This window comes from Hyla sarda, chromosome 1 (assembly GCF_029499605.1).
Source record: "Hyla sarda isolate aHylSar1 chromosome 1, aHylSar1.hap1, whole genome shotgun sequence".
Classification (NCBI taxonomy): Eukaryota; Metazoa; Chordata; class Amphibia; order Anura; family Hylidae; genus Hyla; species Hyla sarda.
The window spans coordinates 436,442,744-436,731,101 of NC_079189.1; the positions used below are offsets into that span (position 1 = coordinate 436,442,744).

Consider the following 288,358-nt stretch of genomic DNA (forward strand, 5'->3'; position numbering starts at 1 on the left):
ATTGCTGGGCGACCACCATGGATATGTCAACGAGACTTGGCAGCGGCACATCAGCGGGATCCATGGCCGGATCTACTGTTGGGATTCGGCAGGCTGGATGTGGATCCTCTGTGTCAGCGAGGGATTGGCGTGGACCGTGTCGGTGGACCGGTTCTAGGTTGCTACTGGTCTTCACCAGAGCCCGCCGCAAATTGGGATTGTCTTGCTGCGGCGGTAGCAACCAGGTCGTATCCACCGGCAACGGCTCAACCTCACTGACTGCTGAGAAGGCGTGGGACAGAAGGACTAGACAGAGGCAAGGTCAGACGTAGCAGAAGGTCGGGGCAGGCAGCAAGGTTCGTAGTCAATGGAGATAGCAAGAGGTCAGGAACACAGTTATGGCAAACACAATAAACGCTTTCTCAAGGCACAGTGGTAACAAGATCCGGCAAGGAAGGAAGGGGGAAGTGAGGTTATATAGACAGGTGCACAGGTGGAAGCTAATCAGACAGATTGGGCCAGGCACCAATCATTGGTGCACTGGCCCTTTAAATCTTAGAGAGCTGGCGCGCGCGCGCCCTAAGGAGCGGAGCCGCGCGCCAGGACGTGACAGCCGGGGACCGGGACAGGTGAGTGACTTGGGATGCAATTCGCGAGCGGGCGCGTCCCGCTGTGCGAATCGCATCCCCGCCGGCAGTGTCAGTGCAGCGCTCCCGTTCAGCGGGTCTGACCGGGGCGCTGCAGAGAGAGGAACGCCACGAGCGCTCGGGGGAGGAGCAGGAACCCGGAGCGCTCGGCGTAACATCTGCCAATTTACCTATTGATTTGTCGGATTTGTACAGATTCCAACATGATGGTTTTTCTTTTATTTGGACTGAACACAAACCTAGAATGCAAGGGTAAGGGTTATGGGGGTTTGTCAGTGCCAGATTTTCTTAAACATTATAGGTACTATAAGTACTCATCAGTGCCAATATCGTTACTGACTCAATAATGGATTGGTTGCCAACATTCTCTGTACTCTATGCCAGGACTTGAAAACGTATCCCCTATACTAAGGATAGGAGGTAAGTTTATAGATAGCGGAGAAGGGGGGGGGGGAGGTCTGACCCCTGGGACCCCCTGCGATCTCCCGCATAGGGCCATTCCAGTCTGTGGGAAGTGAGTGTGTCAACCACCACAGTAATTTGCCTTCGGCAATCTCCGGCTTTGACATGGAAGTGCGCTCAACCTATCACCGGCCGAGGCGGAACATTGCTGCGGCCGGTGATAGGCTGACGGCTCTCTGATGTTCCCATCCCCAGGAAGCAGGTGAGGCCGGTAACAAAGGTGAGTTAAAGTTTATTTTGTTTATCTTTTGCAGCCCGGGCATAGGGATACAGCGTACAGTACAGAGTTCCAGCACCGGTGGCCCGCAACAAACAGGAGAATGAGGAGGGCAGCGCTTGCGGGTGACATGTGATTAGTTGTGATTATTGGGGATAGCGCAGCACTGGGCTGATAATTAATTGGAGGGGGGGAGAAGCAGAACAGCGCTCGCAGGTCACATGATTTTTTTTGGGGGGGGGAAATACCGTTATATACCGTGGAACCGCCATAAGTTACCGCCCAGCTCTACTACTTATTAGGAATTCTGCATGTTAATATTGATTTCATGCCATTCTACATCAATGCTTAGAGAAATCAGAGCCTAGGTACCTAACTGCCCGGCAATATGCCAGCAATGCATCTGAAAGCCATGGTGGACAACAGAAATTCCAATGAAAAGAAGTTACCTGTGTTTTTTACTGCTGTGTCATTATTGTTCTACAACTTAGACATACCGTGTAATACCTTAATGCAAGTGTTGTATCCCAGGGGAATGGGTCATAGATGAGCAATGACATGTTTAATAAGACCCTAGAGATCCTTAATGTCTTATAACAGTTTGTCCTCAACCAACAGAACAAACAGGCAACAATTCAGACACAGTACAGGGGATTTCTCCCCACATAAAACATAATTCTTATGTGTTTTAGATCATATGGATTTCTTGTAGACATAGTAAGTAAGAGCATTATGATACAGATACCCACCAATACCTTTTCACTAAGGATATCATGGGGAGATTCCTTTCTTTAGAAAAAAAGAATACACCTTTAAAGATTGTGAGGGGAAACTATGACAAAAATATTGGGTTCCCTATTGTAATCAACCATTCAAGGGGTACTCCGGTGAAAAAAAAAAAAACAATTACTTCTATTAAAAATGTTCACCTTTCCAGTACTTAGCTGCTGTATGTTCCAGAGGAAGTTGTGAAGTTATTTCCAGTCTGACCACAGTGCTCTCTGCTGACACCTCTGTCCATGTCAATAACTGTCCAGAGCAGGAGAGGTTTGCTATGGGGATTTGCTCCTACTCTGGACAGTTCCTGACACGGACAGAGGTGTCAGCAGAGAGCACTGTGGTCAGTCTGAAAAGAACCAACAACAAATTCCCCTGGGGATTCCACGGCAAAAATGCAAGCAACAACTTTTAGGGATACTCCCCCAAAGGGGTTAGCCCCAAAACTAGAAATCCCCCCTAAATAAAACTTCAATATTTTATAAAATCACTTCAAATAAACTAATTGAGAACAAAATGAGTGTTTGGTGATTGTTAAAAATACGACCTATGCTCAGCTAATAAAATTTGTGCGTCCACTAATATATAGCAGACTTTCACTCTTTCTATGTAGCTGTTAGCTATGGACTCGCACTTATATGTTTGCTGGCTTTATGGTCGCTATTTAAAATGAGATGCTAGCCATCCGCCCCCCGACGTTTCGTCAGCTCACACTGACTTTATCAAGGGAGTCCGGCTAATGGTTTATTTTAAGTGATTTAATAAAATATTGAAGTTTTATTTAGGGGGGATTTCTAGACTGAAAAAGAACAACTCAACTTCATCTAGAGCATACTCTAGAGCAGCTGATAAGTACTGGAAGGATTAAGATTTTTAAATAGAAGTAATTTACGAATCTGTTTAACTTTCTAGCACCAGATGATTTGAAGGAAATCCACCACCAAAGTTTTCCACCATAATACCCCTTTAACCATAAGGACGGAGCCCATTTTCACCTCTAGGACAAAGCCCTTTTTTGCAAATCTGACCACTGTCACTTTAAACATTAATAACTCTGGAATGCTTTTACTTATCATTCTGATTCTGAGATTGTTTTTTCATGATATAATCTACTTAAACTTAGTGGTAAATTTTTGTGGTAACTTGCATCCTTTCTTGGTGAAAAATCCCCAAATTTGATGAAAAAATTTAAAATTTAGCATTTTTCTAACTTTGAAGCTCTCTGCTTGTAAGGAAAATGGATATTTCAAATATTTTTTTTTTGGGATTCACATATAAAATATGTCTACTTTATGTTTGCATCATAAAATTGACGAGTTTTTACTTTGGAAGACACCAGAGGGCTTCAAAGTTCAGCAGCAATTTTCCAATATTTCACAAAATTTTAAAAATACAATTTTTCAGGGACCAGTTCAGGTTTGAAGTGGATTTGAAGGGTCTTCATGTTAGAAATACCCCAAATGACATTCAGTAATTTTTTTAACCCTCTAGGTGTTTCACAGGAAAAGCAGCAAAGTGAAGGAGAAAATTCAAAATCTTCATTTTTTACACTCGCATGTTCTTGTAGACCCAATTTTTGAATTTTTACAAGGGGTAAAAGGAGAAAATGTATAATGTATATGTGTAACCCAATTTCTCTCGAGCAAGCACATACCTCATATGTCTATGTAAAGTGTTCGGCGGGCGCAGTAGAGGGCTCAGGAGCGAAGGAGCGACAAGGGGATTTTGGAGAGTGAGTTTTTCTGAAATGGTTTTTGGGGGGCATGTCGCATTTAGGAAGCCCCTATGGTGCCAGAACAGCAAAAAAAAAACACATGGCATACTATTTTGGAAACTAGACCCCTTGAGGAACGTAACAAGGGATAAAGTGAGCCTTAATACCCCACAGGTGTTTCACGACTTTTGCATATGTAAAAAATTATAATTTTTTTTTCACTAAAATGTTAGTTTTCCCCCAAATTTCACATTTTTAAAGGGTTAATAGCAGAAAAGACCCCCCCCCCAAATTTGTAACCCCATCTCTTCTGAGTATGGAGGTACCCCATAAGTGGACCTGAAGTGCACTGCGGATAAACTACAATGCTCAGAAGAGTCATATTTGGCTTTTTGAGAGCAAATTTTGCTCGGGGGGGCATGTCGCATTTAGGAAGCCCCTATGGTGCCAGGACAGCAAAAAAAAAAAACACATGGCATACCATTTTGGAAACTAGACCCCTCACAGAATGTAATGAGGGGTACAGTGAGCATTTACCCCCCACTGGTGTCTGACAGATCTTTGGAACAGTGGGCTGTGCAAAATTTTTCATTTTCACGGACCACTGTTCCAAAGATCCTTCAGACCCCTGTGGGGTGTAAATTCTCACTGCACCCCTTATTACATTCCGTGAGGGGTGTAGTTTCCAAAATGGGGTCACATGTGGGTGTGTTTTTTTTTTTTTTTGCGTTTGTCAGAACCGCTGTAACAATCAGCCACCCCTGTGCAAATCACCTCAAATCTACATGGCGCACTCTCCCTTCTGGGCCTTGTTGTGCGCCCCCAGAGCCCTTTGTGCCCACATATGGGGTATCTCCGTACTCGAAAGAAATTGCGTTACAAATTTTGGGGGCGTTTTTCCCTTTTACCTCTTGTGAAAATGAAAAGTATAGGGCAACACCAGCATGTTAGTGTAAAAATGTTTATTTTTTTACACTAACATGCTGGTGTAGACCCCAACTGTTCCTTTTCATAAGGGGTAAAAGGAGAAAAAGCCCCCCAAAATTTGTTAGGCAATTTCTCCCAAGTACGGCGATACCCCATATGTGACCCTATTCTGTTGCCTTGAAATACGACAGGGCTCCAAAGTGAGAGCGCCATGCGCATTTGAGGCCTGAATTAGGGACTTGCATAGGGGTGGACATAGGGGTATTCTATGCCAGTGATTCCCAAACAGGGTGCCTCCAGCTGTTGTAAAACTCCCAGCATGCTTGGACAGTCAATTGCTGTCCAGAAATGCTGGGAGTTTTTGTTTTGCAACAGCTGGAGGCTCCATCTTAGAAACACTGCCGTACAATACGCTTTTAATTTTTATTGGGAAGGGGGGTGGTAGGGGGGGGGGCAGTGTACGTGTGTATATGTAGTGTTTTACTCTTTATTTTATGTTAGTGTAGTGTAGTGTTTTTAGGTTACATTCACACTGGTGGCAGATTACACTGAGTCTCCCGCTAGGAGTTTGAGCTGCGGCGGAAAATTTGCCGCAGCTCAAATTTGAAGCGGGGAACTCACTGTAATCTGCCACCAGTGTGAATGTAGCCTGTACATTCACATGGGAGGGGGCTCACAACTATAACTCCCAGCATGCACTGACAGACCATGCATGCTGGGAGTTGTAGTTTTGCAACAGCTGGAGGCACACTGGTTGTAAAACCTTGAGTTAGGTTCTATGACCTAACTCAGTATTTTCCAACCAGTGTGCCTCCAGCTGTTGCAAAACTACAACTCCCAGCATGTACTGATTGCGAAAGGGCATGCTGGGAGATGTAGTTATGCAATGGCTGGAGGCACGCAAGTAAAACTCCCAGCATGCCAAGACAGCTTTATGCTGTTCCTGAATGCTGGGAGTTGTAGTTTTGAAAGATTTAGAGGGGTTTAGGTTGTAAATCACTGTCCAGTGGTCTCAAAACTGTGGCCCTCCAGATTTTGCAAAACTACAACTCGCAGCATGCCCAGACAGCAAACTGCTGATTGGGCATGCTGAGAGTTGTAGTTTTGCAAACTCTGGAGGGCTACAGTTTGAGACCACTTACCGATCTACAACCTGAACCCCTCTAAATATTGCAAAACTACAAGTCCCAGCATGCCCACACAGCAAACAGCTGTCTGGGCATGCTGGGAGTTGTAGTTTTGCAACATCTGGAGGGCCACGGTTTAGAGACCACTGTAAACTGTGGCCCTCCGGATGTTGCTAGGCAACAACTCACCTAGCAGGACCCGGATGTATTGCTGCCGCCGCCGCACGTGGGTGATCCCCGCATGGAGGATCATGCTCGGGGATCCGGGATCCAGGTAAGGGACCTTCAGCGCCGACCTTGCCCGGACACCGATAGGTGGGCAAAGCGGGGGAACCGAACTTTAACCCCCCCTCCCCCGAACTGCTATCGGTCGGTCGCTCGGCCGACCAATAGCAGGGATAGGAGGGGTGGCACCCCTGCCACCAAACTCTTATCCCTTCAAGGGGATCGAGGGTGACTCGGACACCCCCGATCCCTCTTATTTTCCGGATCACCGGGTCACCAGTGACCCGTATGACCTGGAATCGCGCCCATCGCGGTCATGGGGGGGGTCTTAGGATCCCCCTCGGCGATGTGGCGGGATGCCTGCTGTTAGATAACAGTGGTCATCCCGGCCCGATCACCGCTACCGTTGACGCGGCGCTCCCGGAACCCAGCGACGTACATGTACGTCGCCGCGCGCCAAGTGACACTTCGCAGCACCGTACATGTACGTCGCTCGTCGTGAAGGGGTTAAGGAGTCCTATAGACCATCAGCTACTACTTGCAATTGCCTATAGGTGGAGCATCCTGCATACAGATTTATACTAGTAAGCAATATTAGTAGTATAACTGCTCCTCAAATTGCGGCCTAAATTTTGCCTCATCAAGCATGGATTAAACAGCCCCCCAATTTCCATCATCATCAATAATTTTTTTTCATATATATACGAAGGTGAACATGGGAAACCAAGCCTCGTTCTAGTTTACAAAGTGCCTCGTTTTCATATAACACAGAGTATAGCCCTGACACTGGATGAGGTTGATCATGTGATGCAAGATACTTCCGGAACTATAGTTCCGACGGTGCGGACCAAACAGACCCACACAGGAAACACGAGACAAAGGTAATTAACAGATGTTTGTCAGTAAAATAATATAAATACAAATGGAAAGAGTTATGCATTACTCCTGAGCAAGCCCCCGGTGTTGGAGGCGGAGTGCGTGGGGTCAGCTCTTCCCCCGTACTGAGACGCAGGCAGTTCTGACTTTGACCCAGACATAGTTCCCCATGGGAGATATTTATGATCTATCGCACATGAATCTTAATTTTTATCTGCATCTATCTCTCTTTTCAGGCTTATAGTATTTTACATACAATTGCAATTATTGTTGTTATGATTAGAGGATTATATGGCAGTTTATTTGGTGTATTCTGTGTGTATGGCATATAGATAGATAGATTATATAGAGGCTCTGCGGGGCACCTTTGGTATATGGTTTTATGCAATTATTTATGTTCAGGACAGCCTGCCTCTCCTCGTTGGGTTCAATTTTTGTTTTCCTTGTACAGGGTGGGCATTGTAGGATTACACTCCTCAACCAGTTTTATCGTTTTTAAATGATTTTGTGTACTCTCTTCTTTATATGTGTAATTTGTGTAATAAAGATTGATTGTTCATGAGATTTTTGGCTGTTGGAGTGCATCATTTTATAGCTGCCAGCCTTCTTTCTTGCTTCTTTTCTTGATGTTATATGTGGCAGTAGTGATGTCGCGAACATAAAATTTTTGGTTTGCGAACCGCGAAGGCGAACTTCCACAAAAGTTTGCGAACCGGGCGAACTGCCATTGACTTCAATGGGCAGGAGAATTTTATAACCCACAGGGACTCTTTCTGGGCACAATAGTGATTTAAAAGTTGTTTCAAGGGGACTAACACTTGGACTGTGGCGTGCCGGAGGGGGATCCATGGCAAAACTCCCATGGAAAATGACATAGTTGATGCAGAGTCTCGTTTTAATCCATAAAGGGCATAAATAACCTATAATTCCTAAATGGTTTGGAATAACGTGCTTTAGCCCCCTTTAGGCAGCACATAGTTGGATCCCCCCTTTAGGCAGCACATAGTTAGAGCCTCCCTTTAGTCATCACATAGTTAGATCCCCCCTTTAGGCAGCACATAGTTAGAGCTCCCCTTTAGGCAGCACATAAGATTCCCCCATATTAGGCAGCACATAGTGGGATTTGAACCCAAGGCCCCCACCATGCTACTCTTAGCATACATCTAATATCCACGGTTGCTAAAATGGACAGAGATGTCAGCAGAGAGTACCAGAAAAATTAGGCATGTACACATGGATGAAAATTTGGGTATTGTCGCAGCCGCAGCTCTAGTAGCGTCCAGAAAAATTGCAGCACCATAACAAGTGCAGCAGCAGAGGCCAGAAAAATTAGGCATGAACATATGGATGAAAAATTTGGTATTGTAGCAGCCGCATCTGTAGTAGCGGCCATAAAAATTGCAGCACCAGAAAAAGTGCAGCAGCAGAGGCCAGAAAAATTAGGCATGTACACCTGGCTGGAAAATTTGGTATTGTCGTAGCTGTAGCAGCGGCCAGAAAAGTTGCTGCGCCATAACAAGTGCAGCAGCAGAGGCCAGAAAAATTAAGCATGTACACATGGATGAAAAATTGGGTATTGTTGCAGCCGCAGCTGTAGCAGCAGACAGAAAAATTGCAGCACCATAACAAGTGCAGCAGCAGAGGCCAGAAAAATTAGGCATGCACACATGGATGAAAAATGTCTGTTTGTTTCGCCATGCAGAAAGTGCCCTAAAACATTGCGGCTTGAACCCTACTTGGTGGCGGATAAGTCACACAAGTCATCTGGCATTCAGAGTTCAAATACAGCTGCGTGTGGACCATGTTTAGCCCAAGGCAGCTCATCTGATCAGGCCTTGTTCAGTCAAATGTATCACCCAGTGTCAGTCCCTTCGGGATCCATCCCTCATTCATCTTAATAAAGGTGAGGTAATCCAAACTTTTTTGACCAAGGCGACTCCTCTTCTCAGTGACAATACCTCCTGCTGTACTGAAGGTCCTTTCTGACAGGACACTTGAAGTGGGACAGGCCAGAAGTTCGAGCCCAAATTGGGATAGCTCAGGCCACAGGTCAAGCTGGCACACCCAGTAGTCAAGGGGTTCATTGCTCCTCAGAGTGTCGATATCTGCGGTTAAGGCCAGGTAGTCTGCTACCTGTCGGTCAAGTTGTTCTCTGAGGGTGGCCCCCGAAGGGCTGTGGCGATGCGTAGGACTTAAAAAGCTCTGCATGTCCTCCATCAACAGCATGTCTGTACAGCATCCTGTCCTTGCCGGCGTGTTCGTGGGAGGAGGAGAAGGATTACTTTCACCTCTTCCCCTGTTAGATCCCTGTTGTGCTGTGACATGACCCTTATACGCTGTGTACAGCATACTTCTTAATTTATTTTGGACCTGCTGAATCCTTTCCGCCTTGCTGTAATGCGGTAACATGTCAGGCACTTTATGTTTATACCGGGGGTCTAGTAGCGTGGACACCCAGTACAGCTCATTCTCCTTCATCCTTTTTATACGAGGGTCCCTCAACAGGCACAACAGCATGAAAGACCCCATTTGCACAAGGACGGATGCCGAGCTACTTATGTCCCCTTCCTCATCCTCACTGATGTCAGGGAAGGTATAATCTTCTTCCCCCCAGCCACGTACAACACCACGGGAACCAGATAGGTGACAAGGAGCACCCTGGGATGCCTGCTGTGGTTGGTCTTCCTCCTCCTCTTCAAAGCCACATTCCTCCTCTGACTCCTCTTCCTCACAATCCTCTTCCAGCGTTGTCGCAGGTCCAGCAAGCGATGCTGATAAGGCTGTTTCTGGTGGTGATGGTGTCCACAACTCTTCCTCTTCACGCTCATCTACTGCCTGATCCAGCACTCTTCGCAGGGCACGTTCCAGGAAGAAAACAAATGGTATGATGTCGCTGATGGTGCCTTCGGTGCGACTGACCAGGTTTGTCACCTCCTCCAAAGGACGCATGAGCCTACAGGCATTGCGCATGAGCCTCCAGTAATGTGGCAGAAAAAATTCCCAGCTCCGCAGATGATGTCCTAGCACCCCGGTCATACAAATATTCGTTGACGGCTTTTTCTTGTTGGAGCAGGCGGTGGAACATTAGGAGTGTTGAATTCCAAAGTGTCGGGCTGTCGCAAATCAACCGCCTCACTGACATGTTGTTTCACTCACCGCTGGATATCTGACAAGTGCGCCATGGCCATGTAGGAACGCCTGAAATGGCCACACACCTTCCTGGACTGCTTAAGGACATCCTGTAAGCCTGGGTACTTGAGCACAAAGTGTTGTACAATCAAATTACACACATGTGCCATGCACGGCACATGTGTCAACTTGCCCAACCTCAATGCCGCCAACAATTTTGTTCCGTTGTCGCAAACCACCTTGCCGATCTCCAGTTGGTGTGGAGTCAGCCACTGGTCCACCTGTGCGTTCAGGGCCGACAGGAGCGCTGGTGCGGTGAGACTCTCCACTTTGAGGCAAGTCAACCCCAAGATGGCGTGACACTGCCGTATCCGGGATGTGGAATAGCACCTGGGGAGCTGGGGGGGTGCCGGTGTTGTGGAGCAAGACGCAGCAGTGGAAGAGGACTTGACCAAAGATGTTATGGAAGAGGATGGAGTAGGAGGAGTAGAGGAGGTGGCAGCAGGCCTGCCTGCAAGTCGTGGCGGTGTCACCAACTCCTCTGCAGAGCCACGCATTCCATGCTTGGCAGCCGTCACCAGGTTTACCCAATGCGCAGTGTAGGTGATATACCTGCCCTGACCATGCTTTGCAGACCAGGTATCAGTGCTCAGATGGACCCTTGCCCCTACAGTGTGTGCCAGACATGCCATAATTTCATTTTGCACAATGGTTGGGGATTGCCTTTTGTGGAAAAAAAATTTGGCCGGGTACCTTCCACTGCGGTGTCCCAATGGCTACAAATTTTTTAAAGGCCTCAGACTCCACCAGCTTGTATGGTAAAAGTTGCCGGGCTAGCAGTTCCGACAAGCCAGCTGTCAGACGCCGGGCTAGGGGGTGACTTTGAGACATTGTCTTCTTGTGCTCAAACATCTCCTTGACAGACACCTGACTGTGGGCAGATGAGCAGGAACTGCTCAAGGCGAGAGACGGAGAGGTGGATGGTTGAGAGGGGGCAAGGAGGGCAGCAGTGGTTGAACTGGCTGAAGATGCTGGACCAGGAGGAGGATGCCGGCTTTGACTTTGTGTGCTGCTTGTACTGACGTGTTGATCCCATAGGCATTTGTGATGTGACATCATGTGCCTTCGCAAAGCAGTTGTGCCTAGGTGGGTGTTGGACTTCCCACGACTCAGTTTCTTCTGGTACAGGTTGCAAATTGCCTCACTGTTGTCAGAGGCAGACACACAAAAAAAAAAGCCACACTGCTGAGCTCTGCGATGACAGCATTCTGGTGGTGGCAACAGCATGCGTTGATTGGCGTCCCTGCTCTCTGACTGTGCCACTAGCTCCTTGAGACGACCTCCCCCTGCTTCCAACTTGTCTCCTCCTCCTCTCTGTCTCCCCATCTGAACTTTCCCCCTCTTCTTCTCTTCTAGTGGGCACCCACGTGGCATCCACGGACACATCATCATCATCATCAACATCTTCACCGCTATCTGACACCTCAAGAAAGGAAGCAGCAGCGGGTACAACATCATCATCACACCGTACGTCCATGTGTGTAATGCTGCCTGACTGAGACATATCCCTGTTAACTACATCCTCTGGCAATAATGGTTGTGCATCACTCATGTCTACAAACTGATGTGTAAATAACTCCTCTGACGGATCAAGTAAAGCTGCTGTGGTGCTAGTGTTGGTGGTGGCAGCAGGCGGGCAAGTGGTAGCATGAGAGGTGCCCGAAGCTAAGCTAGAGGAAGAGAAGGATGGTGCGTCAAGGTTCCGAGCGGAAGCTGTAGTAGATTGGGTGTCTTGTGATAGCCAGTCAACTAAGTCCTCAGAACTTTGGGGTTCAGGGTACGTGGCCTCTGAACACTGGCCATTCTAGGGCCAAAGGGAATCCCAGCACCACGACAGCCCCTGCAGGGTGGCCTTCCTCTGCCTGTCATTTTTTTGGTTAAATTTGCACAAGTGTCACACCAAATGTGATTTGCACTAGGGTGACACAATTTGCCCTGCAGGCAAAAAAAAATGGCAACTGTGACGTGAACTGACAGTGACTGGTTTTATTTAACAGCCAAAAAAGGTATATATTTTTTTAATTTGCACAACTGTCACACCAAATATGATTTGCACTAGTGTGACAATGAGCAAAAAAGCTTGCCAGCGGAGTTCCCCTTTTAAGCACTGGTCCCCAACCAGGGTGCCTCCAGCTGTTGCAAAACACACGGACTGATATATTTCAGCCCTTTGAATACTGTAGTAGTTAGTTGCTTTAAAGAAAAAAAGCTTGCCAGTGGAGTTCCCCTTTTAAGCAGTGGTCCCCAACCAGGGTGCCTCCAGCTGTTGCAAAACACACGGACTGATATATTTTAGCCCTTTGAATACTGTAGTAGTTAGTTGCTTTAAAGAAAAAAAGCTTGCCAGTGGAGTTCCCCTTTTAAGCAGTGGTCCCCAACCAGGGTGCCTCCAGCTGTTGCAAGACACACGAACTGATATCTTTCAGCCCTTTGAATACTGTAGTAGTTAGTTGCTTGAAGGAACTTAAGTTTTATTCTGGAGTACCCCTTTTAACCAGCGGTTCCCTCCCAACCAGGGTGCCTCCAGCTGTTGCAAGACACACAGACTGATATTTGAGCCCTAAAAAGGGCTTTTTTGGGTGCTGTCCTTAAAGCAGATGTTAGACTAGTGCTTTAGGAGTAAAGTGGACCCTGAATACACCACCCAGCAGCAACCTAGCTATCGCTTTCCCTATACAGCAGGAGCAGCTTCTCTGACCCTCCACTTCCTAAGCCTGCAGCATGCCGAATGAGGGTAAAATGGCGTCCGTGCAAGAGGTAGGAGGGTCTGGAAGGGAGGGACTGCTGCTGATTGGCTGTAATGTGTCTGTTGACTCTGACTCACAGGGTCAAAGTTTACCGCAATGTTAAAGTATAGGGGGCAGATCGAACTTCACATATGAAGTACGTAGGTTGTGCCCCTGCTAGGTGGTAGGTAATGCCCCCAGTAGATATATAGTAGGTAATGCCCCCAGTAGATAGTGCCGTAGCAGGTAATGCCTCCAGTAGGTAGTAGGTAGTGTCCCTCCCAGCTGAGTAGTCCCCCCAGTAGATAGTAGACCTAGTAGGTAGTGGTCCCAGGTAGGTTGTGCCCTCAGGTAGGTAGTGTCCCCCAGGTAGGTAATAATGCCCCCAATTAGGTAACAATGCCCCCAGTTAGATAATAATGCCCCCAGTTAAGTTATGTCCCCAATTAGGTAATAATGCCCCCACATTGGCAATGCCCTCAGTTAGGTAATAATTCCCCCAGTTAGGTAACAATGCCCCCAGTTAGATAATAATGCCCCCACATAGGTGATGCCCCTAGTTAGGTAATAATGCCCCCACATAGGTAATGCCTCCAGTTAGGTATTATTACCCCAAAATAGGAAGTGCTCCAGTTAGGTAAAAATGCCCCCACATAGGTAACGACCCCAGTTAGGAAATAATGCCTCCACACAGGTAATGCCCCCAGTTAGGTAATAATGATCCCATTTATGTAATAATGTCTCCACATAGGTAATGCCCCCAGTTAGGAAATCCACTCACCTTTCCGCCGATCCTGCGCTGAGGCTGGACTGTCAGCACCCTCCGGAGCGGCGCGGGACTTCTCCAGCAGACTGCGTGATGAAATGAAATCATCACGCGGCCTGCAGCACAATGTACGTACATTGTGTACGCTATTTGCGTAATGTACGTACAGGAGCCGGAAAATGCTATAGCCTGTACGTTCAATATGTACGCAATTTGCATACTGTCCGTCCAGAAGCAGGAGACCGCTGTTCACACAGCGGTCTTCTGCTACTGTGCTACCCCCCTAATGGCGGCCCTGCCTTGCAGTGCTGGGGTCCTGGGCTCAAATCTCACCAAAGACAACATCTGCAAAGAGTTTGTATTTTCTCTCCGTGTTTGCGTGTATGTCCTCCGGGTACTCCAGTTTCCTCACACACTGATAGGTTTAGATTGTGAGTCCCAATAGGGGCAGAGACCAATTTGAGTGTACAGCACTGCAGAATTTGTGTGCTCTATATAAATGAAGAATTGTTATTATTGTTAAACAAATAAATGCATTGTTGTTAACCTTAACATGCATAATGATCGCGAATGCAGAGGGTTCAACTACAATCGGGTCCACATAGGGAGGACACCTCGGATCCCCAGGCAAGCGGAGCTCCCATCTGCACATGCATCCTTCTTCTGTTGCTTGACAGGAGGCAGCTGGGACTTCCAGTGCAGACAGTATATTTGTGTGATGCTGCAGGCACTGGGAGCTTGTCACAAAGAAGAGAAAAGGAGCTACAGGAGCTGTGTAGGAGCAGTGTAATAGATTTTTTTTTTATGGGGCCTAACAACTATATGAGGACACAGTGTAAGAGGAACATAAAGGTGCCAAAATACTATATGGAGGCATATATGGGAACACATGAAGGGGCAAAACAACTGTATGGGGAAACAATTTGGCCACATGAAAGGGCAAAATAAATATATAGGGGCACAGTGTAGGGGTACATAGAGGAGCCTGAATTATATGAGGGAACATGTAAGGACTTTAACCTGGGGCCTAAAAACTATAAGGAGCCCAGTATTGGGACACATAGAGAAGCTTAACAGCTATATGGTGGCACAGTGTGGGGGCCTAACTATTATATGGGTGCAAGAAGAAGGGTCCTAACAACTATATGGGCACCAGGGGCCTAACTACCATATGAGTAGCACACTGTTATTGTGTGGGGCAATACAGATGGGAAGTTTGTACATAGATGAGGAGAACACTAGGGTGAGGAGCCTGAAAATCTTTGTCCAGCAGATTCTGTGGGGACAAGTCATAACCAGGAGAAGGCTTTATGATACCTGAGACAGATGGATAAAGGAAAAGTGACGACTCCAATCAGAAAAGACGCCCCACTGTGATTCACTAAGAGAAAATGCCTTCTATGAATCGCCAGATATAACTGCACTGTAATCACCTATACAGTGCCTGCAGAGCCTGTGTAGAGGTGGTCCTTACTGTTACATGGTCACTAAATTGGGGAAATACTGGTCTTAGTGTAGTGTTGTTTATTCAGTAACAGTAACGGTATTAGTCTCTCATTATGTGGTGGTAAAGGTACTAGTCATGGCATGGCAGCACTATTTAGTAACAATTTATCATTAAGTCCCTATTTTGTGGTAATGGTACCTATTGTGATATTAGTATCTTGTATATTAGTATTATTTGCTGTCTAAAAATGTATTTATAGTAAGATCACATTCCATCTAGTCAAAATCTCAGATTTTGGTCTCCTGCTTGTAATGGCAGGAGACCAAACTCAGGAAGTGTTTCTCTGCACTGAGCTTGATTGACAGCTGCACTGAGCCTCACTGAAAGCTGCACAGACTAAAAGCTGAACAGAACCTCACTGAAAGAAGCACAGACTGAAAGCTGCTGCACAGAGCTTGAGGTCTTCTATTCATCACAGCGCTGCAACAATGTGAGGGCGAAAGTGGTCCCCCAGCAGGCTTCAGTAGTGTCATGTCTCCTGGGAAACACCCACTTTCTTCTGCTGGGAGATTTCACTATGTGAGAAAGAAGAAAGGTAAAATACAGAGCTTTAAAGCTCTGACATTGTTTCTAAGGGTGGAAGGGGTGTTTGGAGTAGTTAGGGAACATAGCCTGAATTAGTTTAGAAAAGTTTATTTAGAGACAGGTACTCTTTAAGGACACAGCCCATTTTGGCCTTGAGAACACAGCCAATTTTAATTTTTTCGTTTTCATATTTCCTCCTCGCCTTTTAAAAACATAACTATTTTATTTTCCATCCACTGGGTCATATGAGGGATTGTTTTTTGTGGGACTAATTGTACTTTACAATGAACTTGCATGTAATCTTTTTTCAGTGGGTCAATAAGATTAAAACGATACCTAAATGAATATAGTTTTTCTATTATTGTACTTGTGGTGAGAGTGTGACAGAAGGACAGATGTTGTTACCCTTAGGGCAAATATTATTAACCCTTAGTATTCGTGATGCCTGGGCGTAGTTATCCTCTACACCACCCGAGGTATGGCCACTGGTTCCTGGGCCAGGTACAGGGCAAATAATCACTCCAATGCAAGGTTACAGAACAACGGCAGCTTTACTGAGGCAGACAGTTAAAGTCTTTACAGCTCAGTTTAGGCCCAAAGAGATGACCAGTGACTTAAGGAGACTTGAGAGCTCACTGGGACTTGTAGTGGACTTGGACACAATTATGCAATCCAACGCTGACTTTGACAGACTTGACTATGCTGATTAGACTTCTCCACTGTATTTAGCACCACATACTACTTTATAAAAAAAAATATCAAACTTTTTGACAAAATAAGTGTGCATAAAATTTTTCAATTCTGACCACTATAGCTTTTTTTTCTGCATATGGAGCTGTATGAGGGCCCAAAAAATTGCCCTGTGGCCCACAGGATTCTAATTATGCTCCTGCACTTAAATTGTATGTCACCTAATTTTGAGACCATCTACAGACCAGATATTCTATTATTATTCGCAGATAGATAAAACTAAATAGAGTGTATTCCCAGATACATAAAGAGAGTGTACTTTCTTTTTCTCCTGACTGTATGTGTATATATATTATTAATCATTTTTTTTTAATGATGTTTGCATTATAGAGACAATGAACTACAAGTATGATTATAATACACCACTAAGTGTTGTTCACCAATAAACTTAAAACCTGTAAAATTTAAGAAGAAAAGGGAAGATAAACTACCACAATGAAAAAGATCTCAAAATTAAAGTACTGGTCATATTGTAAGAAATGCAAGGGACAGAGTGGTACAATCTACAGCACAGTGTGCAGCTTGGCATGCACTGCATCCTCTAAGGCCTCTAAAGCATAACAAGTAATCCCAGGTTCTCTAGGGATCTACCTTGTACTTTTATTGTGTGGTGTGCTTTTTGGTTGCCACAGTAGCTGTGAAATAAATTCTCCTAGGATTTGCAAGGGTTCGTATGTGAGAGCCTGTTGCTTGCACACTTAGCCCTGCTTCGGGACCAAGATGACAAACCACAGCACTATTGGTTTCCTTTACACTATATCAGAAGGCTCACAGAGTGAGAGTCCACCGGTCTCCCCTCAGAGCTCAGGAAGTCATACAACTGTAAATGACATGGACCTGGAGATAAAGACACTGAAATCTACTACTCAAGGAAAGCAGGATGATGGAAGCAAAATCATGAAAAATGGAACTTTCAGCAAGGGGAAAAGCCATCCAAGGCTGGCTCAACTAAGAGGACAAATCCGGGCACAAATCAGAGAGCACAGCCCTAGGAATCAAATGCTAGAGCTTGTAGATAAAGTAGCCAATGGACAACTTACTACTAAAAGCCAGTTAGATGGTAGCAAACGTAATGGGCCTCTGGAAAGCACCACATTATGTCATTGCTCCAGCCCAAGCTGTTTAGCCTCAGAGCTTGAGGGTAAACTGCACACAGAACTAACTGCACTCCGGCTGGAGATGAGAAACTCTCTTGAAGCTATGAGAACGGAATTGGGCCAAGAACTTCAAGCATTACATAAAGAGGTCACGGCCTGTTGTCACCACTGCCCTCCCAAGGAAGCTGAAGTGCCAAAAGAAGCCGAGAAAAGGCCTGAGTGGAAAAAGGTCTTTAAAAAGGTCAATCGTAAAGAAACACAAGAGACAAAGATCCCGGTTAAACTGGATGGGCAAATGAAAGCAAGGTCCATGCAATCACTTGTAAATCAATCAGGTCCCAGCAGGAACCAGGTACTCTTAAAGGCAATGACCACCATTGCTGCTAAAAATGCCCTGATGTCTAGTCTGGGGACAAGATCAGATTCTGACCCTATCCCTCACACTACAGGAAAACAGATCTGCAAACCTGTTGTGAAAGTAGAAGAAGCACCTACTCATTTACAAGCTAATGGGAACTGGGGGAAAAAAACAAACAGAACTGTGGCCCCTCTACCCCAAAATGGGATTACTGTTGGGAAAGCTCCATAGGGGATTTTAGCAAACTGCACAAAGATACGATTGCTTTGACAATGAGGCACAGGAAAATTTACAGACATAGTTTTGGTCTTTACTGCGACTATACAGTGACCTGCTTTGAGTCATTCTGTACAATTCTGTTCTGCAAATATCGAACTGGTTCCGAGGTGGACATATATATACGTGTACCTGCACATGGGTCCCATAGGTAAGGGGCATGCAGTCATCTTAACAGCAGCTAACAGCTTTTTATTGTCTATTAGACAGCATTTAAGGGACTATTCTAATGACTTTTATCACTCAGTTACAGATGGATTGTCTGGAGAAATAAAGGAGGGTGATCTTTGATAAGCTGTTGAAGTGCCAGTGATTCTTTAATGGGGGCCTCTACTGCCTGTGTCTACTCTTGAATTAACTCTTATGGTTTAGTGAACATTTTTGCTTCAAAAAGCAAAGTTCTCTTCTTTTACCACATTGTTAATGGTTATCTAGCAAAGCAGTTCATTAAAGAGATATAGGTATCATTACTTCAGCTCTAAGACCTCATTCACATCTAAAATGTGCCTACATGGTGAGTACATGTCTAAAAACTGCAAAAATGATTAAAATGTATACTGCAGCATTCCCACTGAATAGTTATAGGCATAAATAGATTTTTAAAAATTGCCTATTTAAGATTATATTTAGTCTTCTTCATGGCGGTAAATGTTTTTTATGCGATATTGAATAGCAGTAGATTGCCGTTTCATCGAACCAATGAAACTTGTACCACCATGAAGCAGAGCAAAGTGTCTCTAACAAACTACATTTGATCTATTCAACCTTATGGCTATGCTGCCATATACAGTATAGGCACATTATAAGATGTGAAGGAGGCCAAAGACACAAGTGGTGGTTGTACAACAGTTCACTTCATTAATATTGTTCATAGTAACATTTCAACTCCATTTGTATAAAGTGTATTTCATGGCACTATGCTAACACAATAGATGACAACTGTAACTATTTTTATACAGAATGCTTAAAATCTACAGTGTAATTTTCCAATTAGTAAGATCATCAAAAATGTTCCTGATGTTTTTGCTGTCCTGTTAATAAATATCAATGTCATAAAATATACTTTTTCAAAAAACAATTTTGTCACACAACCCTGCTTGGTGCTTAGTTGTTAGTTAATTTGGATTACTCTATACTAAAACAGGACTCCTTTCTAAATAAGTGGTTTCCCATGCGTGAAAGTCTTTTCACTGTGGCCTGTCTTTTTTTAAGCCAAGTTGGTCATAGTCTACATTTTCAGAGTTTTTCTAATGTTTGCGCAAAAGTTTTGCGCCTTTTTTTAACAAAGTCGCAGTTAATAAATACTGTCCACTACATGAGCAACTGCACAGCCCTGCAACCCAAAGCCAGTTTTTTCCATAAATGTCTATTTCAAAAAGGCGCAAAAAAAATTGCACTAAATCAGCTTGATAAATCTCCCCAAAAAGACCAAGAAATAAAGAGCAAAACTGTATAAGGATATTAGCAGGTATTAGTAGATATTATTTAGGTTCCTCTAAAGGGGTTAAGTAGGTGCGTGACACATTCATTTAACTATACGCTATATAAGAGCTTCTCTTTAAGCTAGGCCTATTGTCTTGGGGCTGTCTTGTTCTTGGTAGTGTCTCATATTTCATTCTCTACTGGACTTTCCTCTACATTGAAATATATGTAAGGTTATGAAAGAATTGACAAGCTGTTAGGTAACCAAAGAATTGAAAGTCCGGCATTAAAGAGAGCGTTAGGCTGAACAAAAGGTTTTCTATATCGGTTATGTTAAGCTGATGATTATGACATCATCTAGGACCATACAGCTAAGGGGTAATTCTGATACTCAAAAAACATGATATACTGCGGGGGTGGCAAAAAACTAAGCCCCCGCCGTAGTGTTCTTCAGTTCACCTTTGAACTTTGGCTTTGGCTTCTTCCTACTTCCAAGATGAGCTCTTCGCTGCAGTAACAGCGCGCTCAGCCGATCAAAAAGTAAAGACTGGGCGCAGCTTTTTTATTTGCATGCCGCCTCCAGCAGTATATAAAGTTTTTTTAGTTTTTTAAGTCCAACTGAAAATGGGTTAAGTTGAAATCCTACTTTTGCTTTACCAATTCAAAGAAAAAGTGGCAAGTAGAATCTATGTTTGTGTAAACATATTCATAGACATTGGCCCTGATTTCCTAAAGTCCAATCAACTTTTTTTTCTCGGTTTATGCGCCTATATTTTTGTTGCGCCATCGGTGCGACTAATTCTGTGCCCAAATTTTACACCGCACAACCTACACTTTTAAAAATACTTGGAGTGTTTTTTTATTACAAGAAAATGGGCGTGGTTAACCAAAAATTGGGTGTGTTTCTGACAAAAAGCAGAATTCACTCATGAATAAGCGCGAGTTTGGCTCACAGAATAACCGACAGCCAAGAGAATGTGTAAAGACTACCAAAAGCGAGTGATTTTGGCAAAGGCACAGCTTACCGTGGTGGGGAGTGCTTAAACTATTTTCTTCTTTTTTTTCATTGTTTTGCAGTTCTACACAAGGATTTTTAGAATATGCAATGCATTTTAAACTTTAAAATATGCCTTTAATTGTAGATGTATTTTTTTGTTTTTAAACTGCTATATTAGATGGTCTAAGTCCATTTAATTTTTTTTTGTTCTATTTTGTTTCTTAATTCCCGTTAAATATTGTGTTTTGCTTGTTTGGTTTGGCCCATGCTATTGAGGATTTGTATTCTATACCCATGTTTTTTAGTTTTTTTTTCTTTTAACTCTGAGTATGTGCGACACATTTTCCCGTGCAACACAAAAAAAAACATACGACAGAAAATGAACCGACACATGCGACACATTAGTAAATCAGCTCCCAGAAAAAGAGGATTGAAATCTAAAACACTCCAGAAAGAACACTTGGATTTTAGTAAATCAGGGCCATCGTGTATGGCTTACAAATAAAGTTTGATATAGCGTTCTTATTTTTAGCAGACACACTTATGCATAGCAAACACACTGGGACATCTGATATACTACTGCTATTCTAACTAACCAGGAACCCATGAGTGAGCAGAGCCTAAGGAAAGTTAACACAGAGTTGTCCTGTTTTAAAGGGGTACTCCGCCCCTAGACATCTTATCCCCTATCCAAAGGATAGGGGATAAGATGTCAGGTCGCCGGGGTCCCGCTGCTGGGGGAGATCGCTCTGCACGTAATGACGGGCAATACAGGGGCCAGAGCATCGTTACGTCACGGCTCCGCCCCTCATGATGTCACGGCCCGCCCCCGTCAATACAAGTCTATGGGAGGGGGCGTGGCGGTCGTCACGCCCCCTGCCATAGACTTGCATTAAGGGGACGGGACGTGATGTTATGAGGGGCTGAGCCATGACGTCACGCTGCTCCGGCCCCTGTATCGCCCGTCATTATGCACAGAGTGAACTCGCTCTGTGCAGTAATGATGGCGGGGTGCAGCAGCGGCGATCCCCGGGGTCCCCAGCAGCGGGACCGTGGCGATCTTACATCTTATCCCCTATCCTTTGGATAGGGGATAAGATGCCAGGGGCGGAGTACCCCTTTAATGTTTTTCCTAGGGGCATAGCATTTCTCTATGACTTACCATTCACTTGATGGTGACAGAGAATTAGAGCACATTATTAGCGGGTTAATTATTGCCATTCCATTAATGCAGCATTTCTATTAAACTTCACTCACTAAGGGGTCATTTATCAATGGCCAAATGTTCTTAATTTTCCTGAATGTGCACAGTGTTTGCCACATTTATTATGCAACTTTTTAATATAGTGGGCATGTTAACAGTGTAGTTTACAAGGCACAAAGTTTATGTACAGATTTATGATGTGCAACTTTGGCAAAAGTCGCTCAGTTTGCGCAACGGCCACTCCAGTCAGGACCAGGTGCAGACAGCCACACCAGACTGACTTATATGCTCCACATTAGCTCTGTAAACATAACCAACAATTATAAAAAAAAAAGTCCCCTCAAGAGTCAATAAAGGTAAAAACATGCAGCAGCATCTTAATATTCACCGGTGTCTGACATTAAAGATATTAGTAGAGGGAATCTGACTAGACCAGACAGATGCTTTAGCCTATGTTCACACATCAGGAATTTCCACACATCCGCACCAATTCCGCATCCGCATTCATTTGAGTGGTGTCTGTCTTGTGCGGATTCTGTGGGGAATCTGCATGCAGAAATTCTGAGTTGTGATTAGGAGTGCGGAATCGTATTGAAGTCTATTGGACTTTAATTTGATGCGGATTCCGCATGCAGAATCTTTGCAGAATTCCGCATGCGCAAATTCTGACATGTGAACATAGCCTAATTCTCAAGTATAATATATAAAGATACAAAGGTGTTCACATGTATACAGGAATTGTACATGATGTTACCATCTGTTCTATATACTGTAGCTTATCCTTTAGGTTGATCTAACACAGCCGTACAATATCCCTGCCAATTAAACCAAGTGAGTACATTGTACTTGAAGAGTTAAAGGGGTATTCCAGGATTTTTTTTATTTGACTATGCTACAAGGGCTGTAAAGTTAGTGTAGTTCATAATATAGTGTCTGTACTTGTCTCTGATGGTTGGTCTTGCATCCTTATGTGATCTTTGCTCTGGATGTTTATTTTTAACAGCATACAAAATGACTCCGGTCTCAGTGTCTTGGCCGCACTGCATCCTGGGAATACCTATCTCACCAGTCAGGTGATGACAGGGAGCCTGTTTTGCTTAAATGGGTGGAGCGACCACGGGGAATCTTCAACAGTTGGAGGCATCCTGATTAGAAAGCACTGGTCTTTTGCATGGAATTCAGCTAGTTTGTGGTTCAATGGGTGGGGTGGCTGGTGTGTAGGAGGTAGAAAAGTGGAATTATGGGATTTGTAGTAAAAGAAAAAACTCCAACAGGAAATACCCAGTTCACAAAAAGAAAGCCACAGCTTTATGGTATTCTCACAACATAGCTATTTAGCACAAAGACAAGCACAGATCTTTCCTAAGCATGTCCATTACTGTCCGGCAGGTGCTAAAATCACCCTATGGTGGATAACCCCTTAAATAAAGCCCGAATTGCATTTTATGTATTATTTAATTTACATTATACTGAGATTTACAAATGATTGTTACAAATGTCCCTTCCACCAGCTTCTACAATGTATCATTGAATATATTATTCTTAAACATTTACAATACATTAAACTCTTTTTAATTAATTCAATCATTTCCATAACTAGGATCTTAACATTGATATATTTTACAAACACAGCTATATCCTATATCCTGACGGGAGGATGTCTTTGTGACCGATTATAAAGGTAAGGAATAAACAATGAGCTTGGTATCACCAACCAACAACTTTCCACTTTATTTTAAAAAAAATTAAAAATTGATCTTTTAGTGATGCCTTCAAATAGCAGTTCTCAATCTTTTGTACCTTGTTAGCCATATTCAACCTGAGGTCACGTTCATCTCTAAAATTAGTTACAAATTTATCGTGAAGAAACAAGAAATCGTGACATTGCAAACATTTGTGGATAAAGTAATACAAATCTAATTTACAATAATTTGGGATTAAAGTGGTTATCCAGGAAAAAAACTTTTTTTATATATATCAACTGGCTCCAGAAAGGTAAACAGATTTGTAAATTACTTCTTTTAAAAAATCTTAATCCTTTCAGTACTTATGAGCTGCTGAAGTTGAGTTGTTCTTTTCTGTCTAAGTGCTCTCTGATGACACGTGTCTCGGGAACCACCCGGTTTAGAAGCAAATCCCCATAGCAAACCTCTTTTACTCTGTGCAGTTCCCGAGACAAGCAGAGATGTCAGCAGAGAGCACTGTTGCCAGACAGAAAACAACAACTCAACTTCAGCAGCTAACAATTATTGAAAGGATTAAGATTTTTTAATAGAAGTCATTTACAAATCTGTTTAACTTTCTGGAGCCGGTTGATAAAAAAAAAAGTTTTTTCCTGGAGTACCCCTTTAACCCCTTAAGGACACATGACGTACTGGAACGTCATGTGTCCACTCCCGATCTATAACGCGGGGCCACGGCGTGGCCCCGCGTCATAGCGGGTCGGGCCCGGCCTCTAACAACGGCCGGGACCCGTGGCTAATAGCGCGCGGCATTGATCGCTGTGCCGCGCGCTATTAACCCTTTAGACGCGGCGTTCAAAGTTGAACGCCGCGTCTAAAGTGAAACCGAAAGCATGCCGGCTAGCTCAGTGGGCTGTTCGGGATAGCCGCGGTGAAATCGCGGCATCCCGAACAGCTGACAGGACAGCGGGAGGGCCCCTACCTGCCTCCTCGCTGTCCGATCGCCGAATGACTGCTCAGTGCCTGAGATCCAGGCATGAGCAGTCATGCGGCAGAATCGTTGATCACTGGTTTCTTATGAGAAACCAGTGATCAACATAGAAGATCAGTGTGTGCAGTGTTATAGGTCCCTATGGGACCTATAACACTGCAAAAAAAAAGTGCAAAAAAAAAGTGAATAAACATCATTTAACCCCTTCCCTATTAAAAGTTTGAATCACCCCCCTTTTCCCATAAAAGAAAAAACACAGTGTAAATAAAAATAAAAATAAACATAAATGGTATCACCGCGTGCGGAAATGTCCGAATTATAAAAATATATCGTTAATTAAACCGCACGGTCAATGGCGTGCGCGCAAAAAAATTCCAAAGTCCAAAATAGTGCATTTTTGGTCACTTTTTATATCATGAAAAAATGAATAAAAAGCGATCAATAAGTCCTATCAATGCAAAAATGGTACCGTTAAAAACCTCAGATCACGGCGCAAAAAATGAGCCCTCATACCGCCCCATACACGGAAAAATAAAAAAGTTATAGGGGTCAGAAGATGACAATTTTAAACGTATTAATTTTCCTGCATGTAGTTATGATTTTTTCCAGAAGTCCGACAAAATCAAACCTATATAAGTAGGGTATCATTTTAATCGTATGGACCTACAGAATACATATCAGGTGTCATTTTTACCGAAAAATGTACTACGTAGAAACGGAAGCCCCCAAAAGTTACAAAACAGCGTTTTTTTTTAAATTTTGTCGCACAATGATTTTTTTTCCCACTTCACCATAGATTTTTGGGCAAAATGACTGACGTCATTACAAAGTAGAATTGGTGGCGCAAAAAATAAGCCATCATATGGATTTTTAGGTGTAAATTTGAAAGAGTTATGATTTTTTAAAGGCAAGGAGCAAAAAACGAAAATGCAAAAACGGAAAAACCTCCGGTCCTTAAGGGGTTAAATTAGGATCAATGTGTCTATGTGTATGTCATACTGAAAGCCACTGTTTTTTCCCAAACAGGGATCCTCCAGCTGTTGCAAAACTACAACTTTTGCAGCCAAAGGCTGTCTGGGCATGCTGGGAGTTGTAGTTTTGCAACAGCTGGAGGATCCCTGTTTGGAAAACACTGCTATGGTCAGAGTGCTCCTATGGGGACTAACACAACTGGACTACTCTGTATAAAGAATCATATATTATCTGCTATCTGCTTGATGATGTCGGGTTCTTCCTTTTTCAGATCATTGCATTTTATTTTAAATCAAAATTAATAGAACTTCCTGTGGAGCATATAGCAGCTGATAAGTAATGGAAGGATTAGGATTTTTAAATAGAAATTATTTAGAAATTTGTTCAACTTCCTGGCACCAGTTGATTTAATAAAAATGCTTTCCAGCGGAGTAACCCTTTAAAGGAAAACAGTCATCCTGTTCACCCACACTAAACCCAATACACTGACTCCAATAAGTACCTTTGCTCCGGAGATCTGTCCCTTCGAAGATCCCCTTCTGTCTTATGTGAATTGCGTGCTGGCGGCGGCCCGCCTGCTCAATTTGAATATTCATTGTCACTGGTCACGTGAGCGCTCAGCCGACGCAGCACTCACATGACCAGCGACAATGAATATTAAAATTGAGCCGGCGGGCCGCCTCCAGCACGCAATTCACAGAAGAAGGAAGTAGATCTTTGGAGAGACAGATCTCCGGAGTGAAGGTACATATAGGAGTCAGGGACCCCACATCATTCTCCAGTTCACCCACACAATAACCCAGTGTATTGGGCTTAGTGTGGGTGAACAGGGGTACTCCACTGGAAAAAAAAAATTTTAAATCAACTGGTGCCAGAAAGTTAAACAGATTTGTAAATTACTTCTATTTAAAAATCTTAAAGGGGTATTCCAGGCAAAAACTTTTTTTTATATATCAACTGGCTCCAGAAAGTTAAACAGATTTGTAAATTAAAAATTGGGGTATGTGCAGCTCACAATATAAATTAATCGAGGCTAAATGGAAAGTATTTACACCAAAAAAAATACTAGTACAAAATAATATATAAGGAAAAAAAGGGGGGGTACCAAATGCCTCTAAACTAATACCATAAAATGGTACATGATGATGGAATTACAGAAAAAGTAATAAATCGGACTGTGATTCACTTTAAATGATGTACAAATTTAATATAAAAAATACAAATAAGACATAAAATAAATAATACAAATCTAATACATAAATGCCTCCTACCACAGGGCCCTTGTGGGGAGGTATGATATTTGAATACAAAGCATATATTAAAAATGTTTTAAAATATAGCATGTGAATTACGTTCTACCGCTATCCCAATATATTGTAAACCGACATAGTGTACTTTTGTGCGGTACACTCCGTTCTCATGTGATTTAGAACAGTTCACAAAGTGATATAGTTACCAACTCCTAAGGGTGGTTTTGGCTGGACGTCCGAGAGATGGATATATGAGGGCTGTGTCCAGCGCTAGCGTGCGCTTACGGTGACGGGCCCGGATGCCACAGGCCAAAAAGGTCACCGGTCACGGAGTAATTGCAGGCTCGATGGCAGATGTAGTGGAGGCTGTATCCAGCGCTGGCATGCGCTCGCGGTGACGGGCCCGGTTGCCGCAGGCCGAAGAGAAGTCACCGGTCACGGAGTGGCTCCGGAGATGGAGATATACTCGGAGATAGATGGATCTTGCTCCGGAAACAAGAAAAGGAAAGCCTCGTGGAAGATCTCTCGGCGTCTGGTGGAATGGCGGATGAATTACAGCCAGGTGTAAAATCAGCAGGTGATGGAGTTGTGTCGGAGGTAAATGATGGCGGTTTGTGGATTGCGGTAGTCATGCGATAAATATTTCTCTCTCTAGACGCGTTTCAGGGTACTTTATATATGACCCTTTCCTCAGTAGAGATATCAAATTATCTCTACTGAGGAAAGGGTCATATATAAAGTACCCTGAAACGCGTCTAGAGAGAGAAATATTTATCACATGACTACCGCAATCCACAAACCGCCATCATTTACCTCCGACACAACTCCATCACCTGCTGATTTTACACCTGGCTGTAATTCATCCGCCATTCCACCAGACGCCGAGAGATCTTCCACGAGGCTTTCCTTTTCTTGTTTCCGGAGCAAGATCCATCTATCTCCGAGTATATCTCCATCTCCGGAGCCACTCCGTGACCGGTGACTTCTCTTCGGCCTGCGGCAACCGGGCCCGTCACCGCGAGCGCATGCCAGCGCTGGATACAGCCTCCACTACATCTGCCATCGAGCCTGCAATTACTCCGTGACCGGTGACCTTTTTGGCCTGTGGCATCCGGGCCCGTCACCGTAAGCGCACGCTAGCGCTGGACACAGCCCTCATATATCCATCTCTCGGACGTCCAGCCAAAACCACCCTTAGGAGTTGGTAACTATATCACTTTGTGAACTGTTCTAAATCACATGAGAACGGAGTGTACCGCACAAAAGTATACTATGTCGGTTTACAATATATTGGGATAGCGGTAGAACGTAATTCACATGCTATATTTTAAAAAAATTTTAATATATGCTTTGTATTCAAATATCATACCTCCCCACAAGGGCCCTGTGGTAGGAGGCATTTATGTATTAGATTTGTATTATTTATTTTATGTCTTATTTGTATTTTTTATATTAAATTTGTACACCATTTAAAGTGAAGCACAGTCCGATTTATTACTTTTTCTGTAATTCCATCATCATGTACCATTTTATGGTATTAGTTTAGAGGCATTTGGTACCCCCCCTTTTTTTCCTTATATTAGATTTGTAAATTACTTCTATTAAAAAATCTTAATCCTTCCAATAGTTATTAGCTTCTGAAGTTTTCTGTCTAACTGCTCAATGATGATGTCACGCCACAGGAGCTGTGCATGATGGGAGAATATCCCTTGCATGATGGGAGAATATCCCCATAGGAGCTGGACAGCTCCCGGGACGTGAGTCATCAGAAAGCAATTAGACAGAAAACAGCAACTCAACTTCAGAAGCTAATAACTATTGGAAGGATTAAGATTTTTTAATAGAAGTAATTTACAAATCTGTTTAACTTTCCGGAGCCAGTTGATATATAAAAAAAAGTTTTTGCCTGGAATACCCCTTTAATCCTTCCAGTACTCCTCAGCTACTGTATGCTCCACTGGAAGTTCTTTTTGAATTTCTTTTCTGCCTGACCACAGTGCTCTCTGCTGACACCTCTGTCCATTTTAGGAACTGTCCAGAGTAGGGGCAAATCCCCATAGCAAACCTCTCCTGCTCTGGACAGTTGCTAAAATGGACAGAGGTGTAAGCAGAGAGCACTGTGGTCAGACAGAAAAGAAATTCAAAAAGAAAAGAACTTCCTCTAGAGTATACAGCAGATGATAAGTATTGGAAGGATTTAGATTTTTGAATAGAAGTAATTTACAAATCTGTTTAACTTTCTGGCATCAGTTGATTTAAAAAAAAAATGTTTTCCCGCGGAGTACCCCTTTAAGGAGAAATTGGAACAAGATTTAGTCCCTTGTCCAAGGTACAGCGGTCTGAGATTCCAGAGACGACTCCTGTTTTGGCAGTATCTGAGCCATATAGGCTTTCCCATTTATGTCTACTTCTCCGTGTATAATGAACACTACGTTTTCTACATCGTATGTATTTTTTCTGATTGCCAGTGCCCATATTGTTTACATGATGTGGTCGTGCCCTGTTGTAGAGTGATTTTGGAGACATATTTTACAGCTGACCAGGAGGATGTATTAGATTGCTGTCCCTACTGATCCCAGGGTCTATTTACTGGTTCTGCCAGAAATGGGGGATGATTTAGATGGGGTAAGATTGACATTGGTAAAATTCTATACCAGGCTCGGAAGCTAATTGACAAATTTTGGATCCAGCCTTCACCTCCCGCCATTGTTGGGCTCATATGTACATTCATCATGCTAGAGAAAGGGATATACAAAATCCTGGGGAATATTCTGTATTGGAATCTATTTGGGGCCCCAGGGTTGATACACTCAACAAATCCTATGATCATCTTTGGAAACCTTTTCTATTCTTGCAGATGCCCATAGGAGAAGGTGTCCCTAGGTTTAGGTGAATTGATTCTCCTGTCTATAAATGTTGTTTCAGGGATTTCTGTATAGTACTTGCCTGTTAGGATCTGAATCCTGGTTAGGGGACTCCTTGTCATATTGTAGACTTGATTGTGATTATATACCTGGGGTGATGCACCTCTTCTTTTCTTCTGAACAAGATTCGTGTCTAGGGGTTAGGGGGGAGTCATTAGGTTGTGTCTTTGTTGGGGTTATTTTTCTCCGTAACTTCATTTATACATAAACTTTTTCAATAAAAATCAGATTCAAGTATAACAGAGTCAGGGTTAACACTGAGGTCCGGAGGGCAGCTGAGGAGCTGACAGTGGCATCCTTAGAAGCTGATACTTTGCGACCCTTAAGTGGCTGAGGTGGTCGGAAATTATCTTTTATTTTTAGCAGAGCCTCTCCCTGAGCAGTGAAATAGGCTGTGTCTGTCAGGATTCGAAGCTGTAAACATAATAAAGAAGAAATTATCTGGCAAAGAATGCTGTAATGTAGAGGATCCTGACTTTTTTAGCTTAAAGGAGTACTCCGGGATATAAAAACTTATATAACTTTTTACGTTTCAGATCGTGGGGGGGTCCTAACACTGGGGCCCCCCATGATCACCTTACGGGGCCCTTGGCTCTATGCCGAAATAGCGCGTTTCAACCACAGTATGAAGCGCTGACCGACACGCCCCCTCAATACATCTCTGTGGTAGAACCGGAGACTGACAATGCAGTGCTCAGGCTCAACCACAGATATGCATTGAGGGGGGGCATGTCGGCCACCACAACATGCAGTGGTTGGACACGCCACCTTGCTGCTGGCTGCTGGGGCCCCGTATGGGAGATCGCGGGGGGTCCCAGCAGTCGGACCCCCCACGATTGGAAACTTATCCCCTATCCTTAGGATAGGGAATAAGTTTTCATATCCCGGAGTACTCCTTTAAGAGGAACATTCTAGGATCATAGACTGTAGTTACAATTTCCCATTAAATAATCCCCATCAAAATCTCTAACACCTATAACATTTTTCCCATGCTAAACCTGCGCCTGGTGTTCTCTCTTAGGTCAACTATCCTTTTCTAAAGAATTTAGTTAACTGGACAGACATCCATTTTCAAGGACAATAAAAAGTATTGATTCGATGTTCTGACCAAATAAATGTGTATTGATTAAAGACATACAATATCAGGGTAGGTAATAAAAGTTTTTAGTATAACTTTAATGGTGTTCTACCGGAAATATAATAAAGTGCACACAAATGATGATAATGTTAATAGCTGATGGAATAGAATAATATAAAACTTCGTTTTCCCTTTTGATTTACCTGGGTTTGACTTATGGAAATTGGATGCTCAAAGACTGTCCAAATGACGGCCTCTGAGCAGTCAGGAGTTGTGAGGGAGCCTTGGTATCGATAGTACCGGGACAACTTATTCTGGGGTGGAAGGATGCTTTCCAGTGCAAACGATGGAATCTCAATAAAGTCTCCTGGAAGTACGTTTTCAGGCGGGAAAAAAGTTAGCAATGTTTTGAAATTGATATACGATTACTACATCAGAAATAAAAGGAAAGAGGTTTCTAATAGATGATACACTATATGCCTGGCAACCATACAAATGCTATGACGTATTTATGTGCTGCTTTATTAAGGGAGTCCAAAAAAAGAGAAAATGAAATGTTAACCCTTTAGTCTACTAAGTACCTCCTAAAATATATATATGAAACCATACTCATCTGCCCTGATTCCCCTTAACTAAAGTTTTGATGGCTCCAGACTCCACTTCTTGTTCTGTTTTATTTCTACTGAAAAGTCCACTCAAAAGACCTTTTGGATGCCCTGTTGGGTTAGGGGTCCCGAGAGTTTTCACTACACAGAAACAGAGTTTAGAGGGCTGGATACCATGCTTAGTTAAAAAGCACATTTTTTGGGAGAAGTATTGTGAACAATCATATTTGTCCATTCTCACAGCCAGCTAGTGTTACTGAAAAAACACTTCCAGCAATGCTAATAAGAGTTGCTGGCAATCTTTTACCGCAGCAGTCAATGCACAGGTGGACATAGACATTTTTTAAGCTTTCCTTAATACATTGACAGAAAATAGATACAAAATTAAGCTGTTTTTTAGGATGATAATGCATCTTGCCACAGAGCAAATAGTGTTATAGCTTTTCTCTACAACAAAGTAGCTTGAACTCCGTGCACCATAAAAGCCTGAGGAGTAGCAACAAAGTACTGAGATAGTTCTTTTTGCTGATTTGTATTTTATTCCTCAACACTGAATGATTCCATAATTCTTACTTCTACTTGATCTAAAAAAAAAAAACATGTATAGTTACTTAAAATAAGATCCTTTAAAGGGTACCTCTCATCAAATAAACGTTTGATATATTTTAGATTAATGAATGTTGAATAACTTTCCAATAGCATGTTAATATAAAATATGCTTCTTTCTATTGTATTTTTCCCGATCAGTCCTGTCAGCAAGCATTTCTGACTCATGCTGGAGTCCTAAACACTCAGAGCTGCCAGCCTGCTTTGTTCACAGCCAAACAGGCTGTGAACAAAGCAGGCTGGCAGCTCTGAGTGTTCTCCTTTGTGAACAAAGCAGACTGGCAGCTCGTAGTGTTTAGGACTCCAGCATGAGTCTGAAATGCTTGCTGCCAGGACTGGTAGGGAGACCCCTAGTGGTCATTTCTTCAAAGTGGAAAATTAAATAGAAAGAAGCATATTTTTTAATAACATGCAATTGTAAAGTTATTCTGCATACATTAATCTATAATATATCAAAAGTTTTTTTTGATGAGAGGTACCCTTTAATTTGTCTACAGTCACATCTTTTCATAGCTGTGATTTGTGTAGTAAATAGCAAGGTGAGATTCTGTCTGTGTGGGGATTCCATAATTTGTGCAATGGGTTGTATTACATAAAACGCATAAGAATTATACATTTTCCAATACTGACCTTCTAAAGACACATTCTTCATAGCTGCCACCAATGTACTATAACTGGGATTCTCAGCTTCTCCTACCTAAACACAAAAAGTAGATTACCAAGAGAATATTAGAGAAATAAGAATAATCCTATAGTGACATTTTGCCTAGTTCTTACTGTGATTAGAATGCCTAATACTGCCAGGCCCTCGGGATCCTTCTTGGCTTCTGTGATGCTGCTAAATTTAGTATTCATGTGAACAATATGCAACTGAGGAGAGAGAAAAAAATTACAAAAAAAAACAACTTAATTTATTACACATCTTGTGATACTAAGATAATACAATCCCTTTTACTTCATTATGTACATGTTCGTAGGTAATTGATGTAAAACACATTCTTACATTTTTAACTTGTAACTGCAACCAAATGTAAGGATGAACACATAACAGATGTTAAAGGGGTTCTCCGGTGGAAAACTATTTTATTTAAATCAACTTCCTTAGATTTCCTTCAAATCAACTGGTGCCAGAAAGATGAACAGACTTGTAAATTACTTCTATTTAAAAATATTAATCCTTCCAGTACTTCTCAGCTGCTGTATGAATTTATTTTCTGTCTGACCACAGTGCTCTCTGCTGACACCTCTGTCCATGTCAGTAACTGTCCAGAGCAGGAGCAAATCCCCAGAGCAAACCTCTCCTGCTCTGGACAGTTCCTGATATGGACAGAGGTGTCAGCAGAGAGCACTGTGGTCAGAGAGAAAAGAAATTCAAAAAGAAAAGAACTTCCTCTGTAGTATACAGCAACTGATAAGTACTGGAAGGATTTAGATTTTTAAATAGAAGTAATTTACAAATCTTCAATACAGTGGAGAGTTAGAAAAACATCGGCACCCACCGGTCTTCTCTCAAAACAGCTTTTTTATTGGTACATACTCAAAATGAAAAAAGAAATTCAAAAGGAAAATAACTTCCTATGGAGCATACAGCAGCTGATAAGTACTGTAAGGATTAAGATTTTTCAATAGAAGTAATTTACAAATCTGTTTAACTTTCTGGCACCAGTTGATTTAAAAAAAATTGTTTTCCACCAGAGTACCCCTTTAATGTTTTTGAATCTTCCCAAAAAAAAAAAAATATCACAATTTGTGGTAAAATAGTTTGCAGTAAACAGATGAAGCATACCTCAATAGGGAACTGCTTCCCATCTACTGTATGCTCTGACCCATCCTTGTTAGGACTTCCCCAGTGGAAGTGGAATTGTAATGCTTTGTATTTATTTGGTAGTCCTGTTCCACTGATATAAATGTCTCCGGAGAGACTTAGCAAAACTATAAAGAGAAGATAATGTACATATTAAAAAAAAATGGTATTATTATTAGACCTGATGAAAGAAGATGTCACAGAGAAATATTCCAACCCGAATGTCCATCATTCATCAGTTTCCACTGGCCCGGTGGAGCATGATCATATCCCTGGAATGTAATGTCATCTAGGTGGTTGTCTCTCTTTACTTTTGCCTTTTCAATATTGATAGGAGATTGATGGTCACCTCCACAATTATGGCTAATGTCTTTCCAGTGATCAGGACCTGGTTAGAAATATAGTAAATGTTTACATGCATAGATGCAAGACATACAGAATTAGAAATTAGAAGTACATTTTGAAAATGTATAGTTACTTTACCTGTAATTTCTTTGGAAGTACCTAGATTTCTGCACTAATCTCTTACACTTAATCTTGCATTTAAATAAAAATTATATACAAACACATCAATATAGTAAACACTTGTCTACCATGTATATGATAGCATTCTATGAGTAGACAAATTGTGTGCAAATTGGTTATGAGGATTCTCCTTTGGCTCATCCCGGCCGATACTGCGCATGTGCGGGACTTCCTACTGTACCCAGAAGCGGTCTTCAGTGCTGCTTCATTAGTCCAGAGCAGCGCTGGAGTAAATCCCGCACATGCGCAGTATCGGCCGGGATGAGAAGGAGAGTGTAAGACATTATACGAATATTCATTAGCCGGGCGGTGGTAAGGGTCGGGCGGCTGTTTCGTCACAGTGCCAGTTAGCAGCTAATTTAAATATACAAGAAAAACTGCTATAACGGGCGAACGGCGCAGCGCATCCGGGCAAGGTAGGACTCAAAATGTTCAGCGTCTCCCGCACTATCCACCAGTACCTGTGGATAGTGCGGGAGAAAACGTATGACAGTTCTCCTTTAATAGTCAGCAGAGCCGGCACCACAGCAACTTTAATTAAGCCTGCCCCGACTTACTCACACAGACGTTCTTCTCTCCTGCGGCGTCTATGACGTTCCTCCGCTGACCCGCGAAGGAGGACGTCACTGAAGTCACACGTTAGTCGCGGCCACCACAGAAGAGAAAAAGGTGCGCACACTGCGGACACAGTGCACTACCTGAGATTGCTGGACTCACAGTCCAGGTGAGTGTGTTTTAAGGTGAGGCAGAAGGGGAGGGGGTTAATAAATTGGCACAGTGGGGAGGAGGGTAGGGGGTTAACGAATTGGCATGGGGGAGGGGCGTTAATGAATTGGCACAGGGGGGGTTAATGAAATGGCACAGGGGATGAGAGGAGGGGGCAATGAAATTGCACAGGGAGGGGCGTTAATGAAATGGCTAAAGTGATGGACAGGTTAATTAAAATAGCACAGGGGGATGGGGGGTAATTAAAATGGCACAGGGGAGGGGGGTTGCGAATGAAATGGCAAAGGGGGGCAATTAAAATTGCACAGGGGGATCAGAGGTGCCACCTCAATTCCCAATCCCCCCTCTGATCCCCCATGTGCCATTTCAAACCCCCACCCCTCCTGATCCCCCTGTGCATTTCAATTCCCAGTCCCCCCCCCCCCTCCCTTCTGATCCCCTGTGTCATTTCATCTCCTCCCCCTATCAGAAGGGGGGGATTGAAATGATACAGAGGGGATCAGAGGGGGGAATTGAAATGGTATAAAGGGGGGGGGTGGGAATTGAAATGGCAAAGGGGGGATTGGCAATGGAGAGCACTGGAGTCTAACATGTTTGTCCCGCAGATGCTGAAGAGATGAAGTTTTGGCTGGAAGAAGACATCATGGCGGTCTGAGCCAGATGGAGAAGAAAAAGAAAACATGTAATTGTGAGTCTATTATTGTAATCACTCATATGGTAAACAGATCTTTATACAGCTGAAATACACCTCTATATGGTTCTGTATATAATCACTTATATGGTATACAGATCCTGTATATACCACTATATGGTCACTGTATTGGGGGCAGTGAGGTAGTTGGGGAATCTTGGTTTGTATATAGTGGATTTTATTTAACAACAGTATAGTGGAATTATCCAGTCACTAGTTGCTTTGTGGTATAATGGTCTTTGTGTGGCAGTATTATGTGTCCCTTATATAGGTGTGATATTGGTAATATTTATCTTGGTATACCGGTATTATTGGTATTGTTGGTCTCAGTATGCCTGATCTGGTCAGGTTACAATAATGTAAGGTAATATTTGCTCCTTGTTTAGTGGAATCAATTGGTAACTGCATGACTAGAATATTTAGCTATACAGTATTGTCATGTTAACTCTGTGAGTGTCTCTGTGAGTGTATCTGTCTGTAGTGTGTGTCTGTAAGTGTATGTCCGTTAGTGTGTGTCGGCCGGTCAAGCGGGGGGGTAGTGCGCTGTCTAACCTTATGTGGGGAAACTATGCTATCTACCTAATGTGGGGTAACACTGCTGCATACCTAACGTGGGGGTACTATGCTGTCTACCTAATGTGGGGGAACTATGCTGCCAGCCTAATGTGGGAGAAATATGCTGTCTACCTAATGTGGGGAACATTGCTGTTTACCTAATGTGAGGGCACTATGCTGTCTACCTAATGTGGGGAAACTATGCTGTCTACCTAATGTGGGGGAACTATGCTGTTTACCTAATGTGGGGAAACTATGCTGTCTACCTAATATGGGGGAACTATGCTGTTTACCTAATGTGAGGGCACTATGCTGTCTACCTAATGTGGGGAAACTATGCTTTCTACCTAATGTGGGGAAACTATGCTTTCTACCTAATGTGGGGGACTATGTTTTCTACCTAATGTGGGGGAACTATGCTGTCTATCTAATGTGGGGGAACTATGCTGTCTACTTAATGTGGGGAAACTATGCTGTCTACCTAATGTGGGGGAGCTATGCTGTCTACCTAATATGGTAATGAGGTATTGAGATTGACTGTGCGATTGTTTGCCCGGGGTCCAATCCAAATTAAAGACGGCCCTGCTTTGGCTTACTATATAGTCTATACCAAAGCAGGATTGATACAGCACATCTGTCAACATCCGAATGTTTAATCATCCAAAGACATTAAAAGGTTGTTTGTGATCGTCATAATACTGAGTTTGTAAAGCGCCATTCTGTCCTGAACTATTTAATTCTTAATCATGGCATAAAGTGATATACCATATTTTTCGCCCTATAGGACGCACCGGTGTATAAGACGCACCCTATTTATAGGTGCAAAATCTAAAAAAGATAAAGATTCTGAACCCAACAGTGGTCTTCAACCTGCGGACCTCCAGGTGTTAATAATGATTAGGTATACTTCTCAGATGTAAACAAGCATGGCTATTTGGCCTTTATGTCTTTTGTCTTTTCTTGATTGGTGACGTTGTTATATCTGAATTGTACAATGTATTTTTGTAAATTTTTTATATTAAAATAAAAACATATATAAAAAAAAAAAAAAGAACCTTTCATTCTCATTCGAGATTGTTTTTTCATGACATATTCTGCTTTATGTTAGTGGTAAACTTTTGTCGATACTTGCATAATTTGTTCAAAAAATTCCAAAATTTGATGAAAAAATTGAAGATTTTGCATTTTTTTTACTTTGAAGCTCTCTGCTTATAAGGAAAATGAATATTCCAAATAAATTATATATTGATTCACATATACAATATGTCTACTTTATGTTTCCATCATAAAGTTGACATGTTTTTGCTTTTGGAAGACATCAGAGGGCTTCAAAGTATAGCAGCAATTTTCCAATTTTTCACAAAATTTTCAAAATCAAAATTTTTCAGTTCTGTTTTGAAGTGGATTTGAAGGGCCTTCTTATTAGAAATACCCCAAAAATGACCCCATTATAAAAACTGCACCCCTCAAAGTATTCAAAATGACATTCAAAAGGTTTGTTAACCCTTTAGGTGTTTCACAGGAATAGCAGCAAATTGAAGGAGAGAATTCAAAATCTTCATTTTTTACACTCGCATGTTCTTGTAGACCCAGTTATTGAATTTTTACAAGGGGTAAAAGGAGAGAAATCTTCCTAAAATGTGTAACCCAATTTCTCTCGAGTAAGAAAATACCTAATATGTGGATGTCAAGTGTTCGGTGGGACGCAGTAGAGGACTCAAAAGGGAAGGAGCGACAGTGGGATTTTGGAGAGTGAGTTTTTCTGAAATGGTTTTTGGGGGGCATGTCACATTTCGGAAGCCCCTATGGTGCCAGAAAAGCAAAAAAAAACACATGGCATACTACACCCCTCAAGACACGTAACAAGGGGTCCAGTGAGCCTTAACACCCCACAGGTGTTTGACGACTTTTCGTTAAAGTTGGATGTGAAAATTATTTATTTTTTTTTCACAAAAATGCTAGTTTTCCCTCAAATTAAATTTTTTTACAAGGGATAATAGGACAAAATGACCCCCAAAATTTGTAACCCCATCTCTTCTGAGTATGGAAATACTCCATGTTAGGACGTAAAATGCTTTGCGGGCGAACTACAATGCTCAGAAGAGAAGGAGTGCCATTGAGCTTTTGGGGAAAAAATTGTTTGGAATGGAAGTCAGGGGCCATGTGCGTTTACAAAGCCCCCCGGGGTGCCAGAACAGTGGACTCCCCCCCCCCCCACACACGTGACCCTATTTTAGAAACTACACCCCTCACAGAATTTAATAAGGGGTGCAGTGAGTATTTACACCCCACTGGCATTTGACAGATCTTTGGAACAGTTGGCTGTGCAAATGAAAAATTAAATTTTTCATTTTCACGGAGCACTGTTCCAAAAATCTGCCAGACCCCTGTGGGGCGTAAATGATCACTGTACCCCTTATTACATTACTTGAGGGGTGTAGTTTCCAAAATGGGGTCACATGTGGGTATTTAATTTTTTTGCGTTTATGTCAGAACCGCTGTAAAATCGGCCACCCCTGTGCAAATCACCAATTTAGGCCTCAAATGTACATAGTGCGCTCTCACTCCTGAGCCTTGTTGTGCGTCCGCAGAGCATTTTACACCCACATATGGGGTATTTCCGTACTCAGGAGAAATTGTGTTACAAATTTTTTTCCTTTTAACGCTTGTGAAAATAAAAAGTATGGGGCAACACCAGCATGTTAGTGTAAATTTTTTTATTTTTTTTACACTAACAAGCTGGTGTAGACCCCAACTTTTCCTTTTCATTAGGGGTAAAAGGAGAAAAATCCCCCCAAAATTTGTAGTGCAATTTCTCCCGAGTACGGAGATACCCCATATGTGGCCCTAAACTGTTTCCTTGAAATACGACAGGGCTCCGAAGTGAGAGAGCTCCATGCGCATTTGAGGTCTAAATTAGGGATTGCAAAGGGGTGGACATAGGGGTATTCTACGCCAGTGATTCCCAAACAGGTTGCCTCCAGCTGTTGCTAAATTCCCAGCATGCCTGGACAGTCAGTGGCTGTCCGGAAATGCTGGGAGTTGTTGTTTTGCAACAGCTGGAGGCTCCGTTTTGGAAACACTGCCATACAATACGGTTTTCATTTTTATTGGGGGGGGGGGACAATGTAAGGGGGTGTATATGTAGTGTTTTACCCTTTATTATGTGTTAGTGTAGTGTAGTGTTTTTAGGGTACATTCGCACTGGCGTGTTACGGTGAGTTTTCCGCTAGGAGTTTGCGCTGCGGTGAAAAATTTGCCGCAGCCCAAACTTGAAGCAGGAAACTTACTGTAAGCCTGCCCGTGTGAATGTACCCTGTACGTTCACATGGGGGAGCAAACCTCCGGCTGTTTCAAAACTACAACTCCCAGCATGTACTGACAGATGGTGCATGCTGGGAGTTGTACTTTTGCAACAGCTGGAGACACACTGGTTGGAAAACCTTCAGTTAGGTTCTGTTACCTAACTCAGTATTTTCCAACCAGTGTGCCTCCAGCTGTTGCAAAACTACAACTCCCAGCATGTACTGATCGCCGAAGGGCATGCTGGGAGATGTAGTTATGCAATAGCTGGAGGTACACAACTACAACTCCCAGCATGCCGAGACAGCTTTTTGCTGTTTGGACATGCTGGGATTTGCAGTTTTGCAACATCTGGAGGGCTACAGTTTTAGAGAACACTGCAAAGTGATCTCCAAACTGTGGTCCTCCAGCTGTTGCAAAACTACAAATTCCAGCATGCCCTGACAGCAAACAGTTGTTTGGGCATGCTAGGAGTTGTAGTTTTGCAAGATCTGGAGGGCTACATGAGTGCGTCATGGGTCCTTAAGTACCATGGTGTCATGACGTACGTAGGGGTTAACAACAAGCTTTAAGAAATGCATTGCAAAGCATTTATTGTGTATTGAGAATAGTAATTTAAGCAGCATCTCTTTATATGCCCTTGAAAAGGTAGTTAAGCTAGAAAAGGAGGAGATTAAAAACAACATCTCTTAAACTGAGAGGCCGTCTGGATTCTTCACTTGAACAAAAAAGTTTTCAGAAGGTCTCAACCTAAATAATGACTTAAATGTGTATATATATATATATATATATATATATATATATATATATATATATATATATATATTAAAATGAAGAATACAGACATTGTTGCAGATCCACAACATGCACAATGATCTAATGCTTCTCAGCAACATTTATTAAACTAACAGGTCATTAGTGTACTTTATGAACTTTATGATCATGAAGTGCAAGACCACTAGCCACGACAAGGCCACCTGTAAGTAGTGGGTCTCTAATGTCCCTAGCGTAAAATGGCATAGCACCGGGTGGCGGCCACCACTGCCACAACACCACTGCCCACAGGGAGAACGACCCACTGGCAGAGCAACTCCAATGCCACTCAAACAAGTCCCAGGCCCGCGCTTCCCCATAGACACGGTGCCACGGCTGCAATGGACACCGCACAGCACCACACCAGTGAGAACAAGGTGTAAAAGTTCACTTACCATGTGCTCCCAGTCAGACTGGGAGGCTGCCAGGATGGAAAGGGCCCTGTGCAGCTTCCTGCTAATTTATATAGGGCTGGGCTGAGGAGTGGGGGGGCAGAGTGCAGACCAAGTGAAAACAACAAAAAAAGAGGGGCATAGAAAACACAATGTGAATTCAAATGGAGAAAACGGACCTGGTCGCACATCCACAACATGCACAATGATCTAATGCTTCTCAGCAACATTTATTAAACTAACAGGTTGTTAGTTTACTTTATGGTCGTGAAGTGCAAGGCCACTAGCCATGACAAGGCCACCTGTAAGTGGCCACATCTGTTCGCATTGGTGCGGCGCTGTGTGGCATCCATTGCTGCCCCAGTGCCATGTCTGTGGGGAGGCATGGCCCTGGGACTGGTTTGCGTGGCATTGGGACTGCTCTGCCCGTGGGTCGTTCCCCCTGTGGGCAGTAGTGTTGGAGCGGTGGTGGTCGCCACTCAGTGCTGCGCCATTTTATGCTAGGGATGTTAGGGACCCGCTGGTTACAGGTGGCCGTGATGTGGCTAGGGGGCTTGCACTTCATGATCATAAAGTACACTAACCACCTGTTAGTTTAATAAATGTTGCTGAGAAGCATTAGATCAAGGTGCATATTGTGGATGTGCGACCATGTATTTTTTTTTCTCTAGTTGAATTGACATTGTGTTTTCTATCCCCCTCTCTTTTTTAGTTTTCACTTGATCAACACACTTCCCTCCCCCTCAGCCCAGGCCTATATAAATTAGCAGGAATCTGCATTCGGGCCCTATTCTTTTCTGGCAGCCTCCCAGTCTCTGGCTGGGAGCACATGGTGAGTGAGATTTTTACATCTGTTCGCATTGGTGCGGTGCTGTGTGGCATCCATTGCTGCCCCGGTGCCTTGTCTGTGGGGAGGCATGGCCCTGGGACTGGTTTGAGTGGCATTGGGGCTGCTCTGCCAGTGGGTCGTTCCCCCTGTGGGCACTGGTGTTGGGGCGGTGGCAGTTCCCACTCAGTGCTGCGCCATTTTATGCTAGGGATGTTAGGGACCCGCTACGTAGGTGGCCGTGATGTGGCTAGCACTTCATGATCATAAAGTACACTAACGACCTGTTAGTTTAATAAATGTCGCTGAGAAACATTAGATCAAGGTGCATGTTGTGGATGTGCGACCATGTCTGGGTTTTTTTCTCTAGTTGAATAATATATATATATTATGTTTTTATTATTTTATTATATATTATGTTTATTATTTTTTCTTTTGTTCGTTTTTTTAGCATTATTTTTTGCTCTGCCCTGTGTGCCTTGCTGTCACCCAATATTATAATGTTTCTGTTATGTCATGAACTTATATATTCTCTGCAGATATTATATGTCTGTATTTTCCTCAGCCTTGGATACTGTATGTACATCTGAATGTTCTTTTCATGTCAAGCATTGTCAAGATGTACAATTCAAAATATGAAGTACTTGAAGTAACAATTCAATCAATCAATGAACAACTATTGCCCAATTGTCCTCTTTACCTAACTGTAATATGTCCAAACATAGGGGGTGGGTAAGGTAATAAAGGAGAAAAAGATAATGGATGTTCACTCTTTAGTAAACATGTGACAAGGAGTTAATTCATGGGTACTTAGCAACAGCAATATAAATTGCATCCAGTGGCACTACATAGAGTCAAAATGATCTGATGTGTTATGGTCACCTGCCCCAAATTCCTCCATCCTCTTTAAGAAATGAACTGGGTCAAGCTACATAGATCTGAAGGGAGAAGTTGTTAACCTCCATCACTTTAGGATTATTTGTCGCATAGCCGCTCGGAAATATCCAAGTAAACTCCGTTTACTGATCAAGCCCGAAAGCATGGACTAGAGGGTAATTTCCAGTGGCTATGCAGACTTCAGTGACTGCCCTATAAAGTGCCATTATGTTCTGCCCCTATTGAGCAATAGGGGAGGGGGGGCAGAACTACAAGGTATAGTATGGATCCCTCTTCTGAAGCACAAATCCAATATGTGTTAGATAATGGAGGGTACATTATATGGAGTTATACTGGTGCTCTGTACTATTGGCTACAAAAAGATTATGGGTTGACGTAGAAGATTTTTTTAAGAGTTCAATTTCTAAATCATGTCCAATCTCCCTCACCCAGGTGTCTTTAACCATGCCATAAATTCATGTAGCATATTATAGCTCAAGGAGATTAAGAACAATGGGACCGAAGAAGCAAGGTACAAGTTCCCAAATAGTGTTAGTTGTACGTTCAATTGTGAAATTGGTGCCATAGTCTGCAAAAGACCCTGTAATTGAAGCCATGTTCCCAATTGCATGCCTACTATTCACTTAATCTCAGTTAATCCCATGTGCCATAACTACATTTCCCAGTTAATCCCATGTGCCATAACTACATCTCCCAGTTAATACCATGTGCCATAACTACATCTCACAGATAATCCCATGTTCCAATACTACATCTCCCAGTTAATCCCATGTGCCATAACAAACGTCTCCCATTTAATCCCATGTGCCATAACTACATTTCCCAGTTAATCCCATGTGCCATAACATACGTCTCCCATTTAATCCCATGTTCCAATACTACATCTCCCAGTTAATACCATGTGCCATAACTACATCTCCCAGTTAATCCCATGTGCCATAACTACATCTCACAGTTAATACCATGTGCCATAACTACATCTCACAGATAATCCCATGTTCCAATACTACATCTCCCAGTTAATCCCATGTGCCATAACAAACGTCTCCCATTTAATCCCATGTGCCATAACTACATTTCCCAGTTAATCCCATGTGCCATAACATACGTCTCCCATTTAATCCCATGTTCCAATACTACATCTCCCAGTTAATCCCATGTGCCATAACTACATCTCCCAGTTAATCCCATGTGCCATAACTTCATCTCCCAGTTAATCCCATGTGCCATAACTACATCTCCCAGTTAATCCCATGTGCCATAACTTCATCTCCCAGTTAATCCCATGTGCCATAACTACATCTCATAGATAATCACATGTGCCACTACACTACTACATCTCCCAGTTACTACGTCTCCCAGTTGATCCCATGTGCCATAACTACATCTTCCAGTTAATCCCATGTGCCATAACCACATCTCACGCTCTATGGATCAGGTCAACAGATAATGAAAAAAGAGCTGAACCCAGGATCTTTTTCAAATAGTCTTGAGGTTTTAAGGTGTGAGGTGTGTATATATCTCTATTCTTTTTTTAGTAGTCTTCTATCAGTAAACTTACTACCGGTAGTCAGATATACCATTTTATGCCATAATTAAGAACCAAATAGTCAGAAACTCTGTTAAGTTTCTGACTATTTGGTTAAGATTACATACACCCTTTTATTGTCTTTGAATAACAAGTAAACAATTGCCTTTTATCACATGCACAGGACCATTAATCTATGTAAAAAAAAAAACTCAATATACCATACCTAAACTAATAGCACACAAACAGTTGTTCTATTCTTGCCTTTGAAAACATTGAGTAAACATCCACAGCACAGGAAGAAAAAGAAAGTGAACTCCTGTAGTAATAATTTCAACAAGCTCGAATTGTTAAAAGGAGCTTTCCTTAAAGGGGTATTCCAGGAAAAAAAAAATTTTTTTATATATATCAACTGGCTCCAGAAAGTTAAACAGATTTGTAAATTAAAAGAGGAAGATAGTCAGCTCACCCGGCCACCGCACGACAATATAATCCTCCAAGGATACAAAGAAAGCAGGTAGATGCCAGGGATTAAGAAACTTCACCTTTATTGGAACCACATAAAATCATAGACATGGAGAGAATTCAGTAAGACAAACATTTAAAATTCCAGGAGTCAGCGCCAAGCATGACGCGTTTCAGGTCATGTGACCTTTCATCAGATGCATGGTGGGAAGCAGAAGGGTGGGGGAATAAATCCCAGTCTCCTAATGGAACAGGTGAGTAAGATTTCTATCCTACGAACCAGGGATTAACCCTATCCGTTCCAAAAATAGAGACAACCATCTGCTAAACATAACAGGTACAAAATCATAAATCATTGAACACCTATAACCATAGTTACAAGATAAGTACAAACAATATATATGAAACCTGTATATTTTTTAGGGAGACACAAAGTGTACATTTAGAGGAAAAAGGTTGCCAAAACACCAATAATTATAAATAATAATACAATAGATGATAATATATATAAAGCATCAATGGCAACCTAAAAATAGTAAGTAGTGAAGAATGACGTCCGATTTTAAATTTAACCCATGTGGTTGAAATGTGCGCAAAGAGTAAATCCAAAAGATTTCCCTATTGCGTAATGACTTGATGCGGTTTCCACCTCTGTCATGTGAACAAATTATCTCAATACCTGAGAGATTGTGCACATGACAGAGGTGGAAACCGCATCAAGTCATTACGTAATAGGGAAATCTTTTGGATTTACTCTTTGCGCACATTTCAACCACATGGGTTAAATTTAAAATCGGACGTCATTCTTCACTACTAACTATTTTTAGGTTGCCATTGATGCTTTATATATATTTTTATCTATTGTATTATTATTTATAATTATTGGTGTTTTGGCAACCTTTTTCCTCTAAATGTACACTTTGTGTCTCCCTAAAAAATATACAGGTTTCATATATATTGTTTGCACTTATCTTGTAACTATGGTTATAGGTGTTCAATGATTTATGATTTTGTACCTGTTATGTATAGCAGATGGGTGTCTCTATTTTTGGAACGGATAGGGTTAATCCCTGGTTCGTAGGATAGAAATCTTACTCACCTGTTCCATTAGGAGACTGGGATTTATTCCCCCACCCTTCTGCTTCCCACCATGCATCTGATGAAAGGTCACATGACCTGAAACGCGTCATGCTTGGCGCTGACTCCTGGAATTTTAAATGTTTGTCTTACTGAATTCTCTCCATGTCTATGATTTTACGTGGTTCCAATAAAGGTGAAGTTTATTAATCGCTGGCATCTACCTGCTTTCTTCGTAGATTTGTAAATTACTTCTATTAAAAATCTTAATCCTTTCAGTACTTATGAGCTTCTGAAGTTAAGGTTGTTCTTTTCTGTCTAAGTGCTCTCTGATGACACCTGTCTCGGGAAACGCCCAGTGAAGAAGCAAATCCCCACAGCAAACCTCTTCTAAACTGGGCATTTCCCGAGACAGGTGTCATCTGAGAGCACTAAGACAGAAAAGAACAACCTTAACTTCAGAAGCTCATAAGTATTGAAAGGATTAAGATTTTTTAATAGAAGTAATTTACAAATCTGTTAAACTTTCTGGAGCCAGTTGATATATATATATATATATATATATATATATATATATATATATATATATATATATAAAGTTTTTGCCTGGAATACCCCTTTAACCCCTTCATGACCTGGGCATTTTTTGAACATCTGACCACTGTCATTTTAAACATTAATAACTCTGGAATGCTTTTAGTTATCATTCTGATTCCGAGATTGTTTTTTCGTGACATATTCTACTTTATGTTATTGGTAAAATTTCACTGATATTTGCATCCTTTCTTGGTAAAAAAAAGTCTAAACATTTCATGAAAACTTTGAAAATTTAGCATTTTTCTAACTTTGAAACTCTCTGCTTGTAAGGAAAATGGATATTCCAAATAAATTACATATTGACTCACAAGAGGCGCCTCTTGAGAAAGGAATCATCCGAAACACGTGTCGAGGTCGCAGGACTATCACTGGGAGGCTGTCAGCATGTCACAATTAGGTAAAGTGTTTTGAGATATTGTCCTATTATACGCTGACTAAACCTATATTGTAGGATTGTGTTATTGGCAACATTGTGATATTTGTACTTATCCCAGAGATATCCTGCTTAGCTTTTTGTTGGTTTTTTTTTTAAGGGTGGGTCATTTTATGGGTGTTTTTTCTACCTGTTTTGTATACATAATAAAGATTACATTTTTTGAACATAATTTTGGGCTAATTTTGTAGGTTGTTTGATTATTAATAGCCTTTGTAGGTAATATATGTCTACTTTATGTTTACATCAAAAAATTGATGTGTTTTTACTTTTGGAGGACACCAGAGGGCTTCAAAGTTCCGCAGCAATTTTCCAATTTTTCTCAAGATTTTCAAAATCGTACTTTTTCAGGGACCAGTTCAGGTTGGAAGTGGATTTTAAGGGTCTTCATTTTAGAAATACTCCATAAATGACCCCATTATATAAACTGCACCCCCCAAAGTATCCAAAATGTTTTAGTAAGTGTTTTAACCCTTTAGGTGTTTCACAGGAATAGCAGCAAAGTGAAGGAGAAAATTCTAAATCTTCATTTTTTACACTCGCATGTTCTTGTAGAGCCAATTTTTGAATTTTTACAAGGGGTAAAAGGAGAGAAATCACCCTAAAATTTGTAACCCAATTTCTCTTCAGTAAGTAAACACCTCATATGTCTATGTAAAGTATTCGGAGGGCGCAGTAGAGGGCTCAGAACGGAAGGAGCGACAATGGGATTTTGGAGAGTGAGTTTTTCTGAAAGGGTTTTTGGGGGGCATGTCCCATTTAGAAAGCCCCTATGGTGCCAGAACAGTGGACCCCCCCACATGTGACCCCATTTTGGAAACTACACCCCTCATGGAATTTAATAAGGGGTGCAGTGAGCATTTACACCCCACTGGCGTTTGACAGATATTTGAAACAGTGGACTGTGCAAATGAATAATTGTATTTTTCATTTTCACAGACCACTGTTCCAAAAATCTGTCATACACCAGTGAGGTGTAAATGCTCACTGCACCCCTTATTACATTCCGTGAGGGGTGTAGTTTCCAAAATGGGGTCAAATATGGATATTTATTGTTTTGCGTTTATGTCAGAACTGCTGTAACAATCAGCCACCCCTGTGCAAATCACCTCAAATGTACATGGTGCAGTCTCCCTTCTGGGCCTTGTTGTGCGCCCCCAGAGCACTTTGCGCCCACATATGGGGTATCTCCGTACTCGGGAGAAATTGCATTACAAATTTCGTGGGTCTTTTTTCCCCTTTTACCTCTTGTGAAAATGAAAAGTATGCGGCAACACCAGCATGTCAGTGTTAAAAATTTAATTTTTATACACTAACATGCTGGTGTAGACCCCAACTTCCCCTTTTCATAGGGTTAAAAAAGAAAAAGCCCCCCAAAATTTGTTAGGCAAATTCTCCCGAGTACGGCAATACCCCATATGTGTCCCAAAACTGTTGCCCTGAAATACGACAGGGCTCCAAAGTGAGAGAGTGCCATGCGTATTTGAGGACTAAATTAGGGATTTGCATAGGGGTGGACATAGGGGTATTCTATGCCAATGATTCCCAAACAGGGTGCCTCCAGCTGTTGCAAAACTCCCAGCATGCCTGGACAGTCAATGGCTGTCCGGCAATACTGGGAGTTGTTGTTTTGCAACAGCTGGAGGCTCCGTTTTGGAAACAGTAGCGTACCAGACGCTTTTCATTTTTATTGGGGGAGGGGGGCTGTGTAGGGGTGAGTGTATATGTAGTATTTTTTACTTTTTATTTTAGGTTAGTGTAAGTGTAGTGTAGTATTTTCAGGGTACAGTCACGCGGGCAGAGGTTCACAGCAAGTTTGCTGTTGGGAGTTTGAGCTGCAGCGCAAAATTTGCGCCATCTCAAACTTGCAGCACTCACTGTAAACCTCCGCCCGTGTGAGTGTACCCTGTACATTCACATTGGGAGAGGGGGGGGGGGGGACAAACATCCAGCTGTTGCAAAACTACAACCCCAAGCATGCCCTTTGGCTGTCCGTGCATGCTAGGAGTTGTAGTTTTGCAACAGCTGGAGGCACACGGGTTGGGAAACACTAAGTTAGGAAACGGACAATGTTTCCCAACTAGTGTGCCTCCAGTTGTTGCAAAACTACAATTCCCAGCATGCCCAGACTGCCCAGGCATGCTGGAAGTTGTAGTTCGGCAATATCTATGCTCTTCCAGATGTTACAGAACTACAACTCCCAGCATGCCTGGACAGACTGAGCATGCTGAGATTTGTAGTTTTGCAACATCTGGAAGAGCAAAGATTGAAGACCATTATACAGTGGTCTCCAAACTGTGGACCTCCTGATGTTGCAAAACTACAACTCCCAGCATGCACAGAAAGCCAAAACTCCCAGAGGCAGCGGTGAGATCGTTTTATGGCGATCTCACTGCTGCCAATGAAGATGCCGCACTGCTGCTGCAAACTCACCGCCAGGACGCACCACCGCCGGGACCGCCTGGAGGACGCCGCTCGCGCCGGGACCGCTCGGGACACCGCATGGCCGGGTAAGTGACACCGGGGGACAGGTAAGGGACACTTAGCAGAGAGGTGTGTATCCCGATCCCTGTGATTGGGACTCACACACCGCGCTGCTAAGTATTCTCATAGCGAAACGCTGCTATCAGCTAGTCAGATTTGAGGGGGGGTGGGGGATGAAACCCCCCCCGTGGTCGCATGGTAAGATGGCTGGCTATCAGTGATAGCCACCATCTTACCGGGCGCTGCGGGATGCCGCGAGTAGCGGCAAAAATGTTCATGACATACCTGGTACGTCATGGGTCAAGAACACCTTCCCACTCATGACGTACAGGTATGTCATAGGTCGGGAAGGGGTTAAGGAGATGAAATTGGGAGTATGGGTTTCATATGTGCTTTATTTATTAAACAAAGACACACAAAGCCTGGTCACTGACAAATCTGTTCTCCATTTAGTGGGGACTATGGGGAAGATTTATCAAAACCTGTCCAGAGTAAGAATTTCTGAGTTGCCCATAGCAACCAATCAGATCGAAGATGTGTTATTAGAGACTCATGAAGCTGGAAAAGGTTACAAAAGCATCACTAAAGACCTGGGTAGACATCAGTCCAAAGTTAAAATAAACTGTCTATAAATAAACAAAATTCAAGACAGTTGCTACTTTCGCTAGGAGTGGGCATCCTCTTAAGATGTGAGAAGTGAAGGGTAATAGCTAGCTACAGAATTACAAAAACCTCTGTTTATTGTGTCCACTATTAGAAAAACACTGAACAAGAATGGTATCCATGGAGGGAGTCAATATTACGTTTGCCTGGGGCCACCTCAATGTTCCACAATGCTTATAAATCAACAACACTGCCTTTAGAAAAAGAAAAAAGAACACTCATGAATACGATGTGTAAACATAACCTGTATAAACATAACTTTACACGTCTAGGTCCACTCCATTCCTCTGCCTTTGATCATACTGATGCTTTCTTACATGCCAGAGGCCTCCTAAGACACAAGGGAAGGGATGATTGCTACCTCTCCACATGCTAAAGCTACACACTACATGTAGCTACAAGCTACATACTAAAGCTACACCGCTATAAGGCACTAGTCATTGGTCCAATGGCCAATCAAGGCTAAAGATTCCATGATCTACTTGCTCAGTACTGTACTCACCACACATTGGGTTTTGAGAGTTGTAACACCATTGACCTATATAAGAAAGACATATATGAAAAACATTATTTGCTAATAGTTCAACTTATTTTAAAAGATTATAGACTTGTGTATATTTGGTAAGCTTGCTGGTGGTAAAAGGCCCTTTTAAAAATAAAAGAAGCAATCTGATTGGTTGCTATGGGCAACTGGTCAACTTTTTCTCTGCACAGGTTTGGATAAATCTCCCCCTGCATTTCTAAATGCTGGCCGCAGATTGCTCATTTTTATGTTCCCATACAGAAATCTGGTCATGGTCATGTAATGAGCTGCTAACACGCTTTAGTAGCAATCATGAGCGTTTATCAAAGAAGGGATATCCTATATATTGTAAATCTCTGAGCAGTCTGACGGATATGTGTGGTTGTCTCAAGTATGGGCAATTTTCTGACCAACATGTTTCTAGTCATTATTCTGCTAATCATTGTATTGCAATAAATATAAAAAATGAACTATTACAACTAACATCATGTTCTTGTGAGCTGCCCAATGCTCCCCACAGCTTATAGAGAAGAGTGATAGGGCTATAGCCTAACGTGTGTGCCCTTCTCATGTGCCCTTCTCATGTGCCCAGCATTAGATGTAGGAACTGCTCCGATGAGATGTACACAGGAGTCAAGTCCGGGGGAAAAAAAGTGAGGGAACTCACCCATGATTTCCACTCAAGGGCTGGTCCTGCCAATGGGAAAGGTGTTCCTGCTGTAGAAAAAGTGCAGGAACTCAGTTCCCTCGCGTTCCTGCAGGACTTGACCCCTGGATGTAGACCATTATAGATCTATGAGAGTCATGGTCAGCCTTACACTTAACCCAAGAGCAATATAAGTAGAATGCAAAAGAATGTTTACACTACTTTAGAAAAACTTTATAACATTTTGTTGTCTTCTTTTATGGCAGCTGTTAATTTAAAATCCCACTATAGATTATACATAATATATATATATATATATATATATATATATATATATATTTCACACAATGTCCAACTAGATTAAAAAGAAAAGCAATACATTATGTAAACTAATAAATGACCTAGAATTGGAAAGTGTGCAGCATTGGTTTCTAGATTAAGCCACATAAAAGAATAAATATATAAATTCTCACCTCCTCCAGAAACCTGTATAATGAAGGGATAAGTTATTAAAGTCACACAGAGCTGAAAGATGTTCATGTTGAACTTGTATTCTGGAAAGGGACACTGTAGAGTTGTGCAGATACTGACCATCAGTTGTCCCACAACCAGGTAGACTGCCCAGTCTCATTCAGCGCAGGCATCAAATATATATATACATATAAGTTCAGGGCTGAGTTTTAGGTTAACTCTTTATAGAACATTAAGCCTGGCTCCTCCTGGGATTCTGTGGTAACTCTACCTGTTTAAGTGGGACTGTCCTTTGTTGAACAATAAGTAAAATGCAGCTTGTTCCAGTTTGACCAGCTCCAGCAATCTGTAGGCATTGGTCTATATGTCATCAATTGTACCTATTATAATGCAATGGCATGTTTAAGCTATTACTCATTTTAAAAAAATTATGTAGGTCCAAGAAAATCTCTAAAAACCTTTCTAAACCTACTTGATAAAAATTGTGGAAATACATTAATTGTTAGGATTAATAAGAGACTATAGAAACATAACAACATGTTTAAAATAGGCTATGGTATTTTTTTTATTTTTTTTATCATGAGTATATACCAATAAAAAATGCATTAAAATGTGCCGATGAACTTTAAGATTAAAAGCTACGGTAAGTGTTTCTCTATCAATCCAGTAACATAAAGCAGACGTATATTTAGGATAGAAGTCTAGAAGTCTGAATTAAATTGCTCATTTTATTTACTACACTTATCTAGTGTCCTTGTATATAAATATGTGATTCTTTATGTGCTGGGGTAAACCATACATAAGGAAGAGACCTAGGTAGTCCGGAATGCTGGCTTTATGTCACCATCTTTTCAGTTGCCAGTAAAAGGTTATAACTACAGGGTGAAGGTTAAGATTTCAATAAAAGGCCTAATAACCTGATATAATCATTCCACAGCTAAAGGGAGTGGAACTAAGTAAGACTATTACCTAGTGTGCTATAAAACCCGAAAACTCGGTGTTAGAAGTAAATGACTTGAGGTCAGTAGCCTATTATCGAAACAAAGCATGCTTAAGGTATGATCATTTAAATATAGCATCCACAATGCCTACAAAATACTTGTAGAAAAAAAGACGTAAATATAAAAGGCAGCTGGATGCATGTTATAGAAATACATGTTGTCCACTTTTTCTCTGATCGTCGCCCCTTTTATTGCCTAGGTCCTCTTTCTTCTTGAGCACTTATTTTCCAAAGTTTGAATGTTTTTCAAAACCACGGTTTACATTTTTGTTTTGACTAACTATAAAAGCTCGTAGTTTTTTTTTGTTTGTTTGTTTGCTTTTTGGTGAGTTTTTAGATGTTCAATTTCTTCTTGATTTAATTTCCTGGTTCTGGTTTGATACTACATTACGTGATATTCCATTTGATGGACCATATGATTTTCTCCTTGTGTAGTCTGATCGGTGCTATAAGGTAGATTATGCCCTTAAAGGGGTACTCCGGAGGGGAAAAAAAGGTTTTCAAATCAACTGGTTATACAGATTGGTTGTTACGCCGAGCGCTCCGGGTCCCCGCTCCTCCCCGGAGCGCTCGCTTCACTCCCTCCGCTGCAGCGCTCCGGTCACGTCCTCTGACCCGGGGCGCTGCGATCCCGCTGCCAGCCGGGATGCGATTCGCGATGCGGGTAGCGCCCGCTCGCGATGCGCACCCCGGCTCCCCTACCTGACTCGCTCCCCGTCTGTTCTGTCCCGGCGCGCGCGGCCCCGCTCCCTAGGGCGCGCGCGCGCCGGGTCTCTGCGATTTAAAGGGCCACTGCGCCGCTGATTGGCGCAGTGGTTCCAATTAGGGTTTTCACCTGTGCACTTCCCTATATTACCTCACTTCCCTTGCACTCCCTTGCCGGATCTTGTTGCCTTAGTGCCAGTGAAAGCGTTCCTTGTGTGTTCCTTGCCTGTGTTTCCAGACCTTCTGCCGTTGCCCCTGACTACGATCCTTGCTGCCTGCCCCGACCTTCTGCTACGTCCGACCTTGCTTCTGCCTACTCCCTTGTACCGCGCCTATCTTCAGCAGCCAGAGAGGTGAGCCGTTGCTAGTGGATACGACCTGGTCACTACCGCCGCAGCAAGACCATCCCGCTTTGCGGCGGGCTCTGGTGAAAACCAGTAGTGGCTTAGAACCGGTCCACTAGCACGGTCCACGCCAATCCCTCTCTGGCACAGAGGGTCCACTACCTGCCAGCCGGCATCGTGACAGTAGATCCGGCCATGGATCCCGCTGAAGTTCCTCTGCCAGTTGTCGCTGACCTCACCACGGTGGTCGCCCAGCAGTCACAACAGATAGCGCAACAAGGCCAACAGCTGTCTCAACTGACCGTTATGCTACAACAGTTGCTACCACAGCTTCAGCAGTCATCTCCTCCGCCAGCTCCTGCACCTCCTCCGCAGCGAGTGGCCGCTCCTGGGATACGCTTATCCTTGCCGGATAAATTTGATGGGGACTCTAAGTTTTGCCGTGGCTTTCTTTCCCAATGTTCCCTGCATCTGGAGATGATGTCGGACCTGTTTCCCACTGAAAGGTCTAAGGTGGCTTTCGTAGTCAGTCTTCTGTCCGGAAAAGCCCTGTCATGGGCCACACCGCTCTGGGACCGCAATGACCCCGTCACTGCCTCTGTACACTCCTTCTTCTCGGAAATCCGAAGTGTCTTTGAGGAACCTGCCCGAGCCTCTTCTGCTGAGACTGCCCTGTTGAACCTGGTCCAGGGTAATTCTTCCGTTGGCGAGTATGCCGTACAATTCCGTACACTTGCTTCAGAATTGTCCTGGAATAATGAGGCCCTCTGCGCGACCTTCAAAAAAGGCCTATCCAGCAACATTAAAGATGTTCTGGCCGCACGAGAAATTCCTGCTAATCTACATGAACTTATTCACCTAGCCACTCGCATTGACATGCGTTTTTCTGAAAGGCGTCAGGAACTCCGCCAAGATATGGACTCTGTTCGCACGAGGCGTTTCGTCTCCTCGGCTCCTCTCTCCTCTGGTCCCCTGCAATCTGTTCCTGTGCCTCCCGCCGTGGAGGCTATGCAGGTCGACCGGTCTCGCCTGACACCTCAAGAGAGGACACGACGCCGTATGGAGAACCTCTGCCTGTACTGTGCTAGTACCGAACACTTCCTGAGGGATTGTCCTATCCGTCCTCCCCGCCTGGAAAGACGTACGCTGACTCCGCACAAAGGTGAGACAGTCCTTGATGTCTACTCTGCTTCTCCACGTCTTACTGTGCCTGTGCGGATGTCTGCCTCTGCCTTCTCCTTCTCTACAGTGGCCTTCTTGGACTCTGGATCTGCAGGAAATTTTATTTTGGCCTCTCTCGTCAACAGGTTCAACATCCCGGTGACCAGTCTCGCCAGACCCCTCTACATCAATTGTGTAAATAATGAAAGATTGGACTGTACCATACGTTTCCGCACGGAGCCCCTTCTTATGAGCATCGGATCTCATCATGAGAGGATTGAACTTTTGGTCCTCCCCAATTGCACCTCGGAGATTCTCCTTGGACTTCCCTGGCTTCAACTTCATTCCCCAACCCTGGATTGGTCCACTGGGGAGATCAAGAGTTGGGGGTCCTCTTGTTCCAAGAACTGTCTAAAACCGGTTCCCAGTAACCCTTGCCGTAACTCTGTGGTTCCTCCAGTAACCGGTCTCCCTAAGGCCTATATGGACTTCGCGGATGTTTTCTGCAAAAAACAAGCTGAGACTCTACCTCCTCACAGGCCTTATGATTGCCCTATCGACCTCCTCCCGGGTACTACTCCACCCCGGGGCAGAATTTATCCTCTCTCTGCCCCAGAGACTCTTGCCATGTCCGAATACGTCCAGGAGAATCTAAAAAAGGGCTTTATCCGTAAATCCTCCTCTCCTGCCGGAGCCGGATTTTTCTTTGTGTCCAAAAAAGATGGCTCCCTACGTCCTTGCATTGACTACCGCGGTCTTAATAAAATCACGGTTAAGAACCGCTACCCCTTACCCCTCATCTCTGAACTCTTTGATCGCCTCCAAGGTGCCCACATCTTCACTAAATTGGACTTAAGAGGCGCCTATAACCTCATCCGCATCAGAGAGGGGGACGAGTGGAAAACGGCATTTAACACCAGAGATGGACACTTTGAGTATCTGGTCATGCCCTTTGGACTGTGCAATGCCCCTGCCGTCTTCCAAGACTTTGTCAATGAAATTTTTCGTGATCTGTTATACTCCTGTGTTGTTGTATATCTGGACGATATCCTAATTTTTTCTGCCAATCTAGAAGAACACCGCCAGCATGTCCGTATGGTTCTTCAGAGACTTCGTGACAACCAACTCTATGCCAAAATTGAGAAATGTCTGTTTGAATGCCAATCTCTTCCTTTTCTAGGATATTTGGTCTCTGGCCAGGGACTACAGATGGATCCAGACAAACTCTCTGCCGTCTTAGATTGGCCACGCCCCTCCGGACTCCGTGCTATCCAACGCTTTTTGGGGTTCGCCAATTATTACAGGCAATTTATTCCACATTTTTCTACCATTGTGGCTCCTATCGTGGCTTTAACCAAAAAAAATGCTGATCCCAAGTCCTGGCCTCCTCAAGCAGAAGACTCCTTTAAACGACTCAAGTCTGCCTTTTCTTCGGCTCCCGTGCTCTCCAGACCTGACCCTTCCAAACCCTTCCTATTGGAGGTTGATGCCTCCTCAGTGGGAGCTGGAGCTGTTCTTCTACAAAAAAATTCTTCCGGGCATGCTGTCACTTGTGGTTTTTTCTCTAGGACCTTCTCTCCAGCGGAGAGGAACTACTCCATCGGGGATCGAGAGCTTCTAGCCATTAAATTAGCACTTGAGGAATGGAGGCATCTGCTGGAGGGATCAAGATTTCCTGTTATTATCTACACCGACCACAAGAACCTCTCCTACCTCCAGTCTGCCCAACGGCTGAATCCTCGCCAGGCCCGGTGGTCTCTGTTCTTTGCCCGATTTAATTTTGAGATTCACTTTCGTCCTGCCGATAAGAACATTAGGGCCGATGCTCTCTCTCGTTCCTCGGATGCCTCAGAAGTTGATCTCCCTCCGCAACACATCATTCCACCTGACTGCCTGATCTCCACTTCTCCTGCCTCCATCAGGCAGACTCCTCCAGGAAAGACCTTTGTTTCTCCACGCCAACGCCTCGGAATCCTCAAATGGGGTCACTCCTCCCATCTCGCAGGTCATGCGGGCATCAAGAAATCTGTGCAACTCATCTCCCGCTTCTATTGGTGGCCGACTCTGGAGACGGATGTTGGGGACTTTGTGCGAGCCTGCACTATCTGTGCCCGGGATAAGACTCCTCGCCAGAAGCCCGCTGGTTTTCTTCATCCTCTGCCTGTCCCCGAACAGCCTTGGTCTCTGATTGGTATGGATTTTATTACTGATTTACCCCCTTCCCGTGGCAACACCGTTATTTGGGTGGTCGTTGATCGATTCTCCAAAATGGCACATTTCATCCCTCTTCCTGGTCTTCCTTCTGCGCCTCAGTTGGCTAAACAATTTTTTGTACACATTTTTCGTCTTCACGGGTTGCCTACGCAGATTGTCTCGGATAGAGGGGTCCAATTCGTGTCTAAATTCTGGAGGGCTCTCTGTAAACAACTCAAGATTAAATTAAATTTTTCCTCTGCATATCATCCCCAGTCCAATGGACAAGTAGAAAGAATTAACCAGATCCTGGGTGATTATTTGCGACATTTTGTTTCCTCCCGCCAGGATGACTGGGCAGATCTCCTTCCATGGGCCGAATTCTCGTATAACTTCAGGGTCTCTGAATCTTCCTCCAAATCCCCATTTTTCGTGGTGTACGGCCGTCACCCTCTTCCCCCCCTCCCTACCCCCTTGCCCTCTGGTCTGCCCGCTGTGGATGAAATTTCTCGTGACCTTTCCATTATATGGAGAGAGACCCAAAATTCTCTCTTACAGGCTTCTTCACGTATGAAGAGGTTCGCGGATAAGAAAAGAAGAGCTCCCCCCGTTTTTTCCCCTGGAGACAAGGTATGGCTCTCCGCTAAATATGTCCGCTTCCGTGTCCCTAGCTACAAGTTGGGACCACGCTATCTTGGTCCTTTCAAAATTTTGTGTCAAATTAATCCTGTCTCTTATAAACTTCTTCTTCCTCCTTCTCTTCGTATCCCTAATGCCTTTCACGTCTCTCTTCTCAAACCACTCATCCTCAACCGTTTTTCTCCCAAATCTGTTCCTCCCACTCCTGTTTCCGGCTCCTCGGACGTCTTCTCGGTCAAGGAAATTTTGGCTGCCAAAAAGGTCAGAGGGAAAAATTTTTTTTTAGTAGACTGGGAGGGTTGTGGTCCTGAAGAGAGATCCTGGGAACCTGAGGACAACATCCTTGACAAAAGTCTGCTCCTCAGGTTCTCAGGCTCCAAGAAGAGGGGGAGACCCAAGGGGGGGGGTACTGTTACGCCGAGCGCTCCGGGTCCCCGCTCCTCCCCGGAGCGCTCGCTTCACTCCCTCCGCTGCAGCGCTCCGGTCACGTCCTCTGACCCGGGGCGCTGCGATCCCGCTGCCAGCCGGGATGCGATTCGCGATGCGGGTAGCGCCCGCTCGCGATGCGCACCCCGGCTCCCCTACCTGACTCGCTCCCCGTCTGTTCTGTCCCGGCGCGCGCGGCCCCGCTCCCTAGGGCGCGCGCGCGCCGGGTCTCTGCGATTTAAAGGGCCACTGCGCCGCTGATTGGCGCAGTGGTTCCAATTAGGGTTTTCACCTGTGCACTTCCCTATATTACCTCACTTCCCTTGCACTCCCTTGCCGGATCTTGTTGCCTTAGTGCCAGTGAAAGCGTTCCTTGTGTGTTCCTTGCCTGTGTTTCCAGACCTTCTGCCGTTGCCCCTGACTACGATCCTTGCTGCCTGCCCCGACCTTCTGCTACGTCCGACCTTGCTTCTGCCTACTCCCTTGTACCGCGCCTATCTTCAGCAGCCAGAGAGGTGAGCCGTTGCTAGTGGATACGACCTGGTCACTACCGCCGCAGCAAGACCATCCCGCTTTGCGGCGGGCTCTGGTGAAAACCAGTAGTGGCTTAGAACCGGTCCACTAGCACGGTCCACGCCAATCCCTCTCTGGCACAGAGGGTCCACTACCTGCCAGCCGGCATCGTGACATTGGTAAATTATTCAAATTTAAAAATCTTTTTTTTTTTTTTTTAAATCTTTTTATTAAAGTTTTTTCCTTACAGTACATTTACAAATATTACATGCCATCACACAACCCATCAATGGGGGAAGGGAACACAAAAAGAAATGACACAATCTACTTACCATACAAATCCAGACAATCCAACACCTACTCTTGTACCCTTTCTCTCTGGCTTCTGGCTTTATACCGCTGCAATAATAATGCGGTACGGTGAGGCACTCTAAACCGCTCTTTTCTCTTTTATTTTTTTTATCCAGGAATCCCATATCATGCGTTTGATATCCGGTGAGGCTAAGCTGTCTATTTTATCCAGTCTTAATCTTTCCATTGTACACACACGGCTTAAAGAGTTTAAGATTTCTATTGTCTTGGGGGCTTTAGATGACTTCCAATTTTTTGCTACTGCCGTGCGTGCCATGGATAATAAATGGAAACTTATAATCCTATCTTTATATGGGAGTTCCTCCAAACCGATGTTTTGAAGGGCCATCCCAGGGCCCCATTCTATTTGTTTTGCTAGGATATTATTTAACAAAATGTTTATTTCTTTCCAAAATGGCTGTATCAGTAGACAGTTCCACCAAATATGTATAAGGGTGCCCTGTTCCTGCATGCACCTCCAGCATACCGCTCTGCTGTTCTCATTGTGATATATTTTTGACAGGCGTGTCGGTGTGAGGTACCAGCGGTATATCAGTTTACGAGAGCTTTCTAAACGTGAAACACAGTGCGACAAGCTTGATGGTAAGGTATATAATTTAGCCCAGCGCTCAGGGGGGATTTGGATACCTCGGTCATTTTCCCATTTTACCTGGAAGTTAGGGCTAGGGACATGTAAGATAAACTGACCGGCTTTGTATGCTTTAGAAATAGCACCACTGCCCCTCTTGGACAAAAATAAATATTTTTCAAAGTGTGTTTTAGGTCCTTGTAATTCTGCTCTATATGGCCCCAGGAGATGACGAATCTGTAAATATTTTAAAAAATCATGTGAAGGTATATTATATTTCTGGGAGATATGTTGAAAGGATAATAATTGACCCTTGCTGCATATATGCCCAATTTTAGTAATTCCCTTTTTTATCCAAAGAGAGAGATCTGTATCTGGTAGTAAATTATGTATCAATGTTATAGAAATACTATCATACTTAATATCATTTATTATATTTTTGGATAAGGCATACCGCCAGATCTCCATACTTGCTTTGGCTGTTGGGCTTGAGGTGAGTATTGATTGTTTATTAAGCCCGATTTGACATGAGGCTGTGTTTAAGGATATTGAACTAGTTAGGTATGCTTCTATTCCTGTCCATTTTGTTGAGGTATCATTGTGCCACCATCTTTGTAGCTGAGTCAGGTGGACTGCACCATAGTAGTTTCTTAGATCTGGACATCCTAGTCCTCCTTGCTTAATGTTTCTATAGAGCATTTCTGAGGAGACTCTGGCTGTGCTATTTTTCCAAATATATTTTAACAAAATGGTTTGTAATTTCGTAATAGTAGTGTTGCTCGCGAATATTCGCAATGTGAATTTTATTTGCGAATATAGCACTATATATTCGTAGTTACGAATATTCGTATTTTTTTTTTCACAGTACACATCACAGTGATCATCCCTCTCTGCTTCCAGCTTGTGTGGTGTAAAGAAGGCTCTAATACTACTGTGTGAGACTGGCGTGAGAATTTTCGCTTATGCTGATTTTTGTATATGCTAATTTTCACATATGTTAATTTTCGCATACACGAATTTTCGCATATGCGAAAATAAAATGAGAATATTACGAATATGCGAATTTAGCGAATATATGACGAATATTCGTCCATATATTCGCGAATTCGAATATGGCCTATGCCGCTCAACACTACTTAATAGTAGCAAGGGGAATTTTAAATGGGAGGTTGCAAAACAAATATAATATCTTTGGGAATAGTACCATTTTGACCACCCCTATCCGTCCTTTCCAAGAGATTGGTAGTTTAGAGAAGGTTTTTATATCTGAATGTAGCCTTGAGCAGAGCTGCTCTATATTCGTGGTTACTGACTGTCTAGGTGAAGTGGTTAATTTTAAGCCCAGGTATGTAAGAGATTCTTCCCACCATGTAAAGGGGAACTTAGTCATCAGTTCGGCCTTGGTAGTCACATCTAATGACAATGGGAGAACTGTTGATTTTACTATAGTTACATACATAGTTAGTATGGTTGAAAAAAGACATACATCCATCAAGTCCAACCAGGGAATTGAAGGGAAGGGTGTAAGGGGATAAGGGAAAGGGATGTAGTTTTATAATTCTGCATAAGCATTAGTGTTATTTTGTTCCAGGAATGTATCTAACCCTGTTTTAAAGCTGTTAATTGTTCCTGCTGTGACCAGTTCCTGAGGTAGACCGTTCCATAAATTCACAGTCCTCACGGTAAAGAAGGCGTGTCGCCCCTTTAGACTAAACCTTTTCTTCTCCAGACGGAGGGAGTGCCCCCTCGTCCTTTGGGGGGGTTTAACCTGGAACAGTTTTTCTCCATATTTTTTGTATGAGCCATTTATATACTTATATACGTTTATCATATCCCCCTTAAACGTCTCTTCTCAAGACTAAACAATTGTAACTCCTTTAATCGCTCCTCATAGCTAAGATGTTCAATGCCCCATCTCTGCACCCTTTCCAGGTCCACAGTGTCCCTTTTATGTACAGGCGACCAAAACTGAACAGCAAATTCCAGGTGAGGCCATACCAATGCTTTATAAAGGGGGAGTATTATGTCCCTGCCCCTTGAGTCCATGCCTCTTTTTATACATGACAATATCCTGCTGGCTTTGGAAGCAGCAGCCTGACATTGCATGTTATTCTGTAGTCTGTGATCTACAAGTACACCCAGATCCTTCTCTACCAGTGACTCTGTCAGTTTAATCCCCCCTAAGACATATGATGCATGCAGGTTATTAGTACCCAGATGCATAACTTTACATTTATCCACATTGAACCTCATTTGCCAAGTGGATGCCCAGACACTTAGTCTATCCAAGTCATCTTGTAACTTATGCACATCCTCTATAGACTGTACTGTGCTACAAAGCTTGGTGTCATCTGCAAAGATAGAAACAGAGCTGTTAATGCCATCCTCTATATCATTGATAAATAAATTAAACAACAGCGGGACCAGTACTGAACCTTGGGGTACACCACTAATAACCGGGGACCAATCAGAGTACGAATCATTAACCACCACTCTCTGGGTACGATCCATGAGCCAGTGTTCAATCCAGTTACAAACTAAAGTTTCCAAGCCCAAAGACCTTAACTTACCTGTCAGACGTCTGTGAGGGACAGTATCAAACGCTTTGGCAAAATCCAGAAACACTATATCCACAGCCATTCCTCTGTCAAGGCGTCTACTCACCTCTTCATAAAAGCAAATTAGATTGGTTTGACAACTTCTATCCTTAGTAAACCCATGCTGGCTATCACTTATAATACTATTATCCCCTATGTATTCCTGTATGTAATCCCTTATAAGTCCTTCAAACAATTTACCCACAATGCACGTTAGACTTACCGGTCTATAATTGCCTGGCGAAGACCTAGAGCCCTTCTTGAAGATTGGTACCACATTAGCCTTGCGCCAGTCCCTTGACACAATACCAGACACCAGAGAATCTCTAAATATCATGAACAAGGGTACTGATATTACTGAACTTACCTCTCTAAGAACTCTTGGGTGTAATCCATCCGGCCCTGGAGATTTGATTACATTTACTTTACTTAACTTACCTTGTACCATCTCTACATTAAGCCAGTTCAGTACATTACATGATGTGTTACCAGCACTGACCTGGCCAATGTCAGCTCCTTCTTCCATAGTATATACAGAACTAAAGAACCCATTCAGTAGCTCCGCCTTCTCTTGATCGCCCGTGACAACCTCCCCATTATCATTATTAAGGGGTCCTACATGCTCTGTCCTTGTTTTTTTTGTATTTATATATCTAAAAAAAATATTTAGGATTAGTTTTGCTTTCTTTGGCCACCTGTCTCTAATTTTGAATTTTTGCAGTTTTTATGACATTTTTACAGATTTCATTAAGCTCCTTGTACTGTTTAAATGTTATAGCTGACCCATCAGATTTGAATTTTTTGAAGGCTATTTTTTTTGTTGTTTATTGCTCTTTTAACATCATTTGTCAGCCATGTAGGATTTAGTTTTAATCATTTATATTTGTTCCCCTTTGGTATATATTTAGCTGTATAGTTATTTAGAGTTGATTTAAAGATGTCCCATTTACCTTCTGTATCAGTATTTGAGAACACCTCCCCCAGTCTATGTCCTGTAGTGCAGCCCTCAGCCCAGGGAAATTTGCCTTTTTAAAGTTATATGTTTTTGCCTTCCCCGCCTGTCTTTGTTTTCTTTATTTTAAGTCAAAAGTAACTATATTGTGGTCGCTATTACCAAGGTTTTCCCGCACAGTTACATTACCAACCAGCTCTGCGTTGTTGGAAATGATCAGATCCAACAAGGCATCACTTCTTGTTGGGTCCTCCACAAACTGGCCCATAAAATTATCCTGCAATAAATTTAGGAATTGTCGCCCCTTTGTAGTTTTAGCCAACCCCCGACCCCAATCTATATCTGGATAGTTAAAATCTCCCATTATTACCACTGTACCTGCCCGGGCGGCCCTCTTTATTTGTTTATGCAGCCGACCTTCTATCTCTTCAGTGATATTAGGGGGTCTGTAGATTACACCAAATATTATTTTTTCAGTATTTCCCTCCTTTTGTAATTCTACCCACAGTGATTCCACCTCCTCAGAATCATCACACACTATGGCATCGTTCACACTGACTTTCATACCACTTCTTACATACAGACAGACTCCACCACCTTTTCTGTTCATTCTATCCTTGCGAAACAATGTAAACCCCTGCAGATTAACAGCCCAGTCATGCGAGGAGTCCAGCCATGTCTCAGTGACCCCAACTATATCAATATGTTCCTCCAGTATCAAGGCCTCAAGCTCCCCCATTTTATTTGCTAGGCTTCTGGCATTTGTGAACATACACTTTACATTTCCATTAACTTTTACACATATAGTCTCACTAATGGGATTTTCAGAGTTATTTGGGTTAATGTTATTTTGAAAGTTATAAGGGCTAATTGTACTATTTAAGTTATTGGGGCTAATGGGATTTTTTGAGTTATTGGGTCTAATGTTATTATTTAAGTTATTGGGGCTAATGGGATTTTTTGCGTTATTGGGTCTAACGTTGTTATTTAAGTTATTGGGGCTAATGGTATTTTTTGAGTTAATGGGGCTTATTGTAGTTATTGAGTTATTGGGGCTAATGGAATTTTTTGAATTATTGGGATTACAATTTTTCGGGCTACATTTATTTTTACGGCTGGTTTGTAACCCATGGATCTCCTTAACCACTGCTCTTAACATCCCCTGCCCTTAACCTATGTTTAGTTTGTAATGTCTATATTAGACCAATTCTCCAAAATAAGCTATTAGAGGGTCCAATGAATACCTCGGTTCTAAAACTGATAAAAGGATGTCATCCGCAAAGAGTCCTGTCTTATGAGTGGTAGGGCCTACTTGTATACCCTTGATTTCTTGACACTCTTGTATTGTTTGTGCCAAGGCTTCTATTGTTAGGGCAAAGAGGAGAGGCGACAAGGGGCATCCTTGCCGGGTACTGTTTGAGATATCAAATGGTTTAGATTTTATCCCCCCATTGCACACCCTGGCAAAGGGGTTAGAGTACAGGGCCATAATTGCTGTTACAAGTTTAACCCCTTAAGGACCAAGGACGTACCGGTACGTCCTTGGTCCTGCTCTTCTGATATAACGCGGGGTTACACAGTAACCCCGCGTCATATCACGGCGGGCGCGGCGTCATAGTGAAGCCGGGACCCGCCTCTAATAGCGCGCAGCGCGCTATTAACCCTTTAGCCGCGCGCTCAGAGCTGAGCCGCGCGGCTAAAAGTGAAAGTGAAAGTTCCCGGCTAGCTCAGTCGGGCTGTTCGGGATAGCCGCGGCTAATCGCGGCATCCCGAACAGCTGACAGGACAGCGGGAGGGCCCCTTCCTGCCTCCTCGCTGTCCGATCGCCGAATGACTGCTCAGTGCCTGAGATCCAGGCATGAGCAGTCATGCGGCAGAATCGTTGATCACTGGTTTCTAATGAGAAACCAGTGATCAGCATAGGAGATCAGTGTGTGCAGTGTTATAGGTCCCTATGGGACCTATAACACTGCAAAAAAAAGTGAAAAAAAAAGTGAATAAAGATCATTTAACTCCTCCCCTATTAAAAGTTTGAATCACCACCCTTTTCCAATAAAAAAAAAAAAACACAGTGTAAATAAAAATAAACATATATGGTATCACCGCGTGCGTAAATGTCCGAATTATAAAAATATATCATTAATTAAACCGCTCGGTCAATGGCGTGCGCGCAAAAAAATTCCAAAGTCCAAAATAGTGCATTTTTGGTCACTTTTTATATCATTTAAAAAGGAATAAAAAGCGATCAATAAGTCCTATCAATGCAAAAATGGTACCGTTAAAAACTTCAGATCACGGCGCAAAAAAAGAGCCCTCATACCGTCCCATACACGGAAAAATAAAAAAGTTATAGGGGTCAGAAGATGACAATTTTAAACGTATTAATTTTCCTGCATGTAGTTATGATTTTTTCCAGAAGTCCGACAAAATCAAACCTATACAAGTTAGGGTATCATTTTAATCGAATGGACCTACAGAATAAATATCAGTTGTCATTTTTACCGAAAAATGTACTACGTAGAAACGGAAGCCCCCAAAAGTTACAAAACAGCGTATTTTTTTTCAATTTTGTCGCACAATGATTTTTTTTCCCGTTTCACCGTAGATTTATGGGCAAAATGACTGACGTCATTACAAAGTAGAATTGGTGGCGCAAAAAATAAGCCATCATATGGATTTTTAGGTGCAAAATTGAAAGAGTTATGATTTTTTAAAGGCAAGGAGCAAAAAACGAAAATGCAAAAACGGAAAAAACCCCGGTCCTTAAGGGGTTAATTGGAATCTTGAATTTTTCCAAGACCCACTCCAAGTACCCCCAGTGAACTCGATCAAATGCCTTCTCCGCATCCAGAGATAGGACGAGAGAAGGCATCCGACTGGCCACTGCTTTTGCAATCACGTTTAAGAAATGTCTGGTCCCATCCAGGGATTTAAACATCTTAAGCCTTCCATCAGCTGCTGTATGCTCAAGAAAAAGTTGCATAGTTCTTTCCAATCTGACCACAGTGCTCTCTGCTGACACCTCTGTCCGCGTCAGGAACTATCCAGAGTAGGAGCAAATCCCCATAGCAAACCTCTCCTGCTCTGAACAGTTCCTGACATGGACAGAGATGTCAGCAGAGAGCACTGTGATCACATTGGAAAGAACTACACAATTTCCTCTGGAGCATACAGCAGTTCATAGTTACTGGAAGGCTTAAAGGGTACCTCTCATCAAAAAAACTTTTGATATATAATAGATTAATGTATGCAGAATAACTTTACAATTGCATGTTATTAAAAAAATATGCTTCTTTCTATTCAATTTTCCACTTTGAAGAAATGACCACTAGGAGTCTCCCTACCAGTCATGGCAGCAAGCATTTCAGACTCATGCTGGAGTCCTAAACACTACGAGCTGCCAGTCTGCTTTGTTCACAAAGGAGAACACTCAGAGCTGCCAGCCTGCTTTGTTCACAGCCTGTTTGGCTGTGAACAAAGCAGGCTGGCAGCTCTGAGTGTTTAGGACTCCAGCATGAGTCCGAAATGCTTGCTGACAGGACTGATCAGGAAAAATACAATAGAAAGAAGCATATTTTTCATTAACATGCTATTGGAAAGTTATTCAACATTCATTAATCTAAAATATATCAAAAGTTTATTTGATGAGAGGTACCCTTTAAGATCTTTTGACAGAAGTAACTTACAAATCTGTATAAATTTCTGGCATAAGTTGATATGAAAAGATTTGTTTTCCACAGCAGTACCCTTTTAAGCTTGTACCATGTTGTACTCAAAATGGCTAACCACTTATTACAATGTTTGACTACTCAGGAGTTATCTCCCATGTTTACTGTGTTTTTTGTATGCTATGTACCCTTGTCAAAACATTTGTGGTGTCCCGGTACAGGACTTGGTCCTGTCCCTTTGTCCGGAGTCCCCTCAGCCAGAGTCTCTCCATGCTAATGGGCTATCCTAAAGGGCTAACCCCTAGTCGCCTCTTAATATTGTAATATTTAATGTATATATTTAATTAATCTAGGATACCTCTGTATAGGACCTTAGAGGTCACGTGCCTTTAATTTATGTTATGCTATGGTTTAAAGGACCTTTGGGTCATGTGATACCCAGAGTTCCATGGGTCAGGACTGACAGGTTTGGCTATCCAATGAGCTTTGTCCCACCCCCTTAATATATATGGGGCTTCTGTCACTTAATTCGCTCTCTTTAGATCCAGATTAAAAAGAAAGCACATCTAATATCTCATCATCAATTCAAGCTAGGCCTGAAGCCTTATCTTCCGCAGCCACTAAACCGTGAGTTATCCAGCTCAAAACTACTAGAATTATGTGTGACTACTGCAACTCAATTATGATAAATTCAGTAGCACAATGGCTAGCAAATCAAAGCTCATTGCACTCAGAAGTCCCAGCAAATCTGTGAGGAACCTGCATTGCGGTAGAATGAGATTTGCCATAGAATGAGATGGTCCGCCTCAATCACATCCTATTGGCTCACTCTTGTCACGTGACATATTTAAACATCACGCATCAATGCACACAGCAGTCTCAGTTTGGCTATCACAGGGAGAGGATCTCCTCTCCCTGTGATAGCTGAAGCTGCACGGAGCTCTCATGGCCTCTGTGGCCCGACAGAAGTTCACACATGTACGCAGCTCATACGGCTGCCTCACATACATTTACTCTATTATTACATGTACTGTTGATCCACAGCGCTATCGGGATCCCGATGCCCGATGGCGCTGTCATCAGTGTGCGTCCCCGCGAGCGCCCCACGCCCGCAGCTCTACTCCCCGTCCCCCGCAGCTCTACTCCCCGTCCCCCCGCAGCTCTACTCCCCGTCCCCCCGCAGCTCTACTCCCCATCCCCCCGCAGCTCTACTCCCCGTCCCGTTAACGCTCAGGGAGCGGGGAACAGAAAGTAGAGCATCGGGCGCAGGTTAAGTTACATGCGTAGTGCTGCGCATGCGCAGTACTACTTTAGAAAGAGCCCGATGCTCTACTTTCTGTTCCCCGCTCCCTGAGCGTTAACGGGACGGGGAGTAGAGCTGCGGGGGACGGGGAGTAGAGCTGCGGGGGACGGGAAGTAGAGCTGCGGGGGACGGGAGTAGAGCTGCGGGCGTGGGGCGCTCGCGGGGACGCACACTGATGACAGCGCCATCGGGCATAGGGATCCCGATAGCGCTGTGGATCGCTCCCTGAGCGTTAACAGGGGACGGGGAGTAGAGCTGCGGGGGGACGGGGAGTAGAGCTGCGGGGGGACGGGGAGTAGAGCTGCGGGCGTGGGGCACTCGCAGGGACGCACACTGATGACAGCGCCATCGGGCATCAGGATCCCGATAGCGCTGTGGATCAACAGTACATGTAATAATAGAGTAAATGTATATGAGCCAGCCGTATGAGCTGCGTAAATGTGTGAACTTCTGTCGGGCCACAGAGGCCATGAGAGCTCCGTGCAGCTTCAGCTATCACAGGGAGAGGAGATCCTCTCCCTGTGATAGCCAAACTGAGACTGCTGTGCGCATCGATGCGTGACGTTTAAATATGTCACGTGACAAGAGTGAGCCAATAGGATGTGATGGAGGCGGACCATCTCATTCTATGGCAAATCTCATTCTACGGCAATGCACCGTCCTCTATGCAAAGACTGTTTTGTTACCTGCAGTTGCATAAAATATACAATAAAGTTTATTCTGGTTTTCATCAATATCTGCTGTGGACATTCTTTTATTTTTCCCTACCATTTGTGGGACGGTTGGCGGTAGGACCATTACCCTAAGGAAACCTCATCCTGGTGTCACGACAACAAATAACCAACATACCCTACACTATTACCTGCACCACCCAGTCACCACACATTATTTCCTTAATAAATAAACAGTTTATTTAAAATATGTTGTCCAGCTACTCAGCGTAGATTTGTGACCCCTGCAGCTAATCACTGGCTTTAGCATTGTGATGGGCAGTGGTTGTCTGTAGTATGACATATCCGTATCGAGAGTGACCTAGGAAGTATTGGAACCAAACGGCAGGGGATAAATACGTTTTTATTAATTTTATTATTTTAGTCCAATCTGAGAGTTGAAAAAATAAAAAAAATAAAAAAAACATTGCTTATGGCTGGACAATCCCTTGATTCTTACCAAAGCATTAAACCCTTGCTTATACTACAGTACATGGTAAATCTAAGGGATGATCCTGTTAGCCTGTTTCCAGAGAACCGAAACAAATATATGTAAATATCCAGTTTCCTGTGTCTTAATATTGTCCAGCTGTCCAAGTCAACTAGACCCCTGGGCAAAAATAGCATTCATATCTGTGAGGGAAAAGTCACTAATAGGAATGGGTTATGTAACAGTCACATTACATCAGGCACACACCTCTTTTCTGGCTAAAGAAAAATGACATGACTGATAAGGTTTCTGTATCTATAGAATTTCAGCTAGCAGGTACAACAGTCAGATCCACTGGATTTCAATGATAGAAAATGTGAAGGTATTGTGTTATGTGACCCTTCAGCATCAGAGGACAGGGCTCATTTTCGCCTAGTACTTAAAGAGGTACTCCGGTGAAAAAATAATTTTCAAATCAACTGGTGCCAGAAAGTTAAACAGATTTGTAAATAAATTACTTCTATTAAAAAATCTTAATCCAGTACTTATCAGCTGCTGTATGCTCCACAGGAAAATGTATAGTTATTTTGTGTTTGCGCACAGTGCTCTCTGCTGACACCTCTTTCCGTGTCAGGAACTGTCAAGAGCCCCTTTAAATGGGCACTGTGAGTTTCAAAAACCTTTTATATGTTGTACATCTTGGCAAAACATTGACCTTTCTAATATACTTCATAAGAAAATGCTATTTCCTTTTTATAGAAATCATGGCTTATAAAATCATGGCTTTGTCCAAGCTGATGCACAGGCATGGACAAAGTCCAGTAAGTGAGGGTGCGCTAGCAGTCCCCTGTGCTCTCTCCTGTCTGATAGGACTCCTCTGTGCTCTCTCCTGTCTGATAGCACTCCTCTGTGCTCTCTCCTGTCTGATAGGACTCCTCTGTGCTCTCTCCTGTCTGATAGGACTCCTCTGTGCTCTCTCCTGTCTGATAGCACTCCTCTGTGCTCTCTCCTGTCTGATAGCACTCCTCTGTGCTCTCTCCTGTCTGATAGGACTCCTCTGTGCACTCTCCTGTCTGATTGCCCTCCTCTGTGCTCTCTCCTGTCTGATAGTACTCCTCTGTGCTCTCTCCTGTCTGATAGTACTCCCCTGTGCTCTCTCCTGTCTGATAGTACTCCTCTGTGCTCTCTCCTGTCTGATAGGACTCCTCTGTGCTTTCTCCTGTCTGATAGTACTCCCCTGTGCTCTCTCCTGTCTGATAGTACTCCGCTGTGCTCTCTCCTGTCTGATAATACTCCTCTATGCGAGTCCCAGCTCGTCTCTCAGCTCTGACACGCCTTCCCCCGCCTCCTAGGGTGCATGCGCGCTGGAGCTCTGAAATTTAAAGGGCCAGTACGCACATAATCATGGTTTTCACCTGTCCCATTGTTATAAGTTTCTGCACCTCCCACATACCTCTGCTGGATCTTTGCCACTGTGCCTAAGAGAAAGCGTTTCCTGTGTTGTTTGGTCGTGTTCCTGACCTTTGCATTTCGTAAGCTGGCCGTGTTCCTTGCCACCTGCCTATTGACCTACTTCTACGTTCCTGACTACGCTCCTGTGCCACCTGCCCTGAAATCCTGCTATCCTGACTTCGTCCTGTTACATTCCTTCTGTGCCTTGCTTCACCTCAGCCGCCTGTTTGGTCAAGTCGTGCCAGGGGCAGCGATCTGGGCGCTGCCTGGCACAGCAAGACCATCCCACTTTGCTGCGTGCTCTGGTCCAGCGGATCTACTTCCTCTTGTGTTCCGGACTATGGTGGTCCAGCGGTTCTACTACCTCCCGAGTTTCAGTCAACTGCGGTGAGTCTAACAGTAAGATTTGGCCATGGATCCTGCTGAGGTACCTCTGCCGGAGGTTTCAGATCTTCCTTTTGTAGTGGTCTGTCAGTCACAGCAGTTAGCCCATCAAGTCAACTGTCCCCCATGATGCAGCAACTACAGCAACAGCAGCAGCAACAAGCTCCTTCCTCTCCACCTGTTCCTACAGCTTCTTCCGGATCAAAGCTTCGTCTGCCCCTTCCCACGAAGTATGATGGCGATCCAAAGTTGTGTAGAGGTTTTGTGACTCCATGCACCTGGAACTCATGGCGGACCAGTTCCCGTCAGAAGAATCGAAGGTGGCGTTTGTGGTCAGCCTCTTGTCTGAAAAGGCCGTGGCCTGGGCTACTCCTCTCTGGGATCGGAGAAACCTGATTACCTCTAACCTCACGGCCTTCTTAACTGAATTCTGCACAGTTTTTGGAAAACCCGCACGTGCCTCCTCTGCCGAGACGGCTCTCCTAAACCTCAGCCAAGGGACATCCACCGTAGGAGACTATCCTGATCAGTGTGTGTGCTACATTTAAAAAAGTATTGTCCAGCAGAATAAAGGATGCTATTGCGGCACGAGATCCTCCGACTAACCTGTGCGAACTAATCCATTTAGCCACACGTATTGATGTGCGTTTTGCCGAGAGGCAGGAAGAACTTCATACTGAAATAGAACCTGCCCGAACACGTCGCTTTCCTCGCTTGGGACCCATGTTCCAACATCCACCTCTACAGTCTTCTTTGCCTCTTGCCGAAGAGGCTATGCAAGTGGATCGTACTCGCTTAACGCAGCTGCGTCAATGAGAATTTGTGCCTATACTGTGCCAGTCTGGAGCACTTCTCAAAGACTGTTATATACGTCCTCAGCGTCCAGGAAACACTCGCACCTAGGACACGTGGGAGAAGCGACCCTAGGTGTGTATACTACCTCTCCTCGCTTGAATATACCTGTTAAAATCCACGCTTTTGCCAAGACTTCATTCTTCGCTTCTGCATTCTTGGACTCTGGTTCTGCTGGCAACTTCATTGATGCCTCTCTAAGACATGAATATCATCTTCCTGTAACCCGGCTTGCCAAGCCTTTGTTCATCTCAATGGATAAAATCTGGACTGTAAGGTGCAATTCCGCACAGAGCCTCTCGCCATGCAAGTGGGAATCTTGCATAAGGAAAAGATTGAATTCTATGTTCCACAGGATATATCCATATAAGTGATTATATACAGGACCATATAGAGGTATATACCAGCTGTACACTGGATATATACCATATAAGTGATTATGTACAGGACCATATAGAGGTATATACAAGCTGTACACTGGATATATACCATATAAGTGATTATGTACAGGACCATATAGAGGTACATACCAGCTGTACACAGGATATATACCATATAAGTGATTACGGCTACATGAAGGAACTCAAAGCCCGCCCCCCCCCCCCCCCCCCATCCCCCCGGCTGGTACCTTTGTAGTTGCCGGGGATTCAGGGCAGCACTTTCCCCAACGGACACATGCCGTCCGGCTGCCGCATAATGACGCTCGGTCGCGTCATGCTCTCAGAATACCTTGGGCCGGTGTTGGGACATAGCTGTGCTGGCTCTTATTTGGGGGCGGAGCAATTAAAGGTGAGCCGGAGAGCAAATCCTAGGCACAAAAATGGGAGCCGGAGGCAGAGCGTTTTTACTCTCTGCCTCCCGCTCCGGTGCCAGGCTCTCGCACTGCCGGCCGACAGGGCGGGCAGCCAAACCCGGATATTTCCTGGTTGCCCAATAGGCCAGTCCCCCCTGTGTTACTGTACAGGGCAGGAGGACGGCCCGACGTGCCCCATGGCCAGTCCGGCCCTGCACACATACACACATTTATCATACATACACACATTTATCATACATACACACATCATACTTACATACAAACATCAAACATACATAGACACTATACATACACAATCATACATACACACACATCATACATTCACACATCCTACACACAATACATACACAATAAAACATACACACATCATACATAGATCCATCTAGCTTACACACATACATCATACATATACACACATCCTACACAAAATACATACACAATTATACATACACACATCATGAATACATCTGTCTAGCTTATACACATAAATCATACATACACACATCATACATACACCTGTCTAGCATACACCACATCTATCATACATACACATATCCTACACACACATCATACATATATGTACACATACCTACACACATACATACACCCGTCGCCACCCCCCACATCATACATTTCATACATACACACACATCATACATACACACATTATACAAACACACACTTCATACATTCACCCACCGCCACCCCCCACATAATACATTACATACATACACACATCATACATACACACATCATTAAAACACGCACATTATATGTACACATCATACATACACAACATACATTTATACACACATCAAACATTCATATGCATATTATACACACGCAATACATACACTCAAAATATATACGCACACAACATACATATATACATCTAGCTTACACACATCTATCATACATACACACGTCATGCATAAACACACATCATACAATCATCATACATAAACACACATCATACATACACACATCGTACACACACATCATAAATATATCCACACATCACATACATACACACGCGCATGCACAACTTGCACATTGCTTCAGTGTGTCTGCTCGTTGCGGCATATTGCCGCTCAGAGCAGGTACATCTAAAGGCAGCATGTAGCGGTCCTTCAGCGGCGGATGCCTAAAGGGGTACTCCGCCCCGAGACATCTTATCCCCTATTCAAAGGATAGGGGATAAGATGTCAGATCGCTGGGGTCCCGCTGCTGGGGATCCCCTGGATCTACCAAGCAGCACCCACTTGTAGGGGCTTCCGGAACCGCTGGAGGTCCTCAGGCTGAGTCCATCTCAACCACCGGGACGGAAGATCGTGACGTCACGATCTTCCGTCCCAGTGGTCGAGATGGACTCAGCCTGAGGACCTCCAGCGGTTCCGGAAGCAGCTACAGGTGGGTGCTGCATGGTAGATCCAGGGGATCCCCAGCAGCGGGACCCCAGCGATCTGACATCTTATCCCCTATCCTTTGGGTAGAGGATAAGATGTCTAGGGGCGGAGTACCCTTTTAATGGAAAAAGGGGTGTTTTTTTGTTTGTTTTCATAAGAGAAAGGGCTATTTTATTTGAACTTTTTTTGAAAAGGGGGGGGGGGGGGGTAATTCAAATTTTTTATTTGGAAGAGGTTAATTCACATTTATTATTTTTGACATTTTTTTTTTCACTTTTTTTTAGTCCCCATAGGGGACTATTACATGCAATCTGTAGACTACATACACTGATCAATGCTATGCCATAGCACAGCAGTGATCAGTGTTGTTGGCGCTCCTTTACTAATGCCTGCCATGGCTGGCAGCAGTCAAGGAGCGACGATCAGACGCACAGAGCAGGGTAAGGGACCTCCGGCCATCCTCACAGCTGATCGGGACACCGTGATTACACCGCTGTGATACCAATCAGCATCCCTGAGTTAACCGACAGTAGATTTCAGGACTTTTAGACACGGTGATCAACATTGATTGCTGCGTCTAAAGGGTTAATGCGGGTCCCGGCTATGATGTATGCTCAGCTGCTGAGCGCACTGCATAGGTCAGGAGCGGAGAGTGCAGACGGCTTACGGCACCTCAGGTATCGGGGACATTTGCACGAATACAAATACTAATGTCCAGTATCGGTCCCGATATCGATACCAGTATCGGGACATCCCTACCCAGCACAGAAGCAGAAGACTGCTGTTTAAACAGTGGTCTCACGCTTCTGTACATACACTGGCCACATTATTCGCCACTTTATTTCTCCCCCCTTTATAACCCCCTGTGCCACATAATTTCTTCTTGACCCCCCCCCCCCCCGTGCTATTTCATTCCCCCTTCATTACCCTCTGTGCAAATTCATCACCCCCTCTTTACCACCCCCTGTACCATTTCTTCCCCCCTGTGCCATGTCATACCCCCTTTATCCCCCTGTGCCACTTCATAAAGAGGAGGGTGATGAATTTACACAGCAGGTAATAATTGGGAATGAAATGGCACAGGGGGGGGGGGGGGAATAATATGGCACAAGGCATAATGCGGCACAGGGTATAAAGGGGGGATGAAATCATACGGGGGGATGAAGGGTGATTAAATGTTACAGGCAAGGTGATAAGGGGTGATTAAACAGCATTGGAAGATTCTACTGTAATATTGCTTTTTATCATGTTTTATTGGTATTTACACTCTGGAGTATTCTGTCATTTAGAACGATTTTTGAGCTTTTTTCCCCCCAATAGGGGACATCTCTTAATAGCAGACACTTTTTTTATTCCATGTGAGTCCGGTATTGGGAGATTCTACTTGTATATAAAGTTTTTCAGCATCATTTTTAGCCTTCCCACAGATGTGGTAGCTGCAAATACAATGAAGGAGTTTAAGCATGCATGGGATAGGCATAAGGCTATCCTTCATATAAGATAGGGATAGGCATAAGGCTATCCTTCATATAAGATAGGGATAGGCATAAGGCTATCCTTCATATAAGATAGGGCCAGGGACTGTTTATAGTATTCAGATTATTGGGCAGACTAGATTGGCCAAATGGTTCTTATCTGCCGACACAGTCTATGTTTCATGAAGAGGTTTCACTGTAGTTTTATTTCCATAGGATTGTCTTGGCGACAAGCATAGTGTTTCCTGCAATACCTATTTAGACAAATGAGAAAGCACAGAGAATTATGCAACAAATCTGCCCTGTGCAAATAAACGCTGACTGGACACACTGGAAACTTTTCTAGTGCCCAAGTAATAGATTACTTATTAGTCACTTACTAAAAATATTTTAAAAGCTAAAGTATATATGCACTAAAAGGTACAAGTTTGCAAATGATTTAGTCAAGCTTTCACATCTAAATGTTTTCTGAAATAATTGATATATCTGTTACATGCAGGGGTACATAGCTCAAGACTGCCATCTAGTGGTAAACTGAGGACACAATGGGGGGAATATTCAAAGACTTGTGTTATTAGGGCTCTTTATTTTGCACTGCAAAAAGTGTTAACTGTGCCTCGTTTTCAAAAGTGTGTTCGGGCTTTTGAAAATTTGGGGCAAACAGCACAAAAAGCAAATCATTTAACACCAGGTATAGTTGGTATTAGCAACACTTTGTGCACCATAGAGCACCAAGTGGTGCTAAACCTTTGAAAATAAGGTGCTAATGGCACAAAAAGCCTAGACACGCCCTAACCACACCCCTTTAAAAAAAAATTGGCTCCAAGGAGGCCGGAAGAAGCGCATTACCTGTGTGCGTGAAACAGTCAGTCGCCCCTGAGCTCCCCACCCTGGATGTATCTACCTTCTGATGGAGAGCCCGTGAGAGGAGCCGACTGACTCGTACAGCGGCGGTGCAGGGGTGCTATTGTTTCTACTCATTCATACCTTTGATTGCCATTTCACTTTACATCCTAGCACTGCCGCTGGACGAGATTTACCTGTATACCCACATGGTGTATCCTTATTCTCATTTGTCTACAGCATCAGTTACATTAGTCTTGAGTAGTGCCGATCATCCATTGCAGCTATTGCAGTACAATAGAAAAGCGTGTAAAGATGGATATCATTTTTACCATATTGATCCACAGAATAAAGAAAACATGTCAGTTTTACAATAAAGTGTACTCCGTAAAAATAAAACCCCTCAAAATTTGGTTAGGTTTTTAATTTCAATTATTTCAACCATAATATTTTTTGGCTGTGCAGTAAATTTTATGGTGAAATGAAAAGGTGTCATTACAAAGCAAAAAACAAGCCCTCATATGGGTCTGTGGATGGAAAAATAAGTGTTCTGTCTTAGAAGGCGAGGAGGAAAAAACTAAAATGCATAAACAAAAACTTCTTGCGTCCTCAAGGCCAAAATGGGCTGCATCATTAAAGGGGTACTCCGCCAAAAAGAATCTTCTCCCTTCTCCAGCTCCTGATGGTTATTTCTTGAACCACAAATGTACACAGAAGCCATATGAATAAAAAAATGCTGTATGGAAATACTTATAATGGAAAACAGTTCCACATGAAAGAATCCATGGCTGTCATATGACTTTGCCTAGAGCACAAGTAAACACATATTGCATTGTTTTCATGTTACTTTTTTAATGAAAAGTTAAATGTGACCAAATATAGCGACATAGACATGAAAATTCCAGAATACAGTTTTATTTTGCCATCTGAATGCAATGTTTCTCACAGTAACATGAGGAAAAGAAAATCAGTAGATTTAGTGTTAAATGAAGCTTAGCAACCCAAAACAATTTAACTAAAAAGTCACAGGGGCTGAAAGATACAGCATCAAGTGTCATATCTACATGGTATATCAAAATTATTTACACATTGCCACAGGTAAAATCAGTCACAAAATTTGAAAATCGACATTGCAGAAACAGCTTTTTCTTTTATTTTTATGAACGCACATTTCTGGACCTCCTGCCCTGCGATAGTGGCTTGTAAACGATTCCCTTCACCCACTGGGTCAGAACAGCCATCTCAAGGAGAATCTATAAAAGGCACCCAGAACAATGGAGAAGGGGACTACTTTCTGCTCTCTTAGAATTAAAGCAAAAATAAAAAGTAAAAACAAAAACACGTCCTACCACAGCATCCATTAGATTGGTTCGGGCCAGCCAATACTGTCCAGCATCTAGAAGTGATTCCTTCTATTAAAGAAGAAGTCTGATTAAAACCTGAAAAGTTTCCCTCTAATTAAGCTTGACACTCAAAGGGGGCTCTAATACAAAATTGTCTTAGCTATCACCTTTAATGACTTTATACAGTATATGATCTAGTTACAGCTCTGTAAAAACCACTTACAGTAATTCTGTTAGGTGGTGGAAGAACATGGCCCTCAAACTTAGGTCTGCAGCCTGTCAAGTTCCAAATCTCTCTACTGCTATAAAGCAACCCAAGAGGTATCCAGGAAGCCAGATCTGCGGCTTGGGAAGACCCTCCTAGTGACAATGGCCTTTTTAGCGATCCAGAGGGAAGTTGGCAGCATATATTGTGAAGGATCAATCACATAGTATATAACCATAGTAACAGTACAGAGCACTTTTAAAGTTTAGTTTCCATGTGGTGGTCAAACATTAATATACTTTACATAAGCTATATATCCACATATCCACACCATGTTCTCCTACCCTTACTGATTCTTCAGTGATTCAGAGATTTTGGATCATCATTTGAGGTGTACACATTATATACACACACACACACACACACACACACACACATAATAAATTCCTCCATTTTATGAAGTAGTAAGATATATCCTATTTTAATGTACAAACTGATGCTAAAACATAAGTATATATTATCATTCATGGTACAACTTGCTGTTAAAGGGGTACTCCAGTGGAAAACTTTTTTTTTTTTTTTTTTTTTTATCAACTGGTGCCAGAAAGTAAAAACAGGTTTGTAAATTCCTACTATTAAAAAATCTTAATCCTTCCAGTACTTATTAGCAGCTGTATACTACAGAGGAAATGCTTTTCTTTTTGGATTTCTTTTGTCTGTCCACAGTGCTCTCTGCTGACACCTCTGTTCTTTTCAGGAAAATCCCCAAAGCAAACATATGCAGCTCTGGACAGTTCCTAAAATGGACAGAGGTGTCAGCAGAGAGCACTGTGGACAGACAGAAAATAATTTCCTCTGTAGTATTCAGCAGCTAATAAATACTGGAAGAATTATTTTTTTTTTAATAGAAGTAATTTACAAATCTGTTTAACTTTTTGGCACCAGTTGATTTAAAAAATAAAATAAAAGTTTTCCACCGGAGTACCCCTTTAAGGGAGCAATCCAAGAGTACTCTTCTTATGCAACTCTTCTTTCTATGATGATAATGTAGCTGAATGCTATTCAAATGTTATCCAAACAAACTTTTTGTAGGTCTTATGGACTTATCTATAAGTGTTCACTATATGCAGTGATTCTGTACAGTTTGTTTTTCCAAGCTATGATGGATGAAACTATGATTGTTAAAGAGATATATTATTTAACAACATCTGGTCTGCCACACACATTAATTTTTCACATGATATTACAGCATAAACTCTCTCATATAATTGACGTGTAATCAAATCAAAGACTTTGGGCCTCTGGGACATTTACCATCTGTTTTAGGATATTAGAAAAATTTTTCTTCTGCATATATGCAAATAAATATATACCTCCTCCTGCCAATATGTGTTGTGTTTCTATATACAGTGACCCCCCGACATGCGATGGCCCCGACATATGATAAAATCGACATACGATGGACTCTCAGACGCCATTGCATGTCAATGTCAGCATCGACATACGATGCTTTTATACGTCGGGGCCATCGCATTAACTGCTATCCGACAGTGCAAAATGCTTAAGCTGCTGTGGGATAGCAGTTTAAGTATCCCGGACAGGTTCACTTACCTATCCCCGCTGCTCCGGGTCCACTTCACGATCCTCTGGAGTCTTCTGCATCTTTTCCGGGGTCTGGGCCTCGCTTTCCGGCGTCGTTATTACGTCGCTGCACACGCCGTCCCGGCGCACCAACGTAATAACGTTACCAGAAAGCGAGGCCCGGACACTGGAGAAGATGTGGAAGATGCCGGAGCAGCGGGACAGCATCGGGAGCCCCTGGGACAGCATCGGGAGCGGTGAGGACGCGGTCCAGAGTGGCGGGGACAGGTGAGTATATAATATCTTTTTTACATTGCACGAATCCATCAACATACAATGGATTCGACAAACGATGGGTCGTTTGGAACGAATTACCATCATATGTTGAGGGACCACTGTAATTAGTAGATCCATGGTATTATGTATCTAATGAAAGTGTGGAAAGGGGATATCTTATTATAATCCTATGATGACAACATCACCCAAGTGATGAGTGAATAGTATGTAAACGTTCTAGTGTTTTGATGTTTGTGTACTTTATTATTTTAGCCATGCCTAAGGAGGACTGGAAACCGGAAGGCTTTTTCATTGAGGCAATTCTTACCAAAAATACCAATAAAGCATGAAGCTTTATTTAAAACTTGGAGCTCGAAGACTGAGTTGTGTCTTGCAATGACAAGCCAATTTACATGGAGGAAACTGCTACTGACTTATGTCTCTGCCTGACAAACAACATATAGGCTTTGTATGGTCAAGGCATTAAAACACATTTTTTTTCTCGTTTTGTAAAAACTTCTGCAAACAAAGTCAACTATATATGCATTGACTCTCCATTGAAAAGCGTATGCCAAACAATGCATCCGTTTTGCATCCTGTACGGTTTTGTCAGTTTTTTTCCTGCACCCAAAACCGTAGCCTACCATAGTTTTTGGTCTGGGTGAAAAACCGTATTAAAGCATATATGTTTTTTTATTTATTTTTTTAACATGGGAGTCAATGGGAACAACACAGAACCGTATGTGCGTATCGTTCCATCCGGTTTGCACCATACGATTTTTGACATTGCACATTTTGTTTTTGGGGGGGGACTTTCAAATCAAACAAGTGAAACTTTATTCATAATGGAGTGAAAAGTTAAAAACGTATACATTTTTTTTTTTTCTTAAAACCGGATGTAACCAGACATATTTTTCTCAAACCGTATGCGGCTTTTAACAGTATACGGGTTAACATTTGTACACACGTTTTGATACAGTGTAGTCCGGTATTGAGGAATCTGTTTTTCATCAAAAGCCTGATACAGGAAGTGTATTGTAAAACGTGGTGTGAATGCAGGCCTAAGACAGAGAACACAGGATAACCATTTGGCTATAACAGTCACTCCTTTTTGTTATCTTAAACATCTGAGGGTAATGTACATTAGTACTCAGGAGTAAGGGTATAAAGGTTTATTGTGGGAGGCTTTAGCAACATTCTACTTGATTTCTTTATCCTGAAAAATTATCTCGGCTCCAAATTTTTGTGGCGTCATTTTAAAGGGGCGTTCCCAACATTATAATCAAGACTCATGACAAAACATGAGCAAAGTAAACTCATCGATATATGTCAGAAACACATATAGAAAAAGAGCAGTCAAATGACAAGCTGTGCTGGACCACCCATTTTCTTCCTTGTCTGCAACAACAATAAGGCTGGGTTCACACTGTGGATTTTCTCTGGGCAGATTTCTGCCGGAGATCAAGACGGCGGCACTAGGACCGTGCGGACTGAATTACCGTCCCCAGAAATGTCAATGCATTTCTTAGCAGATCTCCCAAAAGATCCACCCAGAAATGCATTGCCATCTATGGGGACGGCAATGCAGTCCGTGTGGTCCTAGTGCTGCCGGCTCGATCTCCGGCAGAAATTCTGCCCAGCAATTCCGTAGTGTGTACCTAGCCTAACAGAAGTACTGGGGTGAAGATCAAAACAAGAAACATAAAAGGGCAATGAATACAAGTTAGACTTAGTTATGTGTTATAGTGGGTTGAAGACTGTTTGAAAACCCCTTTAAAAAAATAAAACAAAAAAAAAGCCTGTTTGAAAATATTACTAAATCTGAGTGACTGTAGTATGGCGTTTGTGTGTGTGTGTTTTAGCAACACATTTTAAGTATAGGTCAAGAGCGATGCAATATCTGGGTGCATATAGAAATCTTCTTGAATACTATTCCATATTTTAAAAAAAATAATTTTTTTTTAAAAACACCAAATTTTAAAAGCGCAAACATCACGCAAAATCATGCATCTTAGGTCTTTACAGCTTTATGCTCTGAAATCTCTAAACAGCATGGAACTGTAGCACAATATATTGTCCTGGAAATCGTACACAGCCTTCACAAAGCAGTCAGTGCTTTTACACATTAAGTGCCAGTAGGAGAAACAACTCATTTAACATTGTTGATGTTGTACAGACAGGCAAAAGCACATTTAAAGAGCAAATCAAATTGCCAAGCTATGCAAAATTATTTGTTCAAACCCAGTGTTTCAAGATCAATTCCTTTACATTCCTCTTTGAATCTAGATGATCAGGGAGGTTTCCAACTAAAGAAGGAAAACTAACAAGACAGTTATCAAGCTATGAAACCTCTTAGAATAATCCTAGCATATCATATGTCATCATGCTATGATATGGTAATAAAGCATTTGGTATGGAGACCACTGTATATCACCTGAACTTAAGCAAAATATGGACACTGATGTGAATGTGTAAGTAAAACTGTTGTTTACAAGTAGGGAAAAGTAATATCTTAAAAGCTTCTGGTCCCAAGAGTAGAGATTGTCCACACCTTGCAAGTCTCAGAATGTTTAGGATGTGGGGATAGCGCTAAATATTTTACATCCAATTCTGCCCAAGACAAAATGGCAGTCGAATCATTGCTGTGAAAGTAGTTGCAAAAATTCTGTTGGCTTTCCCTGTGCTTATGTCATCATTTTACATTGTGCTGGAGCTGAAGTTACAGAATCGGAGGGTCCCATGAATGCGGTTTCTTGCTCAATTATTGCAAGTTATTCAATTCAGAGAAACAAAAAGTAGAATCAAAATTCAAAAAATATGTATAAAAACTCTACAGAAGACAACGTCTTCCTCACACTCTCACACATACACTCAAGGGGGAATGGAGAAAGTGCAGCACTTGAAATGTAATATTTACACGATAACTCATCCGATTTAACATTGTGGTGTAACGTGCCTAGTTAACACTTGACTTGCCTCAGTAGCTTTGTGTGCAATGGCAGAAACACCTTAGGTAGCAAAAAGTGGTTAATGAGATTTTTTTTCCTTTTTAAAAAATAAGGATGTGTGATCTGGGAGCCTTCTTGCAGTTCATTCTGGTTTGTAATGTCACAATGCCAGTTCCTTTTTTTCCTCTCCAATCTCAAACAACAGTGTTTAGAGAACAGTTACTTGGCGAGGGCCCAGATTGACCAGCATTAGGGAAAGCTTCATTTTGAAGAATATTAGGGGCCACAAGTAGTGAAGTGCTTCTGTCTTCAGAGTCTTCTGTATCACTTTGTGGTTGAGGAAGTGGTGGCACTGCAGGTGGCAATGGTTCCTCTGTAGTTTGTGGTGAAGAGGCATTGCTACTGCTTGCAGTGGAGAGTTGCCCCAAGCCAGCTGACTGCCGACTCACTTGATCTAAATTTACAACATAACAAAAGAAAGAAGGATAAAGAAGTGAAAACCAATAGTTCTACATCAACAAGAGTTCGCAAGAGGTCCTAGTTTCTTCACATATCCATTCTAAAGATCGTGAATGAAGTGTAAAGGTAGGTGCATGCTACAGAATATCTGCTCAGATTTCTCCCATTTAATTCATTACTGCCCCCCTTCCCCTAAAACACACCAAAACCTCAATTACATGAAGAGTTGGGTAATTGCAATACTGCAACATTAAGCTGCTTATGCTTGACAACTACATTAGTGTACATGGAAGTTCATTTTTGTCACAATTATCTTCATTTCACAAGAACCTTTCACGCCTTCATTTTCAGTATCAGACCCATGTAAGGTTATGACAAATCCTAGACTAATGCCACAACAATATGTGATGGCATTAACCCTTTAATTACACAGTTCCACAGTATACATATTGAAGATAATATGGGAAATTCCTCACCAGTTGTTGAGCAGAGAATGATATCAGGGCATATTGAAGCCTCATATGGTGGAGGTGGCCCATCTGGGGGATGGATGTCAGAGTACTTATATGCAGTATATGGAGGAGGTGGCTCATGAAAGTGGAAGGCTCCTCCTTCTCCATCATCTGAAAGGTGGAGTGGTGTCAGGCCAGTACCAAAGCCATCAGGTCCATAATCAAAGCCTGGCATTCTGCGGCCCAAGTTAAAATGATGTACTGCGAGCAAAAAATAAAACAGTAACAGGTTATATTAGTTTTAAATACTGTAAATGATAACATTAATTTTATTATATTTTGGTAAAGAGGTAAAAGTCCTAAAGTTCACCACCTAAAAAGCAAGTTTAACTAATAAAGTTAGGTGCACGCCCTGTAAAATAACAGGTGAACGCCCAGTGGTGTTGTACTCCACTAAAATGGAAGCAGGATGAAGGTTTTTACTTCCAGATTGTGTATGTATATTTAAGGCAGAAGTGGGAGATGAGCCACAAAGGACATCAGTAAGAAACACCACAGCCTGTTTCTGTCAAGGGGCTTGACACAGGAACTTTTCTTCAGATTATCACCCTTTTATCAAATTTTGGGGTGGGTGTCTGTTTGTTCTAGTAAAGGGCTATGAAGATAAGCAATTGTAAGAAGGACACAGGTCGACTCTGTGGTTTGGGGAGGGATGGAAGGATGGATGAACGAACACAATTCCTGTGTTGCATGTTGGGTGGCATTTTTACAATGTGCCAGGTTTCTGCTTTCAGAACGTATATTGGTAGGGGGTAGAATATAAATTTCATATTTTAAAATTCAGATTCTTTTTGTGTATTACAAAAAAGTCTTAAAATTGTGTAGGCAGCAAAGGGTTAAAAAGGCGAACAGCTCTGATACAGTACAGCAAAAGCAAGGCTGCTCATGTAGCAGCCTCTGAAAACTATGCCAGGGACTAGATTTTCACTACAATTTATGCCTGCTAGCCGCCATCCATTGTGGATGATTGGCGCATGGGGAAGCCTCGACACAGTTACACAACGACACCCCCCCGCCCCCCCCAGTAAAAAAGTCACAACATTTTACACAAACCGGGTGGGTTATATAAAAATTTGGACTAATCAAACTGCACCAGGTTCAGAGTGTAATAAATCCCCCCCCCCCCCCCCCCCCCCGTTTTTTTTTTTTTTTTTTTTTAATATAGAACATATGCACATGATCATTACTCACAATTGGCTCCAATTAAAGACTCTATGCGTTCCCTCCTTCTCTGGCGTAGCCGGTGAACCATAAAGAGCAGTAGAGACAGTATAAGGAAAGAGGAGATGCAGCTCACAATCAGACGCATACCACTGGCCATTGAGTCAAAAATACTGCTTCCATCTAGAAAATAAGGAGATAAATAGATTACAGCCTAAGTTTTCATGATTGTCACATCTTAAAAAACAAAACAAAAAAACAGTTCATTAAAATGCTCCCATTGCTGAACTGCCATGAAAAAACAAGCTTCCCTACATTGTGACCATAAACAGTCTGCATTCTTCACACACCCAGAAAACACTTATTTCAGCACATGCTATACAATTATGCAACATGTAGACATAGGGGCAGAGTTGAGGCTTCCACTAGTCACATCCCTTCAGGCCTGATAGGCAAATAGCATGTTACTCCATTTGCTGCTCAGAACCTAGAGCCTATTACACCGCACGCTGTGGGATCAATATTTGCGCATGGCCGACATCATATAAAGATCAGGGGATGCACATTAATTACCTGACCTGACTCTGGCTTCATCATCAAGCGAGGACTGAACAGGTGAAGCCTTAAACTCCCGGCACATCCTGGGGGCCAGGATTGGCTCTCATAGCAGGCTTCTTTACAGCACCTAGGATTAGCTGTGCAATCCTCTCCTAATGCCAAAACGAGTGTCAAGTTAATCAATGCATATGCCTGGGCCATTGAATGGCATGCACCAGTATTGCTCCCACAGCTTGAGCAGGCTTCAAGTCACCGCAGTGAGTGACATAGCAGGCTCTTTGCCTGTCAATCATGTATGGGGAAGTTTAATTACAAGCAAAGCACTAACTAGCTGGAGCCACAACTCTGCCCCTATGCATACATAGGCCTAGTTTGTATAGTGTATGCCGGAAGGTGGAAAGCTTGTTTTAATGCTAGTTCAGGGGTGGGAGCAGTTTTATACTTAGCGCACCTGACAGGTTCATTTAATAAATTTTAGTCCTACTAGCTTTAGGAGAGCTCAATGAACACTGCATGTCTGCAAAGAGAATTTCAGAAACCCCAGGGCATTTACACCCATGTAGTTTCTGATGTGGGAAAAACACTTTGTTTTACCAAACAAACAAAAAAATACATTCTGATTTCAGTGGGAGAAAAAAATAAATAAATTGCGTTACTGTTTTTTTCCAATGTTGAAAAATAGTTGTTGTTATTTTTAATCGTGTGGCTGAAATTAGTGGGAACTTAAGTAAAAACCACATCAAAGTCAGTGCCAATATCTGCAGGGTGGATTGAGCTATGATTTTCATGTGACTTTTTCAGCATAGTTTTTACCAACACTAATGCTGCTTATTTCGATATTCTGGTCTGCTGAACTATTGATCATTCCCTATTGAAAAAAAAAAAAGCATCTGAAAATAAAAACAATATTCTACAATTTTATTGTGAATGGATTAAGTGATGGTTCAGATTTACTCTTATAGCAGCAATAAAAAAGATGAATGCTCACTGGTCTTATTGTGAAGTATTTAAATGCAGCGCCAAACCGAATGGGATAACTGTAGTAACAAACACTTTGATTTTATTTTTAAAATGATGGTCTTAAGTTATGTCTTTAATTGTGGCCTACTGTCTCTTAAAGCTTGAATAAATGTTCCAAGGAAGCACAGAAAGATGAAGAAAAGGTTGCACTTTCAAAGCAATTACCAAAGCACAAATGTATAATTAGACAAAGAAGCGGATGGTACTCACCGCTGTAGAAATCTTTATTGGAAACTAAATATTGGCTATACCCTAAGGATAGAGCACCGGTGATGGAATCTAATTGTGCAGGTCAGAGGAGATTGACTGAGTCCCGAACGCATAGTGTGAATAGCTACCGTATAGGTGGTGCCGGTTTTTCATATCTTATCGAAATGCCCGACTGTATAATGTAACTGCATATGTGCTGATCCAATTTTTTTTTTTTATTGTACTCCGACAACCACGTAATTTCTCAGAATAAGATAAATATAATACATTTTAAACAGAAAAGCCCGCCAGGTTTCTATGCTGTGCAGGATTGCAAATATAGCATTTACAGACAGCGCTTAAACTCCCTGGGAATAATAATTCATTCTCTACAGCAAACAAATGACTTGACAGCTAAAGCAAAACACATAATATACTGTGCACAAAACAGTAGCATAAAACCTTTACAATAAAAGGATTATTTTCTTTTTTGTTTTCAATAAAATGCAAAGTAAAAGACCGATCATAACTAGGAGAAAAAAAAGGGGGGACATAGTTCAGACTAAAGCCTCATGCCTACTGCATAATTCATATTGGGGGGTATATAATCTCTAGATTAGATTACTATTCTCCCTAACTCAATGCTGTAGAGCAATACACAATTTATGTTGTGGGTGAAAAGCCAAACCCAACTACGCTGTTACCAGGTCATATTGGCAGCTTTAGAAAAAAAAGCCATATTAATTCCCACATCCTCAGAAAAAAAAACTTGGTCACATATGGGATCCAGCTTTTATATGTACAGTATTAAATTAAAGAAGTATTCCCATCAAAGACATTTAAATTTGATCCATAGGATATGCAAGTCCCACTAGGACCAAACCAATAGAGAAAACTGGGTTTCCGCAACCTTCATTATGCAAGGTCTGCAGCCAAATCCAAGTAATGAATGTAGAGTTGGAACAATCTATGGGAATCAACACCACATCATTATCTAGCACAGAAGGAAGTGAACATTCTTTGCTCTTGGTGACATCAGGACTCGAGCTAATCAGGTCCCGATGATGCCACCACACCAGGAGCTAATAGGTACTGTCAGACTTGAATGTCCCCATCCTACAGTTATGTTGTGATCGTCAGGTTCCAACAGCACAGGAGTGCCCAGGTGTGACAGTAATACACATTGTGTGAGAATAGATATTATCAGGACCTGAGCCAATAAGGTTCTTACGATGGCACCCACACCATAGACCATTTTGGCACAATTTTTTATATGAGGCACTTTGAGTAAAATGGTAAGTTTCCATAAATAGCGTGCTGAAGACGTAAACAGTGTGCTGAAAATATAGAAGTTAATTTGCATTGCTATTAACCCTTTAACCTTTTTCGTGGACTCCCACGTTTTGATCTGTGGCTTACGTTTTCTTCCGCCTCACCTAAGACTCATAGCTTATTTTTCTACTGACCAAGTTGTATTTTTAGTGGGACAAGTTGCAATTTTTATTGGCACTTTTTTTTTCTTTTACAAAATTTCTTTTTTCTGGCTCCGCAATAAATTTTATTTGTAGGGCGGGCAGTTAGGGTTAATTTTTTTCTGCCATCAGCTGTTTTTAATGGCAGTTTTATGTGTAGTTCTGCTTTTTTGATCACTTATAAAAAAAAAAAATTCTGGGACGTGACAAAAAAAATAAAAAATTGTGGTTGGAATTCTTTTGCATTTACGCGATTGACCATGCGGAATCAGGAATGTAATAATTTTAGCAGTTATTTGATATTACCCGTAGGTAATTCTCCAAAGTATTTTTTTCTTCTTTTTTTTCAGTATTTTATTTGGAAAATATTTATATATTTTATTTGGAAAATATTTATATATTTTATTTGGAAAATATTTATATATTTTTAAAAACATTTTTATACACTTTGTTGGCCTTCCTAGGGCTTAATATAAGTCATCGGTCAATGTATTCATGCGCCTGCTTCACAGACCGAATGCCGCTTCAGACGTAAATGTACATTATGGTGCGTTAAGTACCAGGGCATCAGGATGTCCATTGAAAAAGGAGAACTGCGGCCTCGCCTTCTCCCTGCTGCCCAGGCTCCTTACGTGACTATGACCGGCTGAGGCGGCCAGCGAAACATTGCCTGCACCGTGACATTTCAAGCTCAAGAAGCAAGAAACCAACAGCACCAGAGGAACGGAACGCCGACATCTCCGCAATAGGGGAACGTATGAAGGTGAATCAAGGTTTGTTTTTTAGGTTTTTGCAGCCCGCAGTTCTCCTTTAAATCCATTGTTCTTAAAGGGTTAATAAATATGGCCCATTGAGTCTAAGCAGTTTCACGACCTATAGTTGAGTGAAATATTTTATTATTGATCAGGTTTGTTTTTTTACTATTTCCATATTTTAGTACTGCATATAATACTACAAAATGCCATATCTGGAAAAAAGATTCTACACACGCTTCAATAGGTGCTCAGAAGTCTTGGCCACTCTTACCAGGGTCTAGGCAAGTGAATTTACAGCATTCTTTTGGATCCTTGAGATACTGCTGGCAACCCTGTGGTTTCTCACATAGAGCTGCTACACACATTTCAGGTTCACCGTTGTGGCAGGTGCAGCTGAGACATGGATCATCACCTTTTGGGGTAAAATAGTAGCCCTCATCCACAATGTTATCTTTGATATCAACACATGTCTGACCTGGAAGAAAAAAAATATTACATAATTTTATAATTACTTTTTTCAATTTGTCACAGACCCCAGATACTCTTGCTCAAGGGGCCTTTCAAGGACAGTTCAATTGGGGGAGGGAATTATCAAAACCTGTGTATCGGAAGAGTGGGACAGTTGCCCATAGCAACCAGATTGCTTCTTTAATTTTTCAGAAGCCTTTTTATAAATAAAAGAAGCAATCTGATTAGCTGCTATGGGTAACTGCACCACTATGTCTCTACACAGGTTTGGATACATTTTATCTTCCTCACAACTACTCTCCAAAGTATTTCCACTGCAGCTATCAAGCTATCAGATAGAAGCTGCACTCGCATCATAGATTGCAGATCTCAGCTGCTATCAGCAGCCAGGGACACCGCCGGTAATTGCAGATATCAGCGATCGCACTGACGTCCACCATTATCCCCTCAGATGCCGTGAACAGTGCTGATCACGGCATCTGCCGCAATGTGGCGGTTCCGGTGGCTGATCTAATCACCCGCGGCAAGGTCGTGGGGATTAAATCAGGCAAGATGGCAGTTGGAGATCTCCTTACCTGCCTCCTGCCATCATATGCGGTCTTTTGTCTGACTTCAACCAGACTATAGTGTAGATTGAAGATTGCAATTTAAAGATTGCAAAAAAATACCCCTGTGGGATCTAAAAAAAAAATTTAAAGTGAATAAGCCCATTTAAAAAAAAAAAATCAATATATTTGGTATCGCCGAATGCAGAAACGTCTTATCAAATTTATTATGTTAATGATCCCCTACAGTGAACAAAATTACTGATTTGAGATCACATCACATCCCAGAAAAAAATAAAAAGTGATCAAAATGTCACATATACGCAAAAGTGGTGGTACCGATGAAAACTACAGATCACAGCGCAAAAAGATGATCCCTTCTACAGCCCGTATACAAAAAGAAGAAAAAAAAAAAGTTGTAGGGGGTCAGAAAAGGAGGAAAAAGCAAAATCCCAAACATTCAAATTTCCTGTGTCCTCAAAGCCAAAACGGGCAGTGTCCTTGAGGGGTTAATGTCAAAAGGGAGCTACGCAAATTGCGTAACACAGCCTTCTCAGCTATTTTTCATGCCCGGTCATCTCAGCTGGTCGCAAACAGGCTGGAGATGGCTGGGCATCCATACTTTTTATTAATGGGCAAACCCCTTTTAAAGAGTAACTTTCCCCACCGATTTCCGGATGGAGTGAAGCACTATGCAAAGAGATGTGCTCGTTCATTGGAGCTTTGCACTGCTTAGCCCCCAACAGAGTGCAGTATGGGAAGTGTACAGATTTATAGTAAGTCTATGACATGTTTTTAAAAGAAATAGTTTCCCTATAAGGCTTTAGTAGTTTTCTATTTCTACTGGTGAGCTTGCTTTTACAAGAGAAATTTCCTGTTTGGGCTGGTTTTACTCTAATGTAGTGCAGACATTTTTGAAATTGTCAGTTTGGGTCATTACACCCACAGAGTGGCCAGGACAGTCCTTCATATTGCTATTATTTTTTCTTGTTTGAAAACAATGCCACTGGAGAGAGGAGTCCTGTACAAGTTCTCCCCACCAATAGCAAGGGCATGGACCAACTAAATCCAGGCCCCCGATCACCCAGGCCCCATGGCAACCACAGTCTGTCTATACCATATCACCTCATTATTTCCTAAAGGATATGTAAAGTAGATATTTTTCCTTATTACATGTTTTAAATTAAATGGGGAGTCTTCTAGACCTAAAAATATAGTAATGTAATAGCTACTAATACAAAGAGTTTTTTTTTGTATTTGCTTATCAACCAAACTTGAAATCGGGAACACATACTTACTGCGTTTGCAAAGGAAAGAGGATTTTTCATAGCAGTTCTCAGCGTACCAGCTATGGAGTCCATGGTGCCGGAGAGAGGGCAAATAGAAATACTGCAGCTGGGCACAAAGGATGTTTTCATTTTCATACATTCCAAAAATGGGAACAGGAGGTAAAAATACTTCAGAAGAGCCTAAAAGAAAAAAATTGACACTTACTTGGGAATTCTGTAAATAACTATTGTTGGTTTACAGCTTACATATTGTTTACAGATTCCATGTACTTTTATAAAAACAGGGGTTGCTTCCAAGATCTCCACCTACCTTTGTAAGCCACTTCCCAGTGTCCCTCCACGGAATGGTTTTTGTTTGTTATTACAAACTGGTAACCTACCCAAAGTCTATAAAGATAAATAAAAAGAATTACTGTACAAGAGTGTTTGTGTGTGTGGGAGTGCATACTTTCATAAAACCTGTGAAAGGTTACCAGTTTCTAGGAGCTTAGCAGGAGAAGGGCATTCTCTGTAACCAACCAATACCATACTCTGTACTGACATCTACAGATGGGCAGCTCTTCCTTCTGGGGGAAAGCTAATTAACTTTTATAAGATAATAAATATTTTGATTTAAAAAAAATTATAGATTTCTACAAGAGACAAAAACGGTTTTCATAGAACTAAGCGTTGACTAATTATGACTGATGTCTAGTTGTGGCATTGGGTTGGACTAAAAGTACTTGGAAAAATGTTTAGGACATAGTATCTCTTAAAAGTGGTGCTTAAAGGATGTAAAGAAAAAAAAATGTTTGCTTTCTTTCAAAGACATCCCCAAATGACCTAAATAAAGGGTGAGATTCAATACTAGACACAAAGTGGCATGGTTTCTAAAAGAAAGCAGCCATGTTATTCCTGTGCAAAGCCTTACATGTCAATTACAAAGAGATTAATAATAGCCAGACCAATCAAAAGTGATTGAGAATTATATGTAAAAAAAAGTATATGGCTCACCTTCTCTGGTCCTTTTTCAAATATGGCCTTTCTTCCATCTCCCATTCTTGGGCCAAGATAAACTTTAGCTCAGAGTCTGTGGTAAATGTTGCAAGAGAGCCATTCACCTTGTGACAAGTTTGAACAGCATCCCAGTAGTTCTCACCGGAGGAGTACACCTTATAGCAGCTTGCTGTCCCATCATAGTGATGCCAGCCTGATGGGCATTTCCCTAGGAAACATAAAATTTAAAGGGGGTACACACCCCCAAAATGTGAATATCTTTTTCTTATTTTACATAATAACATTGTTGTTGCATCACAGATAATATTGAAATTTTCAATTCAAAAAGTTCCCAAAATGAAGGAACCAGGAGAAGTACAGCATAAAATCAAGGCAGGTTTATTGGAAGCAACGCGCTTCGCTGCACATGCCTGATGAAGCTGCGCATGCGCAGCGAAACGCGTTGCATCCAATAAACTTGCCTTGATTTTATGCTGTACTTCTCCTGGTTCCTTCATCCAGCGCCGACATCTCCTACCATTACAGTCTAACTGCCTATCTATCGTTTCTAAGGAAGGCTGCGGATGAGAACACATATACTTTCAGGCGCTTCCCAGTTAGACCGTAATGGTAGGAGATGTCGGCGCTGGATGAAGGAACCAGGAGAAGTACAGCATAAAATCAAGGCAGGTTTATTGGAAGCAACGCGCTTCGCTGCGCATGCCTGATGAAGCTGCGCATGCGCAGCGAAACGCGTTGCATCCAATAAACTTGCCTTGATTTTATGCTGTACTTCTCCTGGTTCCTTCATCCAGCGCCGACATCTCCTACCATTACAGTCTAACTGCCTATCTATTGTTTTTAAGGAAGGCTGCGGATGAGGACACATATACTTTCAGGCACTTCCCATTGTTTTGTGTGCGCACACAACAAACTCGGGTAAGCGGCGTGGGATATATCTACTCCCCCTCCCTATGGGCCTGACCTGCTGATCATGCACATGGAGCGCCTTCTGTTTTCCTTTCAAAATGTTAGGAGTCAGGACTTTTATTCACAGTCAGAGTGATATGGTTGTACCATCATGGGGCAATACTTTTGTATAGTTCAAAAGCATAACAAGCTATTTGTCACATTATTCTGCCATTTTTGGAAATGTCAAATCTACTTACTGGCTACACAAACAGCAGCGCTTCATTATATCACATGAAAATTAAAACAATGGAAAACAAACACAAACTTACTACTGAAGCGCACAGGCTGGGCCAAGTTAACCGTTTGGAATCGAGGCCCCTCTCCGTTTCTGACGCGACCGTGTCGTGTCTCCACACTCTCTTTTCCATGAAATCCTCTTTGGTCTCCACCCAGTCCTTTAACAAAAGAAAAATGGATTAGAAGGAGTAAAACAAAAAAGGCATAAACTAATAAATAGGTTCAAAGCCATGTTTAGGCGACAGGAAATAGTTTGCATGAAGCAAAATAAAATAAAATAAAGTTTATTTATTTGAAAAAGAAAAAAAAAAGTTTTATGTTTTACCAAAACTTTGACATGTCACAAAGATTGGGTTCGGGCCTGGGTGAAGCACCTGGCTGTGCGCCTCATTCCCTGGCTCGCTGCATTCTCCATTCAGGTGCAGGAGATGGACTCCATTATAATTCTATGGAGCTTCTATCCTGCAATTGGACGGAGATCGCAGCAATTTTACTTGTACTTACAGATAAGAAAAAAGAAAACTGCAAATCCTGAATGAGTAATGGAAAATTGGTAAAACAAGGCTTTTGTTGCCAACAGAAACCAGATACTGAGTAGCTTTCAGTTTTCACAAGCATAAGGGTATGTTCACACTACAGAGTGTGAACAGAATCTCCGCTCGCTGACTTCAGCGAGCGGAGATTCAAACTGGCAGCCGGCGGCGGCGGAAGGACCCCGCGGCACTGCGCCATCACTATTGACGGCTATGCAGTGTTCGCGGACTTCCGCGCAAAGAATGAACATGTTCGTTCTTTGCGCGGAACAATTTCAGCGGTGGAATTGTCCGCCGCTGAAATTCCGCAGTGTGAACGGGTCTCGCGGAGACCCATTCACACTAATGTAAAGTTCACACTGCGGAATTCCGCGAGCGGTATTCCGCGGGGAATTCCGTAGTGTGAACATACCCTAATACAAAGTAAAAGCGGTTTTAAATCAATTTCATACATGTTCTTTAATATATTTAATAGAAGGCAATTTTTTCTTAACATAACCAAATATTTCATTTACATAACAGCAAGCACAAGAAGGGGAGGGAAAAAATGATGTCGAAAGCCATACCCCTTAAAGCACTTTACATTTCCCTTATTAAAGCTGTGCAAAACAAGGTTACTGACATACAGGTCCATATGGTTGGCGGACACAGCTGCAAGTTGCAGCAGAAAGGCAGGTGGGAGTCTGGATTTAGCCCACAAGAATGTGTTGTGCTGAGAGGTTTTCATGCCACTTGTGCTGGGTTCAGTATCAGTAACAGACAAGCCATATGCCCCTATTTCAGGAGCAGTAAAATATCGCTACCCTCATAACACCATTCTGGAATTTGTTTCCTGTTTTACCAATACTGCTCTATAATTACATTTTCACCAGATTGTCAACACAAAAAGAACTAAATGAAACTGGAAGCCAGGTTGAAACAATCTTGATAGAATTCTGTGACTTGCATTGCAAGGGGATGTCCAGGGCTAGAAAAGCATGGCTGCTGCCACACACCCTCCATGCATGCCCACAAGATACCCCATGGACATGCATGGCACTGTTTCTGGAGGAAACCACTAATGTTTTCCAATCCTGGACAATGCCTTAAACAGGTCTATTGTACATCTGCAGCAGCTTTAAAAAGGGAGTATATTTTATGTGCACTTCCCAAATCAAATCAGAATGAAATGTTTCATTAGATAAAGGAACAAAGATATGATATAACAGGACATCAGAAAGATATTTGGACAAATGGACTCTGATGTGTTCTGTAAAGCAAAAAGCTTTCCCTTCTCTATGGTCAGAGTCATTTTTTATTGAGTTAGCAGCACTTCCATTATACCTCATCAGCATAAAACATGTCTTGGTAAAAGTAGATGGAAGAGTCATATCTGAATAGCTACATAATTGACAACTGGTAGCAGCCTATATTAGCTGGATCAATATTCATGACTACCAACAGTTCATTGTAATGGTGCTGTTTACATCAGGAAGTTTCTATTATTCATGGTGACATTTGGGTATAAAGAAAAATTCGCAATGAAAAATCTCTAAACAGCAACTTCTACAAATTGTGTAACAAATCACCACCACAGAAACGGGTAAAACCAATGATAAATTCCCCTCTAGAAGAAGGTTGTTGCGCTGAGGACACAAGATCTCAATGACCTTTGTATCTATTTATAGTTCAGGAAACTGAACAGGGACCAAGGTTAGCAAGACACCTTTATAGACCATAAAATTCTAACTGCCTCTGGTTTTTGTAAATTTAAAGTTTAACCCCTTAGGGACTATTTTCACCTTAAGGATTCAGCAATTTTCGCTTTTTGAATTTTCGCTTTTTCCTCCTTCCTTTCTAAAAATCATATGCTTTCAATTTGGCACATACAGAACCTTATAAGGGCTTGTTTTTTGCGTCACCAATTGTACTTTGTAATGACATCACTTATTTTAGAATATAACCTGCGGCAAAAACAAAACAAAATTATTTGTGGGGTGAAAAAAACGCTATTTTGTAAATTTTGGGGGCTCCGGTTTCTACGCAGTGAAATATTTGGTAACAATGACACCTTATTTTTATTCTGTAGGTCCATACGTTTACAAGGATACCCAATTTATATGGGTTTTATTTTAATAAAAAATTATAAAACTACATGCACCAAAATTAGTATGTTTTTTGATCGCTTTTTATTAATATTTTTATGGTATATGAAGTGACCAAAAATGCACAATTTTGGACTTTGGTATTTTTTACGTGTATGCCATCGACCGTGTGGTTTAACTAACCTAATATTTTAATAGTTCGGACATTTACGCATACGGCAGTACCACATGATTATTTTTATTCTTTATTACATTAATTTATTTTAAAAAATGGGAAAAGGGGGGTGATTTAAAAACTTTTAATAGGGAAGGGGTTAATGAACTTATTAAATTTTTAGATTTTTTTTTTTTTTTTAGCTCCCATAGGGGGCTACAACATTCAATCTCCTGATTGCATACACTGATCAGTGCTATGCCATTGCAAAGCACTGATCAGTGTAACCGGCGCTCTGTTGCTCCTGCCAGGCATGGAGCAGTAGATCGCCAATCGGACAACGAAGAGCCAGCTGAGGAACCTCCCATCATCCGGCAAGCTGATTGGGACAACGCGATTTTGTCACGATAGCCCTGATCAGCTCCGCTGAGCTGACAGAATTATTTTACTTTTGTTTTAGACACCGCAATCAACTTTTATATATTTATATTGCCCACACCTTTTACTTGCCCCAGGAGCATCACATGCTTGAAACAATCTTATTTTTCCACAATTTTGAAAGGGTGCCAATAATTTTGTCCAGACCATTTTTGGAGTCTGGTGTGACATTATGTCCGATTTGCTTTTTTTCCTTCCTTTTTTGGTTTAGTTCCAATACACACAAAGGGAATAAACATGTGTATAGCAAAACATGTGTTACTGCAATCCTTTTCTGTGAGAAATACTTCATTTTCTTGAAAAATTTCAGGGGTGCCAACATTTACGGCCATGACTGTATGCATATTTTTGGGTGAAGAAATGCTTTCTTGTCCTGCAGCTATTGTCTGTGTGCAGAGACAAAATACAGGAAGTGTGGGTGATGACCCTGAGGATATGAGGTTAGAAAGAGTCCCTTGACGGCCCCGTACGTAGTCCCCTAGGTGGGGAGCTATACTTACCTGCTATACATACCTAATCCCATCTTCTCCAGCTATAATCACGCCCCTTCAGCAAGATTGACAGCCCGACCATGGCCCACATTATCGCTCTGCTCAGTCTGCTTAGGGAACAGAGGGGTGACGTGGGCTAACAGTGGGCATGATTACAGCTGGAGAAGATGGGACTAGGTAAGTATACCTTAACGTCCAGGGCACTACTTATAGGGCCTGCAGGGGACACTTTCTAAAAATCATATCCTCACCATGCCTGCTGCAGGAACGTCTCTTGAGGATGGTGAGGAAGAAGAGTACCATATATAAAGGGTTGCCATGCGTTATATACAGTAAAATTTGATGACAGATTACCTTTAAAGGACCTCTCCAGCTTCTAAAATATTTGAGTTTACAAAGATCTGGGGGTTGATAAATTCCTCTGTACACTGATTAGGTCAAACACCACACAGAGGAATCTGCAAATAATCGATCACCAAAACTGGCAGAATAATAGAGAGGGAGGGCTGCATGACCTACTGTGTGATTTCCAAAATAAAGCATTTTTTGGCACACTAAGCCATTTACAAAGTAGTATATTTTCGCATTTGTGCATACATGAGACAGGTTTAGTCTAACCTGGAAAACCCATTTAGGATTTTGGAAATTAAGTTAAAGGTTAATGAAATTGGGGACGCTCCGCACAGTGTACTTACCCGGACAGTTAACCTCATCACTTTCATCCTCACAGGTTGGCCAACCATCACATTGCCACTGCAAGGGAATGCACTGGATAGCTCCACTGTGGCATGCAAACTGCACATGTGTACAGCGAAGTTCTAGAAAAAGATAAAAAATAAATAAATAATGATGTAGCTTTTAGTAAACATGTAATGATGGTACATTGTTTCTATCTCAAAACTATTTCTTCATATAACTTGCTCCATGTATCATACATTAAATTTGTAACAATTATTTGGTAAAACCTGATGCATGACAAATAGATTTAATCTCTTTGTCATGCATCAGGTTTTACCAAATCGTTGCAAATCAAATTGTCAGTATAGCACTCATGAAATCAACAGTCTTTAGCGTTAATAATGATTAGTACAAACCCATATACGTATTAGGACATTATACATTTTAATGTTATCGTAAAGCAGTATGCTGTAAGCTCCTACACTCCCCTCTGTTTGCAGCTGGAAGTATCCACATAAAATGTCTCACTTCCACTGCACATCATCCAGCTTGCTACCTTGTGTAAATGCTTTGTTTTAGAATATTATATTGTTTTTTTCGTTTATTGGCTAAATATAATTTGGCCCCTAAAACTGTAAACTTACCAACAGGGTAATCGAGTGTTTTTTTTTTTTTTTTTAGAAGCCTGAGCTCTGTCTGTAATTTAATGTCTACAGGAACTATACAACTGTTAGGAAACAATATGCACAGAAACACAATATTTATTGTTGCTTTCCACCTATCTATGAACAGTACTTTTAGGTAGGCAAGAAGGAAAAAACTATTATGTAAGTAAAACAACAATATTAATACAGAAAAACATTAAACAGAAGGGGGTGTAGGCAGTGTTCAAATCTGTAATTAGCAGCTCTGTATTCTGTAGGGGCTTCATTGCTTTTGATGGCTAGAATAGCACAATATACAACACTGACAGAACCGCAACAGACTCCATTGTAAGTCAACATTTGATTAGCCATGATGCTAGTGGTGTGAACATAGCTTTAGTTTGCTTGTCTGTGAATGGAAGGCAATTAAAGGAAATCTGTTAACTCTAGATCATGCTCAGAGCAGACGCCTGCTCCCTCCCTCAAACCTCTCCTCCATGACAGATTTATGTATAGGATTATTCTTCCAGCGCAAAGTCCTGCACGTCAAGGCAACATAAGGATGTGGTTTCACTTGCATTTTGTCTGCATACTGTACCCAAAGTCATTCAGATCATCATTATGTTCATCTGGCCAAGCTAAGAGGAAAATCAATGCCCCCGTTGATACCTATAAGCCTCATAAGGCTATCCACATGTCTGTGTCAAAATTGACAGGGAAATTGTGATTCTATACCACACTTAAGTCCTATGGATGTGACAAACACAGCCACAGCAACTTCACACATGCAAACAGAGAAAGAATCCTATATAAACCTGGTTTTAAAGTGAGAACGAAGAAACCGATAGAGAGGCTCCCATGGATTGGATTCCAATCCATTTACCTAAACGGACAGTTCCCATTTCCCTGCAGTAGACTGCTGGCTACCATTCTGAAGGGTTTGCATTCAGACATATTCGCTATTCCATATAGTAGGCAGGATTCATATTTTTTACCATATGACGCTTGATACCAAGTGGTATCTGTCATAGCTTTATGGTAGACATATGTCAGGGGCCCCATTGATGTATAAGTCTGATAAACAGCGCATATTGCAGTGTGAACCCAGCCTTAGTGTGGTACTAATGATGAGCACCAATCCATGATATAGGGAGTAGCTTGTTTGCTTTCATTTTTACTGTCAATAATTAGGATCAGTCTAAACAAAATTGTTCTTGCGATAGTATGTTCAAACCTCTCCTCTCAGACCTACACTGCATTCCCCACATGGAGATTTGCTGCTGACAATTATATAAGGCTTTGTACACACTACCGTCCGGAGCCTCCATCTGTAATTCCATCAGATGTAATGGAAAGAAAAAGTGCAGCATACAGCACTATTCATTCCCTAAAATCAGAACCTGGCCAACCCTATTATAATTCAATTGGGTCCATTGTTCTACAGGTCTGGCACTGCAGTCATGGCTTCAAGTGTAATAAAGGCCATGGCAGCGAGATGAAGAGAGCCTTAATGTCTGCCAAAAAAAGAGGTCTTCAGCTCATCAAAAGGTATACCCAATTCACATTACATATTTTCCTGCAGCACCATCTATACCACAAAAGGTATAACCAATTCACATTCCATATTTTCCTGCAGCACCATCTATACTACAAAAGGTATACCCAATTCACATTACATATTTTCCTGCAGCACCATCTATACCACAAAAGGTATACCCAATTCACATTAAATATTTTCCTGCAGCACCATCTATACCACAAAAGGTATACCCAATTCACATTCCATATTTTCCTGCAGCACCATCTATACTACAAAAGGTATACCCAATTCACATTCCATATTTTCCTGCAGCACCATCTATACCACAAAAGGTATAACCAATTCACATTCCATATTTTCCTGCAGCACCATCTATACCACAAAAGGTATACCCAATTCACATTAAATATTTTCCTGCAGCACCATCTATACCACAAAAGGTATACCCAATTCACATTCCATATTTTCCTGCAGCACCATCTATACTACAAAAGGTATACCCAATTCACATTACATATTTTCCTGCAGCACCATGTATACTACAAAAGGTATACCCAATTCACATTCCATATTTTCCTGCAGCACCATCTATACTACAAAAGGTATAACCAATTCACATTCCATATTTTCCTGCAGCACCATCTATACTACAAAAGGTATACCCAATTCACATTCCATATTTTCCTGCAGCACCATCTATACTACAAAAGGTATAACCAATTCACATTACATATTTTCCTGCAGCACCATCTATACTACAAAAGGTATAACCAATTCACATTCCATATTTTCCTGCAGCACCATCTCTACTACAAAAAGGTATAACCAATTCACATTCCATATTTTCCTGCAGCACCATCTATACTACAAAAGGCATAACCAATTCACATTACATATTTTCCTGCAGCACCATCTATACTACAAAAGGTATACCCAATTCACATTCCATATTTTCCTGCAGCACCATCTATACTACAAAAGGCATAACCAATTCACATTACATATTTTCCTGCAGCACCATCTATACTACAAAAGGTATACCCAATTCACATTCCATATTTTCCTGCAGCACCATCTATACTACAAAAGGTATACCCAATTCACATTCCATATTTTCCTGCAGCACCATCTATACTACAAAAGGTATAACCAATTCACATTCCATATTTTCCTGCAGCACCATCTATACTACAAAAGGTATAACCAATTCACATTACATATTTTCCTGCAGCACCATCTATACTACAAAAGGCATAACCAATTCACATTCCATATTTTCCTGCAGCACCATCTATACTACAAAAGGTATACCCAATTCACATTACATATTTTCCTGCAGCACCATCTATACTACAAAAGGTATAACCAATTCACATTACATATTTTCCTGCAGCACCATGTATACTACAAAAAGTGCATTTTGAAGCGGTCTTATACCCAGCTTGTTCTGCCTGCAGCAGCCACAGATGGAATCTCTGTCCAGAATATCTAACTGGGACTAGGACTTCTCAGACTAAAATTGCCGTACCCTAGACAGCAATACATTTCTGAGAGGATGCACTCCAGCCACAATTATGGCCAGCGATTCCATTCCTATCAACCTTATTGGTCCAATCACTGGCCCGTTGTAAAAGGGCCTTAAAGGATAAGAAAAAGTATCCCCCATCCAAGCGATAGGGGATAAGTTTTAGATTGTGGGGGTAACCGAGCGCTGTGGCCAACAACAATCTCCTGTTTGTAGCCCCGACCCTCCTTCACAGTGGCGCGTCACGACCCCCGCCCAAATTGGATGCAGCCACACCATATACCTCTACAGGAGAGCCGAATATTGCCGAATGGCTCTCCCATATATGGTTGGGGGGGGGGGGGTCGTGACACTCCTCTGTGAAGGAGAGCCGGGGTGGTAGTGGTAGCAGTAGTCAGAACTTAGCCTTAAAGAAAAAAAAAAAAAAATTAGCTCGCAAAAGTGCACACATAAATACACCCTTTGGCTATGTTCATGCAGTGTAAAATAAAAATACTGCAGTAAAATAAATAATAAAAATATATTATGGTATTTTTTAGGGCTGATTTTGATGGGGGTTTTCTTCCAAGCTCCAATTGATTGACTGCACTTTTTCAGCAGTGTTTTTAACAACCACATGCTTTTTTTGGAACATTCCCCATTAAAGTCAATGGGAGATGACAATCATGCATTTTTTTGGCCATGTGAACATACCCTGAGGATAACAGGCACAAAAAAAAATAAAAACCCTCAGCCACATTCTGGCAAAGAGATCAACACAAAATCTGGTCAAATATTAGCTACAGTGCAGAATACTAATTCCTAGTACTCGAGTATATACTCGAGTATAAGCCGAGTTTCTCAGCAAGATTTTTCGTGCTGAAAACACCCCCCTCGGCTTATACTCGAGTGAACTCTCCGCCCTCAGTGGTCTTCAACCTGCGGACCTCCAGATGGGCAGCCATCGGCTGTCTGGGCTTGCTGGGAGTTGTAGTTTTGAAACATCTGGAGGTCCGCAGGTTGAAGACCACTGCAGCCTTCGACATCATTCAGCCCCCCCTCTCACCCCCTTTAGTTCTGTACTCACCTCAGCTCGGCGGGACTTTAGGGTGCGCTGGTCCGGGCCATCTGCGCTGCAGGGACCGTCCGGTGCGGAGGGATAGTCGTTCTGGGCTGTCCATCTTCACCGGGGGGGGGGGGGGGGGGGGGGCCTCTTCTCCGCGCTTCGGGCCCAGCCCTGGAATAGTCACGTTGCCTTGACGACGACGCACAGGGACGTTCATGAGCAACGTCCCTGTGTGTCGTCGTCAAGGCAACGTCTCTATTCCAGGCCCGAAGCGCGGAGAAGAGGCCCCCCCGGTGAAGATGCACAGCCCGGAATGACTATCCCTCCGCACCGGACGGTCCCTGCAGCACAGATGGCCCGGACCAGCGCACCCTAACGTCCCGCCGAGCGGAGGAGAGTACAAAACTAAAGGGGGTGAGGAGGGGTTTGGATGATGTCAAAGGCCGCAGTGGTCTTCAACCTGCGGACCTCCAGATGTTTCAAAACTACAACTCCCAGCAAGCCCGGACAGCCCCAGGTTGTCCGCAGGTTGAAGACCACTGTTTCAGACATTGACAAGCGGTGATGATGAAGGGGTGGGGGGGGGGGGGGCTGATGACATGTGGTGATGATGAAGGGGGGGTGTGGGATAATGACAAGGGGATGATGAAGGGGGGTGTGTGGGATGATAAGGGGATGATGAAGGGGGGTGTGTGGGATGACAAGGGGATGATGAAGGGGGGTGGGATAATGACAAGGAGATGATGAAGGGGAAGATGAAGGGGGGGGTGGGATGATGACAGGCGGTGATGAAGCGGGCGTGGGATGATGACAGGCAGTGATGATGAAGGGGGGATGATTACAGGGTGATGATGACGAGGGTGTTAATGACGGGGGTCTGGATGATGACAGGGGGGATGATGTATTTCCCACCCTAGGCTTATAGTCGAGTCAATAACTTTTCCTGGGTTTTTGGGGTGAAATTAGGGGCCTCTGTTTATATTCGGGTCGGCTTATACTCGAGTATATACGGTATGTCAATTTTGGTATCAGAAATGCTGCATATATGCAAATGTGGATTTTCAAAGGGAATCTGTGAGCTCTTTGTCATGCTCAGAGCTGAAGTATCAAGGAGGCAGTGAAGAGCCAGAGCATGCATGCTTCCTACCCTCCCCTGCCTTGACTGATCCAGTGTCTGGGCATACAGTGCTCAGTAATTAAAGGGGTATTTCACCTAGCAACATCTTATCTCTTATCCAAAGATAGGGAATAAGATGTCTGATTGCGGTGGTCCTGCCGCTGTGATCTCCGTGCAGCACCTGGCATTCTGGGGATAGGGGATAAGAGGTCTATGGGCAGAATACTCCTTTAGAGCAGCACCCTGTATGTCAATCAGTCAAGGAGTAGTGGGGGAGGGAGGAGGTGTTTAAGTTGCAGCTCAGTATTGCCTTTTTTGAGGCTAGGTTTCCACACAGGTTTTTTTATGGGTTTTTTTTTAAACTACAACTACAGGAAAACCCACCGCATTTCTGTACCAAAATAAGTGGAATCTGTTGTGAGCTTTTCTGTGGATCTGCAATGTTTCAGCAGCATAACTGAAACACTGCAGATTTTCATTTACTTTTTTATTTTTCAGGAAGTCCGCACCAAAATCCAAATGATTTGCAATAGATTTTCTGCTGCATTTCACTGTATTTGGCCATACCCTTATTGGTCAACCAGGGATTGTTAAATTATTTCATTTGATTGGGGATATTCAGCTACTGACTAAAACAGAAACACTACCCATCTACTCACTACCAACACTAGAAAGCATGCTCACCTGATTGCAGTCTTGCGAGAACTACTTGAGGACCTGAAATTTAAAATTTAAAAACACTTACCAAAAATATGATCTAAAAAAAATTAGAGAACATTGTATAAAACAGAAGTGTTACTTATTTACAATGCATGTTTAGCTTTATCATCTGATCAAGTAGAAGGTATATTAATAAATGTAAAAAGCTTGATGTCAGCTCAGCCACACCTACACAAATATGACAGCTGATAACCAAAAACATTATCACAATTTTAGCTGTATTTGCATGGCAAATTCATCAGAAAGGAAAAGTAGTTTGAAAAAGTGGCACGCAATTGAAAGGGGTTGTTCAGTCTAGCAAACTTTTATTTAAAAGGGGTACTCCGCTGGAAATTATTATTTTTTTTTTCTTAATAAACTGGTGCCAGAAAGAAACAGATTTGTACATTACCATACAAGTGGAACAACAGCCAGCACCTGTTAAAACTTCAGATTTATTGTAAACCTTAAAAATCCATATAGACAGCAGTGAGGGAATAATAAATCTAGAAAGTAGCTTGGAGAATTCTTTCATAGCCGATATGTTTCAGGCTCAATAGCCTTTAGTCATGGCATACCAGTTTGCACATTAGTATTCCTTTTTGTACTAACTAGAGATGACCGAACTTCCAGTAAATTTGATTCGTCACAAACTTCTTGGCTTGGCGGTTGCTGACTTTTCCTGCATAAATTAGTTCAGCTTTCCGGTGCTCCGGTGGGCTGGAAAAGGTGGATACAGTCATAGGAAAGAGTCTCCTAGGACTGTATCCACCTTTTCCAGCCCACGGGAGCACCTGAAAGCTGAACTAATTTATGCAGGATAAGTCATCAACTGCAGAGCCAAGAAGTTTGTGACGAATAGAATTTACTGTAAGTTCACTCATCTCTAGTACTAACCAAAGTACCTACTACTCCAACCCACCCAAAAGTGAGGAGGGGGGAGGAGGCACTCAGGTGCACAATACACAAATACAACTTTATTGTTCTGTGTGACTAAAACAAAACATATACAAAATGAAAAAAAGAAGGAAGAAAAAAAATATAAAAAAGACATTCTTCAATAGTGTAATATTAGGTCAGTCCTATTGTTAAGACCATGTGGCTGTATACTGTTTAAAGATATATCCACATTGTCTCCTTATTCCGAAGATATTGCACAAGGTCACGTCCCCTTTTGGATGGTGTTTCCCTCTCAATGCCTGAAAACTTTAGAGAAGAATCATTTCCTTGATGATGAATAAAAAAATGCTGAGAGACATTACATGCTGGTGAGAGGCCCAGCAACATGTCTAACATGTTCTTGTATTTGCTGAGTTTCCTTTTAGTGCTTCCTATATAGTTCAGACAGCATTCAGTGCAGGTGATTTTGTACACTGTATATTCACTGTTACACCTAATAAAGGATTTCACAGGATGTTTATTATCATCTATTGTGCCCTCAATACTCAAACACTTCTCAGCAAATTTGCAGACAACGCACCTCAACTCTGAACATTTGTAGAAACCCTTGGTGGATAACCAAGATTCCCTTTGCTTTGCATCACTAACTAAACTAGGTGACAGCATTGATGATAAGGTAGGTGCCCTATGACTAGAAAAACAATGTTAAGGGCAGATTCCTGCCATCCCAGGCATACTATTGAAGGTATACCTGTGGGGGAACTTATACGTGTTAAACGGAACAGTTCCAACAATAATGTGTACCTGGGGGAAAGCAGACAGAGTATACAACAGACTCAAGCTAAGAGGTTATGCATGGTAGACATTGAATCGAGCCCGGAGACATGTGCATCCTATGGATCGCTCACGACTTCTTGATAGGGTAAAAAAAAAAAAAAAAAAAGAGTACAAGCAGGACATGGCTAGGACCTTTGCAACCACTTACAGTTGCAAATTCAACCAGATCAGAAGTATTATAAAACGTCACTTACCTATGCTGTCTTATGATCCGGACCTAGGTCGAGTGCTACAAGGAGGGGTTCCTTTTTTCTAGGTGTAGGGCACCTACCTTATCATCTATGCTGTCACCTAGTTTAGTTAGTGATGCAAAGCAAAGGGAATCTTGGTTATCACCAAGGGTTTCTACAAATGTTCAGAGTTGAGGTGCGTTGTCTGCAAATTTGCTGAGAAGTGTTTGAGTATTGAGGGCACAATAGATGATGATAAACATCCTGTGAAATCCTTTATTAGGTGCAACAGTGAATATGCAGTGTACAAAATCACCTGCACTGAATGCTGTCTGAACTATATAGGAAGCACTAAAAGGAAACTCAGTGAATACAAGAACATGTTAGACATGTTGCTGGGCCTCTCACCAGCATGTAATGTCTCTCAGCATTTTTTTATTCATCATCAAGGAAATGATTCTTCTCTAAAGTTTTCAGGCATCGAGAGGGAAACACCATCCAAAAGGGGACGTGACCTTGTGCAATATCTTCGGAATAAGGAGACAATGTGGATATATCTTTAAACAGTATACAGCCACATGGTCTTAACAATAGGACTGACCTAATATTACACTATTGAAGAATGTCTTTTATTTTATTTACTTCTTTTCATTTGTATTTGTGTCATATGTTTTGTTGTTTTTAGTCACAAATAACAATAAACATGTCGGCTATGAAATAATTCTCCAAGCTACTTTCTAGATTTGATTGTTCTTACGTTTTCCCTCACTGCTGTCTATATGGACTTTTAAGGATTACAATAAGTCTGAAGTTTTAACAGGTGCTGGCTGTTGTTCCACTTGTATGGTATTCGTATTGAGGATAACCGCGCACAGTGAATCCAGGTGAGCTGATACTTCTGGTTTTTCCCCTAGATTTGTAAATTACTTCTAGTTAAAAACCTTAATCCCTCCAGTACTTAGCTGCTATATGCTCCACAGGAAGTGCTTTTTCCCACCCCCCCTTTCCTTTCTGTCTGACCACAATGCTCTCTGCTGACACCTCTGTTCATTTTAGGAACTGTCCAGAGTATGAGAAAATCCCCATTGCAAACAAATGCTGCTCTAGACAGTTCCTGATATGGACAAATATGTCAGCAGAGAGCATTGTGGTCAGACAGAAACTCAAAGAGAAACTCAAAAAGAAAAGAACTTCCTGTGGAGCATATAGCAGCTGATAAGTACAGGAAGGATTAAGATTTTTAAATAGAAGTAATTTACAAATCTGTAACTTTCTGGCACCAGTTGATTTTAAAAACATGTAATCCGGTAGAGTAACCTTTTAACCCTATATGAAGTCAAAAAGAAGTCTGTCAGCTGTAGATGATGTTAAGGGCTCAAGGGTTGAAGAGGGTGTACTAAGGCGCAGAATGCATGGTTTCCCAATCTCCTACCCCACCCTGCCTTGACTGACTGACGTGCATAGCTCAGTGCTAGAACCCAGCCCTGTAGCTTACTCCCTTAAGTATGGGAGGGGTTGGAGGGGAGCAGACATTACTTTTGAACTGTTAAAGGAGAACTCCAGTACATAAGAAATTAAAGACACATGGTGGGGGCGTGTTGACCACCACTTTGTGCCACGGTTCACAGCAATATGTGTATGGAGCAGAGGTTGCTCCGTCCATGGGGTGTGCTGGGCAGGGGATCGTGGGGGTCCGAGCGGTCAGACACCATGCGATCCTCTATACACAGAATCCCATGGATAGGGGAGAAGTACTTATGTACTGGAGTTCCCCTTTAAGAACACAGCCTATTTTGGCTTGAGGACACAGCTAATTTTTATTTATTTCCTTTTTTTTCCCCTTTCCACCTTGCCTATAAGGACTGCCAGAACGATTTCATTTCTTGTTCTTTTTGCACAAGTAATTGCACTTTGTAATGACACTTTTGCCATAAAAACATATAGCACAACAAAAATGTAGATGAAAAATGCAACTTTTGGGCACTTTTTGGTAAAACTGATGTCTTCTTTATTCTGTGCACCAATACAAATAAAATTATACCAAGGATTACATGCTTTTCTATTGTACTGCTTTTAAAAAAGTAAAACTTTTTTTTATTTAAAGTATATTTAACCCCTTAACGACGCCAGACGTAAATGTACGTCCTGGTGAGCTGGTCCTTAATGCACCAGGATGTACATTTACATCCTATACGTAACTGCGAGCATCGGAGCAATGCTCGGGTCATGCGCTGCAGTTCCCGGCTGCTGATAGCAGCCAGGGACCCGCCGGTAATGGCGGACATCCGCGATCACCTGCCTCTGCTGCCTTCCATGGGTCTTCTGCTCTGGTCTGAGATCGAGCAGACCAGAGCAGAAGATGACCTATAATAATGATCAGTGCTATGTCCTATACATAGCACTGAACAGTATTAGCAATCGAATGATTGCTATATATAGTCCCCTATAGGGACTATTAAAGTGTAAAAAAAAAAAAAAAAAAAATTTGAAAAAACCCTCCCCCAATAAAGACGTAAATTGTCCCATTTTCCCTATTTCACCCCCAAAAAGTGTAAAAAAAAAAAAAGTTTTTTTTATACACATTTGGTATCACCGCGTGCGTAAATTTCCGAACTATTAAAATAAAATGTAAAATTTTATTTCAAAAAATTTTTATAAAAAAAAAAAAAATGTATTAAAAAGTTTTATATAAGTAAATATGGTATCAATAAAAAGTACAGATCACTGCGCAAAAAATTAGCCCTCATACCGCTGCTTATACGGAAAAATGAAAAAAGTTATAGGTCTTCAAAATAGGGGGATTGTAAACGTACTAATTTGGTTAAACAGTTTGCGATTTTTTTTTAAGCACAACAGTAATAGAAAAGTATGTTATCATGGGTATCATTTTAATTGTATTGGCCCAAAGAATAAGGAACACATGTCATTTTTACAGTAAATTGTTCGACGTGAAAACAAAACCTTCCAAAACTGGCAAAATTGCGGTTTTCTTTTTAATTTCCCCACACAAATAGTATTTTTTGGGTTGCGCCATACATCTTATGGTAAAGTGAGTGATGGCATTACAACGGACAACTGGTCATGCAAAAAACAAGCCCTCATACTAGTCTGTGGATGAAAATATAAAAGTTATGATTTTTTGTGCCGTGATCTGTAGTTGTTATCAGTACAACAAGAGGTGGAGCTCACATGGGAGTCCCATATTTAAAAAAAATAAATAAAATAAAAAATATTTTGTGTTCCTGGTATTGGCTGGCGTGCCTTTGTACACCTGGTATTTTAATTCCATTGTGTCTGGGATGTGACCAAAATTCAGCAAAGTTGGACTTAATTGTAATTTTTTTTACGTTTACTGTATGGGATTATTAACATTATATTTTCTGACATTTCTGCATGCAGGGATACCATATATATGATTACAATTTTTTTTTTACATTTTTTATTAGTAAAATGGAAAAAAAAAAAAAAAAAAAAGGGTGACAACTATTTATTGGAGGATTTATCGATTGCTATTACTGTTCAGTAGTAGGCGTTGGCATAGCACTGATCAGCGATATCTTTGATCCATTTGCACAGCCTGACAGAAGGTAGACCATACAGATGGATCACAGCAGAGCGGCATGAAGGAGGTAAGGAGACCTCCGACCAACATCTTGACTCATCGGACACATGCAATCGCGCTGCAGGTGGTCCGATAAGTCCCCCCAAAACTCCCGCAGACACTTCAGATGCTGTGATTAGTAGTGATCACAGGATCTGAAGCGTTAATAGCAAATATCAGTGCAACATGGTAAGTACCAGCCAGGGCACAGCGACGTAAATATACACAGCTCAAAAAAATTAAAGGGAACACCTAAACACCACAATGTAACTCCAAGTCAATCACACTTCTGTGAAATCACACTGTCCACTCAGGAAGCAACACTGATTGACAATCAATTTCACATGCTGTTGTGCAAATGGAACAGACAACAGGTGGAAATTATTTAGCAAAACACCCCCAATAAAGGAGTGGTTCTGCAGGTGGTGACCACAGACCACTTCTCAGTTCCTATGCTTCCTGGCTGATGTTTTGGTCACTTTTGAATGCTGGCAGTGCTTTCACTCTAGTGGTAGCATGAGACTGTGTCTACAACCCACTCAAGTGGCTCAGGTAGTACAGCTCATCCAGGATGGCACAATAATGCAAGCTGTGGCAAGAAGGTTTGCTGTGTCTGTCAGTGTAGTGTCCAGAGCATGGAGGCGCTTCCAGGAGACAGGCCAGTACATCAGGAGACATGGAGGAGGCCGTAAGAGGGCAACAACCCAGCAGCAGGACCACTACCTCTGCCTTTGTGCAAGGAGGAGCAGGAGGAGCACTGCCAGAGCCCTGCAAAATGACCTCCAGCAGGCCACAAATGTGTATGTGTCCACTCAAATTGTCAGACACAGACTCCATGAGGGTGGTATGAGGGCCCGACGTCCACAGATGGGGTTGTGCTTACAGCCCAAAACCGTGCAGGACGTTTGGCATTTGCCAGAGAACACAAAGATTGGCAAATTCGCCACTGGCGCCGTGCTCTTCACAGATGAAATCAGGTTCACACTGAGCACATGTGACAGTGTCTGGAGACGCCGTGGAGAACGTTCTGCTGCCTGCAACATCCTCCAGCATGACTGGTTTGGCAATGGGTCAGTAATGGTGTGGGGTGGAATTTCTTTGGGGGGGGGGGGGGGTAGCACACAGCCCTCCATGTGCTTGCCAGAAATAGCCTGACTGCTATTAGGTACCGAGATGAGATCCTCAGACCTCTTATGACACCATATGCTGGTGCAGTTGGACCTGGGTTCCTCCTAATGTAAGACAATGCTAGACCTCATGTGGCTGGAGTGTCAGTAGTTCCTGCAAGAGGAAGGCATTGATGCTATGGACTGGCCCCCCGGTCCCCAGATCTGAATCCGATTGAGCACATCTGGGACATCCTGTCTCCCTCTATCCACATTGCACCACAGACTGTCCAGGAGTTGGCGGATGCTTTAGTCTGGGAGGATATTCCTCAGGAGACCATCCGCCATCTCATCAGGAGCACGTCCAGGCGTTGTAGGGAGGTCAAACGGGCTATGGAGGCCACACACACACACACACACACACACACACTACTGAGCCTCATTTTGACTTATTTTAAAGGACATTACATCAAAGTTGGATCAGCCTGTAGTGTGGGTTTCCACTTTAATTTTGAATTTAACTCCATATCCAGACCTCCAGGGTTGATAAATTTGATTTTCATTGATAATTTTTGTGTGATTTTGTTGTCAGCACATTCAACTATGTAAAGACGAAACTATTTCATACAATTAGTTCATTCATTCAGATCTAGGATGTGTTATCGTAGTACTTTTTTTGAGCAGTGTATGTCATGTGTCTCCTAGGAGTTAATAGGGGGAGTTCTCGGTAAAGGATACCCATTTATTTAAATATACACTGTGTAATGCTTAATATTCCCTGTGCTGGCATTGCAGAGAACCTGAACATACGCTAATAGATTATTTCACTGTTAAGGAGTACCTCTCATGATCTTCTAAAAATGTTATAATTCTTCCAGTTCACTGCCCCCATCATGATAAACCACCCCTGCCTTTATTTTTATAATTTGTTAGTTTTCTACTGTGACATGACCTGAAGCCATACAGGGGATAACTTCCTCCCTCACTCTGCTACACACAGCCCAGAGCAGTTCAGTGTGAGATTGACTCTTATTAGATAAAGCGGCACACACACCCCTCAGCATTTCCTGCTTTTGGACTTCTGCCAGGCCAGCAGGAGTCCAAAGTCTGTGCAAAAGATGGGGGAAAATGTGCTCTGGACAAGTAGGGAGACACCTAGTGGCAGCTTTTTTTAAACACAAATAAAACTCTTTTTTAAACAAAGTACATTAGAAAGATTTTTCTATTTACCATAAGTGAAATAGCAAAAATTCGTTTTAAGAGAGTGCCCATTTAACAGCTGATTGCTGGGGGTCCCAGCAGGAATATATGGCGTGACAGTCATTCTGTCAATGAACCCTCCTAACAAGTATGAATTTTCCAAAGCAAAGAAACCCCTTATTACACACATATATACATATTTTGTTATCGCACATGTGTACCCATGACCATATCAGGCCGTTTTGCTGGCAAAAACTGAAGAATCAGAAAGTCACATAGAAGAAGCCATGTTGAAAAAGTTATACTTCATGGAAATAATAATAATATTAAATACATTTCTCGAACATCCTGTAACACTTGACTATTTCTGCAAAATCTGCATATCCAGAAATGTTTTAATACTAATCTGCAGCTTTTCTGTGCAGAAGCAGTGGCAAAAATGAACAATATTAAATCAACCCCTTCACAACCTCCCACAGTATTTTGACAGTGTTCAGTGTTTGTCTCCATTCTGCAGTGTTGTCTTTTGGAATTGGCATCAATTTCCTTTAAAGGGATACTCCACCGGAAAACATTATTTTTATTTATTTTTATTTTTTTTTTTAAATCAAAATCAACTGATGATGACAAAGTTAAAACAGATTTGTAAATTACTTCTATTACACATTCTTAATCCTTCTAGTACTTCTAAGCTTCTGTATGCTCCAAAAGGAAGTTCTTTTCTTTTTGAATTTCCTTTCTGTCTGACCACAGCGTTTTCTGCTGACACCTCTGTCCATTTTAGGAACTGTCCAGACGAGAATAGGTTTGCTCTGGGAATTTGCTTCTACTCTGGACAGTTCCTAACATGGACAGAGGTGTCAGCAGAAAACACTGTGGTCAGACAGAAAGGAAATTAAAAAAGAAAATAATTTTCTCTGGAGCATACAGAAGCTCATACATACTAAAAGGATTAAGATTTTCAGATAGAAGAAATGTACAAATCTGTTTAACTTTGTGGCACCATATGCCCTTAAAGGATAACTGTAGTGCAAGACTTTTATATATTGCTGTGTCCTGGCTACAAAATTAAACAAAATAAACTCATACACACCTTCCTACGTGCCCCCGTCGGTCCGGTACCGGCCTCACGGTCCAGCGGTGCGAACCTCATTCAACTTCGGAGACGTCACAGAGCCATCAGCATATCACTGGCCGCTGCGATGTCTCACCTCAGAAGCGTCTCTGTCCCCAGTATCGTCTCCTGTACATACAGTTTCCTCAGCATTTGTTGCAGATAGGGGGGAGATTTATCAAAACCTGTGGAAAGGAAAAAGTTGTCTAGTTGCCCATAGCAACCAGATTGCTTCTTTTAGGTTTTGAAAAGGCCTGTGAAATATTAACCCCTTAACGCAAATGGACATTAACGTCCATCCGCGGCTCCCGACATATGATGCGCTCTCAGCAGGTGAGCGTGCATCATAGGTTGCTATAGGCAACCAGGACGCATGGCTAATGCCGGACATTGCAGATTGGGCTGATGTCTGGCATTAACCCTTTGAAACTAAAGAAAAAATTAATTATCTGCGGTGAAATTGCGGTGTTCCGAACAGCTTGCAGGACGCGAGGAGGATACTTACCTGCCTCCTGCACATCCGATCGCCGAATGACTGCTCCATGCCAGAGATCCAGGCAGGAGCAGAAGAGCGGCGATAACACTGATCAATGTCATAATGCATAGCAGTGATCAGTGTAGGAAATCAGCATGTGCAATGTTATAGTGCCCTAAGGAGGCTATAACATTGCAAAAAAAAATAAAACATTTTAATTTGAAAAAAAAAAGTGTTAATAAATGTGATTTAACTCTTTCCTTAATAAATGTTTGAATCACCCCCCTTTTCCCATTTAAAAAAACTGTAAATAAAAATAAACATATGTGGTATCACCACGTGCGTAAATGTCCAAACTATAAAAATATATCGTTAAACTGCACGGTCAATGGCGTACACGAAAAAAACATGCTAAAGTCCAAAATAGCGTATTTTTGGTCACTTTTTATCCCATAAAAAATTTTTATAAAAAGTTATCAAAAAGTCTGATCAAAATAAAAATGGGACAGAAAAACCTTCAGCTATAGGGTCAGAAAAGGACATTTTTCAACGTATTAATTTTGGTGCATGTAGGTATACATTTTTTTTAGTAGTAAAATAAAAATCAAACCTATATAAATTCGGTATCCTTGCGACAGTATGGATCTACAAAATAAATATAAGGTGCAATTTTTAACCGAAAACTGCACTGCGTGGAACGGAAGCTGCAAAAAGCTTACAAAATTTTTTTTTCTTTTTCAATTTTGCCCCACAAATAATTTTTTTCTGGTTTCACCATAGATTTTGTAGTGAAATTATTATTTCACCATAGATTTTGTAGTGAAATTATCAAAGTAAAATTGTTGGTGCAAAGAACAAGCCCTCACATGGGTTTTTAGGTAGAAAATTGAAAGTGTTATGATTTTTAGAAGGTGGGGAGGAAAAAACAAAAGTGCAAAAATGAAAAATTGGTACTTGCTATGGTCAACTTTCCTCTGCAAAGATTTTGATAAATCTCCCCCTAGTGTTTAAGGTGTCCAGTACATCTCATAGATGCTCGGCTAGATTGAGAACTGGGGGATTTGGAGTAAACACCTTGATTTCTTTGTCATGTTTCTTAAAGTGTACCTGTCATTTGCAAAAACTTTTTTAATACCATTATTTGTATATTTGTAATATACATTGGTTACAAAATGGGTATATTTTTGGGTGAAAAAATGCTGTCCCTGCAGCTACTGCCTGAGTGACTCCCCAGTGCACAGAGCCCTGCTTGTCCCCTATGCACAGAGCCCTGCTTGTCCCCACTGCACAGAGCCCTGCTTGTCCCCACTGCACAGAGCCCTGCTTGTCCCCACTGCACAGAGCCCTGCTTGTCCCCACTGCACAGAGCCCTACTTGTCCCCACTGCACAGAGCCCTACTTGTCCCCACTGCACAGAGCCCTACTTGTCCCCACTGCACAGAGCCCTACTTGTCCCCACTGCACAGAGCCCTGCTTGTCCCCCGCATACTTCCATTATCTTATCTCTTTACAGAGACTCACAGGCAATGGCTGTAGGGACAAAAAAAAATATTAAAAAATGTTAACCAATGTTTATTACAAATATATAAATGTTATTTTCTAAATGATATAAAAAAGTTTTTGCTAATGACAGGTACTCTTTAAAAGGAATTGTCCAGTGGAATTATTTCATTTGCTACTATCCCCCAGCCTACCTAAAATAAATAATAAACATAACTCAACCACCGCCGCTCCCTCGTAGCTCCAGCTCCCCGTTCACAGCCGGTGACTCCGCCCATGAGCATAGCATTACCAGTGCCACCCGTCAATCACTGGCCGAGACAGGACACTGCTGCGACCAGCGACTGGTGGAGCAGTGCTGTGTCGTCACATCTACAGATCCGGTGAAGCAGACCAGCCGGAGATGGTTCACCGTGATCCCTGGTAGAAAAATTCCACTAGGAAATTCCGTTGCAGCAGTAGACCATTGCTTTTAGAGATGAGCGAAGTTACAGTGATCCGGTGGGCTGGATACTCTCTCATAGGACTGAATCCACCTTTTCCAGCCCACCGGAGCACCTGAAAGCTTAACTAATTTATGCAGGCTAAAGTCAGCAAACGCTGAGCCGAGAAGTCCGTGACAAATCGAATTACTGTAACTTCGCTCATCTTTAATTGCTTTTAATGGGATTCTGCTGAATTATGCACATGGCAGAATTTCTGCAGCAAACTCAAATTTCAGACTCTGCAGAAAGAATGAACATGTTCATTCCTTCTGTGAAATCTGCTTGGAAAGGCATTGTCATCTACGGAGACAGCTCATTTCTCAGCACTCCTAGCACCGAATTGTTCTGCTGGTGCCTGCTGCCCACGGATTGCCACTGATATGAAGGAGTGTACTTTGTCTGCTATTAGCTAGGTGAATGTGCCTTCTTTCCACAAAGCGTTCTTCCACGTGTGGTAAATGAAACAGTGATGCTTCAGACCAGACTACCTTCTTGAAAGCAGACCATACCAGGTAAATTTCATTTTGTGTCCATCAATAAACCTAGGACTCACATGACCCTGACGTTTACACTCTGGCCCTCATTTACTAAGAAAATCGGGTTGTAAGTCTATCTTGCTTTCTTACCCGACTGCTTTTTTCCCCTGGTATTTATTATTATGTTGCATCCTGTTTGTCGCACGTGGGTTTTGTTGGTTTTGGTTTCCAACTCCTCTGAGCTGTCGGGAAAAAATCCACAACAATACAACAAATTCGGGTTGGAAACCTTAATAAATACGTGGGAAAGCTCAGAAATGTCGGGTAACGCCCCTTTTTCGGGTTTGGGAGAATCCACATCGGGTCCGTCGGGAAAAAATTTCGCATCGTGTCGCAGACTGGCGCACGATGTCTGCGACATGGCGCAGACAAAGATGCGACAAAAAAACCCGACAAAAGAGGTCGGGTTTAGAATAGTAAATGAGGGCCTCTATCTTCATTGGACCATTTCTGGTAGGGACTAGCCTCTAGTGTTGAGCAGCATAGGCCATATTCGAATTCGCGATATTTCGCGAATATGGACGAATATTCGTCATATATTCGCTAAATTCGCATATTCATAATATTCGCGTTTAATTTTCGCATGTGCGAAAATTTGCATATGCTAAATTTAGCATAAAAGGAAATTTGCATATGCGAAAATCCGTACGCCAGTCTCACACAGTAGTATTGGAGCCTTCTTTAGACCACACAAGCTGGAAGCAGAGAGGGATGATCACTGGGATGTGTACTGTGGGGAAAAAAATAAAATAAATACAATATTCGTACTTACGAATATTTAGTGCTATTTTCGCAAATAATTTGCGAATATGCGATATTCGCAAATAAAATTCGCATTGCGAATATTCGCGAGCAACACTACTCCCACTGCAAACCAGGAACACCCCACAAGATCTGTTTTGAAGATGTGCTGAGACCCAGTTGTCAAAGCAATACAATTTGCCTTTTGTTGAAGTCCCTTAGATACTTGCCTATTTTTTTTCTGCTTCTAAAACAACAATGTCATTTACATAAGCCTCAGTGGTTTTACAGAGCGTTCGCACATTCATTATTTTCTATGCAGTTTTGTTAGATTTTAATACGCAGGGGAAAAAAATGCAGAAAAAAAAAGTGAGCCACTTGTCAGCGATTGCTTAAGCAGCAATTTCCTTTATTTTATGATCCAAACAGTTTTACATAACAAAGCAGCTACAGCAGAAGTGCAGATTCTGGAGAGACCACCATTCTTGTGACCTCAATACATGCAGTTCATGCTAGACAACAAAAGAATTTGCAGGGTCTGGAGGCCTTTTTTTGCCAAGAGGCATGAGCAGCTTTACAACATGATGGAGATGAGCGAACTTACAGTAAATTCGATTCGTCACGAACTTCTCGGCTCAGCAGTTGATGACTTTTCCTGCATAAATTAGTTCAGCTTTCCGGTGCTCCGGTGGCCTGGAAAAGGTGGATACAGTCCTAGGAGACTCTTTCCTAGGAATGCATCCACCTTTTCCAGCCCACCGGAGCACCTGAAGGCTGAACTAATTTCCGCAGGAAAAGTCATCAACTGCCGAGCCGAGAAGTTCGTGACGAATCGAATTTACTGTAAGTTTGCTCATCTCTACAACATGAGGAAAGATAGGGCCTCATTTACAACAATCACAAAAGTATACACCAAAAATATCAATGTGGGAGACCAGTCCCACCAACCAACACCCTCACGTGTAGTGTTACATATGGAAATATACCCCAAAATTAGGCACTACTACCAAAATCTTTAATATTCCAAACTTTATCAAGTACAATTTTATTAAAATACATCTAATCCACACATCACATAGCACTGAAGATAACAGTCACAGCCGGAAAATACACCACAGGTAAGAACAAAGTAACCATGAAGTCATGATACTATAGACCCTTAATTGTATGTATTACATAATAGCCAGCAGTTCATATTAAATATTAGAATGCCAATACTTTGACTAAATATGCACTATTTACTAAATTTGCACTATGCACTTTATTAAGTCAAAGTATTGGCATTATATTATTTTATATGAACTGCTGGCTATTATGTAATACATACTATTAAGGGTCTATTAGCAGTGGTCTCCAACCTGGGGACCTCTAGATGTTGCAAAACTACAAATCCCAGCATGCCCGGACAGCCGTTGGCTGTCCGGGCATGCTGGGAGTTGTAGTTTTGCAACATCTGGAGGTCCGCAGGTTGGAGACCACTGGTCTATAGTATCATGACTTCATGGTTACATTGGGGGAGATTTATCAAAACCTGTGTAGAGGGAGAGTGGTGCAGTTGCTCATAGCAACCAGATTGCTTCTTTCATTTTTAAAGAGGCCTGTGAAAAATGAAAGAAGCGATCTGATTGGTTGCTAGGGGCAACTGCACTACCCTTCCCCTACACAGGCTTTGATAAATCTCCCCCATTGTTCTTATCTGTGGTGTATTTTCCGGCTGTGACTTCTCTTCAATGTTTTCTGCACACTACCGCAAACATTCAGGGCTAGTAATGGTCACCATGTGGTCCACTAAGCAGATATACCATCCAGGAGCCTGGGAAAACTAGGTAAGACATTCCCACCCAGCTTTTCTATGCTCCAAAATGGCATTAGATAATGGCATATATTTTACTGCATGAATTATGTGTGCACAGGGTACTGTTGGGCACTATGGATTTAGGTCAGACAGTATATGGTGGCATCAAGAATTGTACAATACAGTACCCATGTCATTATCTTTTGCCGAAGAAATAAGTCCTTCTAACCTTCAGGATGGATTGAGTGGCGCAGCACTGTCACTGACCGGTCATCATAGCACCGCACCTGACGTACTTATGGCGGAGGGGAGGGGTCAGCGGGAGCATAACGAGGCATTGAACACTAGACGCTGCAGACCGCATGACTTTAGTAGCCAACTCCTCCCAATGACATTGTGCGAGATGAATTTTAGTGAAAGTTACTTCAGGCTTAAAGGGGTACACTGGTGAAAAACCTTTTTTTTTTTTTTTTTAAATCAACATGTGCCACAAAGTTAAACAGATTTGTAAATTACTTCTATTAAAAAAATCTTACTCCTTCCTGTACTTATTAGCTGCTGAATACTACAGTGGAAATTATTTTCCGTATGAAACACAGAGCTCTCTGCTGAATCATGAGCACAGTGCTCTCTGCTGACATCTCTGTCCATTTTTAGGAACTGTCCAGGGTAAAAGGAAATCCCCATAGCAAACATATGCTGTTCTGGACAGTTCATAAAATGGACAGAGATGTCAGCAGAGAGCACTGTGCTCGTGATGTCAGCAGACAGTTCTGTGTTTCAAAAAGAAAAGAATTTCCGCTGTAGTATTCAGCAGCTAATAAGTACAGGAAGGATTAAGATTTTTTAATAGAAGTAATTTACAAATCTGTTTAACTTTATGGCACCAGTTGATTTAAAAAAAATAAAAAATAAAAATAAAATAAAAGTTTTTCACCAGAGTACCCCTTTAAGGCCATTTTTTTTGCTAGGACATATAAAGAGTAGAAGAAAGGGGTAAGCTGAGTGCTCTGTGGTGCAGGAATGCACAGGATTTGTGGGACCCGCAGGTAGTGTGTGACTGCCCTCAAACTTAATATGGCCCAGTTTTAGTGGGTCCCACAGGATCCTAATGCAATCCTCCAACATGCAGCAAATATCGTGTACCATTTTAACCTAATATGGCCCACATAAAAATGTCAATGAAGGCAAAAGTTGTGTGTGGGCAGTTAAGGATTAGTGTTACATAAATGACAATTGTTCGCTTTTAAAAGAAGCATTTTAGCACTCATAAGTAATTTTATTTTAATGATAAAAGTGAAAAAAAAAATTTAAACAACCAACCAGACCATGCATACTGCATTAAAAGGAACTAATTCAATGCGTTAGCATCATCAGGTATACGTGCTGAAAAACGCCATTCATTTCTGGAAATACCACAAAAAGGGGAACCATGACTGTCTCTACTGCAAAAAGGAAAGTGTGAACAGCTCTGCATTCACTCATTTTCCACATCCAGAAAGGAGTGGAAGGTCTACCAGCAACAGGATCACATCTGACTGGATGAACATCATGCTGACAGTTCACAGCCGGTCAGCATTATACGCACCCAGTCCAATTTGATGAAACTTTCTCCTAGACAGAATGCAATGTGAACAAGCTGTTCTGTAATCTTGGATGCATGTACGATTTTCCAACTCACTGCCCAGGTTTTATATTCCTACTGATGGTGCAGATACCATAGTCAGCAGCCTGAAGAGCAACAAAATGCTTCTGCTTTCCGCTGATGGAATCTGCTCCCATGTTGTGCTAGAAACATAATATACAGTGATCCCTCAACTTACAATGGCCTCAACATACAATAGTTTCAACATACAATGGACCATTGTAACTTGAAACCAGACAACATACAATGCTATGGAATCTGCAAAACATGCCAATGGCTGGAAGAACCGACTAATCAGAATGGATTTCACTGATAAAACCCCTGTATTACTGAAGCGTATGCACTGACTGGTGTCTGGTAGTGCCCCCTACAGTACAGGGAGGTATTACATGTTCTGTACTCTTTACCTGTGCCAGAGTTAGCTGCTCCTTTGGACACCAAGTAAGGGCGACTCCATGTTACTTTTTTATTTTTTAGGACATTGCGTATTCTGTACAGGACCCTGAAGAAGCGCCTTTCCTCTACATAGACCAGTGTTTCCCAAAGAGGGTGCCTCCAGCAGTTGCAAAACTACAACTCCCAGCATGCCCGGACAGCCTTCGGCTGTCCGGGCATGCTGAAAGTTGTAGTTTTGCAACAGCTGGAGGCATGCTGGTTGGGAAACACTGACAAGACAGTTTTACAGCTTCCAGCAGATCTTTCTTACTTTTATATGTAAGGATTTGCTTGATCTGTATTGGTTTTCTACTTATTTTTAACCCTCACTTTTTCCTATTTTTGGATGACATTTTGGGGCTTCAGAACCAATTACCAGGTTTCCATAGAGTTATGGTATCAACATACAATGGTTTCAACATACAATGGTCGTCCTCGAACCAATTAATATTGTAACTTGAGGGACCAGTGTATTTACTTAAAAGATTTTTAATAGAAGTTTGTAGCCTTTTTGTCCCAAAACACAGCTAGCAAAAAACAAAAACTGCAACACAGAACCTGTAAGCAACTAAAATGTATTACCCCGGAATGACATGGTAATAAAGGATGAATTCCCACATGCATTCTTTGTTTAAAGGGAGGTTACCACCAGTTTTGGTGAAATTAAACCACTGGTATTGTTGAATAGAGGAAGTTATTGTGTAATGATCATTACATTTAATATCCTGATGTGCTGCTTTCTTGTCCAAAAATAACTTTATTCAAGCTTTTTGGTGTACTGGGGATGTGACTGTATCTCTAGGAGTAACACTATGCCCACCCAGATCAAGTGAGCAAAATTATTATATATTATGTGGAAACAATTTTCACGCAGAAAAATCTGCAACAATATAGTAAAAAAATGGCAATAAAAACTGCAAGCATTGTAATGTAATGCTGCAGAATTTACTACAAGCAGATTCGTAGCAGGACCCACAATTCCATATAAAGCAGCCACTAGTTTAACTTGATCTTTTAATTATCCATTGGAAACTGTGCAGCAGCCAATTCATATCATATCCACTGAATCTGATTTTATTGTTGAGGATATCACTGCAGACCGATGATGGATTTGCTGCGGAAACTTTCTGCACTAAATTCGAGCCATGTAGACTTACTTATGAGTCTGAGTTCAACTTAAAATATGCGTCATAGCCTGTTAAAGGCCATATTCAGATGTTCTATGGCTGCAGGTGCTGGACTTGCTGCTGTTCAGTTAACCATACATGCATCCAACTAGTTCCTGAATCTTTCTTGTGCTGTGGCTCCGCTAGTAGCTTAACCCCTTAAGGACCAGGCCATTTTACACCTTAGGACCAGAGCGTTTTTTGCACATCTGACCACTGTCACTTTAAACATTAATAACTCTGGAATGCTTTTAGTTATCATTCTGATTCCGAGATTGTTTTTTCGTGACATATTCTACTTTAACCTAGTGGTAAAATTTTGTGGTAACTTGCATCCTTTCTTGGTGAAAAATCCCAAAATTTGATGAAAAATTTGAAAATTTTGCATTTTTCTAACTTTGAAGCTCTCTGCTTATAAGGAAAATGGATATTCCAAATAATTTATTTTTTGGATCACATATACAATATGTCTACTTTATGTTTGCATCAGAAAATTTACGAGTTTTTACTTTTGGAAGACACCAGAGAGCTTCAAAGTTCAGCAGCAATTTTCCACAAAATTTTGAACCTCGCTTTTTTTCAGGGACCAGTTCAGGTTTGAAGTGGATTTGAAGGGTCTTCATTTTATAAATACCCCACAAATGAACCCATTATAAAAACTACACCCCACAAAGTATTCAAAATGACAATCAGTAAGTGTTTTAACCCTTTAGGTGTTTCACAGGAATAGCAGCAAAGTGAAGGAGAAAATTCACAATCTTCGTTTTTTACACTCGCATGTTCTTGTAAACCCAATTTTTGAATTTTTACAAGGGGTAAAAGGAGAAAATGTATACTTATATTTGTAGCCCAATTTCTCTCGAGTAAGCACATACCTCATATGTCTATGTAAATTGTTCGGCGGGCGCAGTAGAGGGCTCAGAAGCGAAGGAGCGACAAGGGGATTTTGGAGAGTACGTTTTTCAGAAATGGTTTTTGGGGGGCATGTTGCATTTAGGAAGCCCCTATGGTGCCAGAACAGCAAAAAAAAAAAAAAAAAACACATGGCATACCATTTTGGAAACTAGACTCCTTGGGGAACGTAACAAGGAATAAAGTGAGCCTTAATACCCCACAGGTGTTTCACGACTTTTGCATATGTAAAAAAAAAAATTATTTTTTTCACTAAAATGTGTTTCCCCCCCAAATTTCATTTTTTAGCAAGGGTTAATTGCAGAAAATACCCCCCAAAATTTTCAACCGCATCTCTTCTGAGTATGGAGGTACCCCATAAGTTGGCCTGAAGTGCACTACGGGCGAACTACAATGCTCAGAAGAGAAGGAGTCATATTTGGCTTTTTGAGAGCAAATTTTGCTCGGGGGGCATGTTGCATTTAGGAAGCCCCTATGGTGTCAGAACAGCAAAAAAACAAAAAAAACAAATGGCATATCATTTTGGAAACTAGACCCCTTGAGGAACGGAACAAGGAATAAAGCGAGCCTTAATACCCCACAGGGGTTTCACAACTTTTGCATATGTAAAAAAATAAATAAATAAAAACATTTCACTAAAATGTGTGTTTCCCCCCAAATTTCACATTTTTGCAAGGGTTAATAGCAGAAAATACCCCCCAAAATGTGTAACCCCATCTCTTCTGAGTATGGAAGTACCCCATAAGTTGAGCTGAAGTGCACTACGGGCAAACTACAATGCTCAGAAGAGGAGGAGCACCATTGAGCTTTTGGAAAGAGAATTCGTTTGGAATGGTAGTCAGAGGCCATGTGCATTTACAAAGCCATCCGTGGTGCCAGAACAGTGGACCCCCCCGCATGTGACCCTATTTTGAAAACTACACCCCTCACAGAATTTAATAAGTGGTGCAGTGAGCATTTACACCCCACTGTCGTTTGACAGATCTTTGGAACAGTGGGCTGTGCAAATGGAAAATAAAATTTTTCATTTTCACGGATCACTGTTCCAAAAATCTGTCAGACACCTGTGGGGCATAAATGCTCACTGTACCCCTTATTACATTACATGAGGGGTGTAGTTTCCAAAATGGGGTCACATATGGGGGGGGGGGGGGTCCATTGTTCTGGTACCATGGGGCCTTGTAAACACAAGTGGCCTTCAATTCCGGACAAATTTTCTCTTCAAAATCCCAATGGCGCTCCTTCTCTGAGCATTGTAGTTCGCCCACAGAGCACTTTACATCCACATATGGGGTATGTTCTTACTCAGAAGAAATTGGGTTACAAATTTTGGGGGGCTTTTTTTATTTTCCCTTGTGAAAATGAAAAATTTAGGGTGACACCAGCATTTTAGTGAATTTTTTTTTCTCATTTTCCGATCCAACTTTAATGAAAATATGTCAAACACCTGTGGGGTTTTCAGGCTCACTATACCCCTTGTTACGTTCCATGAGGGGTGTCGTTTCCAAAATGGGGTCACATGTGGGTATTTTTTTTTGGGGGGGTTTATGTCAGAACCACTGTAAAATCAGCCACCCCTGTGCAAATTACCAATTTAGGCCTCAAATGTACATGGTGCGCTCTCAATCCTGAGCCTTGTGGGGTATTTATGGGGTATTTCCGTACTCAGGAGAAATTGCGTTACAAATTTTGGGGGTCTTTTTTTCCCCTTTTACCTCCCGTGAAAATAAAAAGTAAAAGGACAACACCAGCATGATAGTGTAAAAAAATGTTTGTTTGTTTTTTACACTAACAGGCTGGTGTAGACCCCAACTTTACTTTTTCATAAGGGGTAAAAGGAAAAAAAGCCCCCAAAATTAGTAGTGCAATTTCTCCCGAGTACGGAGATACCCCATATGTGGCCCTAAACTGTTTCCTTGAAATACGACAGGGCTCTGAATTGATAGAGCGCCATGCGCATTTATGGACTAAATTAGGGATTGCACAGGGGTGGACATAGGGGTATTCTATGCCAGTGATTCCCAAACAGGGTGCCTCCAGCTGTTGCTAAACTCCTAGCATGCCTGGACAGTCAGTGGCTGTCCGGAAATGCTGTGAGTTGTTGTTTTGCAACAGCTGGAGGCTCCGTTTTGGAAACACTGCCGTACAATACGTTTTTTATTTTTATGGGGGGGGGGGCAGTGTAAGGGGGTGTAAATGTAGTGTTTTACCCTTTATTATGTGTAAGTGTAGTGTAGTGTTTTTAGGGTACGTTCCCACTGGCGGAGGTTTACAGTGAATTTACCGCTAGGAGTTTGCACTGCGGCGAAAAATTTGCCGCAGCTCATACTTGAAGCAGAAAACTTACTGTAAACCCGCCAGTGTGAATGTACCCTGTACGTTCATAAGGGGGGGGCAAACCTCCAGCTGTTTCAAAACTACAACTCCCAGCATGTACTGACAGACCGTGCATGCTGGAAGTTGTACTTTTGCAACAGCTGGAGGCACACTGGTTGGAAAACCTTCAGTTAGGTTCTGTTACCTAACTCAGTATTTTCCAACCAGTGTGCCTCCAGCTGTTGCAAAACTTCAACTCCCAGCATGTACTGATCGCCGAAAGGCATGCTGGGAGATGTAGTTATGCAACAGCTGGAGGGATCGCAACTACAACTCCCAGCATGCAGAGACAGCTGTTTGCTGTTTAGGCATGCTGGGAGTTGCAGTTTTGCAACATCTGGAGAGATAGTTTAGAGACCACTGCATAGTGGTCTTCAAACTGTGGACCTCCAGATGTTGCAAAACTACAACTCCCAGCATGCCCAGACAGCAAACTGCTGTGTGGGCATGCTGGGAGTTGTAGTTTTGCAAGATCTGGAGGTACACAGTATAGGAATCACTTTGCAGTGGTCTCAAACTGTAGACCACCAGCTGTTGCAAAACTGCAACTCCCAGCAAGCCTAAACAGCTCTCTGGGCATGCTGGGAGATGTAGTTTTGCAACATCTGGAGGGTTACAGTTTAGAGACCACTATAGTGGTCTCAGACTGTAGCCCTCCAGAAGTTGCTAAGTAACTCACCGGCTTCCGTCGGATCCAGGAAGCTGCGTCGCCGTCCTCTTCTTCCGCCGATCGTCGCCCGCTGCCGCCGCTGATCGTCGCCTGCTGCCGTCACCGATGGGTAAGTGGATCTTCGGCGCCGGTCCCGGTCGGTTTCCCCGTCCTGCCATGGCCTACTGTGGGAGGGCAGAACGGGGAAACCGAAAGTAAACCCCTACGCCCCCGATCTGCTATTGGTGGTCGCGTCTAGACCACCAATAGCAGAGATAGGAGGGGTGACACCTCTGCCACCTCACTCCTATCGCTACAGGGGGATCGTGGGTGTCTAGGACATCCGCGATCCCCCTTCTATTCCGGGTCACCATAGTCCCGTAATGACCTGGAATCGGCGCAAATCGCAAGTGTGAATTCACTTGCGATTTGCGCCGATCATCGACATGGGGGGGTCTAATGACCCCCCTGGGAACTTGCGCGGGGTGCCTGCTCCCTTAAGTACCAGGGAGCAAAGGCGTACCTGTACGCCCTTGGTCCTTAAGGGGTTAAAAAGGGTATTCCAGTGTAAGGGTACGTTCACACGAGCAGATTTTTGGCGGGTTTTCTGCTGCGTATTAGCAAGGGGCGGGCTCTTCTCGGCTGTCCACAGCTGCAGAAAATCCGCCGCAAGCCCCATTGAAGTCAGTAGGGACTAGGACGGATTTTCCGCAGCGAAAATTCCACTGCGGAAAATCTGCTGCGGACAGCCGAGAAGAGCCCGCCCTCTTTCAAATAAGCAGCGGAAAACCCGCAAAAAAATCTGCTCGTGTGAACGTACCCTAAAACAATCTTTTTCATATCAACTGGCTGCAGAAACTTAAACAGATTTGTAAATTACTTCTATTAAAAAAAAAAAAAAAAAAAAAAACGTAATCCTACTAGTATTTATCAGCTGCTGAAGTGGAGTTGTTCTTTTCTGTGACAACAGTGCTGCAGACACCTGTCTCTCAGGAACTGTCCATGGTAGGAGAGGTTTGCTATGGGGATTTGCTACTACTCTGAACAGTTCCTGAGACAGACAGAGGTGTCAGCAGAGATCACTGTGGTCAGACAGAAAATACTAACTCAACTTCAGCAGCTGATAAGTACTGGTAGGATTAAGATTTTTTAATAGAAGTAATTTACAAATATGTTTAAAGGAGTAGTCCAGTGGTGAACAACTTATCCCCTATCCTAAGGATAGGGGATAAGTTTGAGATCGCGGGGGGGGGGGTCCGACCTCTGGGGCCCCCTGCGATCTCCTGTACGGAGCCCTGACAGCCCGCGGGAAGGGGGCGTGTCGACCTCCGCACGAAGCGGCGGCCGACACCCCCCCTCAATACAACTCTATGGCAGAGCCGAAGCGCTGCCTTCGGCAATCTCCGGCTCTGCCATAGAGATGTATTGAGGGGGCGTGTCAGCCGCCGCTTCGTGCGGAGGTCGACACCCGCTATAAAGCCGGAGAGCCTGGCCCCCGTACAGAGAGATCGCAGGGGGCCCCAGCGGTCAGACCCCCCGCAATCTCAAACTTATCCCCTATCCTTAGGATAGGGAATAAGTTTTTCACCACTGGACTACCCCTTTAACTTTCAGGAGCCAGTTGATACGAAAAAGATTTTTCACTTAAATACTGCTTTAATGATCCATGTATTGCGGAATGGCCACATGATTAAACCATTCTAGGGCACTGTATTTGCAATTTATGGTCCGTTTTCCAGGAGTACTGTAACTCCAAGAATAGCGGAATGGGTGACAGAGCTCAATTTTTTATGTCTAATGGAGGAACTCATGGCAAATTATTCTGGCAAGGTAGATGCATTTTCTTACACCTGGTCCTGTTGGCTTGAGCCATACTCTGACCTTTTTTTATCCTTTTACCATCCCCTACCCTTCTCTAATCTATCCTTCTTATCTACTCTTCAAGGTGGTGTTACATACACTGAAAAACAATTCCACAATAGTAAATCACAAGTGCTAGCAACAGGCCCTAGTGATGCATGTAAATGCACCCTTGAAGTGAACATGTCATCAGAATTGACCTACTGTTTAAATTAAAGTTTATGTAAAACATTAAGAATTTTTGATAATTTTTATTTTTCATAAAATATAAAATACACCTGAAATCTTGCAGTTTTCATTCTGACCACTAGGCCTAAAACTTCCTGTTCTGTACAGATCACTTTCCACCAGTGTATTCCTTATCACAGACACAAGTACAGTGAAAGGTAAAACCAGAATATAGATAAAACTAAAATAAAACAAAAATAAAAGCTAGTAAATGTCAACTGATGTGATAATGTACAATTACAAACATTAGGTTAGCATGTTGCTTTAATTCAAGTATTAACAACATAAGTGAATGTTTTTGCGCTTTCTGCAATGTCATACTAAGTTTTGTAGGTACAAAATACACTGCTCAAATAAATAAAGGGAACACTAAGAACACATCCTAGATCTGAATGAATGAACTAATCATATGAAATACTTTCATCTTTACATAGTTAAATGCGCTGACAACAAAATCACTAAAATTATCAATGGAAATCAAATGTAATAACCCATGGAGGTCTGGATATGGAGTCACACTCAAAATCACAGTGGAAAACCACACTACAGGCTGATCCAACTTTATGTAATGTCCTTAAAACAAGTCAAAATGAGGCTCAGTAGTGTGTGTGGCCTCCATGTGCCCGTATAACCTCCCTACAATGCCTGGGCATGCTCCTGATGAGGTGGCGCCAACTCCTGGACATTCTGTGGTGCAATGTGGCGTTGGTGGATAGAGTCAGACATGATGTCCCAGATGTGCTCAATCGGATTCAGGTCTGGGGAACGGGCGGGCCAGTCCATAGCATCAATGCCTTCCTCTTGCAGGAACTGCTGACACACTCCAGCCACATGAGGTCTAGCATTGTCTTGCATTAGAAGGAACCCAGGGATAACCGCACCAGCATATGGTCTCACAAGGGGTCTGAGGATCTCATCTCGGTACATAATGGTAGTCAGGTTATCTCTGGCAAGCACATGGAGGGCTGTGCGACCCCCCAAAGAAATGTCACCCCACACCATTACTGACCCACCGCCAAACCGGTCATGCTGGAGGATGTCGCAGGCAGCATAGCTTTCTCCATGGCGTCTCCAGACTCTGTCACGTCTGCCACATGTGCTCAGTGTGAACCTGCTTTCATCTGTGAAGGGCACAGGGTGCCGGTGGCAAATTTGCCAATCTTGATGTTCTCTGGCAAATGCCAAACGTCCTGCACGGTGTTGGGCTGTAAGCACAACCCCCACCTGTGGACATCGAGCCCTCTTACAACCCTTATGGAGTCCGTTTCTGACCATTTGAGTGGACACATGCACATTTGTGGCCTGCTGGAGGTCATTTTGCAGGGCTCTGGCAGTGCTCCTCCTTGCACAAAGGTGGAGGTAGCGGTCCTGCTGCTGGGTTGTTGCCCTCTTACGGCCTCCTCCACATCTCTTGGTAGCGCCTCCATGCTCTGAACACTACGCTGACAGACACAGCAAACCTTCTAGCCACAGCTCGCATTGATCCTGGATGACCTGCACTACCTGAGTCACTTGTGTGGGTTGCAGACTCCGTCTCATGCTATCACTAGAGTGAAAGCACCGCCAGCATTAAAAAGTGACCAAAACATCAGCCAGGAACCATAGGAACTGAGTAGTGGTCTGTGGTCACCACTTGCAGAACCGCTCCTGTATTGGGGGAGTCTTGCTAATTGCCTATAATTTCCACCTGTTGTCTGTTTCATTTGCACAACAGCATGTTAAATTGATTGTCAATCAGTGTTGCTTCCTGAGTGGACAGTGTGATTTCACAGAAGTGTGATTGACTTGGAGTTACATTGTGTTGTATACATTGTGTATATAAATTAGACATTAACTACATAAGCACCTAGGTCTCAAGTAGTGTTATCAGCTAAAAGACAAAAACATCATTGCTATCAGAAATAGACAAGCAGTTAATGTCTCCAGGAGTATAAAATTGGGCCGTCTGGCTCAAGCCTAGGTTCTGACATAATTGACTTCTCCTGTCTCCTTGGGAAAATGGGTCAATTTGTACATTCAATCCTTGATATTTAGAAGACGATCCCTAGGCTGCTTAGAAGCAGAATATTTCCCATCAATGCGTAAAAGAAAGCACATAAAAGAGAAAATACTTGTTACTGCTGAGGGATAAAACCTATTCAATATGTAGAAACATAATTATACTTAACATACTCCTTTTGTGTATTAATGCCACTATCATGGTGTTACTAAAACATACACTATGCCTCATATACAGGGCTTGGCTCACAGCGCCAAGCCTTGTATAAAAGATCACGTGTCTGCATCATGCATACTAATCAGGCAAACATGCAGTGATGTGCTGAAGCCTCTGCCCACAGCGGGGTCTGTCACTGTGCGTGCACCTAATTAGTCTGCAGGATGCAGTCATGTGATCTTTATACAGGGCCTGTCACTGTGCGTGCACCTAATTAGTATGCATGACACAGTCACGTGATCTTTATACAGGGCCTGTCACTGTGAGTGCACCTAATTAGTCTGCACGACGCAGTCATGTGATCTATATACAGGACCTGTCACTGTGCGTGCACCTAATTAGTAGGGATGTAAGAAAAAATCGATTCTCGCGATAATCGCGATTTTTCATTTGCCGATACAGAATCGATTCAAAATATTTTTGAATCGATTCTTTTAGGGATGTGGAATTTTTAATAAAACGCACTTTATCTTACCTGCCAACGAGCCCCCGGAGCTCCGGTACAGGTGTTCGGTCCCCGGGCTGTATTCTTCTTACTTCCTGTTAGCCCGGCACGTCACATGGAGCTTCAGCCTATCACTGGCCGCAGCGATGTCCCGCCTCCGCTGGTGATAGGCTGAAGCTCCATGTGACGTGCCGGACTAACAGGAAGTAAGAAGAATACAGCCCGGGGACCGAACACCTGTACCGGAGTGTACCGGAGCTCCGCGGGCTCGTTGGCAGGTAAGAGAAAGTGTGTTTTATTTTGCAGCCCGGACGGGATAACATGAGAAAAGTGAGCACCGGAGTACTAGATCGCCGCTGTCAAAGCTGACAGCGGCGTCTATTGGGATCTATGAATGCTCCCAGGTGGGCGATATATCGCGATGTATCGTCACCTAGACGGTATCGCGATATATCGGGATATATCGAATCGCCACACTGGTATCGCGATTCGAATCGAATCGCCAAATTCTTGGCGATTCACACCCCTACTAATTAGTATGCATGACACCGTCACGTGATCTTTATACAGGGCCTGTCACTGTGCGTGCACCTAATTAGTCTGCACGACGCAGTCATGTGATCTTTATACAGGGCCTGTCACTGTACGTGCACCTAATTAGTATGCATGACACAGTCATGTGATCTATATACAGGGCCTGTCACTGTGCGTGCACCTAATTAGTATGCATGACACCGTCACGTGATCTTTATACAGGGCCTGTCACTGTGCGTGCACCTAATTAGTCTGCACGACGCAGTCATGTGATCTTTATACAGGGCCTGTCACTGTACGTGCACCTAATTAGTATGCATGACACAGTCACGTGATTTTTATACATGGCCTGTCACTGTGCGTGCACCTAATTAGTCTGCACGACGCAGTCATGTGATCTTTATACAGGGCCTGTCACTGTACGTGCACCTAATTAGTATGCATGACACAGTCACGTGATTTTTATACATGGCCTGTCACTGTGCGTGCACCTAATTAGTCTGCACGACGCAGTCATGTGATCTTTATACAGGGCCTGTCACTGTACGTGCACCTAATTAGTATGCATGACACAGTCACGTGATTTTTATACATGGCCTGTCACTGTGCGTGCACCTAATTAGTCTGCACGACGCAGTCATGTGATCTTTATATAGGGCCTGTCACTGTACGTGCACCTAATTAGTATGCATGACACAGTCACGTGATTTTTATACATGGCCTGTCACTGTGCGTGCACCTAATTAGTCTGCACGACGCAGTCATGTGATCTTTATACAGGGCCTGTCACTGTACGTGCACCTAATTAGTATGCATGACACAGTCACGTGATTTTTATACATGGCCTGTCACTGTGCGTGCACCTAATTAGTCTGCACGACGCAGTCATGTGATCTTTATACAGGGCCTGTCACTGTACGTGCACCTAATTAGTATGCATGACACCGTCACGTGATTTTTATACATGGCCTGTCACTGTGCGTGCACCTAATTAGTCTGCACAACGCAGTCATGTGATCTTTATACAAGGCCTATCACTGTGAACCAAGCCCTGTATGTCAGTCATAGAAGAAGACCGGGTACTAGGAGGTGGGCAAGGCGGCGGCACTTTTTGGCACTTCATAAAATGAGGCTTTTATTCCAGGCTGACTTCTCCAAAAGTTTCCAGCTTTATAAAAGGTAACTTTAATGTTATTCATCCGTTATCACAGCACCCCTAAGATGATGTAATGCATGGGGGATATATTTTCTATCACCATATATCTAGTACCGTATATACTCGAGTATAAGCCGACCCGAGTATAAGCCGAGACCCCTCATTTCAACCCAAAATCCCAGGAAAAGTTATTGACTCGAGTATAAGCCTAGGGTGGGAAATACATCATCCCCCCCCTCTGTCATCATCCAGACCCGTCATTAACATCCTCATCATCATCCCCTTGTCATCATCCCACACATCCCCCCTTCATCATCCCCTTGTCATCATCCCCACCCCCCTTCATCATCCCCTTGTCATCATCCCCACCCCCCTTCATCATCCCCTTGTCATCATCATCCCACCCCCCTTCATCATCCTCTTGTCATCATCCCACACCCCCCCTTCATCATCCTCTTGTCATCATCCCACACCCCCCCTTCATCATCCTCTTCTCATCATCCCACACCCCCCCTTCATCATCCTCTTCTCATCATCCCACACCCCCCCTTCATCATCCTCTTCTCATCATCCGCCCTCAGTGGTCTTCAACCTGCGGACCTCCAGAGGTTTCAAAACTACAACTCCCAGCAGGCCCGGGCAGCCATCGGCTGTCCGGGCTTGCTGGGAGTTGTAGTTTTGAAACCTCCGGAGGTCCGCAGGTTGAAGACCACTGCGGCCTTCAACATCATCCAGCCCCCTCTCACCCCCCTTTAGTTCTGAGTACTCATCTCCGCTCGGCGCTGGTCCGGTGCTGCAGGACTGTCCGGTGAGGAGGTGGTCCGGTGGGATAGTGGTTCCGGGCTGCTATCTTCACCGGGGGCGCCTCTTCTCCGCGCTTCCGGCCCGGAATAGAGGCGTTGCCTTGACAATGACTCAGAAGTACGTTGGCAATGAACGTACCTCTGCGTCGTTGTCAAGGCAACGTGACTATTCTGGGGCCGGGCCCGAAGCGCTTAGAAGAGGCCTCCCCGGTGAAGATAGCAGCCCGGAACCACTATCCCACCGGACCACCTCCTCTCCGGACAGCCCTTCAGCACCGGACCAGCGCCGAGCGGAGGTGAGTACTGTACAGAACTAAAGGGGGGTGAGAGGGGGCTGGATGATGTCGAAGGCCGCAGTGGTCTTCAACCTGCGGACCTCCGGAGGTTTCAAAACTACAACTCCCAGCAAGCCCGGACAGCCGATGGCTGCCCGGGCTTGCTGGGAGTTGTAGTTTTGAAACCTCTGGAGGTCCGCAGGTTGAAGACCACTGCGGGTGGGGGAGTTCACTCGAGTATAAGCCGAGGGGGGTGTTTTCAGCACGAAAAATCGTGCTGAAAAACTCGGCTTATACTCGAGTATATACGGTAATCTGTTTAGATTTAGTATTGTGAATGTATAGATCTAGTTGATGTTTTGGTGAGGATTGTACATGATTCTGCATTATTTGATCTATACTCTTATTTGCCTTAAAGAGTACTAGGACATTACCTGACTATATAATCCTGACCGTTACATCATTTTTTAACTGTACCGTAGACAGGACTAGTGGTGTTATTATTTCTATATATAGGACAAGTACTGTTAGGAGGGGTCCAGGCCTCCTCTGGTTGTAGTATGAGATCAGGTTGAGCATTTTTAAGAGTAGTCATTTTGTATATAACTGTATATCTCATTTTGCACTATATGAAGTATTTTTCCTCTTTCTTCTGTTTTGTATAGATAGTATTTATCACTAGGCAGCACCCTATTCTGATATATATTTTTTACATAAACTGAGCCCCGTATCACATTTGTTGGCATACTGCTCCATTATTTGTCATCCCATGGCTCCTTCTGTCACATGGTGCTTGTTCAGGTGTTGTAGCAGAAAAGCGTCTGACTCAGTATTACTATTATGCCCTGCATGTAAAGTAAGTGAGTCTATTGCACAAGCCATAGTAAAGTACTTGTGAGATTCAAGTAAAATGTAAGATATCATTTTTAAAAAGTCCTCATACACCTCCAGTTTAGAATCTTTTCCATACATACATAAGGCTTTAAGAGCTTCTGATTTCTACATGTTTGAAACGATTCTAAACTGGAGGTGTATGAGGACTTTCTCAAAAGGTGCAGCTGCAGAGAATATGACACGTGTGACCTTATCCTTAAAGGGGTACTCCACTGGACAGCGTTCAGAACATTTAGTTCCAAACGATGTGTGTGCGCTGCGGGGGTCGGCCACGCCACCCTTGTGACATCACGCAATGCCCCTTCCTATAGACTTGCATTGAGGGGGCATGGCATGAACCCCGCAGCGCGCACACAGAGTCCAGAACTAAAGGTTCCAAACGCTGGCCAGTGGAGCACTCCTTTAAGTATAGGGTCCCACATGTCATGTGCCGTATTTTGCTGAATATTTTCTGCAACTGATCTTGCTACCTATTGACTTCAATGGGTAGCAAAATATGCAGCAGCAAATACGCAGCAAAATATGGCACATGTGACCGTACCCTAAGGGTGTATTTACACATACAGTATCCTGCTCATAGTTGATGCACAGATACATACTGTATGTGTGAATATACCCTATTGCAGTTTTACTATTAGGACAGTGGTCTCCAACCTGCGGACCTCTAGATGTTGCAAAACTACAACTCCCAGCATGCCCGGACAGCTGATGGCTGTCCGGGCATGCTGGGAGTTGTAGTTTTGCAACATCTGGAGGTCCGCAGGTTGGAGACCACTGTATTAGGACACGTTAATATTACTGAAGTGGAATCCCCAACAAAGAACATTTGACTTCTCTTTTAGGCTCTGGTCACAATGTTGGCATAGTTTCCAATACAATAAAGCAGAACAGCGGTGTGAGATCCATCACATAACACACACTACTGACTTTTAATGGGGTCTGTTGGGATTCCATCAAGGTCCTGTCATTCTAAGGGGAGAAATTGTGCAACATGCTGCTATATTTTGTTAGTTAGATGTGACAAAACTGCAGATTGATGCTCTGATAGTTGTATAAAACACAGGCTTAGTTTTACCACGGGCAGCATAGGTTAAAAATACTGCCAGGAGCCAGATGAAGAGAAACACACATCCCTCAGCACTTAAAGGGGTATTCAAGGAAAAAAAAAAATTTATATATCAACTGGCTCCAGAAAGTTAAATAGATTTGTAAATTACTTCTATTAAAAAATCTTAATCCTTTCAGTACTTATGAGCTTCTGAAGTTAAGGTTGTTCTTTTCTGTCTAAGTGCTCTCTGATGACACGTGTCTCGGGAACCGCCCAGTTTAGAAGCAAATCCCCATAGCAAACCTCTTCTAAACTGGGAGGTTCCCGAGACAGGTGTCAGAGAGGATTTAGACAGAAAAGAACAACCTTAACTTCAGAAGCTCATATGTACTGGAAGGATTAAGATTTTTTAATAGAAGTAATTTACAAATCTGTTTAACCTTCTGGAGTCAGTTGATATATGAAAAAAAGTTTTCTCCTGGAATATCCCTTTAAAGGCAGAAAGCAGCCACCAGGACCGAAACTGCCACCCCAATACTTGTGACTAAGTGACCCGGGTCCAAGCAGCATTATTAAACTAGGATTTCTCTGAAATGCCCGGCTTATTAGAGTAAATCATTGTGCCGGGATCGCATTGCCTGCACTAGTTTTATGCTGCTTGTGGTCTAGGCTGAATAAAACTGGAAACAAGTTCCCTTTAAGAGTCCGTGCAAAAGAGGCCTCTTTCTGTGGAGAGCTCAGGCTGACATATTACTACTTAGGGACCTATTGACTTCATCACTGTATAATATTATGTTCCCAGCATCTTCCTACTCATCCCTCGTCCTGAGAGCTCCTTAAAAACTGATGTCCAAAAATCCCTTGATCCTCTGCCCTGAGTGACTGGCTAAAGTCTGTAGGTGGTACTGTATAAGTGGGCAAGCTGTCAGAATATACACTCATGTATACCACAACATACTGACAGCAGCCCAGTCAACATTTAGTTAGCAGGACCGCCAAAGTATTTTGCCAAAATGTGCGTTGGGATGGAGTTACTTCCATACTTCAAGTATACAATAATTATATTTTTCACTGTATGCATATGATGCTAGCATGATTTTTTTTGCAGCATTTTTGTCCCATGGGTTAGTGGCTATAGTTCCTTTTATCAAAAAAGTTGTTACTTTCTTTTCTCCCTTGAGGAAGTTACCTCCTTTTTATGTAATTTTTTTTTACATTTCTGAATTAAATAATATAAATGTATTTTTCATTCATTATTTAATAATCATTTATGTCTCCCTTTTGAGTTTCACTAAATAGATGTATATGTGGAGAAAACAGCCCTTATGTAGACTGACATGTCTGGGAGTGTGGAACCCTTTTAAAGGAGTACTCCAATGCAGTAAAACGTATCCCCTATCCGCCGTGGCAGCCGACACGCCCCCTCCATCTGTCATCATGGGAAAGCTGTAGACAGTGGAATGCTGTATCTCCGGCTCTCCCATAGAGATGAATGGAGGGAGCGTGCAGGCCACAACTTCATGCAGAGAGCGCCAGGTGGGTGATCGCAGGGGTCCCAGCAGTCGGTCACCAAGTTTTTTGTTTTTTGGAAATGCGCCATCTACATAGACAACAATGCATTTGGTTCACTTTGTGAATGAATCTGGGGTCCGAAATTACCACGTGTAAGGCTGCATTCACACCACGTTTTTGCAATACAGTTTTCTGATGAAAAACTGATTCCTCAAAACCTGTATCAAGACGTGTGTACAAATTTCAACCCGTATACAGTTAAAAAACCATGTACGGTTTGAAAAATGACGTCGGTTGCATCCACTTTTTAAGAAAAAAAACGTATACCTTTTAACTTTTCACTCCATTTTGAATAAAGTTTCACTTGTTTGATTGAAATTCCAAGAAAAAAAAAAACTGTGCAAAGTCAAAAACCGGATGGAACCGTATGAACATACAGCTCTGTAAGGCTGGGTTCACACTACGTTTTGTAACTACGGTTCCCGTATACAGCTGGTAGGAGGGGGCGGGGCTCAATCGCGGCACCTGCACTCAGCCGTATAGGGGAACTGTATTTAATGCATGGCTATGAGCCGACCAGAGTGAACCGCAGCCTCCGGTCGGCTGCTTTTTCTGCCGTATGCGGTTTCCCGACCGTAGGCAAAAACGCGGTCGACCACGTTTTTGCCTGCGGTCGGGAAACCGCATACAAACGAAAACGCAGCCGACCGGATACGTATACGGGAACTGTATTGCAAAAACCCTAAATGGTGCTTCAGAATCCCACTGAACATAATGGAAGGCTGCTGCACCTAATTTTCCACAGAAGAATTCTGCTTGGAAAATACATATAGTGTGAATGGGCCCTTAAAGGGATACTTCCCCCCCCTAGATAGGGGATAAGATTGCTAATTGCGGGGGTCCTGCCACTGGGGACCCCCGCAATCTCGGTGCTGCACCCTATGTTCGTTTAGAGCGTCGGGTTCAGCTCATGACAACAGCCACGCTCCCCTCAATGAAAGTCTATGGGAGGGGGCGTGATGGCAGTCACGCCCCCTCCCATATATTTGCACTGAGGGGGAGTGGCCGTGATGTCACAAACAGGGCGCGGCCATGACATCACAAGTCTCCGCACGAGTCATCCGGCACGGAGCGAAGTTTGCTCCATGCATCGGATGTCTGGGGTGCCGCAGTCCAGATCACAGGGGGTCCCAAGTGGCAGGATCCCCGCAACCAGACATCTCATCCCCATCCTTTTGATAGGGGATAAGATGTCTAGGGGGTGGAGTACCTCTTTAAAGTTTTTCCACTTCTGTTTTATTACACTCGAGGGGTTCTCTTGCTTTTCTGAAAACATGGGTGACGCTTTACATTGTGGAAATTATTTGTGACCCCTGACAACTTGGACTGTGTGAACCTACCTTTCAACCTATATATAAGTTTTTGATAATTTTGTCAATTTTTAATGGGAGGGGTGTTGGGTGGGGACTTTAAGATGCTAATGCGCATGTGCAAAGTAATAAACCGTAAACTGTTTTCTGCATGGAACCGTATACATGTGCGTTTCCCAATGATGTCCATGTTAAAAAAAAATATATATATATATATATATATATATATATATATATATATATACACACACATATGCGTTTGCAGTACGGGTTTTAAACCGGAGACAAAACCGTGGTCAAAAATTTACATTTTCCAAAACTTTATATAAAAAAAAACAACAAAAAAACAAAAAAAAAAAAACACAGACAACCGTATGCACTGTTAAAAACAGTATACGGTTTAAAAACGCATATGGTTTACTTTTTCCCCATACGGTTCCATCCGGGTCTTTTTTGCCATACGGTTTTCTTTAGAAAAACTGATTGAAAACAGTATGGCAAAAACGTGACGTGAACCCAGGCTGATGAGCAACGATCTGCCATATAAGGCAGTAAAAAACTGAAGTTAAATAAATTCAAAGCCATGTGTGAACACAGCTAAAGAGACCCTTGAGGCATGTGGATGTGGCCCAGCAGTTGCTGCAAAACTACAACTCCCAGCATGCCCGGACAGTGGTTTTGCCACTTCTGGAGACCACTGTCATAGATGGCCATTCTCTGCTCAGGATGCTCCTATAGGGTATTGCTCCTATATTCCCACTACCATACACTGCTCTATATATGACCTGGGATGGTAACAAGCCTTAGGGCAGGGGTCTCAAACTGTGGCCCTCCAGTGTCAACTCCCAGCATGCCCAGACAGCCAATGCTGGGAGTTGAAATTGTGCAACATCTGGAGGGCCACAGTTTGAGACCACTGCCTTAGGGCATTTGGAATTACATTACAATGTGGTTTTACATCACCCCATAGACTTTAATAGATGAAAGCAGAACTATAAGAGCCCTGAGCACTGTACATGCAAATACCAAAGCTGCACAGTGTGTTCTAGGGCAGTGTGCGGTGCGATAGTGGAGCGCTCCATGTGAATAGGTGCTGATGGGATTTGCAGTGCAGGTGAGGGTTGCAGGCTGTCATACCGGTGGGAGTTGTGACCTTCCATGCCCGGGGAATACCGGGAGCTCCATAGGCCGAGCACACGCCCTTATGTGCGCCCCGGCCCCACACACTATCGCCCCCCATGCACCTCAGTCACACGGTGCGGCGCACAGGTGATTACCGCAGCTCCGCACCTCACATAGGCCCCTATGCACGCCATCTTAATAAACGACAGCCCGGAGGCCGCGCCCCCCCTGGAGGACTCACCTGGCCGCAGCGGCTCGGTCAGGGTCAGCACAAGCAGGAAGAGGACAAGGAAGGTGCCGCTGTCCGGTTTGGGCACCATTTATCCTCCGTTCATCCTCCCGCCAGAGCAATGAAAACCGGACACTCGCCGCACAAGGGGAGCGAAACGGCCGCCGGTTCCGGTGCTATGTCACCGTAGGGATAGAATAGGGACCGGAGGATCAACGTCACCAAGTCTTCTCCGGTAACGGGTAATGCACCGCTGCTTCTATCTCCGGGAACAAGATGGCGGCCTCCGTCCCCTCACAACAAACAGAAGACAACGCGACCAATCCTAGCGCTTTGGGGGCGGGGTCACGTGCAGCCGGAACACACCGGAGTGTGGGCGGAAGATGGGGGCTCGGCGATTATTGCGACCTTATATCGGTTGCTATAGAAAATATCGCTCAGTCAGGTAGTCGTATTAATCTGCTGTGCGACCATTGTATAGTCAGCCCCACTTATTCCTTACGTTACAAGGGACCGGACAGCATCAGTAACGAATCCGGACACTTTTATTCCCATTTTTTCACATCACGGTTTTAGGCTGTGTTCACATTAGAGTTTTTCATTTTCGTTCCTCAGTTGCGTTGAAGAATCTGTTCTACTCAGTTATAATCAGTTTCGCTTAATTTCAGTTATTTTAATGGGGCAAAAAAATCGGGCATGCACTTATTTATTTTTTTTGTCAAAAATAACTTTTCTAGAGCGAAATTCAATGTACAACATTAAAGTCTATGGTGACGGAAGTAATTTCTGTTAGCCTCCATTATTTTCACATCCATTACTGCTACTGAGCTTGCTCCAACAAAAAAAATGAATGGAAATGGTTAAAAAAAAAAAAAAACAGATGTTAACCCCCTTCCCACTTTCGTCTTTTCCTCCTTACCTTTTAAAAATCACAACCCTTTCAATTTTCCACCTAAAAATCCATATGCTGGCTTATTTTTTGCTCCACTAATTCTACTTTGTAATGACTTCAGTCATTTTACCCCAAAAATCTACAGCGAAACAGAAAAAAAAATCATTGTGCGACAAAATGGAAGAAAAAAACGCCATTTGTAACTTTTGGGGCTTCAGTTTCTACACCGTACATTTTTCGGTAAAAATGACACTTTATCTTTATTCTGTAGGTCCATACGATTAAGATGATACCCTACTTATATAGGTTTGATTTTGTCGGACTTTTGGAAAAAATCATAACTACATGCAGGAAAATTTATATGTTTAAAACTGTCATCTTCTGACCCCTATAATTTTTTTTTATTGTTCCATGTACAGGGCAGTATGAGGACTCATTTTTTGCTCGGTGATCTGAAGTTTTTATCGGTACCATTTTTGTTTTGATTGGGCTTTTTGATAGTTTTTTATAAAAAATTAAAAAAAACATGTTATGGTATAGAAAGTGACCAAAAATACCCTATTTTGGACTTTGGAATTTTTTTGCTCATACTCCATTGACCGTGCGGTTTAATTAACAATATATTTTTATAGTTCGGACATTTACGCACGCAGCGATACCACATATGTTTATATTTTTTATTCACTGTTTTTTTATGGGAAAAGGGGGTGATTCAAACTTTTATTAGGGAAGGGGTTAAATAATCTTTATTAACTTTTTTTTCACTTTCTTTTGCAATGTTCTAGCCTCATAGCACTGATTCATTACACTGATCGCTGCCATTGCAATGCAATGGCAGGGATCAGTGTTATCGGTGGTTGATTGCTGAAACCTGGATTTCAGACTCGGAGCAATCAATCGCCGATAGGACATGCAGGAGGCAGGTAAGGCACCCTTCTGTTGCGTTCTAGGTGATCAGGACATCGTGATTTTACCGCTATGGTCCCGATCTGCCCGCGTGAGCTGCCGGGAAGCTTTTACTTTCATTTTAGACGCTGCGATAAACTTTGATTGCCGCATATAAAGAGTTAATGCCGGACATCAGCCCGATCAGTGATGTCTGGCATTAGCCATGGGTCCTGGTTGCTTATAGCAACCGGGATCCACTGGGTATGATGCATTCTCATCTTATAAACGTCCATATGCGGTAAGGGGTTAACCTTGATAAATGGATATGTTAACGGATGCTCACGGAAGTGTCCATTAAATTATATTTAATTTTAACAAAATCTTTTAGGGTCCCAGCAGTCGGACCCCTGTGATCAGCTGCTTATCTTGTGAATAGGGGATTAATGAATTTTTGCTGGAGTTCTCCTTTAATAATAATAACCTCCATTAGATGACAGTAATAGATATTTCATAACAGATTTGCCTTACGCTGATGTGAACATAGCCTTGGTGCACATTTCACATATAAGTGAAACATACCTTAAAAACATAAACAAACTTTTGCACGCGTTTTAAATGATGTATATGTTACCAAGGACAACACTGCAATGAGTTTGTATGTTCTCCCTACGTTTGTGTGCGTTTCCTACCACACTTTGTTTTTAATAAAACTATATATTCCTGTAAAAGGTTTGTTTCCTAGTTACCTCAGCTGCCTGAAAATAGAAAATGGATGTTAAACATATGGAAGCCTTAGGAACCGTAGGAAAGCTTCCTTCTGGGGAGTGCAAACCTCCTACAGAGGGTCCTAACTACAGGTGAAAAGCTACCTTCAGGTGGGGGAGGGGAACTACCTTAAAAGGGTTTGTCCTCCGGAAAATAGCAGGAGAGAAAGCAAAAGTACAGGCAAATATTAGAACTTTGCAATATATCTTATTAGACAAAAACGTTTCTATGAAAACTTTGTTCAAGTGACAGTGGCTATTTCAGGGGAATCTGTCATCATTGTCACCTGCACTAACCTGTTTGTACAAGCTTGTAGTGCAGGTGATACTGATTATAACAATACTTACCTTTCCCGATCTTTGGTTCTGTTCCTCTGTTATCTTCCTTATTCCAGCGGCAGGCTTGGTGCAATGCAGGAGCATGCTGATATCACTGCTGCTGCTTACCCAAGCCTGCTCACAGCGGGGCCCAGTGGAGAAACAGCCGGGGTGACGTCAACATGCTCCTGCTGTGCACCAAGCCTGCCACAAAATAAGGGACATAACAAGCAAATGGGGCCAGGGATCAAGGGTAGGTAAGTAAATTTACCCCCTTGATCATATCGTGTCAATTAATTCCCTCTTCATCAGCCCCTGTGCCATTTCATCCCCCACCCCTGAGGTGCCACTGATTCCGCTTCTTAATCCACCTCTTTGCCACATCATTCTACCTGTTACTTTTCACCCACCCTTAACCACCTATTGTGCCACATCATAACCCCCCCCCCTTTATTACCCCGTGCCTCATTATTACCCCCTTGATCCTCCCCAGTACCATTTTATCCCCCCCTCTTGATTCTCCGCTGTGCCATTGCAATCCCCCCCTCTTATCACCCCTGTGCAATATCAATGCCCCGATCTGACGTCCTCCCGCTCCACGCCGTAATGTGTCAGTGGCATCAATTGTCAGTGCTTGCAGCCACTGCTGCTCACTGATTTAACCCCTTAAGGACGCAGCCCTTTTTCGCAATTCAGGGGTGGGCAGATCGGGGGGTTTCCATGGCAACCCACTGTCCTGCTCTGCCATTGGTCAGAATCAGTACTGACCAATGGCAGGGGATAGGAGGAGATCGCAGCACTGCGACCTTGCTCCTATCCCTCAGGATGATCGGGGCTGTCACTGACATCTCAGATCATCCCTATTTTCCGGTGATCGGGTCAACAGAGACCTGATCAGCCCGGAATAGCAGAAGATCGCATGTCTGAATTGACATGCGATTTTCTGCGATCGCCGACATGGGGGGGAGGGGGTGCGATGTGCCGGGAGGCCTGCTGAATGATTTCAGCAGGCATCCCGGTCCGGTCCCCAACCGGCTAGCGGCAGGGACCGGGATTCCCACGGGCATATGCATACGCCCCACGTCCTTAAGGACTCGGGATGCAGGGCGTATGCATACGCCCGGCGTCCTGAAGAGGTTAAAGAGGCTATGGACCATGTTGCTGATCCTGAAGAGGCAGCTGGCTTTGCAGACACTTTCAATCAGTAAACAGCAGTGGCTGCTGCTATGGGACCAGGCAGTCATGTGACAAACTAGTATGTCACGGCACCCAGTTTGGAAAGCCCTGCCTTAGGGTGAACCCAGATGATTATGATGACAATTGACCAAAGAAAGTGAAGCCTACTCTTCAACTCGGATCAGTCCATTATTGTATGTAGTGACTGTGCATTGGTTTGGTCCACAGTTAGCTGACAGACAGTTGTGACCGTTCATTGGATTGGTCCATTGTTGTATGTAGTGACTATGCATTGGTTTGGTCCACAGTTAGCTGACACAGTTCATTGGATCGGTCTATTATTGTAGGTAGTGACTGTGCATTGGTTTGGTCCACAGTTACCTGACAGACAGTTGGGACAGTTCATTGGATTGTCCATTATTGTAAGTAATGACTGTACATTGGTTTGTTCTCCAGTTAGCTGACAGACAGCTGGGACAGTTCATTGGATTGGTGATTGTACATAGGTTCAGTCCACAGGTAGCTAAGAGACAGTTGGGATTGTTTATTGGATTGTCCATTATTGTAGGTAATGACTGTGCATTGGTTCGGTCCACAGTTGGCTAAGAGATAGTTTGGGGTTAAACAAAAATAAAGTGCCTCAAACTAAAAAGCAATCCCATGAACAAGTAGTTAAAAAGAGAGATGCTGAAGAAATTACTTGAACAAATGAGAAAACAAAGTCTGTACATGAGCTAGGTCATTATTGATAAGTTTTAGATTACTTCATACATTAGGTCAGGGTTTCCCAACTAGGGTGCCTCCAACTGTTGCAAAACTACACCTCCCTGCTGGGAGGTGTAGTTTTGCAAACAGCTGGAGGTACCCTAGTTGGGAAACCTTTCATTACATATTTACACCTCTTTCCAGTAAGTGTTCGTTACAATGCTTAATGTATGCCAGATATGCTATTCTTCATTGTGAAATCATAGGTGTACTGTGACATCACGACCCTCAGAAACACATGCAGTAGGAAAAACAACAGTAAATGTAGAAGATGAACACCTCGCCAGATGCTCCACCACTCATGGATGACTCTGCTCTACTGAAAATGAGAGGATACACACTCGGCACAATCTTGGGTGAAGGCTCATACGCAAAAGTTAAGTCTGCATTCTCCGAGCATCTAAAATGTAGGGTGGCTGTGAAGATCATTGATCGTAGAAAAGCTCCATCAGACTTTTTACAGAAGTTCCTTCCTCGAGAAATGGACATTCTGCCTCTCATGAACCATCGTTATATTGTAAAGACATACGAAATCTTTGAGATTGCGGAGGGTAAAATCTACATGGTAATGGAGCTGGGTGCCCAAGGGGATTTGTTGGAATTCATCAGGAGCAGAGGACCAATGCCAGAACTAATGGCACGAAAATTATTTCATCAACTAGCCACAGCTTTAAAGTATTGTCACGATTTAGATATTGTTCACAGAGATCTGAAGTGCGAGAATATTCTCCTGGACAAGGAGTTCAACATTAAGCTATCGGACTTTGGCTTTGCTAGACACTTAAGCTACAACAACAGTGACAAGATAGTCCTAAGTAAAACGTTTTGTGGCTCAGCAGCTTACGCTGCTCCGGAAGTCTTGCAAGGAATACCATATGACCCCAAGGTCTATGATATCTGGAGCCTTGGAGTTATACTTTTTATAATGGTTTCAGGTTCAATGCCATATGACGATTCCAACATAAAGAAGATGCTACGTGTACAGAAGCAACACTGTGTAAATTTCCCACGCTCTAAACATCTTTCGACTGACTTGAGAGACATCATTTACAACATGCTTCAGCCAGATGTAAGACAACGTCTAACCATAGATGAAACCTTGAACCATAGCTGGCTTAAACTGTTGTCAAAATCTAAAGGATCAGAATTTGCCCCACTAAGCAAAAAGTATGTAAACCCTACAGACAAGGCTTCTGTTTTCAAACATGCAAACCCAGATACTCCTACCTTGCAAACTCCAAAGGAAATGCAAACGGATTTAGAGGTGGCAAGTCTCCGACAACGACTCCTACAGCAAAAGGAAGCCATGACAGCAACAGACACAAACACACCAGCTGAAGAAGGCACTGCAGTTTAGCCCAGCAGAATCTGGTCAATGTCATCTTGCAAGTTGTCATAAAGGCCATCAAAAAAATTAGTTTTTTTTTCCTTCAGTGCTTAGTTGTTCTTAAGTTCTGTTATTTTACAAACTAGAAACATTAATGTAAATTACAGATTAAATAGCATTTTAGGCTTCTACAGTATAGCTACCTAAATGGGTACAAAAGAACACAGTAGTAGATCAGCTCACCAACTCTTCATGCGTAACAGACACCATTCTGTAATGTCTGGATGCAGGGGACCCACCGCTCTCCCCCGGTAGTAGCAGGAAAGTGAAGGAAAGGAAAATCCAGCTCCCGAAAGGCAAAATCTAGTAAAACTTAACGTTTATTCGTGCACATTAAAAATGGTTAGCCACCATAGCAGCAAGTGACATGTCACTCATAAAAACAGGAGTGAGACACCTACGCGTTTCGAGCATACGCTCTTAGTCATGGCACTGGTACCATGTCACACAGGGGTTTAAATACCTACTGAACAGTGTCAGAGCCCGCCGTGAAAAGACCTCCAGGGATAGGAACTGACGTGCTGGGCTGGGAGCCGATCAGGTGAAAGGTAATTAAACTTCTCAATAAATTAGTTAACTCATTCCCAGCCAAGCATGACCCGAACAGGATTCAGACTTGGCGTTTGTGTAGAGTATTGGGAGAACAGACCTCATGTATGTCGGAATATTCACTGTCTTTCAAAAATATATTAAAGCCAGTTAAAAATAAAGTAAATATGGAAAAAGAAAATACATGTAGATTAGCTTGAGTCCAGTCCAGTCCAAACAACAAACACATAGTATAAATAACAGCCTGTAAGAAACAGAATACCAGATCACATGTTCATGACTCCACAGTAAACCAATACAAATAATAATAAATAACAAAACTTTGAAAAAGACAGACCAAATGTTCATGGCTTCTTTTCGCACTATATATTTTTCATAACTGTAAGAAGACCAAATAATGCATATAGCCAAATTCAGACCAGAATGACAGCATAGATGGTATATATGACACAGCACCATATTTTAAACATTCAAATCAGGATATATACACAAGCAATAAATATGCATAGTGCGGCGTGTTGCGCTGCAATTGACAATATGCTTTGGTAGAGAAAATATACAGGAGACACGCATAAGAGAGAATATATATATATATAGATTTCACAATATACAGAAACAGTACACAAAAGCAAAAAAATCTATATATATATATATATATATATATATACAGCAACAGAAGAAGTCTAGTCTAGCCTAGTAGCGTGCACCTGTAGGCCAGGTCCATATAATAGTTTGGTATCAACTAAAGTGCTGGCTGACTTATTCTTTGTCTATATATATATATATATATATATATATATATATATATAGATTTAAATTTAACAAAATCTGGATTTAACACATCTAGCACAGCAACTGCATGGTGTGCAAAGTGGCCTGGAAAAAATACAGCAGACCACACATCAAAAAATCCTTTCTGCTGTACAAAAAAGAAAGTATACAACCCTAATTAAAGGATGCATTTTTTTATGTGCACGAATAAACGTTACGTTTTACTGGATTTTGCCAATTGGGGGCTGGATTTTCCTTTCCTTCACTTTCATAGCTACCTAAGGCTAGGTTCACACTGCGGAATCTCCGGGCAGAAAATTTCCGCCCGGATATTCCGAGTGCGGCCAGCGCTGACTGAATCAGTCGGCGCTAGGACCATGTGGACACTGCAGTCTCCAATAGACTGCAATGTGTTTGGCAGAAATTTCCAAGTGGAGTTTCCATTCACAAATTCCGAAGTGTGAATTTGTGAACGGAAAACCATTCACTACACTATACATTTTAGTAAGCGGAATTTCTGCTTGCAATTATAAATCTAGCCTAGCCTTATTATCCAGCCTATGAGGCTCTGGTTACGGTAGTTATTTTATTTGAGTGTAAGTAGTATAGAAATTGACCTGGGAAAGGATCCCGTCCCTTACAAAACTGAACCACCTTGTGTTCACTATTACGGCTTAACAGGTAAGTCAAATATCCTGCTGCTAGTACTAGTTCTCTGCACTTTACAATGACCACCTCTATTTATAACTTGTAAATGCAGTAGTGACACAAGACCATTGTCCCAACTTATGCCAATACATTGGGACATATGCTAGGCTGATATACATTGGCTTTCTTTTTTTACTGTAGTAAGTAGTACTAGTAGTGTATACTATTGCATACAAAAGTAAATAGTAAAAAGAAAATAAACTTTTTTTTTAATTTAAAGGGGTTGTGCGCTGCACGCAGCATCCGGAAGTTCATTACTCCGAACGCTTTGTGCGGGCTTCTGTGTTCGTGGCCGCCCTGCGTGACGTCACGCCCGCCCCCTCAACGAAAGTCTATGGGAAGAGGGGACTTTGGTAGAGGGGGCAGGCGTGACGTCACGAGGGGGCCGGGCGTGACGTCACGCCCGGCGACCGCGAACACGGAAGCCCGCACACAGCGTTCGGAGTAATGAACTTCTGGACGCTGCGTTCGGAGCTCCAAAAGGCAGGGCAGCGCACAACCCCTTTAACAATGGAAGGAAGCCTATGAGCAACAAAACATACTCCACTGTATGCTCATCCAATGCTATCTGTAACAGACTTCTATTGGAGATATACATCAGGAGACCCTCTTAACATATACCTCTAAATTATCACAGCTTAGTTATCAAAATTGCACAACACAGCGTACTATTCATAACCCAAACTTGACTACAAAAACCTTTTCTAGTTGTTTTACAATAAAACGCCAAATATGCAAGAACAGCTACCAAAGTAATGGTACATTTACACAGCATTTTTGTCTCTGTTTCAACACTTATGTTACGGTACGCTTAATTTTGCTGTATGCAAAAACCTAGTAAAAAGCTTCGCTATTGTGTAGGGCCCTTTTTTACAACTTAAGTCAATGAGAATCAGATGACATACAGCATCATCCATTTTTGTCATCCATTAACTTAACAAAACTTACATGTTTCTTGTAAGAAAAAAAAAAAAAAGGTCTAAATGTACTCTAAAAGAAATGTAATCTATGGATATGTCTGCCAGTAGATATGAGCGAAGTTACAGTGATTCGATTCGTCACAAACTTCTCGGCACGGCGGTTGCTGACTTTATCCTGCATAAATGAGTTCAGCTTTCAGGTGCTCCGGTGGGCTGGAAAAGGTGGATACAGTCCTAGGAGAGAGTCTCCAGCCCACCGGAGCACCTGAAAGCTGAACTCATTTATACAGGCTAAAGTCAGCAACTGCCGAGCCGAGAAGTTCGTGACAAATCGAATCACTGTAACTTCGCTCATCGCTATCTGCCAGGCTAAAAGTTAAAGAAATACATTTCTGACCTGGAAGGATAATGTTAATGTGTCAATGTTCTGCATTTCCATCAATGTGGAAATTTTTCTGCACTTACAACCAAATATTTGCCCTTCTTGTTCTAAAAGACATAAATTTCCTTTTAGCAAACTGTAACAATATTTATAATGCATTTATTTAGTAAGTTTGTCCTAAAAGTTTTACTGACACAGCTTTCAGTAGGAAAAATATAGCAGTACTCTTAGTATGACTTGTCCTCAATCACCATAAATGAAAAGAGGGTTATATAGAAGGAGATTTATCAAGATCAGTAGTAGATTTTTTTTTTTGCGTAAAAAAAGTCGCACTTCTATACATGCTGCAACTTTTTGATTTTTGCTAATTCCAAAGCACATTTCTGAAATCTGCTCACGTAGTAATTTTTTTTGTTACTTTGCAGTGGTCATGTATTTATCAAATGCGATCGTCGCTATTTATGAAGAAAAAAAAAGTCACATCTCCATTTAAAAGTCGCATATGTATTCCAGGTCCAACCTGGCTTACAGAAAGTGCCTACGTCTGCAGAAAAGGACATTAACACCCACTTTAACAACTGTTCTTGTTCTGCATCATGAAAACAAAAGCTACTACATTAATGTTATTAATTATAGAAAAAAATTAATTATATAATATAACTATACATTTTAAGGTTGAAAATACACACTGCACACCTTGTTACTTTTAGGACACATACGTGCTGGCGTACCCACTAAATTTTAAAATGAATGTTGTGTTAAAATAGAATAAGGCACAAAATAATTGTGTAGGAATTTCTACAAAATACGTAAAATTTTTCCTTAAAAAAACAGAAACATCCATAGTAATATAGCTTCATGCACATTTTGGGGTGGGTAACGTACCGAGCAGTTTTTTTCTTTTTTCTTTTGTAGCTTCACTATTGTTTATGTGCCTGTTTGTGTTGCGCCTTTTTTCTTGACGTAAACTCCGGCCTCAGCGCAGCGACGCAAGACTCCCCCCACCAACGTCACAAAATGCGGGCTCAAAATTAAACAAAAAAGCCTCAAGAGTACGGATTTTCATTGTGTGGCATAGTATGTTTTTAATATTTTTTGATTTCTGAGGAGGGTGGATGGGTTGTTGCGGGATAGTTGGAGTGCAGCTATTTAGTGCCGAGCAGGCCAGTCAGGGTGTCACCCGATGCGGTATGCCCCCACCCCCACCGTCACTGTCTAGCAACACTACTGGTTATAAAGGGTAGATAAAGAACTTTGGCTTAAAAAAAATGCTTTTGTAAGTGGGTTTCCCAGGTTTTGCTTACATGCGATTTATTTATCAAAGTCATGCGACTAATTGATAAATAGGTCGCATTTAAGCATATAAGAGCCATACGTTTGAAAAGAATTATAAATCTCCTTTATAGTCTGCAGTCATGAATGCTATAAAGTAGGGCTGCACGATATGTAAAAAAATGTGCAATTGTGATTATGGAGGTAAATATTGCGATTTCGATATGCGATTGCAATATAATAAACAAATGGTGAAATCCCCCCTATTTAATGTCCAATCCCTCAATTTCGTCAACTCGCCCAATTTCATGTTCATTGACTGAACATAAAATAGAGGGGATTGGATATGAAATGGGGAGAAATTAGCTTAATTCCTCCTCCGCATTTCATGTGCCTGGCCTTGTATAGTGTAGTCCGCACACTCTCCTGGCCTGGTATAGTGTAGTCTGCACACTCTCCTGGCCTGGTATAGTGTAGTCCGCACACTCTCCTGTGCCTTGTATAGTGTAGTCCGCACACTCTCCTGGCCTGGTATAGTGTAGTCTGCACACTCTCCTGGCCTGGTATAGTGTAGTCCACATACTCTCCTGGCCTGGTATAGTGTAGTCCGCACACTCTCCTGTGCCTTGTATAGTGTAGTCCGCACACTCTCCTGGCCTGGTATAGTGTAGTCCGCACACTCTCCTGGCCTGGTATAGTGTAGTCCGCACACTCTCCTGGCCTGGTATAGTGTAGTCCGCACACTCTCCTGGCCTGGTATAGTGTAGTCCGCACACTCTCCTGGCCTGGTATAGTGTAGTCCGCACACTCTCCTGGCCTTGTATAGTGTAGTCCGCACACTCTCCTGGCCTGGTATAGTGTAGTCCGCACACTCTCCTGGCCTGGTATAGTGTAGTCCGCACACTCTCCTGGCCTGGTATAGTGTAGTCCGCACACTCTCCTGGCCTGGTATAGTGTAGTCCGCACACTCTCCTGGCCTGGTATAGTGTAGTCCGCACACTCTCCTGGCCTGGTATAGTGTAGTCCGCACACTCTCCTGGCCTGGTATAGTGTAGTCCGCACACTCTCCTGGCCTGGTATAGTGTAGTCCGCACACTCTCCTGGCCTTGTATAGTGTAGTCCGCACACTCTCCTGGCCTGGTATAGTGTAGTCCGCACACTCTGCTGGCCTGGTATAGTGTAGTCTCCACCCTCTCCAGCATTGTTGTGTTGCTCTATTGTGCAGCGCAGCCACAGGGAAGGGAACATCGGGAGTATGTGTATTCCCTTAAAGGACCGAGAGGGGGTTTGTCAGGAGGGGTTTTAGTTTTTTTTTCTTCCTATGATTAATATTGTCCTCTTCTGACCCCTATATCACTTATTTTTCCATATACCGGGCTGTATGAGGCTAATGTTTTCCATTGTGATCTGTAGTTTTTATCGGTACCATTATTGTTTTGACTTTTTGGTCACTTTTTAATACATGTAATTTTTTCTGGTATATGAAGTGACCAAAAATTTGCAATCCTGTTTTATTTTTTTTCGTTTCTTTTTCCGTTTACGCCACTGACCATGCAGTTTAATTTGGTTATATTTGAATAGTTCTGACATTTATGCCTGTGGCAATACCACGTATGGTTATGTTTGTTTACATTAATTTATTTCAAAATGGGGAAATGGGGGCGGCTTATTAACATTTAATACCTTTTTGTTTTTACATTTTTTTCTCACAATTTTATTAGTCCCCATAGGACAGTGTGTCTCCAGTTGTTGCATAACTACAACTCCCAGCATGCCAGGATAGCCAAAGGCTGTCCAGGCATGCTGGGATTTGTAGTTTTGCAACAGCTGGAGGCACACTGTATGGAAAACACTGCCTTGGGGACTATTAGATACTATTAGATGCAATCTTGTGATTGCAGACACTGGACAATGTTGTGCCATAGGAGCCCATAGCACAGCATTGATCAGTGTTATCGGCGCTCCATTACTAGCTGATGACACTGGCTGATGACACTGCCAGTATTATTAGAGCGCCGATCGGACGAGCCGGAGGCAGGTAGGAAACCTCCGCCTGTCCTCTCAGCTGATTGGGACCCCACAGGTTTCACCGCGGGTGTCCCGATCAGCTCCACTGAGCTATCGGCACTTTGGACGCCGTGATCAACTTAGATCAGTGTCTAAAGGGTTAATGCCGGACATCACCCGGCTCGGTGATGTCCGGTATTAGCCAGTATGAAGCGAGCTCAGCCTCTGAGCTTGCTTCATTTACTTGCTGCACGGCTGCGCCATTTATTTATGGTGGCCGACCATAGTGGGGTTAACCTCCTCACCTGATGTACGCCGCCAATCACAGGAGGAGAGTGCAGTCACGTGGACTGCTGGGCCAATCCTAGCGCAGTGAGGCACTTCTGCTGGGCCAATCCTCGCGGTCACCACAGGAGCCTATGCCGCCTCCACACAAGCCCCTGCTGCCATCACCAGAGCTCTTGCAGTCGGGCCTCCGTCACCAGAGCCGCAGTTGCTGGGGAGCAGGTAAATAATCGCACTTTGGCAAACTTTTGCGACATATCGCAATTGGCAAAAATCGCAATACGATTGCCGTTGCGATATATCGTGCAGGCCTACTATAAAGCAAGTTTCCACTTGGTTATTTTCTGGCAGTTTTTGGAGATCTGCCACTGCAGTTTTTGAGCCAAAGCCAGAAGTGCATTCAAAAGGAATAGGACATATAAAGGAAGAACTTACACTTCTCCTCTCTTATGGATCCACTTCTGACTTTGGCTCAAAAACCAAGTGAAAACTTAGCCTGATTGTGATGGAAAACAGATACTTTAGGCAATACTTTAAGTGGGAGATTTATCAAAAGCTGTCCAGAGGAAGAGTTGCCTAGTTGCCCATAGCAACCCATGAGATCCCTTCTTATATTTTTGACAAGGCCTCTGCAAAATGAAAGAAGCGATCTGATTGGTTGCTATGGGCAACTATGCCACTTTTCCTTTGCACAGGTTTTGATAAATCTCCCCCTAAATACTTAGTATGGAGAGAAGGAAAATGGTACCAACAATGTTGTATTTTGGTTGTCCAAAGAAAAATTGTGAAGTAGGAAAAAAAACAAGACACTTTGAGAATGTACAACAGAGAAAGTGTTTATAGTGTTCGCAAAATATAAAATTTGCATAATGCAAAAAGGTATACTGCAAACATGAAGTCTTTGAGCAACATTTCATTTAAATTATTAAAAAGAAGTATATGAACACAATCAGTTGCTATTAAATTAGCATTTCCATCTTCATTCTCTATAAAGAGAGTAATATTTACAGTCTGGTCCCCTAATCTTCACAAGGTTCCACCTAACAACATTTAGTGTTTGGCCCAGATAAACAATAGAGTCATATATGACAATATAACTCCCACCACTTAAAAGAAGTCTGATGCCTTTCTTCGTTTGGGTAAATGTAGTAAATTATCAGTAATGGAGGTGGGATCGGGTACAGTAGGAGTTCGTGAAGCAGCTCCTGGAGTGGGGGTAACAGTAGGTGTGAGTCGTGGGCCTCCTGGGGTTTTATAGGCATGGGATCCAGAGTGCGCAGGAGATGGGGTATAGCTGGCCCTTAGAGCTTTATCTGTATATTTACTTGATGTTCTGTTTACCAAACGCTGAAGAGCAGGAGACATAGATGGACTGAGTCCTCCTTTAGGTGTCAAGCTGTGGAAAAATAAAACATTAGAAGTTAATGTAGGCAGTCAAAATCCAAACCTAGAATTGACAAGCACAACCAATAATGCCAGCTTAAACATTCTAATAGGCTGCACTTACCTGGCCAGGCTCTCAGTCACTTTCCTTAAAGCATCCTGCTTGTTTGCTCTATTTTTTGCAGCAGCTTCATTAGCCATTTTCAGACCCAATCGCTCCCTACGACCTGGCTCCAGAATCTGTAAGACAGTGGCAACTCCATCAAAAAGATATAATATGATTTGTACGCTTAAAGGGGTACTCCGGTGCTTAGACATCTTATCCCCTATCCAAAGGATAGGGGATAAGATGCCTGATCGCGGGAGTCCCGCCGCTGGGGACTCCTGTGATCTTGCACGCGGCACCCCGTTTGTAATCAGTCCCCGGAGCGTGTTCGCTCTGGGTCTGATTACCGGCGACCACAGGGCCGACGGCGTGTGACATCACGCCTCCGCCCCCGTGTGACGTCAAGCTCCGCCCCTCAATGCAAACCTACGGGAGGGGGCGTGATAGCTGTTTGCCAACAGTACTCACACCTAAACTATTACCTTACTAACTTCTGGCCAACCAAAGGACCGCATCTACTCCTCACTGCTAAACCTGGACTGAACAGGCTTCACTAGACGGAGGGATGATTTAAACTACACTACTATAGAGAGCATGTAGGGCACAACAGTGCTCTCTGCTGACACCTCTGTCCATTTTAAGAACTGTCCGAAGCATGATTTGTTCCTACTCTGGTTTGCTATGGGGATTTGCTCCTACTCTGGACAGTTGCTAAAATGGATAGAGGTGTCAGCAGCTATTCACTGATTAAACCAAGAACTTTTGTCATTTACCACCTTCCTTGTAGTCATACTGCTGCAGTTTCTTTCATTTTTGCTCACATAGCAAACTTTTAGTACATTAAATAACCCCCTACATGCTATCTATAGTAGTGTACTGTAAATCATCCCTCAGTACAGTGCAGCCTGTTCAGTCCAGTGCACTTTCTCACGTACTATGTCAAGGTTTAGCAGTGAGGAGTAGATGCTGTCCTGTGATTGACCAGAAGTTAGTAAGGCAATAGAAGTTTAGGTCTGAGTACTGATGGCAAATAGCCGAGATCTGAGCCCCTGAAATGGAGAGAATGAGATATAACAGCACACCATGGAGGGGGCACTAAAATAGAAGTAATTTACAAATATGTTTAGTTTTCTGGCACCAGTTGATTTAAAAAAAAAAAAAATATATATATATATTTTCCAGGGGAGTACCCCTTTAACCTGAACACAGGGAGTATGCATGCGCCCTACATCCCGAGTCCTTAAGGACGTAGGGTGTATGGATACATCTGTGGGAATTCTGGTCCCCGCCGCTAGCCGGTTGGGGACCGGACCGGGATGCCTGCTGAAATCATTCAGCAGGCATCCCGGCACATCGAAACCCCCCCCCATGTCGGCGATCACAGGAAATTGCAGATCAATTCAGACATGCGATTTTCTGCTATTCCGGGCTGATCGGGTCTCTGGTGACCCGATCACCCAGAAAACAGGGATGATTGGAGCTGTCAGTCCCGATCATCCTAAGCAATAGGAGTGAGGTTGCAGTGCTGCAGCCTCCTCCTATCCCCTGCCATTAGTCAGCAATGAGTGCTGACCAATGGCAGTTGAAGACAGGGGGTGCCATGGAAACCCCCCGCTCTGCCCACTCCTGGATGTCGGGCAGAACGGGGGGAGAAGATGGTGGCCGGTACCAGCAAAGAAGATCCCGTGGGGACCGTCGATCGTTGGTGACATCAGCGGAGATCAGCGGCGCAGGTAGGGAGGCGACGGCGTGGAGCATCAAGGAAGGTGGCAGTAAAGCGATCTTTACTGCTGCATTCCTAGTGGTTGCCAAACTGCAACTCCCAGCATGCCCAGACAGCCTTTGGCTGTCTGGGCATGCTGGGAGTTGTAGTTTTGCAACATCTGGAGGGTCAAAGTTTGGAGACCACTATTACAGTGGTGCCCAAACGGTAGCCCTCCAGATGTTGCAAAGCTAGACTGCCCAGGCATGCTGGGAGTTGCAGTTCTGTAACATCTGTCCCTTCAGATTTTGAAAATTGCTGCTATACTTTGAAGCCCTCTTAAGTTTTCAAAAAGTAAAAATATGTCCTTTTTATGATGCCAACATAAAGTAGATATATTGTATTTGTGAATCAATATAACATTTATTTGGAATATCCATTTTCCTTAAAAGCAGTTAGAAAGTTAGACAAATGCAACATTTTCATGAAATTTGGGGATTTTTCACCAAGAAAGGATGCAAGTAACAACGAAAATTTACCACTAAAATAAAGTAGAATATGTCACGAAAAAAGAATCTCTGAATCAGAATAATCCGTAAAAGCATCTTAGCGTTATTAATGCTTAAAGTGACAGTGGTCAGAATTGCAAAAAATGGCTCAGTCCTTAAGGTGAAAATGAGCTGCATCCTTAAGGGGAAGGATTGTGTACATAGTAAGAACATAAGTATTTACACAAGGTACAGCTACCTAAAAGATGGTTCGAGATAAAAGGGAAGCTTTGATTTACCTTTCAGATACAATGTGGACCCTCTGGAGGAAGTCAATGGGCTCAGATTGCATTAACACTACCCATTTCCTCCCTCCTATGCATAACAGAAGCTAAGCTTCAACATTTTCTGTCTCTATGTTCCTAGAGACAAAATTTTCCTGTGGAATGCATTTTGCCAGAAAATGAGACACCTTGTGGTAAGGAGCCATTTTTAAAAATAAAATGATTTACAAATGTTAGGATTTACATAGGCCATCACATGGAAGGATGTTGTTTGAAACAACAATGCCCATGTACATGGAAATCCACAGCCACAGCACTGCCACTCACCATGCATTGACTCCAGGACACACACTATAGGGGTACACACCTATTTGATTGGTTGCTATGGGCAACTACTCAATTTTTCCTCAGCCCGTTTTGATTAATCTCCCCATAAAAATCAGAGAAGAAAAAAGAAAACTTAAATCATTTTCTTTTGACCCCTATAACTTTCTTATTTTTCCATATATGGGGTTGTATAGGGGCTAATTTTCTGCAATGTGATCCGTATTTTTTTATCAGTACCATTTTTATTTTGTTGGGACTTTTTGGATCCTTTTTTTTCTGCTACATTAAGTGAACAAAAAATCAGCAATTCTGGCAATTTTTCTTATTTTATTCTTTTTTTAACATTTACGCTATTGACCGTGACCGGCTGCGGGTGTATGTACTACAGATTGCCCACAGTTCCTTTCCACGGCACAGGGAGGATGAGGCAGTGTAGCGCGGTGTGAGGTGCCGGTGTACAGTTCTGCACCTCCCACCGGAGAGAGCGTAAAAGTTGAAAGCCACGCCCCTAATTTAGGACACACCCACCAAAATTATTGGCAGGAAATCCCCTTAGCCACAAAGGGCATTTTCGGCTGATAATTTTCGGCAGCCGAAATTTCGCTGCCTCCCTGGTTTTTGTGGCCTTGTAATGTCCTATAGATAAGCTATAAGTGCAGACCAGTGGTCTTCAGTCAGAACTCAAAACCCCTAGTAGCATTCAACAGGAAGAAGCTGAGGAACTCTCTAGCATGTCCAAACCCCTTAAAAGCAGTTTTGCTATGAACAATACTTATCAACTGCGCACAGAATAGGGGACAAATGTCTGCCCATTGGAGATGGTACTTCTGGGATCCCCAACAATTATAAGAACAGGGGTCCTTAGTCCCTTGTTTGGGTGTCACGGCAGTCAGGCATGCAAGCTGCCAGTCTATACAACTCTGGGACAGCTTAGCACTGGACCGAGACATCCTCTCCATCTATAGAAAAGAAGCTTTGACCATCATCATAGACAGTGATTCTTTAAAGTAAGAGCAGTTAAAACACAACATATTGTGATGCTTGATGCACTGAACAAGGTCAAGAAGGGCTTGGATATTTTTCTGAAAAAATCTGCTTTATTGTGGCTTATTACAGCAAGCAGATGTAATAGGGGGTAGTACAATAAATGTAAATAAAGGACAATGTAACTGGCACTGCCCAAACTGTCTTACTAAGGTTGTTTTCACACTGCAAGTTTTCCAAAGTCTAAAGGAGGTATGCATAAAGGAACATATATCTCGGATATGTTGCTATGAGGGATGATACTCTGTTTGTCTTGTCAGTTCATGTGGGTTTTTTAAATACATTTTCCATAAACAGTGGGAGATTTCTTAATGCATATGGTAAACGTACACCACACACACCCCGTGTTATAATAGCCTACCTTCCCACACTCAGCAACAGAGTCCATGTTGTACAAGATACAACCTTCGCCTGTCATGTTGGGACAGTATTCTCATTGTCAAAAGATTTAAGAATAAAAAGGAAAACTGCACAAAGATTTGTCCTGTTACTAGTATAACATTTTTTAGATGATTACTAGATTCAGCATCCTGACCTAAGAAATTAAGCTATTCGGGGGAGGGGGCTGTTGGGATACGAAATTAAAGAGCTACTGACATTTAAAGAGTACCTGTCATCAACAAAAACTTTTAATATGTTGTTCAGAATCATTAATGAAGACATATTGTAATATATCTTCATTAAAAAATATTAATATTTATACCAGTTTTTTCATTTTATACTTTTAGCCACTAGGGGTCTCTCTTCTATGCCTGGTCTGCAGGCAGCTTCTTATGCTTTTCATAGTAAGTGTATAGCTTTTAGGACTAATGCTGAAAGGGCTCTGGTCCTTCCACAGGAAGTTCAGTACTCTCAGCTCAGGACTCGCTCCCAGCCTGGAGCAGCACTGTGAGCTACAAGCCTGCACATGCCTCTCCCTCCCCCTCCCCCCTGCTCTGTGTTCTCCCTGCCCCTCACCACACGTTATCTTATACAGTGTATTATCTCACTGCACTCCCTGCTCTGGATTACTTTTCCCCCCCCCCCCCCCTGACGTTCAGCACGTTCTGACCAACGCTGGCCGGGCAGCGTGGCCCAGCGTGGTCTGGAACACGCGTTCACATGAATGAGGAGAGGGAGGTGCAAGGTGGGCGGGGATATTTAAATTTGCGTGCGCACGAGCTCTGTGCTCGTTCTCTGCCTGTTTCCTATACAGGCAGAGAGCTAGTACAGCACTCGTGCGCACGCGGCGCGCAAAATTTAAATATCCCCACCCCCCTGCATCTCCCTCTCCACATTAATTTCAGCACGCGAGCTGCAGGAAAGAGAGAGAAGACTGGCAGAAGCGAGCCCCGGCCAGGCATCAGATGACGTCCCGTCTGCCGGGGCCGCCCACTTCCTGCCCTCACCAGAGAGCTCAACTCTGAGCTCCTGCAGCAGTTCTACATAAGGTAATTTTATGGGGATTTGGGCAGAAATACAGACAGGGATAGATGTAGTTAGTGTCAGGGACAGATGGGGAGGGGGAATAGGGAAATTTAGTTTAGTGATAGCTACTCTTTAAAGAAGAACCTGGGCATATCTTTGTGCTATTTTTTATTCCCAACACACAAACTATACATGTTGTGGATTTCAAGATGCAGATTTTATGATTGACTAACCAGCTAAAAATCTGCAGCATATAGAGTACGTGTGAACATACCCTTAGACTTATTCAAAGAAACTGCAATGCTGTTGTACTATGACACAGATTTCTCAACTGAATGCAAAGTCATTACCTTAAACGATGGTCCCGGTGTCTTCTCCAAATATGGTGTCTCTGATCCATCCAAACGAAAGGGAGTGCTCTCAACTTCACCCCATGTCATAAGTGGGGACTCATCAACTCCTGTGGTGATGAGAGAAATATGTATAGCAAGTTGATACAGAGAACACCAACTTTTTCAATAAACAGAACTACAGTACAGTACTACAAAAAAGCGAAATCAGTGAACAAACCTGGCACAGGAGACGGTGTAGCTACAAATCCAAAGCCATTGACTTTTGGAGAATCTTGTGGTATTAGTTCCTTTCCATCAGGACCAACTTTCCCTTGTTTGTACTGTGCAAAAAACAAAATCATTGTCAATGGGAGCATTTGCAGCAGCAAGTGTAGATGGTATGACACAAGGCAGGAAAACCTTACCTGTGCATTTAAGGCCGCTGCCTGCTGGAGTTGTGTTTTACTCAAAGCTTGACTGAAGGGATCTTTCTGGAAACGTGTGTTTTTATGAACTACTTCCCGGGGTTTCTTGAATATAGCATCATTGTCTGGTACACCTTTAAAGAAAGGTTATTGTAAGGACAATTACTTTTTCTTAAAAAGCAAGAAATATATATATATATATTTTTTTTTTATGGAAATCTGTTAACTATTTGCTGTTATGTGCTACAGTCACCATTCAATGGCTGCTATGGTATAAACGTAAACTGTACCTTTCCTGGAGGTGATGGTGGTTTCCTAACTTATAAAAATGGTCTTGTTATTTCTCAGTCAATGCCACAGCCTGGTACACCACTTCAGTCTCCAACACTTTTCAGCCCCCCTGATTGACATACAGGGTGCTGTACATTAGTCAAGGTCAAGGAGGGTCTGGGAGCAAGCAAGGAAGCATGCCAGGCTGTGGCACACGAGCAGCTCAGCTCTGCCTCCTCGGCAGAGGGAAAAAGAAAACCCTTTTATAAGTTTGGTGACCACCATCAGCTCAAGGAAAGGTACACTTTGATTTTATATACCAACAGCTATCAGTGTCTGCAGCTCTTAGTGGCAAATAGAGCTGACAAAGAAAATGCATTTGACAAACAATCAAATACTGTAAAATGTTGTGCGAGTCAAGAAAAGTTACAAATTTATAGTGAGAATCACTGTAAATTAATACAGCCGTGCACATGAGATAGAGATAGTTGCTGGACAAAAGCTAACTAAACTACAGATGTGAGATGTGTGGTAGTTTTACAAATGTATCAAGAGGACAGAGTATGCTAGAATTACACCATGTGGTAAAAGGCAAAGAATTCAAAGCTGAAGATGTGCAGAGGTGGTCAAACTGCCCTCATACCTGTGCCCGATGCTGGTTTACAGCAAAAATGTGCTATTGTTTGTGTCAAATGAAGGTAAACAGTACATGTTTTGTCCTCAATTAAGTGCTCTGTGAGTTCACCATACTGCTGTATACTGAACAATGTGAAGACCAATGTCCATACACTCATAAGTAAAAGATCTGTACCCAAGATAATTCCTAGCTTAATTATGTGGCTTTCTGTCCCATAAGCGCTGACCATACACGTTAGATTAACGTCAGCTGACCTTCTGACCATCTAATATGTACAGACGCCTCTTGACTGTCCCCTAGTGGAAAATGAGATAAGAGATAGATAAGCAATAAGAGATAGATTAGAAATAAGAGATTAGAGAGAGATCGGGGAGATGGATTTCAACAAGTCTGATTCTTTTGGGCATAAAAGAAAATAAGTTGCTACCAGAATGTCTGTCAGCAACTTAAGCTGACCACACACACGTGGAATGTGTCAGCCCAACCAGCAAACTCTTTAACGTGTATGGTGGCAACTGTCCCCAGAAACTGTCAAGCTGGGGGAAAGAAGGATCGGGCAAGTTCAACTCTTCAATTCAGCTATACACATGTTCATTCCCTTTGTGTGTATTGAAACTAAACCAAAAAAAGGGAGGAAAAAAAGCAAATTGGACATAATGTCACACCAAACTCCAAAAATGGGCTGGACAAAATGATTGGCACCCTTTCAAAATTGTGGATAAATAAGATTGTTTCATGCATGTGATGCTCCTTTAAACTAACCTGGGGCACGTAACAGGTGTGGGTAATATAAAAACCATACCTGAAAGCAGATAAAAAGGAGAGAAGTTCACTTAGTCTTTGCATTGTGTGCCACACTAAGCATGGCCAACAGAAAGAGGAGAAGAGAAGTGTCTGAGGACTTAAGAACCAAAATTGTGGATAAATATCAACAATCTCAAGGTTACAAGTAGAGATGAGCGAACTTACAATAAATTAGATTCGTCACGAACTTCTCGGCTCGGCAGTTGATGACTTTATCCTGCATAAATTAGTTCAGCTTTCAGGTGCTCCGGTGGGCTGGAAAAGGTGGATACAGTCCTAGGAAAGAGTCTCCTAGGACTGTATCCACCTTTTCCAGCCCACGGGAGCACCTGAAAGCTGAACTAATTTAGGCAGGATAAGTCATCAACTGCCGAGCTGAGAAGTTCATGACGAATCGAATTAACTGTAAGTTCGCTCATCTCTAGTTACAAGTCCATCTCCAGAGATCTAGATTTGCCTTTGTCCACAGTGCGCAACATTATCAAGAAGTTTGCCACCCATGTCACTGTAGCTAATCTCCCTGGGCATGGACGGAAGAGAAAAATTGATGAAAGGTGTCAACGCAGGATAGTCCGGGTGGTGGATAAGCAGCCCCAAACAAGTTCCAAAGATATTCAAGCTGTCCTGCAGGCTCAGGAAGCATCAGTTTCAGTGCGAACAGTCGACTTTTAAATTAAATGCTATGGCAGGAGACCAAGGAGGACCCCACTGCTGACACAGAGACATAAAAAAACAAGACTACGTTTTGCCAAAATGAACTTGAGTAAGCCAAAATCCTTCTGGGAAAACATCTTGTGGACAGAAGAGACCAAGATAGAGCTTTTTGGTAAAGCACATCATTCTACTGTTTACTGAAAACAGAATGAGGCCTACAAAGAAAAGAACACAGTACCTACAGTGAAATATGGTGGAGGTTCAATGATGTTTTGGGATTGTTTTGCTGCCTCTGGCACTGGGTGCCTTGAATGTGTGCAAGGCATCATGAAATATGATGGTTATAGGAAGCGACCGACTTCAGTTATTTTTTACAAAGGGTGTGCAACCAAATATTAAGTTAAGGGTGCCAATAATTTTGTCCAGCCCATTTTTGGAGTTTTACTCCCTTTTTTGGTTTAGTACCAATACACACAAAAGGGAATAAACATTTATGTATGTATAGCAAAACATATGTTACTGCAATCTTTTTCTGTGAGAATTACTTTATTTTCTTGAAAAATTTCCGGGGTTCCAACATTTACGGCCATCGCTGTATATAGAACAGCCACATATCTGCTAAATGTGAACATACTTTGAAGATGGAGTAAAGAATCAGTTTTTTTTTTAAATTACGTAAAACAATAAATACTACTTGAATGGAACTAAATAATCTATTGAATAATGGTATGGTTACAATCATTACAGGTTATCAGCTTTGTTGTCCGAACCACAGCAGCATTAAACAGAGACAGTCTCCTGTGGTTTAGACAACAACCAGATATTTACTCTAAAATACTGAAAAGAAAGAGGTCTTCTTCCCATCCTGCTCCCTGTACAGGCTTTACTGATAGGGAGATACTGGTCAATAAAGCCCATCGGGGCTTGGGGAACCCCATGTATGGCTAACTTTAAAGCGTTTCAAAGTAAACTCATAGCCGGCTGTAATAAGGGAGCCAATGTCTATTTCATGTTGCCCATGGTTCAGGCAGAATGAGAGTCACAGCCACTATATAAAACGTACCATTTGGTCAGGGTTTGCCTGGCAAATTAACACAATGGTTTATATTTGCAATAAAAAAAATAAATAAAAAAAAACCATACCTTCAGGATAGTACATGAGAGAATTGTGTGTTTTGTACTCCCAGGTATCCAGACCTGCTTTCACATCCTGAATAGCTTGCATTTCAACAGAGGGGAGGGCAAGATTACTTTGAAGCCTCTGAATAGAAACAAAAACAATGAGCAAATAAAAACATCTGTAAATTAACCAGTGTTGGCATGTTTTTTCCAATAATATACTACAGTAAGGAAACACTAATCATAGCATTATAAGCATGTTCTTGATTCCTACTGAAATTAAACAAAAAATTACTTCTATTTAAAAACATAAAATGATCCGCAGATATCATATCATTAGATATCTGCAGGCAGAAACACATAGCGGCTGTAACAGGCGTTAATACAGTGGTCCCTCAAGTTACAATATTCATTGGTCTTAGGATGACCATTGTATGTTAAAACCATTGTATGTTGAAACCTTAACTCTATGGAAACCTGGTAATTGGTTCAGAATCCCCAAAATGTCATCCAAAAATAGGGAAAAGTGAGGATTAAAGGAAACCAAATCAGCATATTTTAGCATGTACAGTCATGGCTGTAAATGTTTGCACCCCTGAAATCTAACACGTTTTGCTATACACATGTTTATTCCCTTTGTGTGTATTGGAACTAAACCAAAAAAGGAGGGGAAAAAAAGCAAATTGGACATAATGTCACACCAAACACCAAAAATGGGCTGGACAAAATTATTGGCACCCTTTACTTAATATTTGGTTACACACCCTTTGGAAAAAATAACTGAAATCAGCCGCTTCCTATAACCATCAATAAGCTTCTTACACCTCTCAGCCGGAATGTTGGACCACTCTTCATTTACAAACTTCTCCAGGTCTCTCTTATAGGAAGGGTGCCTTTTCCCAACAGCAATTTTAAGATCTCTCCACAGGTGTTCAATGAGATTTAGATCTGGACTCATTGCTGGCCACTTCAGAACTCTCCAGTGCTTTGTTACCATCCATTTCTGGGTGTTTTTGACGTATGTTTGGGGTCATTGTCCTGCTTGAAGACTCAAGATCTTGGACGCAAATCCAGCTTTCTGACACTGGGCTGTACAGTGCGACCCAAAATCTGTTGATTCTCAGATTTCATGATGCCTTGCACACATTCAAGGCACCCAGTGCCAGAGGCAGCAAAACAACCCCAAACCATCATTGAACCTCCACCATATTTCAATGTAGGTACTTTTATTTTCTTTGTAGGCTGGGTTCACACTACGTTTTTCAACTACGGTTCCCGCATACCTTTTCATTAGTGAAAACGTATGGAACGGTATTGAAAACCGTATACATAGGCAAAGCATTGCAAACAGTATGCACCCTGATGCATACGGTTGCGTACGGTTTGCTTGCAATACGTTTTTAAACAGTACTACAAACCGTGTTTGACCACGTTTTTGACTCCAATTTTAAAACCGTATTGCAACCACATACCTTTTTTTAACATGAACGTCAATGGGAAACACATATGTATACGTTTCCATACGGCAAAACTGTATGCGTTTTTTCTTTGCACATGCGCATTTGCATCCTAAAGTCCCCACCCAAGACCCCTCCCATTGAAAACGGACAGAATTTTCAAAACCGTATGTTTTTTATTTTATTTTATAAAACAGTATGCACTTTTAAAAACAGTATACTGTTTAAAAACGCATACGGTTTACTTTTTCCATACTGTTCCATCCATTTTTTTCCCATACGGTTTTTGATATAAAACGTATGCGGGAACCGTAGTTGAAAAACGTAGTGTGAACCCAGCCTCATTCCGTTTTCAGTAAACAGTAGAATGATGTGCTTTACCAAAAAGCTCTATCTTGGTCTCATCTGTCCCAGAATTTTTCCCAGAAGGATTTTGGCTTACTCCAGTTCATTTTGGCAAAACGTATTCTTGCCTTTTTATGTCTGTATCAGCATTGGAGTCCTCCTGGGTCTCCTGCCATAGTGTTTAATTTCATTTAATCCCTTAAGGACGCAGCCCATTTGGGCCTTTAGGACGCAGACAATTTAATTTTTACATTTTAGTGTTTTCCTCCTCGCCTTCAAAATATCATAACTCTTTTATATTTTCATCCACAGACTAGTATGAGGGCTTGTTTTTTGCGTGACTAGTTGTCCGTTGTAATGCCATCACTCACTTTACCATAAAATGTATGGCGCAACCAAAAAACACTATTTTTGTGGGGAAATTAAAACCGCAATTTTGCTAATTTTGGAAGGTTTTGTTTTCACGTCGTACAATTTAAGGTAAAAATGAAATGTGTTCTTTATTCTTTGGGTCAATACGATTAAAATGATACCCATAATAACATACTTTTCTATTACTGTTGCGCTTTTTATTGATACCTTATTTGCTTATATAGAACTTTCAATCCATTTTTTAATAAGTTTTTTGGGAATAAAAGGTTATAAAAAGCATCTATTTTGGACTTTTTTTAAATTTTTACGTTCAAGTCGTTCACCGTACGGTATCATTAACATTTTATTTTAATAGTGCAGATATTTACGCATGCGGCGATACCAAATATGTTTATAAAAAAATGTTGAACACGTTTTGGGGGTGAAATAGGGAAAATGGGACAATTTACGTTTTTATTGGGGGAGGGGTTTTTTCACATTTTTTCAACTTTTTTTTTTCTTTCAACTTTTTTTTACTTTTAATTTTACACTTTAATAGTCCCCATAGGGGACTATTTATAGCAATCACTCGATTGCTAATCCTGTTCAGTGCTATGTATAGGACACAGCACTGATCAGGATTATCGGTCATCTTCTGCTCCGGTCTGCGGGAAGGCAGATCAGAGCCGAAGACGCCAGGAAGGCAGCGGAGCAAGGTAAGGGGTCCTCCGTCTGCCGTGCTGGATGATCGAATCGCCGCGGCAGCGCTGCAGGCGATCCGATCATCCATTTTAGTGACCGCGATGCTGCAGATGCCGTGATCTGTATTGATCACGGCATCTGAGGGGTTAATTTCGGACATCCGCGGGATCGCGGGTGTCCGCCATTACGGGCGGGTCCCTGGTTGCGATCAGCAGCCGGGACCTGCCACGCATGATCCGGGCATCGCTCCGATGCTCGCGGTTATGCTTAGGACGTAAATGTACGTCCTGGTGCGTTAAGCACCACCTCACCAGGACGTAAATTTACGTCCTCTGTCGTTAAGGGGTTAAAGGTCGACGGATAGTTCGCAATGACACTGATGCTCCCCGAGTCTGCAGGACAGCTTGAATATCTTTGGAACTTGTTTGGGGCTGCTTATCCACCATCCGGACTATCCTGCATTGACACCTTTCATCAATTTTTCTCTTCCGTCCACACCCAGGGAGATTATCTACAGTGCCACGGGTTACAAACCTCTTGATAATGCTGTGCACTGTGGACAAAGGCAAATCTAGATCTCTGGAGATGGACTTATAACCTTGAGATTGTTGATATTTTTCCACAATTTTGGTTCCCAAGTCCTCAGACAGTTCTCTTCTCCTCTTTCTGTTGTCCATGCTTACTGTGGCACACACAGACACACAATGCAAAGACTAAGTGAACTTCTCTCCTTTTTATCTGCTTTCAGGTGTGATCTTTATATTGCCCACACCTGTTACTTGCCCCAGGTGAATTTAAAGGAGCATCACATGCTTAAAACAATGTAATTTTTCAACAATTTTGAAAGGGTGCCAATAATTTTGTCCAGCCCATTTTTGGAGTTTGGGGTGACATTATGTCCAATTTGCTTTCTTTCTTTTTTGGTTTAGTTCCAATACACACAAAGGGAATAAACATGTGTATAGCAAAACATATGTTACTGCAATCCTTTTCTGTGAGAAATACTTCATTTTCTTGAAAAATTTCAGAGGTGCTTGGCAATGCGTTATATATATGCAAAAACCATTATCCTATCCATCCCCCAGTGATGGTGACGATATTAAGTTATAAAGTCCCGTCCCGTCCCCCACCTCGATCGGCCGGCAAGTAGTCCCCTAGGCAGGGACTTACATTTACCAGCTCCGGTTGCTGCGGCCATGGCCCCACCCCGGCGGCTTGAATGACGGCTCGTGTCACCGCTCTGCTCCATCTGCTTAGGAAGCAGGACAATGACGCGAACTGTCATTCAAGCCGTCAGGGTGAGGCCACGGCCATAGCGAGAGCTGGTAAGTGTAAGTCCCTGCCCAGGGGACTACTTGCCGGACGGCCCGAGGGGAACTTTATAAATTAATATCTTCCCCATCCCTAGGGGCACAAACATCCCTTGGGGATGGTGAGGATAATGATTTTAGCAAATATAACGCATTGCCAAGCATTATATATGCTAAAATATGCTAATTGGTTTCTTTAGAACAAAGTATAAGTAGATAACTAATACAGATAAAGCAAGTCCTTACATATAAAAGTAAGAAAGGACTGTTGGAAGCTGTAAGTCACTGTCTATGTAGAGGACAGGAGCTTCTTCAGGGTCCTGTACATTACACACAGTGTCCTAAAAAAAAGTAATGGAGCCGCCCTCACCAGGTGTCCATAAGGAGCAGCTAACTGTGTCATAGGTTAAGAGTAGTAAAGAACATGTAATACCTCTCTGTACTGTAGGGGGGCGCTCCCAGACAGCCAGTCAGTGCATACGCTTCAGTAATATAGGTGTTTTTACCAGTGAAATGTATATTCTGATTAGTCAGTTCTTCCGGGTATTGACAGATTTCACAGATCTGGACTGTCTAGGGATGTCCGGATACAGATACTGGTATCGGAACCGATACTGGACATCTGCGCGAGTACTTGTACTCATGCAAGTGTCCCCGATACTGCTGGCAGGTATCACGGAGGTGTGGTAAGCCGCCTGCACTCTCTGCTCCTGAGCTATGCAGTGCGCTCAGCAGCTGAGCGTACATCAGAGCCAGGACCCGCATTAACCCTTTAGACGCCGCAAGCAAAAGTTGATTGCGGCATCTAAAAGTCCTGAGATGTACTGGTTAGCTCAGGGATGCTGATCGGGATCACCATGCGGTAATCCTGGTGTCCCGATCAGCTGTGAGGACGGCCGCAGATCCCTTACCCTGCTCTGTGCGTCTGATCGTCGCTCCTTTACTGCTGCCAGCCATAGGCACGCATTAGTACAGGAGCGCAGATAACACTGATCACTGCTATTCCATGGCATAGCATTGATCAGTCTATGCAATCTACAGATTGCATGTAATAGTCCCCTATGGGGACTAAAAAAAGTGAGAAAAATAATAGATGTGAATTAACCCCTTCCCAATGAAAAAAAAAAGAATCACACCCCTTTTCAAAAAGGTTTAAATAAAATATATAAAAAAAAATTCATATAAAAAAAGCCCTTTCTGATATATAAAAAAATAAATAAAACACCCCTTTTTCCCCCATTAACATATTTTATGCTGTGGATCCGCTGCTGAAGGACCGCTACCTGCTGCCTTTAGATGTGCCTGCTCGAAGCGGCAATACGCCGCTACGAACAGACACACTGAAGCGATGTGCGAGTCAATACGCATGCGTGGTGTACTCGCCCACATCGGGGCCGCTCCCCCTGCTACATGAGCTAGGCAGAGAGTGGCCGCGATGTGAGAGTATACTGCGCATGCGCATGGCAACTAGCACATCGCAGTGTGTCTTCTCATAGCGGCGTATTGTCGCTCTGAGCAGGCACATCTAATAAACACCATGTAACGGTCCTTCAGCAGCAGATCCACAAAATAAAAATATGCTGTGAATCTGCCCGTGTGTATGTACCCTTAAAGCGTACCTATCATAGTTCCAAAAAAAAAATAAAGCCATATGTTACCCGGTCTCTAATCCTGATCGTGTACGTATATGTTTTATGTCTCTAGGATCTTTATTTCCAGAGACATAAGCATTTATCTGCTGCTCAGCAACTTTTTCATTGTGCAGGCTGGAGGGGCGTGTCTGTCTGTCTCCCTCACTGTGTCTGCTCAGAGTTGGGAGGGAGCATGAGCAGTCAGCCAACTCTACTCTGTAACCCTTTCCTCTCTGGTTTCATGCTGTACATGTTACAGAGAGCCTGCAGTATTTCTAAAACATTATGGCGAGTTCATGACAGTATAAATATAGGTTGCACATTAGGCTGCAGGCCCCCCACATTAGGCTGCAGGCCCCCCACATTAAGCTGCAGGTCCCCCACATTAAGCTGCAGGTCCCCCACCCCCCCTAACACACACAGAGATATATATATATATATATATATATATATATATATATATACACACACACACACACATACATACACACACACATATATACAGACAGACACACACACGTACAGACACACATAGATACATACAGACACACGGGGGGGGACATGATCCGGCGCGCGGTTGTTCCGGTGTAATGGCCACTGAGAGGGGGGGGGGGTGCCGGAACCAACGCAGCTGAGAACGGGGGGGGGGGGGGGGGGGGGGGGGCGCCGGACGATCGCAGCTGAGACCGGAGGGGGTGGGAGTGGTGGTTACCGAGGGGCATAGTGGGACACTGGATCGTGCGCAGCTGATATACTGCAAAATCAACACTAGTCTGTCTGGCTAAAGACAAACGACCCCTAGTGGTGGCTATTTTTAGATTTCATTTCTGGGGAAAATTGACATTTTTTTTTTTAAATAAATTTATATTGTAAAAAGCCATCATATGATTAGTTCTGCAACATATAAAAAGTTTTCAACAATGACAGTGCCTCTTTAAGGGAAAAAATAAAAAATAAAAAACACTAACATAACAGTGAAAAAAGTATCCGTTATTGGCATTGGCAAGTACTTAAGAAAAAGTATCGGTACTTGTACTCTGTCTTAAAAATATGGTACCGGGACATCCCTAGGACAGTCCATAGCATTGTATGTTGAGTCTGGTTTCAAGTTACGACGGTGCAGAAACTATTGTATGTTGAGGCCATTGTAAGTTGAGGGATCACTGTACATGGACAGCCAAGTTTACCAGACCAGAAGTCGCTCCTCCTAGCAGTTCTGACTTCTGGAAAATATATAGGGCCATGCTTTCTGCTACATCCATATGTCTCAATAAGTGAAAAACCCCAGAGGCCAGACTATTTATTCTCTGATGCAACAAGATTCAACAAATGGTACACACATACATTTCATACACAGGTCATAAATAAAAGCTGCTTGTGTATAACGCACCAGTGTAGATAAATCCAGCACATCTGTGGCTGCCTGTGCGCTTATGAGCTGGTATAGATAGCTTACTTGCATAAATCATAGTAAATGCAGAAGGACATGGTGAGCCCACCATTTTCCCAAAAAAAAGCCCTACCCACTGTTTCAAAAGTCTAACAGAGCCAAAAATGTCACACATTTTGCACAAAAATGTTCGCCTCTTTAACGGCAAAAACTGTCATATTTACAAAGATAAATCCCCTCCCATAGTCTGTCAATCCAGACAATATGTACTGTACCAAGAATTGTATTTACCTGCTTATACTCTTCCTCAGCTTCATAAAGCCAGGAATTCTTAGCTCGTTCCTTCTCTTTTGCCACCTCCATTATCTGTTCAAAAGAGGCATTGTCCTCACTTGTGTGTTTGGCTAAAAAGTTGTCTAGGCTTGGAAGCTTGTCACCATCCTCCTCAGTTTTCTCACTGTCTCCTGCAAGATTTTACTTTTGTGTTAGACATTTCAGGATTTTTGTCATGTTTTAAGGTACGTGTCAAAAAACAAAGAAATGTTTAAAAAAGGGAATAATGCTGCCCTATCTTAGGAAGCATAAACTAGAGGAAGAGCTTTTGATTCCACTCAGAAAAAAAATGATTCTCTAATCTACTGTCCTCCAAGCCAACACATTAGACCCCCCCACCCACCGATTATCCCAACACAGTATAGAGAAGACTGTCAGAGGTTGGTGGGTGGAGGGAGCGGCTGCGTGTGAATATCCAGAACTACTCAGTAGACCAGTGAACATCCAGAAACAAAATGTTTTTATAAGATCTACCACATAGGAAATACTTAGTAATACATCCCTGGAATCAAGCTCTATGGGGGAGATTTATCAAAACCTGTGCAGAGGAAAAATTGCCCAGTTGCCCATAACAACCAGATCGCTTCTTTCATTTTGCAAAGGCCTCTGAAAAATGAAAGCAGTGATCTGATTGGTTGATATGGGCAACTTTTCCTTTGCACAGGTTTTGATAAATCTCCCCCTAAGTAACTAGTTTATGACGTCCACGCATAGGGCAACATAAAAAAGATGACAAATTTTGTTTAAAATTAACATCAGTAAAATAGAATGAAACTTAGTAATGAGAATCTCTATACAGTACTGTGGAATATGTCAGTACATTAATAAGATATATAAAAACATAATATATCAGTGTAGGCAAAATGTTTGAGTCTGCAGCCTAGAATGTTTAGTTCACAGAAAACTGATTAAGGCCAAGTTCACATCATAACCTGACACAAGACGGACCCCATTATAAAAGTCAATGGGATATGTCAAAATCCATTGTGCAACAGACTGTCTGGCTCGGTTTTTTGTTTTTGTCATGAGCCGACTGTGACATAGATTCCGAATAGAGCTCTGCCATTGACTGCATTCACAAAGCATTATTACATAGCTAGCGGCTACATTCGGGCTACTTACATGTTTACTTTGTTGTACTCAATGATGTTGACTTCTGCACTATGGAGTACAGCAAAATAAACATGTATACACGAGAAGTGGCCCAAACTCAGTCACTGTATAATGTCATGGCCATTAGTGTGAATGGACCCAATGCTGTGCGCCACAGAATAAGTCAGCATCTTTTTTTTACAGGGTGCTGAGGCAAAGCTGAGGCATACATCAATAACGCTGTGTGAACTCAGCCTAAACTAAACCAATCAGCCATGAGAAGTATTAGATCTATCGTTTTCAGTATTTGGATAAAAAAAAAAAAAAAAAAAAAAGAAGAAGGTTTTAGGTCACTCACAACAAGCAGAGATCTTGAAAAGGGTGATAAACTAAAAAAAATAGTACAGTACATGACAAATGTGCAGCATACAATGATGACAACTATTTTAGAATGTTTAGATCACAGCACACTATTCTTTCATGGCTGAGGTTTACATGTATGTGTTTCCCCTGCTACATGGGCTGAGGCCCACATATTCACATGATTTCTGCCACATTTTCTAATAGCTCTCTTAGCCTTGTATGAATAAACTCATCATTGTAAGACCCATGAAATAAAATCACGTGCTGGCACTGAGCGGTGAAGCTAGTATGTCATGTGAGCACTTTGTGGTAATCTTTACTTTATATTTCCATAGAAAGTAAAGAGATACATTTTTTAGTCAAAGGGTATTCATGGTCAAGAAGGGATTCACAGCATACTGCAATGTTTCCATTAGAGTAGGTTTCATTGTGGTGTATGTAAACAAAACGTAGTCAACAACATTACTGTATACACCAACAATCCAGTTTTTGATAATGTAAATCAATGGGAAACTGATTCTACTGTATGGAATACAGCAGCATCTGCTACGTATACATTTTTTGTTGTTGTTTTCCTAACCAGTATCTACAGAAAAAAAATAATAATAATACAGTATAAAACCTTACCTTCCTCCCCTTCTTTATGTTTAGTTGTAAATGAGGGTGTTCCAGGAACCCCAACAGGAGTCTCAAATGTAGCAGGTGTCACATCTGACGAAAGATCGAAGAAAAAAATATACCGTATATGATATATATATATATATATATATATAATATCAGTAGAACATTCTAAAGGACACATGTACAACCTATGTTTCCATGTAAATGAGCATTTCCCAAACATAAGAGTGTAAACAGAAACTGATGGGGAATTACAGGCCAAAGGCACAGATAGAAGTACGAGTAGTTAAACCTTAATAATTCTACTATAATGAAGATACTCCTGTTTTATAACGGTTAATCCCTTAAGGACCCGGGCATTTTTTGCACATCTGACCACTGTCACTTGAAGCATTAATAACTCTGGGAAGCTTTTACTTATGAATTTGATTCAGAGATTGTTTTTCCGTGACATATTCTACTTTATGTTAGTGGTAAATTTCCGTCGATACTTGCATCATTTCTTGGTGAAAAATTCCAAAATTTCATCAAAATTTAGCATTTTTCTAACTTTGAAGCTCTCTGCTTGGAAAGAAAATGGACATTCCAAATAAATTATACAATCAGGTACATATATATATATATATTGGGACATCAACACAATTCTAACATTTTTGGTTCTATACACCACCACAATGGATTTGAAATGAAACGAACAAGATGTTCTTTAATTGCAGATTGTCAGCTTTAATTTGAGGGTATTTACATCCAAATCAGATGAACGGTGTAGGAATTACAACAGTATGCATATGTGCCTCCCACTTGTTAAGGGACCAAAAGTTATGGGACAATTGGCTTCTCAGCTGTTCCATGTCCAGGTGTCTTATTCCCTCATTATCCCAATTACATGAGAAGATAAAAAGGTACAGAGTTCATTTCAAGTGGGCTATTTGCATTTGGAATCTGTTGCTGTCAACTCTCAAGATGAGATCCAAAGAGCTGTCACTATCAGTGAAGCAAGCCATCATTAGGCTGAAAAAAACAAAACAAACCCATCAGAGAGATAGCCCAAACATCAGGCATGGCCAAAACAACTGTTTGGAACATTCTCAAAAAGAAGGAACGCACCAGTGAGCTCTGTAACACCAAAAGACCTGGAAGACCAAGGAAAACAACTGTGGTGGATGACCGAAGAATTCTTTCCCTGGTGAAGAAAACCCCTTCACAACAGTTGGCCATATCAAGAACACTCTCCAGGAGGTAGGTGTATGTATGTCAAAGTCAACAATCAAGATAAGACTTTACCAGAGTGAATACCACAAGATGTAAACCACTGGGGAGCCCCAAAAACAGGAAGGCCAAATTAGAGTTTGCCAAACGACATCTAAAAAAGCCTTCACAGTTCTGGAACAACATCCTATGGACAGATGAGACCAAGATCAACTTGTACCAGATTGATGGAAAGAGAAGAGTAAGGAGAAGGAATGGAACATGATCCTGAGCATACCACCTCATCAGTGAAGCATGGTGGTAGTAGTGTCATGGCATAGTGGGTATGTATGGCTGCCAATGGAACTGCTTCTCTTGTATTTATTGATGATGTGACTGCTGACAAAAGCAGCAGGATGAATTCTGAAGTGTTTCGGGCAATATTATCTACTCATATTCCGCAAAATGCTTCAGAATTCATTGGACGGCACTTCACAGTGCAGATGGACAATGACCCAAAGCAAACTGCAAAAGCGACTAAAGAGTTTTTTAAGGGAAATAAGTGGAATGTTATGCAATGGCCAAGTCAATCACCTGACCTGAATCCGATTGAGCATGCATTTCACTTTCTGAAGACGAAACTGAAGGGAAAAACGCCTGGCAGAGAATCACCAGGGATGAAACCCAGAAATGTCTGCTGATGTCTATGCGTTCCAGACAAATATTAAAAATTGAAAGTTTGATTTATAATTATTATCCCGTCCCATTACTTTTGGTCCCTTAACAAGCGGGAGGCACATATGCAAACTGTTGTAATTCCTACACGTTCCCCTGATTTGGATGTAGATACCCTCAAATTAAAGCTGACAATCTGCAGTTAAAGTGCAACCTGTTCATTTCATTTTAAATCCATTGTGGTGGTGTATAGAGGCAAAAGTGTTAGAATTGTGTCGATGTCCCAATATTTATGGACCTGACTGTACATTGATTAACATATACAATATGTCTACTTTGTGTTTGCATCATAAAGTTGACATGTTTTTACTTTTTGAAGACATTAGAGGGCCTCAAAAGTTAAGCAGCAATTTTCCCAGAAAATTTCAAAATCAGAATTTTTCAGGGACCAGTTCAGTTTTGAAGTGAAGTTGAGGGTCTTTATGTTAGAAATCCCCCATAATGGACCATATTAAGAAAACTGCACCATCAACGTATTCAAAATGACTTTCAGAAAGCTTGTTAACCCTTAAGGTGTTTCTCAGGAATAGCAGCATTTTGGAGGAGAAAATTCTAAATCTTAATTTTTTTTACACTAACATGGAGGCACACTTTTTCATAGAAAAAGTGTGCCTCCAGCTGTTGCATAACTAAAACTCCCAGCATGCACTGACAGCCTAATGGCATGCTGTGAGTTGTAGTTATGCAACAGCTGGAGGCACAACTACAACTCCCAGAATGAGCTTTGTCTGTCTGTGTAGGCTGGGAGTTGTAGTTTTGCAACAGCTGGAGGCACAATTTTTCATTGAAAAAAAAAAATGTGCTTTCAGCTGTTGCATAACTACAACTCCCAGCATGCAGACAGACAAAGGTCATTCTGGGAGTTGAGGTATTTATGCCTCAAGCTGTTGCATGACTACAACTCCCAGCAGGCCCTTTTGCCCTTTGGCTGTGCATGCTGGGAATTGTAGTTTAGCAACATATGGAGACCAACAGTTTGCAGAAATCCCTGCATGGTGACAATCAGCTGTCCAAGACAGCTGATGTCATCTAGACAGGAGCACTAGGATGGGTATGTGTGAAGTTTTATTTCCCCCAGAGCCAACACAGCTCTGACCTCCTCACATATCTCTCTGCACTTAGGAGATCAGAGCTGTGAAAGGCAGTATATTCAACTGCCTTTGCTGTGATTGGGCAATCAATCCAGATTGACCAATCACAGCAATCAGGGGGTGGGGCCAGCCACTGGGGTGGGGGGGGGGGGAGGGGTCCTGCAGCCGACGTCTGATGATCAGCTGTCTATAACAGCTGATGTCATGTTTACATGACAGTGTAGCTTCAGGACGAGCCGGCTCGTCCTGTTTGGGCAACCAGTTAAAAAAGAAAAACATATTACAAGTCATGCAACATTTTACAAGTATTACATATTCAGAATTGTGTAATGCATTAGAGAGAGAGTTGGATAGGGGATACATTTTCCTAAACTGGACAACCACTTTAGGGTAGGGTCATACGTAACGGCTCCGCAGTGTATTTTACGGTGCGGATCCGCTGATGACCTGACCCTATTTTGTACCTCCAGCTGTTCCCCCATGTCCTGCTCACAGCAGCAATGCGCCGCTCCGAGCAGCCACACAGGGACTTGCGAGTCACCATGAGCAGTGTACTCAGGCATTGCGGCAGCCCCGCGATGTCTGCGAGTACGTGAGATGATTTGCAGGCCCTGTGGCTGCTCGGAATGCATTGCCGCAGCAAGCAGGACACGGGGGTGGGGTGAGGAACAAGATATAGGGTCGGGTCATCGCTGGATCCGCAACGTAAAATACGCTGCAGATTCGTTACATGTGACCCTACCCTTAAACAGATTTTTTTTATCTAAAAACATATTCAGACAACTGATATGCAGTGTCTAACAACAAACCTACTTAAAGAATTTATTTTTTTTTGCTTACAGGGTAAAGGGGATTCTCGAGAACATCTCCCAGAAGTGCCAATCTTAATAGCAATTTGCCTCATTTTTTCTAGGTCCCCAGACTCTTCTGCCTCCAAATATTCTTTCTGCGCTCGGAGTTTCTCCACATCCGGGAAGAAATCTCTCTGAATGATTTTCTGCATGGTCTGTGGAAGAAATATAGAGGGTTAATCCAGAGAAGAATAACTAAACATGGTGTTATTCAAGATTTCATGCTGTTTTCACAAAAAGTGTAGAAAAAGGTACAAATCAAGGGCTTTTTTGTTGCTAAAGGAAATCCGCTATACTCAGAGGTTTCTTGCAGTGACTTTTCCCTCTCCCAGCACAGTGTGCACATTTATAAGGGAGACGAGAGAGCTGCTGCTGCTGCTGGCATCTTTGATTCACTGCAAATCACCTTCCAGCTTAAAACTATTCCAGTCATTGCAGGATTTATTTAAGGGATGAATACCACACACATACTAATATAAATATATAAATAAAAAAAACTCACATAATTGTCTTTGAACACATACTATACTTTCCTTTATTACTGTAACATACTCTAATATTATTGCATTTGTTTTATATATTTGTATGAATTACTTACCTTGGACTTATTACTCCTCAATGTACTATATATTGCTTTGCGACTTTGCCGAGTACAAATTTGTTTTGCTTGTTATGTTTATTGTATTAACTTGTACTTTAAATCCTCCGCCTAATAAAAATTACTGAACGACACTTAGCAACAATTGACGAAATATAGTACAAAGAATATAAATATAGTACTATAATCGTACTTAAAAACATGAATCTAAGCAATGAATCTCAGGCAGGATGGTTGTTGCTTTGTTATATAAACACATTTTCATTACGGTCATTTAGACCAAGCGGACCAGTTGAGTCCAATCTTGAAATCCATCTGGATTCCTTAACATTTTTTTTTATTTAAATCAACTGGTGCCAGAAAGTTAAACAGATTTGTAAATGACTTCTATTAAAAAATCTTAATCCTTCCAGTACCTATCGGCTGCTGTATGCTCCACAGGAAGTTCTTTTATTTTAGAATTCCCTTTCTGTCTGACACCTTTGTCCATGTCAGGAACAGTCCAGAGCAGGATAGGTTTCTATGGGGATTTGCTCCTACTCTGAACAGCTCCTAAAATGGACAGAAGTGTCAGCAGAGAGCACTGTGGTCAGACAGAAAGGAAATTCAAAAAGAAAAGAACTTCCTGTGGATCATACAGCAGCTGATAAGTACTGGCAGAATTAAGATTTTATAACAGAAGTAATTTACAAATCTGTTAAACTTTCTGGCACCAGCTTATTTAAAAAAATATATTTTCCACCGGAGAACCCCTTTAATGTTTTACCCCTATTATGAGGTTATACTATTGATGTAGGGGTCTAAGGAAGCACTGCGAGTGCAACACGGTTTGTTGCCCAAAACACGTCCCACCCCGCAACACCAGTCCTCTCTCCTGTTTGCTGTACCCCATATTGGAATAAAGAGGTTTCCTGATGTATGAAGATATATGGGGAGAGCTTTGTACTCATTTCCTAATTGTGGAATTTGTGATTTGCTGTGAATTGCCCGATTTCTGGCAAGTACAGATGGAACATATGCGTAATGAGTGAATCCAGCCCCATTGGTCATACACATGACAGCTGCCAGTAAAAAACTTATTTGGCCAGCAGATATGCCCATAGTTCACAAAACCCTTTAACTTAGACACACAGATGCATGCTATATATTTCAACGCACCTAATCCTCCTGTAGCATAAAAAGGCCAATACTTAAAGGGGTATTCTGGCCTTATACATCTTATCCCCTATCCAAAAGATAGAGGATAAGTTGTATGATCACAGGGGTCCCGCCACTGCGACCCCGCAATCTTGGTGCAGCCCTTGAGAATGAGATGTGACATTACGGCCACGGCCCCTCCATTCATGTCTATGGGAGGGAACATGATGGCAGTCACGAGGGGGCGTGGTCGTGACATCACATCTTGGTGGCAGCACCAAGATCGCGGGGGTCCCAGTGGCGGGACCCTTGCAATCAGGCATCTTTTCCCCTAGCCAAAGGATATGATGTAAAAGGCCAGAATACCCCTTTAATCTATAATCTGTATAGCCGACCATACAATGATCAAGTGGCCTGGCATTACCCAAAGACATCTACAGAAAACAACTGAAAAGCCACCAGTTATGTAGGTACAATGGCTCCTAGGATCTGAACAGCTCTTACAACTTTCACTATGCAAACCACATGACTAGCTAACATCTGGCTACTGTGTTTGTTTGTTTTTTGCTTTAAAAAGAAGAAGAAAAACACAGGTAAAAACAAAAATGCCAACAAAAACTCAAAAATCCCCCCCAAAAAAAGGATCACACATTACTGTGTGATTCGGCAGGGAAATTAAAAAAATGCGCTTCAGCTATCACAGCATGAGACATCCTCTTGTTGTGGTAGCCGAACTCATGGTGAAGGGAACGGTGTTTGAGACAGCATATTTGTGGTCACGTGACGTGACACACCCCCAGCCGCCCCAAGAACCAATGGTAGGGGTCGGTGTGTGTGTCAGCCAATGGAGCTGTGTCCAGCACTGGAAAGTGCTGAGTCATGTAACACATTTCACGGCAGAACACAAAATCTGGTACTACACCGGTCCGGCAAGTCCAATCATGTGAACGGTTCCATTCAAATGAATAGGACCAGTTGTAGCTTCATTTTCCCTCCGGCGCATATGTAAAGGGGCATTACATAACTATTTCATTTCCATTACCCAAACCCTTTAGATTTCGGTAACAATTGGCACCACTGGGAATAGCAGGGTGCCCATCATACAGCAGCTGGAAGACTTCTGGTCACATGACATTGCTGACTACTGGAGGTGTCACCACCACTGACTGGAGGATCACATGACCAGGGCTAAAGTCAGATATCGGCATATGGCCACTCAGTCTTCCCCAACCTGCAGCTCTCCAGCTGTTGCAAAACTACAACTCCCAGCATGCCGGGACAGCCGTTGGTTGTCCGGGCATGCTGGGAGTTGTAGTAGTTTTGCAATAGCTGGAGGCCCTTCTCTAGTGATATGCTATATACCCCGGTATCCCTCACACCGGAGCGGGCCGCGCCGGAGCCTTCACTCACCTGGATGTACGTCTCCTCACTCAGCACCTTCTTTTTCGGCTTCGTAATGCCGGCATCCCCCGGGTTCTGTCCGGGCACAGCGAGAGCCGAGGATTCTGGTTTTCGCGTTACTAGCGGCCCAGAGAGCGAACTCTCCGGTCCCGGAGCAGCCATCCTGGATTACGGCAGCACAACGACTCACATAGCATGAAACTACAGGATGTTGTGACCAGAAGCGGAAATCACTGGAAAATGAGCCTGCTGCCCCGCCGTCCGCTCGCAAGGCATGTCGGGAGGTGTAGTTTAGTATTGGGTTCATTGGAAGCGATGTGGAGACATTGTGGGCGGCTCCTGCAGTTCTTTTTGTGCCAAACATATTAGAGCAAATGTATTCATGCAAATACAAAAGGGGAATCTGTCAAAACCTGTGCAGAGGAACAATGGAGCAGTTGCCCGTAGCAACCATTCAGATTCCAGCTTTCATTTTTCACAAGTCTTTTAAAGAGGAAACGAACCTGGTTGCCATGGGCAACTGCTCCAGTAACACGACTTGGTTTTAATGTCACGGACCCTATGCAGCCCCAGTCAGCCCATGTAAGTGTAGACAATTTTCTTTTTGGCGTTCTTATTTTTTTCCCTCCTTGCCTTCTAAATGCCATTCCTCTTTTGTTATTTCGTCAAAAAATATATGGGACCAATCTTACCCCCTCATTTTGCCAATAGGAAAAAAATTCTCAACAGTTGGGCTATTACATTTTTAAAATGGGCACTGTCAGATCCAAAAACTTTTGAGATGTTGTAAAGCATGAAAAACTAATAGGTTTTGCAATTGCTTTCATTAGAAAAAAATTCAGTATTTAAAGCCAGCCTGCCGCATCTATACATTATACAGGAAGATCGCAACGGGTGTCAGAAGTATAGGTACTACTACTCCCATCAGGGAACAGTGTGTTCCATGCTGGGAGGAGTAGTACTACCTAAAAAAGTGAAAAACATGCACACACTACATTTTTATTATTGTCGGCTACATCTTTTGTGTCCTGCCCGTCCACATGAATTGATCCTTTTTTATTTTTTTAATGGTACCCTATGTTATTTTATAAACCCCTTAAGGACCAAGCCCATTTTGACCTTAAAGGGGTTATCCAGGAAAAAACTTTTTTTTATATATCAACTGGCTCCAGAAAGTTAAACAGATTTGTAAATTACTTCTATTAAAAAAATCTTAATCCTTTCAGTACTTATGAGCTGCTGAAGCTGAGTTGTTCTTTTCTGTCTAAGTGCTCTCTGATGACACTAGAGATGAGTGAATTTACAGTAAATTTGATTTGTCACGAACTTCTCGGCTTGGCAGTTGATGACTTTTCCTGCATAAATGAGTTCAGCTTTCAGGTGCTCCGGTGGGCTGGAAAAGGTGGATACAGTCCTAGGAGACTCTTTCCTAGGACTGTATCCACCTTTTCCAGCCCACCGGAGCACCTGAAGGCTGAACTAATTTACGCAGGATAAGTCATCAACTGCCGAGCCGAGAAGTTCATGACGAATCGAATTTACTGTAAGTTCGCTCATCTCTAGATGACACCTGTCTCGGGAACTGTCCAGAGTAGAAGCAAATCCCCATAGCAAACATATTCTACTCTTGTGCAGTTCCCGAGACAAGCAGAGATGTTGCCAGACAGCATTATTGGAATGTTTTTAATTTTTTACGTTTACGCCGTTCACCATACGGGATCATTAACATTATATTTTGATAGTTTAGACATTTACGCATGCAGCGATACCAAACATGTTTATTTTAAAAAAAAATTACGCTTTTTGGGGGTAAAATGGGAAAAACTGACAATATAAATTTTTACTGGGGGAGGGGATTTTTCACTTTTTTTTTACTTTTTATATTTACATTTTTCAACTTTTTTTTTTTTACACTTTTTATGTCCCCATAGGGACATATGGACGTCTGGACTGAACTTGACCTAAGCAGAGAATGTGGTGGAAGAGTAAAAGAGGCAGATTGCAGCTCCTCACTTCCTTATAAAGGGGGGCTGAGCAAGGAGCCCATAGGTCAAGCTGCAGGTCAACTGGTTAACTGGTGCTCTTTGGGTAACAAACGTGAATTGAACATGTGACAACAGTATCATGTGACTAACTCAAACGTCCTTTATATGTAATACATATAAATAACACTATGGGGGAGACGCTGCAGGAGAGCCCTTTGGACACAGAGGGACTCAACGTGAAAGTGCCTAAGTACTGTATGGGACTATATCCCATACTGGACATCACATTAGCCTCAAGTATGTTCACGTGTACAGAATCTGCTGCAGATTTGATGCTGTGTAGGTCTCCAAATTTATACAGGTTTTTTTTCCTCATGGATAGTGGCATTCCGCTACATGACATATTCTGGAGGGGAGAAGACAGAGCTACGCGTAAAATGTCTCAAAACCCTAGCTACTCAGTGCGCTAGCATACAGCCTCTATGCCCACAACTCTGAGGGAGGATTGTAATATATACTCTCATGACTAAAAGGATACAGCATTATAGGTGAATATTGACTCTAAGTGATGTAGTATTAGCTACCACAGAATAAATCACAGTTTAGTGTTCATTTAGGCAGAGATCATGCTGAACTGACTTAGTTTTTTTTAAATTCTTTCTATTGGTGCATTGTTGGCAATATGATTCTTATGTTAGGTCCTTTAGGGTTTGGTGTGTCTCACCAGAGATGTGTGTGATGTCCCATTACAGGATATAGTCCCGTACAGTACTTAGGCCTGTCAGGTTGAGTGCCTCTGTGTCCTAGGGGCTCTCCTGCAGCGTCTCCCCCATAGTGTTATATGTATTATGTATAAAGGTCCTTTGGGTAAGTCACATGATAAATGTGGTCACATGTTCTATTCACATGTTTTGTTACCCAGAGAACATTAGCTAACCAGGTGACCTGCAGCTTGACCTATGGGCTTCTTTCTCAGACCGCCTTTAAAAGAGGGGGAGGTACTACCATGACTCTCTTAGATCCTGTGGTCAAGTCCAGTCCAGACGTCTCAGAGCCAGTGTCCAGCACACCTGGAGGCCTCAAGCCTAAAATACACCAACATGTCAGTAAGTCAAGTCATCAATGTCTGCTGTCACTATCCTCAGTCAAGTCTATCATAGTCAGCGTGGCTGTCCTAAAGTCTGTCAAGTCACTGCAAGTCCCAGCAAGCTGCAAGGTCCCCTCTGTGTTACTGGTCACCTATCTGGGATCCTGGACTAGCTGTAAAGACTGTTACCATCTGTCTACCTCAGTAAAGCTACCGTTAACCCTGACCTGGCCTTGGACTCTTTTTTTGTCCTGCCTAACTAGGACTAGCGGTACCCTCGTCAAGAAAACCAAGCCCTGGCTTCATGAACATTTAGGGGTTAATACCATCTGCCCCCTGCGCTACAACATCTGCCCCATACACCTCACCTTCACACCCCATGGCTCACCACATGTGGATTCCTTAAACCACAATCAGTTAGGCACTGGCTAGACCAGGGTCTGGATGCCAAAGAATCTCCCTGTTCTTTATATTGTTGGTAGCAACACTGGTACAGTAGGCTGGTCAGGGACAGAGCCGAGGCACATCACCAGGAGGATATTCTAAATGTGACAGCCCAGATGATGAGTGTAGTCAGTAGATAGCCAGGGGTCAGAGCCAGGACTGCAACAACAGGTACTAGGCAAACTATCCCAAGGGCAAGGATGGAGCAATATCACAGAACAAAGTCAGGGTGTATCAGGAGCCAAAGAACAATAAACAGAAACTGGTATGAGCTGGTTGCCTGGCAGTGCCACACTGTCAGCAATGGAAAGGAGAGGAGCTGAATCTGGCTGTAACTGACAATGGGACCAAAAGGGAGGGGTTCAGTTGTAACCTTTGGCTGAAATTGAAGCAATTTTCCAGGACATGCTGCTAGAGTTGGGCAAGGTGAATAACAGAGGTTCTGTAGGCTCATCCATACAAATATCTGTGCCTGATGCTGCAACGTAATCCTGTTCAGTCTCATTCAAGTTGTGTTACCAAGCCATTATAAACAATGAAGGAGACACAACATTCCCAGGATCAATGTAACCTCTTTTCTATATTGCACTTACTTGTGTTGAACTCTACCAATCTGACATCCAGGTCCTAAGAACATCAAGGCATGAAGACTATGGACAAATTTGCACTAAATAATGTATTGTTTATTTGCTTCCTAATTGTAAAATTAAGCAACTTTCTAATTAATAAAAATGTTGAGATATTTTGTTGCTGTAGAATCTGTGCAGCTTTTTCACATAGTTGATTGTACAGCTGCTTCTGACATCCCAGCATCCTAGTGATCTATGATACTGTCAGTTCAAGTCATCATAACAGCAGTCAGGTTGGGACATGTGTCCGTATTATGTGCATATGAAAGAAGACTAAAATACATACGAACTGCTCTGTAAATGTAAATAAAAACATTCACCTATGTTAAACACATAATGCTAAGTTTTTATTTCATAGTGACACAATGAACTGCTTTGGAAATCTAAACACATAGAAAGTTGAGGAAATATTTGGTACAAAGGAAAAGCAACATTAACCTAGACCTGTAGTCTTGTAAGGCAGATTATTATTGATTTCTTTTTGCTGGTCATTTAATGCTTCATGAGCTGCTAACAAGAGTCATCTCTGTTTTCGTTTCCTTTGAGGATGATGATGGATGCTGTGACTCTCTTTTGCCTTCTCCACTTTGCTCTTCGGTTCTTGAACCATACCTGTGCCATAAAAAGTACAATACATTTATTTACCAGACATTTACCACATGAACATAGTATGTTTTATATCTCCTATCTCTGTTTCCAACCGTTAAAATGGACACGAGACAAATAAAAACATCAACAATACCATTATCTGCCATTATCTGCAGTTTATGACCTACAGCTTAATACATCCTACTGACCCTCAGTACTACCGTAAATATGTGTCAATGATTTGGGTAGGCAGCCTGCATTTTGTCCTAACAGTCTCTTTCTGTGCAATATTGAGCTGTCGATTTACTAGTAGCTAAAATCCATGTATATGTTAAAACGTGGTTGTACCGGATTAGACTAATATAGTTACTTTTTTCAGAAACAGTGCCACACTTGTTCATTGGTTGTGTCTGGCAGTATCCAAAATAAAATAAAACATTCAATGCATTTTGAGAGACAGCACATTCATCAGCCCTGTAAGGAAGTCTCACTGCTTTACAATTCACACCACAAGATATACATACACGGGACTGTCATTTGAAAAAAGCTTTTGTCCAGACACTTCAAAAGTTTAGATCACACTAGGTCTCAGTCCCAAGACCAGCTGCATTTGCAAGTTGTAAGCTAGTGAAGTACGAGGCAGGGCACACTTTACTCCTCGGCGATGATTCAAATCCAACTCATTCACTACATTAATCTATGCAGTGAATTTACTGGAGGGAACAACTGGCCAGGGAGTGAGGAGTGCAATGTCACGCACTTCTCCGGCCTCTAATTTGCTCATTTGTTGAAGTCTAAACTTTTGGTATGTCTCGACAACATGGCAAAAGTTTATCCATACCACAGTAATGCCTTAAGAAAATAAATATATAGTGATTATATATAATATAAATATTTATATCTGAGCTAGAGAATTCCATTGGAGTATCTGTTAACAATAACAAGGGTCTACGGTGTAGTTTGTATCATAGATCACAATAGTATCATGGTTTTTGTTATAAACAGAAGCCAGTGTGAACAGAGCCTGAATTTGAAGTAATATCAATGATCACCTAAGAGGTTTACATATTCTTATATATGTAACTGGATAAGACATAGTAGGAGGTTCTTTAGCCTCCTGTAATTATTTTTACCCTTAAAGGGGTACTCCCCTGGAAAACATTGTTTTTGTTTTTTTTTGTCAATTGGTGCCAGAAAGTTATACAGATTTGTAAATTACTTCTATATGAAAATCTTACTCTTTCCAGTACTTATCAGCTGTTGTATACTACAGAGGAAATTCTTTTCTTTTTGAATTTCCTTTCTGTCTGACCCCTGTGCTCTCTGCTGACACTTCTGTCCATTTTAGGAACTGTCCAGAGCAGGACAGGTTTGCTATGGGGATTTAATCCTACTCTGGACAGTTCCTAAAATGGACAGAGGTGTCAGCAGAGAGCACTGTGGTCAGACAGAAAGGAATTTCAAAAAGAAAAGAACTTCCTTTGGAGCATAAAGAAGCTGATAAGTACTGGAAATATTACGATTTTAAATAGAAGTAATTTACAAATCTGTTTAACTTTCTGCCACCAGTTGATTTAAATTTTTTTTTTCCAGTGGAGTACCCCTTTAACTGTTTGTTGTTTGTGATATTTTCTCTATGGATTTATCTCTCTGATGCATTAACTATCAACCCCATGCATTTCTATATTTTGATCATTCACGTTCTGCCCATGTAGTGGAATGTAATTTGTTCTTTTTCTTTACAGTTACTACTTACCTCTACTCTCTCCTCTCTAAGATGTATTCGGCCGGCTAGCTGTTCTCGAGCAATCACATCTGGATACTGATTTTGGTGAAAAGTTTCCTCTAGAGCCTGTAACTGGTCTTCTGTGAATATTGTACGGTGGCGGCGAGTCCTACGTTGAATGACTGGCATACTATTGATTGCTTGAACCCCATTATGGATTAGTTTTCCTCCATCTTCAGGAACTGTGTGGACTATTTGTATAGGCCAGTGTAACGGAGAGTCTGTGTTAAAGTTGTAGTAAAAGGAAAATGAAAATAAAGTCACAAGTACAGAAAATAATAATTAAAATTCTAAAGGCAGAAAAGAATTAGGCTAGGTTTTTCTGGTGTTTTTTTTTTTTTTTTTTTTTTTGGGGGGGGGGGGGGGGGATTGTCATTGCAGTTTTTAAAGAGGTACTCCAGTGAAAAAAATTTTTTTTAAATCAACTGGTGTCAGAAAGTTAAACAGATTTGTAAATTACTTCTATTAAAAAATCTAAACATTCCAGTACTTATCAGCTGCTGTATGCTCCAGAGGAAGTTATTTTCGTTTGCAATTTCTATATTGTCTGACGACTGTGCTCTCTGATGACACCTCTGCCCGTGTCAGGAACTGTCCAGAGTAGGAGCAAATCCCCATAGAAAACCTCTCCTGCTCTGGACAGTTCCTGACATGAACAGAGGTGGCAGCAGAGAGCACTGTGATCAGACTGAAAAGAACCACACAACTTCCTCTGTAGTATACAGCAGCTGATAAGTACTGGAAAGACTAAGATTTTTAAATAGAAGTAATTTACAAATCTGTTTAACTTTCTGGGACCAGTTGATTAATAAATAAAATTCCACTGGAGTACCCCTTTAAGCCAAAGTCAGAAGTGGATCCACTAGGAAGGAGAAGTATAAGTCCTTCCTTCATATTTTCCATTCCTTTTGAATACACTTCTGGCTATGGCTTAAGAACTGCAGTGGAAGTTAAAAAAAGAAAAAAACTGAAAAAACCTGTGTGGAAAACTAGCCTAAGGCTAGTTTCACAAGTAATAACATAGTTTGTAAGCTTAAAAAAATACAAGATTCCTTTGAGTTTAACCTAAATCCCTACTGTGTTGATCCAGAGGAAGAACAAAAAAAAACAAAAACCCTTATGAGGCTGATCCCATTTGCCCCATTACAGAGGAAAAATTCCTTCCCGACTCCAATATGACAACCAGTATAAATACCTGGATCAACTTTCTATCTACATAAGTCTAGTATCCAGTATCTAGTATTTTGGTGAGTATTTGGTCCTCATTTTAGCCAAAACCAGGAGTGGAACCAAAACAGAAAAACTATTATGGAAAGATTTTTTTTTTTTTTAACCCTAGGTTTTGGACTCTAGTGTTTTTGACCAAAATGAGAACCAAATACTGACCAAATATTATGTGTGAACATAGCCTTACAGTAAATCTTCTGTATGAAACCTCTGACTTAATTAAAATAATGAATGAGTTTGTTTGATAAGCACCTGCTGCTACTATTCAAGGGTATCAGCAAAACAATGCCACTGGTTTTAGAAGTCTATATTATGTCAATGTTTTATGTGGACACTACAACAACCACTGTGAGTGCCATTTCTTGAATAGTACCCATTTCTGCTGATAGTACCTGCATAAAAGCTACAGGAGATTTCACTGCACCTAAATCAGGGAGTGATTTAAATAATCATAATAGTATAGTGTAGTATAAAATAGCGAATTGTACAAAATATATAAGGTAACTGCATAGCGATAAAGTCCAAGTTTTGAGTTATAAAAGTTTATGGTCATTAGTTTATGAACATAAAATAACCACCAACACAAATTTACCTCCTATGTAAATTGTCACTGTATACTACTATTTGGCCTGTGAATAATGACAATACTACAGTATTTTGTTAAAGGTGTAGAGATGTAGTCACATTTACAAAATTTGTGATACTAATAACATCTGTAAACTTAACCAATAAAATAATTAGATGATAATATTTAAAAGCATCATCACAATATCGAATATTCCAAAGCACATCAAAAGAGAAAACCATAAAAGTACAAAAGCACATGAAACAATAATAATAACCTTTCTTCTGAAAAAAAAAACAATAAAAAAAACATAAAGTCAATAAAATAGCACTTTGCCTTTTAGAGCTTACAAATTACAATAGGCATACTGTAGACAAGAAGTACAGATCTATAGTAACTAGACATGAAATTTCTTTAGCAGTACCATGATATCAAATACAACCCTTCACATGGGCGAATATATGATTGTAGTGTACAAGTGTACTCACTGAGCCATGATGGATCCTGTCCAGAGTGGTGGTTGGAATGGGAACAACAGCAACAGCTGCAGCCAGGCACAGAGTCATTTTGGCATGTAATCACTTGGCATTGTAAATTTGGAGACCAAGTTGATCCCTGCTGGGCAACATTAGGCTTTTGTTTTATTTTAGGTGACGGAAGTGAGAGGATGCTTTCAATAGAGAAGGGACGATGGGTCTTCTTTTTAACACTGTCCTTGCTGGATGACATACCGTGAGTGTTCTGCAGTGCTGCCTCTACACCGTCCCTCTCTGATATGATTTCTCGCCTTATAAAACATCTAATCTTGTACAAGAGACCCCCTTTACCTTTAATACTTTTAGCTTAAAGTATTTTCCTTTCATTCCCTGACTTGTCTGTATTTTAAATACCTTTATTTCTTTCCTCTAAAGCTGCCACCTTAAAACTCAAACTATTTTATGGAAGAGAAAAAAAAAAGCCTCCATAATCCCCGGACAGAAATGCTAAACCTCAGTGAATACGATAACTGGCCCTCTAATCTCAGGGGGTTTTGTTCACTCTGAGTTGTGCATCTGAGATCTGGTTAATCCAAGCAGAGCTTGGGAAAAAAAAAATCAGCTTTTTACATCTGGGGCGCTAGGCAGATTGTGTGATGGGCATTGTGTATGGAAAAAAAGGTCTGATATCAAAACTGCATCCACACAGCAGAGAGGGATTACAAAGAACAATTATCCCATCTTAGCTCTACACCAAAATACCTACAAAATCTGACAGACCTGTCATACTGAGTTCAATAACATATCACTGGACAATGTTTGGCTGACATAGAAAGCTGCCCCATGGAATCATAGCTGGACTTTTTTCTTTTATATATTTTTTTCCGATGCACTCATTACATATATATCCATTACTTCATATTTTTATTTCACGTTTACACACATATAAATTGGGATCCACCATGATGATTAAAGTAGTTTAAATCTGTGTGCCTCATGTTTTATAAAATATTATGTTACCACATGGGTAGATATGCTAAGGCTAAGTTCACATTGCTGTTGTGCTCAGTCCTGTTCTGGGTTTGTTCGGCTATTTTTTGTGTGCTGAATGGTCCCCAAAACAGGTCGGAGCAGAACTGACTCCACTGGGTCTCAACAGATCCCATTGACTTGAATAGTCAATGGGATCTGTTGTTTAGTTTACTGGAGTTTAACAGAGAAAGAAAAATGTTTTCTCCACTAAACTCCCGTCGTTTTGACGTTCCCGACGGCAATATGAAAGGGGCCTAAATACAAGGGGTTTCTCTTCTATCTTGAGCCCCTCTCTTCTGGGTCATATAACCCCAGATCTTAAGTGTGTACATACAAACATAACAGATAAGGGGGTGGAGGGTGGTGGTCAAGGAGACAAATCCCTTAGCTGATGTGAAATGTATTGTCTCAGACCAGTCAGAGTGTCCATGCTGACCCCTGGCTTGGGAGCATCAGCACTGAACCAAATAAGCAATGGATGAAGGTGGCCTGGCCTTATGAATCATATTTTCGTTTACATCATGTCGACAGCTGGGTACATGTGCGTTACTATAAGAAGAAGGCAAGCTGGTGGAGGAAGTGTGAAGCCCTGAACAATGTTCTGCCAGGAAACCTTGGGTCCTGGCATTCATGTATTACATTGACATGTACTACCTTACTAAACATGGTTGTAATCCAAGTAGACTGCATCAGTGCAACAGTATCACCTAATGGCCGTGGCATGCTGTGGAAATTATTCATGAATTGTTTAAGAAGCCTGACAAAGAGTTTAAAGTGTTGACCTGGCCTCCAAGTTGCCTAGAACTCGATCTGTGCAAGCATATGTGAGATGTACAGAAGGCCCTACCCCGCACCTTATAGGACTTATAGGATATGCTACTAATATCTTGTTGCCAGATATTACAGTGGAGCTTATGCTTCATCAAGTTGACATGGGGTAACTACATATTAGTTGGGGTGTTGCTGTTCTGGATAATAAAGGGCGCTGTTAACCCTTGTCACTCGTGACGCCAGGGTGAGGGTTAAATACTGTAATGGTGCTGGGCCTATCGCTACCCTTCCAAAGAGCGATAGGTGAGTGCGTAATAAATAGATTGTCCACCACCACTGTTTAACTGAAAACTTGCAGGAACTTTTACTGAAGACTTTCGGTAGCAGGCAATATCAATAACAGTCCAGATAACAAAGTCTATTTACAGCTGAGCAGCGACTGACAGTTGGTTGGGATCAGATAAACTCAGCTTAGCTTTAGGAAGATTCTGTTGCATAGATCCGCTGGATTTAGGGGTGCATTTAGGTCCAGTGACCCTCCCCCCCCCCCCCCCCCCCCCCACCAAGGCAAAGTATGAAATACGGTGCCGGAACATCACATATATATATATATATATATATATATATATATGTTACGCCGAGCGCTCCGGGTCCCTGCTCCTCCCCGGAGCGCTCACGGCGTCTCTCTCCCTGCAGCGCCCCGGTCAGTCCCGCTGACCGGGAGCGCTGCACTGACATGGCCGTCGGGGATGCGATTCGCACAGCGGGACGCGCCCGCTCGCGAATCGCATCCCAAGTCACTTACCCGTCCCGGTCCCCTGCTGTCATGTGCTGGCGCGCGCGGCTCCGCTCTCTAGGGCGCGCGCGTGCCAGCTCTCTGAGACTTAAAGGGCCAGTGCACCAATGATTGGTGCCTGGCCCAATTAGCTTAATTGGCTTCCACCTGCTCCCTGGCTATATCACATCACTTCCCCTGCACTCCCTTGCCGGATCTTGTTGCCTTGTGCCAGTGAAAGCGTTTAGTGTTGTCCAAAGCCTGTGTTACCTGAACTCCTGCTATCCATCTTGACTACGAACCTTGCCGCCTGCCCCGACCTTCTGCCATGTCTGACCTTGCCTCTGCCTAGTCCTTCTGTCCCACGCCTTCTCAGCAGTCAGCGAGGTTGAGCCGTTGCTAGTGGATACGACCTGGTTGCTACTGCCGCAGCAAGACCATCCCGCTTTGCGGCGGGCTCTGGTGAACACCAGTAGCAACTTAGAACCGGTCCACCAACACGGTCCACGCCAATCCCTCTCTGGCACAGAGGATCCACCTCCAGCCAGCCGAATCGTGACAGTAGATCCGGCCATGGATCCCGCTGAGGTGCCGCTGCCAAGTCTCGCTGACCTTCCCACGGTGGTCGCTCAGCAATCGCAGCAGATTGCCCAACAAGGACAGCAGCTGTCGCAGTTGACCGCCATGTTACAGCAACTTCTGCCTCTGCTACAGCAGCAACCATCTCCTCCGCCAGCTCCTGCACCTTCTCCGCAGCGAGTGGCCACTCCTAGCCTCCGCTTGTCCCTGCCGGACAAATTTGATGGGGACTCTAGACTCTGCCGTGGATTTTTGTCTCAATGTTCCCTGCATATGGAGATGTTGTCGGACTTGTTTCCTACAGAACGGTCTAAGGTGGCGTTCGTAGTGAGCCTTCTTTCAGGAAAGGCCTTGTCTTGGGCCACACAGCTCTGGGACCGCAATGATCCTGCCACAGCCACAGTCCAGTCCTTCTTTGCTGAAGTCCGTAGTGTCTTCGAGGAACCAGCCCGAGCTTCTTCTGCCGAGACTGCCCTGCTGAACCTGGTCCAGGGTAATTCTTCAGTGGGCGAGTACGCCATCCAATTTCGTACTCTTGCTTCCGAATTATCATGGAATAACGAGGCTCTCTGCGCGACCTTTAAAAAAGGCCTATCCAGTAGCATCAAGGATGTGCTGGCCGCACGAGAGATTCCTGCCAACCTGCAAGAACTTATCCATTTGGCCACACGCATTGACATGCGTTTTTCTGAGAGACATCAGGAGCTCCGCCAGGAAAAAGACTTAGATCTCTGGGCACCTCTCCCACAGTATCCTTTGCAATCTACGCCTGGGCCTCCCGCCGAGGAGGCCATGCAAGTGGATCGGTCTCGCCTGACCCAGGAAGAGAGGAATCGCCGTAGGGAAGAAAATCTTTGTCTGTACTGTGCCAGTACCGAGCATTTCTTGGTGGATTGCCATATTCGTCCTCCACGTCTAGGAAACGCACGCACGCACCCAGCTCACGTGGGTGTGGTGTCTCTTGGTTCAAAATCTGCTTCTCCACGTCTCACGGTGCCCGTGCGGATCTCTCCTTCTGCCAACTCCTCCCTCTCAGCCGTGGCCTGCTTGGACTCTGGTGCCTCTGGGAATTTTATTTTGGAGTCTTTGGTGAATAAATTCTGCATCCCGGTGACCCGTCTCGTCAAGCCGCTCTACATTTCCGCGGTCAACGGAGTCAGATTGGATTGCACCGTGCGTTACCGCACAAAACCCCTCTTAATGTGTATTGGACCCCATCACGAAATGATTGAATTCTTCGTCCTTCCCAACTGTACCTCTGAGGTCCTCCTCGGTCTGCCATGGCTCCGGCTTCATTCTCCCACCCTTGACTGGACCACCGGGGAGATCAAGAACTGGGACTCTGTTTGCCATAAGAAATGCCTCTCCCCCCCTCCCAGTCCCGTCAGGCAAGCCTCAGTGCCTCCTCATGGCCCCCGTCCTGGTGACACACTGCCCCGTGCCAAGCTTCACCCTCTGCCCTCCCTCCCCATTCCCACTCCTGCTGTACTGCCTGCCTTTGAGGAAACCCTCCATTCACTCCCGGTGTCCTCGTCCCAGGTAAAGCAGTTGTCGGACAAAAAAAGGGAGAGACCTAAGGGGGGGGGGGGGTACTGTTACGCCGAGCGCTCCGGGTCCCTGCTCCTCCCCGGAGCGCTCACGGCGTCTCTCTCCCTGCAGCGCCCCGGTCAGTCCCGCTGACCGGGAGCGCTGCACTGACATGGCCATCGGGGATGCGATTCGCACAGCGGGACGCGCCCGCTCGCGAATCGCATCCCAAGTCACTTACCCGTCCCGGTCCCCTGCTGTCATGTGCTGGCGCGCGCGGCTCCGCTCTCTAGGGCGCGCGTGCGCCAGCTCTCTGAGACTTAAAGGGCCAGTGCACCAATGATTGGTGCCTGGCCCAATTAGCTTAATTGGCTTCCACCTGCTCCCTGGCTATATCACATCACTTCCCCTGCACTCCCTTGCCGGATCTTGTTGCCTTGTGCCAGTGAAAGCGTTTAGTGTTGTCCAAAGCCTGTGTTACCTGAACTCCTGCTATCCATCTTGACTACGAACCTTGCCGCCTGCCCCGACCTTCTGCCACGTCTGACCTTGCCTCTGCCTAGTCCTTCTGTCCCACGCCTTCTCAGCAGTCAGCGAGGTTGAGCCGTTGCTAGTGGATACGACCTGGTTGCTACTGCCGCAGCAAGACCATCCCGCTTTGCGGCGGGCTCTGGTGAACACCAGTAGCAACTTAGAACCGGTCCACCAACACGGTCCACGCCAATCCCTCTCTGGCACAGAGGATCCACCTCCAGCCAGCCGAATCGTGACAATATATATATATATATATATATATATATATATTAACTTAATTTAACTTGTTTTGTCCCACAGCACAAGCATCTGTAAGGGTACACATTATTCCATTTGTTTCTTCTTCTACTGTATGAAAAATTGCAAGAGGCAGAGCAAGAGCATATGGATTTGGCATGAGCAGGATTTGGCATTTGCTGCTAGGAGCTAGTATGGGTTGCCACCTTTGAGAGTGGTCCTGTGTGGGTGGTGACTGGCTCACCATACCAAGAGACACTAATGAAAAGCACCAAGGTGTCAGTTCGAGGTATTGGGCTCTTAGAAAAGTAGTGTAGTTAGGGACATGCAAACAGGCAAAGTTTTGGTCAGTTGTGACCTTATCTCAACATCAATCGATTTCCTTCCTTAACTATGCAGAGTTAGATCAAGGGCAGTACATCACACCAAGATGGCTAGTGAGTCATGTGTTATCAAAAACGGCAAAAGACAAAAGAGTGGCATATACCGTTCTCCCAAACTGGATATCTTGACATGTGATGTACTTGCTTAGTAATCTCACTCTGCATAGTCAAAGATGGAAATCTATTGATGTGACCAATAGATGTGATGTGACTATTGAAGTCCACACTCGTGCCCATGCTCAATTTCTAAACCTCGGACCTGCAACCACTCAAATATATTACAAATTAAAAAGTGATACGTTGTGAGCCACCCCTACCAAGCAACAAGGCATCTATAACACTATCTATGACCTGCACACATGAGAATTTGTAAATGTCAAGAAGGGTAAGACAACCACTGTTTTTGCAACTTTTTCTCCATATATGAGATTGGTAATTTACTATAATGACAATGGATTTAAGACTTTAAGTGAAATAATGGGTTGTGTGCAAATTTAAACCCCTATGTGGGACATGGTACTCTGATAGCCTGGGGGAGTTGGGTATGGGGAGTGTAGCTGTGCGGTGACTAAAGGGTGCTTGTTAACCCTTGCTATTCGTGATGCCAGGGTGAGGGCTCCTCAATAATGCTTATCCTACCGCCACCCTTCCCAAGAGCGATAGGGAGGTAGATAATAATGGAATGTCCACAACCGGAGAGTTTGCTGAAACAGTTGTAACTTTTACTGAAGATTTTATGCAAGCTTCATAACCGGAACAGTTGCTATACATGCAAGCTTTCTTTGGAGATTGAAAAAGGTTGGGACTTTAGCAGTTTAGAGTCTTTAGGATAATATGCGCTGTTCCACTGGATTTAGGGGATTAGTTGCGGTCCAGTAGTCATGCTAGCTTTAGCGGGGGTAGTTTAGAACTCACGGTTTAAGTTCCGCTTAGGCCGGTAGGTTTTCAGGCCTAGCGTGTCTTTGAAAGTTGTGCAGATCCGTCCTGCTAGTCCGGCATCCACGAGAGCAGCAACCCAAGAGAGCCATAATTGTCTACAGCTCCCTTATATGGGCAGGGGCTGGACTAGTGCTAATTGGTCCAATACTTGTGTCAATCACCATTACAAAGGTTTATGGGTAACACGTGACCCAAGGACCTCCAAAGGTCCTCCAACATACCATAGAGGATATTAAGATGGTCACATGACCGAAGGTCCGGCGACGCTAAACAAGGTAAGTACTATACATTTGATTAAATATACCTTATTACTAAATATGTACATGTATTAACAGTATAGAATTAGAGTTGAGAAGAGGTGACTAGGGGCTGTCCCACCTAGGGGACCCTACCTTAGCGTAGTTACTCTGACTTTGGGGACCACTACACTAGCTACGGTATGCAATACGGTAACGGGATACCACAGTACGTTATACAACAAGAAGGGAATGAAATGTAACGTGCTTTCTAATTTTGGCTTGGTATACGGATTCAAGACTTTTAGTTAGGTGAAGGGGAAGATTGTATAAATTCCTAACTGTTTACTTACTATGGATCACAATCTCCTTCTATGTGCAGACACCACATATAAATCCAAACTTACAATGCAATAAAGTTGCTTAACCATAAATATATTAAAAGCCAATATTTATTAAGTAATTCATAAGTGAAAATAACAATTAGTTAAAAATGAGTCATGCGACATGGCCAAGTCATCCAGAACAACCATTTTATTACATACATATCCAGAAGAATGCTCCGTGGATAGGAGGTAAAAATTACTGGGTATGATGGCGTAACCGCGTTGGAAATTAGCAGCAGGAGATCCAGGTGTCTTTAAAACACTTCAAGTTTATTCTGATAGTCTTAAAACAGACACGTGTCGTGTCTGTTCTATCCATGGAGCATTCTTCTGACTACTTAATCTTTGTCCGAGAATTCCACCCACCGTGTCCGATTACGGACTACAAGCTGGCCTACAAGTTGTTATATATATATATATATATATATATATATATATATATATATATTAGGCTCCTTTCACACTATGAATTTCTCCGTTTACAAACTTCCGGCACATGTTCCGTTACTACAGCTGCAAAAAAATTGCATTGCAGCCTATGGGGTTTTGTAACTGCCAGTTTGCACCCGTATATGCCCTTAATTCATTACGGGCGTTATACAGTGACGGGACATCGTGGCGGAAAATTTACTGCATGCAGTAATTTTTCCGCCACGATGTCCCGTCACTGTATAACGCCCGTAATGAATTACGGGCATATACGGGTGCAAACGGGCAGTTACAAAACCCATAGGCTGCAATGCGATTTAGTCACAGCCGTCAGGGGTTTTGTAACGGCCGGGTTTTGCAGCTGTAGTGACGGAACATGTGACGGAAGTTTGTAAATGGAGAAATTCATAGTGTGAAAGGAGCCTTATGCCTGACGTAGTCTATAGTTATCCAGAAAGTCAATCCTGATTAGGCTGGGTTCACACTACGTTTTGTCCCATACGGGAGCGCATACGGCAGGAGGGAGCTAAAAGCTTGCGCTCCCGTATGTGACCGTATGCGCTCCCGTATGTCATTCACTTCAATGAGCCGACCGGAGTGAAACGTTCGGTCCGGTCGGCTCATTTTTGCGCCGTATGCGCTTTTACAACCGGACCTAAAACCGTGGTCAACCACGGTTTTAGGTCCGGTTGTAAAAGCGCATACGGCGCAAAAATGAGCCGACCGGACCGAACGTTTCACTCCGGTCGGCTCATTGAAGTGAATGACATACGGGAGCGCATACGGTCACATACGGGAGCGCGAGGTTTTAGCTCCCTCCTGCCGTATGCGCTCCCGTATGGGACAAAACGTAGTGTGAACCCAGCCTTACTGGTTATTAGATGATATAAGGTGAGTAGATAATGTCTGGTCAGTCCCACCAGGGTATACAGATATGGCCAGACAGTATGTCCCTTGGTAGTTGCCCCTTAATATCCCACTCAGCCAATTTTCCAACTATGTGCCAGAGAAGGGGGAGGGGACAGTCACCTTATCAATAGCACCAGGTATCCACCAAAACTTATAACACCTTTGTGAATATAAGTGAAAGAATAAAAGTATTACAAACTGTTATCCTATAGTTCCGATGCTTTTCCCCCATTTGGTGTCGGGGTTTCTCAAGGAACTTAAATATTGAGCATTCCAATGATAATGGACAGATGTCCGAGTGAAGCTGGCTAATAGATAGCGCCGATAGACCTCATGTGTTGATATCTCTCATATTGGTCAGGCGTGCACCCCGGTCAGTGTGTATCCAAATCCGCCTGCTATGTCCATTACACAACAGTGAAAAGTGAGTGAATTACCTCACCTTCCTGTGCAGACTTTTCCAATATTATTTTGATATACTACACCATGAGAAGCTCTGATTTTCTCTTATTTGTCTAGAACCACATTAAATACATATCCAGAATATGTAACATATGTTTACATGTGAACCACAGTAACCATTATGCCAATAGACATGATTCTGTTGACTATTTATCACACCTAACCAGCTAAGGCTATGTTTACATCAGGGTTACAGGGCCCCATTACACATGCTGATAATAAGGCTGGGAGGAAGGTTATGACAACGGACACCAATGGATCCTAATAGGTTCTATTCACTTTGAAACCTGACATGCAGATTTATCAAAACTTGTGTAGAGGAAACATTGACTAGTTGCTAGGGTTGCCACCCTGCCGGTATTTTACCGGCACAGCCGGTATTTTCATCTACATTCCGGGCTGTGCCGGTAAGTTTGGATGAAAAATACCGGCCATGCAATGGCCGGTATTTTTCATTCACTGACAGGGGCGGACGGAGCAGCATCCCCAGAAAAGCACTGCTTTCATGACCGGCCGTACAATGCCCAGGTCTAACACCAACAGCCGGTGACAGGGAGAGCTCCGTGCGATGACAGGAAGAGACTGTACAGTGCTGGGGAGGGGGCGTGACCTCCTGTCTCCTCTCTCCCCCTCCCCCGCCTTCTCTCTGCCCCGTGCAGTCTTACAACCCTCCATAGGCAGAGCAGGGAGGGGAGAGAAGGAGAGGCCGTGTATCCTGTCTCCCTCTGCTGCACAGGGCGGGTGAGTGTCTGTGTATATATGTGTGTGTGTCTGTATATATGTGTCTGTATATATGTGTCTGTGTATATATGTGTCTGTATATATGTGTCTGTATATATGTGTCTGTATATATGTGTCTGTGTATGTATATATGTGTCTGTGTATATATGTGTCTGTGTATATATGTGTCTGTATATATGTGTCTGTATATATGTGTCTGTGTATATGTGTCTGTATATATGTGTCTGTGTTGTCTGTGTATGTATATGTGTCTGTGTGTATATGTGTCTGTGTATATATGTGTCTGTGTGTTGTCTGTGTATATATGTGTCTGTGTATATATGTGTCTGTGTATATATGTGTCTGTGTGTTGTCTGTGTATATATGTGTCTGTGTTTATATGTGTGTGTGTATAAATGTGTCTGTATATATGTGTCTGTGTATATATGTGTCTGTGTATATATGTGTCTGTGTATATATGTGTCTGTGTGTATATATGTGTCTGTGTGTATATGTGTCTGTGTGTATATATGTGTCTGTGTGTATATATGTGTCTGTGTTTATATGTGTGTGTGTGTATAAATGTGTCTGTGTATATATGTGTCTGTGTGTATATATGTGTCTGTGTTTATATGTGTGTGTGTGTGTGTGTGTATATATGTGTCTGTATATATGTGTCTGTGTATATATGTGTCTGTGTATATATGTGTCTGTATATATGTGTCTGTGTCTCTATGTGTCTGTGTATATGTGTGTGTGTGTGTGTGTAGGGGGGGTAAACTGCCTAATCTGGGGGACAACTATGCTGCCTAATCTGGGGGACAACTATGCTGCCTAATCTGGGGGACAACTATGCTGCCTAATCTGGGGGACAACTATGCTGCCTAATCTGGGGGACAACTATGCTGCCTAATCTGGGGGACAACTATGCTGCCTAATCTGGGGGACAACTATGCTGCCTAATCTGGGGGACAACTATGCTGCCTAATCTGGGGGACAACTATGCTGCCTAATCTGGGGGACAACTATGCTGCCTAATCTGGGGGACAACTATGCTGCCTAATCTGGGGGACAACTATGCTGCCTAATCTGGGGGACAACTATGCTGCCTAATCTGGGTGACAACTATGCTGCCTAATCTGGGTGACAACTATGCTGCCTAATCTGGGGGACAACTATGCTCCTAATCTGGGGGACAACTATGCTGCCTAATCTGGGGTACAACTATGCTCCTAATCTGGGGGACAACTGGGGTACAACTATGCTCCTAATCTGGGGGACAACTGGGGTACAACTATGCTCCTAATCTGGGGGACAACTGGGGTACAACTATGCTCCTAATCTGGGGGACAACTGGGGTACAACTATGCTCCTAATCTGGGGGACAACTGGGGTACAACTATGCTCCTAATCTGGGGGACAACTGGGGTACAACTATGCTCCTAATCTGGGGGACAACTGGGGTACAACTATGCTCCTAATCTGGAGGACAACTGGGGTACAACTATGCTCCTAATCTGGGGGACAACTGGGGTACAACTATGCTCCTAATCTGGGGGACAACTGGGGTACAACTATGCTCCTAATCTGGGGGACAACTATGCTCCTAATCTGGGGGACAACTACCCGGCCCTCCACAATATTTTAAGTTTCTCATATGGCCCCATGGGATAAATAATTGCCCACCCCATTCCTCCTCAACCCCGGACATTCCTTAACCTGGAGCCGCCCGGGGAAAGGAGAAAGTGAAGACAAGAGACTGGTGAGACCTCTCTGCAAAATTGTGTATTTAATGCAGTGTTTCCCAACCAGGGTGCCTCCAGCTGTTGCAAAACTATTACTCCCAGCATGCCCAGACAGCCTTTGGCTGTCCGGGCATGCTGGGAGTTGTAGTTTTGCAATAGCTGGAGGCACCCTGGTTGGGAAACACTGATTTAATGTGTGAAACTATCTGCTGCGCTCTGTATCTAATCCTGTCATGTGCGATACTGTCTGCTGAGCCTGTGTATCTAATCCTGTCATGTGTGATACTGTGAGCTGAGCCTGTATATCCAAATCTGTCATGTGCGATACTGTCTGCTGAGCCTGTGCATCTAAATCTGTCATGTGTGATACTGTCTGCTGAGCCTGTGTATCTAATCCTGTTATGTGTGATACTGTCTGCTGAACCTGTGCATCTAAATCTGTCATGTGTGATACTGTCTGATTAGCCTGTTTATCTGACGTTGCGCAGGGGGACGTCACTCGTCATCAGAGAGAGCCAGCGTTGCTGTCGCGCACCACCACTACCGCCGCTGCTGGCATAAATAGGGTTTTGGTAGGTATTCTCTAAATGTAAATTTTTTTGTGCGATATAGGAAAACTCCCCCCGCATATATATTGTATCCCTCCAATCCCCTATGCCATTTCTTAAACCCCCCTCCCATCCCCCATGCCATTTCTTAAACCCCTGATCCCTCAGCCCCTGTGCAATCTGGCCCCTCCCCTTTTGTAGATCCACCCCCACATAGCCACACCCATGACCGGTATTTTTCTGAGGGAAAGGTGGCAACCCTACTAGTTGCCCATAGCAACCAAAGATTTGTTAATTTTTTCAAATTTTTCAGAGACCTTTTGAAAAATGAAAGAAGTAATCTGATTGGTTGCTATGGGCAACTGCTTCACTCTTCTTCTACACAAGTTTTGATAAATCTCCCCCTTTGACCCCAACTTATCCTATAATCAGTTAAAAGAGATGCTCTGGAGTTCCTAGGATGACCCCTTACAAACACTCTTTGAACCCAACTTATCCATACTTTTAACGTGTGTGACACGTGAATAGTTTTTTCATATGACAGCAATTTTTTCTGAGCAAATTGACAACAATGGCCCTGATTTACTAAAATCCGAGTGTTCTTTCTGGAGTGTTTTAGATTTCACTCCTCTTTTTCTGGGAGCTGATTTACTAATGTGTCGCACGTCTCGGTTCCTTTTCTGTCGCATGTTTTTTTGTGTCGCATGGGAAAATTTGTCGCACATACTCAGAGTTAAAAGAAAAAAAACTAAAACAACATGGGTAATACAAATCATCAATAGCATGTGCCAAATTAAACAAGCAAAACACAAGATTTAACGGGAATTAAGCAACAAAATAGAACAAAAAAAATGTAATGGACTTAGATCATGTTACGTTATGCACTCCGGACACACACGCTGACCGTGAGCGCATGCTCCCGTTACCTGCTACTTTCGGCGGGGCTGGGACTCGCATCTCAGGAGGCGCCCGCATGCGAGACCCAGTTCGTCACTCACCTGGTGCTTCTCCTGCCCCAGCCTCTGCCTCACTGCTTTAAGATTTATTGGGCCAGTGCGCTCATTAATGTAATTCACCTGTGGCTCATTTATATATTCTTCCACCTTCCTCACTCCCTGGCCGTATCTTTGTTGCCTTGAGACTGAGAGAAAGCATTCCTGTTTCTGCCTTGCCGTGTATCTGATCCTTCACTTTGTGTCCAGACCTTGCTTCTCTGCCGCCTGCCTATTGACCTCCTGCTACGTCCTGACTATGCAACCATGCCGCCTGCCCTGACCTTCTGCTATCCAGACTTCGAGCTGCCTTATCCCTCCTGTGCCTCGCATCTCCTCAGCCGCCTGTGTGGTCGAGCCGTGTCAGGGATAGCGACCTGTGTGCCGCCTGCCACAGCAAGTCCATCCCGCTTTCCGGCGGGCTCTGGTGAAAACCAGCGGCACCTTAGACTCTGCTCCCTGGTATGGTCTGAGTCATCTGCGACACAGGTCCAGCGGATCCACATCCACCGGTGTTCCAGTCTTCAGAAACATGAGTGTTACAGTAAAATCCGGCCTTGGATCCCGCTGAGGTACTACTGCATGAAGGCGCGGATCTTCCCTCCGTTGTGGTACGTCAGTCACAGCAGTTGTCCCGACAGGCCCAGCAACTTTCTCAACTTTCAGCTATGATGCAACAGCTTTTGGCCTTGCAACAGCAGCAGGTACCACAACCTGGCCCACTCCCACCACCAGCTCCTGCAGTGTCTTCTGATTCCCAGCTACGCCTGCCTTTACCTTCCAAGTATGATGGGAATTCCAAGCCATGCAAAGGCTTCATTACACAGTGTGCCATTCACTTGGAGCTCATGTCTGAACTGTGTCCGACAGAACGTGCAAAGGTGGCCTTTGTCATTAGTCTACTGTCCGGCAAAGCCCTGGCCTGGGCTACACCCCTTTGGGACAGCGGTGACCCAGTAGCTTCCAACTTAACAGCTTTTCTGGCAGAATTTTGCTGTTTCTTTGAGGAACCCGCATGTGCCTCTTCTGCTGAGTCGGCTTTGCTGAACCTGTGTCAAGGGAATTCTTCCGTTGGTGACTACGCAGTTCAATTCCTGGAGCAACCACGCCCATTTTCTTGTAATAAAAAAAACACTACGAGTGTTTTAAAAAGTGTAGGTTGTGCGGTGTAAAATTTGGGCGCAGATTTAGACGATGGTGCGACAAAAAGTTGGTTGGCCAATATGTACATTTCTTTTCACAATTTTTTTTTCTGATTATTAATTTTCCACTATGAGTTGCAATAAAAAACATTGTATTTCATGAGTAAATCACACACACCAAATGGTAGGTGAGCAGAGTTCACACTTACAGATTTCAGTGCTGGAAAATAGAACAAATGTCTCTCCCTTTTGTATAAGGAATTAAGGGATTTAGAAGCAGATCTATCAAAAGGATTTGAGTTATCTCAGGGTAATAAAAGTGAAAAGGAGGGGGTAGGATTAAGTTAGGAGCTGTTTACTTTGATAAGATCATTGTAATATCCCAGCAAAACAAGAAAGATGAGAAACCATGTAATGTGTTACACATGTGGAAACATTATATATTATACATAGGAGCCTTAATATATAGGATACATTCAATCTATCCATGATCAGTGACTAATGTTATATGCTTTTCTGCCTATCTTCATAGAAATGCTAGATAATGGATGTTGTTATTGATAAGTAAAGGGACTTTATCTATAAATTGTATTGTAGCAAAATATTCCTGCTGATTCCCAAAATCTGTCATGCAAAACCTCTACTATGTCTCCACGGTGCCTTATGGCCCATTCACACTGCTGGATTTCCACCAGCGAAATTCCACCATGTAGTTCCATTGTTTTCAATAGGATTCTGCTCCACTATTCACCCTGTGTAATATCCGTGGTGGAAAATTCTGTTATGAAACAAAAACATGTTTTTTTTTTAGCCAGAATTCGCGCCAAACTGCATTGTCGTCTTTGGAGATGGCGCATGTCCGCCTTGACCTACCGTTAATGGATTGCAGTGGCGCCAGACAGATTCTCCACCTGTACAGCAGTGTGGATGATCCCTTACATAGGAACATCCAAGCAAAGATATGTTGTTTATATGGAAAATACAAGTCATCGCTTTCATGTTTCACTCTAATCTCTCTGTGAAACACTAATATTGGTTTCATAAAAGCTAATGGGCCAACTAGGACCATTTGGAATTGCAGAAGAAAGCCCTGACATACTCAAGTAGAAACTTTGGGGGGCATTTACTAAGGGGTTTAGTCATTTTTTTCTGACTATTTTTGGCACAAAATTGTCGCAATTGCGCCTACCCTATAAATTGTGCGACTTTCCCTAGCAAGAGCTAGAAAGTAAAAAAAAAATTTCCCGCTTAATTTACGCAAGTTTTCAGTTTTTACTTGCAGTGGTCAGGAATTTATTAACTGAGACAGTCGCAGTTGCGCAATAAACTGTCGCAACGGCCATAAAAATTGACTAAATTTACTCCAGCTCCAACATGGAGCAGGAGAAGCTACTGCCGCCCGGGCTCCGACATACTTTCTCCCCACTACCCTCACTGCGCTACCGGGACACTACAGTGATTTATATCCCCCCCTCTCACCTGCCAGCGCCACACAACTCCCATCTGTCTGCTGTTGCAAGACTACAAGTCCCAGCATGCCCTTACAGTGAGGACATGCTGGGAGTTGTAGTCTTGTAGCAGCGGGAGATGAGCGGCGCGGGCGGGAGACAAGGGGGGGGGGGGTAGCGGGGAGGCCGTATGAGGAGCCCGGGCGGGAGACAAGGGGGGTAGCGGGGAGACCGTATGAGGAGCCCGGGCGGCTGCACTGTAATGTCAGCCCGGGCTCCTGCCCTGAGAGCCATAGGCTTTGGCTGTCAGGGCATGCTGGGTGTTGTAGTTTTGCAACAGCTGGAGGGCCACAGTTTGCAGACCACTGGTGTGTGGTCTGTAAACTGTAGTCCTCCAGCTGTTGCAAAACTAAACAGCTGAAGGGGACCGGCGAAGAAGTTCACTTACCCTTCCAAGGCTCCAGCGACGATCGCTGACGGAGATCGTCGCGCGGCACTGTCGCGCGGTAGTGTCGTGCAGCGCTGGATCCTACGGAAGCCGGTAAGTTGCGCAAGCTTCCCAACCAGGGTGCCTCCAAATGTTGCAAGACTACAACTCCCAGCATGCCTGGACACCCTTTGGCTGTCCGGGCATGCTGGGAGTTGTAGTTTTGCAACAGCTGGAGGCACCCTTGTTGGGAAACACTGGCCTAAAACAGTGTTTCCCAACCAGGGTGCCTCCAGATGTTGCAAGACTACAACTCCCAGCATGCCTGGACACCCTTTGGCTGTCCGGGCATGCTGGGAGTTGTAGTTTTGCAACAGCTGGAGGCACCCTTGTTGGGAAACACTGGCCTAAAACAGTGTTTCCCAACCAGGGTGCCTCCAGATGTTGCAAGACTACAACTCCCAGCATGCCTGGACAGCCATTGGCTGTCCAGGCATGCTGGGAGTTGTAGTTTTGCAACAGCTGGAGGGCCACAGTTTGCAGACCACTGGTTTGTGGTCTGTAAACTGTAGTCCTCCAGCTGTTGCAAAACTAAACAGCTGAAGGGGACCGGCGAAGAAGTTCACTTACCCTTCCGAGGCTCGGAGATCGTCGCGCGGCAGTGTCGCGCGGCAGTGTCGTGCAGCGCTGGATCCTACGGAAGCCGGTAAGTTGCGCAGGCTTCCCAACCAGGGTGCCTCCAGTTGTTGCAAGACTACAACTCCCAGCATGCCTGGACAGCCTTTGGCTGTCCAGGCATGCTGGGAGTTGTAGTTTAGCAACAGCTGGAGGCACCCTGGTTGGGAAACACTGGCCTAAAACAGTTGGGAAACACTGGCCTAAAACAGTCACCCTGGTTGGGAAACACTGTTTTAGGCCAGTGTTTCCCAACCAGGGTGCCTCCAGATGTTGCAAGACTACAACTCCCAGCATGCCTGGACAGCCTTTGACTGTCCAGGCATGCTGGGACTTGTAGTTTTGCAACATCTGGAAGCACCTTGGTTGGGAAACACTGTTTTAGGCCAGTGTTTCCCAGCCAGGTTGCCTCCAGATGCTGCAAAACTACAACTCCCAGCATGCCTAGACAGCCTTTGACTGTCCAGGCATGCTGGGGCTTGTAGTTTTGCAACATCTGGAGGCACCCTGGTTGGGAAACACTGGCCTAAAACAGTGTTTCCCAACCAGGGTGCCTCCAGATGTTGCAAAACTACAAGTCCCAGGTTGGGAAACACTGTGCCCGGCCTCCGCCCCACCTTACTGTAAGGGCATGCTGGGAGTTGTAGTCCTGCAGCTGGGGGCAGGGGACAAGCTTGTCACTTGCCCACACATCTCCTGCACCACACAACTACAACTCCCAGCATGTCCTTACTGTAAGGGCATGCTGGCAGTTGTAGTCATGCGGGGCGGGAGATGTGTGAGCAGGTGATAATAAATGTACTAACCCATTTTTTTTGTTTTCTTCTCATTTCAGATCCGTTTATCCTGTGGACTCCTTCAGATTCGGTGGACTACTTCGATGACCAGCGTTTTTCTTTGTTTGATTTTAATAAAATGGTTAACGAGGGCTTGTGGGGGAGTGTTTTTTGTAATAAAAATTTTTTAAAACCTGTTGTGTTTTTTTCTTACTTTACTAGACAGGCTTAGTAGTGGAAGCTGTCTTATAGACAGAGTCCATTACTAACCTGGGCTTAGCGCTAGCCACAAAAACAGCTAGCGCTAACCCCCTATTATTACCCCGGTACCCAACGCCACAGGGGTGCCGGGAAGAGCCGGTACCAACAGGCCTGGAGCGTCAAAAATGGCGCTCCTGGGCCTAGGCGGTAACAGGCTGGCGTTATTTAGGCTGGGGAGGGCCAGTAACAATGGTCCTCGCCCACCCTGGGAACGTCAGGCTGTTACTGTTTGGTTGGTATTTGGCTGAGAATGAAAATAGGGGGGACCCTATGCGTTTTTTTTTTTTAAATAAATAATTAAATATGGTGTTGGGTACCGGGGTAATAATTGGGGGTTAGCGCTAGCTGTTTTTGTGGCTAACGCTAAGCCCGGCTTAGTAATGGACTCAGTCTATAAGACAGCTTCCACTACTAAGCCTGTCTAGTAAAGTAAAATAAAAATAAAACACAACAGGTTTTAAAAAAAATTTATTACAAAAAACACTCCCCCACAAGCCCTCGTTAACCATTTTATTAACATCAAGCAAAGAAAAACGCTGGTCATCGAAGTAGTCCACCGAATCCGAAGGAGTCCACAGGATACACAGATCTGTAGAAGAAGTAACCAAAAAAAAAAAAAAGTGTAAGTACATTTAGGGAGAAAAAAAACTGTGTTAAAAAAATGTAATAAACACACACACACACACTAAACGCTGTTTACCACTTCTGAGCCATGACTACAATTTACAGTGATCCCTCAACTTACAATGGCCTCAACATACAATAGTTTCAACATACAATGGTCTTTTCTGGACCATCGTAAGTTGAAACCAGACTCAACATACAATGCTACAGACAGTTCAGATCTGTAAAACGTGTCAATGGCTGGAAGAACCAACCAATCAAAATGGGCATTTACTGGTAAAACCCCTGTATTACTGAAGTGTATGCACTGACTGGTGTCTGGTATTACATGTTCTGTACACTTTACCTGTATCAGGGTTAGCTGCTCTTTTGGACACCAGGTGAGGGCGACTCCATTACTTGTTTGGGACATTGCCTGTACTGTACAGGACCCCTGAAGAAGCTCCTGTTCTCTACATAGACCAGTGTTTGCCAAGCAGGGTGGCCCCATCTTTTGCAAAACTACAACTCCCAGCATGCCCGGACAGCCTTTATAGTTTTGCAACAGCTGGAGTCTCCCTGCTTGGGAAACACTGACATAGACAGTGATTTACAGCTCCCAGCAGATCTTTATTACTTTTATATGTAAGGATTTGCTTTATCTATATCAGTTATCTACTTATTTTTCTTTGTCACTTTTTCCTATTTTTGGATGACATTTTGGTGCCTTTAGAACCAATTACCACGTTTCCATAGAGTTATGGTCTCAACATACAATGGTTTCAACTTACAATGGTTTTCCTGGAACCAATTAATATTGTAACTTGAGGGACCACTGTAGTTATTGAATTATTTAGATGTGGTGAAAAAGCTAAAAAAAAACTCAAAAACAAAAGATCCAGAAGGAAACCAGCAGCCAAACCTATTCAGACAGCAGGAAAAAGGAACAGACAATTTTTTTCTACTACATGAAGTAAATTTCCCACTTTTGCCTATGTGCGCCAAATTTATTAATGCCGTGCAACAATTTAGTAAATTTGTCGCACATAGTCAAAAATGAAGTAGAAAAAAACAGGGTAAAAACCAGACTACATAGTAAAAGATTAGTAAATGCCCCTCTTTATCTTTAAAAGTAGAGCTGCATTAGTAAGCTATTCTAAAGGCACAATGCCATCACACCTCAGGAGCATGAATAGGGTGACATAGGGAGCTTTGTCTAACCATGGTCACTACTGTGGAATCAAAATGGATACCTCTGGTCCTGTCCATTGCAGCTGTAATATACAGCTGGAGCTGGCACAATTTCATTTCATTTTGCTTTTGCAAACATTTTGCTTTTACATAACTAATTTGTAGAGGACATTAAAGGGGTACTCCGGTGGTCAACGTGTTTTTCCGTTTTTGACTTACCCTATTTGTTTTGTTTCAGTTCTATTCTTGTTGTTTAGCCTACTCTATTTCCATTCTTTGTTGTCTTTATTCCCCACTTTGTTTTCCTATCTTTGCTTCTATTTCCTGTTTCTTGCTGTGCTGAAAACTACAAATCCCAGAATGCCGCATGCCTTGCTGATTTGGGGCGGCTCCTTTTTTTTTCTTTTTTGTTCCACCCTTTACCCACCCTACTATTTTCCCGGGTCGGGCCCCTTATACACAGCACACTAATATAATCAGCCCTGGTTGGGATACACTGGCATACACACACACACACACACACACACACACACACAAAAGGGACTACAACTCCCAGCATGTGTCATTCAGGAGTCTTCAGTCTGTGGTATAACACCAGCATGCTGCCTCTGTAGTCTCCTGGGGGGTTGTAGTTCACCACACCTCTATAGTGCATACACCAGTGTTTCCCAACCAGGGTGCCTCCAGGTGTTGCAAAACTACTACTACCTGCATGCCCGGACAGCCAAAAGCTGTCCGAGCATGCTGGGATTTCTAGTTTTGATACAGCTGAAGACACCCTGGTTGGGAAACAATGCACTTTGTAATATACTGAATAGGCTAGGCCAGTGTTTCCCAATCAGTGTGCCTCCAGCTGTTGCAAAATTACAACTCCCAGCATGCCCAAAGGCTGTCAGGTCATGCTGGGAGTTGTAGTTTTACAACAGCTGGAGGCACACTGGTTTGGAAACACTGGTGTAACATGATGTGTATGCTGAATAGGCTAGGACAGTGTTTCCCAACCAGTGTGCCTCCAGCTGTTGCAAAACTACAACTCCCAGCATGTCCAAAGGCTGTCCAGGCATGCTGGGAGTTGTAGTTTTGCAACAGCTGGATGCACACTGGTTTGTAAACACTAGCATACACACACATAACAGGGACTACAACTCCCAACATGTGTCATTCAGGAGTCCCCCCCCCCCCCCCCTTCACACATAGAAATCATCCCCAGTCCGAGATTTATTCCCCTGCAGTCTATACATCCCCAGTCCTTGTACTTTGTTATCCTCCCTTTCAGACAATACTCTTATCTTCTCTGTCTTCTTTCAGTGCAGACCTGCGTCCTCAGAAGACAAAGCAGGGGGAGCGGAGATGAGGAGCTGTGTATGTCCTCTCTCTCTCCCCCCTGCTCTGGCTTCTTTCTCTCATGCAGAACTGAACAGAGAAAAAAAAGCCATGACATGTTGCCCACAGCCTAATCCTAACATGGTCGACATTGTGGACAACAGTAAGAGATCCAACACAGAACTACAGAACTTCCTGGCCCACAAACAGGAAAGAAAAAAAGACACATGCAACACAAATATATAATACATGTCAAGCAAAGTAGAAATAATGGGCCGCACTCACCAGCTTTAAAGTGCAAACAGTGCTTCATTCTTTATTTCAAAGGTGCATCACATCAGTTAGCAGGACATCTCACAAATGCTTCTGGATACGAATGGGTGACAGCTGTTGCGTGTGCGCATGCACGCTTCATCAGACCCTCCCTCCGTCAATTGAAACAAACATGAACATTAAAAGAAGATGCAATATAGCCAAAAATCTCAACCACCGGAGTACCCCCTTTAAGCCTGGGCAGAAACTCCCAGTACTTCTGTGGTTATACCAGAATCAGATTGTGCCAATATAACTGTTGCTTTTGCCTATTCTACTTTGCCTCAGTGACTGAATGAAGCTGCTATGCCATTAACTGTTAGGCTAGGTTCAGACTGTGGAATCTCCAGACAGAAAATTTCTGCGGCCAGCGCCAACTGAATCAGTTGGCTCTAGGACCATGCGGACATTGCAGTTCCCAATAGACTGCAATGTGTTCTGCGAGTATTTGTGCCTGAAAAAGGGGCAACTCCATTCTTCAGGTGGATATTTTAAAGCGGATTTTCTGTTCACAAATTCCACTTCCAAAATTCCGAAGTGTAAATTTGTGAACGGAAACCCATTCACTAGGCTTGTACATTTTAGCAAGCAGAATTTCTACCTGCAATTTCAAAGTGGAATTGCAGGCAGAAATTCCACAGTCTGAACCTAGCCTAAGTGATACCCAACTACCCATGGCTGGGAATGTGTGGAAAGGATGTTGCACGATACTTTCTGCATACAATAGTATGCTTCCTGGGCCACAGTGTGGCTAAAATTCCAGTCCAAGTCCTTATCAGCATGGAGTACTGTCCCTTTACAGGTCTGACAACAGCAACATGACTAGGGGATATTATAGCTGCTGTAACCTACCTCCCAACCAACCCCATTGTCCCCATAAAACCCCTTACCTTAAACACGGCAGACACAATGTTGGTGGTAACAAGGCCACAGCAGCCCCTTTATTAAATAACACAATTAAAACGTTGTAAGGCAACAATAGTATGAACATCATACATAAACATTGTATAAACATCCTTAAACATAATTTAACATAAGTTAACATGTCCCTAATACAGGAGGAGGAGGACCTGAAGGCACTGTTACCGAGCCCAAACTAGAATGGGGCCTCCCTTACTCCTAGCCGTGAGCACCTGCACGGGAGCACCGTTTTTGTGACCATCCTGGGACCCATGTCCCCTTGAAGAATTTCTCCATCGGGCTGGGAACCGCTCCCAGCCCACCTCCACACTGTATCCCATCACCTCCATGCCATCCACATGTACCTCCAGGTCTCTCTCCTGCCACCGCCACAACGGCGACAAGTGACACCTCACTTGTCCCCGTTCTTCCACAAACTAAGGGCTCTTTCCACTACCTCCCGAATCTCCAAAATCCACAGATCCATTCCCAAAACATTGAGATGGACGCCATCCTCTGCCATGAACTCCAAAGGGCTCCCCTCCAATTCCCTATGGCGCACCACTAGTCCCCCATTTCGGGCCACGAATTTGCTAACAACTTTGTTAACCTTAATCCGAGCCCTATTTAAGGCCACAACCGAACGAGCCTGCCTCCACTTGCGCCTAGCCACCATCTCGGACCACACAATAATCAGGCCAGGAAAGGACGACCACAACCTGAGCAAGTCAAGCTTGATGTCCCTGATCAGATCGCGCGATCTCCGCACACCCAAATCATTCCCTCCCAGGTGTATAACAAGGACATCGTCTAAATGGACAAAGAACTGAACCCTGGTCAACAACTCAGCCCACCTCACTCCCCCCTTTCCCAACCAGTGAACCTGTCCTGCCGAACTCTCCAAACCCAACTGCCGGCCCGCTGGTCGAACACCGGCCCTCACCCCACCCCTCACTACATATGAGTGGCCGACAATCTAAATCAGTCCTGGGCCGTCACCTGAAAGACAAAAGAAACAAGAACAAACTACCAACCGCACTCCCACAACACACAGCAATCACACTAAATGAGGACGGACATACAGTTGAAACCTCTCCGACTCCCACCTCCCGATCCGCCGAATGACTTCGGGCCCCAAGCCCCACCGAGACGCCTCAGTAGCCGCCCCGATGCGGAATGAATGCGAGCTATACTCCCTCGCACCGCAACCCACCTTCGCCAAACATTTCCGAAAAACCCCAACAAATTGAAAACGCGACAAGAAACCCCCGTCCGCATGTACCAAAAGAGGATCCACAACCCCCACCCGAACTTCTAAAAATGCTGCATAACAAAAAACCGGACACATATCCGAGCCCCGCAAAGCCGCCAAACTCACAGTCGCCCCACGACCCACCTGATCCGTTTTAGAACGGCGCAAAAAACATCGCAACACCCCATCAGCCAGACTAACATCGGAAAAAAGTAAACCCCCAACATGCCGCTGACTAAGCACCACCAGTTCCGAAATACTAAACGCCCCAAAAAACGCCAACGCAAACGCCAGCCGAAACAAGCGACACTCATAATCCGAAAAACATATCTCCCCCAACGCCACCCCCAACTGACACAAAAGCGGAAAAGTCACCGGGCGCCTCATATCCCTGGACACCGCCCCCTTTCGAAACCCCCGCAACGCCTGTCGCACCAAAAATGACTTAGATTCATCTGGCAAACCACAAACTTTAAACCAAAATGCCAAGGCCGACAGCCGTCGACCAATTCCCGCCGGAGAAACCCCTTTGCAAAACGCTCTACCAACATAAAACAACAAGGCCGCCTCCCATTCTGCGGGGGCGCCCGCAATTGACAACTGCCCCACCAGCTTCTCCCAGTCTGACCACCAGCGCCGATAAGACGACCAAATGGCCTGGCACACTGAGCGGCCGACCAAAGCAAGCGCCATCTCTAAACCAGTCGCCACAGCCATTCCGGACACGGAAGGCCGGTCACCTCGGCCTCCGGCGCCAATTCCCGGAAACGGTCCCACTGTAGGCGAGAGAGAGCGTCAGCCACCGCATTATCCACTCCCGGTACATGCAACACCACCACCTGTGAATTAAGTTCTAACACTCTCAACACCAAATGCCGTAGCAACGTAACCACGGGCAGAGAACTCGCCGTCTGGTTGTTAATGGCCAAGACCACCCCCATGTTATCACAATGGAAGCACACCTTCCGATTGCGAAACATCTCACCCCACACAAACACCGCCACCACAATCGGGAACAGCTCCAGGAATGCAAGATTTCTTGTCAACCCCGCCTCCTGCCACTCACCCGGCCATTGCCCCACGCACCACTGACCCTGAAGATAAGCCCCAAACCCGCAGCCCCCTGCCGCATCGGTATACAAGTCCAAATCCACACTCGACACCGGCTGCTCCATCACCACCGAACGGCCATTATACCGACTCAAAAAATTCTGCCACACCCCCAGGTCCGCCCGCAACCCAGCCAACAGCCGCACAAAGTGGTTAGGCCGCGAGACACCCGCCGTAGCCGCAGCGAGACGCCTGCAAAAAACTTGCCCCATAGGCATGATCCGGCACGCAAAATTTAGACGGCCCAACAAAGATTGGACCTCCCGCAGTTGCAACTTGCGAACCCGACATGCCCTCCCCACCGCCTCCCTCAGCTCTCCCAGCTTATCCTCGGGCAGCCGACATTCCATGGCCACAGTGTCGATCACTATGCCCAAAAATTTTACCGACGTGGACGGGCCTTCCGTCTTTTCAGGCGCCAACGGGACGCCAAACCAACCCGTCACCCGCTCCATTTCCCGCAGCAAAATAGCACACACCCTAGACCCAGCCAGGCCCAAAAAAAGGAAGTCGTCCAGGTAGTGCAGAACTGACTCCAAACCCGACTCACTCCGCACCACCCACTCCAAAAAGGAGCTAAACTGCTCGAAAAACGCACAGGAAACGGAGCAGCCCATAGGTAAACACAAATCCACAAAAAACCGACCCCCCAAACAGCACCCCAACAACACAAAACTGTCCGGGTGTACCGGCAAAAGATGAAACGCAGCCTCAATATCAGTCTTAGCCAACAAAGCCCCTCTGCCGTACTTCCGAACCCACACCAGCGCTGCATCAAATGAGGTGTAAGACACAGCGCAAAGCGCCGGGTCAATGCCATCATTCACCGACCCCCCAACCGGATGGGAGAGGTGATGAATAAGGCGAAACTTGTTGGGTTCTTTCTTAGGGACCAAACCCAATGGGGAGACCCGCAAGCCCTTTAACGGAGGCGACTCAAACGGTCCAGCCATCCGACCCAACGACACCTCTTTTAACAACTTTTCCTCAACTAACTCCGCGCGGGCCAACGCCGAAACCAGATTCCGAACTGCCCCATTCCCCGACCCCACCCCCTCGAAGGAGATACGAAAACCGTCCGTGAACCCAGACCGCAAAAATTCCGCCGCAACCCTATTTGGGTACCTGGCGAGGAAAGGTGACATCCTTCCCACCTGCACCGGGGTCGCCCCTCTTCGCGTCAACCTCTCCCTGCTTCCCTTTTCCCCGCCGGAAACAGCGCGACAGCCCGTGTCCTCCCACACCGCAACCAGAACATTCGTGTTTAAATTCCCTTCATTGAATTGCCAACACACCCCTTTTCCTGCCCCCGCCAGCCACCCAGACCCCGAGCCAGCCCCCCCGCCGCGCCATCCCGAAAGGACTGCACGCCACCCCCACCGCGCGGAGTGGCCATGAGCCGCATCCACAGCCCAATATCTTTATGTCTTTATCAATATCTTCGGCGACTTTTCCCCCACCACACTGGCCAAAATAGCGAAGGCCTGAAGACAATTTGAGAACGTCCGCCGTATCAGCTGATACCGCCGACACTCCTCCTCCTCCACTTTCTCCATCCGCTTCGACTCATCCGGACGCACCCTATCCAGGTTAAATTTTTCGAGCGGGAGTAGCGAAAAAATATCCACGTACTCCCGCTTCCAAATTTTTTCCCTCACCTCGGCCCTGAGGTGTGTGCCTAAGGGGCCCTCAAAGCACACATAAACCTCCCCCCGAGCAGCGTCCGCCAACCGAACCCCCCCCCACCGGACCCCGAAGCCGCTACCACCGGGGGAGTTCCCACCTGCTGAACCCCCGCGCCACCAACAGAAGCCACACCCAGCGCCACCCCCGGAGCCACCTGCCCCCCAGACCCGTCCGCTGCACCCCACACAGGTAACGGCGACCCACCCGCATACAACCCGCTACCCCGCAGCAAAGCATGCAACCCATCAACAAAAAACTGCAATCCACAATAGTATGGAGACAGCAAGACTAAGAGCACAGACAAAGCACAGTCAACAAGGAGACAAATCCATTAACAAACCAGGGATGAAATCCTTAGAACCAGTAATTACAGCGAGGCAGGGGTTAAGTAGAAGCAAAGTACAGTTTAGAAGCCAGGGGGCAAATCTGTAGAAATGTAAGTCACAGCAAGCCAAGGGTCAAATTAGCAGAACTATAAGTCAAAGCAAGCCAGGGGTCAAATCTGTTGAACTGTAAGTCACAGCAAGACAGGGGTCAAATCTGCAGAACTATAAGTCACAGCAAGCCAGGGGTCAAATCTGCACAACTATAAGTCACAGCAAGCCAGGGGTCAAATCTGCACAACTATAAGTCACAGAAAGCCAGGGGTCAAATCTGCAGAACTATAAGTCACAGCAAGCCAGGGGTCAAATCTGCAGAACTATAAGTCACAGCAAGCCAGGGGTCAAATCTGTTGAACTGTAAGTCACAGAAAGCCAGGGGTCAAATCTGTAGAAATGTAAGTCACAGCAAGCCAGGGGTCAAATCTGCATAACTATAAGTCACAGCAAGACAGGGGTCAAATCTGCAGAACTATAAGTCACAGCAAGACAGGGGTCAAATCTGCAGAACTATAACTCACAGCAAGCCAGGGGTCAAATCTGCACAACTATATGTCACAGCAAGCCAGGGGTCAAATCTGCAGAACTATAAGTCACAGCAAGCCAGGGGTCAGGCAAAGTATAGTCAATACAGTCTGATTGTCAGCAGCAGAAAACAGTTTTCTTAGTTTTCTTTTTCTGGCATTTTTTTTTTTAGAAAACTACCACAGCAGAAGTGTAGGGCTATGTTTCTAATTTTTTATTTTTATTTTTTTAAACGCCAAGAAAAATGTTGATTCAGCCGCACGGCGTTTTTTCGGCCAAAAAACACTGCGGCCAGATGTTAGCTGTAAATCAACGAGAAATCCAAAATTCTTATTCCACTTGGCGTTTTTCACTTTGCCGTTTTTTCACTCTTTTGGCGTTTTTCAGCTCCTTGGCGGTTTTCCAAAATCACAGCATGTTATGTGGGTTTTAACTTTGGCGTTTTTTCAGGCGGTCTTTATTCTTTTTTGGAATTTTTTTGTGATCCAAAAAAGTGATGGAGATACCTTTTTTAATAAAATTTTGTAGGGTACCATTAAAAAATAAAAATAAAAAAGATACAGTAGTGAAGGAAAAATTTTATCTAACGAAATGTATCTTTTTTATAACAAAATTTTTATAAATTTTTAAAACGGATCAATTTATGTGGGCGGGCAGGGACCTAAAAATGTAGACGACAATAATAAAAATGTAGTGTGTGTGTGTTTTTACATTTTTTAGGTAGTACTACTACTCCCAGCATGGAATACACTGTTCCATGATGGGAGTAGTAGTACTTGTACTAATTGACAGATCGCCCATTGCGATCCTCCTGTTTAATGTATAGATGCGGCCGGCCGCTCTTCTATGGTCCCCTGCACTGCCGTATATATACACACCTATTCATATTTACCGCAGAAAGCTGTGATTGGCCAGATGGTTCCAGCCAATCACAGCTCTCTGTGGGAAATAGGAATATGTGTATATATATATATATATATATATATATATATGTCAGTGCAGGGGACCATAGAAGAGCGGCCGGCCGCATCTATACATTATACAGGAGGATCCCAGCGGGTGTCAGGAGTGACATCTGCTGTGATCTTTCCTTAACTGCAGGTACTACTACTCCCAACATGGAGCACACTCTGCTCCATGCTGGGAGCTGTAGTAGCTGCATTAATAGACAGATCGCAACAGGTGTCAGAATTTTCACTCGATGCAATCTGTCTATTAATGAAGGTACTACCACTCCCAGCATGGAGAAGAGTGTGCTCCATGTTGGGGGTAGTAATACCTGCAGGTAAGAACAGATCACAGCGGGTATCACTATTGACACCCGCTGTGATCGTCCTGTCTATTGCAGAGTGGCTTTCTCCTGTGCTCGCATTTCTGCACTATATGCCGGCCGGCCGGCCACTCACTCATTCATAATTCCCTTTGAGAGCTGTGATTGGCTGCAACCACTCTGGGCGGAAAATATGAATGAGTGATGTTCTATTCACATCACTGGCCGGAGTACAGTGCAGAGATGTGAGCGCTGTATAGAGCCACTCCACATCTCTGCTATATTATGGACGATCGCATCGGGTGTCTGTTCCATGCTGGGGGTAGTAGTACTACCTAAAAAATGTAAAAAAAAAAATAGAGAAAAAAAGTGAAACACACAAAGTTTATTAAAAATTTATTAAAATTTTGTTATAAAATATATACATTTCGTAAAAAAAAATTTTTTCCATCACTATTGCATCCTTTTTTTTGGTACCCAACTAATTTTGGGTACCAAAAAAACTGCCAAGGTGCAATTTCCACACAAATGTAAAAATGCCAGAAAAAATGCCAGACGCAGGAAATTGCACTGCCGTTTTTTCAGGTGTTTTTTCTTGCGTTTTTTCAAACCAAAAAACGCGGGACAAAAAAACAAGTAGAAACTTAGCCTAGAGGTGTATTTAAAGGAATGTAAAATATAAAGGACGCGTCCTTCTCCTTCCTGATGGATCCACTTCTGACACACTCCAAGTCTGCCAGAAACCCAAACTATCTGAATTGCCCATAACAACCAATCACAGCTCAGCTTTCATGAGCTGTGATTTGTTTTTATGGACAATTCAGATAGTTTGGGTTTCAGGCAGACTTATAAATCTGGGCCCCTCTTTATGAGCCTCATATTGAGCCTTGTCTTCAGGGTTTTTTAGGTTCACACACAGTTTTTTCAGCAGTTTTTTCCCCCCTTTCATTCATTTTTGTTTAGCCTTTTATTGTTTAAAATAAGGCTCAAACAGTGTGTGCATAAAGCCTAAACCCTATAACCAGACTGCTGACCATGACGTCACCTTCAGGTGCCACTAGGTTCAGCAATCCTGCAGTGCAGTGCATAAGAGGCAGGCTGGGATATGAAGGACGCAGGGTTTTTCCAATACACTGGATGCTAGACGTATCATTATCACGTGTTTCACACCAGCTATATTGCAATGTCAAAGGACTATTCGATGTGCCATCTTTTGGTCCTAAAGTTAGTGTTGAGCCCTGTGGGCCTGTGCTGGCCTCTTGAAGACAATAACACCTGGTAAACAACACTGACAAGTCCTTACATATGGAAATCATAGAGAAATGTCCCTTATTACAATGTTTGATTGTAAAAGAAGTAATTGCAGTAAAATCAATACACAATGATGTGGTACTACAAGTGTTATGTAGGTGACTGGTGCTGCAAGTAGGCAAACAGTCATATCTTCTACGTCTCCCTAAGGACACACACAATCTTTTGCAATGTAGGGCCTGCACTTGATGGTAGTTAAATTGTGATCCTTGGGCACGCGCCTCTGTACTGGGACTGGCAGGTGGCAGTCAGGGTGCCCTTGGTGTTGTGGGTGCAGGATACCAGACACCGGGAGGCAAGGAGAAGGTGCAAAACACCCTGGCAACTTGCAGGTGATACAAACAGTTGTTAACCAGTTTCCAGACTGGACGTGTCACATTTCATAATCCCCTCCCAGCAGCGGCGATTATGAATTATGAGCGGTGTATACAGGAGCCGGCGGGCAGCGCATTGTAGTCGCATGTGCCGCTTCTTAACTTAATAAATGTGGATCGCAGTAGGTCTCAGCAGAATGACCTGCTGTGATCTGCACCTCAGCCCCGTGACTATAACTCCCATCATGGATGGAGTATGTCCATGATGGGAGTAGTAGTCCTTAAAGGGTAGCTCCCACCAAGTACTATATAATCTAATATGTCCCTACCTAGTAGAATCTAGCCCTAACCCCCTACCTGGCTTAAATTTTTTTTTAAATTGCTTTAATAGAGCAAATTTAGTGCTTCTAAATCTGCTCTATAAAGCAGGGCAGGAAGCAGCGCTTCCCAACAGGCGCGACGTCACTGACACCTTGCTGGGCACTTGCTTCCGCCCTAAGATCGTCTATGCATGAGTGTTCTTTTTCTAATAGGAAGCCTCCAGCTGTTTCCCAACTACAACTCCCAGCATGCCATGATTGCTAATAGCTGTCAGGCCATGCTGAGAATTGTAGTTGTGAAACAGCTGGAGGCACCCTATTAGATAAGTAACACTCATGCCTAGTGCTGGGCGGTATACAGTACCGCTATGAACCGGATACCGTTTTTTTTCTCCCACGGTATGGATTTTTGCCCATACCGCTATACCGGTCAGGCCCCTCCCCCACCCTCCGGATGAACTGTAGAGCCCAGCGCGGCGCCCTCACTTGTCCCACAGAAGCTAATCCATTTACTGTGTCCCCCCGCTGCGCCTGTCAGCCAGTGTCCCCGCGAGCACGATCAATCCCCACCGCTAGCGGGATCCATGTGCCCACTAGCGGTGTCACAAGAATGCCTCCCGCGAGCGCTACCATCACCGCTAGCGGGGTCCCTGTGCCCACTAGCAGTGTCACAAGAATGCTGCGCAGGCGAAGCAATATGCAAATAGCATTAGGCTTACGTAGGCAGCGCTAGGAGCCTGGCATTAGCCCTACGCTATTTGCGTAGTACTGCACATGCGCAGTACTACGTCAGCTGCGCGCAAAACTTTTAAATCTGTTCCCGTACCCTGAGAGCTGACAGGGACGGGGAACAGAGCCACGCTCAGCATTCTTGTGACACCGCTAGTGGGCACAGGGACCCTGCTAGCGGTGATGGTAGCGATCGTGCTCGCGGGGGGCACATTTGACACCGCTTGTGGGCACAGGGACTCCGCTTGCGGGGTGGGGGACAGGCGGTAATACCGTGATACCGCGATAATAAAAAAAAAATACCATGATATTCATTTTAGGCTATACCGCCCAGCACTACTCATGCCAGATGTATATAACATATATATTTATCAGACTTACCCATCCGGAGGATCAGCGCAGAAATGAGTGCGAGCGCTGCCTCCGGACAGGGTAACAGGGGCGGGCGAGCGGGGCAATGAGCGCAGCCCCAGCTATCAGCGTGCTCGCTCTCGCCTGTTTGATTGACAGGCGGGAGCGAGCACCGCAGTGACTGAATTTCGACTAATTGAGTCTTAAATGAGTCGAAATTCTGTAGTGACGTCACTGCCGAATGCATTCGGCCACTATGAGGGCGACCCCTAGTGGCCGAATTTAAAAGTGACTTTAAACTGGTTTAAAATCCCTTTTTTTAATTATAGTATAATAGAGATATGTTGTAGTACTTAAGTACTACAACATATCAAATTTTTTATATCATGACAGTGTCCATTTAAAGTCCTGCTGCGATTGCACATTCCCCTGCTGCAGGACTTTTAGGACTACTACTCCCATCATGGACAGACTCCGTCCATAATGGGAGTTATAGTCCAGGGGCTGAGGTGCAGATCGCAACAGGTCATTCTCCAGAGGCCTGCTGCGATCCGCATTTATTAAGTTAACAAGCCGGGGGCACATGTGGCTACACTGCGCTCCACACCGGCTCCAGGCTCCTGTATACATTGTCAGAGCTCCAGTCTCTCGGTGGCGGCGATTATGAATTGTGAGAGATGTATACAGGAGCCTGGAGCCTTGTTAACTTAATAAATGTGGATCGCAGTGGGTTTCAGCAGAATGAGCTGCTGCGATCTGCACCTCAGCCTCTGGACTATAACTCCCATCATGGACAGAGTCTGTCCATGACGGGAGTAGTAGTCCTAAAAGTCCCGCAGCCGGGGATGTGCATGTGCCATCCCTCAGCGCTACGGTACTACAACTACCCCCATTATGGGACAGACTCTGTCCCATGATGGGTGTAGTAGTCCAAGGGCAGAGGGACAGACTGAGCTACACAGTCCAGCCCTGACTCTGTTCTCATTATGCGTTTTGCATAATGGGAACAGAGCCTTTCTGGCAGTGTGTTCCCAAACAGGGAGACTCCAGCTGTTTCTTAACTACAGCCCCCATGATGGGAGTTGTAGTTTAGCAACAATTGGAGGCTCCCTGTTTAGGAACATGCTGCATTATGTGCGCTCTTCCAGGGGAGAGCGCAAAAAATGTACTAAACCTTATTTCTTGTTTTTCTTTTCTTCTCATTTCAGATACCTGAATGCGGAGGACTACGTCAGATTCGGTGTACTGCGACAATGACCAGTGTCTTTTTAATTTCAATAAAATGGTTAACGAGGACTGTGGGGGAGTGTTTTTTTTAAATAAAAAAATTTCTTCAATGTGTTGTGTTTTTTTATAATTGAATTTTCAGGCTTAGTAGTGGAAGCCGTCTTATAGACGAAATCCATTACTGTGCCAGGGCTTAGCGTTAGCCCCAAAATTAGCTAACGCTAACCTACAATTATTACCCCCGTACCCACCGACACAGGGGTGCCGGGAAGAGCTGGTACCAACGGGCCCGGAGCGTCAAAAATGGCGCTCCTGGGTCAGATGGTAACAGGCTGGCGTTATTTAGGCTGGGGAGGGCCAGTAACAATGGTCATCGCCCACCCTGGTAACATCAGGCTGTTGCTGCTTGGTTGGTGTCTGGCTCATACTGAAAATAGGGGGAACCCTATACGTTTTTTTTATTTTTTATAAATAAATAAAAAAAAGTGTGTGGTGTCATTATCAGCCAACCAAGCAGCAACATTACCAGGGTGGGCTAGGACCATTGTTACTGGCCCTCTCCAGCTTAAATAACGCCAGCCTGTTACCACCTAGGCCCAGGAGCGCCATTTTTGACGCTCCGGGCCTGCTGTACTGGCTCTTTCCGGCACCCCTGTGGCGATGGGTACCGGGAAGCAATAATTGGGGGTTAGGGCTAACTGATTTTGGGCCTAACTCTAAGCCCCGGCTTAGTAAGGGATTCTGTCTACAAGACGGCTTCCACTACTAAGCCTGGAAATTCAATTATAAAAAACACAACGCATTGAAAAAAGTTTTATTTAAAAAAAAACACTCCCCCACAGCCCTTGTTAACCCTTTATTGATATTTAAAAAAACGCTGTTCATCATCGAAAAATACCCCAAATCTGACGTAGCCCTCCGCATTCACATATCTAGAAGAAAACAAAAACAATAAAACTACAACCATTTCTGTGATTTCTACACTCAAAATCCAAAAGCTAGTGTGAAATTTTTTATGTAAACTGGACTTTCACCCCTTTGAAAATATAATGTAAAGCAGACAATATAGGTGGACATGCCCACTTTTACAAATCTGACGTGAACAGTGTAAACCGCGGCACAAAGCTCTTTGAAAATGTGGTCGATACTTCTCACGACAAAATAGATTTTTTTTTTGGGTGCAAAATTCTTTGAGAATCTCCCCCTCTGTGTACTTTATAAAGATTTATGATTTTACTATTGTGCAGAGTTTTGTTTGGCACACACTGCTGCTCCGGCACTTATAGCTATGTAAGCAGTGTACCGCTGGAAAATGCCACATCCCTGTGAACCGTGAGGTAGAGAAGGAGTGCACGGTAGAGCGAGGGGGGAGTTTCTGTATTTGCGCAAAATTTATCAAAGGACGTGCACAACTTTTGTAAATCTTGAGCAAGAGTGTAAATTAGACAAGCAGTGTAAAGAGGAAGATCTGTGTCTACAATAGACACCTAATGATAAATCTCCCCCACAGTGTCTGGCAGGGTTATATTGATTGTTGTCTTAATACAGAGGATGAGGATCGGCTGACAAAGTGATCAACCAATATTGTCCAGGTGTCAAACTCTGTAGAGGAAGATGTAGTTGAAAGAAGACACAATCTGGACCAGATTAAAAAGAAATGGAACGGAAAAATGGAAACAGAGAAGAGTCATTATATCATTGTGTACTCTGCCTGACTGTGCTCATCAGAGCTGTAGTCACTCATAATTTCTACAGTGATGATGTGTGAAACTGTACCCGAATCTGAGGCTCTCCAATTGTTATAAAACTACAACTCCAATCATGCTTAACGCCATGACATCCTGGTACTTAAGCACTCAGGGTGTACCTGTACGCCCGTGGGAATTCCGGTCCCCGCCGGGTGGGGACGGGACCGGGCTGCCTGCTGAAATCGTTCAGCAGACATCCCGTGCCAACGTCTGGGGGGGACCTGAAACCGGCGATCTGCGGCGATTCCGGGTCATACGGGTCTGCTGTGACCCAGAAAATGAGGGGGATGGGGGCTGTCCAAGACACCCATGATCCCCCTGAAGGGATAGGAGTGAGGTGGCAGGGGTGCCACCCCCTCCTATCCCTGCTATTGGTCGGTCAGAAGTGACCAACCAATTGCAGATCGGGGGCTTAAAGTTCGGTTCCCCCGCTCTGCCCTCCCACGGTTGTCCGGGTAGAGCGGGAGAACTGTGCTGGGAGCGGCGGCAGAGGTCCCCTACCTATAGAGGGTGGCTCCTCTGCGTGTGGCGGCGGTGGCGATCCTGCAACTGATCAATACAGTGGTCTCTAATCTGTAGCCCTCCAGTTGTTGCAAAACTACAACTCCCAGCATGCCTACACAGCCATTTGCTGTTTGGGCATGCTGGTATTTGTAGTTTTGCAAGATTTAGAGGGCTAAAGTTTGGAGATCACTGTGCAGTGGTCTCTAAATGGTGGCCCACTAGATCTTACAAAACTACAATTCCCAGCATGCCCAGACAGCAGTTTGCTGTCTGGGCATGCTGGAATTTGTAGTTTTGCAACATCTGGAGGGCCACAGTTTGGAGTTCCCTGTGCGGTGGTCCCTAAACCGTGGCCTTCTAAATCTTGCAAAACTACAACTACCAGCATGCACGAACACCAAACTGCTGTCTCGGAATGCTGGGAGTTGTAGTTGCATGCCTCCAGCTGTTGCATAACTACAATTCCCAGCATGCCCTTCGGCGATCAGTACATGCTGGGAGTTATAGTTTTGCAACAGCTGGAGGCACACTGGTTGGAAAATACTGAGTTAGGTAACAGAACCTTACTCAAGGTTTTCCAACCAGTGTGTCTACAGCTGTTGCAAAACTACAACTCCCAGCATGCACGGTCTGTCAGTGCATGCTGGGAGTTGTAGTTTTGCAACAGCTGGAGGTTTGACCCCCCCCCCAACCCTGTGTTTTTAGGGTACATTCAAGTTTGAGCTGCGGCAAATTTTCCGCCGCAGCTCAAACTCCTAGCGAGAAACTCACCGTAAACCCCCGCCGAATGTACCCTAAAAACACTACACTACACAAGATAAAGGGTACAACACTACAAATACACCCCCTTACACTGTCCCCCCCTTCCCCCCCCAAAAAAATGAAAAACGTCTCATACAGCAGTGTTTTCAAAACGGAGCCTCCTGCTGTTACAAAACAAAAAGTCCCAGCATTGACGGACAGCCACTGACCGTCCAGGCATGCTGGGAGTTTAGCGACAGCTGGAGGCACCCTGTTTGGGAATCACTGGCGTAGAATATTTTTGGTAGTGGAGGCAATTATAACCCTTGCATCCGGGTCCACCCTTATGTAAATCCATAATTTAGGCCTCAAATGCACATGGCACTCTCTCACTTCGGAGCCCTGTCGTATTTCAAGGAAACAGTTTAGGGCCTCATATGGGGTATTTCCGTACTCAGGAACAATTGCGTTACAAATTTTGGGGGTCTTTTTCTACACCAGCCTGTTAGTGTAAAAAAATTTACAATTTTGGTTGTTGCCCCATACTTTTCATTTTCACAAGAGGTAAATTTGTAACGCAATTTCTCCTGAGTCAAGAAATGCCCAATATGTGGACATAATATGCTCTGCAGGTGCACAACAGGGCTCAGGAGTGAGAGCGCACTATGTACATTTGAGGCCTAAATTGGTGATTTGCACAGGGGTGGCTGATTTTACAGCAGTAACGGAATGTAACAAGGGGTATAGTGAGCCTTAACACTCCGCAGGTGTTTGACGAATTTTTGTTAAATTTGGATGGGAAAATGAAAAAAAAAATTTTCACTAAAATGCTGGTGTTACCCTAAATTTTTAATTTTCAAAGAAAAAAGCCCCCCAAAATTTGGATGTGGATGTAAAGTGCTTTGCGGGCGAACTACAATGCTCAGAAGAGAAGGAGCGCCATTGGGCTTTTGGAGAGAAATTTTCCATAATTGAAGGCCACGTGTGTTTACAAATCCCCCTTGGTGCCAGAACAGTGGACCCCCTCCCAACATGTCACCCCATTTTGTAAACTACTCTCCTCACGTAATGTAATAAGGGGTACAGGGAGCATTTACACCCCACAGGTGTCTGACAGATTTTAAATTTTTCATTTGCACAGCCCACTGTTCCAAAGATCCGTCAAACGCCAGTGGGGTGTAAATGTTCACTGCACCCCTTATTACATTCTTTGAGGGGTGTAGTTTCCAAAATGGGGTCACATGTGGGGGGGGGGGGGGGTCCACTGTTCCTGCACCATGGGGACTTTGAAAAAGCATGTGACTCCCAACTTCAATTCCAAACAGATTCTCTCTCCAAAAGCTCAATGGCATTCCTTCTCTTCTGAGCATTGTTTTGGGGGTCATTTTCTCCTATTACCCCTTGTAAAAATGAAAAATTTTGGGAAAAACCAGCATTTTAGTGAAAAAATTTTTTTTCATTTACACATCCAACTTTAACAAAAAGCTGTCACACCTTTGGGGTGTTAAGACTCACTGTACCCCTTGTTACGTTCGTTGAGGGGTGTAGTTTACATAATAGTGTGCCATGTGGTTTTTTTTTTTTGCTATTCTGGCACCATGGGGGCTTCCTAAATGTAACATGCCCCACAAAAACCATTTCAGCAAAATTCACTCTTCAAAATCTCATTGTCGCTCCTTCCCTTCTGAGCCCTCTACTGCACTCGCGGAACAATTTACATCCACATATGAGGTATTTCCTTACTCAAGAGAAAATGGGTTACAAATTTTGGGGGGATGTCTCTCCGTTTGCCCCTTGTAAAAATTCAAAAACTGGCTCTACAAGAACATACGAGTGTAAAAAATTTAGATTTTGAATTTTCTCCTTCACTTTGCTGCTATTCCTGTGAAACACTTAATGGGTTAACAAACTTTCTGAATGTCATTTTGAATACTTTAAGGGGTGCAGTTTCTATAATGGGGTAATTTATGGGGTATTTCTCACTGAACGGCCCCTCAAATCCACTTCAAACTTAACGGGTCCCTGAAAAATTCAGATTTAACATTTTTGTAAAAATGTTAACATTTTGAAAACTGCTGCTATGCTTGGAAGCCCTCTGATGTCTTCAAAAAGTAAAAACATGTCAACTTCATGATGCCAACATAAAGTTGACATTTTTTTTTTTTTGGATCAATATATATATCTTTTTTGGAATGTCCATTTTCCTTACAAGCAGAAAGTTTCAAAGTTTGAAAAATGTAAAATGTTTAAAATTTTCATAAAATTTTTGAATTTTTCACCAAGAAAGGATGCAATTAACGACAAAAATTTACCACGTTAAAGTGGAATATATCACGAAAAAACTATCTCAGAATCAGAATAAAAAGTAAAAGCATCTCAGAGTTATTAATGCATAAAGTGACAGTGGTCAGAATTGCAAAAAAGGGCTGAGTCCTTAACCCCTTTTTGTACTTTAGTTTTTTCCTCCTTACCTTTAAAAAATATCATAACTCTTTCAATTTTGCACCTAAAAATCCATATGATGGCTTATTTTTTGTGCCACCAATTCTACTTTGTAATGACATCAGTCATTTTACCCAAAAATCTACGGCGAAATAGGAAAAAAAATCATTGTGTGACAAAATTGAAGAAAAAAAACGCAATTTTGTCAATTTTGGGGGCTTCTATTTCTACACAGTACATTTTCCAGTAAAAATGACACCTTATCTTTATTCTGTAGGTCCATACGATTAAAATGATACCCTACTTTTATAGGTTTGATTTTGTCGTGCTTCTGGAAAAAATCATAACTACATGCAGGAAAATTAATACGTTTAAAAATGTCATCTTCTGACCCCTATAACTTTTTTATTTTTCCGGGTACGGGCCGGTATGAGGGCTCATTTTTTGCGCCGTGATCTGAAGTTTTTAGTGGCACCATCTTTGCATTGATCGGACTTTTTGATCGCTTTTCATTCATTTTTTCATGATATTAAAAGTGACCAAAAATACGCTATTTTGGACTTTGAAAGTTGTTTGCGCGGACGCCATTGACGGAGCGGTTTAACAATATATTTTGATAATTGGGACATTTCCACACGACGAGATACCACATGTTAATTTTTATTTACACAGTTTTTTTAAATGGGAAAAGGGGGGTGATTCAAACCATTGATCAATGATTCTGCCGCTTGACTGCTCATGCCTGGATCTCAGGCACAGAGCAGTCATTCGGCGATCGGACACCAGGAGGCAGGAAGGGGGACTCTCCTCATGTCCTACAGCTGTTCGGGATGCCGAACGCATTATTATGGCCCTGCGTTATAGAATGGGAGCTAACTCAGGATGTACAGGTACGCCCTGAGTCCTTAAGGGGTTAAAGGGGTTCTCCTGTGGAAAACATTTTTTTTTAAATCAACTGGTGCCAATAAGTTAAACAGATTTGTAAATTTCTTCTATTAAAAAATCTTTACCCTTCCAGTACTTTTTAGCAGCTGTATGCAATAGAGGAAATTCTTTTCTTTTTGAATTTCTTTTTTGCCTTGTCCACAGTGTTCTCTGCTGACACCTGATGCCTGTATCAGGAACTTTCCAGAGCAGGAGAAAATCCCCTTTGCAAACCTATGCTGCTCTGGACAGTTCCTGACACGGACAGAGGTGTCAGCAGCGAGCACTGTGGACAAGACAAAAAAGAAATTCAAATAGAAAAGAATTTCCTCTGTAGCATGCAGCTACTAAAATGTACTGGAAGGGTAAAGATTTTTTAATAAAAGTAATTTACAAATCTGTTTAACTTTCTGGCACCAGTTGATTTAAAAAAATAAAAAAGTTTTCCACCAGAGTACCCCTTTAATGGGGTCTGACTGCTGCGACCCCCACCAACAATAAAAAAAATGGTCTGCATAGTCTAATATGCCCGGGCTTATTTTTGATCCAAGTCAGGGCCTTACTTGACTCACCCGCAACAAGTCCTGGGTGAAGGCTTGTCAATTTAACCCCTTAAGGACTCAGGATTTTTCCATTTTTGCACTTTCGTTTTTTCCTCCTTACCTTTTAAAAATCATAACCCTTTCAATTTTCCACCTAAAAATCCATATTATGGTTTATTTTTTGCGTCGCCAATTCTACTTTGCAGTGACATTAGTCATTTTACCCAAAAATGCACGGCGAAACGGAAAAAAAAATCATTGTGCGACAAAATCGAAAAAAAAACGCCATTTTGTAACTTTTGGGGGCTTCCGTTTCTACGTAGTGCATATTTCGGTAAAAATTATGCCTTATCTTTATTCTGTAGGTCCATACGGTTAAAATGATACCCTACTTATATAGGTTTGATTTTGTCGCACTTCTGGAAAAAATCATAACTACATGCAGGAAAATTTATACGTTTAAAAATGTCATCTTCTGACCCCTATAACTTTTTTATTTTTCCACGTACGGGGCGGTATGAGGACTCATTTTTTGCGCCGTGATCTGAAGTTTTTATCGGTATGATTTTTGTTTTGATCAGACTTTTTGATCACTTTTTATTCATTTTTTAATGTTATAAAAAGTGACCAAAATACGCTTTTTTGGACTTTGGAATTTTTTTGCGCGTACGCCATTGACCGTACGGCTTAATTAATGATATATTTTTATAGTTCGGACATTTACGCACGCGGCGATACCACATATGTTTATTTATTTATTTTTTTACACTGTTTTATTTTTTTTATGGGAAAAGGGGGGTGATTCAAACTTTTATTAGGGAAGGGGTTAAATGACCTTTATTAACACTTTTCTTTTACTTTTTTTTTGCAGTGTTATAGGTCCCATAGGGACCTATAACACTGCACACACTGATCTCCTATGCTGATCACAGGCATGTATTAACACGCCTGTGATCAGCATTATCGGCGCTTGACTGCTCCTGCCTGGATCTCAGGCACGGAGCAGTCATTCGTCGATCGGACACCGAGGAGGCAGGTAAGGGCCCTCCCGGTGTCCGATCAGCTGTACGGGACGCCGCGATTTCACCGCGGCGGTCCCGAACAGCCCGACTGAGCAGCCGGGATACTTTCAGTTTCACTTTAGAAGCGGCGGTCAGCTTTGACCGCCGCTTCTAAAGGATTAATACCGCACATCGACGCGATCGGCGATGTGTGGTATTAGCCGCGGGTCCCGGCCGTTGATTAGCGCCGGGACCGACGCGATATGATGCGGGATCGCGGCGCAATCCCGCTTCATATCGCGGGAGCCGGCGCAGGACGTAAATATACGTCCTGCGTCGTTAAGGGGTTAAAGGGGTACTCCGGTGAAAACCTTTTTTCTTTTAAATCAACTGGTGCCAGAAAGTTAAACAGATTTGTAAATTACTTCTATTAAAAAATCTTAATCCTTCCTGTACTTATTAGCTGCTGAATACTACAGAGGAAATTATTTTCTTTTTGGAATTCTCTCTGATGACATCACGAGCACAGTTCTCTCTGCTGATGTTATTATAATAATAATAATAACTTTTTATTTATTGTTGTCCTTAGTGGGATTTGAACCCAAGGCCCCAGTGCTAACCACTGAGCCACCATGCTGCCCTTAGCATACATCTGCTATGCATGGTTGCTAAAATGGACAGAGATGTCAGCAGAGAGCACTGTGCTCGTGATGTCATCAGTGTTCCAAAAAGAAAGGAATGTCCTCTGTAGCATTCAGCAGCTAATAAGTACTGGAAGGATTAAGATTTTTTAATAGAAGTAATTTACAAATATGTTTAACTTTCTGGCACCAGTTGATTTAAAAGAAAAAAGGTTTTCACCGGAGTACCCCTTTAACATCATTGCACCTGTGCTAGGATTGGTTTATTTTGGGGCGGCCCCATCATACTGAAGTGCTCTGTCTTTCACACTACGGAATCTCCACTCGCAGAATTTCGCGAACGGAGATTCCATCTGGTGGCCACCAGCACGGCACAGCACTACGCCGTCACCATTGATGGCTATGCAGTGCTCATGGACTTCCCGCAAAGAATGAACATGTTCTTTCTTTGCGCAGAACAATTTCACTGGCAGAATCACCCATTTTTCTGTGTCTGTAAAAGCAGAATCTTTTATTCAAAAATCCAGCAGAACAAACATGGTGCAGGACATTTCAGAGGGCAGGCGGCGGGAAGCACAGAGATGGAGTGACAGCTGTTTCATGCTTGGTGTTTCGTCTGGAGTTTGATGAAACACCAAGCGGGAAAGAACTATCACTCCATCTCTGTGCTCCTGGGCATCTGCCCTCTGTAATGTCCTGCACCATGTTTGTCATGCTGGATTTTTTAATAAAAGATTCTGCTTTTACAGACACAGAAAAAGGGGGTGAGTGCTACGGTCATTCATTTGGAAGACTTTTCACAATTCCGTATAAGGGTACGCTCACACGTACGCAGATTTGATGCGCAGGATTGATGTACAGGATTTTCTGCTGCAGATTTCAATGTAAACTAAATGACTGAGCACAGTTTCTAATCTGCAGTTACAAATCCTGCGCATAAAATCTGCACAGGATCCTGTATGTGTAAATGTAACCTTAGGGTACGTTCACACTTACAGGATCTGCTGCATATTTTCTGCAGCTGATTTTGCTACTCAATGGGCAGCAAAATCAGCTGCAGAAAATACGCAGCAGATCCTGTATATGTGAACGTACCCTCATGGAGGATTTGCTATGCTTATTTGTGCAGTGTGATGTATGATGTGCGACATTTCGGAGCACATCAGCTACACCACTTAGAAAATCCTTTTCATAACTATGGCACATCACAAAAGCAAAGGGGAAAAAAACTAACAAGAAAAGCCTTCTACTACACCCAACTATCCCTACAGGAATAACAATAATAATAAATTCCCCCCAGGAAAACAGTGGGGGGGGGGGAAACTTACAAACAACTATACATTCCCTCGAGAAATCTTTTGTAGTGTGAACCTAGCCCTAGGCTTGCGGTAAAGTCTGGCTCCTCTGGATCATACAGGTCTCTCCGCCTCACACTGGCTACAAGAATAATGTGCAGTTCTCCTCCGCGGCACCAGGTGGCGATGTGCAGCACCTACAATGTTTACTACTAATAGAAAGTGTCGCCTGTGACTGCAGATGGCGGCCTCCAGGATGGCACACGTTGAGGGAATGCTGGAGGACCCCGGGCAGTGTGTGCTCTTCTATCAGGGACTAGGTCTGCCTTCCCTGGCCTCAGTGACACTGGCGCTCCAGCGCTTCAGAGAGTGAGTGCCCCCTCCATGTTCCCTGTCATGTAGACTGATGCAGTGTCCGGACATGACACCTATGATACCTGCACTGTGGTGTGAGGGCTGCAGCATGGTGGATGAATGTGGGCATGAGATGTATATGCTCCAGCCTGTTACTATAGAGGCCTCTCTAAGAATTCTGTTGGGCTGTACTAGAAATCTCTATAGTGCAGAGAGATTATACAGAAATGAAGGGATCAGACGCCACAAGCTTGGTGGTCCTGTTATCCCCAGCCTGGTCGTCCTGTATATATATACTTCCCCCCCCTCCCCCCCAGCATGGTGGTCCTGTATACTGCAACCCCCCCCCTCCCCAGCCTGGTGGTCCTGTATACTGACCCCCCCCTCCCCAGCCTGGTGGTCCTGTATACTGCAACCCCCCCCCCCCCCCCAGCATGGTGGTCCTGTATACTGCGCCCCCCCCCCCAGCCTGGTCGTCCTGTATACTGCCCCCCCCCCCCCCAGCCTGGTCGTCCTGTATACTGCCCCCCCCCCCCAAGCCTGGTCGTCCTGTATACTGCCCCCCCCCCCCCCCCCAGCCTGGTCGTCCTGTATACTGCGCCCCCCCCCCCCCAGCCTGGTCGTCCTGTATACTGCGCCCCCCCCCCCCAGCCTGGTCGTCCTGTATACTGCGCCCCCCCCTCCCCCCCCAGCCTGGTCGTCCTGTATACTGCGCCCCCCCTCCCCCCCAGTATGGTGGTCCTGTATACTGCGCCCCCCCCAGCCTGGTCGTCCTGTATACTGCCCCCCCCCCCCAGCATGGTGGTCCTGTAAACTGCGCCCCCCCAGCCTGGTCGTCCTGTATACTGCAGACCCCCCCCCCCCCAGCCTGGTGGTCCTGTATACTGCCCCCCCCCCCAGCCTGGTGGTCCTGTATACTGCCCCCCCCCCCCAGCCTGGTGGCCCTGTATACTGCCCCCCCCCCAGCCTGGTGGCCCTGTATACTGCCCCCCCCCCAGCCTGGTGGCCCTGTATACTGCCCCCCCCAGCCGGGTGGTCCTGTATACTGCCCCCCCCCCAGCCTGGTGGTCCTGTATACTGCCCCCCCCCCCCAGCCTGGTGGTCCTGTATACTGCCCCCCCCCCGGCCTGATGGTCCTGTATACTGACCCCCCCCCCCTTTAGCCTGGTGGTCCTGTATACTGACCCCCCCCCCCCCTTCCCCGGCCTGGTGTTCCTGTATACTGACCCCCCCTTTAGCCTGGTGGTCCTGTATACTGACCCCCCCCCCCCCCCCTTTAGCCTGGTCGTCCTGTATACTGCACACCCCCCCCCCCCCAGAAGGATCGTCCTGTATACTGCACCCCCCCCCCCCCAGCCTGGTCGTCCTGTATACTGCACCCCCCCCCCCCCAGCCTGGTCGTCCTGTATCTGTATACTGCACCCCCCCCAGCCTGGTCGTCCTGTATACTGCACCCCCCCCAGCCTGGTCATCCTGTATACTGCACCCCCCCCCCCCAGCCTGGTCGTCCTGTATACTGCACCCCCCCCCCAGCCTGGTCGTCCTGTATACTGCACCCCCCCCCCCCCCAGCCTGGTCGTCCTGTATACTGCACCCCCCCCCCCCCCTTTAGCCTGGTCGTCCTGTAGCTCCCCAGCCTGGTGGAACCATCTCTGCAGAAGAGACATAATAGAGGCCGCACTTGGTACATGCAGTACATTTTGTATACATATAGGGGGAAATGTTTTAAACTTGTGTAGAGAAAGAGTGGTGCAGTTGCCCATAGCAACCAATCAGATTTAATCTGATTGGTTGCTATTTCAGTTGACCATCTTTCAAAGTTGTCTACTATTTGATGCACCGTAACCCACTTTTTGCAGTGGAGCTGTATTTATTATTTGCGCAAATTACATTTACCAAAAAATTTTTCTTTGCGCAAAGCCTACACCACCTAATAGGACACGTACAAAAGAGTCTATGCTAGAGCACGAAGCTTAAACCAATCTCTGCAGCCCACTGGTTTCTATAATTGAGCAACATTTATCAAGCCTTGTGTAGTGCTGGGTGGTATACCGGTTCATACCGAAATTTTTGTGCTGCACGATATGAATTTTAACCCATACCGCAATACCGGTTTGGCCCCTCCCCCTCGGGAATGAATGACTCAGCCCAGCGCTGCGCTGTCCCCACATCGGGGAACTAATCATATGTGACCTGCGAGCGCTGTTCTGCCCCCCCCCCCCCCCCCAATTAATTATCAGCCCAGTGCTGTTCCGATCAGGGTTCTACTCACATGTCACCCGCATGCGCTGCCCTCCTTGTCCTGTTTCTTGCGACCGCCGGCGCTGACACTCTATACTAGTGGTCTCCAACCTGCGGACCTCCAGATGTTGCAAAACTACAACTCCCAGCATGCCCGGACAGCCGTTGGCTGTCCTGGCATGCTGGGAGTTGTAGTTTTGCAACATCTGGAGGTCCGCAGGTTGAAGACCACTGCTCTATACTGTGCGGTATCCCAATGCCCGGGCTGCAAAAAATAAACAAAATAAACTTTAACTCACCTCCCGTTGGTCCGATACCGGCCTCACCTGCTTCTTGGGAACAGGAACGTTGGACAGCCGTCTGCCTATCACCGGCCGCAGCGATGTTCTGCCTCGGCCGGTGATAGGCTGAGCCCACTGTCATGTAAGAAGCAGGCTTCTTACATGACAGTGCGTTTAACCTATCACTGGCCGGGGCGGAACATCGCTGCGGCCGGTGATAGGCTGACGGCTGTCCGACGTTCCTGTCCCAGCGTAAGGCCGTCGTAGGTGCAATAAAGTTTATTTTGTTTACCTTTTGCAGCCCGGGCATAGGGATACCGCACAGTATAGAGTGTCAGCGCTGGCGGCCGCAACAAACAGGAGGACGAGGAGGGCAGCGCTTCCGGGTGATATGTGAGTATTTACCCCCATGGGGATGTGGCTGATAATTAATATGGGGGGGGGGGGGCAGCTAGGAAATATACCATGGAACCGCCAAATGTTTAAAAAAATACCGTGATACACACACACTAGCCTTGTGCACCTTTTTGGTAAATTTTGAGCAACTGTGTAAAGAATACACCAAGCAAACAGGGTAAAATCTATTCTACCTTACACCAACATTGATAAATGCCCCCCCCCCCCAGAGTCTCTGTCTTCCAAACCTCCTGACAGGCAGATCTTAGTAATTCTACAATGTGAGAGAAAAATGTATTGCACATAGCAGGGAAAATTTCCCATTTAGGATTCTTGAAAATGTCAAAAGCTACAACCCCCAGAGGTGCTGTCACCCTGCTTTTCTGACAAGCAGATAATGTAATGCTAGAGTAATGCTACAATATAAGAATAATTGAATTAGCAAATTTGAGAAAAATTCTATTCGTCCTACACTAAATGGGCAAAGGCCAATTGCCTGAAATATGTTGCTAACTATTCCTCTTTCTATCCTGGGAAGGCTGGATTGTTTCCCTTGTAGAACTGTAATGAATGCCCCATTTGGCTGTGTATACGCTGCCTTTTCTGATGCTATGTGAGTATAAATAGTGTTAGGAGGACAACAGTATCTTCTGCTTCAAGATACTATATCACTGAAAAGCAGTGCAGTACAGCGAGCTGGTGTTAGGGCCAGTTCACACTACGTTTTGTACTTATGGTTCCCGTATACGGCTGGGAGGAGGGGGGCGGGGCTTAATCACGGCAACCGCACTCAGCCATATACGGGAACCGTATTTAATGCATGTCTATGAGCCGACCGGAGTGAACCGCAGCCGCCGGTCGGCTGCGTTTTCGGCCGTATGCGGTTTGACGACCGCAGGCAGAAACGTGGTCGACTGCGTTTTTGCCTGCGGCCGGGAAACCGCATACGGCCGAAAACGCAGCCGACCGGCGGCTGCGGTTCACTCCGGTCGGCTCATAGACATGCATTAAATACGGTTCCCGTATACGGCTGAATGCGGGCACCGCGATTAAGCCCCCCCCCCCCCCCTCCTATACGGGAGCCGTAAGTACAAAACGTAGTGTGAACCCTGTGAACCCAGCCTTACTGTGTATTACTGCTGGTATTGTTACTACTACTGTTAACTGGGAGATTCCGGTACACTAACTCCCAACAAAAAAAGTTTGTCTCGTAATCCCAGCCCTCTCATTCTAAACTTTTTGGCTCATGTAGCTGCCTCCAGAACATTTTGGCACATGCTTCTTTACTATGTTACTTTTAGTAACTTTTAGGACAGAACAGCCCTCTCGAGGCTTGTTGCTTTGGTACTTATGGTTGATCGTTACAGGTCATCAGTGAAAAGATGTAAAGAGAAGCATCTAGATGAGGCTGTCCAGGCGTTGGAAGCAGCGGCACAGGTTTTGGAAAACATCCCTGATGATGAACTACTTCCATTACTCCGTTATATCCTCACCACACAGATGGCTTCTAGCAGTTCTTCCACTTTTTTCTTGAAGCTTGAAAAGGTGAATTGGTTGTTGGTAATATAATATTTCATAAACCTCATGTAACAGCACAACATCACAAAAAAATTATGCTGATTTATGTTGCTCACTAGGTCATGCAAATTCTTTACATGTCTTTTTATGTGTCTAGCTTCTATATTTGGCTCACCATTCCCTCTGTTCTGCTGCTCCCTCATTCTGACATCCACTGCTCAGGAAGGGCCATGTCCCACACAAACGTTGAGCCCTCCCTCACCTACCATGCATTTACTTCCATGCTGTGGGTCTCATGTGCTGGGCTGGGTCTCTTCATCCAATTACTGCAGGCTGCTCTGTAACCCTCTCCTCTCTGTGTTCAGACAAGAACAGGACAGGAGTGAGCACAGAGGAGTGCTAGTTCCATCCTTACTTATTGGACTTTGTCCCGGCCTTTGCTTCAGCTAAGATAAAGATGATGCTTCAGCCAGACAGGATTATATTCTAGATGGTATGGGCAACTCTAGTGGTCTATTTTATATAAGCCAGATAAAAATGTTTTTTTCATAAGTTATATATAGGTTAATGTATTTCCAAAATGAAACTGACAGTGCCCATCTAATGTTATACACTGGCTCTGGAAATTATACCATATTTTGCATCATTTTATACATATTAGGCTCTAGTTTCCTCTCTTCCAGTATTGTTCATGTCAGATGAAATATGGACATTGTTCTAGTGATCACTCAGGGTCTGAACATCCCCAACCGATTAAAAACTTTTCCTATGTCCCTAGCACACGTCCTTAGTTTTTTCTATAATGACAGGTACACTTTATAGGGGTACTCCGCTGCTCAGCACTTGGAACAAACTGTTCCGAACGCTGGAGCTGGTGCAGGAGCTCATGACGTCGAAGCCACGCCCCCTCATGCCACGCCCCACCCCCTCAATGCAAATCTATGGGAGGGGGCGTGACAGCTGTCATGCCCCCTCCCATAGACTTGCATTGAGGGGGCGTGACTTAACGTCATGAGGTGGCGGGGTTATGATATCATGAGCTCCCAGCGCCGGCTCCAGCGTTCGGAACAGTTTGCTCCAAACGCTGAGCAGTGGAGTACCCCTTTAATGCATATGTTTATGTTCATGAAGGGACAAAGAAACTAACTTGTAGGATTTTTAGTTGTTAACATAATTTTATAAGATTATATAAGTTTTTGTTATTATAAGCTTAAGAAAATAAGATTATGTCTTTGTATATTTAACCTCAGGTACTAACAAAGCTATCTCAGGTCAAACCAAACTTTGTGGCCCAGCACAGAGAATCCTTTTTGGCTTGCCTGTTACAGAGGAATAAAAAGGTAAGATTAAGTGAACATAATACACAACCTCAGTAATATTGGCCCAGATTTCAGTCTATCCAAGACAAAAACTGGAAAGATTTTCTCCAGAACAACCAATCACAACTCAGCTTGTGAATCTAGATTTCGGCTGCAAACTATCAGAGGGTGTGAAAATGTCATAGTAGTCCATTGCCTTTACGGTAAAAGGGAATGAAAGAACAAGTAGCATTTAGTTACTTCTGTAACAAAGCTCCTTTATCAGTGAATGGGAGTAGAGAGGTATTCTCAACAAGCACAGTTATCCCCTATCCACACAATAGGAAATAACAAGCTTAGCAATGTTCAGATAATGAATGGAGCATTGGTCACGGATGTACGGGGCTCTTCATTTAGTAGACAGTTTTTCTCAGTTTTCACAATTGTCGGTTGTTATTTCCTATCCTGTTCCTGAAGGGGTATTCTACAGGATAGGGGATAACAAACTGATCATGGTGGTCCATCCACTGGGACCCCCACCGATCATGGGCAAATATTTCCAAATAGTTTCTGGAAAAAATAACAGACTTTTATTTTATTTGTGGACAACCAACCCTAATGATAATGTCTCTCAGCCTTCTAATGATAATGAGATGACTATGAAAGCTTGGCAGTAGAAAACGGGATGTCTCTGCTTATTTTGTCAGTGTTAATCAATTCAAAGATAATGTCCAGAGGTAAGAAATTTATCTTACCAGCGGTCGAACCCCCCGCAATCTCCCGTATGGGGCACAGGCTCTGTTCCAGGAAATGACATTTCTCACCCAGCGCGTCAGCTGGTGGAAACATGCCCACTCCATTCATCTCGTCAGGCTCGGCATGTTTCCACCAGCTGACACGCCTTCTTTACCATGAGAACTGTGAACTTATGGAACAGTCTACCTCAGGAACTGGTCACAGCAGGAAAAATTAACAGCTTTAAAACATGATTAGATACATTCCTGGAACTAAATAACATTAATGCTTATGAAGAAATATAAAATCCCATCCCTTCCCCAATTTCGCACCACACCCCTACCCTTCAATTCCCTGGTTGAACTTGATAGACATATGTCTTTTTTCGACCGTACTAACTATGTAACTATGTGCTGGGTACGAAAGTTACACTAACAGAGACATGCCCCAAACGCAGGGGGGTCCCAGCAGTTGGACGATCAGACCTTTATCCCCTAAATAAATAAATTTCTTCTCGATCAGACCTTTATCCCCTAAATAAATAAATAAATTTCTTCCCGCTGGACATCTTCTTTATGCAGGTCTTCTCCAATTGTAAGCTCATGTAGTGCCAGACCACAGTGGCATGTACCTTTTTATAATAAAAACCTGATTTAAACTGTGGCATTTTCTGGTGGCAAATCACCTTCAAAACTAAATTATGAATATACGTTATGACAAGGTTAATATGCATAATTTTAATTCCTTTTTTTTTTTTAAATCATAGGTGTTTGAGGTTGTTGAACTGCAAGCAGGTAGGACTCCCTTTATATATTGCTCCTTATTGATAGCATAGAATAGATCTGGCCTGACTAAAATTGTATGAGTTAAGGTGTTCATACACCTTCAGTAGCTGTTGAATGTTCATTTGGCAGCAGCTATCTCCTGATCCCTTTATAAACATTAACATTTGGCTTAGCTGAATATTTATGGTTTCAGGAATGGGGAGAGGGGAGAAAAGCTGACCTGATATCATCTACTGGGGAAGAGTCAGGACGCCTCCATGCATATGTTTTGCTGGTACTGCTGTAAATGGCGCATTTAGCTGGGGGGGGGGGGGGGGGGGGCTGTGTGGGAGCCTTTACATTCTCCTGTTTTCTTTACTCTTCTCTAACCAATACATTTTGCTTCATATTTATTTTATTTTCACACATGTAAATTACACATTTCATGTCTTTATCTTTTTTAGTATGTATGCATTTAGAAGGAAGCCCTTCTGGACGGACATATTTTGCAAAAAATCTACAATCTTTACTTTCAAAAATGTCTTCAACGTTTTCTTCAATAATGAGTGGAGAATTTGCTTCACGTTCTGATAACTGTCATCTCAGTGTTAAAGTAAGGTGAAAATCTGACTGGCTTACAGTGCTAAAATGTGTCCTACTAGTATTACATGCAAATAACAACGTTTTAATGTTGAAGCTGGCGATGCTGTTTAGAAATCAGTAAGCTGCAGTATTATTTGTCATGCATGGCAGCAGAGTATTGGGGCTCGTTCACATATGTGTCAGTCATCTTTTCCCTGCATTGCTTGCTAAAAAGCAGTGTAGGGAAACTAATGCTAGAATTGATCCCATTAAATTAAACAGGACAGTTCCTTTAACTACCATGGACAGATGCCACTGACTGTTGTTGGTTGATTTTACTGTTTTTATAGATACTCATATACGCAATCTAGACTGCATCTGCTTGTACAGTTACTCCTGTTTTTGACTTACTGTCTGACTCTACAGTATCCTTGTTTTTTTTTTATTTATAAAAAAAAAAAAAAAAAATTCTTAATAAAAAATTATTCATGAAAAAATAAATAGGACAGTTCACACTCATCCAGAGTCTGTTTGGACACGCCGGACTGTCCCTGGTTCCCCCATCCAACATTCAGAAATAATGGACACCAGATGCTATACAACTTATGACGTCTGATGCACGTTGTCATCAGTTGTAGCATCAGCTGAGTTTTAGGCTGGGTTCACGCCAAACATGTGAACCTTACTGACATGGATAATCTAACACAGTATGCAGCTTTTTATAAAGAAAAGAGCCCACTTTTTCAAAATACCAATTGGTGTGGCTGGTTTAGCTTGTATAGTATGTTGGGTAGTTGTTTTTTTACCACTGAGAAAGCTCCATGCATATACACCAAATTTATCCACAGGGCTCCCATTGACCCAGTATAAGCGAAGATAGTCCTTTTAGCATGTGCCAGGCTGGTAGGCATTAAAGAAGTCTCATGCCGGTATGTAAAGGAAAAAGTTATCCCCTATCCACAGGATAGGGGATAAGTTTTAGATTGCGGGGGTCGGTGCGCTGTGGCTGGCCCCCCGCGATCGTCTGTACTTAGCCCCACCCCCTCTATATATCTCTATGGTAGAGCTGTTCGGCAATCTTCGGCTCTCCTATAGAGATATGGAGGGAGCATGGCGGCCCCCACTTCGGGCGGGGGTCGTGACGTGCCATTCTGTGGGAGAACCGGGGCTCTGTACAGATGATCGCGGGGGGCCTTAGTGCTCGGACCCACCGCAATCTAAAATTTATCCCCTATGCCGTTTTCCTGTACATACTGGCATGAAACTTCTCCTTTAACAAGCATTTCTTTTACTGAATGGAACAGCTTGGTATATGGTATTAAATTGAGTGGCATACAGTTAAAAAAAAATTGTATACCATTGTTTTTGCTATTAGGCCATATGGGCAATGTACACCACTGTGTGTCTTGTAAACAGGGCCTATCCTTATTTTATATTCCAGTAAAATAGTTTTTCCATGTAGCTTCAGTTGATTTGTTAGAATTGTAACATTTGTTGCCTATATCTGGTTTCCTGGCTCGTGTTGCATAGGGCTACGTTTCCATAAGACACTGATAAACAACTGTTAGGGCTCATTCACACTGTTGAAAATTTGTGCGGATTCTGCTTGCAGCAGCCTCCCAGTAATCTCACTGGAATTCTGCTGCTCAGTTCACGTCGGACACATTGTTTCATAGTAGAATTTCCAACAAGAAATTAGAATTTCGGCTGAATCTGTTAGAGACCGAGTTCCGTCTGTCAATGGGACAGTGCTTATGTCTGTGGCTCGGACATTAGCCCTGAATCTGGATCATTTCTACTCCATGCAGAATGCTTCATCCTTTCCTTGCTGAATTTACTCAGTGTGAATGAGCCCTTACAATATCAATGGTATGCATCAAATTCCAGCAATAGTGGTGCTATGTTGTAAGAAGTACGCAAAAGATTTTTTCCAGTCAAAACATTTTCATTTCCTTAATATCATCTCGATGGGGTGCCAACACCCGACGCACTCGCTTATCATCTTTTGGCGAGAGCTGCAGCTCCTGCATACACAGAGAAACAGAGCTAGATGGCTCCATACTCTATGTAGTGATCATGCAGGGTTACTGTAGCTCAACCCTTATTCACTTCAATGGAAACTACTGTAGCCCTGCATGGTCACTACATGGAGAATGGAGCCATCCAGCTGTTTCTTTAGGTATGCAGGAGCAGCTCTCCAACAGCAGATCAGTGATGATGTCGGGTGTTGGCACTCCACCGATCTAATATTAATGACATATCCTTAACAAAGGCCATGGATAACTTTTGATTGGAAAATGGTGCATCTTTCTGTTGTTATTTGTGTATTAAATCCTTATTCATTTAAGTATCTCCCCTTTCTGTGAGCTAAACTCCGCTTCAGTACAATTCTCTGTCCTGACTGCCTGGCTGATTATAGATACCTACATTGATGAGCAATAAGAAACTGCAGCTGTGTAATCAGATATAAGCCTGTAAAGTCTTTGGTCACATGGTGGATTGTCCGGATGGAAACATGCTGCTGTTGGCACGGCTCTAAAATCGTGCTTAAAGGGGTACTCCGGTGAAAAGCTTTTTTCTTTTAAATCAACTGGTGGCAGAAAGTTAAACATATTTGTAAATTACTTCTGTTAAAAAATCTTAATCCTTCCAGTACTTATTAGCTGCTGAATGCTACAGAGGAAATTCCTTTCTTTTTGGAACACTGATGACATCACGAGCACAGTGCTCTCTGCTGACATCTCTGTCCTTTTTAGCAACCATGCATAGCAGATGCATAGCTGATGTATGCTAAGGGCAGCATGGTGGCTCAGTGGTTAGCACTGCTGCCTTGCAGTGCTGGGGACTTGGGTTCAAATCCCACTAAGGACAACAATAAATAAAGTGTTATTATTATTATAATAACGTCAGCAGAGAGAACTGTGCTCGTGATGTCATCAGAGAGCATTCCAAAAAGAAAAGAATTTACTCTGTAGTATTCAGCAGTTAATAAGTACTGGAAGGATTAAGATTTTTTAATAGAAGTAATTTACAAATATGTTTAACTTTCTGCCACCAGTTGATTTAAAAGAAAAAAGGTTTTCACCGGAGTACCCCTTTAATCTCCATAGATGGCAATGCATTTCCAAATGGTTTCAGCAGAGGCTGAATTAGGAATTTCCGTGGCAGATGTTTCCACCACGGAAATTCCGCAGAGTGCCATTGAAAACAATAGGATTTTGCTCCAACAGAATTTACAAACACAATTTTTTAGGGTTCGGCAGGGAAATGTCACTGTGTGAATAGGGTACATTTACAGGGGTGGAATCTACTGTGAGTTTACATCGGCGGATTTTCAGCAGTGGAAAATCCACAGCAGATTACAATTAAGTAAGTGTAATGTGCTGGGGAAATTCTGCCACGACTTAAACTTGTTGCTTGAAACTCACAGGAGACACCCCCCTCCCCCCATGTCAATGTACCCTTAAAAATTATACTCTACTTTAGGTGCAGCTCACTTATTTTTGTGAAAGTCTTTAAGTTTATTTGCTGAGATTAGTTTTCAGCAAAAAAGGTTGTGCCTGTGTACTGTATATCTAAAATAGTCATGCTTTATCCATTTGTTCCGTCTAGTTGTGCCTTCAGCTGTTTAGAGAGTTTGCGGACAGTATTAGCCCACTGGTATGGGATTCTGCTTGTACTCCTAACCCTATGGAAAGCATATTGGGATCACTCCTTCAAATAATTACAGACCAGGTATTACATGTTTTTATGGTTTATTACATGACATGCATGGTTACAATAATAATAAAACATTATTTTTATTTTGCACATCCATCAAAACTGCAGAAGGTATGATCTACCACCCTCTCTCTTCGAGCTAAAGGACTGCAATAAGAATAGGATCACGTGGGTCGTACAAGACCCTAAATAAAACGTGCAGAAGCAGGTGGTTTTTACTCTTGAGCGGGTGGTAGTGGGTGGTCACAGAACATACAGCAGGTCCCGCAAACCTCTGTAATGCCACAGGGGGTAATGAGATGGCAGGGGGGTAATAGTATTGCACAGGAAGGCTATCTCTAAAAACTGACAAATTGTTTGTGGGAGCAGGCGGGATTGGACACACATGTTGTGACAGATGGCGGTAATGGTCAGAAATCTAGCTTGAGCTGGATTAAGAAAACAATCCTGCGCAGCACTCTACTTCCTACCATCTAGCCTATTAATGATTTTTGTCAAACCAATGGCTGCCATCACATACAGAAGAGGAAGAAGTATAAACTATTTCCTTATATTTCTCATTTACTGTTAAATCCATTTTTAGTTTTTGGTTAAATGACTCCTGCGTGGCATAAAAAAAATGTGTTAAAATAGTTAAAATTAAATGGGAGCTCAACATAAAACGTGATTGCCCAAGCCGAGGATACTGTGTTGCACAAATAAAAACAATGTGCCGAAAAATGCAAGTGGAGGCATAAAATGGGTAACAGTCCTACTAGGCTAGGGTGAGAGATAGGAGAAAGAACAGAAGAAAAAATGTGTTTATTTAAATAAACTTAGTGGAGTGAGGTCCTTGGCAGGGCCCTTGCTTCGGTCTATTCATGAGATATAAAATATAATATATACTATGAAAACTGTACTGAACTGTACTGTATATATAAAAACAACACTGGATAATACCTATATACCGCTATATTAGGTGCTACAAGTGCTGCAAATATGGATATTTCCTCCACAATTGGAGATGGATTGTGTATAGTCAATAGCTTGGCAAGGACGGCACCGTGCCGAAATAAGTTAGTTAGCAGTAGATAATATTTCTTCGCAGCGTTTGGCAGCGCTGGATGCCCCCTGTTTGGAGCCCACTCTACCCTGACTGCCCAGGGCTACAGTATTGAGTGGCTTCAAACTCAACGGGGGTTGTAGCTGATTGTCCACAATTATTGTAATCCTCCGCTTCCGGACCTCGTTATCACCTGGTGGAGCGGGGGACATGTATGCCAGGCTCAGAGCGCAATGTGAGTTTGGCACTGTGTGCCTCTTACCGGCTTTGTCGATCGTGGGCTGGATGCAGTCGTCTTAGCTGCGGCTGGCCAGCGGAGCAGAAATCAGTTCCTGATTCAGCGTGTTTATCTAATCAGAGGCTCCTAGGGTATAAGTCCTTCCGTGTGTCCACAGTGGGGGGTGTGATGGTAGGTGACTTCTCGGGCTAGACGTGGTTTGGGGAGCCACGTCCCGATTTTTGATAGCAGTGAGAGTGAATGACTGAGTCATATAAAAAATGATGTGTGTTGATGACATCCCTAGGGTTCTAAATCCAACTAGAGAACTTCTCTGAGTGGGACCATTTTCTAAGAAACACTCTCCTCCCTATATCCAAAGATAAGAGAACCTGATATCAAAATTCCTATGCTGTTTTCTGTGTAGGAGAGGTGGTTCTGTGACCTGGAGCTTGAGGGAGCTGAATATCCTAATTTCCTTTCGAAATGTTATCCATAGCATGTGTTCATATCAGGACACTCAAAGGTTCTGGTGGGCTATACCAGAATGAATCAAACACAAGTGGAAAACTCAAATCCCCTCTTGACATCACCAAAATATCCTAGGTTATATATACATTCATGGCCGTAAATGTTGGCACCCCTGAAATTTTTCTAGAAAATGAAGTATTTCTCACAGAAAAGATTGCAGTAACACATGTTTTGCTATACACTTGTTTATTCCCTTTGTGTTGAACTAAACAAAATAAGTGAGGATAAAAAGCAAATTGGTCATAATTTCACACCAAACTCCAAAAATGGGCTGGACAAAATGAACTTAATATTTGGTTGCACACCCTTTGGAAAAAATAACTGAAATCAGTTGCTTCCTATAACCATCAATAAGCTTCTTACACCTCTCAGCCAGAATGTTGGACCACTCTTCCTTTACAAACTGCTCCAGGTCTCTCTTATTGGAAGGGCCATCAATTTCTGGGTTCTTTTTGACATATGTTTGGGGTCATTGTCCTGCTGGAAGACCCAAGATCTTGGATGCAAACCCAGCTTTCTGACACTGGGCTGTACAGTGTGACCCAATATCGGTTGATAATCCTCAGATTTCATGATACCTTGCACACATTCAAGGCACCCAGAGGCAAAGGCAGCAAGACAACCCACAAAACATAATTGAACCTCCACCATATATCACTGTAGGCACTGTGTTCTTTTCTTTGTAGGCCTCATTCCGTTTTCAGTAAACAGTAGAATGATGTGCTTTACCAAAAAGTTCTATCTTGGTCTCATCTGTCCACAAGACATTTTCCCAGAAGGATTTTGGCTTACTAAAGTTCATTTTGGCAAAATGTAGTCTTGCTTTTTTATGTCTGTGTCAGCAGTGGGGTCCTCCTGAGTCTCCTGCCATAGCATTTCATTTCATTTATATGTCGACTGATAGTTCGCGCTGACACTGATGTTCCCTGAGCCTGCAGGACAGCTTGAATATCTTTGGAACTTGTTTGGGGCTGCTTATCCACCATCTGGACGATCCTACATTGACACCTTTCATCAATTTTTCTCTTTCGTCCACCTCCAGGGAGATTTGCTACAGTGCCATGGGTTGCAAACTTCTTGATAATGTTGCGCACTGTGGACAAAGGCAAATCTAGATATCTAAAGATGGATTTGTAACCTTGATATTTTTCCAAAATTTGGGTTCTCAAGTCCTCAGACAGTTCTCTTCTCCTCTTTCTGTTGTCCATGCTTAGTGTGGCACACACAGTCACACAATGCAAAGACTAAGTGAACTTCTCTCCTTTTTTCTGCTTTCAGGTGTGATTTTTATATTTTCCCACACCTGTTACTTGCCCCAGGTGGGTTTAAAGGAGCATCACATGCTTGAAACAATCTTATTTTTCCACAATTTTGAAAGGGTGCCAATAATTTTCTCCAGCCCATTTTTGGAGTTTGGTGTGACATTATCTCCAATTTTTTTTTTTCCCTCCTTTTTTTTTTTTTGGTTTAGTTCCAATACACACAAAGGGAATAAACATGTGTATAGCAAAACACGTGTTACTGCAATCCTTTTCTGTGAGAAATACTTCATTTTCTTGAAAAATTTCTGGGGTGCCAACATTTACGGCCATGACTGTGTATGTGTGTATATGTGTGTAGAGATATATATATATACACGTGCGTGTTTCTGCTAAAATGTTTCCCATTGGCTAAATGGCTTCTACCCTCATTTCTGTCAACCATGAAGGTGATCCAACAAATAAGGCATTATATACATATTGATGGTATAGAGACTGAGAGATCAAATGAAACCTTATCTAATGGTTTCTTTATTTAGCACACTGTGAAGGTTGAAAACTTTGCACCAATAGGATATTTAGGGCCTGAGGGGCCACTAAGTTTTTAAGTAGTTAATGTAAGACCAAATATGAAAAAGGCAACATTCATACTGAATATTTGTATCTTGTCTCTTTCTGGCTGGTACAAAAATGTGTGGTGCTTGCACAGTTATGTGTGTGTGTATATGTGTGTGTGTGTGTGTGTGTATGTATATATATATATATATATATATATATCTCTTTTATATGTGTCTCTTTGTAGAACATTAGCCATGATGCACGGTTATTGGCTGGCACAGCTGTGGCCTCCCTGGCAAATACAGGACCAGAAGTGGAAATAGCTGCTCAAGCTGCCATATCCCTTGTACAGCACTTTAACGATGGTGAGAAATGTAGATAAATTGTAAAGACCTGTAATAACACTTAAGCTGCAAGTGTAAAGGGCATGGGCCAATTTTCCTTATGTTCTCAGCATTTCCATCTATTACAGGACAGAGGTTGTCGATGCAACAAGGAGCCATAGGGGATGGAAATGCTGGGCACTTGAGGCAATAGGCTTCATCCTTTAATATTTACTGCTCAGTTGAATTTTCTTGGCACAGAAGTTAACAAAGTTAAAAGTATGCTTGTGAAAAGGCTTTAAAGGGGTACTCCCGTGGAAAACTTTTTTTTTATTTAATCAACTGGTGCCTGAAAGTTAAACAGATTTGTAAATTACTTCTATTAAAAAAATCTTAATCCTTTCAGTACTTTTTATGGGCTGTATACTGCAAAGGAGATATTTTTCTTTTTGGATTTCTCTTATGTCACGACCACAGTGCTCTCTGCTGACCTCTGCTGTCCATTTTAGGAACTGTCCAGAGCAGCATATGTTTGCTATGGAGATTTTCTCCTGCTCTGGACAGTTCCTAAAATGGACAGCAGAGGTCAGCAGAGAGCACCGTGGTCATGACATAAGAGAAATCCAAAAAGACAAACATTTCCTCTGTAGTATACAGCCCCTAAAAAGTATTGGAAAGATTGATCTAAAAAAAAAAAAAAGTTTTCCACCGGAGTACCCCTTTAAAAGCCTACACATTTGACTCCTTTAATGTTCACCTTTTAGTAGGTATTCACACATACAGTATAGTGTGCAGATTTGATGCTGTTTGTATTCATTTAGTTTACATTGAACTCTAGCATAAAATCTGCAGCTTTAAAGCGTACCTGTCATAGTGCAAAAAAGAAAAAAAAGTGATATGTTACTCAGGACCCAATCCTGATCATGTGCATATAATTTTTATGTGTCTCAGACCTATATATCCAGAGATATAAGCATTTATCTGCTGGTGAGTTAGGCTGGGTTCACACTACGTTTTGTCCCATACGGGAGCGCATACGGCAGGGGGGAGCTAAAAGCTCGCGCTCCCGTATGTCACCGTATGCGCTCCCGTATGTCATTCATTTCAATGAGCCGACCGGAGTGAAACGTTCGGTCCGGTCGGCTCATTTTTGCGCCATATGCGCTTTTACAACCGGACCTAAAACCGTGGTTGACCACAGTTTTAGGTCCGGTTGTAAAAGCGCATACGGCGCAAAAATGAGCCGACCGGACCGAACGTTTCACTCCGGTCGGCTCATTGAAATGAATGACATACGGGAGCGCATACGGTGACATACGGGAGCGCAAGCTTTTAGCTCCCCCCTGCCGTATGCGCTCCCGTATGGGAGAAAACGTAGTGTGAACCCAGCCTTACTTTTTCATTGTGCAGGCTGGAGGGGGCGTGTCAGTCTGTCTCCCTCACAGGAGCAAGCCTGTGCAGTCAGCCAATCAGTACTCTCTACTCAGTAACCCTTTCCTCTCTGGTTTTATGCTGTGTCATGTGTCAGAGGAAGATACTTGGAGCTTGCCTGCAGTAATCAGAAGACATTATGGTGAATTCATCACAGGATAAAATGTATAAATATAAGAATAGATCTTTATAAAATTAGTGCAAGGATTTTTTAGATAAAAGTACAGCATTTTTATGAATACATGTTCTATCTGTTTTATCTTCTCCTAGTAAAGCTGGATGCTAATCAGCATAGCTGTCACTATGTGTGTCATTCATCTTTCACAGACTCCTGAATGTCTGATCAACTTCTTTGTCATTCAGGAGTCCAAGAAAGCTTTGACTATTTCAGCATGCTGGGAGTTGTAGTTTAGTAACAACTGAAGCTGCAATGTTTGTAAATAACTGTGTTAGAGCAGTGTTGCCTCCAGCTATTGTAAAACTACAGCTCCCAGCATGTCCACACATCCTTTATCTGTAGTTTTGCATACACAATAGAAATCTCCTATACTGGATACCGGTATGCTTTACGGCCGGTATCCAGTATGCTGTAAAATCTAGACTAGTCTGTCTGACTAAAAGACAGGCGACCCCTAGTGGTGGCTATTTTGATCTTGAATTTCAGGTGAAAATGTAAAAATTTTTTAACAGGTGTATATTGTGAAATGTCATATTATAATGAGTCCTGCAATACATGAAAAGTTTTTAACAATGACAGTGCCTCTTTAAATACTGCGCATCAAATATGTGCAGGATACTGTACATGTGAATATGGCTGAGGGTCTATCCACACTTACAATATGTGTGAATGCACCATTAAACAGCATTCTGGGATGTTTATTATCTAAGTGAGAACACCAAAAGTGGGCCTCAAATCATTCACATTTTCCTTCTGGTCGTGAATTCTTACCATTTAGGCCGTGTTTACATGACAGAATTCTACTAGAAAATTGTACTTGGAAATTCTGCTAAATTTACTGCACATTCAATGGGGATTCCACTGTCCCATTCACTCAGCAGAATTTCCACATTCCGGATGCCGTAAAATTATAAGACCTGGCTTTAAATTTTGCGAAATTCTATTGAGCCCCGTTGAAGTTTATTGGACTATGAATTAAAGTGATTAAATGGGACAAAACAAAAAAATCTGCAGTTTGCTTTTCTCTGCGGAATTTGAGCAGAATAGCATGAATTCTGCCGTGTGAACATAGCCCTAAATAGATGAATACAACCAGAAAGCCCTTTCATAGCAGATGTAATAGCACAAATCAAAATGACTTGACGGAAGGGGCCCATGCACATTCAGTAGCTGTTGACTGAATGTTTGTGTTCTCAGTGGAGATGAGGCATAAGTTGCTGCCAGACTTTTCTGGATGCGGCTTATGCTCTGAACATTATCGGAAGAGCGGTGACGAATAATCCAGGAATGTAAAAAGAAGCAGTGGGGATTTGGCAAACAGAAGACACATGAGTATAGTGAATATTGTATATAGCAGGAAAAAAAAAATTTATAAATATATATTATTAATTTTTATAGGACAGTTTCATATAGTCTTTTATATCTGCCTTGCAGCCACTGGTGAGCTACAGTTTGGAGAATTGCATATAACTGACTGCAGGCATGCAACCGATGAAGTGGGATTACTAGCAGTAATACGAGGGCTCCTAACCTGTGGTCGTGGAGATCTTCTCACCCTTAAATTAAATTCTTCAGACCAGGTAAATCATGAATTATGGTAAATCTGTTACAACAGGAATGAGGGTAGTAGAGTTGATCTTCTCTATTCTGATTTAGACATTATCAACCTGAAATATCTACATTAACCCCTTAAGGACCAGGCCCATTTTCACCTTAAGGATCGGAGCATTTTTTGCACATCTGACCACTGTCACTCTAAGCATTAATAACTCTGGAATGCTTTTAGTTATCATTCTGATTCCGAGATAGTTTTTTCGTGACATATTCTACTTTGTTAGTGGTAAATTTTTGTCGATACTTGTATCATTTCAAAAAAATAGAAAATTTAGCATTTTTCTAACTTTGAAGCTCTCTGCTTGTAAGGAAAATAGACATTCCAAATAAATTATATATTGATTCACATATACAATATGTCTACTTTATGTTTGCATCATAAAGTTGACATCTTTTTACTTTTGGAAGACATCATAGGGCTTGAAAGTTCAGCAGCAATTTTCCAATTTTTCACAAAATTTTTCAAAATCAGAATTTTTCAGGGACCAGTTCAGTTTTGAAGTGGATTAGAAGGACCTTTATATTATAAATACCCCACAAATGAAATTATAAAAACTGCACCCCTCAAAGTATTCAAAAGGACGTTCAGTAAGTGTGTTAACCCTTTAAGTGTTTCACAGGAATAGCAGCAACGTGAAGGATAAAAATTCAAAATCTTCATTTTTTACACTCGCATGTTCTTGTAGACCCAGTTTTGAATTTTTACAATGGGTAATAGGAGAAAAAGCCCCACAAAATGTGTAACCCAATTTCTCTTGAGTAAGGAAATACCTCATATGTGTATGTCAAGTGTTTGGAGGGCGCAGTAGAGGGCTCAGAAGGGAAGAAGCGACAATGGGATTTTGGAGAGTGAATTTTGCTGAAATGGTTTTTGGGGGGCATGTTGCATTTAGGAAGCCCCTATAGTGCCAGAACAGCAAAAAAAACAACCACATGGCATACTATTCTGGAAACTACACCCCTAAAGGAATGTAACAAGGGGTACAGTGAGCCTTAACACCTCACAGGTGTTTGACTACTTTTTGTTAAAGTTGGATGTATAAATTTAAAAAAAAAAAAAATTTTCACTAAAATGCTGTTTTTCCCCCCAAAATTTAATTTTTTTACAAGGGATAATAGGAGAAAATGACCCCCAAAATTAGTATGGAAATACCCCATGTGTGGACGTCAAGTGCTCTGCTGGCGCACTACAATGCTCAGAAGAGAAAGAGCGCTATTAAGCTTTTAGAGAGAGAATTTGTTTGGAATGGAAGTCAGGGACCATGTGCATTTACAAAGCCCCCCGTGGTGCCAGAACAGTGACACCCCCCCCCCCACATGTGACTCCATTTTGGAAACTACTCCCCTCACAGAATTTAATAAGGGGTGCAGTGAGGATTTTCACCCCACTGGCGTTTGTGACACCTGTGGGGCATAAATGCTCACTGTACCCCTTATTACATTATGTGAAGGGTGTAGTTTCCAAAATGGGGTCACATGTGGGGAGGGGTCCATTGTTCTGGCACTATGGGGGCTTTGTAAACACACATGGCCGCCAATTCCAGACAAATTTTCTCTCCAAAAGCCCAATGGCGCTGCTTCTCTTCTGAGCATTGTAGTGCACCCGCAGAGCAGTTTACATCCACATATGGGGTATGGTCTTACTCAAAAGAAATGGGGTTACAAATTTGGGCGGTCTTTTTTCCTATTTTCCCTTGTGAAAATGAAAAATTTAGGGTAATATCAGCATTTTAGTGACATTTTTTTTTTTTTTCATTTTCCCATCCAACTTTAATGAAAATTCTTCAAACACCTGTGGGGGTGTTAAGGCTCACTATACCCCTTGTTACATTCAGAGAGGGGTTTAGTTTCCAAAATGGGGTCACATGTGGGTATTTATTTTTTTGCGTTTATGTCAGAATCGCTGTAAAATCAGCCACCCCTGTGCAAATCACCAATTTAGGCCTCAAATGTACATAGTGCGCTCTCAATCCTGAGCCTTGTTGTGCGGCCGCAGAGCATTTTACGCCTAAATATGGGGTATTTCCGTACTCAGGAGGAATTGTGATACAAATTTTGGGGGTCTTTTTTTTTTCTTTTACCGCTTATGAAAATAAAAAGTATGGGGCAACACCAGCATGTTAGTGTAAATTTTTTTTACACTAACAGGCTGGTGTAGCCCCCAACGTTTCCTTTTCATAAGGGGTAAAAGGAGAAAAAGCCCCCTAAAATTTGTAGTGCAATTTGTAGTATGGAAATACCCCATATGTGGCCCTAAACTGTTTACTTGAAATACGACAGGGCTCCGAAGTGAGAGAGCGCCATGCGCATTTGAGGACTAAATTAGGGGTGGACATAGGGGTATTCTACGCCAGTGATTCCCAAACAGGGTGCCTCCAGCTGTTGCTAAACTCCCAGCGTGCCTGGACATTCAGTGGCTGTCCGGAAATGCTGGGAGTTGTTGTTTTGCAACAGTTGGAGGCTCCATTTTGGAAACACTGCCATACGATACGTTTTTCATTTTTATTGGGGGGGGGCAGTGTAAGGGGGGGTATATGTTGTGTTTTACCCTTTATTATGTGTTAGTGTTGTGTAGTGTAGGGTTTTTCGGGTACATTCACACTGGCGGAGGTTTACAGTGAGTTTCCCGCTAGGAGTTTGCGCTGCGGCAAAAAATTTGCCGCAGCTCAAACTTCAAGCAGGAAACTTACTGTAAACCCACCAGTGTGAATGTACCCTGTACATTCACATGGGGGGGGGGGGCAAACCTCCAGCTGTTTCAAAATGACAACTCCCAGCATGTACTGACAGACCATGCATGCTGGGAGTTGTACTTTTGCAACAGCTGGAGGCACACTGGTTGGAAAACCTTCAGTTAGGTTCCATTACCTAACTCAGTATTTTCCAACTAGTGTGCCTCCAGCTGTTGCAAAACTATAACTCCCCGCATGTTCTGATCGCCGAAGTGCATGCTGGGAGATGTAGTTATGCAACAGCTGGAGGTACGCAACTACAACTCCCAGCATGCCGATACAGCTGTTTTCTGTTTGGGCATGCTGGGATTTGCAGTTTTGCAACATCTGGAGGGCTTCATTTTAGAGGCTACTGCACAGTGATCTCCAAACTGTGGCCCTCCAGATATTGCAAAACTACAAATCCCAGCATGCTCAGACAGCAAACTGCTGTGTGGGCATGCTAGGAGTTGTAGTTTTGCAAGATCTAGATTGCCACAGTTTAGAGATCACTGCACAGTGATCTCCAAACTGTAGCCCTCCAGCTGTTGCAAAACTGCAAATCCCAGCATGCCCACACAGCAAATAGCTGTCTCAGCATGCTGGGAGTTGTAGTTTTGCCACATCTGGTTGGCTACAGTTTAGAGACCACTGTATAGTGGTCTCAAACTGTAGCCCTCCAGATGTTGCTAGGCAACTCACTGGCTTCCGTAGGATCCACGACATTGCTGCCCGCCGATCCCCGCCCGCCATTTCCGCCCGCTGCCGTCGGATGGGTAAGTGGATCTTCGGTGCCGGTCCTCTGTCGGTTGCCCCGTTCTGCCCCGCCTATTGTGGGTGGGCAGAACGGGGAAACCGAAATCCACCTCGCTCCTATCCCTTCAGGGGGACATTGGGTGTCTTGAACAACCCCGATCCCCCTTATTTTCCGGGTCACCATAGACACGTATGACCCGGAATCGAGCAAATTTGCGACTATCGCCGACATGGGGGGGGGGGTCTGATGATTCCCCTGGGCATTTGCACGGGATCTCTGCCACGCGCCGGGCGGGGATCGAAATTCCGCATGACGTACGCGTAAGTCATGGGTCCTTAAGTACCAAGGTGCCATGATGTACGCATGTCAAGGATCCTTAAGGGGTTAAACAAAGCTGTAAAATAACTTATATTAAAAAATCTTAATCCTTCCAGTACTTATCAGCTGCTGTTGAGTTATTCTTGTTCTGTTTGACCACAGTGCTCTCTGCTAACACCTCTGTCTGTACTAGGAACTGTCCTGAGTAGGAGCAAATCCCCATAGCAAACCTCTCCTGCTCTGGACTGTTCCTGAAAAGGACAGAGGTGTCTGCAGAGAGCACTGTGGTCAGACAGAAAGGACTATTCAACTTCCTCTGGAACATACAACAGCTGATAAGTACTGGAAGGATTAATGTAAAAATCTGTTTAACTTTCTGGCACCAGTTGATTGAAAAAAAAAAAAAACATTTCACCATTGTACCCCTTTAAATACATTCTTAGGTGACCTTAGCAGAGTTATACAGAAGCTTAAGAGCTCTTAAGCCGTGTTATACACCTGCTTTGAGGATTATTTAATTGCTGGTTTTCAGAGAAAAGTTTGGTGAGCCCGCCAAACCGAATGTATGAAAAATTCACTCAACGCTAGTATTCAAGGCCTGTTTTCTGTATTTATTTACTGTTTATTCCCCTCAGCTTAGTGGTCTGTATTTTTCTTTGTTTGTATTGTAGTCTATGAAAAGCTTTTATAAATCATTAAAAAAAATAAAAAAAATTTTTTTACTTCTTTTTGCGTTTTAAAACTTAGAAAAAAACTCATATAAAAATCATGAATTAAAAATAAAAATCATGAATAAAAATTGTCAGGTCCCCAAACATGCCATCCCTCCCCATTTTGCAGATAGAATCCTTTCCTTCGTTCTGAAATCAGTGTAAAGAAACTAAGACATGAAAACATTATTACATATTTATTGTCTCTTAATATAAAACAGACACAATTTAGAACCGAGAGACCCTTAATTATTGTGTATCCCGCTCTGAATGGAGACTGATATAGGATATAGTATATCTGCAGGTCTGACTATAATCAATATTTATACTGTGTATTTTTGTCCATCCTCAGGGAATGACCTTGCTGGAGTGTCTGTTTCCTGCTATAGCCGGTCTATGTGAGCAACAAATTGAACCATATTATAGTTTTCAAGGTAGGATATCCAAGTATTTATCTGTTTAGCTCATAAAGTCCTTTAAGAGAAATCATTGACTGTTCCTTTTGTATACAGTGCTCTGCCTCTGGTTACAGCGTGTACGGGAACACCTGACTCTGCTGCTCAGTATCCAAGGGGCACTTCTCTTGATTGACACCAAAGAGACTGCCTCACGTTTGATAAATATTTTATGGATTGGTGCTGAAATGCAGGTAAGAATCATTTTTGTTACATTATCTGCCTGAAAAAATAGCATGTTACCATTTTCAATATAATTTTTGGGTTACCACTAGGAATATCTTCATCTATGTTGTTGCTAGTCCTGTGATGCTTTCTTAAACTTTTGTTTTATTCCAACCATTTTATGTACTGTAACCTTATTCATACACAGGTAGATGGGATGACCGCTCTGGTGCTCAGCTGCTTCCAGCACTATTTGCATATTCACCGTCAAGAGTGTCAGCTTTTGGCAGTAAAGGAAGAGACCTTGCTGCAAAATCTACTGCATAAAATCAAAGAAATCTCCTGGCAGTCTCGGTCGAGATACACTGTGCTCTGTGCCATTTTGCCATTCTTGGGATCGCAGAAGGTCAGATCTCTGTTTCTTAGCTGTTGAATATATGGATTTGACTAACATTTTAGTAGTAACTTTTCATTGTGCTGTACAGTGATCCCTCAACTTACAATGGCCTCAACATACAATAGTTTCAACATACAATGGTCTTTTCTGGACAATTGTAACTTGAAACCAGACTCAACATACAATGTACGGACAGTCCAGATCTGATACCTGTCACAACTGGAGGAACTGACCAATCAGAATGGGCATTTTACTGGTAAAACCCCTGTTTTACTGAAGTGCCTGCACTGACTGGCTGTCTGGTAGCGCCCCCTACAGTACAGGGAGGAACTACAAGTTCTGTACTACTCCTTACCTGTGCCAGGGTTAGCTGCTCCTTTGGACACCAGGTAAGGGTGACTCCATTTGGGACAGTGTGTGTACTGTATAGGACCCTGAAGAAGGTCCTGTCCTCTACATAAACCATTGTTTCCCAACCAGGCTGCCTCCAGCTGCTGCAAAACTACAACTCCCAGCATGCCCGGACAGCCAACGGCTGTCCGGGCATGCTGGGAGTTGTAGTTTTGCAACAGCTGGAGGCACCCTGGTTGGGAAACACTGACAAGACAGTGATTTACAGCTCCCAGCAGATCTTTATTACTTTTATATCTAAGGACTTGTTTTATATATATTAGTTTTCTACTTAATTTTTTTTAATCCTCACTTTTTCCTATTTTTGGATGACATTTTGGTGGTTTCAGAACCAATTACCAGGTTTCCATAGAGTTATGGTCTCAACATACAATGGTTTCAACATACAATGGTCGTCCTGGAACCAATTAATATTGTAACTTGAGGGACCACTGTATATTGTTGGTATTTACTCTCATTGTAGGATATTCTCATATGGTATGTACTAACAAGTACCATGTTTCCCTATGAAGTCAGACCAGTGAACAGTTGAGGGTTGACAATTTTGTGTTTGTTTTGTTTACAGGTTTTGGCTTTGTATCCTTTGCTTCCATCCCATCTGTTTTCCTGTTTGACGACGAACTACCTTTGGCCTCCAGCTGCAGAGACTTACCGCACACTTGTTTATTTGCAAAGACAAGAATGGGTTCAGGGGGGCACAGTAGATGAAGAGGGGTTAGGTGAACATTGGGCAGAAATTTGGCTTGCACCTCTTTCTGATGCACTAAGTTCCACAGAAAGCAGTCTACAGAATAATACTGCTACTCATATTCTCCCCTGCACCTTGCGCACATTTAGTGACTCTTCTGGATTATTGGCTAAACAACTCTGTGGTTCAGACATTCCACATCTCCGAGGTTGGATCAGCCTTGCACGGGCACAGAAAGTAGTCCTAGGTAAAGTGGAAGAAGCAGAGGAGAGGCTGCAGCTGTGTTTGGAATCTGCTGATGATGGAGTACGTCTGGATGCAATGAGTTTTCTGTGCAGTGGTCCAAGGTGTAACCAACCCCCTTCCTCTAAAGAGCTGCAACTTCTCAAGAAGTATCTGCCTTACAATATGGGCTGTGACAATCCAGGCTTTCGACAGCAACTGCAGGCAGTACTACGCAGAGCTCTAGAGAGGCTTCGGGATGCCGCCATGTCTGCCCTCCGCAAGGGACATACTAAGGAGGAAACTGTGGCACGGGCACTTGGTAAAAACTTGTGTATAGGTTAATGCTATTTTATTATGTGCAGTATTCAAACTATTACTGGATTTTTTGCCCTATAGGACGCACTGGCAAATAACACGCACCCAATTGTAAAGGTGCAAAATCTAGAAAAAAAAGATTCGGCACCCAACAGTGATATTCAACCTGCGGACCTCCAGATGTTGCAAAACTACAACTCCCAGCATGCCCGGACAGCCAACGGCTGTCCGGGCATGCTGGGAGTTGTAGTTTTGCAACATCTGGAGGTCCGCAGGTTGAAGACCACTGGATAGGAGGTAATACTCACGTGTCCCCGCCGCTCCGGACCCGTCACCACTGCCCTGGATGTCGCTCCATCGCTGTCGCCGCATCCCCGGGGTGTCCCCGCCGCTCCGGACGTCTTCTTCCCCGGGATCCACGCTCTCCGCCGCCGTCATCACGTCGCTACGCTATTGGATGACGGGATGACGTCGAAGGAGAGTGCCGCCATGCAGGGGATCTCGGCACGGAGCAGACACCGAGTAGGCAGGTAAGGTCCCTCCCGGTGTCCTGTAAGCTGTTCAGGACGCCGCGATTTCACCGCGGCAGTCCCGAATAGCCCGACTGAGTAGCTGGGTTAGTGTTACTTTCGCTTCAGACGCGGCGGTCAGCTTTGATCGCCGCATCTGAAGGGTTAATACAGGGCATCACCGTGATCGGTGATGTCCTGTATTAGCCGCACGTCCCGGCCATTGATGGCCGCAGGGACCGACCCGATAGGTGTGTATTCGCCGTATAAGACGCACCAACTTTTCCCCCCCAGTTTTGGGGAAGAAAAAGTGCGTCTTATATGGCGAAAAATACGGTATGTATTGACATTAAAACAAGGGTCTAATCCAACATCACTTTAGTTAGAATTTGCTTCATCTGGTACAGCAGTGCTTAATATAACAAGCTTTCTCCTAGGAATTTTTACATATAAATTGCAGTATGTCTCCCATACAGCTGCAAAAATCCCTGTAGGTAGTGTAGGTGTCCAGATCAAGAATAGTGTTCAGTTCTGGTGGGCTTATATTAAATTCTATTTAACCTGGTCTATATATGACCACATTTCAAGAGGGACTCCATCCTAAGAATGGTGTGGTGTACTGCTAGCATGCACCATAACATTCTTATCAGTGGGGATCTGAGACCTGCCTTGCTGATCCTGAAGACAAAGGGGAGGTTGGAAAATATATCACGGTTACTTAAATCTGATGAGGAATTTGTGACATTCTAGTGATATGCTATCACTTCCTTCAAAGGGACAGCACCTGTAATTTGGGATAAATATATTTTATTTTACGATGCTTTATTATTTTGACATTAATATTATTGAACATTGTAATAATTTTTAATATACATACTACTAAATAAAGGTACTGACACCAGAGACCAAGGTAGGTATCATCACTAATGAGTTAATCTTTATTGAAAATATCACATAAAAAAACATGTAAAAAACATATAAAGAGGGGTAAAGAGGTAGCACAGGTGAAAATAGGGAGAGTAAGTGGTATAAACAATATGATGGCATAAAGAAATGTAATAGGATTACAGAGGGTACATGCAATAAAATAGTCACAGTCACTGACAATAGTGAGCAAAATATAAACCTAATGAGGTGATACATATAGCATGCTAATGAGACAAAATAGCACTTGAATATAGCAGTTAATGCTAAACAACATAAAACACATTACCAAACAAAATAGTCATGCACCCTGCCTAGACTCCTCTCACCTCCTCCCTGAACGCGCATTTTCACACAATGCTTCTTCAGGCCCCGCCCCCTGATTAAGCATTGTGCGAAAACGCGCGTTCGGGGAGGAGGTGAGAGGAGCATTATTGCATGTACCCTCTGTAATCCTATTGCATTTCTTTATGCCATCATATTGTTTATACCACTCCTCTTACTCTCCATATTTTCCCCGGTGCTACCTCTTTACCCCTCTATATATGTTTTTACATGTTTTTTATGTGATATTTTCAATAAAGATGAACTCATTTGTGATAATGCATACCTTGGTCTCTGGTGTTCGGGGGTGGCATGGGTATATGACCAGTGGTATGGTCGCTTTCTGACGGCCGTTATAGTTTGGTAATTTCTGTAATGTGGATGCCGGGTCTAACAAGCCTATTTATGTATGTTTTTTAATCTTCTTTTTCTGTATCAGAGTTCACAGATTGGATATTTCTTCTAAGTATTTCATCCCTGACACCTTCAGGGAATTATCAGCGGCGATGCTCAGCCTTGATCATACTATGCTCTGTGCTGGAAACTTTTACTGACTGTTGGAGCCCGCAAAGGAAGAAAGGACAACCCCCACGTAAGTGCTGATCTTGTGATGAGCACAAATATAACCGGGCTGTTTCATTTGTATTTTGTAAGATTATAGGTAAAAAAAAAGATTAAATGGAATGTGTCATCAGAAGATAATTAAGTTTTTATGTTCACCACATTTTTAAAATATTTTTGGTGATGTTTTTTCTGCATGGACATGCCCACTCCATGCTGCTCTATGGGAGAGCCGGAGTGCTGCACTTGGAAATCTTTGGTTCTCACATAGAGCTGCATAGAGGGGGTGCGTCGGCAACTGGTTCGTTAGGTGGTCGACACGCTCCATTTAGAAGGGGAGTTGGGGCCCTTTACAGGAGTTTACGGGGGATCCTAGCGGTCAGACCTCCCCCACAATCTTACACTTTTTTCCTATCCCCAGGATAGGTGATACATTTTTAGATCTCGGAGTACTCCTTTAACTACTGCTTGAATAATTTTTTTTATGGTCTTTAGCTGTATTCTTGTCACTCCCCTCTGAGATGTACACAAAGGAAAAGATAGTAGGAGGGATTCGGTAGAGGGAGGCACAAGTGATGGTTCTTGTGGTTCTTGAGAGACCATTTACTACAAGTACACTGCTTTCTGTGTATACTTTATTGATCCACTGCCACATTGCTGCCTTCTCTCACCCACCCACCCCCTTTTTTTTAAATTTTTTATCCCTGCCCATGCCAAGAAATTTGCATAGCACTGCACAAGTTTGTTCACCTCTGTGACATGTCCTCTTTGGGTACATGCAAGTATAACTTATTTTATAGATCTTTTGTGCAGAATCTATTTCGTTTCCTTTGTGCGTCCAAACTCAGATTTCTGTCTATGTGCTATACTTGCAGAAGATGTGTCTCTTCTACTGGAATCAGCAAAGCAGAAAGGATACTGGGATTTTCTATCAGCTGGCAGTATGCAGAGGCTGTTGGGATGTATACAGGACAGTACTAATGAGGTAAACCAGCTTCAAATATTGAACACAGTCCTCTAGAGAAAAAAAAATCTGCTCTAGTAACTGGTGGGTCATGGATATCTTCTAGTTATGGCAGTCATAATGGAAATGGCAATTTATGGCATTTCATAAAAGGAATGTCTCTTGTTTTATTTTAATTCCTTATTAGACATTTCTGGAGGAGAGAGCATTTTTTAAATATAATTTATTAGTATTTACAAAATTTTAAACATCATGATCGCGAATAAATTCTGACATTACATCATAAGAAACAAAACCGGAAGTACAGGCAGATAATATCAATCCAGTAAGACATTCCAGTAATATGAAATCCCCAACCCCTCCCCAAAGTCCCGTTAAACCCCCTTCAACCAAAAGAAAGTAGAAACCCTGTAATAGATCCTGTATAAAGTAAAAACAACAAGACAGCCAGACCCCTGGTTACCCAACCCAGACCTCCTATCACTGAAGAGCCTAATTCTGCCATTGTGGAAGTGCTAAGCGACCCAATGAACCGCTTATAGCCCGTGTGAGGTACCAGGTAATATCCTTGAACGGAAGAACCACTTATACAATTTCCTCATCTGTTAGAAAGCTAACAATAAACGTCTTCCACCCACAGAAGAAAGCCTTAGCAGACTTTTCCCTCTTGCGCCCATATTCTGTCAGATCCAAAAACAAAAAACAGGTCATTTGTTGAATAATCTCACGAATTGTAGGCTTATCCCACACCAGTCAATGTGCCAATAGACACCGCTTAGCAACCAGTATAAAGGCATGCATAATTAAAGTAATAAGAGTATTTTCAAGAGCAGTATGAAGCACTAACAAGGCGGGATCTATAGAAATCTTCAATTCAAGAAAAAGCAAGTCGGATAGAGAAGACCAAAAACTATGCACTCTCGGGCAGGTGACCAGACCATGGAGTAAATCTGGACCTCTTTCATTACAGTACGGGCAACACTCAATCCTATCAGGCCGCTCGAGAGTCTTCGGAAGAGTAAAGCCGTATAGTGCACGGTGCATTGTTTTAAACTGCGTTTCCCACCACCTTTCATTGATAATAACCTTGCAAACCTTTACCCAACCCTCCAACACAGAAACAGTCAAGTCTGTTTTACTTAATTTGGCCTCCCGATAGGCAAATAGAGAAGATGATAGAGCTGCACTACCCTTACGATGTATTTGATGATAGAGAAGGGAAAGAGAGTAACATGGAAGGTCAGTAGATACCAAATGCTAGCATTTTGAAGTGAATCTTTCTTTTTTTTATGTTGATTCTAAATCTCTTTTTGAACTTTCTAAAGGCAGTTATAGCTGAGAGCCTTCTCTTATTCATTGTCTAGATGGTTAAACAGGATGTTTTATCTTTGTTCATTTTGTAATTTTAGGACCCTGAAAATCTGTTGTTCTTTTTCATTTATAATATTGACAAAGGTAACATTCTGATTTGCTTTATTACTTATTAACATACAGATACGGGAGATGGCGTCAGATTTGCTTGCCCGTTTTTACCTGCCAGCGTCAAAGGAGCTGACTATTACACTCTTTGAACTAGGGCAAGCTTTGCTCCGTAGTCCTCGTGTGCCAATGGCAGAGTCTGGAGCAATCCTAATGAAGACTTTGCTGAAAAGGTACTTTAGTAAACATCTATTCAGGTTTGTTTTTCTGCAACACTACAGTTCCTTTTCAGGAATTGTTTAATTGGAATTATTAAATATAGATTCAGGAATGTATCTAGAAAAAGAAGTCCCATCTTTCCTTTATAATTGTCCTCCATTAAAGGGGTATTCTAGGCAAAACCTTTTTTTTATATATATCAACTGGCTCCGTAAAGTTAAACAGACTTGTAAATTACTTCTATTAAAAAATCTTAATCCTTCCAATAGTTATTGGCTTCTGAAGTTTTCTGTCTAACTGCTCAATGATGATGTCACGTCCCGGGAGCTGTGCATGATGGGAGAATATCCCCATAGGAACTGCACAGCTCCCAGGACGTGAGTCATCAGAGAGCAGTTAGACAGAAAACAACAACTCAACTTCAGAAGCTAATAACTATTGGAAGGATTAAGATTTTTTAATAGAAGTAATTTACAAATCTGCTTAACTTTCCGGAGCCAGTTGATATATAAAAAAAAGTTTTGGTCTGGAATACCCCTTTAATGATTTGTTTTTTGCTTTATATCAATGATTGCATTAAAAAACCTGAATGGGTAAACATACGCTAAACACTGAAGCGGGAGAGACTCGCACACAAGTGCCATGGCCCACCAAACAGCTGATTGGTGTGTGTGACAGGAGTCACAACCCCAGCAATCTAATTTTTATGGCTTATCTGTAGCATAGGTAAATTTTTCAAAGCCCAGATAACCCCTTACCTAAATGCTAAAAACACAAAATTCAGCTTCAATCCCTACCCCAAGAAAAATACAGCAATATTTCACAATGCCTGCACTGAGGGATGCAAGGAATATTCTTTCTTTAATTATAGGTAGATAATTTGGAACACTACCATTTACACTATATATTTCACATCATATACATCATGTTTTTGTATTAAATGTATTCTGGAGGAAGAAATGTTGTCAAATTAACTGGTGCCAGAAAGTTCTAACGATTTCATAAATTCTATTTGAAAAATCTTAAGCCTTCCAGTACTTATCAGCTGCTGTATGCTTCAGAGAAATGGCCACATAGGCCCTCTAGAAATGGCAGATGGATTACTGTAGGTTCTGCTAGCCTTAGAGTTGTGTCTAGAAGGCATGTTTCACAGTCTGTGGCTCTCCATAATTAATTTGCAGCACTTTCAGAGTGTAAAAGCAACATGGAGGTTGGCTCCGGCACAGAGGGTAAGGAACCATCATCTCCTATCTCTAAGGTATGCACGACTGCAGCCAAATACAAAAAAGGATAAGGTGAGGACTGATAAAAGCAGTTGTTGTTCGGTGATTCTATTAAAAAATCTTAATCCTTTCAGTACTTATGAGCTTCTGAAGTTAAGGTTGTTCTTTTCTGTCTAAGTGCTCTCTGACAACTGTCTCAGGAAACGCCCAGTTTAGAAGAGGTTTGCTATGGGGATTTTCTTCTAAACTGGGCGTTTCCCGAGACAGGTGTCATCAGAGAGCACTTAGAAAAGAACAACCTTAACTTCAGAAGCTCGTAAGTACTGAAAGGATTAAGATTTTTTAATAGAAGTAATTTACAAATCTGTTTAACTTTCTGGAGCCAGTTGATATATATAAAAAAGTTTTTGCCTGGAATACCCCTTTAAGCAAGCAAAGTAGGAAGGGGGAGTGGATGTTCTTGTACATCTAGGGACAAATGATCTGGCTTACAGTGAGGTTTCAGAGGTAAAATAAGCTTTTCACACACTTGGTAATGCAGTTCTGCTTATGCATAACCTTCAGAATGATAGGCAGATGTGCATTTGGGATTTCTACTTATGGCTTGGCGAATAGTGCCAGAAGCAATGTGTTGGCTTTGTGAACTATACAAGAGAGATGGTTTGCATCTTTCTCTCAAGGGAATGAATGCCCTAAGTCGACAGTTCAAAGTATTTGCTACTTTTAATGTGATTGAAAAAAACATTGACTAGGTAGCTCTGTTCCATTCCCTGCACAAGTCAAACAGTTAGTCTGGTCTCCTCCCTGTCTGGCATGAAGTGTGTGTGGGGCATGGCGAGGCACAGCTCTCGCAGGCTTTAGTGACATTGCGCCTGCTGGGGAATGCCCACTTTCTCCTGCCGGGAGCTCATGCAGTGTGAACAAGGGGAACGGTATGATACAGAGCTTTTAAAGCTTGGGGGAAAAATTTAAGGGTAGAAGGGGTGTTAGGAGAAGTTAGGGAATATAATGGGAGTTAGTCTAGAAAATATGGTTTGATGACAGGTACTCTTTAAAAGAAGATAATTACCACAAGAGGACATAGTTTTAAATTAGAGGAGCAAAGGTTTCTGCAGTAATATCAGGAAGTATTACTTTACTAAGAGAGTAGTGGATGCATGGAAGAACCTTCCGGCAGAAGTGGTAGATGCAAATACAGTGAAGGAGTTTAAAGGGGTACTCCCGTGGAAAACTTTTTTTTTTTTTTTAATCAACTGGTGCCAGAAAGTTAAACAGATTTGTAAATTACTTCTATTAAAAAATCTTAATCGTTCCAGTACTATTTAAGGTCTGTATACTACAGAGGAAATGGTTTTCTTTTTGGAACACAGAGCTCTCTGCTGACATCATGAGCACAGTGCTCTCTGCTGACATCTCCAGAGCAGCATATGTTTTCTATGGGGGATTTTCTCCTACTCTGGACAGTTCCTAAAATGGACAAAAATGTCAGCAGAGAGCTCTGTGTTCCAAAAAGAAAACCATTTCCTCTGTAGTATTCAGCAGCTAATAAGTACTGGAAGGATTAAGATTTTTTAATAGAAGTAATTTACAAATCTGTTTAACTTTCTGGCACCAGTTGATTAAAAAAAGTTTTCCACAGGAGTACCCCTGCATGCATATGATAGGCATAAGGCTATCCTTCATTGAAGATAGGGCAATGGACTATTCATAGTATTCAGAATATTGGGAAGACTAAATCGGCAAAATGGTTTTTATCTGACACTTTCTTTTTTTTCTATAAGTTGTGTAGTCATTTTTAGTCTGACCACAGTGTTCTCTGTTGCCAACTTTGTCTGTGTCAGGAACTGTCCAGAGTAGGAGCAAATCACCATAGCAAACCTATCCCGCTCTTGACGGTTCCTGACATGGACAGAGGTGTCAGCAGAGAGCACAGTGGTCAGACTGGAAAGAACTACAAAACTTTTTCTGTAGTATACCGCAAATAAGTTCTGAAAGGATCATGATTTTTATATAGAAGTAATTTACAAATCTGGCACCAGTTGGTTTGAAAACAAATAGTTTTCCCTCCGGAGTACTGGAGTATACTGTCATAGAAACAGATAATAGTGTACCATCATAGTTTTCATATTTTTTTTTTATAATGCAAAAGCATGCAAAGCATTCATGGCACCACTTTGGATTATTTTGTCTCCTGATTAAGGCCAAATGATTCTGTGCACTTGACAGAAGGTGTTCCCCTGTCTGCTCTAGGACTTGTTACCTATCTTACCAAGATGCTGAAAGATCATTATTGTTGTGCACAGAAGAACCTTTTACTTGCAGTTAGCGAAAAGCCCCTGCATGGTATGTATCCGCTTTTATGTGACAATAGTTTAAATACAGTATTTGTACAATGACAACTTGTTTCTGTGTGTAAAGAAACTAAACAAACCTCTGTTAAATTTTGTCTGTCATTCATACCGGTTGTCCTGGACTTTTCTTGTTGTACAGCAAAATTAACATACTTAATTTTCCTGTATGTTTAGATTGTTCTACGTAAAGTATGATATACACTGTAGGAAATATTGCATGACAGTTATATAGGAGTCATTTACATCTTTTTTCATCCTTGCTGTCACCTATAGGGTTGCTTTCTGCTCTGAAGTTATGCCTGCTGGATGTTTCTCCTAAGTCCATGTTACAAGCTGATCATGCCACCAGCTGGCGATGTCTCCTGCAGAATCTTGTTAGCTTGTTGCAAGAAATAGCTTCCTTCATCCTCCGCTTGCTGCACAAAGCATGGAGGAAAGAGCCTACGGGTAGGATGCTAATAACATTATACATGTTTTTTGTGGGTTTCGTTTGTGTTTTAAAAACACAGAAAAAACTCCATGGGGGAGATTTATTATCTTATATAGAGGAACAGTAGTGCAGTTGCCCAAAGGAACTCAGATTGCTACTTTTATTTTTAAAAAATCCTCAGAAAAATTGGAAAAAGCAATCTTATTGGCTGTTATGGGTAACTGCTCCACTGTTCCTCTACACAAGTTTTAACATATCTTCACCCTTGTGGTTATTAACAACACGGTTTCATGCATAAAACACTTGTTTTTGTGTTTTTGTTTTTTAAACACATGTTTTAAGATTTAATTCTCTCATCATTTAGTTAAATGGAGCATTGTGGGGTAAAGTTTGCAACCACTAAGAACTGGACACTATGCAAAAAATGGTAGCTGGTCCTGCACATGCTATAGCAATCATGCAGTCAATGAGCTTATCAGTTTTACCTTGCATTTGTAGTAGGCATATGCCAGCTTTTGTAGGTCTGTTTTGTTTTCATGTTTTTAGTTTGCTATTTGTCTATCTTATTAGGTAGGTAACAGGCCTTCCGGTTTGTCCCCAAATAAGAAGTTTTGAAAGAGCTTGGGTGACCATTCAGTCGTCATTACAAATCATACACTAAATTACAATCATACATAGCATGACAGCACAGGTCCCCTAAGCTATACACTGTACCACATGCTGAACTAACATTCCACTCCATCACTCATTATCGAAAAAAACTAAGTTGAAGAAACAACGCATTACAATCTGATCGGGGAGGGGGGTGGGATCTATGGGGGTAGGGAGGAGCGGATCACCTTAGGGAGCCCTGGAATGAGCTCCAGCAAGTCCTTATCTCTGATGAGCTTGTAAACAGTCTTAGGCTTCCTTCCACAGGTCTGGCTTGAGTCCCTCCAGTTGATGTTCCCTTATGAACCGGATCACATCCCTGTAGAACCAAGGAGCGTACCAGTTGTAAGTGATGGAGCTGTCCGACTTGTCCCAGCTGAACCTTTTCCAGAGGGGCAAGAGAAACAGGCGAGACATGGACCTGCCCGCAGAGCCTTTCTTTTCAACCAGAGTCCTCTGCATGCTGACACATACAAAAGAAGCCCACAGCAGAGTGGGGATATCGGGGATGCCCTTCCTACCCTTGCTGGGCTGTTTGTACATTACAGTCCACTTAAGTTTGTCCCTGTTGCCTCAGATTAAGTTAAACACAGTATGGGTAATGGCCCTGCAAACGGTGGCTAGAAGGGGCAGTGACTGTGCGGTGTACTTTAGCATAGGCAAAACTTCACTTTGGGGATGAAGAGTCCTTGTTCAGGCGCAAAATCATTTCAGTCCAGAATGGAGGTGGGATCCTTCACCACAGTATAGAAACGTTTTAGGAAGGTAGTGATGTTGGATCTTGGGATGTGTGGGTTCCTCATTGGAACTGTAATCCTCCTCTTCTCCCTCTGCAAGGGACAGTTCCCAACAAAGCGGGCAAAGGGGGAGTCCGGCCTCGCAGATTTCACCATATCCCAGTAGTGTTTACAGATTCCAATGGAGGCAAAAGTAATATAAAACATCCCAGTGAAGAAAGACTGGATGCTTGCAGTTTCCGATTTGGAGAATCCCTGTTCCAGGACCATCTTCTTCCCAGAAACCTCCCGGCTCATGTTGGGGATCCTCCCGTCGACCTCCTTCAGCTTGAGCATAACGATCTGCCTCATCTAAGGCTCCAGGGTTGGAGAACCATGGTGGTGGAGCTGGGCGCCGGCTCCTTGTCTGGAAGTCGTGGGGGGAGCCACTCTAGAAGCCTGGGGAGCAGAAGGAGAAAAAATTCCAGGCTGGGTCTCCTTATCCAAAGCCATTGTAAATCCAAAAGGAAGGTCAAAACCAAAAAAGAAAAGGTCTGTTCCTGAAGAAAATCCAAGCAGGCGAAGAAAGTGGGCAGAGCTATGCAAATTCCTCCACAGATTTCCCCAGCAGTTGTAATCCAACAAGTCAAAGCAAAATAAAATCCTTGGCAGGAAAAGCTTGATGTTGAAAGCAGATGATCCTCAGAAGAAGCTTGAAGACCAGTATATCTTTCCCGGAAAGTCTCTCTCCAGATTTTTGTGTTCTGAAGAGAAACCAGAGCAAGAAGGGTGAACAGTGTTGATACAGTCTCACTGCTAGTCCATTTTTTTAAGAAGACAGTTTGGAACAGAGTTGCCTAGCTCCTCTCTTACTGCCAGCCATAGGGTCACTCAGTGTTCCTTCCTACTCTACTCTATTGAGTATACTCTCACAAAATGGTAACAGTAGCTAAAGGAGTGACCCTGCTAACACTAGCGGAGAGCCAAAGAAAGATGATGATGGGGTGAGTGTGTTTTCCCTCTTGCTCTTCTATTCTATACTTTCCATGTTACAAAGCACTATGGGAGAGATTTATAAGTTTACCAGTTGTCCATAGCAACCAATCAGATTTGATTCTTTCATTTTTCAAAGGCCCTTTTAAAAATGATAGAAGTAATCTGATTGGTTGCTATGGACAACTGGTCATCTTTTCCTCTGCTCAGGTTTTGATAAATCTCCCCATATGGATTTTCATTCTCAGTCATTGGGCAGTTCTCCCAGGCCCTCCTCTTCCCTTTTATTGTTTATAGGTTGTTTTTTTTATGTCATCACTTTGTTGACTACTTCTTTCTCGAGGGTGCAACTTGTCTCTTTTCCTTAGTAGAAAAGTTTTAGGCATGCACTCCAGACCTATTGTTTGGCCCAACTAGTTCTAGAATGCTTCTGTTGATTTGGTCTGAGTCCAGCACACATGACGGAGTTTGGTGATTGTTTCTAAGAAACAAGGAAACTTAAATCCACTAAGATCTTCCTTTATCTCTTATTCCTCCCAATTTCCTTTCCTTTCCTGCACTAGCTGCTGGAGAGTAACAAAGTATCAAATGCTAGGGATGAAACGGCATATACCTGACAGGGATGCTGGTCACTAATATTTCCATCCAACATCCTGGAACTACAGGCGATTTGTTTCTCTATCACTTCTGGACTCCACTGCAAGAGGTCAGCTCTATCTGCATTCAGTCAGTGCAATTGTCTACTTGATACATTGTGGTGTACAGTAAAGTTGGACTGAGCAATGCTCCTGCTTGCTGTGAGCATAATCCGGTACAGGGGCTTTCTGTTTTTACAGCGCCAGCGCATGCATCTGGATTGAGTAGTGGTTCCTTGAAGAGTGGTTCCTTGTTTGCGAAGTATCTTAGTAGCATTGTTCATTGGAGTACTTAAGATGCGGACTTGTTGACCAGATTCAACCACAAACTACCTTAGTTTGTGGTCCACGCACAGTTCATTCTCCAGGATCACTACAGTTTTCCACCAGCTTTTGTAATCACAAAATGTTCATACCACAATCCTGAGAGCTTATGACTTTCTTAAAGTGTGCCTGTCGTTAGCATAAACTTTTGAACAATGTAGATAATAACATTATATGTATATTTGTAATATACACCCACCCACACTTCCTGTATTCTGTCTCTTCATAGAGAGACACAGGCAATAGCTGCAGGGACAAAAATATACACATTTATCCAACGTATATTACAAATAAGATACATATGTTATTTTCTACATTATATAAAAAGTTTTTGGTAATGACAGGTACACTTTAATCCTAACCAGGCTGAGGATAAGAAAACTGTTCTCATTTTAAATTACCTCTAGATCTGAAAGTCTTTCTTTTGGTTGTGTAAGGAGCCACTGCTTATCATCATTTATCTTTTCAAGGGTCTTTACTTTCTCTTGCATCACTAAGATTTGGGGCTTTTATTAATTACTTTGAGGTGGCAAGACTCACTTGCCTGCTACGCCTAATGTCCATCCATTTCTCCAGGGGGCTGCCCATGCCTGTCCTGGTGCCATACCATTGTCTCTTTATGGTCCTTGCATGAGATCTCTCACTGGTTTATTGGAAGGTAGCTGTTTTGGTGGTGGTTCCTACCATACAACTGGGGTGTCTATTGACTTTTTTTTTTTCACCTGGAATTCTCTATCTGGTGCTTCAACAAGACATAACAATTCATTGTCCTGTCTTCTCCCTACCAACAGTGACATCCTCTGTCCACCTATACAAATCTTTTCTCTTCTAGGCAATGTTCTCTAAATCATCTGACTCTAGTTAGCTATCTGTCTTTTTATCAGCTAAATGGCTTTAATCATTATGCTGTGGCAAGTGTTTTACTTCCAGTTCAAATTGAATCAGACCACTGGACTAGTGACGCCCTGGGCCCCACACACCCTAGCACTTAAACCATATTCTTATTCTTGGAATGTGAATGAGGCTTTTATTTCCTCAGTCTCTAAATGAGGCTTTTATTTCCTCAGTCTCTAGATCAGGTATAGCATGTACATGAGGAGATTACGCTTTTAATGTCTGCGTTCAAGTAGCAAAAACTTATCTGCCATATATATATCCCACAGTCTTCCTTGTCCCTCAATGAAATAGAGAATAAAGAGTTTTTACAGGCATTTTTACAAATAATCTGCTTCCCTGCATTACAAAGCACTACAAAACTGCAAGAAAAAGTGTTTTACATTTGTTACATTGTTATATTTGCAATATATAGCAGAATATTATTAAGTCCTATTAATTCCAGGGGGGGCTATAGTACAATAAACATTTAGTAAATGACTAGAACAAACGGAGCGAGAACCTTCTACGAGGGCTTACAAAAAGTGAACAAGAAATGATATTTTAACATTAAATTGGGCAGTCATTGTTTGCGACATTAGGTTAGACTTTGTTAGACAACATTGTGTTATGCTTTCAGCAACATACACAATGTATATGTTATTCTTTCACAATACATTAACTTTGTTATGTATCTCACACAGAAACAGCCGCCCCTTCTTTTCACGACATGGGCAAAGCTGTTAGTGTTCTGATTGCACATGGAAGAGGCCTAGAGGAAGTCCAAGAAGACCTTCTCATTTCTGAAGAGCACAGCCTTATTATGACTTGTTGCTGGGTCTCTTTAAAGGTGAGACTCCATTAAGCTAATATGTTTGACATGAAAGGCAATGTATAGTAAGTTTCCTAATTTGTTTGCGTATCTAACCCTGCCAGGAAATTGGGACATTTCTTGGTCCACTGGTAGAGAAGTTGATTGCTGCTCCTACACCAATCATTTCTGACACAGCAGTAGAGCGTTCTATGGCAACATATCACGATATATTCATGAGATGTCGTCACTGGGTAAGTTTCATATTGTGGTTCTTATGGTCTATCCCATGACTTGTACTAACTTAAGTCTATGACAACTACCAGAAAAATTAAGACATGTACACTAGACTGCACCTCCATTACATAGAAAGAATAGCTTTATTACAAAATATGACCTAACTAAGAAGTTCATACAAAAGCAGGTGATTAAAACAGTTCAAAAATAAACACAAAAAGTGCACTAACATAGCCCAGAATATTGGTCAAAAGGCCATACGTAAAGTAAACAACTATATCTGAGAATATATATATATATATAATACTTCTTTATCCTGAACACCTAATGATTCAGTTTGGGTCATTTTTTTTGCCTGTATCCAACTTCTGGTTTGACTGGCTGATGGGTTGCCTTCTTCTGGACCAACACTGCAGGATAATAATGTGCACTGAATATGTTTTTTGCCAGCCTACAAACTATGTTACTAAAGTACAGTAGTTTCTCTCACTTCAGGGGTTAAATATTTGTCTTTACAGTCCTATGTTGGCTCTTCATGGATGTATAATACGTGTTTATCTTGTAGGGGGCTGTAGATGGATGCAGCACAGGATTTACAAGGCTTTGTGTAGCATTACTTCACCATGAAGATGAAAGGTTGAGAGATATGCCAAGAAAAATGATGGAGCAGGTTTAGTACACACTAAATAAATAAAACATTTCTTTCTTTCTCTCTTTTTTTTTTTTTTTGTTTATTACCTCTTAATGTATTCTGTGTTTTGCAGGCCTTGTTGGAGGCAAAGTCTCAGAACTCTCTCTCTGTTACCCGCAGAGCTGCAGGCTTTCCAGTTCTCCTACAGGGTATCTTATCTGCAGAGGGGCCACAACACCCACTTCTGGAAACGTGTGTAGTATCTTTACTTACACTAGCTAAAGAGCCCTTTCCCTCTAACTGGGACCAGACACGAGACCTCCCACAGGTAAAGAGGCTGAAATAAGCGAAAATGTTTTTATAGTGGGACAGATGTAAATTTTGTGAAAGTAGGAAATACATGACTATATATATATTGGTTTCCAGGTAACTGCTGTTCATGCTCTACAGACTATGCTTCGATCTGCAGGCCTTCGCTCTACACTACTCTGCCATGCAGTTCCTATAATGTCCCTATCGGTCAGCAGTCTGTCCTCTCCCTGCTGGGCTATGCGCAATGCAGCTCTACAACTGTTCAGTAAGTTGTGCCTCACTAACGACTTATCTCATAGTAACTGTGATTTTTTTTTTTTTTCAATTTATTTATTTTTATTCCTAGAACAAAAAGAAGTTACAGTACATAGTACAGTGTTTTGTACATGGTAATCTATACAGCAGCATGCTACCTATTTACAGTTGTGTACATGTCCAGCATAACCCTTCTTGTAATTGCTATCTCCCTCCCCCTGCCATACACAGCCTCTCCCCTTTCCAGTCTTTTTATTACTTTTTTAAAGGTATGCTCGGACAGTTCTTTCTCTTTTGAATAATAACTAGAGATGAGCGAACTTACAGTAAATTGGATTCTCCACGAACTTCTCGGCTCGGCAGTTGATGACTTATCCTGCATGAATTAGTTCAGCTTTCAGGTGCTCAGGCGGGCTGGAAAAGGTGGATACAGTCCTAGGAGACTCTTTCCTAGGACTTTATCCACCTTTTCCAGCCCACCGGAGCACCTGAAGGCTGAACTCATTTACGCAGGATAAGTCATCAACTGCCGAGCCGAGAAGTACGTGGCGAATCGAATTTACTGTAAGTTCGTTCATCTCTAATAATAACCTAGTCCTACTTCTGATGCTACCCCAGGATAGGTATCCCACAATTTTCACTGTTTGTCAAAATTATTTGGAGCATCTATTTTGTATAAACTTAGCATAGTTAAAGCACATATAACCTTTGACAGTCTCAGCGACACCTCCTCTGTCCATCGCCTTCCTTCTGTGATATAGGCCAAGCGATTGCCAACTTTTCTAGGAGATTCCCAGCAAACTCCCCAACATATCTCAATAGTCCCATACTTGGCTGTCTATGTATTACCATACTAGTTCTGATTTATCTGATGCCTCCCTTTTTAATTTGAGGTTTTATGTTCCCAGAGCTTTGAGTCTCACCTTCTAATGTACTGAAACTGTATCGCCAAATTATACACCCGTGCACGTGGCAATGTCAAGCTACCCCCCCAGTAGGCAGGTAGTACCCCCAGATTAACCCCCTCCCCCCCAGTAGGAAGGTAGTTCCCCCAGATTAACCCCTTCTTCCCCCCAGTAGGAAGGGAATACCCCCAGATGAACCCCCTCTTGGGGTACTGGTGGTACTACCTGCCTACTGGGGGTGGGGGGGAGGGGGTTAATCTGTTGGTACTACATGCCTGCTGGTGGGAAGTGGGGGTTTATCTGGGGTTACTACCTTCCTACTGGGGGGGGGGGGGTTAATATGGGCCCCTCCAGTAGGCAGGTAGTACCCCCAGATTAACCTCCTCTTCACCCCCAGTAGAAAGATGCGGGGGGAACTGTACTGCACCTAATGTGGGGGGAACTGTACTGCACCTAATGTGGGGGGAACTGTACTGCACCTAATGTGGGGGGAACTGTACTGCACCTAATGTGAGGGGAACTGTACTGCACCTAATGTGGGGGGAACTGTACTGCACCTAATGTGGGGGGAACTGTACTGCACCTAATGTGGGGGGAACTGTACTGCACCTAATGTGGGGGAACTGTACTGCACCTAATGTGGGGGAACTGTACTGCACCTAATGTGGGGGAACTGTACTGCACACCTAATGTGGGGGAACTGTACTGCACACCTAATGTGGGGGAACTGAGGGGCATGGGGTCTTGTGCGAAGGAGGCACGGAGTGTTGTACAAAAGGGGCATGGGATCTTGTGAAGGGTGGGCATGAGATGTTGTGCAGGGGGGCATGGGGTGTTGTGCAGGGAGGGCATTTTTTTTTTTTTGGTGCGGCCCACATAAACTTAAACCTTGTTTTTTGGCCCATGTTAGCCTTTGAGTTTGACATGCTTGGTCTAGACTACGAAAGAAAGGACCACTTGATACAATGTACTAAGTATGTGTCTCAGATGGAAACACTCACTATAACAAAACCTATCACATAGCCACTGAGACAAAAATGTTTGCAAAAATAGTGTACAATCTTTATTAAGGTGCATAAATGCATAAAATCACAATTAAAATGGAACAGAAACAGAAAATACAGGTGTCTCATACAGTACTTAAGGTGAGTATTCTAGTGCAGGGACTATCTAGAGTTATTCCACAAAGGTATATGGGTAAAAGGAGCAGCTATATATACATATTAGCACAATGCCCATAATAAGTACCTGAGGACTACCCGAATATACTGCACATAACACAACAATAGGGGTCCCAAACATACAAGTGCGATCGTACATAGAGCATATAGTATCATAACCAGACCACTATACCCTGTAACCCTAGCACAGATTCAGGTGAGGACCCGCCAAAGTATGGCACATATCACCTCAACATGCCATGGTCCAAGAATAAGGAACGGTCAGATGACACATGATGCACAAGTTAAATCAGGACAACCTTACCAGCAGAGACCGCCACCCCTATGTGGTTTTGTTATGCTTGGTCTAGATTCTACAGTGACTGTGCTCCCTATCCCATTAGGGGTAATTTAACCCAAAACCTTTACCTTCTTTCGTTCTTTTAAGTAGAGATGCCTGTAAACATTGACATTGTTAAATATTTTAATGCTAAGATATGTAATCTCGAAAATGCCATGAATATTGGTGCTATTAATTCTCCTAGGAGTTTCAATATGATATAGGGATAGGAGGGCAGATTTTGCTCACATTATGGACAGTCCATAATTATTGGTAATGAGTCTGACTGACCTATAAACAATAACACATAATTTGCATACAATGTTATTTTTCCTCCTCTCCATATTTATATGCCACTATACCAGGGTGATGTGTTATGGCACTCACTAGAGGGAATATAGCCAAAGTGAATTGCAATAGCATCACTGGATCGTTGTGGCAGCCCTTTATGTTTATCATTCGTCCTGCACATCCTCTATTACAAAAGCAATGTGATGAGTGGGCAAACAGGCTTGTTTGCCTGTTCATTGGCTGATCGCTGGGCCTGCGAAATAAATTAATGTTTTCTTGTTTGGCGGATAATTGCCCCATCTAATAGGACTCTAACTTGTGACCACTCGCATCCAATGCTAGGCCACACAACTGTGAATTTTAATGGAATGAAAGTATCTGCCTTTCTTCACCCAGCTGCCCTCACTGTTGGAATGCTAGGACTGTCTCGCAGTGATGTGGATTGTTCTGTGCAGAGCACACTTCATGTTGGTGCTCTTCTGCGGAGATATCCAGGATTGAGTGATGTAATGCTAGAGGAACTGCAAAAGGCAACACAGGCAAAAGAAATGCTGCATCCTAGTTTGCATCCTATCCTTACACTGCTTGCCAAGCTACAGCCTGGGGGAGACAGTGAAGCCAGGTAATAGGACTTTAGAAGGTATTTGTTATGTTTCTAGGTTTATTAAAATGATAAAACAAAATCTACATTTTATTGTGTCTTCAGATGTTTTATAGATCCTCTGTTGGACCTAAGAGAAAACCCTATTTATGCTGTGCGTGTCATGGCTGCCCGTGCTTTGGTGCCTGTTGTCCCAAGGCTAGACTATCATGAACTGCTTGTTCAACTGATAAAAGGCCTTCCCCATACCATGCATGGAGTGTCCCACAATGCTTTACATGGACGACTGCAGCAGATTTACGCTCTGTTATCATTAGCTTCGAAGGAAAACTGGTGAGAATAAACTGAATAGGTGGGACCATTGATAGTATTTTTTCCAACAAATTTTTTGATAGGGTTGTAAACGCAAGTCAAAGTTGTATAATTTATAGCTTTTTTTGAAGACCTTTTTCTCTGAAGTTAACATGTACGGCATGTGCAGTTAATTCTCTAGGAACTATAGACAATCCACCTCTAAGGATACCAGTGGTCAGGCAGTGAATATATATATATATATATATATATATATATATATATATATATATATAAAAATATATAAACCTTTTAAGAATTTCAGCATTAAAGGAGTTATCTGGTGGGTTAGCCAATCACTGGCCAAGGCAGAACATTGCTGCAGCCAGAGATTGGCTGAGTGTCAGTATGACACACTGGTCCCCGATGACACTCTGGGTCCAAGTGTCACTCTGCATCTCAGGAAGAGGATCGCAGTTGGGGACTGGAGCAGGACTCACTGGAGGCACCGCAAGAGTACAGTTTTTTTTTAATACACTGTAAAAACTCCCGCCAGATAGTCCCTTTAAGTTAGGACCTCTCTGCAATAAAGATTGATTTTTGGTGGGCGATCATCCATACCTTTTAAAATTGGAGGTAAATGTTTTAATGTGCTGTTTGCTAATTCTATGATAGTTAGTCTCTTTGACCTCCTGAAACGTGTGAAAGTCCAACATTTTTATAAACTTGGGGTAAATACCCATTCACAAAAATATTTGATTATTGAATACATCAATAATGGATCTTATCAGATTAGAATGACTCCTACTAATTGATCATTCACTTGCAAAAACAGCACAAGTAGCTTAGCTCAATCTTAGGTTTACTGAGGGATCGGATGATATGCAGTCCATCAAAGCCTACGGAGATAGGAGGGGGCAGTAGCTGAAGAGAGCCAGAGGCAGACAGAGTGACAATATGAGTTTATAGTAAATATAAGATACCACCCCTGTGCTTGATTCATAGTTTACACTACTCAGTACTGCTCTATAATTTCCTCCATGCTTGCTAATGCCAAGATTTGTTCAATCCATAGTTAACAATTGCACTTATCATTTAAGTGCTTGCAAACTTATTATCACTTTTATTTTCACTCACGTTGCTTTTGTTATCTTCATTTATACTTTTGTCTTTTCATTTCTGTTCAGTACTTCAGAGGATGTCATTCAGGAGGTGGCTAAGCAGCTAATACCTTTTCTTTGGCTGCTGTCACCAGTGCAGAAGTGCCCACCAGTTAGAAATGCCTTTCTGGATGTTGTTTGCCTGTTGCTGCCCAGTTGTGAAGAAGACTTTTTAAGTCAAGTACTTGAGGCAGTCTGCAGGAAAATACGTGTTGAAGAACATATATCACAGGTCGGAGCATGCAATGAGCAATAGTCAACGAAATGGTGAAGATGGAAGTCTGTATATAGCTCCGTCAGCTTTGTGTATTTTTCCCATGCAGGTAGGAGCTGACACATTTCATGAGGCATGTGTCTGGTTTATCTGCAATGAAGCTATCAGTTCTAATAGCCATGCTTGCTATGGTCTAGTGTCACAGCTCCTTAAATCTGGAGATACGACTGTTCTTAGATGGCTAATAGAGAAGAAGATTGGAGATGTTCCTGGAGCATTGGGACAGTTACTAGAAGACATAATGCAGGTATAAGGAAATAAAGTAAGATTCTATATAGGCCTTTCTAATCAGCTGGATTTCATTGTCATTTCAGGGTGAATGATTTATTTTTCTTTTTATCTGTTAGGATATGTTGAGCAAAAATCTGACCAAGAATCATTCTACGAGTCTCGGACTATTCTTAGAAAGTTTTATTCACCTGCACAGAGTTTGCCCATATCTAAAAATGCATCCTATTCCGAATGCTAAAACCATTCAGTGTGTACACGGCCTTCTGTGTCTCCTGGAGGCAAGGAGAGGAGGACCACAAGTCCGTGGCCATGCACTTTGTAATCTAAGCTTGCTACTTGCACATTGGTAATTGACCCTTTTAAGCTGGGGTGTTCATGTATATGGTGAAAGAAAAAGATGAAAGTAATGTGATGGGTGTAGTTTTTATGATTCTTGGAATAAAAATATACTGCCCAGGTAGCTAAAATATGTTAAAATCATAAAGGAAAACTTATTTTCTTAACAGTGACCTTTGGCATGATCTGTCCCTTGCTACCCGCTGGCTCTCTACTCTCCTTGTGTGTGCAGACCCAGCAATATCATGTGAGAAATTGCGACTGGCTGCTGCAGAGGCTTTGCACTTGGCTGGCGGTGACCTAGTGAGACAAGCACTCCAACATGCTTCATGTGGTCTCAGACAGCTGGCTGTGAGGTTAGACATCTACCATGAAGTCTTCCTCTTTTATATTCCCTTCCTACATTAAATTGTTACCTTTGTTTTTAGGACTATACTGTGTGGAGTGGATTTGCTTCAAGATGAGGACCGAGGTGTGAGAGACCAGGCTACTAGCTTTGCTGTCTTAGCCCTGAATCAGCAAGCTGAGAAGTCTTTGCACAGTGACTGGGCTGTTCTTAAGCTCCTGGAGCTTTTGAGGGATAATTTCTGGGACTGTGAGGAGACCTTCCATTCTCTTATATCTCGCCTACCTCCTTGTAATCTTCATGCAGCACTTTCCTCTCTTAATGACAGGTGATTTGTGACACTAAGATTACCAGTTAATGTAGAAAGAATGTAGAAAGCTGTGAATTATATTGTTCTTTTCCCTCTCTTGTTCTTGCAGGTCCGTGGCACTCTATGAGGAGGATGAGCCCAATGTGTTTGCAGATCCCAATTTCTTTTGTAAACTGCTTTGTCCATTGATCCAGGAGCTGCTGGATCTCATGGCTCAGGAATCTTCCCTGTGCTCAGTAGTGCTCCAGTGGGTAACAACTAATGAAATTCCAGTGCGAGAACAGATACAGATATGGCACAGCTGGGTGACCGAACAAGGTAAGCCAAAAAAGGTGGAGCTGTGAGAAGACAAGCAATATACTGTGTCCAGCCTGAGGTAATCAACATATACACTAAATTCAATGTTTGCCACATTTTGGGATCTGTTGTTTAAGTTTAATGAAGTATAGAGACAGATGTGTAAAATACATTCCTGACCTGTCTGTTTTAGTAAGTACTTGTATTCTCCAGGAATTAACATTTCTGAAGAATCTTTTCTGCCCTGTCATTCATCTTACACATTTATGAATAAATAGACAACTCGGTGGTGACATGTTCTTACACTCTGCAGCACAGTCTTGTCAATGCCAGACTGCAAAGTTCCGCTCCCTTTTAACAAGAGGAATAGTACGTTTATTTATTGATATTCAGGAGGAATGAGGGGAACATTAGAACACATATAAGAAAAAGTTTTCCAGAATGGTTATGTCGTGGGAAACAGTGTTTATGCAAGCATCCTTGTCAAGAATAGCAACAGGTCCTCAAAAATAGCCAGCCTTCAAAAATGTAGCTTTTAATAAGCCCTTCCTTCCGGAGATATGAAGGTTTATAGTTTGTCTGGGTGTGAACTTAATATTAATAATGAGAGTGCCTATCAGGTGATGGGCCGGATTATACAGTCTGAATGTTATACACTGAGGGTTGTGTATGACTAATATATATACCCTGACTGTATAATCCCACCCATTACCTGATATTCCCTCCCATTAATAAAATTAAGTCCCGCCTATCTAACAGTGTCCCTGAATTATCAGACAATCTCAGGAACGCGTATCAGAAAAATGTAAAAGGTGTGTGATAAGAGCATCCCAAACTAAAGGTGTACTTATCCCCTAGACATCTTATCCCCTATCCAAAGAATAGAGGATAAGATGTCTGATCGCAGGGGTCCCACTGCTGGGGACCCCCGCGATCTCTGCTGCGGCACCCCAGACATCCGGTGCACGGAGCGAACTTCGGATGACTGGCGATGCAGAGAAGTGGCTCGTGATGTCACAGCCATGCCCTCTCAATGCAAGTCTATGGGAGGGGGCATGGGCATGATGTCACGAGCGGGGTGGGGCCCAAGGCTCTAAATGAATGCCAGGTGCAGCAGGGAGATCGTGGGGGTCCCTGGCGGTGGGATCCCTGTGATCAGAAATCTTATCCCATATCCTTCGGAGAGGGGATAAGATGTCTAGGGGCAGGGTACCCCTTTAATGATAATGCCATCACATTTTTTGAGGGGTTGGCCAAAGATCCTCCTTAACACAATACAAATGCCCTTCTCTAGCATATATAGTGAACACAGGACATGGCATTTTGTAAAGCTATGCTATCCTGTAAAGACAGGACACATGCTGTTCACTACTTATAAAACATAGGTGTGCGGTTTTCACATTTTGGCATTGATTTTGATTTAAAAACATAAAGGTAAATGAATCCTTCCTAATCAGCAACAAATCACAGACAAGTGGGGTATGAGCTCTATTTAGACTTAAAGGAGATGTCCGGCGCAGACTTTTTCTATTCTGTTCTGCCCGGGCTACAAAAAAAAGACTAAACAAACTTTCACTTACCTCCATATTTTGCCCGGAGCTCTGCAACAGCTGATCGCTCGTCAGGGCTGTTTACTTCCTACTTCCTTTAGCCCGGTACATCACACGGTGCTTCAGCCTATCACCGGCCGAGGAGGAACATTGCTGCGGCCACTGTGTGACGTTCTTTTTACATCCTAATGATAACTGAAATCACCTAAATGGCCCTGATCAAAAGTTTACATACCTTTTTAAATGTGTGGCCTTGTTACAGATGCACACAAGTTAAAATGGCAATTAAAAGTTAATTTCCCACACCTGTGGCTTTTTAGTTTGCAGTTAACATCTGTGTAGAAATAGTCAATACATTTGTAAGATCTCATGTGGATGCACTAAGCAGGATAGATACTGAGCCATGAGGAGCAGAAAAGAACTGCATAATGAGGCAATCGAACTTTATAAAGATGGAAAAGGGTATAGAAAAGCGGATACAGTCCTAGGAGACCTAAGACTGTCATCCCAGACTTTTAAAGGCAATCCAAAGCATTTGGAAAGCTGAACTAATTTATCTAGACTAAAGTAATCAACTACCGAGCCTCAAGGTTCGTTACAAACCAATTTTAATATAAGTTCGCTCAACTCTAGTGGTCACTGATGTTTTGGGAGTGTGTGAGCACAGGGAATCTTGTGAACATTGATGGCTACATGATTTCAGCATGTGTACAGAAAATACTAGAAGACAATTTTCATTATCTTGCAAGAAAGATGTGCATGGGATGCTCTTGTACTTTCCAGCATGGCAGTGACCTTAAAGGGGTACTCTGGCCCTAGACATCTTATCCCCTATCCAAAGGATAGGGAAAAAGATGTCTGATCTTGGGGGTCCCTCCGCTGGGGACCCCTGCAATCTCTCCTGCAGCAACCACTTGTCATCAGCCTCACGGAGCGAAGATCGCTCTGTGTCTGGTGACTCACGATACAGGGGCCAGAGTATCTTGACATAATGGCCCCGCCCCCTCGGGACACCCCCCCCCTCAGTGCAAGCCTTTGGGGACCCCCGTGATCAGACTTCTTATCCCCTATACTTTGGATAGGGGATAAGATGTCTAGGGCCGGAGTACCCCTTTAAGCACAAGACTAAGTCAACACCCTTTAGTGGTAACAGCAGTGGTCATTACAGCCTCTTAACCTTAATATAATTGAGCCCCTCTGGGGCAATCTTAGACACTCCGTTCATGCAAGACTAACTACTAATTTGCATGATCTGGAGGCATTTTTGCCAAGATTAATAGGCAGCTATATTACCTGCAAGAATTTGGGACCTGCATGCTGTCATTGATGCTAAAGAGGGCAATACAACAACTAAGGCTATGCAGGCTAATGAACAGGGATCATTTCAGTTTTTTATTTGTTGCCATGTTTTGTTTTATGATTGTGTTATTATGTTATAACATATAGTTAAATATGAATCTCATAAGAAATGCGTTTTGCCCAGTCAGGCTGGGTCCACACTACGTTTTGTCCCATACGGGAGCGCATACGGCAGGGGGGAGCTAAAACCTCGCGCTCCCGTATGTGCTCCCGTATGCCATTCACTTCAATGAGCCGACCGGAGTGAAACGTTCGGTCCGGTCGGCTCATTTTTGCGCCGTATGCGCTTTTACAACCGGACCTAAAACTGTGGTCAACCCTGCCGTATGCGCTCCCGTATGGGACAAAACGTAGTGTGGACCCAGCCTCACTTATGTTTTCTTAAAAAATTGTGCATGTTATAGCATTCTCCAAGAGTATGCAAACTTTTGAACACAACTGTAGCTGCTTTGTAATCATTGTAGTTTTAGGCTGGTTCCACACATAGTGTTTTGGTCAGCATTTGTAGCCAAAACAAGGAGTAGGTTTAAAAACAGAAAAAGGTGAAAATCTTTCTTTTATAGTTACTCTCTGTGTCTGTTCCATTCCTAGTAATTGCTAAAAATGCTGGAAAAAAAATAGGACAAAATACAGACCAAAAAGAGCTTCAAGACCAAATACAGAGTAGAATACTATTTGTAAATAAACCCAGCCTTATGATAAGTACAATTTATAAGTGATAATATGAATTCACTTGTTTGTTCTTTTTTATGGTGATAACCTTTTGGTCACTTGTTCTACAATTTTCTCCTCCAGGATCCATATCGCCTCTGTTGCTTAGAGCCTCTGCTTGTTCCCATGTACATACAGCCATCTTGGGTTTGCTGGTTAGAATTGAGCTGCTCGTTAAGGCCCAGGAGATGAAACAAGACAATGGTTTCCAGATTACACTTTCAGGTGCTCTGACAAAGGAGCTCTCTCAGATAAAGGAGGAGCTTGCGCTTCATCATTTAGGATTTTCTAATATAGTGACGAATATGAGACAAAGCTGAAAACATTTGCCATCAAATGTGCTACGTTCCTAACTACAACATAATGTAAATCATTCTATAACCTAAAAACAAAACAATAAAACAGTGGGGGGGGGGGGGGTTGGGGAAAGCCCCACAGTTCCTGTTGCCATCATTGGCAGTTGTCTTCCATCCCAATAGTTGTAGCATTATCCTGGCTGTGTATTACAGCTGGGGCCGGGCTGCTAATTTCTTCCCACAAAATTGTCTATTTTTTAGTCAGTGCACAGTTAGACTTAATGTAGATTTGTCACAGAGGCTCAATCTGTTTGATAAATCTGTCCTATTCTTAAGCTGCATAGTATAAGCTTAAATCAACTATTAGTTGGGATAAATGCTACCAAAGTTCTTTTGCACACAGTGTTGCATCTTAAAGGAATTTTCCAGGAATAGAAAAAAAAACAGAGCTCATTTCTTCCAAAAGCATCACCACACTTGCTCTCAGGTTGTGTGTGGTATTACAACTTGGCTGCATTTACGGCAGTGGAACTGAGCTGCAAAACCACACACAACCTGAGGACAGGTGTGTTTTTTTTTAAAGAAATTGGCTGTTTTTCTAGTCCTGGACAACCCCTTGAAGTCCTCAGAGACACTGGAGTGGGTAAAAGGGGCATGTCAAGTGGCACATACATGTAAAGCTACCAAGAGTCTTAATGGTATTAAACCTAATGGTGAGCAGTTACCGTGAAGAAACACCTCTAGTAGTTCTTCAAAACTTCCTTCCATCAGCAACTTTTTATTTTTGTATTTTTCAACAGTGACAAGAACTGATTTGCACAATTATTTGCTTAATATTTACAAATTATATTTATTGGTATTACTGTGACTTCATCAATACTTATCTCAAAGTGTTTTTGCATTCCTGACTTGTCTATGTTGTTACAAAATAAAATCTATTTTTATACTTCTGTCATTTCTAATTCAGTGTTACCAGACATTGACAAAAATGAGTTTCCAGCACACTTTTTGTATTCATTCCCAGTTTTTAAAATCCCTGCTTTTGTCATGTAACAGAAATTTTCATTTCCAATGAATAAAAGTCTCTTGATCATGAACATATTTGTTGTTATACAACCTTACATTGGCAGAATACAGAATATTTGATACAGTCCTAACCTAAGTATTTGTGGAAAGGGATTTAGGGGTAATCATTTCAGAGGCCTTTAAGGTTAGGCAGGCAATGTCGTAGAGCAGTGGAAAATGCTAGAAGAGTGCTTGGGTGTAAAGAGAGAGGTATTAGCAGTAGAAAGAGGGAAGTTCTCATGCTTATGAATGTGTGTTTAGCTACACGTTTTTAAAACTACCTTGGCAGGCTTAAGTTTGGTCTACATGTGGTTAACCAGTTGCCGTCTAAGGACGAGCCAGCTCGTCCTGAGACGGCAACCGTTGTATGACTGTTGTATTTGTAGGACTTATTGATTGGATTTTTTTTTGCATGTATGCCATTGACCGTGCGGTTTAATTAACTATATATTTTTATAATTCGGACATTTCCGCACGCGGCGATACCACATGTTTATTTTTATTTACACTTTTTTTTTTATGGGAAAAGGGGGGTGATTCAAACTTTTATTAGAGAAGGAGTTAAATGATCTTCACTTTTTTTTTTTTTTTTTTTGCAATGTTATAGCTCCCATAGAGGGCTATAACACTGCACACACTGATCTTTTACATTGATCAACGGTTTCACATTGGAAACCATTGATCAATGATTCTGTCGCTTGACTGCTCATGCCTGGATCTCAGGCACTGAGCAGTCATTTGGCGATCGGACACCAGGAGGCAGGGTAAGGGACCCTGCTGCTGTCTCACAGCTGTTCGGGATGCCGCGATTTCGCAGTGGACATCCCGAACAGCCCCCTGAGCTAACCGGCAATGATTTACTTTCACTTTAGACGCGGTGTTCAACTGGGTTATAGAATGGGAGCGGACTCATGACATACCGGTACATCATGGGTCCTTAAAGAAGAAGTATCATGGACCAAGTCACAAATTTTTTTTTATATCATGTGAAAGTGCATCAGCTCATCATTCTGACAATCTGCTCCTCATGTATCTCACCCTCTCCCTTCTCCTGCAATCCCCTCTGAAAGATCGGTACTTCCTCGTCCATGGAGGTCCCTGACTTCCTGTCTCCCATAATGCCTTTTAGTTCATCATAGAAGTAGCCCAGCCTAGACCAGTGCTTCCTAACCAGGGTGCCTCCAGCTGTTGTGAAACTACAACTCCCAGCATGCCTGGGAGTTTTAGTTTTGCAACAGCTGAAGGCACCCTGGTTGGGATACACTGACCTAGACACTGATCACTTTCCTAACAGCAGGCTCAGTGTTTCCCCTCCCCCTGCTTCTATTCTCAGGACATCGTTCTTTCAGACTGACCTGCTGTCAGATTGTAATCAGTGCAGGGGAAAACAGGGATCTCCCCCTCCTCCTCTGCTTCTTCTCGGGACATTGGGACATCGTTCTTGCTCTTATAAACACTGAGCTGGCTGTCAGATGCTTCCCTGCCGAGGAGATGAAGACACGTGAGCTCAGCTCACTGGGGCTTCTATGATTGGCTGAAGCTGCACATGGGAGGTTCCCTTGCCGTGCACAGAGCTGGCTAAGCTGCAGAACTATGGGAAATTGTGACATCACGGCCCCCAGCATAATGCAGCTCAATGGGGGGTCGCAAGTCATCAGAACAGGGAGCTGCTGAACTTCCTCTCTGAACAAAGAAGCTAGAAAAACAGGTTTTACTTACAAGATGGGTGAAGTCAGTGATTTACAAAGTGATATAACTTTTGCTTCTGCATTTAAAACACAATACTTTTTCTACATGGGACTTCTCCTTTAAGGGGTTAAAAAAAAAACACCCATTAACCCCTTCCTTATTAATAATAAATGAATAAAAAGCAATCAAAAAATCCGATCAATACAAAAATGGTACCGCTAAAAACTTCAGATCACGGCGCAAAAAATGAGCTTTCATACCACCCGTACGCAGAAAAGTAGAAAAGTTTTAGGGGTCAGAAGATGACAATTTTAAAATATTAATTTTCCTGCATGTAGTTAAGATATTTTTCCAGAAGTAAGACCAAATCAAACCTATATAAGTGGGGTATCATTTTAATCATATGGACCTACAGAATAAAGAGAAGTTGTCATTTTTACCGAAAAATGTACTGCGTAGAAACGGACGCCCCCAAAAGTTACAACATTTTTTCTTCTTTTTTCGCACAATGATTTTTTTTTTCTGGTTTTGCCGTAGATTTTTGGGTAAAAAGACTGGTTTATTACAAAGTAGAATTGGTGGTGCAAAAAATAAGCCATCATATGGATTTTTAGGTGCAAAATTGAGTGTTACGTTTTTTCCTCCTTACCTTTTAAAAATCATAAGTGCAAAAATGGAAAAACGCTCAGTCCTTAAAGAGTTAATTTATCAACAGTTGCACACATTTGGCTCACATACTCAGGATTTTTTTATAAGCATGTTCTGTAAGTGAACTTTTTTTTTTAGTGATTAATTCACTACCGCTACAAAGTCAAAGGGCAAAATCATTCAAGGAAGCAAGTTTGTCAAACTTCACTTCAGCACAAAAAGTTGCATAAACTATTGCAACTGCATAAAATTTGTGCATTTATAAAACAATTAAGCTTTTTACAACAAAAGCTCAGTACATCTCCCAATTGGGGGAGGGGAGGGGCAGAGTTGTCAATTTAGGGGACTGAAAATCAGCAGCAGATCCCATTGAGGTCAATGTAATCTACTGTGGATTTTTGGATGTGGAGCACCCTCCTTGGCTCAACCCAGTAGTGAGAAAAAAGTGACTGTACCTTAAAGGGGTTTTCCACCATAAGGTGATTTTAGTACGTACCTGGCAGTCTAGGGACTAAATGGCTATGTCATGAGATTACCATAACACTGTGGCTAGCTTTTTGTGAACTTGTATATCCTATTTTTTCTTTTTTTTTTTTTGTACAAATCCCACAATTCCATTTTCCTCCCTCTCACACATCAGCCACCCCACCCATTGAAACATAAATGAGCTGCATCCATTCAAAAGACCTGTGGTTTTCAATCAGGGTGCCTACAGCTGTTGCATTAGTTGCAGATTGATCCCTCCACCCATTGAAGCAGACAGGCTCCCTGTCATCAGCTGACTAGTGAGTCAGGTCTCCACCGCATTGCAAGCTGGGAAAAATCTGAGACAACAGTCATTTTGTATGTTGTTAAAAATATTGGGGTGGAAATCACATAAGAATTGTGAGAAAACCGTCACATACAGGAACAGACACTATATTATGAACTACACTTAACTTTACAGCCCCCCCAAATAAAATAAAAAATCCTGGAATACCCCTTTTAAGGCAGACTTATCACAGTTGCTCAAGCCATTTAGAGCTGATGTCGTATTACACTAGTATAAATTTTATACCAGTCTGAGGTGATCTTATTTGGATGCATTTTGTTGTAACGTGTTGCATTTTTGACCATGACACCTCTTAGTAAAACCCTGCCCTTTTGTCAAGTTGAGTGCAAAAAATGCATGACACAATCCAACCTAATAAATTAGATTACTTGCCTTATGTATGGTTAATTTAGTTTTTCTGTATTTAACAAGCAGATTAAGGCATTGTTTCATCAATATAACTTTATTAGATGCTGCATATTACAAAAAAAAAAATATATATATATATATGTCATTTTTTTCCTTGTAGCTGACAGTGTGCTAAATTTTTTCTTATGCATGAAATGTAATTCATTTATTTTTATGTAACAGATAAAATACATGAGGATAAATATCTCTACATATATTAGCTAATTTTCAGATAGGTATATGGAATACACAATGTGGTCTGGTTATCAGAATAAAAGCATATATATGATTGTGGGCATCACAGAGGCTACAAACTTGTTTGATGCCAACCAAGTTAAAATGCTCTGTTC

General features: G+C 42.9%; 7 protein-coding genes and 1 long non-coding RNA gene across 13 annotated transcripts; 4 read left to right on the plus strand and 4 right to left on the minus strand.

The window, feature by feature from the left end:
- Positions 1-6,910: 6,910 nt before the first annotated feature.
- LOC130309402 (uncharacterized) lies at positions 6,911-19,165 on the plus strand. Its single transcript, XM_056552320.1, has 2 exons — positions 6,911-6,956; positions 16,745-19,165. The coding sequence occupies exon 2, from the start codon at positions 17,135-17,137 to the stop codon at positions 18,098-18,100; it is 966 nt and encodes a 321-aa protein (XP_056408295.1). The 5' UTR covers positions 6,911-6,956; positions 16,745-17,134; the 3' UTR covers positions 18,101-19,165.
- Positions 19,166-28,282: 9,117 nt separating this feature from the next.
- Positions 28,283-51,455, minus strand: LOC130309417 (carbonic anhydrase 15-like). Its single transcript, XM_056552322.1, has 8 exons — positions 51,298-51,455; positions 50,158-50,193; positions 33,898-34,068; positions 33,663-33,808; positions 32,654-32,746; positions 32,507-32,573; positions 30,869-31,032; positions 28,283-30,001 (listed from the first exon to the last, which is right to left on the minus strand). The coding sequence occupies exons 1-8, from the start codon at positions 51,416-51,418 to the stop codon at positions 29,786-29,788; spliced, it is 1,014 nt and encodes a 337-aa protein (XP_056408297.1). The 5' UTR covers positions 51,419-51,455; the 3' UTR covers positions 28,283-29,785.
- A 25,479-nt stretch (positions 51,456-76,934) lies between these two features.
- DGCR2 (DiGeorge syndrome critical region gene 2) lies at positions 76,935-139,730 on the minus strand. Its single transcript, XM_056531678.1, has 11 exons — positions 139,362-139,730; positions 104,001-104,033; positions 97,463-97,585; positions 93,098-93,225; positions 91,877-92,094; positions 91,194-91,270; positions 90,893-91,063; positions 88,853-89,056; positions 84,618-84,770; positions 83,391-83,627; positions 76,935-82,909 (listed from the first exon to the last, which is right to left on the minus strand). The coding sequence occupies exons 1-11, from the start codon at positions 139,438-139,440 to the stop codon at positions 82,650-82,652; spliced, it is 1,683 nt and encodes a 560-aa protein (XP_056387653.1). The 5' UTR covers positions 139,441-139,730; the 3' UTR covers positions 76,935-82,649.
- A 3,835-nt stretch (positions 139,731-143,565) lies between these two features.
- Positions 143,566-146,033, plus strand: LOC130282850 (testis-specific serine/threonine-protein kinase 1-like). Of its 5 annotated transcripts, none has more exons than XM_056531730.1 (2): positions 143,566-143,581; positions 144,359-146,033. In XM_056531730.1, exon 2 carries the CDS (start codon positions 144,424-144,426, stop codon positions 145,507-145,509), a length of 1,086 nt encoding a protein of 361 aa, XP_056387705.1. In that variant the 5' UTR covers positions 143,566-143,581; positions 144,359-144,423; the 3' UTR covers positions 145,510-146,033. The 5 variants fall into 5 exon arrangements, with proteins under 5 accessions (XP_056387705.1, XP_056387678.1, XP_056387715.1 ...); XM_056531703.1 differs by lacking the exon at positions 143,566-143,581 and adding an exon at positions 143,664-143,809; XM_056531740.1 differs by lacking the exon at positions 143,566-143,581 and adding an exon at positions 143,716-143,730.
- A 7,216-nt stretch (positions 146,034-153,249) lies between these two features.
- ESS2 (ess-2 splicing factor homolog) lies at positions 153,250-180,276 on the minus strand. Its single transcript, XM_056531692.1, has 10 exons — positions 180,021-180,276; positions 176,865-177,030; positions 173,017-173,100; positions 170,893-171,065; positions 163,440-163,557; positions 159,932-160,065; positions 159,745-159,847; positions 159,525-159,634; positions 153,941-154,056; positions 153,250-153,829 (listed from the first exon to the last, which is right to left on the minus strand). The coding sequence occupies exons 1-10, from the start codon at positions 180,171-180,173 to the stop codon at positions 153,541-153,543; spliced, it is 1,446 nt and encodes a 481-aa protein (XP_056387667.1). The 5' UTR covers positions 180,174-180,276; the 3' UTR covers positions 153,250-153,540.
- A 15-nt stretch (positions 180,277-180,291) lies between these two features.
- LOC130282874 (uncharacterized) lies at positions 180,292-186,751 on the plus strand. The gene is made up of 2 exons (XR_008846544.1): positions 180,292-180,593; positions 186,490-186,751. It is a non-coding gene; the product is annotated as an uncharacterized LOC130282874 (long non-coding RNA).
- Positions 183,000-210,267, minus strand: GSC2 (goosecoid homeobox 2). The gene is made up of 3 exons (XM_056531751.1): positions 210,134-210,267; positions 186,501-186,751; positions 183,000-184,768 (listed from the first exon to the last, which is right to left on the minus strand). Exons 1-3 carry the CDS (start codon positions 210,159-210,161, stop codon positions 184,667-184,669), a joined length of 381 nt encoding a protein of 126 aa, XP_056387726.1. The 5' UTR covers positions 210,162-210,267; the 3' UTR covers positions 183,000-184,666.
- Positions 210,268-231,460: 21,193 nt separating this feature from the next.
- On the plus strand, positions 231,461-283,492 carry LOC130282831 (thyroid adenoma-associated protein homolog). 2 transcript variants are annotated; one of them, XM_056531655.1, is made up of 31 exons: positions 231,461-231,742; positions 236,013-236,190; positions 237,414-237,503; positions 238,963-238,990; positions 239,425-239,573; positions 243,155-243,277; positions 247,114-247,234; positions 250,236-250,381; positions 255,264-255,345; positions 255,424-255,560; positions 255,740-255,937; positions 256,905-257,571; positions 259,764-259,916; positions 260,761-260,870; positions 262,344-262,501; positions 265,911-266,053; positions 266,335-266,508; positions 271,388-271,533; positions 271,620-271,748; positions 272,297-272,401; positions 272,496-272,690; positions 272,789-272,939; positions 276,022-276,247; positions 276,332-276,559; positions 277,705-277,909; positions 278,001-278,198; positions 278,299-278,528; positions 278,689-278,874; positions 278,947-279,192; positions 279,284-279,492; positions 283,176-283,492. In XM_056531655.1, the coding sequence occupies exons 1-31, from the start codon at positions 231,615-231,617 to the stop codon at positions 283,409-283,411; spliced, it is 5,475 nt and encodes a 1,824-aa protein (XP_056387630.1). In that variant the 5' UTR covers positions 231,461-231,614; the 3' UTR covers positions 283,412-283,492. The 2 variants fall into 2 exon arrangements, with proteins under 2 accessions (XP_056387630.1, XP_056387639.1); XM_056531664.1 differs by lacking the exon at positions 231,461-231,742 and adding an exon at positions 236,529-236,656 and having other exon boundaries at positions 236,053-236,190.
- The last annotated feature ends 4,866 nt before the right edge of the window (positions 283,493-288,358 follow it).

Coding starts and splice junctions, on each gene's coding strand:
- LOC130309402 (XM_056552320.1), top strand. CDS start 17,135: ATGACAAACCACAGCACTATTGGTTTCCTTTACACTATATCAGAAGGC.
- LOC130309417 (XM_056552322.1), bottom strand. CDS start 51,418: ATGGTCAGTATCTGCACAACTCTACAGTGTCCCTTTCCAGAATACAAG. Junction 50,194..51,297: donor TATACAGGTTTCTGGAGGAG/GTGAGAATTTAT, acceptor TTTCTTATATAG/GTCAATGGTGTTACAACTCT. Junction 32,747..33,662: donor GGAAGCAGTTCCCTATTGAG/GTATGCTTCATC, acceptor CTCTCTCCTCAG/TTGCATATTGTTCACATGAA.
- DGCR2 (XM_056531678.1), bottom strand. CDS start 139,440: ATGGTGCCCAAACCGGACAGCGGCACCTTCCTTGTCCTCTTCCTGCTT. Junction 89,057..90,892: donor CTCTTTCCTTTGCAAACGCA/GTAAGTATGTGT, acceptor TTTTTCTTCCAG/GTCAGACATGTGTTGATATC. Junction 82,910..83,390: donor CATTCTCTGCTCAACAACTG/GTGAGGAATTTC, acceptor TTGTAAATTTAG/ATCAAGTGAGTCGGCAGTCA.
- LOC130282850 (XM_056531730.1), top strand. CDS start 144,424: ATGAACACCTCGCCAGATGCTCCACCACTCATGGATGACTCTGCTCTA.
- ESS2 (XM_056531692.1), bottom strand. CDS start 180,173: ATGGCTGCTCCGGGACCGGAGAGTTCGCTCTCTGGGCCGCTAGTAACG. Junction 163,558..170,892: donor CTGAGGAAGAGTATAAGCAG/GTAAATACAATT, acceptor GTTTCTATTCAG/AGGCTTCAAAGTAATCTTGC. Junction 153,830..153,940: donor GTGACTGAGAGCCTGGCCAG/GTAAGTGCAGCC, acceptor ATTTTTCCACAG/CTTGACACCTAAAGGAGGAC.
- GSC2 (XM_056531751.1), bottom strand. CDS start 210,161: ATGAAGCACTGTTTGCACTTTAAAGCTG. Junction 186,752..210,133: donor CTGTTTGCACTTTAAAGCTG/GTGAGTGCGGCC, acceptor ACTTTAACACAG/ACTCTCCGTTACACTGGCCT. Junction 184,769..186,500: donor TTAGAGAGGAGAGAGTAGAG/GTAAGTAGTAAC, acceptor TTTATGGCACAG/GTATGGTTCAAGAACCGAAG.
- LOC130282831 (XM_056531655.1), top strand. CDS start 231,615: ATGGCGGCCTCCAGGATGGCACACGTTGAGGGAATGCTGGAGGACCCC. Junction 231,743..236,012: donor GCGCTCCAGCGCTTCAGAGA/GTGAGTGCCCCC, acceptor TGATCGTTACAG/GTCATCAGTGAAAAGATGTA. Junction 255,561..255,739: donor GGATTGGTGCTGAAATGCAG/GTAAGAATCATT, acceptor ATTCATACACAG/GTAGATGGGATGACCGCTCT.